The sequence below is a fragment of the Rutidosis leptorrhynchoides genome, chromosome 6 (assembly GCF_046630445.1).
Source record: "Rutidosis leptorrhynchoides isolate AG116_Rl617_1_P2 chromosome 6, CSIRO_AGI_Rlap_v1, whole genome shotgun sequence".
Taxonomy (NCBI): Eukaryota; Viridiplantae; Streptophyta; class Magnoliopsida; order Asterales; family Asteraceae; genus Rutidosis; species Rutidosis leptorrhynchoides.
The window spans coordinates 323,926,227-324,214,584 of NC_092338.1; positions in this window are offsets into that span (position 1 = coordinate 323,926,227).

A 288,358-nucleotide genomic window follows, 5' to 3' on the forward strand; every position below is an offset into this window, starting at 1 on the left:
AACCACCTGAAATACCTGTAATTTCTGATGAAGCTATTCCTACTCCACAAGAAGCACAACCTGAGCAAGATAAGAAAAAAGAACCGGTAGTTGAAAAGATTAATGAAGATAACACAGTTAAGGCTAAACCTTATGTTAAACCATACCAACCACCACTTCCTTACCCGAGTAAAATGAAAAAAGAAAGACTTGAAGCCGAGCAATCCAAATTTTTGGATATGTTTAAATAGATAAATGTAAATCTTCCTTTCATTGATGTAATTTCAGGAATGCCTAGATATGCTAAATTTCTGAAAGATCTAATATCAAATAGAAAGAAAATGGAAGAACTCTCGGCCGTTACTATGAATGCTAATTGTTCAGCAGTGTTGTTGAATAAGATACCAGAAAAATTATCTGATCCAGGAAGTTTCACAATTCCATGTTTTCTGGGTAGTCTTAGTTCAATAGAAGCATTGGCAGACTTAGGTGCTAGTATAAATTTAATGCCGTATTCACTATACACTAAACTAGACCTTGGAGAATTGAAACCAACACGAATAACTATACAACTAGCCGATCGATCAATAAAATATCCTAGAGGGATAATGGAGAACATGCTAGTTAAAGTTGGTACTTTAGTATTTCCAGTAGATTTTGTTGTTCTGGACATGGAAGAAGATTCTCAAGTTCCTCTCATATTAGGAAGACCATTCTTAAACACGGCTAAAGCAATGATAGACGTGTTTGGTAAGAAACTGACCCTAAGTATAGAGGACGAGAGTGTTACCTTTTCAGTTGATAGAGCAATGCAACAACCGCAATCTGCAGATGATACATGTTATTATATTCAAACTATAGATTCACATGCAGAATTGTTAGAAGAATTTTCAGAATTACAAGGAACAGGAGAATGTTCTTTAGGAGAAGGAACTGAACCAATTAATGAAACTGAAATGTTAGCTACACTAGTAGCTAATGGATATGAACCAACAACAGAAGAAATTCAAATGCTAAAAGAAGAAGACAGATATCGATACAAATTATTGATAGAAGAACCTCCGACATTAGAGTTAAAGCCACTTCCAAACCATTTGGAATACGCTTATTTACATGGAGAATCTGAATTACCTGTAATAATATCGTCTTCTCTTACTGAAAATGAGAAATCACAACTCATTTCTGTATTAAAAGCTCATAAACCAGCCATTGCATGGAAAATTCATGATATTAAAGGAATAAGTCCTTCGTATTGCACACATAAAATCCTTATGGAAGAAGGTCATAAAACGTATGTGTGATAATGCTAAAAACGAACATATATTTCATAGCATTATTCCTCAAGAAAGACAAGTTTTTAGTTGCAATTGTCCTATTTACAAGTGATATTCGTTTAAATAATAAAAGGTGAAGACAAAAGATAGATTCAATGAATTGAAGACGCAAACCACCAAAAAGCTCAAAAGTACAAAATACAATCAAAGAGGTTCTAATTATTGATAAGAAACGTCTCAAAATTACAAGAGTACAAGATTCAAATCGCAAAGTACAAGATATTAAATTGTACGCAAGGACGTTCGAAAACCGGGACCGGGACCAGAGTCAACTCTCAACGCTCGACGTAATGGACTAAAAATTACAAGTTAACTATGTATATAAATATAATATAATATATAATTAATTATATAAATTATATATATATTATATTTATATAAAAATCCGTCGGCAAGAAAGAAGCCAAAATGGAGTGAGCTGGAATTTCAAACTCCACGACTCGCGGAGTTTAAAGAGCAAAAATGCCGCGAGTTGCGGAGCAGCCAAATTCAAAAATCCCTATAAAACCCAACGAATTCTGATCATTTTTAACATCCATTAATCCATCCTCTCTATATCTATACGTAATATTTATATTTATAATTTTAATTTTAATTTTATTTTTAATTCTAATAATAAGGGTATGTTAGCAAATTTTGTAAGGGTGTAAGTCGAAATTCTGTCCGTGTAACGCTACGCTATTCTTAATCATTGTAAGTTATGTTCAACCTTTTTAATTTAATGTCTCGTAGCTAAGTTATTATTATGCTTATTTAAAACGAAGTAATCATGATGTTGGGCTAATTACTAAAATTGGGTAATTGGGTTTTGTACCATAATTGGGGTTTGAACAAAAGAACGACACTTGTGGAAATTAGACTATGGGCTATTAATGGGCTTTATATTTGTTTAACTAAATGATAATTTGTTAATTTTAATATAAAGATTTACAATTGGACGTCCCTATAAATAACCATATACACTCGATCGGACACGATGGGCGGGGTATTTATATGTACGAATAATCGTTCATTTAACCGGACACGGGAATGGATTAATAGCCACTAGAATAATTAAAACAGGGGTGAAATTATGTACAAGGACACTTGGCATAATTGTTAACAAAGTATTAAAACCTTGGGTTACACGCAGTCGATAACCTGGTGTAATTATTAAACAAAGTATTAAAATCTTGTTATAGTTTAAGTCCCCAATTAGTTGGAATATTTAACTTCGGGTATAAGGATAATTTGACGAGGACACTCGCACTTTATATTTATGACTGATGGACTGTTATGGACAAAAACCAGACGGACATATTAAATAATCCAGGACAAAGGACAATTAACCCATGGGCATAAAACTAAAATCAACACGTCAAACATCATGATTACGAAAGTTTAAATAAGCATAATTCTTTTATTTCATATTTAATTTCCTTTATTTTATATTTAATTGCACTTCTAATTAACGCACTTTTATTTATTGTTATTGTATTTAATTGCACTTTTAATTATCGTACTTTTTAATTATCGCAATTTTATTTTATCGCACTTTTATTTATCGCAATTTCATTATCGTTATTTATTTTACGCTTTAAATTAAGTTGTATTTATTTTTATTATTTTACATTTGGTTTTAACTGCAACTTAAGTTTTAAAATCGACAAACCAGTCATTAAACGGTAAAAACCCCTCTTTATAATAATAATATTACTTATATATATATATATATATATATATATATATATATATATATTTGTATTTTTATAAAATAAAACTAATATAGCGTTAAGCTTTGTTTAAAAGATTCCCTGTGGACCGAACCGGACTTACTAAAAACTACAGTACTGTACGATTAGGTACACTGCCTATAAGTGTTGTAGCAAGGTTTAAGTATATTCATTCTCTAAATAAATAAATATCTTGTGTAAAATTGTATCGTATTTAATAGTATTTCCTAGTAAAATATAAGCTATTTCATATACACCTCGCATAACATCAATGTGCAACGCCAACGAAGACTAAATCCTAATATGCAAGATGTTGTTAAAAAAGAAATTATTAAACTGCTAGATGCAGGTTTAATTTATCCAATCTCCGATAGTCCATGGGTAAGCCCAGTTCAATGCGTGCCTAAGAAGGGTGGCATGACTGTCATTACAAATGAGAAAAATGAGCTTATTCCTACTAGGACTGTAATAGGATGGCGTGTTTGTATTGATTATAGAAAATTAAATGATGCCACCAGAAAAGATCACTTTCCCTTACCTTTTATTGATCAAATGTTGGAAAGGTTAACCGGAAACAGTTACTATTGTTTTCTAGATGGTTTTTCCGGATACTTTCAAATTCCAATTACACCCGAGGATCAAGAGAAAACCACATTCACGTGCCCTTATGGTACTTTTGCTTACAAACGCATGCCATTTGGACTTTGCAACGCCCCTGCAACCTTTCAAAGGTGCATGATGGCGATTTTTCACGACATGATAGAAGAATGCATGGAAGTTTTCATGGATGACTTTTCAGACTTCGGTGATACATTTGAAACATGTCTAGTTAATCTTGAACGAATGCTTATTAGATGCGAACAATCAAATCTAGTACTTAATTGGGAGAAATGTCATTTCATGGTTAAAGAAGGCATCGTTCTTGGTCATAAAATCTCAAAGGAAGGAATTGAAGTGTATAGAGCTAAAGTAGATGTAATTGCTAAACTTCCACATCCCACCAATGTTAGAGGAGTTAGGAGTTTTCTAGGGCATGCCAGTTTTTACCGACGTTTCATAAAAGATTTTTCTAAAATTGCCACTCCTATGAATAAACTCCTAGAAAAGGATGCTCCATTCATCTTTTCAGAGGAATGTATCAAATCTTTTAATATTCTTAAAGAGAAACTCACTAATGCACCGATCATGATAACACCAAGTTGGAATCTACCGTTTGAACTTATGTGCGATGCAAGTGATTTTGCAATGGGAGCCGTTTTAGGACAAAGGATTGAAAAATGATTTCAACCTATATATTATGCTAGTAAGACGTTACAAGGAGCACAAACGAATTACACAACTACTGAAAAAGAACTCCTTGCTATTGTCTTTGCTTTTGACAAATTTCGTTCATATCTCGTTCTAGCTAAAACGGTGGTCTATACCGACCATTCAGCTCTTAGATACCTATTTTCGAAACAAGATGCTAAACCACGATTAATCCGTTGGATCTTACTCTTACAAGAGTTTGATATTGAAATCTGAGATAAAAGAGGAGCAGAAAATCTCGCCGCTGATCATCTTTCTCGTCTTGAAAATCCCGAATTAGAAGTTCTAAATGAATCTGCCATACAAGACAACTTTCCTGATGAATATCTATTGAAGATAGATTATAATGAAATTCCATGATTTGCTGACTATGCAAACTACTTAGTATGTGGATTCCTTAAAAAAGGATTATCGTACCAAAAACGAAAGAAATTCTTCAGTGATATAAAACACTATTTCTGGAAAGATCCACATTTGTTTAAAAGTTGTCCAGATGGAATAATACGCCGATGTGTATTTGGAGATGAAGCCAATCAAATCTTAAACCATTGTCACACAGGACCAACAAGAGGGCATTATGGGCCTCAACTAACAGCAAGAAAAGTTTATGATGCTGGATTCTATTGGCCTACAATTTACAAAGACGCACACCTTCTTTACAAATCCTGTGATGCTTGTCAAAGGGCCGGAAAAATAAGTCAACGTGATGAAATGCCACAAAATGTCATTCAAGTATGTGAAGTATTTGACATTTGGGGTATTGACTTTATGGGTCCATTTCCAAAATCTCATAATAATCTCTATATTCTCGTAGCCATTTATTATGTATCTAAATGGGCGGAAGCACAAGCTCTCCCAACTAACGATGCACGAGTTGTAATCAACTTTTTAAAACGTCTTTTTGCAAGGTTTGGAACACCGAAAGCTTTAATAAGTGATCGGGGTACTCATTTCTGTAATAATCAACTTGAGAAAGTTCTTAAAAGATATGGAGTAACTCATAAAATCTCCACCGCATATCATCCACAAACGAGTGGACAAGTTGAAAATACCAACCGAGCTTTAAAACGTAATTTAGAGAAAATCGTAAGATCAAATCCGAAGGAATGGTCCATTAAATTGGAGGATGCACTCTGGGCTTTTAGAACAGCCTACAAAACTCCAATTGGTACCACACCTTTTAAACTCGTTTATGAAAAAGCATGTCATCTTCCAGTAGAAATTGAACACAAAGCATTTTGAGCTTTGAAGACATGTAATCTTGATTTACATGAAGCTGGACGTCTACGGTTAAGTCAATTAAACGAATTAGAAGAATTAAGACATAAAGCATATGAAAATTCCTTAATCTATAAGGAAAGAACGAAGAAATGGCATGATAAAAGAATCAGAAGTTCAAATGAATTCAAAGAAGGAGACAGAGTTCTTCTTTTCAATTCACGATTCAAGCTATTTCCTGGAAAATTGAAATCAAGATGGTCTGGACCATTCATAGTAAAAAGAGTTTTCCCATACGGAACGATAGAATTAATAAATTCAAACGGGATTGAATTTAAAGTTAATGGTCACAGAGTTAAACACTACATAGATAGTCCGATGGAAGTCAACAACGAAGTTAATCACAATTTCGATACCACAGCTAACTAAGTGTGGGGAGAATCAAGTCTTTAAAGGATAATATGTATTTCTGTTAGAGTTAGATTTTCTGTTTTTGTGTAGTTCTCGAAAATGGAACCCGAATGGTCTTTCCCTAGCAGACCCTAAAGAACTAGTCTTCTCCCCCCATTCTGAATTTTTATTTTTTTTTAGGTTTTTACGAAATGAAGACTTCCTTTGAACTAAACCATGGTCTAATGCTACACGCTTTGATCACTAAACGTAATAATGACACACTTCCAAGTGAAATAGTATCATTAATCAGAGGTAAATTGGACGGAGTAAGAAAAGAATCCAGATGCGAAGATAATAAGTTACAATTTGGTAAAGGAAAATCAAAATCCGCAGCGAAAAGAAGAGCACGACACCTTGAAAAATGTCACAAATGCGGAAAATGGTCACACGAAGGTAAATGTTCAAATAATCAAACCTATTCAAATACCGAATTTGTTACTTTATGCAGAGATGGACCGTTCATATGTTTAGAAGAAAAAAACATTAAATGCTCGAGGTTACGCCTATGTAGCCATGGAAAATCAATTAGTCCGACTATCTTATGAGTGGGCTAGAGCATATCACTAAGAATACTATCTCACAGGTAAGTTTGTACAGTTTTCATTTTTATTTTTATTTTTATTTTTAACCTTTTGATAATAAACGCTAATTTGTTCGCTATAAAGTATTAAATTGGTATTCAATAAAATTAGGTCTTGCGACCGAAATTATTGATATCATACAAAAATTTATTACATCACTGCGAAATTTACCGTTTATTCTTAAGGTATAAATATCTTTAATCAATCAACTCAAAATATTTTAAAAATTCGTCATGAGTTAAATTAGGTCATGGAACCGAAATTACTTTACCGAAAAGAGGGGCGTATATTTTTGATAATATTTGATTGATTAAAGTGGGATAAAAGCCAAAAAGATTTTTAATTCTATTTTTACCATGTTTTTAAAATTAATATATAAATCTTAAATTAATAATGTAAACTTTTTAAATCAATATATTTAAAATTGTAAATATTTGAAAATTTAATATTTTTAATATAAGTTTGTATGTATAAAAGCAAAAATTAAATTTAAGTTTGGTGTGAATTTTTAATATTAATTTTGAATTTTATGCATTTTAAATTTAAGTTGTGTGAATTTAAAAAACAAAAATTTACTTTATCTCATTAAGTTAAAAATACGATTTTTAAAATTCGTCGTGAGTTGAAGACTAGGTTGTTGAACCGAAATTGCTTTACCCGAGGGAGGGACGAGAACTTTTATTATCATTATTTTTAATCTTATTGAATTAAAGTATGCCAAAAACATTAAAAAACCCAAAAATCTTTGCTTTTAAAACCGCGCTTTAAATAGACAAATTTTAAAATTTTGTCGAGGGACGGACTAGGACATCGTTCCGAAACGACCTCGTCCTAAACAACAAGGGAAACAAAATTTTAAAATTAATTAATTAATTGTTTTATAAGTTAAGATTTTTAATTAAAAAAAAAATCAAACTCCGCGACTCGCGGAGTTTGAAGGGGAATTTCACCGCGACTCGCGGAGGACCAAAAATACAGAAAAAAAAATAAAAAGGCCGAACAGACCAGTCCCCAACATAACAACACCCAAAAACTGCGAAAAACACACACAAAAACACTCTCAAATTCGTAATTTTTGGCCGTTTTTCATCAAATCTTTCACAAAATCATGTTGAGAAGAATGCTATCAAGGAATTACTCAAGAAAAACGGTAAATTTCTACACCAAAACACCATTTAATCTGAAAATTAGTGTTCTTGAACAAATTTATACCCAATTCGATTTTGATGCTTTTTAGTGTAATTATGCTTAAATTGCTTATATATTATGCTTGTATAACCTAGAGTGATGCTATTTAACATGATTAGAAGCCTTAAAATTCAAATTTTGAGTAATCTAGGGCTTGTGTTCTTGAGCAATTTGGGGCTTTTTGATATAAACAGGTTATGGCCGATTTTTGTCATGAATTATTGCTAAATTAAGTAGTGTAACATGTTTAGGTAGTTAAATGATCCAAACTTTGAGCCTAAACATGATTTTTGAGAATTAAAGTGGACTTTTTCAAGTCTAAAATTCATGAACTTGATTTTTGAGAGATAATGCCATTTGAAACTTGTTTAATTGCTAATAATGATTATTTTGACATGTTATTTGAGTTGAATGCTTATGAACTTGGCGAACATTTTCGTATATGCTTATTTGAAAAAGTGTAGATTTGATAAAAATATGAAAATGAGCATAAGTTTGATATAAATTGAACATGTCATTGTAATTATTTTGATTGATGATTTTGCTGACACTAATGCATATTTGGATGCACAAAAATTGTGTTTGATGTGTTTTGCAGACTGAAAGGGGTGAATCTTCATCCCAAGCTCGCATTGCTCCTCCTGAGAATGCGGAACAACAGGATGTTGATAACTATTACAAACAAGATATACCTCATCCAGTTATGACATTTTCATATATGCACATGGAATATTTGCACCCGAACTTGAGATTAGACAGACGTTGGATAGATTATCCAAAATACCAAAGGAGCTTGCACACTCTTCATTCTAAAGCTGTTGAAGTACCTAGGGTAACAGAATGGGAACCGTTAGAAGCCGTAGGATTGGCCGAACGGATTAGAGAATTACTTACACAGAGGTATGGTAATTCTACTTTTAACGATTGGGTACGATTATTCAACATGCGTAGACCTGTATATAAAGTATGGTGTGAAGAATTATTGTGTAGTATAGAAATAAATGATCGGGTAACTAGTTTAACCGATCGAACTTTTATTAGATTTTTGTTAGAAGGTTCGATGCGCCACATGTCTGTACTAGTCATGGCTCAGGCCTTACGTATATATACGCCTGAGGAGCTAGCATCTGCCGATTGTCGAGGGTTGATATTAAAGGGTAGGAAGATTGATGAAAATTTTGATACGCATGGTGTATGGAGTCAAATGACTAGCCATCACCGATTTAAAGGGGGAAATTACTCTTATCTTGATATTGATAGAGCTGAATTAAGAGTAACTCGATTACACAGCGAGGTAAAAATAAGGAAAAGGTAAATGAGCAAGATTTATTTTACCACATGTGTATTCGAGACCCACAAAGCGCTGTAAGTATACCTTATTGTGTGGGTTATTATTTATCAGCTATGGTTAGGGGGATGAGACCGCACAGTATAATAGGAGGTGGTATATTTATTACTTTAATTGCTGAGTATCTCGATGTGGATATAAGTCGGGGTGGATTATTAATCGAAGAACCAGAACCCCACGATACAATTGGTTTAAATGTATATCATGGTGCTAAGGTTTTGAAGAGGCGAAATAACGCCGCAGTACAATATAATGGAAGACATCCACAGGTTGAGAGAAATTAACAGCCAGGTAATGTGGAAGGGGGAAATGAAATGACAGAAATGCAAAGGTTTATAGCTTCACAAGAGTATGAAAATGCTAGACATCGAGCATTTGAAGATTGGCAAGTTCATCAAAACCATATCATAGCACATTGCCAATATATAGGTAGAAACTATATTCCTACTCCAAAGCCCGTATTTCCTCCCTGGTCTATAGAGATTCAACCACCGTATCCTACTTATAACCCAGCTGAAGCATTCTATAACACATAAGATTATGCATGGAACCCCTACTGGTATCAGTATCAACCCTAGTTTATTTAGTTTTATTTATTTTATTTTTGTAATGTTACTACATTTAACACTTATGTTAATATTGTAATAGTTTTTATAATTTTCTAACTTTTATTATTAGATTTTAATAATTTTTGAATGTGGGGTAATATACCAAACTTCAAAAATATGTATATATGTTTGCAGTTTATCTTATGTACACAACAGGGTAAAACAACGCATTTTTAAAGACTGGCATTAAGTTCAGCAAAAGCAACTAATTTTGACGACAAGATGCAAAATATATGTGAAATAACAACAAGACGGAATGAACAAATGATGTGCACCATTTATCATTCAACACAAACAACAATATGTTTGGAAACTTTGGTAAAATTTAATCATTTTTCTACGCTAATCACCCTCAATAATTTAAATTGTTACTGATTTCTTGCAAATGAGGGCATTGCAAGATCTTAAGTGTGGGAAGGGGTTAAATTCTTTCGGATTTTAAAATTTTTACTTTAAACACTTGGTTACCATTAAAAATACTAGTAACGCAGTAGTTGTATTAGAATCTAGTGCTCTCTGATAATAAAGAACAGCCCTAGTCTTATATACTGACTATCCAATTCTAGTAAATTTTTTTAAAATTTTCAACTAAATGAATTTAAAATCATGTTTATACATATTTATGAACTATAAAACTAGGTGTTAACACCGAAATTATTGTTACCTTGGAAAGGACATAAATTGAGAAACAAACCAAAATGTTAGAATCCATTTAAAATGAAATAGAGGACAATAAAAAGGCAAATAAAGGAAAATAAAAGCCAAGTGTGGAAAAATTTTACCAAGTTATTCAAAACATATATCACATATTTTTGTACAAATAATTGAAAATACTTTTGCTTTGGACTAAACTAAACAGTTTTACCCGATTTACTGTAAGAAAGATGGATCTACACGATGAATCAATTCGATCATTAAAAGGAAGTAAAGTCTTCCGAAAAAGACACGCGCTTCTTGATTTAGGTCATGAAGTTGTCGTTCAGACCAGCTGTAGGTTGACGAAAAATCTAGAAAAGTCATCACTAAAATCAGCAGGAAATCCACGGACCTCGGCATCAAACAGGGTCGCCAAGTGGTCAGATTTATCCTAACCATGAGAAGGATTTATCTCGTACAATGGGAGGGCACAGTGCAAATTAGCTTGATAAGACTAATGAATCAGATCCTCAGAAAGGATAATCTTCTAAAAGATCAAAAATCAGCTTTTAAGACTGCTATTACTCAATCTTAGAGATTGACCTTAAAGATTGAGAATTACAAACTCATGGAATTCAATGATATCTAAACTCGAGCTTGAACGAGAAAATATTTTGATCAAAATTTCAAAACGATTTGTTTTCTAAAAACCCATTTTCAATGCGTTCATTACCATTGAACGTAAAATCCTAGGAATTCACCTGGAATTCATTAGGTCACCTGAACCAAATTTGGTGTCAACCGTAAGAATGGTGGTTGCATAGCATGGTCAAAGACAGGACCTTGTGCCAGACCAAAAAATTATAAGGATGAGCTTTACTATTGCTCCTACAAAGGATAGTAATTGCGTCCGACACGTTATAGACCATAATTAAAAGCATGTCAGGGGACATTGCCTTAACAGTTGCTTGTTCAACGCTTTCCTTTACAACCGGACGGTAGTTTATCGAAAGGTAATATACGGAGCAAGTATACTGGACGTGTTGCTTTCCTAATACAAGGTTAGCAAGTGGGTGACACAAAACCATAAGTTTTGAGCTAAAATTTTCAATTCTGAAACCCACCAAACCCACAAAAAGAATTTGCAAACACCGGTGAAGGTTTATTCCGGAAAACTTATCTAGGGTAAAAACTAGATTTAATTTTCAAAAGATCAAATGGTTTCATAAAGATCCAATTTCCTTAACGGATCTAAATTTTTATAGTCATGTGGGACTGTAAACCACATCGTTACTACCATTGTTTATACCGCCGTATAGAAATCACTGATGTACAAAGTGTGAAGAATAAAGAAGTGATTCTAGTATATTTCAAGACTATATTGCTTGAGGACAAGCAACGCTCAAGTGTGGGAATATTTGATAATGCTAAAAACGAAGATATATTTCATAGCATTATTCCTCAAGAAAGACAAGCTTTTAGTTGCAATTGTTCTATTTACAAGTGATATTCGTTTAAATATTAAAAGGTGAAGACAAAAGACAGATTCGACAAATTGAAGACGCAAACGACCAAAAAGCTCAAAAGTACAAAATACAATCAAAGAGGTTCCAATTATTGATAAGAAACGTCTCGAAATCACAAGAGTACAAGATTCAAAACACAAAGTACAAGATATTAAATTGTACGCAAGGACGTTCGAAAATCCGGAACCGGGACATGAGTCAACTCTCAACGCTTGACGCAACGGACTAAAAATTACAAGTTAACTATGTATATAAATATAATATAATATATAATTAATTATATAAATTATATATATATTATATTTATATATTAAAACCGTCGGCAAGAAAGGTTCCAAAATGAGATGAGCTGTAGAAACAAACTCCGCGAGTTGCGGAGTTTGAAGGCCAAAAAGGCCGCGACTCGCGGAGTCTCCCTGGACAAAAATGCCTATAAAAGCCAGCATAATTCGACGTTTTAAATATCCATATATCCATCCTCTCTATCTATATACGTAAATATATATATATATATATATATATATATATATATATATATATATATATATATATATATATATATATATATATATATATATATATTTATATTTTAATTTTAATTTTAATTTTAAATCCTAATAATAAGGGTATGTTAGCGAATGTTGTAAGGGTGTAAGTCGAAATTCTGTCCGTGTAACGCTAAGCTATTTTTAATCATTGTAAGTTATGTTCAACCTTTTTAATTTAATGTCTCGTAGCTAAGTTATTATTATGCTTATTTAAGACGAAGTAATCATGATGTTGGGCTAATTACTAAAATTGGCTAATTGGGCTTTGTACCATAATTGAGGTTTGGACAAAAGAACGACACTTGTGGAAATTAGACTATGGGCTATTAATGGGCTTTATATTTGTTTAACTAAATGATAGTTTGTTAATTTTAATATAAAGATTTACAATTGGACGTCCCTATAAATAACCATATACACTCGATCGGATACGATGGGCGGGGTATTTATATGTACGAATAATCGTTCATTTAACCGGACACGGGAATGGATTAATAGCCACTAGAATTATTAAAACAGGGGTGAAATTATATACAAGGACACTTGGTGTAATTGATAACAAAGTATTAAAACCTTGGGTTACACGCAGTCGATAACCTGGTGTAATTATTAAACAAAGTATTAAAACCTTGTTACAGTTTAAGTCCCCAATTAGTTGGAATATTTAACTTCGGGTATAAGGATAATTTGACGAGGATACTCGCACTTTATATTTATGACTGATGGACTGTTATGGACAAAAACCAGACGGACATATTAAATAATCCAGGACAAAGGACAATTAACCCATGGGCATAAAACTAAAATCAACAAGTCAAACATTATGATTACAGAAGTTTAAATAAGCATAATTATTTTATTTCATATTTAATTTCCTTTATTTTATATTTAATTGCACTTCTAATTATCGCACTTTTATTTATTGTTATTGTATATAATTGCACTTTTAATTATCGTACTTTTTAATTATCGCAATTTTATTTTATCGCACTTTTATTTATCGCAATTTCATTATCGTTATTTACTTTAAGCTTTAAACTAAGTCTTTTATTTATTTAATATTTTACATTAGGTTTTAACTGCGACTAAAGTTTTAAAATCGACAAACCGGTCATTAAACGGTAAAAACCCCCTTTTTATAATAATAATATTACTTATATATATTTGTATTTTTATAAATAAAACTAATATAGCGTTAAGCTTTGTTTAAAAGATTCCCTGTGGAACGAACCGGACTTACTAAAAACTACACTACTGTACGATTAGGTACACTGCCTATAAGTGTTGTAGCAAGGTTTAAGTATATCCATTCTATAAATAAATAAATATTGTATCGTATTTAATAGTATTTCCTTGTAAAATATAAGCTATTTCATATACACCTAACATAACATCAGCTGTCCTCGTTAGTAACCTACAACTAGTTGTCCACAGTTAGATGTACAGAAATAAATTGATATATATTATCTTGACCCAATCCACGACCCATTGTATACATGTCTCAGGCTAGATCACAACTCAAAGTATATATATTTTTGGAATCAACCTCAACCCTGTATAGCTAACTCCAACATTACTGCATATAGAGTGTCTATGGCTGTTCCAAATAATATATATAGATGTGTCGATATGATATGTCAAAACATTTGCATACATGTCTATGGTATCCCAAGATTATATAATATATTAGAATATATGTATTATACAATATAAGTTAGCTAGGATATGATTAATATAGATTTGTTACCAATTTTCACGTAGCTACAACAAGTAAAAATATCCAATCTTGTTTTACCCATAACTTCTTCGTTTTAAATCCGTTTTGAGTGAATCCAATTGCTATGGTTTCATATTGAACTTAAGTTTATGAATTTATACAGAAAAAGTATAAGTTTATAGTCAGAAATATAGGTTACAAGTCGTTTTTGTAAAGGTAGTCACTTCAGTCGAAAGAACGACGTCTAGATGACCATTTTGGAAAACATACTTCCACTTTGAGTTTAATCATGATTTTTGGATATAGTTTCATGTTCATAAGAAAAATCATTTTCCCAGAAGAACAACTTTTAAATCAAAGTTTATCATAGTTTTTAATTAACTAACCCAAAACAGCCCGTGGTGTTACTACGACGGCGTATATCCAGTTTTACGGTGTTTTTCGTGTTTTCAGGTTTTAAATCATTAAGTTAGCATATCATATATATAGAACATGTGTCTAGTTGATTTTAAAAGTCAAGTTAGAAGGATTAACTTTTGTTTGCGAACAAGTTTAGAATTAACTAAACTATATTCTAGTGATTTCAAGTTTAAACCTTCGAATAAGGTAGATTTATATATATGAATCGAATGATGTTATGAACATCATTACTACCTCAGGTTTTGTGGATAAACCTACTAGAAATGTGAAAAATAGATCTAGCTTCAAAGGATCCTTGGATGGCTTGAAAGTTCATGAAGCAGAATCATGACATGAAAACAAGTTCAAGTAAGATTTCCACTTGAAATAAGATTGTTATAGTTATAGAAATTGAATCAAAGTTTGAATATGAGTATTACCTTGTATTATAAAGATATCTTACTGTAAATAAGAAAGATTTCTTAAGGTTGGATGATCACTTTACAAGATTGGAAGTAAGCTAGCAAACTTGAAAATATTCTTGATTTTATGAAACTAGAACTTATAGAATTTATGAAGAACACTTAGAACTTGAAGATAGAACTTGAGAGAGATCAATTTGATGAAGAAAATTGAAGAATGAAAGTGTTTGTAGGTGTTTTTGGTCATTGGTATATGGATTAGATATAAAGGATGTGTAATTTTGTTTACATGTAAATAAGTCTTGAATGATTACTAATATTTTTGTAATTTTATGAGATATTTCATGCTAGTTTGTAACACTCCGTCAAAAATCCCTTTAACGGAATGTTAACGCTGGTCCCAGTGCTTGGCTTGACTTCTACGTAACAGCAATATTCTACAGCGGAAGCAATTAATACCTGAGAATAACAACACGCAAAAACAGGTCAACAATAATGTTGGTGAATCTACAGGTTTAAAGTAATGCAACGGTATCTGAAAAACAGTTATTAAAAAAATAGTTTAGTTTCCTTGACCACGAGTTTCTATCGTTTGCATAAACCGAGCACCTGAATACTAGCAATGACCCGAGTATAGAAGCCACTATACCCGCCTTACCTCGTAAAATGTTATACACTTGTTCAAATGTATTTAATGTTCAAAGTAAATGTACCACAGTTTTTATAGCGGGTGAGGTTGTAAACCTAACGGATCCGTCCATCTAAATTGTGCTTACACCGATGGTATTAAAAGTATTCAAGCTAGAGGCTTTTTGAACAAACTCATTATGCATATGTGTAGTACTCAAGTCAATACAAAGTATTTGAAAATGTAAATATAACAGCGTGTATTCTCATCCCTGAAAATATGTAAAAAGCGGGACTGTAGACTCACCTTTGAATAAAGCTCGGATTGAAAAGTGAACAATTAACTTGTACGGTTTATAGACGAGTAATGCAACCTAAGTATACGTATGTAGGTTGGTCAATATATGTATCTTAAATAAGTGTGGTTTTATAGTGTACGTTGTCTTATTGCTCGACTCGACGCGTTTCAAAGTAAAAGTCAACATATAGTCAAGTAATTCATGCAAGTTAAACAAAGTCAACCGAAGTCAAACCGAAAGTCAAACTTGGTCAAAGTAGTCAACTAAAGTCAACATCAGTAGTTTCATGTCAAATATTGGTCAACATGTCAAACCTAAGACAAACAATACATTTTAGGTCATGAATAATCATTTTCACAATTTCAGTTTATCGTTGTGCACCAAATCCATGAACACGTAGCATACTTAGCATATTATCTCATAGTACAAAATTCGCATAAACATGGCAAACTCCAGATCATAAATATACTTAAAATTGATTTCAAAAAGTCCAACCAGGGACTCATACGACAATTAAAAGTTAGGAATCAGAAGGGATACATTTGGGGTTTGCCAAGTCAGTTTCTTACCGCGCACTGATTTCATTTTGGCTATAACTGGAGTTAGGAACATGAAATTGATACAAGACCAGTGGACATAGTTCAAGGACAAATCAAATTAACACATATCAAAAATCTAGCAACTTTTGTTTAGCCAATTTGTACAGTTTATTCGTGCAAGTTGAACATTCAGTTTTCAGCTCAAATCAGAATTTACATAAAGTATGGCTCTATTGTGCCCAATGCATAAGGTTTCAGAGATTGAAATAAACTAAAAATAAGTCACATATCATGTTAAGTTTCATTTTCCAGAAGCATACATGCTCAATCAATAAACACAATCCACAGAGTATAAAACCGTGTTCAATTTACAGATTCTATTCTCATTTAGTTAGTCACATTCGCACGCGATTATCTGAAGATCTAGAGACAACTAGCCTATGATATCCCCATGAAAGATGAAGTAATTTTTGTCTACTTTTCAAATATACAAAGCTTTAATAACTGAAGTTAACACATTTTATCATACAAGGTTATTTTCATGCAAGTAATGTATAAAACTACTTTTACACTAATTCATGCATATCTCGGGCTATACATAAGCAAACGACATGATATCCTAGTCTAAATTGAGTGTTTTTAAATTATATTTCCAGTGGTATAAGTCTCACATGCCAATTCATTGTCTATAAACACCAGATTTCTGATCAAGCAACAAAAACACAACGATAATTCAAATTGACATAACTTAATCATACGGAAACGAAATCAAGCGAATCCAAAGCCTAAACTCAATAGTTTTTTGCAAGGAATCTGATTATAACATAATAATTAACATTTGAAAAACTTAATTTTTCTGATCAAACAATATCAAATTCATTTTTAAACCCTAGCGCATCAAACAATCAAAATAACAATTACAATTAACACATACGTGTATAGACTTGAGCAATTGACAACATAACTATGAAACTCTTATAAAAATCAGATTTTAAGAATTAGGGTTCATGTAGTTATACCTTAGATCACAAAAAGAATTATATCAACGCGTAGAGCACGAATGGAATTACAACGTTTGTGAAGCAAGATTGATCAAAGAGCAAAAATTGATGGTGTTGTTGGTGGGGTTGTGGTCGACGAGCAGAGCAAAGGGAGGAGGGAGAGCTGCATTTTTTTTTTAATTAGGTTTAGAGTTTGTGTAGTGTTAGGTTAACTAGTCTAATACTTACACTTAGGCCCTAAACTCTCATAAGTTACACATAAGTCCATAAGTCAGCCCAAAATAAAAATAAGATGGGGTGGGTGGGGTAATCGGCCGAACATGGCCCAATGGGTGTTCCCGGGCTTATGTTTTGCAAAAATGCGTATTCGTGGTCCGTTTTAAGTGTCGTTTAGTCGTACCGAAGGCCCGGAACGCTAACCCGATCGTTAAACGCAACCAATTGTTTAATTTATTAAAAACCCAATAAATTAAATATTTTAAAAAGTTAATAATTAATAAAATTAATTATTAAAATAAACCCGAGCGTTTCGTTGCTCAAAAAGCTATTATTAAAATCATATCGTTTTTATCGTATTTCATCATCCGAAATATTTATTTGAATTAATATCAACCCATATTAATTATTGAAACCCTCCGAAGATCAAGTACGCATTTAATACACATAAACGCATAAAAGTTAAATAATCGCCGTTAAATAAACTAACGGAAGGTTAACGGAAGTAACGGAAAAATCAGGGTTGTTATATTACCCACCTGTTATTGAAAATTTCATCCCGAAATTTTAGCGATCGTCCGCTGAAGTAGTTTCCTCGGGAAACCATTGCGGATACTTCAGCCTCATCTGGTCTTCACGCTCCCACGTGAACTCTGGTCCTCTTCTCGCGTTCCACCGAACTTTTACGATAGGAATTCTGCTTTTCTTCAACTGTTTGACCTCACGGCCCAAGATTTCAACAGGTTCCTCAATGAAATGAAGTTTGTCGTCGATACGTAGTTCCACTAAAGGAAGAATCAAATTATCATCGGCTAGGAACTTCTTTAGACTGGATACATGGAAAACGTCATGAATACCGCTGAGTGCTTGTGACAGTTCCAATCTGTAAGCTACCGGTCCAACTCTTTCAGTTATCTCAAATGGACCAACATATCTAGGACTCAGTTTACCTCGTTTCCCATATCGTACAACACCCTTCCATGGTGAGACCTTAAGCATAACCTTGTCACCAACTTGGAACTCTATGTCCTTCCGTCTAACATCGACGTAACTCTTTTGATGAATTCGAGCCGTTCTCAGTCATTCCTGAATCTGTAGAACTTTCTCGGTTGTCTCCTGAATAATCTCGGGACCTGTCAACTGACTATCTCCCAATTCGCTCCAACAAACGGGAGATCTACACTTCCTTCCATACAACGCTTCAAAAGGTGCAGCTTTAATGCTCGCAGGGTAGCTGTTATTGTATGAGAACTCAGCCAGGGGTAAATACTTATCCCATCCGTTTCCGAAATCAATGACACATACTCTCAACATGTCCTCAAAAGTCTGAATAGTTCTTTCGCTCTGGCCATCCGTCTAGGGGTGATATGCTGTACTCATATCTAGACGGGTCCCCATTGCTTTCTGTAATGATTGCCAAAACCTGGAAGTAAATCTGCTGTCGCGGTCAGATATAATGGATATAGGCACTCCTTGCCTAGAGATGACTTTCTTAATGTAGATCTGAGCCAACTTCTCCATTTTATCAGTTTCCCTAATCGGTAAGAAGTGTGCGGACTTAGTGAGACGATCCACGATAACCCAAATAGTATCGTGACCTCCCGCCGTTCTCGGCAGTTTCGTGATGAAGTTCATGGTAATACCTTCCCACTTCCACTGGGGAATCTCTGGTTGAGTTAATAATCCAAATTTCTTCTGATGCTCAGCCTTGACTTTAGCGCAAGTCAAGCACTTCCCGACATAGGTAGCAATGTCAGCTTTCAAATTTGGCCACCAATAAAACGCCTTCAAATCTTGGTACATTTTATCTGATCCCGGATGAATTGAGTATCTCGACTTGTGTGCTTCCTCCAACACTAGTTCTCTCAATCCACCAAACTTTGGCACCCAAATTCGGTTAGCAAAGTACCATGTTCCGTCCTCCTTGATGTCAACTTCTTATCCATTCCTCTAAGAAATTCAACATCGACATTTTCTTGTTTCATGGCTTCTTGTTGTGCTTCGCGGATTTGTGATGTGAGATTTGTACGGACAACTATATTAAGCGCTTTAACCCTAAGAGGTTTCTCTCGCTACTTTCTGCTTAAGGCATCCACCACAACATTCGCCTTGCCCGGATGGTATTGAAGTTCACAGTTATAATCGTTAAGTAGTTCCATCCAACGTCGTTGTCTCATGTTGAGCTGTTTCTGATCGAATATGTGCTGTAAACTCTTATGGTCAGTGAAGATATTGAACTTGGTTCCATACAGGTAGTGCCTCCACATTTTAAGTGCAAAGACAACAACCCTAACTCAAGGTCATGCGTAGTGTAATTTTGCTCGTGAATCTTTAACTGCCGCGATCCATAAGCAATAACTTTATTTCGTTGCATAAGCACGCAACCCATTCCTTGACGTGAGGCATCACAATAAACAACAAAATCTTCACTTCCCTCGGGTAGAGATAATACTGGTGCAGTTGTTAACTTCTCCTTCAACAACTGAAATGCAGTCTCTTGCAGTTCTGACCACTCAAACTTCTTGCCCTTATGAGTCAACGCGGTTAATGGTCTGGCGATCTTAGAGAATTCTTCAATGAATCTCCTGTAGTAACCAGCTAGACCCAAAAATTGCCTAATCTGCGTTGGCGTCTTTGGAGTTTCCCAATTCTTAACCGACTCAATCTTTGCTGGATCGGCCTGTATTCCATTGGCCCCTACAACATGGCCAAGAAATTGTACTTCTGGTAACCAAAAGTCACACTTAGAGAACTTTGCATACAACTGCTCTTCTCTAAGCATAGTCAATATCGAACGTAGATGCTGCTCGTGCTCTTCTCTGTTCTTGGAGTACACCAATATATCATCGATAAACACAATGATGAATTTATCTAGGTATGGCTTACACACATGGTTCATGAGGTCCATGAACACTGCTGGTGCGTTCGTCAAACCAAACGACATCACGGTAAACTCATAATGTCCATAACGTGTTCTAAACGCTGTCTTCGGGACATCAGCTTCTTTGACTCTCAATTGGTGATACCCAGATCTCAAATCAATCTTCGAATAACAACTGGATCCCTGCAGCTGATCAAATAAGTCATCAATCCTCGGTAGCGGATACCGATTCTTGATTGTCAACTTGTTCAATTCTCTGTAGTCGATACGCAATCTCATCGACCCATCCTTCTTCTTAACAAACAAGACTGGAGCTCCAACTTGGGAATTCGTGGTTATGTGACACACCTTCTAGTACATGTCACAATTTAGGGCATTACAACTCTCATGTTCTTCACTATAGGAAGCTCTTGTAGTTCTAAAGGTGCAAATGCGTATATTGCACGCGTAACTGGTGCAGCTGCTGGCACTAAATCAATCCGAAATTCGACTTCACGGTGGGGTGGACGTGTAACCTTAGGACAATCTCTAATAGTTGGGAAATATTCGGGTCTCTTAAATGTCGGCTCATCTTTACTCACATGTGCCAGAATTGCGAGACATTCTCATCTCCTGTACTTCCGGACCTTCGAGTAATTAGTGTAACATGACGGTGTACTGATCTCTTCTTCGTACACTATTATCGTCGGTGAAAGAAATTTGAATAGTCTTCTGGTCATAGCTGCCTCGGTTGTATCGTCAGATAACCAGTTTGTTTCAACCACTAAGTTAAAACTTCCCAGTTTAATAGTTTTATAGAGTATACGTTGTCTAAGGAAGGTACAGGTTTATAAACGTCGTGACCAATTTCTCTAGCGTTAAAGCTTCTCTCAGCACCGGTGTTGACAACATATATAAACATTATCGTTGATGAGCGAGAATGTGATGATTTTTGATGTCAAAGCTAAGGTATACGAAATAGTTTATATTTTACTAGGAAAAACTATTAAATACGATACAATTTTACACAAGATATTTATTTATTTATAGAATGGATATACTTAAACCTTGCTACAACACTTATAGGCAGTGTACCTAATCGTACAGTAGTGTAGTTTTTAGTAAGTCCGGTTTGTTCCACAGGGAATCTTTTTTTTAAACAAAGCTCAACGCTATATTAGTTTACTTTTATAAAAATACAAATATGTATATAAGTAATATTATTATTATAAAGGGGGGTTTTTACCGTTTAATGACCGGTTTGTCGATTTTAAAACTTTAGTCGCAGTTAAAACCAAATGTAAAATATTAAATAAATAAAAAAACTTAATTTAAAGCGTGAAGTAAATAACGATAAATGAAATTGCGAATAATAAAAGTGCGATAAAATAGACTTGCGATAATTAAAAAGTACGATAATTAAAAGTGCGACAATAACAATAAAAATGCGATAATTAGAAGTGCAATTAAATATAAAATAAAGGAAATTAAATATGAAATAAAAGAATTATGCTTATTTAAACTTCCGTAATCATGATGTTTGACGTGTTGATTTTAGTTTTATGCCCATGGGTTAATTGTCCTTTGTCCTGGATTATTTAATATGTCCGTCTGTTTTTTGTCCATAACAGTCCATCAGTCGTAAATATAAAGTGCGAGTGTCCTCGTCAAATTATCCTTATACCCGAAGTTAAATATTTCAACTAATTGGGGATTCGAATTGTAACAAGGTTTTAATACTTTGTTTAATGAATACACCAGGTTATCGACTGCGTGTAAACCAAGGTTTTACTACTTTGTTAACAATTACACCAATTACCCTTGAATGTAATTTCACCCCTGTTTTAATTATTCTAGTGGCTATTAATCCATTCCCATATCCGGTTAAATGAACGATTATTCGTACATATAAATACCCCGCCCATCGTGTCCGATCGAGTGTATATGGTAATTTATAGGGACGCCCAATTGTAAATCTTTATATTAACATTAACAAACTATCATTTAGTTAAACAAATATAAAGCCCATTAATAGCCCATAGTCTAATTTCCACAAGTGTCGTTCTTTTGTCCAAACCCCAATTATGGTACAAAGCCCAATTACCCAATTTTAGTAATTAGCCCAACATCATGATTACTTCGTTTTAAATAAGCATAATAATAACTTAGCTACGAGACATTAATGTAAAAAGGTTGAACATAACTTACAATGATTAAAAATAGCGTAGCATTACACGGACAGAATTTCGACTTACACCCTTACAACATTCGCTAACATACCCTTATTATTAGAATTATAATTAAAATTAAAATTAAAATATAAATTATATATATATATATATATATATATATATATATATATCGTATGATAAGAAGAAGAAAAAGATTATCAATTGCGATCAGAATTCGGTTGCTTTTATAGGAAAAGTCGAATTTTGGGGCTCCGCGACTCGCGGTGAAAACCTCTTCAAACTCCGCGAGTCGCGGAGGTTACTTTTACAGCTCAGAGGAGTTTGGCTCTTTGTTTACCGACGGTTTATAATATATATATAATATATATATAATTAATATAATTAATTATATATTATATTATATTTATATACATAGTTAACTTGTAATTTTTAGTCCGTTGCGTCGAGCGTTAAGAGTTGACTCTGGTCCCGGTTCCGGATTTTCGAACGTCCTTGCGTACAATTTTATATTTTGTACTTTGCGTTTTGAATCTTGTACTCTTGTAATTTCGAGACGTTTCTTATCAATAATTGGAACCTCTTTGATTGTCTTTTGTTCTTTTGAGCTTTTTGGTCGTTTGCGTCTTCAATTCGTCGAATCTGTCTTTTGTCTTCACCTTTTATTATTTAAACGAATATCACTTGTAAATAGAACAATTGCAACTAAAAGCTTGTCTTTATTGAGGAATAATGCTATGAAATATATGTTCGTTTTTAGCATTATCAAATATTCCCACACTTGAGCGTTTGCTTGTCCTCAAGCAATATCGTCTTGAAATACTAGAATCACTTCTTTATTCTTCACACTTTGTACATCAGTGATTTTTATACGACGGTATAAACAATAGTAGTAACGATATGGTTTACAGTCCCACATGACTATAAAAATTTAGATCTATTAAGGAAATTGGATCTTTATGAAAACATTTGATCTTTTGAAAATTAAATCTAGTTTTTACCCTAGATAAGTTTTCCAGAATAACCCTTTACCAGTGTTTGCAAAATATTTTTGTGGGTTTGGTGGGTTTTAGATTTGAAAATTTTAGCTCAAAACTTGCGGTTTTGTGTCACCCACTTGCTAACCTTGTATTTGGAAAGCAACACGTCCAGTTTACTTGTCCCGTATATTACCTTTCGGTAAACTACCGTCCGGTTGAAAGGAAAGCGTTGAACAAGCAACTGTTAAGGCAATGTCCCCTGACATGCTTTTAATTATGGTCTATAACGTGTCGGACGCAATTACTATCCTTGGTAGGAGCAATAGTAAAGCTCACCCTTATGATTTTTCGGTATGGCACAAGGTCCTGTCTTTGACCACTATGCAACCACCGTTCTTACGGTTGACACCCGATTTAGTTCAGGTGACCTAATGAATTCCAGGTGAATTCCTAGGATTTTACGTTCAATGGTAATGAACGCATTGAAAATAGGTTTTCAGAAAACAAATCGGTTTATAATTTTGATCAAAATATTTTCTCGTTCAAGCTCGAGTTTAGATATCATTGAATTCCATGAGTTTGAATTCTCAATCTTTAAGGTCAATCTCTAGGATTGAGTAATATCAGGCTTAAAAGCTGATTTTTAATCTTTAAGGAGATTATCCTTTCTAGGGATCTGATTTATTAGTCTTATCCAGCTAATTTGCATGGTGCCCCCCCCCCATTGTACAAGATAAATCCTTCTCATGGTTAGGATAAATCTGACCACATGGCGACCCTGTTTAATGCTGAGGTCCGTGGATTTCCTGCTGATTTTAGTGATGACTTTTCTAGATTTTTCGTCAACCTACAGCTGGTCTGGACGACAACTTCATGACCTAAATCAAGAAGCGCGTTTCTTTTTCGGAAGACTTTACTTCCTTTTAATGATGGAATTGATTCATCGTGTAGATCCATCTCTTCTTTTCTTTCATTGGGTAAAACAGTTTAGTTTAGTCCAAAGCAAAAGTATTTTCAGTTATTTGTTACAGATATATGTGACATATGTTTAAGATAACTTGGTAAATTTTCCCACACTTGGCTTTTATTTTCCTTTTTATCGTCCTCTATTCCATTTTAAATGAATTTTAACATTTTGGTTTGTTTCTCAATTTATGTCCTTTCCGAGGTAACAATAATTTCGGTGTTAAAACCTAGTTTTATCGTTCATAAATATGTATAAACATGATTTTGAGTTCATTTAATTGAAAATTTTTTAAAAATTTTACTAGAATTGGGTAGTCAGTATATAAGACTAGGGCTGTTCTTTATTATCAGAGAGCACTAGATTCTAATACAACTACTGCTTTACTAGTATTTTTAATGGTAACCAAGTGTATAAAGTAAAAAAATTTTAAAATCCGAAAGAATTTAACCCCTTCCCACACTTAAGATCTTGCAATGCCCTCATTTGCAAGAAATCAGTAACAATTTAAATTATTGAGGGTGATTTGTGTGAAAATGATTAAATTTTTACCAAAGTTTCCGAATATATTGGCTTTTGTTTGCTGAATGATAAATGGTGCACATCATTTGTTCATTCCGTCTTGTTGTTATTTCACATATATTTTGCATCTTGTCGTCAAAATTAGTTGCTTTTGCTGAACTTAATGCCAGTCTTTGAAAATGCGTTGTTTTACCCTGTTGTGTACATAAGATAAACTGCAACCATATATACATATTTTTGAAGTTTGGTATATTACCCCACATTCAAAAATTATTAAAATCTAAGAATAAAAGTTAGATAATTATAAAAATGATTACAATATTAACAAAAGTATTAAACATATCAATAATTACAAATTACAAAATAAATAAGTATACTAGGGATGATACTGGTACCAATAGGGGTTCCAGGCATAACCATAAGTGCTATAGAATGCTTCAGCAGGGTCATACGTAGGATATGGTGGCTGCATCTCTATAGACCAGGGAGGGAAGATGGGTTTCGGTGTAGGAATATAGTTTCTATCTATATGTTGGCAATGAGCTATGATTTGGTTCTGATGAACTTGCCAATCTTCAAATGCTCTCTGTCTAGCATTTTCGTATTCCTGAGAAGCTATAAACCTATGCATTTCTTGCATCTCATTCCCCCCTCCTACATTACCTTGCTGTTGGTTTCTCTCCACCTGTGGATGTCTACCATGGTATCGTACTACGGCGTTATTTCGCCTCTTCAAAACTTTTGCACCATGGTATACATTTAAACCTATAGTATCGCGGGGTTCTGGTTCTTCTACTAATAATCCCCCCCGACTTATATCCACACCGAGATATTCACCAATCAAAGTAATAAAAATACCACCTCCTATTATGCTATGCGGTCGCATCCCCCGAACCATAGCTGATAAATAATAACCCACACAATATGGTATACTTACAGCGCTTTGTGGGTCTCGAATACACATATGGTAAAACAAATCCTGTTCATTTACTTTTTCCTTGTTCTTACCCCTTTGTGTAAACGAATTAGCTAAAAACCTATGTATCACTCTTAATTCGGCTCTATCTATATCCAAATAAGAGTAATTTTCCCCTTTGAAACGGTGATGGCTTGTCATTTGACTCCACACACCGTGTGTATCAAAATTTTCATCTATCTTTCTACCGTTTAGTATCAATCCTCTACAATCGGCAGACGCTAACTCCTCAGGCGTATATATACGTAAAGCCTGAGCCATGTCCAGTAAAGACATGTGGCGCATCGAACCGCCTAACAAAAATCTAATAAAAGAACGATCGGTTAAACTAGCTACCCGATCATTCAACTCTATACTACATAACAATTCTTCACACCATACTTTATATACAGGTCTACGTATGGTGAATAAACGTACCCAGTCATTAAAAGAAGAATTACCATACCTCTGTACAAGTAATTCCCTAATTGGCCCGGCCAATTCTACAGCTTCTAAGGGTCCCCATTCTATGACCCTCGGTACCTCAACAACCTTAGAATGAAGAGTATGCAAACCCCTTTGATATTTTGGATAATCTATCCAAAGTCTGTCAAATCTCAGGTTCGGGTGCAACTCTTCCAAGTGCATATCAGAAAAGGTCATGACTGGATGAGGTATTTCCTGCTTGTAGTAGTTATCCACCTCCTGTTGTTCCAAATTCTCAGCAGGAGCATTGCGGGCTTGGGATGAAGATTCACCCCTTTCAGTCTGCAAAACACATCAAACACAAATTTTGTGCATCCAAATATGCATTAGTGTCAGCAAAATCATCAATCAAAATAATTACAATGACATTATCAATTTATATCAAACTTAAGCTCATTTTCATATTTTCATCAAATCTACACTTTTTCAAATAAGCATATACGAAAATGTTCGCCAAGTTCATAATCATTCAACTCAAATAACATGTCAAAATAATCATTACTAGCAATTAAACAAGTTTCAAATAGCATTATCTTTCAAAAATCAAGTTCATGAATTTTAGACTTGAAAAAGTCCACTTTAATTCTCAAAATCATGTTTAGGCTCAAAGTTTGGATCATTTAACTACCTAGACATGTTACACTACTCAATTTAGCAACAATTCATGACAAAAATCGGCCATAACCTGTTTATATCAAAAAGCCCCAAATTTGATCAAGAACACAAACCCTAGATTACTCAAAATTTGAAGTTTAAGGCTTCTAATCATGTTAAACAGCATCAATCTAGGTTATACAAGCATAATACATAAACAATTTAAGCCTAATTACACTAAAAAGCATCAAAATCAAATTGGAAAAAAAATTGCTCAAGAACATCAAATTTCGAATTAAATGGTGTTTAGGTGTAGAAATTTACCGTTTTTCTTGAGTAATTCTTAGATAGCATCCTTCTCAACATGATTTTAGCAAAAGATTTGGTGATTAACGGTTAAAAATTGTGATTTTGGGGGTGTTTTTGGGTGTATTTTCGGCAGTATGTTCGCAGTTTTTCTGTGGGTTTTGTGTGGAATGAGCTGGTTCAGCTCTTATTTTTTTTTCTGTAATCCGGTCCTCCCGCGAGTCGCGGGGATTAACCCTCCAAACTCCGCGAGTCGCGGAGTTTGGTATATTTTTTATTTTTTTTTTATAATCTTTAACTTATTAAAACAATTAAGTAATTAATTTTAAAATTTTGTTTCCCTTGTTATTTAGGACGAGGTCGTTTCGGATCGATGTCCTAGTCCGTCCCTCGACAAAATTTTAAAATTTGTCTTTTTGTAGCGATTGTTTTAAAAGCTAAGATTTTTTTGGGTTTTTTAATGTTTTTGGCATACTTTAATTCAATAAGATTAAAAATAATGATAATAAAAGTTCTCGTCCCTCCCTCGGGTAAAGCAATTTCGGTTCAAAGACCTAGTCTTCAACTTACGACGAATTTTAAAAATCATATTCTTAACTTAATGAGATAAAGTAAATTTTTGTTTTTAAATTCACATAACTTAAATATAAAATTCAAAATTAATATTAAAAATTCACACCAAACTTAAAATTTAAAATGCATAAAATTAAAAATTTATATTTTAAAAATTAAAAGTTCACACCAATCTTAATTTAAAAATTCATATTATAAATTCACACCAAACTTATATTAATTTTTTCAAATATTTACAATTTTAAAAATATTGATTTTACAAAGTTTACAATATTTATAAAGGGTTCAAATATTAATTTTTAAAAAAAAACATGGTAAAAATAAAATTAAAAATCTTTTTGTCTTTTTATCCCACTTTAATCAATCAAATATTATCAAAAATATGCGCCCCTCTTTTCAGTAAAGTAATTTCGGTTCCAAGACCTAATTTAACTCATGACGAATTTTTGAAATATTTTGGGTTGATTGATTAAAGATATTTATACCTTAAGAATAAACGTTAAATTTCGCAGTGATGTAATAAATTTTTGAATGATATTAATAATTTCGGTCGCCAAACCTAATTTTATTCAATACCAATTTAATACTTTTTAGTGAACAAATTAGCGTTTATTATCAAAAGGTTAAAAATAAAAATAAAATAAAAACTGTACAGACATACCTGTGAAATAGATTTCTTAGTTATATGATCTATCCCATTCATAAGATAGCTGGTTTAATTGATTTTCCATGGCTACATAGGCGTAACCTCGAGCATTCAGTGTCTTTTCTTCTAAACATATGAACGGTCCGTCTCTGCATAAAGTAACAAATTCGGTATTTGAATAGGTTTGATTATTTGAACATTTACCTCCATGTGACCATTTTCCGCATTTGTGACATCGTTCTAGGTGTCGTGCTCTTCTTTTCGCTGCGGATTTTGATTTTCCTTTACCAAATTGTAACTTATTATCTTCGCATCTGGATTCTTTTCTAACTCCGTCCATTCTTTCTCTGATTACTGATACTAATTCACTCGGTAGTATGTCATTATTTCTTTTAGTGATCAAAGTGTGTAGCATTAGACCATGGTTTAGTTCACAGGCAGTCTTCATTTCGTAAAAACCTAAAAAAATAAAAATTCAGAATGGGGGGAGAAGACTAGTTCTTTAGGGTCTGCTAGGGAAAGACCATTCGGGTTCCATTTTCGAGAACTACAAGAAAACAGATAATCTAACTCTAACAGAAATACATATTATCCTTTAAAGACTTGATTCTCCCCACACTTAGTTAGCTGTGGTGTCAAAATTGTGATTAACTTCGTTGTCGACTTCCATCGGACCATGTATGTAATGTTTAACTCTGTGACCATTAACTTTAAATTCAATCCCATTTGAATTTATTAATTCTATCGTTCCGTATGGGAAAACTCTTTTGACTATGAATGGTCCAGACCATCTTGATTTCAATTTTCCAGGAAATAGCTTGAATCGTGAATTGAAAAGAAGAACTTTGTCTCCTTCCTTAAATTCTTTTGAACTTCTGATTCTTTTATCATGCCATTCCTTCGTTCTTTCTTTATAGATTAACGAATTTTCGTATGCTTCATGTCTTAATTCTTCTAATTCGTTTAGTTGACTTAATCGTAGACGTCCGGCTTCATGTAAATCAAGATTACATGTCTTCAAGGCCCAAAATGCTTTGTGTTCAATTTCTACTGGAAGATGACATGCTTTTCCATAAACAAGTCTAAAAGGTGTGGTTCCAATTGGAGTTTTGTAGGCTGTTCTAAAAGCCCAGAGTGCATCCTCCAATTTAATGGACCATTCTTTCGGATTTGATCCTACGGTTTTCTCTAGAATACGTTTTAAAGCTCGGTTGGTATTTTCAACTTGTCCACTTGTTTGTGGATGATATGCGGTGGAGATTTTATGAGTTACTCCATATCTTTTAAGAACTTTCTCAAGTTGATTATTACAGAAATGAGTACCCCGATCACTTATTAAAGCTTTCGGTGTTCCAAACCTTGCAAAAAGACGTTTTAAAAAGTTGACTACAACTCGTGCATCGTTAGTTGGGAGAGCTTGTGCTTCCGTCCATTTAGATACATAATCAATGGCTACGAGTATATATAGATTATTATGAGATTTTGGAAATGGACCCATAAAGTCAATACCCCAAATGTCAAATACTTCACATACTTGGATGACATTTTGTGGCATTTCATCACGTTGACTTATTTTTCCGGCCCTTTGACAAGCATCACAGGATTTGCAAAGAAGGTGTGCGTCTTTGTAAATTGTAGGCCAATAGAATCCAGCTTCATAAACTTTTCTTGCTGTTAGTTGAGGCCCATAATGCCCTCCTGTTGGTCCTGTGTGACAATGGTTTAAAATTTTACTAGCTTCATCTCCAAATACACATCGGCGTATTATTCCATCGGGACAACTTTTAAACAGATGTGGATCTTCCCAGAAATAGTGTTTTATATCACTGAAGAATTTCTTTCGTCTTTGGTACGATAATCCTTTTTCAAGGAATCCACAAACTAAGTAGTTTGCATAGTCTGCAAACCATGGGATTTCATTATAATCTATCTTCAATAGATATTCATCAGGAAAGTTGTCTTGTATGGTTGATTCATTTAGAACTTCTAATTCGGGATTTTCAAGACGAGAAAGATGATCAGCGGCGAGATTTTCTGCTCCTCTTTTATCTCGGATTTCAATATCAAACTCTTGTAAGAGTAAGATCCAACGGATTAATCTTGGTTTAGCATCTTGTTTTGAAAATAAGTATCTAAGAGCAGAATGGTCGGTATAGACCACCGTTTTTGCTAGAACGAGATATGATCGAAATTTGTCAAAAGCAAAGACAATAGCAAGGAGTTCTTTTTCAGTAGTTGTATAGTTCGTTTGTGCTCCTTGTAATGTCTTACTAGCATAATATATAGGTTGAAATCGTTTTTCAATCCTTTGTCCTAAAACGGCTCCCATTGCAAAATCACTTGCATCGCACATTAGTTCAAATGGTAGATTCCAATTTGGCGTTATCATGATCGGCGCATTAGTGAGTTTCTCTTTAAGAATATTAAAAGATTTAATACACTCATCTGAAAAGATGAATGGCGCATCCTTTTCTAGGAGTTTATTCATAGGAGTGGCAATTTTAGAAAAATCTTTTATGAAACGTCGGTAAAAACCGGCATGCCCTAGAAAACTCCTAACTCCTCTAACATTGGTGGGATGTGGAAGTTTAGCAATTACATCTACTTTAGCCCTATCCACTTCAATTCCTTCTTTTGAAATTTTATGTCCAAGAACGATGCCTTCTTTAACCATGAAATGGCATTTCTCCCAATTAAGTACTAGATTTGATTTTTCGCATCTAACTAGCATTCGTTCCAGATTAACTAGACATGATTTAAATGTATCACTGAAGATTGAAAAGTCATCCATGAAAACTTCCATGCATTCTTCTATCATGTCGTGAAAAATCGCCATCATACACCTTTGAAAGGTTGCAGGGGCGTTACAAAGTCCAAATGGCATGCATTTGTAAGCAAAAGTACCATAAGGGCACGTGAATGTGGTTTTCTCTTGATCTTCGGGTGCTATTGGAATTTGAAAATATCCGGAAAATCCATCTAGAAAACAATAGTAACTATTTCCGGCTAATCTTTCCAACATTTGATCTATGAAAGGTAAGGGAAAGTGATCTTTTCTGGTGGCGTCATTTAATTTTCTATAATCAATACATACACGCCATCCTGTTACAGTCCTAGTAGGAATAAGCTCATTTTTCTCATTTGTAATGACAGTCATGCCACCCTTCTTAGGTACACATTGAACTGGGCTTACCCATGGACTATTAGAGATTGGATAAATTAAACCTGCATCTAGCAGTTTAATAATCTCTTTCTTAACTACATCTTGCATATTAGGATTTAGTCTTCGTTGGCGTTGCACATACGTTTTATGACCTTCTTCCATAAGGATTTTATGTGTGCAATACGAAGGACTTATTCCTTTAATATCATGAATCTTCCATGCAATGGCTGGTTTATGAGCTTTCAACACAGAAATGAGTTGTGATTTCTCATTTTCAGTAAGAGAAGACGATATTATTACAGGTAATTCAGATTCACCATGTAAATAAGCGTATTCCAAATGGTTTGGAAGTGGCTTTAACTCTAATTTCGGAGGTTCTTCTATCGATGATTTATATCGATATCTGTCTTCTTCTTTTAGCATTTGAATTTCTTCTGTTGTTGGTTCATAGCCATTAGCTATAAGTGTAGCTAACATTTCAGCTTCATCAATTGGTTCATTACATTCTCCTAAAGAACATTCTCCTGTTCCTTGTAATTCTGGAAATTCTTCTAATAATTCTGCATGTGCATCTATAGTTTGAATATAATAACATGTATCATCTGCAGATTGTGGTTGTTGCATTGCTCTATCAACTGAAAAGGTAACACTCTCATCCTCTATACTTAGGGTCAGTTTCTTATCGAACACGTCTATCATTGCTTTAGCCGTGTTTAAGAATGGTCTTCCTAATATGAGAGGAACTTGAGAATCTTCTTCCATGTCCAAAACAACAAAATCTACTGGAAATACTAAAGTACCAACTTTAACTAGCATGTTCTCCATTATCCCTCTAGGATATTTTATTGATCTATCGGCTAGTTGTATGCTTATTCTGGTTGGTTTTAATTCTCCAAGGTCTAGTTTAGCGTATAGTGAATACGGCATTAAATTTATACTAGCACCTAAATCTGCTAATGCTTCTATTGAACTAAGACTACCCAGAAAACATGGAATTGTGAAACTTCCTGGATCAGATAGTTTTTCTGGTATCTTATTCAACAGCACTGCTGAACAATTAGCATTCATAGTAACAGCCGAGAGTTCTTCCATTTTCTTTCTATTTGAGATTAGATCTTTCAAGAATTTAGCATATCTAGGCATTCCTGAAATCACATCAATGAAAGGAAGATTTACATTTATCTGTTTAAACATATCCAAGAATTTGGATTGCTCGGCTTCAAGTTTCTCTTTCTTCATTTTACTCGGGTAAGGAAGTGGTGGTTGATATGGTTTAACATAAGGTTTATCCTTAACTGTGTTATCTTCATTAATCTTTTCAACTACCGGTTCTTTTTCCTTATCTTGATCAGGTTGTGGTTCTTGTGGAGTAGGAATGGCTTCATCAGAAGTTACAGGTATTTCAGGTGGTTTAAGCGTTGTACCACTTCTTGTGGTAATGGCTTTAGCTGTTTCATTCCGGGGGTTAGCGTTTGTATCACTAGGTAGACTTCCCGGTTTTCTTTCACCTATTAACCTTGCTAGGTTACTTACTTCTTGTTCCAGATTTTGAATAGAAGCTTGTTGATTTCTAAATGCTTGAGCATTTTGTTCATTGGTTTGTTTCTGAGTTGTGAAAAATTGTGTTTGAGTTTCAACTAGCTTTTTCATCATATCTTCTAAATTTGGCTTTTTATCATCGGTTTGTTGTGGTGGTTTGTTTTGAAAATTAGGTCTTTGCTGATTATAAGTATTATTGGATACTTGTTGATTGCTAGGACCTTGTTGGTTGTTGTATGGAATATTTCGGTTATAATTTTGGTTTTGATTGTAAATCGGTCTTGGCGGTTGATAATTATTCTGATAATTATTTCCAGGCCTTTGGTTTATGTATGAAATATTCTCTCTTTGTTCCATTGTTAATTCAATACTGAGACAATCTTTTGTCAAATGTGGTCCTCCACACTGCTCACAACTAATTCGTATTGAGTGAATATCTTTAGTCATCTTTTCCATTCGTCTCTCCACAGCATCTATCTTTGCGGAAATGGAATCTAAGTCATGGCTAGAATCGGCTCTAGCTGCTTTAGATGATCTAATGATATCTTTTTCTTGGTGCCACTCATGTGAGTGGGAAGCAGTGTTATCAATAATTTTGTAAGCATCGGTTTCGGTTTTCTTCATAATAGAACCACCAGCTGCTATATCTATGTCTTTTCTTGTAGTGATGTCGCATCCTTGGTAGAATATTTGTACTATTTGACAGGTGTCTAAACCATGTTGCGGACATCCTCTTAACAACTTTCCATATCTTTTCCATGCCTCATATAGAGTTTCATTTGGTTTCTGTGTAAACGTAACAATTTCTGCTTGAAGTCTTACGGCTTTAGATGCAGGAAAGAATTGTTTAAGAAATTTGTCAACTAAAACATCCCATGTATCAATCGCCCCTTCAGGTAATGATTCCAACCAATCTTTGGCTTCTCCCTTTAAAGTCCAGGGAAATAACATGAGATATATCTGTTCATCCTCCACTTCTCGGATTTTAAATAGTGTGCAGATCCTATTAAAGGTACGTAGATGTTCATTTGGATCTTCCTTCGGCGCACCACTAAATTGGCATTGATTAGTCACCATGTGTAGAATTTGTCCTTTGATTTCATAATCTGGTGCATTAATGTCTGGATGAGTAATTGCGTGACCTTGGCCAGTGCGTTTAACTCTCATTCGGTCTTCCATACTTAAAGGTTCCAGATTCTCCATAATTGAATTTGTTGAATCGGTATCACTAGATGATTCTGATTTAATGGTTCGTTCCTCAACAATCTCTGTTTGAATGATTGGTGGCTCCGGAGGAAAGTTTAGTGGTTCAGGATTTACGAACCGTTCCTGAATATTCTCCGGATTCTCAATTGTGAGGTCGGGTTCAAAAAATGGATTATCGAAAATTTGAACTGAAGTACTTGGTCGACTGGATGACGATTCTAAAGAAAAATCAACGGCGGTTATATTTGCTAAATGTCTTGATCTAGTTACAGGTGGTGAACGTACAAAAGGTGATGAACGTCTTGCTCGGTGCATTCACTGAATATCCTATTAGTTTTAAAAAGGAAAGAAAAATTATAATAAGTTATCCAACCAATAGACTTTTCTGATTTTGCCCACGTTTCGAATAGCCAAAAGATGCAGCAGAGGGGCAGGATTCGTTTGGTCTCAATATAATTGAGGACTGTTTGGCTCCAATAACCCGGTCCACGTACAAATCCAACTATTACTACGAACCAGAAAATTTTGATGTCTATCAATTTAACCACTTAAAATAAATTTTCGTAATTTTAAGAAAATTTAGATAAGAAGTAGAAAAAATTCTAAGTCCTAAAAACTAGAATGGCGAGAAATAAGAGAGAAAAAGAGTTCGTCGAAAAAGGTCGAAAAAGAAAAAATGGTTGAAAAATAAAAGGTGACGAAAAAAAAAATAAAAGAAACTTATAAAACTTAAAAATACTTGACTAACCTAATCTTATTACTACAACTAACTTAAAATTATAATCTCAAATTGAAATTACTAATTGGAATGATAATTGATACATAGTAAAAGGTGTCTAAAAATATTAAAGCTTACAGGAAAAACTAAATCCCAAATGGAAATAACTTAAAAAGAAACTAAAACTTAAAAAGGCGTCGCAAAATTCTAAAGCACCTAAATCTTAGTCTAAAGAAAAAGCACTTAAGGAATTCTACGGCAAAGCCTAAAAATCTAGAAGTAAAAATAACTATGGCAAAAACTACGTTTAAAATTAAATATGAGCTAAAAATACAAATATTACGCTAAAATAATTAAAAAGGGACAAAATATAAAAATATACAAAAAGTTGTAAAAATTACAATTTTTATAAAAATATTATTTTTATATTATTTATTTATTAAAACTATTAATTTTACAATTTAATAAAACTAATTAATACTAAATACATAAATTAAATAAAAAGTAAAAGTTAAAATAAAATTAATTATAATAATAATAATAATTAGGGTTAATAATAATAATAATAATAATTAAATAACCCGTAATTAATGCTGAATTAGGGCTTCCTGTTCGCGTGTCAGAGCAGCTCCGCGAGTCGCGGTATTTATTGCATCAAACCCCGCGAGTCGCGGGGTTCAGAAATTCAGATGACAGCTTTTAATTTCGACGCGTTTTTCTTTATTTATTTTTTTTTATATTTTTTTTTATTTTCTATTTTCTGTTTTTAAATAAATAAAAGATATTTAAATAAAACTTATATTTTTATAAACTAAAATAAAAATAAAGAAACTTATAAAACTTAAATATTTAACAAAATCTTAAAAATACTTATATTTTTGTTTTTCTTTTTATATTTTTGAATAATTAAAACGTATTTTTACAAAAACGAATTTTAATAAAAGTTAACTAAAAATCTCTTCTTTTTTTTTTAATATTAGCGTTGCGCTTCCGGCTTTTAAGAGAGTTCCCCGGCAGCGGCGCCAAAAATACTTGATGTCAAAGCTAAGGTATACGAAATAGTTTATATTTTACTAGGAAAAACTATTAAATACGATACAATTTTACACAAGATATTTATTTATTTATAGAATGGATATACTTAAACCTTGCTACAACACTTATAGGCAGTGTACCTAATCGTACAGTAGTGTAGTTTTTAGTAAGTCCGGTTCGTTCCACAGGGAATCTTTTTTTTAAACAAAGCTCAACGCTATATTAGTTTACTTTTATAAAAATACAAATATATATATAAGTAATATTATTATTATAAAGGGGGGTTTTTACCGTTTAATGACCGGTTTGTCGATTTTAAAACTTTAGTCGCAGTTAAAACCAAATGTAAAATATTAAATAAATAAAAAAACTTAATTTAAAGCGTGAAGTAAATAACGATAAATGAAATTGCGAATAATAAAAGTGCGATAAAATAGACTTGCGATAATTAAAAAGTACGATAATTAAAAGTGCGACAATAACAATAAAAATGTGATAATTAGAAGTGCAATTAAATATAAAATAAAGGAAATTAAATATGAAATAAAAGAATTATGCTTATTTAAACTTCCGTAATCATGATGTTTGACGTGTTGATTTTAGTTTTATGCCCATGGGTTAATTGTCCTTTGTCCTGGATTATTTAATATGTCCGTCTGGTTTTTGTCCATAACAGTCCATCAGTCGTAAATATAAAGTGCGAGTGTCCTCGTCAAATTATCCTTATACCCGAAGTTAAATATTTCAACTAATTGGGGATTCGAATTGTAACAAGGTTTTAATACTTTGTTTAATGAATACACCAGGTTATCGACTACGTGTAAACCAAGGTTTTACTACTTTGTTAACAATTACACCAATTACCCTTGAATGTAATTTCACCCCTGTTTTAATTATTCTAGTGGCTATTAATCCATTCCCGTATCCGGTTAAATGAACGATTATTCGTACATATAAATACCCCGCCCATCGTGTCCGATCGAGTGTATATGGTAATTTATAGGGACGCCCAATTGTAAATCTTTATATTAACATTAACAAACTATCATTTAGTTAAACAAATATAAAGCCCATTAATAGCCCATAGTCTAATTTCCACAAGTGTCGTTCTTTTGTCCAAACCCCAATTATGGTACAAAGCCCAATTACCCAATTTTAGTAATTAGCCCAACATCATGATTACTTCATTTTAAATAAGCATAATAATAACTTAGTTACGAGACATTAATGTAAAAAGGTTGAACATAACTTACAATGATTAAAAATAGCGTAGCATTACACGGACAGAATTTCGACTTACACCCTTACAACATTCGCTAACATACCCTTATTATTAGAATTATAATTAAAATTAAAATTAAAATATAAATTATATATATATATATATATATATATATATATATATATATATATATATATATATCGTATGATAAGAAGAAGAAAAAGATTATCAATTGCGATCAGAATTCGGTTGCTTTTATAGGAAAAGTCGAATTTTGGGGCTCCGCGACTCGCGGTGAAAACCTCTTCAAACTCCGCGAGTCGCGGAGGTTACTTTTACAGCTCAGAGGAGTTTGGCTCTTTGTTTACCGACGGTTTATAATATATATATAATATATATATAATTAATATAATTAATTATATATTATATTATATTTATATACATAGTTAACTTGTAATTTTTAGTCCGTTGCGTCGAGCGTTAAGAGTTGACTCTGGTCCCGGTTCCGGATTTTCGAACGTCCTTGCGTACAATTTTATATTTTGTACTTTGCGTTTTGAATCTTGTACTCTTGTAATTTCGAGACGTTTCTTATCAATAATTGGAACCTCTTTGATTGTCTTTTGTTCTTTTGAGCTTTTTGGTCGTTTGCGTCTTCAATTCGTCGAATCTGTCTTTTGTCTTCACCTTTTATTATTTAAACGAATATCACTTGTAAATAGAACAATTGCAACTAAAAGCTTGTCTTTCTTGAGGAATAATGCTATGAAATATATGTTCGTTTTTAGCATTATCAATTTTTATGGAAAACGAAAATGAACAAGGTGTAATTCCAACTCAAACAAAATCTGATGTTTAATCAAAAAGGGTTGGTACAAACTCCCAGACGGGTGTGTCTCGCAGGAACAGATGAAGTGTAGTTCGCGTCGATGTGTTCAAATTTGGTTGGTAATGTTTGTGGGTATAATGAAAATGATTGTCGCTTAAGAATAGTATGTTGGAACAAAATGATGAGGGATATGATAACGGGTAGTATTACTAGTAGCAATGAGTGGTGGCGTTAGCGATAAGTAGCGATGGGTTGTGATAAGCAGTGATGATAGTAGTGACGTAAAAGTTGTTAGATAGCATGCTCACATCATAAGTATATGCACATGTACTCTAATGCACCCAATAAGGCATAATGGTCTTCAGTCGGTAGGCTCGTGTTGGAAAACAAAATCATGGACGGCGGATGGCTGAATGATAGGTAAGTTGTTAATCGAGTGGACAATGTCTACTACGTAATGTGCGGGCGGTTATCAGGAATTCCTCCTCTAAAGACGTATCAAAAATGAGTTGTGATGCACATTAGCGAGTAGTAAAACGCGGAGGTGTTGGTAGTGTCGAGTATTACTTAGTAATGGTAAGCAGTAATGAGTAGTATTGAGTAGTAGCAAGTAGCAAGGGGTAGTAGTAAGTAGTATTTAGTAATGACAAGCAGTGAGAAGCAGTGATCAGTCGTGACTAGCAGTGAGAGGTGGCGTTGAGTAGTAGTTATCAGTGATAAACAGTACTGAGTAGTGGTATGAGATGACGAGTGTGTTCAAGTAGTGTCTTAGTAGTGACAAGTAGTGATTGGTGGTGACAGACAGTGTCGAGCAGTGATGAGTTGGGTCAAGATCACAAGTTACTTACAAGCTATATTAACAATTAATTTGCACATGGTAAGTTTCTTCTCACATTCGGGGTTATACGGTTTGTGTTCTAAACGTTGTCTATCCAGGTATCCTACTTGACTCGGCCCCAATTCCTTATTTCGCAATGTCGGAACTTCTATATGAGTTACTGTAATGTAATCCCGGTCATTACATTACGCTATCTCACATTTCCATTCGAAATCACTCCATAAGTTCAAGATGGCGTAGTCAACTTAATTTAGTTAAATATGGCTTCGGGTGTACGTATGTGTTTCGTGATATAGTATATTTAGTCCAAGTCCATGTTGCATGGTATAAGGCGTATATGTATGTGGTGTAATGTGTAGCCCTATATGTAGCATTGTGAAGCAAATAGTGCAGGTATGGTGTATAAAAGTCATCTAAGACACACGGCTATTGACTAGACTTCACTAATGCGCCCTACGGTTAGACACACTAATGTATCCTAGTTTCCTATAGCCACAGCTCTGATACCAAATGTAACACCCCGTTAAAAATCCCTTTAACGGAATGTTAACGCTGGTCCCAGTGCTTGGCTTGACTTCTACGTAACAGCAATATTCTACAGTGGAAGCAATTAATACCTGAGAATAACAACACGCAAAAACAGGTCAACAATAATGTTGGTGAATCTACAGGTTTAAAGTAATGTAACCGTATCTGAAAAACGGTTATCAGAAAAATAGTTTAGTTTCCTTGACCACGAGATTCTATCGTTTGCATAAACCGAGCACCTAAATACTAGCAATGACCCGAGTATAGAAGCCACTCTACCCGCCTTACCTCGTAAAATGTTATACACTTGTTCAAATGTATTTAATGTTCAAAGTAAATGCACCACAGTTTTTATAGCGGGTGAGGTTGTCAACCTAACGGATCCGTCCATCTAAATTGTGCTTACACCGATGGTATTAAAAGTATTCAAGCTAGAGGCTTTTTGAACAAACTCATTATGCATATGTGTAGTACTCATGTCAATACAAAGTATTTGAAAATGTAAATATAACAGTATTTATTCTCATCCCTGAAAACATGTAAAAAGCGGGACTGTAGACTCACCTTTGAATAAAGCTTGGATTAAAAAGTGAACAATTAACTTGTACGGTTTATAGCTGAGTAATGAAACCTAAGTATACGTATGTAGGTTGTTCAATATATGTATCTTAAATAAGTGTGGTTTCATAGTGTACGTTGTCTTATTGCTCGACTCGACGCGTTTCAAAGTAAAAGTCAACATATAGTCAAGTAATTCATGCAAGTCAAACAAAGTCAACTGAAGTCAAACCGAAAGTCAAAATTGGTCAAAGTAGTCAACTAAAGTCAACATCAGTAGGTTCATGTCAAATATTGGTCAACATGTCAATCCTAAGTCAAACAATACGTTTTAGGTCATGAATAATCATTTTCACAATTTCAGTTTATCGTTGTGCACCAAATCCATGAACACGTAGCATACTTAGCATATTATCTCATAGTACAAAATTCACATAAACATGGAAAACTCCAGATCATAAATAGACTTAAAATCAATTCCAAAAAGTACGACCAAGGACTCATACGACAATTAAAATCAGGAATCAGAAGGGATACATTTGGGGTTTGCCAAGTCAGTTTCTTACCGCGCACTGATTTCATTTTGGCTATAACCAGAGTTAGGAACATGAAATTGATACAATAACAGTGTCCATAGTTCAAGGACAAATCAAAGTAACACATATAAAAAATCTAGCAATTTTTGTTTAGCCAATTTGTACAGTTTATTCGTGCAATTTGAACATTTAGTTTTCAACTCAAATCAGAATTTACATAAAATATGGCTCTATTGTGCCCAATGCTTTAGGTTTCAGAGATTGAAATAAAGTAACAATAAGTCACATATCATGTTAAGTTTCATTTTCCAGAAGAATACATGCTCAATCAATAAACACAATCCACAGAGTATAAAACCGTGTGCAATTTACAGATTCGATTCTCATTTAGTTAGTCACATTCGCACGCGATTATCTGAAGATCTAGAGACAATTAGCCTATTATATCCACATAAAAGATGAATTACTTTTTGTATACTTTTCAAATATGCAAAGCTTTAATAACAGAAGTTAACACATTTTATCGTACAAGGTTATTTTCATGCAAGTGATGTATAAAACTAATTTTACACTAATTCATGCATATCTCGGGCTATACATAAGCAAACGACATGATATCCTAGTCTAAATTGAGTGTTTTTAAATTATCTTTCCAGTGGTATAAGTCTCACATGCCAATTCGTTGTCTATCAACACCAGATTTCTGATCAAGCAACAAAAACACAACGATAATTCAAATTGACATAACTTAATCATACGGAAACGAAATCAAGTGAATTCAAAGCCTAAACTCAATATTTTTTCGCAAGGAATCTGATTATAACGTAATAATTAACATTTGAAAAACTTAATTTTTCTGATCAAACAATATCAAATTCGTTTTTAAACCCTAGCGCATCAAACAATCAAAATAACGATTACAATTAACACGTACGCGTATAGACTTGAACAATTGACAACATAACTATGAATCTCTTATAAAAATCAGATTTTAAGAATTAGGGTTCATGTAGTTATACCTTAGATCATAAAAAGAATTATATCAACGCGTAGAGCATGAAGGGAATTACAACGTTTGTGAAGCAAGATTGACCAAAGAGCAAAAATTGATGGTGTTGTTGGTGGGGTTGTGGTCGACGAGCAGAGCAAAGGGAGGAGGGAGAGCTGCGTTTTTTTTTATTAGGTTTAGAGTTTGTGTAGTGTTAGGTTAATTAGTCTAATACTTACACTTAGGCCCTAAACTCCCATAAGTTACACATAAGTCCATAAGTCAGCCCAAAATAAAAATAAGATGGGGTGGGGTGGGGCAATCGGCTGAACATGGCCCAATGGGCGTTCCCGGGCTTGTGTTTTGCAAAAAACGCGTATTCATGGTCCGTTTTAAGTGTCGTTTAGTCGTACCGAAGGCCCGGAACGCTAACCCGATCGTTAAACGCAACCAATTGTTTAATTTATTAAAAACCCAATAAATTAAATATTTTAAAAAGTTAATAATTAATAAAATTAATTATTAAAATAAACTTGAGCGTTTCGTTGCTCAAAAAGCTATTATTAAAATCGTATCGTTTTTATCGTATTTCATTATCCGAAATATTTATTTGAATTAATATCAACCCATATTAATTATTGAAACCCTCCGAAGATTAAGTACGCATTTAATACACGTAAACGCATAAAAGTTAAATAATCGCCGTTAAATAAACTAACGAAAGGTTAATGGAAGTAACGGAAAAATCGGGGTTGTTACATAGTTGCCAAATGATGGTTCCCACATGTGTTAGGTGACTCACATGGGCTGCTAAGAGCTGATCATTGGAGTGTATATACCAATAGTACATACATCTAAAAGCTGTGTATTGTACGAGTACGAATACGGGTGCATACGAGTAGAATTGTTGATGAAACTGAACGAGGATGTAATTGTAAGCATTTTTGTTAAGTAGAAGTATTTTGATAAGTGTCTTGAAGTCTTTCAAAAGTGTATGAATACATATTAAAACACTACATGTATATACATTTTAACTGAGTCGTTAAGTCATCGTTAGTCGTTTCATGTAAATGTTGTTTTGAAGCCTTTAGGTTAACGATCCTGTTAAGTGTTGTTAACCCATTGTTTATTATATCAAATGAGATGTTAAATTGTTACATTATCATGATATTATGATATATTAATATATCTTAATATGATATATATACAATTAAATGTCGTTACAACGATAATCGTTACATATATGTCTCGTTTCGAAATCATTAAGTTAGTAATCTTGTCTTTACATATGTAGTTCATTGTTAAAATACATAATGATATGTTTACTTATCATTTATCATGTTTATATATATTGTAACAATATCTTAAAATGATTCATATGTAATTAGTAAAACGTTGTTATAACGATAATTTTATATATATCGTTTTCAAGTTTCTTAATTCAATAGTCTTATTTTTATGTATATAACTCATTGTTGAAATACCTAATGAGATACTTACTTATCATAATATCATGTTAACTATATATATATATCCATATATATGTCATCATATAGTTTTTACAAGTTTTAACGCTCGTGAATCACCGGTCAACTTGGGCGGTCAATTGTCTATATGAAACCTATTTCAATTAATCAAGTCTTAACAAGTTTGATTGCTTAACATGTTGGAAACACTTAATCATATAAATATCAATTTCAATTAATATATATAAACATGGAAAAGTTCGGGTCACTACAATAATTGTATATAATAATTCTAAAATAATATAACTTAGACTTTACTAACGTTACGTTCCATTACAAATTTTCAATGTACTTATATTTTCTCTAAATATTACGTAGTATATAATTTATATTCAATTAAAAAGAAATTAATCGTAGAAAAAAAAAATTGTAGACATTAAGTTACTAACATCGCCTAAAACCACTTTTAAAATTTGTCAACACCACGGGCTCTTAAACTCAAATTTTTTTTAAAAAAATTTGTCAACAACACGGGCTCTTAAATAATTCTTATACTTTTCCTATTATTATAGTATCGATATTTACAGACCAATATGAACTGCAAATAACATTTTTTGCCCGGTTTTTTAAACACCCGTGCAACGTACGGGCTCAAATATATATATAGGATGAGGATCCACATAGAACCAAAGGTGGTAGAGAACCAAGAGAACCAGCAGACTACATTCAATCTGTATGCAGACTCACCTTCAATCCGCGTGCAGATGGAGTCAGTCTGCATGCAGATGCAGTAATCTGCGTGCAGATGGAGTCAATCTGGGTTTAGATTGAGTCAGTCTGCATGCATATTGAGCTTATTTTGGGTGCAGAATGCTCTGTTTTTTGTACGTAGATGCATTTGGTAGATGCATCTCTCTCTCTCTCTCTCTATATATATATATATATATATATATATATATATATTACCTTTAGTTTCTATACATTTATTTATTGTATTATAATATACACTACAAAAATGAGAATCTATAGTGGGTCAAATATTCATGAAGAAGTATATTATGGTTGAGAGTGGTTTAGTCATGAGTTAGTTGAGATGAGAAAGTATTAATATGACATTAATGTGGCAATCAGTCATGGTGATTAAGTATATGTCATGATTGAGAATAGTCTAATAATATTGAGAGAAAAAGACATATATACGGTGTCATTTAACCTCAAAACGACGAAATCTAGAACACAAAACGACTACAAATTGCTTCTCTTTTAATATACTCCGTATACGATACGATAGTTAAATAAATTAAACAAGAATTCGATCATAAAGTAAAAACTTACCGTTACATTTTTTCTATAAATAAAGATCATAAAAGGAGTCAGAAAATGAGTGTGATCTATTCTCATTTTAGTAGTTGTACCTCAGGCTGTAAGAGTTGGTACATTAACACCCATTATTTATGTTGCTCACCACTTTGATGTAAGACTCTAACCACACCTTTTACTGCATGATAGATGCAGGGATGGTGGGCCAGTTCATCAGGTAAATTATGGTTAACAATGGAACTTAAATGGCTTCAAATTGCTGCATCAATTGCTACATCATGGCTCACGTAATATATAATAATTTCCACGTGCATCTTATCTTATGTTATTAATAAGACACGATTCTTAAATAAATATTGACATGGTCCTTTTCTCACTTTTTTGAGCAATTATAATCGTAATATATAGTTGGATGGAAGCAGCATAAACTGTTGGGAAATTACGGTCTCACTAATTCCCACCACCCAGCCCAACAATAATAGTAAAGAAATAAGAACAATGCACAACACAAGATTTAACGTGGAAACTCCAAAACAGGAGAAAAACTACCGGCCCCAAAGAGAGAAATACACTATATCACAAATTGTTACAATGATATAGACGACTCTCTTAAGCCAACTACACTCTCCAAAATATTTAACTAATACAACTCTCAAACAAGTGTAAGAAAGAAAGAAATAATCACATACTTAAAGTGTATTAATTGTTGTAAATTGGAATGAAGACTTAACCCTCCTTTTATAACCAAGTCACCTACCTCCAACTTTCTCCTTCCACCTATGTGGGATAACATCCTTAACAAAGTAATCATATCAATTTTTCTATCAAAAAATAAAACCAACAAATCTCCACCTTTTTGATAGAAAAAGATAACGATATTTTAACATTATAAGGATAACCGATATAGATGCTTCCTCGACGACAACTTCAAGATCCTCATCTTCATGCCGATGACATTATCTCCCAAGAGACAAAACTTGCATTTTTACCGAACATTGTCTAAACCGACAATCATTGTCATCACTGACAATCATAACTCTTAACAAGAATTATCATACTCCACCATTAAGAGTATAGCACTTAGAATATCACATTCCAAGCATTTCACCTCGGCACATGTTGTTGAACAACCAGCTGAAACTTTATGGTGCAACTTCCTGTTTGGCTTTCCCTGAAAGTTTCATCAGCTACAACATCAGTTTTCACCACACAACTTGCATCAATGCTAAACCAATGCCCATGTGCAATTGTGGAACCGCTAACGAACATCCCTTTCCATGGTGGCGCGGACACACCATGTGAAACAACCCAACCCGTATTCCATACGATAAATTTTGTTTTTTTTATACAACACATTTACGCGCCAATTAAATATGTAAACCATTTCACAAAACAACGTCTATCTTGCTTGACGATTGCTAACACCACACAAAACAATTAGCGCAAGGTTAGTTCACATAAACCTAAGCACTAATCAACTCCCGGTCCGACCCGTCTCCTACAAGTCCCGCAAAACGCGCATACACAATAAAGTCTAAGTCTAGGCGCCTATCTCAAGTCGCCTAAATCCCTTAGACCATGCTCTGATACCACTTGAAACAACCCAACCCGTATTCCATACGATAAATTTTTTTTTTTTTTATACAACACATTTACGCGCCAATTAAATATGTAAACCATTTCACAAGATCCACTTAAACGTACAACAGTTTAAATGTTTACAAAAGGCACGAAGGCCATTAATCAAATTCAATACAAGTTTGACCCACTACAATTGATAGTTTATAATCCAAACGACACTCGAGCATGGTTTGGGACTAAACTACCCAAAACATTAGGCCAACTTCCAAGCTTCAACAAAACATCATCAAGGGCCACTTAATGCCCGATAACCCCTTTGCCCTTATCCGTACCTGCGACTAAAAAGATAAACAACGAGAGGGGTAAGCTAACGCTTAGTGAATGCTATAATTATACACGTACATACATAATATACTTACTTGCAAACACTTAAACACATACCGCATACATGCTAGCAACACAATTAGCTTATCATCTCAATTATAAACTATAAACTTCCAATATCACAAGCTAGCAATGCAATAGCATATATACAAACCGTACAATATAATATGCTTACACTACAACACAATAACCATGGTTAACCAATCGTACAAGGGATGGTACTCGAATTTCCCATTGGTGTTCATAACATCCATTAGTGTACTTAACACCTCGTATCACTAACCCCCGGGTGGCATCTTAACACCTCGATACTTCACCCTCGGGTGGCGTCTTAACACCTCGACACTTCACCCTTTAACATGGAGTGGCGTCTTAACACCTCGACACTTCACTCCTAGGTGGCATCTTAACACCTCGATGCTTCACCTCGAGTGGCATCTTAGCACCTCGATGCTTCACTCGTCACGTGAAACGTGGTGTCTTAACACCTCGACACTTCACATCTCACGCTTCCACAAATAAATATATTATATACCTACGCATATAATTATTCCACTCACCTTAACACTTCGGTGGTGATTTAAATGCTTCCGACGGCTTTAAAGCAAAGTACCTAATTACATAAGTACACATTCGATTACACAACTAGTGGAATTAACCACATTACACTTACTTGAGCATTTAATGACCCAATTCGCATTAAATGACTCAACCATACCAAAACCGCCCTTAAATGGCCAAGACCCGACTTTAATCACTAAAGCTAGTAAATTAAGTCTACTAACATCAACTAACACAAACTTAGGTTAATTCATACCCATTTCACCCAAACTAGGTCAACTAGCCCATTTTGGATCCATTTAACACTTTCACTACCAAACTTGTCAAACATGACCCAAATAACATCTCTTTCAACTTTAACAAGCGTGTTAGTGACTAAAAACGCCATTTAACATTTATAACCCCAAATCATAAGACCAAACCCTAGGTTATGGCCATTTGGGTTTTCTTTCCTCAACACAACCCAAGTTCGCCCATTTTAACCCCAAATGGGTCACATAAGTTCCAAATGAACAAAACCCTAGCATAAACTAATTAAAACTCAAAACTTAGTGTTAGAACTTACCGAGACTATCAACGCGTAGCTAGAGACACAAGGAACAACTTTAATTCTTGCTCCAAAGATCAACCCTCAATCCTTCACTCTCAAATCTTGCTTTTAATTCAATTGGGTTTTAAGTTTTGGGAGAGAAATTGGAAAGAAAAGAGAAAAGAAATAAATGAAATGGATGAGTGGTTGGGATTTAATGCTCCCATCTGATTTATACGCGAAATTACCAATTTGCCCCTTGAAGTCATTCAATTTGAGCTAAAATCGGAGTCAGAACTGCAGAGTTGTAGCGGCGCGGCGCTATATGTCGCGGCGCGACATTACGAAGGAAAAACAACCTCTCTTAACCCACTGTCTGAACCTGGTTCGCTTGAAATGCCGCGGCGCGGACCCCTTTGTCGCGGCGTGACACATAAGGGGAAAATCGACCCTTCTTAATCCAATTGTTGATCTGGATTTGCTTTATATGCCGCGGCGCGGCCCAATGTGTCGCGGCGCGGCATTGGCCGTCACCTGGACACTTCGACAACCTTAAACAAAATTTGATTTTATTTAATTCGTACACTTAAATCTCGCTTCCTATATTCGCCTAACCTTCAACAATAGTCTCATAAGACTTAACGCTAACAAAGCCCATGTATAAACTTGTATTCGCACACATTATCAAGTATATATATATATATATATCTAGACATTTACGCATAGTCTAGCAAGTTACAAACGTACAATGATTAAGTATGTACCTTTCAATATGTACGGGAAAAACGGGATGTTACAACTCTCCCCCACTTGAATCGGAGCGCGTCCTCGCGATCCAAGCCGCATGACAAGAGGGAAGATAAACCAACACAAATTCCTCGGGCTCCCAAGTAAACTCAGAACCTTTACTACGACGCCATTGAACTTTAAAAGTCCTAACCTCTTTATTTCTCAACCTTTTGACCTTCTCATCGAGTATAGCAATCGGCTTCTCAATATACTCTAACTTATTGTTTAGCTCGATCTCGTCTAAAGGCACCCATGAAGAATCATCCGCAAGACACTTACGGAGATGGGAAACATGAAATGTATTATGGATCCCCGCAAGCTCTTCGGGTAATTCCAAACGATATGCAACTTCGCCAACACGAGCTAAAATCTTAAACGGACCGATAAACCGAGGAGCTAACTTTCCTCATTTTCGAAAGCGAATAACACCTTTCCATGGCGAAACCTTAAGCATCACCATGTCACCTTCTTGAAATTCGATCATTCGTCTACGTTTGTCGGCATACGACTTTTGTCTATCTTGAGCCTTTTTTCAAGTGCTCTCGAATCATATCAATCCTGCTATTCGTTTCTAAGACCAAATCGGTACTCCCGATTTCCCTTTGACCCACTTCACCCCAACAAATCGGGGTTCGACACCTTCGCCCATAAAGCATCTCATACGGTGGCATCCCGATACTAGTATGATAACTATTATTGTACGAAAATTCCACCAAAGGTAAGTGCTCGTCCCAACTACCACCAAAATCAATAATACACGCACGTAACATATCCTCCAATGTTTGATTCGTACGTTCGGTTTGACCGTCCATTTGAGGATGGTACGCCGTGCTCAATTTCAATTGTGTACCCATATCTTCATGAAACTTTTCCCAAAACCGAGATGTAAAACGGGTATCTCGATCCGAAACAATAGATATAGGAACCCCATGCCTTGAGATCACTTCCTTGATAAACAACTTAGCCAAGGTTTCCGACGATATCGCTTCCCGAACGGGAAGAAACAAGGCACTTTTCGTCAATCGGTCGACTATCACCCAAACTGAATCAAATTGGGTTCTCACCGTTTTAGGTAACTTTGTGATGAAATCCATGGTAATGTGCTCCCATTTCCATTTCGGGATTTCTAACGGTTGTAACATACCATACGGCTTTTGGTGTTCAGCTTTAACTTGCAAACACGTGACGCATTGTTCAACATACTTAACAACATCACGTTTCATGCCCGGCCACCAATACTCCTTCTTCAAATCAAGATACATTTTTGTCGCGCCCGGATGAATGGAATACTTTGACTTATGTGCTTCATCAAGTAGCACTCGTCGGAAATCTCCCATTCTAGGCACCCACACTCGTCCTTGAAAGGACAACAAACCATGCGGGCCTAAGGTAATGAATTCCGTTTGCCCCATGATTCGTTCCTCATGCTTATTGTTAACAAAAGCCTCAATTTGAATCTCACCAAGCTTTACAAGAAAATCGTTAGTAATAATCAAACGTAACAGATCCTACTCGTATCGCCGGATGTTGACTCTTTCGACTCAATGCATCCGCGACCACATTCGCCTTACCCGGATGATAAAGTATTTCACAATCATAATCTTTCACCACATCCATCCATCTACGTTGACGATAATTCAAATCTCGTTGATCAAAAAGATGTTTCAAACTCTTATGATCCGAATAAATCGTACATTTGACACCATACAAGTAGTGGCGCCAAATTTTCAACGCATGAACAACCGCCGCCAACTCAAGATCATGAGTCGGATATCTCGTTTCGTGTTCTTTTAATTGTCGAGAGGCATAAGCGATGACTTTACCTCTTTGCATTAGAACACACCCGAGTCCATTTAAAGACGCATCACAATAGACCGTCATGTCTTCTACACCTTCCGGCAACACTAACACCGGAGCTTGACACAACTTCTCTTTTAACAATTGAAAAGCAATTTCTTGCTCGTTCTCCCAATTAAATCTCGTGTTCTTTCTCGTCAACTTCGTCAATGGAGAAGCAATCTTAGAAAAGTCTTGGATAAACCGACGATAATACCCGGCCAATCCGAGAAAACTTCGGATTTCTGTAGGCGTAGTCGGTCGTCCCCAACTCTTTACCGTCTCTATCTTCCCCGGATCTACTTGAATACCGTCCATATTCACAATATGGCCAAGGAATTGAACTTCCCTTAGCCAAAATTCACATTTTGAGAATTTTGCATACAACTTCTCCTTCCGCAACGTCTTTAACACACACCGCAAATGATGTTCATGTTCCTTCATACTCTTCGAATAAACGAGTATGTCGTCAATGAACACAATTACCGACTTGTCCAACATAGGTTGGCACACTCGGTTCATAAGATCCATGAATGCCGCCGGTGCATTCGTAAGACCAAAAGGCATTACCAAAAACTCAAAATGCCCATAACGCGTTCGAAAAGCCGTTTTCTCAATATCTTCCTCACGGACCCGCATTTGGTGATAGCCGGACCGTAGGTCGATTTTAGAGAAATACGTTGCACCTTGGAGTTGATCAAACAAATCGTCAATCCGAGGCAATGGATAACGATTCTTGATCGTCACTTTATTCAACTCCCGATAATCGATGCACATCCGCATACTACCATCTTTCTTTTTCACAAACAAAACCGGAGCGCCCTATGGAGAAGCACTCGGTCGAATGAAACCCTTTTCAAGCAACTCTTGGGTTTGGTTTAACAACTCTTGCATTTCCGTTGGTGCTAAACGATAAGGAGTTTTAGCAATGGGGGTAGCCCCCGGAACCAACTCAATGCGAAATTCAACTTGCCTTTTCGCCGGGACACCCGGTAACTCATCCGGAAAAACGTCTTCAAATTCATTAACCACAGGGATTTCACGAATGGTTGGTGGCTCATCACGAGTATCAACAACATGGGCAAGAAAAGCCATGCCACCACTAACAAGGAAACGACGTGCCCGTGCAAAAGTGCATATCGGTACAAGTCTCCTTCGCTTATCGCCATGAATAATTAATTCTCCCCCACTTGGGGTCTTCACCCGAATGAATTTATCATGGCATGCAATATCGGCTCTATTAAGATCGAGCCAATCCATACCAATAACAATATCAAAATCACCCAAAGTCATCGGAATAAGATCGATCTTAAACGTTTCGGAACCAAATACAACATTACAATTCTTACACACATCAACCACTAGCGCCGTCTTGCCATCCGCTATTTCAACTTCTACCGGATGACTTAACTTAACTAGCGGTTTATTTAACTTAGGCACAAATCGAGGCGACACAAAGGACAAATTAGCCCCACTATTAAAAAGTATCCGTGCCGGATTAGAGTTAACTATGAAAGTACCTGAGACGACTTCATTGGATTGCTTGGCCTCATCATTGGTCATCAAATAGTTGCGACCCCTAGCCGTACCCGCCACCTTCTCTCGACGCTTAACATTATCGTTGCGCAAATCGGGACACTCCGGCTTCTTATGCCCTTCTTTACCGCAATTAAAACAAGTGAGCTTGTTTCCGGAAGATGGTTTTGGACAATCACGAGCCATATGACCCGCTTGCCCACAATTATAGCACGTAAAAGTAAAACCACCGGAAGCGCCCTTCTTCACGCTATTGACACTTTCGGAACTTTTCTTGTTCTTTTTGTTCGAAAAGTTTGAATAGCTCGAACCTTCACTTTTTCTCTTGCCAAAAGTAAAACCACTCTTTCTTAAGATGAGCGACTCGACACCTTTGGCCATGTCAAACAACTCATCAAAGCTTTTCACTACGTTCACACTAATCTTATCTTGATAGTTGTCGTTCAAGGTTCGATAGAAATCTTCCTTCAACATTTTATCATTCCCGACGTACTCCGGGCAAAATTAGGTCTTGGACAAAAACACGGATTTGAGAGTGTTCAAATCCATCGACCCTTGCCTCAAGGAACGTAACTCGTCCTTAAGCCTAGTAAGATCGGCCGAAGTTCGGTATTCCTTGAAAAATTCGGACTTGAATTCATCCCAAGTGAATTCCATGCATTGCTCTTCACCATAAACTTGGAGCTTTGCGTCCCACCACAACTTGGCATCGCCCCTCAACATACTACACCCGTACCTTGTCCTCTTATCGAGAGGACATTCACAAGTACGGAAGGCCCCCTCCATATCGGAGATCCAACGGGCGCTCTTAAGAGGATCTCTTTCACCATCAAAAGAGGGAGGTTGAGAGTCCTTGAAATTCTTATAGAAAAAGTACCGTCTTCCCACATTATCTTCGCGAAGAACGGCCTTAACTTGCTCCTTTACCACATTGACTAATTGCTCATCAATCGTATCTAGGAACATCTTCTTAACGTCCTCGAGAAAAGCCTCATGATGCCTTTTCAAAATGGCCTCAACCTTGGCCGTAAACTCGACTTCTTCACTAGTACCTCCGCCGTTGATATCATGCCCGTTTCTCATCTTCATTCTATAAGACGGAATAGATTAAACAACGAGACGAAAAGGATTTAACACATAAGTATATACATATACACCACACTACCCCATCTTGCTCAACAATCGTCGTACATCGCTTGTTTGACACGATTTGAACCCGTAACAATGGTAGCTAATCATTGTTACGCGAGCACGTCACATTAACTCGCTAGTACAACGTCTATCTTGCTTGACGATTGCTAACACCACACAAAACAATTAGCGCAAGGTTAGTTCACATAAACCTAAGCACTAATCAACTCCCGGTCCGACCCGTCTCCTACAAGTCCCGCATAACGCGCATACACAATAAAGTCTAAGTCTAGGCGCCTATCTCAAGTCGCCTAAATCCCTTAGACCATGCTCTGATACCACTTGAAACAACCCAACCCGTATTCCATACGATAAATTTTTTTTTTTATACAACACATTTACGTGCCAATTAAATATGTAAACCATTTCACAAGATCCACTTAAACGTACAACAGTTTAAATGTTTACAAAAGGCACGAAGGCCATTAATCAAATTCAATACAAGTTTGACCCACTACAATTGATAGTTTATAATCCAAACGACACTCGAGCATGGTTTGGGACTAAACTACCCAAAACATTAGGCCAACTTCCAAGCTTCAACAAAACATCATCAAGGGCCACTTAATGCCCGATAACCCCTTTGCCCTTATCCGTACCTGCGACTAAAAAGATAAACAACGAGAGGGGTAAGCTAACGCTTAGTGAATGCAATAATTATACACGTACATATATAATATACTTACTTGCAAACACTTAAACACATACCGCATACATGCTAGCAACACAATTAGCTTATCATCTCAATTATAAACTATAAACTTCCAATATCACAAGCTAGCAATGCAATAGCATATATACAAACCGTACAATATAATATGCTTACACTACAACACAATAACCATGGTTAACCAATCGTACAAGGGATGGTACTCGAATTTCCCATTGGTGTTCATAACATCCATTAGTGTACTTAGCACCTCGTATCACTAACCCCCGGGTGGCATCTTAACACCTCGATACTTCACCCTCGGGTGGCGTCTTAACACCTCGACACTTCACCCTTTAACATGGAGTGGCGTCTTAACACCTCGACACTTCACTCCTAGGTGGCATCTTAACACCTCGATGCTTCACCTCGAGTGGCATCTTAACACCTCGATGCTTCACTCGTCACGTGAAACGTGGTGTCTTAACACCTCGACACTTCACATCTCACGCTTCCACAAATAAATATATTATATACCTACGCATATAATTATTCCACTCACCTTAACACTTCGGTGGTGATTTAAATGCTTCCGAAGGCTTCAAAGCAAAGTACCTAATTACATAAGTACACATTCGATTACACAACTAGTGGAATTAACCACATTACACTTACTTGAGCATTTAATGACCCAATTCGCATTAAATGACTCAACCATACCAAAACCGCCCTTAAATGGCCAAGACCCGACTTTAATCACTAAAGCTAGTAAATTAAGTCTACTAACATCAACTAACACAAACTTAGGTTAATTCATACCCATTTCACCCAAACTAGGTCAACTAGCCCATTTTGGATCCATTTAACACTTTCACTACCAAACTTGTCAAACATGACCCAAATAACATCTCTTTCAACTTTAACAAGCGTGTTAGTGACTAAAAACGTCATTTAACATTTATAACCCCAAATCATAAGACCAAACCCTAGGTTATGGCCATTTGGGTTTTCTTTCCTCAACACAACCCAAGTTCGCCCATTTTAACCCCAAATGGGTCACATAAGTTCCAAATGAACAAAACCCTAGCATAAACTAATTAAAACTCAAAACTTAGTGTTAGAACTTACCGAGACTATCAACGCGTAGCTAGAGACACAAGGAACAACTTTAATTCTTGCTCCAAAGATCAACCCTCAATCCTTCACTCTCAAATCTTGCTTTTAATTCAATTGGGTTTTAAGTTTTGGGAGAGAAATTGGAAAGAAAAGAGAAAAGAAATAAATGAAATGGATGAGTGGTTGGGATTTAATGCTCCCATCTGATTTATACGCGAAATTACCAATTTGCCCCTTGAAGTCATTCAATTTGAGCTAAAATCGGAGTCAGAACTGCAGAGTTGTCGCGGCGCGGCGCGACATTACGAAGGAAAAACAACCTCTCTTAACCCACTGTCTGAACCTGGTTCGCTTGAAATGCCGCGGCGCGGACCCCTTTGTCGCGGCGCGAAACATAAGGGGAAAATCGACCCTTCTTAATCCAATTGCTGATCTGGATTTGCTTTATATGCCGCGGCGCGGCCCAATGTGTCGCGGCGCGGCATTGGCCGTCACCTGGACACTTCGACAACCTTAAACAAAATTTGATTTTATTTAATTCGTACACTTAAATCTCGCTTCCTATATTCGCCTAACCTTCAACAATAGTCTCATAAGACTTAACGCTAACAAAGCCCATGTATAAACTTGTATTCGCACACATTATCAAGTATATATATATATATATATATCTAGACATTTACGCATAGTCTAGCAAGTTACAAACGTACAATGATTAAGTATGTACCTTTCAATATGTACGGGAAAAACGGGATGTTACACCATGAGGATGGTGTGACTTCAGAGGAATTCTTCACTCTCCGTAACAACGGAGACAATGTTAGCGTCTTTGAAGCCATTTGCCGGATTAGCTCCACCTGGACAATTAACCCTTACATGTCCAGTCTTCCCGCACCTCCAGCATACCAGATTCTTCCTAGAGTTTCTCTTTCGCCTATCCGAACACAACACTATCGTATCTCCTGATGACGAGACCCCGTTACCTTCCAGTCTTTTCTCCTTGGATATGAGCTTGCTAGTAACGTCTTCAAACTTCAGAGTTTTCTTCCCATACATCAAAATAGGTTTCATGTGTTCATAAGACGATGATAAAGATAATATCAACCTCAAAGCTTTATCTTCATCATCCGTTTTAACTCCAATAGCCTCCAGTTCTGAAACAATACCGTTAAGAATACTTAGATGATCTGAAATCTTTGAACCCCCATCCATACGCAGAGTATGAAATTGTTCTTTAAGACACAACCGATTTGAGATGCCCTTGCCCTGGTACAACTGCTCTAGTTTAACTCAAAGCTCCTTTGCCGTTGATAACCCGTGCACATTTGCAAGCACAAACGAATCGCACTTGCTGCCCTCAAATCCATATCATCCCATTCTTCTTCATCGAACTTACTGCTAGAATCACTGCCGGGAACAAATGTGGGTTTACCTTTCAATGCCTTGTGTAACCCGGACTGAATCAACACATCCTTGACTTGAACCTACCATAAGCCAAAATTGATCATCCCATCAAATTTCTCTACATCAAACCTCATTGGACTGAACTTCGACATCGTATCCGTATCCTATAAACAATACTTTCTCTAATTTTGCTCACGTTTCGAATAGCCAAAAGATGTAGCAGGTAGCCAGGACCCTTTAAATCGGAAATCCACAACTCGCCACTAACAAATCCAACTATTACTACGAATTATAAAAAATATTGTCTAACCAGATACCCTATACGATCAATAGAACTCGTTTCTAATGTGGACGATCCACTTCCGTTTCAACCACAGAGCATACTCCGACTCCTATAACCGAGACCCCCGTCAAACCTGACGCTCTGATAGCAGTTGTCGGGAAATTACTGTCTAACTAATTTCCACCACCCAGCCCAACAATAATAGTAAAGAAATAAGAACAATACACAACACAAGATTTAACGTGAAAACTCCAAAACAGGAGAAAAACCACCGACCCCCAAAGAGAGAAATACACTATATCACAAATTGTTACAATGATATAGACGACTCTCTTAAGCCAACTACACTCTCCAAAATATTTAACTAATACAACTCTCAAACAAGGGTAAGAAAGAAAGAAATAATCAAATACTTAAAGTGTATTGATTGGTGCAAATTGGAATGAAGACTTAGCCCTCCTTTTATAACCAAGTCACCTACCTCCAACTTTCTCCTCCCAACTATGTGGGATAACATCCTTCACAAAGTAACCATATCAATTTTTCTATCAAAAAATAAAACCAACATAAACGAATAACCAATAACTTGTAGACTTTTAGTTGATCATCATAATCCTTGTGTAACTAACCAAATCATGTGTTTAACAGATGTTACATCCACAAACAAGAATCAAAATTCACAATTAAAATAAAGATAACAATAAGAGTACAAGGTCGGAATTAACATGTTTATGTTCAATCTATGATCTTAATTGAAGATTAATTTTGTCCGCAAGCCAAATTAGAGAGTTATTTTTTCCGTGACTAAGTTTTACAATCGATATTATACGTTATGATTCATATTTACATGATCAAATAACAAATGGTAAAATAATCTTAGATCACATCTGGATGTGGGTGATTATAATATCATCTAACAAATATTTTAGATATTGCAATTTACTTGAAAGCAAGAACTATTACTACTCCGTAATACCCAACAAGAAGTTTGAAAAGTGTGAAGTACGTACATTGTCACGGAAATAGCGATGGTCTAGGGGTCGCGCCCCCTTGCGGGATTCAAGAGGGTAACACCCTTGCGGGGTCTCAAGGGGCAGGAGAGGCAAGTTATCCCACCAAAGGTCGTACCCTTTCGGGTAACAGTTTTCCCACCAAAATAATGAGTCGTACCATTTTGTTTTCAACTTTCATTACCGAGTTTCGTATTCATATTGACAAATTGCTTTCATTTCATACAGCCACAAAATACACATGTTCTTTGATATTTTTAATTTATGATTTCGTTGTCGAATCCACAAATTGTTGTTCTTGAATTATTCAACATACATATTTCGTAAGGGGAGTGATATGTACACAACCCATTTTTGTTATGTACACAACCATTATGCTTTACAGTGTTGTACTGTACAACACTGTAAAGCAGGATGGTTGTGTACATAACAAAAATGAGTTGTTTACATATCATCACCCATTTCGTAAACCTAGGCCATTTTTGAATCGAAGTATTCTACAGAAAAAGTAGTTTTCGATTCAACTATTGATAAAGATTATCATTCCACACCAAATACATAACTCTGGCCAGGATAGGACCTTCTCTTCAAAATTTACATCAAATCATACTTGTTAATTAAGCTTCACAAATTTCCCAACAGTCTATAAATTAGCTCTTCTTTGATTATTGTGAACATCTTTAAACTATTACGAGCACTTCTTTTTAAGAAAATCACCAAATAATCTACACTATCTATACTTGTACAATATATAATAAGTATAATTTGAGTTTAGTTTATAAAGACGCTTAATAATGCTTTAGATGTGAAAGATTCAAACAAAAGAAGAAGAAAAAATTGAAGCATGAGAGACATGATGAAAATGAGATGTATAGATAAGGAAATTAGCTAGTAACTAAAGCTTTAGCATTTGGTATGTTATTTTATGTGTACGTTTGGGAATTTATGACCGTATAATAAAGTTGGATTAACTTTGTTCAGGTGGTTTTTGGGTCTTGGGAATATCTTGTTCAATTTTCAAAAGGATATCTTATACTCCGTATTTTGTTATACGATGTTTCTATCACTACTTTTTGCGAATTCTTTGTTTTTTTTTTTTGTTTTTTTTTTTAAAGCCAAAGTTTCATTAATATCCAACCATGCGAAAATGTTAGATTACAATTGTGATACCATCAGGTGCAAATTGTACCAACTCTATAAAACAAGGTATCTAAGTGTTGAGTGCGACAAAGAATTAAACAAGAAAACAAGTGATGTTGTTGCTGACTTCGTGAACGCGAGAAAAACAAGAGGAAGAAGTCGCGATCGCGAGAGCTGGGGGCCAGAAGTTTCTACAATAAGGAAACTTGTTCCCAAAGTTGTTTCCTTGTTTGTTTTTTGCCTATAAATAGGACCCTATGTAACCCATAACTATGTGCACGAAAAATATAGTGAAAAATCTCTGGTTTGCGCTCACAGAGTAAACTTTGCTCCGTGTTTTGGAGTTGAGATATAACCACGTTAAATCCCTTGTCGTTTATCTTTATCGTTCTATGCTTTATTATTCGTTTATCGTTCGTGAGTTAGTGATTGGTTTAAATCACTTGTCTTGTTGGGGCCTTCCGAATTCCTAACAAGTGGTATCAGAGCTTGAGCTTGGTTTTACGGGCACGGTGGCGATTTTGAAGCAAGAAAAACGATGGTATTGGAGATGGTGGACTCGCGACCGTGAGACCTTTGGTCGCGATTGCGACATTTGTGCAGCCAGTTTCTGTTTCTTTTTTCATATGGCGGGCTAGGGATTTGTCTTGCAAAATTTATCGAGACCAGGTGACTTAAGTGTTCGCGATGAAGTCATGGGTATGTCTATGTATCCGGAAGAGTTGAACACACTGGAATTCAGGTAACGGTTTTAAAAGTTATCATGCAATCGTACGCGTCGTTTGTATGATGATGATGGTTCTTTTTCGCCAAGGGTTATGGAGTCAGAGGTCGGTTCGATGCGTTCATTGTGGATAGGTTATTCGGAAGATCTGAGTAACGTATCTGAGTTCTCGTTCTTCGCGATCCCGTGCGAACGAATGATTGAACTTATAAATTTAGAGTTTCAGGAGCTGCTGTAGTAGAAAATTCATAGTGGGTTTGTTAACCGTTGGATCGGCTTGATTGTTTGGTTGTTGATAGAAGACATACTCGTCGACAAGTGGTAACAATCTGAGGATGATTTGACCGTTGGATCTTGAAATATGATTTTTCTAATTTTTGCAGTTTTCAAGGTGAAATTTTCAGGTTTGATGACGCGAGCGTGAGATGGTTTTGTCTCTGAAACTTCGAGCGATACGAGCTGTGTTTTCAGAGATGTGGGTTTTGGTACGCGAGCTCTAGAGAGAGTGTTCTTCTCTCAGTTTAGAGTGGTTGTGGTAACAAACAAGATGCATCGAGTTGAAAGTGGATAGTGGGAGTATCGGGGAAGTTTGTTGCTTGCGGTTTAGAAGTTAGATAACCAATGGTATTTGGTCATAATTCTAAGGATTGTGGAATATGCGGGTGGATTAGAGTTCCTAGTCACTAAGGAAAATGGTTTGTCGAAGTGTGTCGGATAGAAAGTGTTCGATGGTTGCTCGAGTTTGGTTGATGGTTTAACTAATATAGTGGGTTTTTTTCTTCGAGGGTGATCAATTAGAAGTCCTTAGGTTATGGAAGAGGGGCGGATAATCGTGTAAGTCCCGGAACTTGAGCTTTCTAGGATCGTTGAGGGTGTCAGGAACTCGGTGTGAGTTTGGTAACCGACGAAACTTATCGAGCTAGTAGGATTTAGACGACTAGTGGAGTGGTGGAGATGATTATGCGACATTGTTCTCCAATGTTCTCAAGATTAGTGTGATGATTTTGGATAACACTAGGGCTTCGAATATTTGTTTTACTCTCCGGTGGAAAAGAAATTTGTGACTGGCCGGTGGTACGAACTAAGTTTCTTCTCGAGTAGCCGCGATTTTATTTCTTACTCGTACAGTGGGAGCGTACTTGGGATGAGAAAATGGGTTTGTGAATTGATAGCTATGAAGAGGTCCATGTACCAGTGAGAAAGCGGAAAGTTGAAAAGGTAGTAGACTTCGAGGTTGTGACTGCGTTCTCACTGGAGCCTTGATGAAGAATCTACGAGGGCGTCTGTAACACATATGTGAAATTATACATCGGATTTTCTGATTGCTGGAAAGGAAAATCATAGATAGACGGTGAAATCTTGTACGAGTGTGATCATTGACATATGGGTTTAGGATTGGACATGTCTAGATTGATCAATGAGGCGGTGTTTGTCTCATTAAAGAATCCTATAATTGAAGACTCGCATACTTCAATTGGTCTTCTGGTGTAAGAGTATGATCTTCATGTTAGAAGATGCTGGTGCAGAAACCGACATGACCTAAGCTAAAGCGGTGTTTTTTGGTATCGAAAGACTTCACTTTCTCGAAGGTTATCGGGTGAAGTGTGGGTGATTCGGGTAGCTTACTCCACGGTATCAAAAGGAGTTGGTAATCGGCTAATCTGGAGTTATTGTGAGAGTTGAAGCAACATAGTTGACGGGTTAGCGAAGTTTATGCATTGTATCCTTCGAGTGGGAGATTGTCGAGTGTGAAGAAGAATTAAACAAGAAAACGAGTGTTGCCGCTGCTGAGTTAGCGAATGCGAGAAAAACAAGAGGAAGAAGTCGCTATCGCGAGAGGTGGGTGGCCAGAAGTTTCTAGATTAAGAAAACTTGTTCCCAAAGTTTTTTCCTTGTTTGTTTTTGCCTATAAATAGGACCCTTTGTAACTCATAACTATGTGCACTGAAACTATAGTGAAAAATTTCTGGCTTGCGCCCGTGGAGTAAACCATTCTCCATGTTTTGGAGTTGGGATATAACCACGTTAAATCCCGTGTCGTTTATCTTTATCGTTCTATGCTTTATTATTCGATTATCGTTCGTGGGTTAGTGATTGGCTTAAATCAATTGTCTTGTTTGGGCCTTCCGAATTTCTAACACTAAGTGCTAACCGATAACTAGTAGCTACAATTTAATATACAATGACATAAGCATTGATCTAAGTTAACCCACACCCACTCGATTATTTAAAGGCAAGACAAAACAACTTGAAGTTATTAGCCATTGGTGCCATGCGAGACCCGTCGTTTTACATCTTTTTGAGATCCATTGGAAACCCTTAAGTTGAACATCATTTAGAATTGTAGACGAATCCCAAACACTCTTATGAAAATTTTTATTGTTACGATTTTTCCAAACACTATATGCACACACCAACTCCGTTGCCTGCCAAATTCGTTTCCCCAAGGATGTTTTAATATCAGGATGTTCGTCAAATAATGTGTCCTCTAAGTTCTCGATCACTGCTTTCATGATTCCACACCAACGTAGATACGACTCCAATAATGATTTGGAGTATTTACATTTAGCAAGAATGTGTTCTACCGATTCCAAGTTTTCATCACAAAGCGTGCATCTAATAGTATCAAGATCGATACCTCGTTTATTTAACTCCATGTGAACGGGTAATCTTTGCAACCGAGCTCTCCACATGAAAACAACAACTTTAAGCGGAATTGAATTGTTGCAAATGGACTTTATCGGTTGTGGGATTGGCATAAATTTCTTTACATCAATAAGAGATGTGAGCTTCTTGGTGGTAAACTCACCATTCTCGCCCAACTTCCACGGCCATGAGTCCGATCTATCACTTAAAGAAACGTTAGAGACCAGGTTTGTTAAATCATCCAACTCATCAAGAACACGGCCTCTCAGTAATCTAGACCATTTCCAATTGTATATGTTTCCCTCATACGATGAAATGTCCCGTTCATATTGATTATAAACGTTCCATATTAATTGATTTCGTAGCGAGGTTTTGACCTCTATATGAGACGTTTTTCAAAGACTGCATTCATTTTTAAAACACCCATAACCTTTATTTTATCAATAAAGGTTTCAAAAGCATTACGTAGATTATCAAATAATGATAATCTAAAATATACTGTTTACACACGATCATTACATAATGGTTTACAATAGAAATATATTACATCGACATATGTTTCTTGAATGCAGTTTTTACACAATATCATACAAACATGGACTCCAAATCTTGTCCTTATTTTAATATGCAACAGCGGAAGCTCTTAGTATTCACCTAAGAATAAACATGCTTTAAACGTCAACAAAAATGTTGGTGAGTTATAGGTTTAACCTATATATATCAAATCGTAACAATAGACCACAAGATTTCATATTTCAATACACATCCCATACATAGAGACAAAAATCATTCATATGGTGAACACCTGGTAACCGACATTAACAAGATGCGTATATAAGAATATCCCAATCATTCCAGGACACCCTTCGGATATGATATAAATTTCGAAGTACTAAAGCATCTGGTACTTTGGATGGGGTTTGTTAGGCCCAATAGATCTATCTTTAGGATTCGCGTCAATTAGGGTGTCTGTTCCCTAATTCTTAGATTACCAGACTTAATAAAAAAGGACATATTCGATTTCGATAATTCAACCATAGAATGTAGTTTCACGTACTTGTGTCTATTTTGTAAATCATTTATAAAACCTGCATGTATTCTCATCCCAAAAATATTAGATTTTAAAAGTGGGACTATAACTCATTTTCACAGATATTTCCTTCCTCGGAAATAAGACTTGGCCACGGATCGATTCACGAACCTATATAAATATGTACATATATATCAAAGTATGATCAAAATATAATTACAACCATTTTTATTATGTTTTAAAGATTTGAGTGTATTAAGTAAGCTGTCCTCGTTAGTAACCTACAACTAGTTATCCACAGTTAGATGTACAAAAATAAATCGATATATATTATCTTGAATCAATCCACGACCAAGTGTATACACGTCTCAGGCTAGATCACAACTCAAAGTATATATATTTTTAGAATCAACCTCAACCCTGTATAGCTAACTCCAACATTACTGCATATAGAGTGTCTATGGTTGTTCCAAATAATATATATACATGGGTCGATATGATATGTCAAAAAATTTGTATACGTGTCTATGGTATCCCAAGATTACATAATATATTAGAATACATGTATAATACAATATAAGTTAGTTAGGATATGATTTGTATAGATTTGTTAAACATTTCTCGTAGCTAAAAAGATCAAAAATATCCAATCTCGTTTTTCCCATAAATTCTTCATTTTAAATCCGTTTTGAGTGAATCAAATTGCTATGGTTTTATATTGAACTCTAATTTAAGAATCCAAACAAAAAAAGTATAGGTTTATAGTCAGAAATTTAAGTTACATGTCAATTACTAAAGAGGTAGTCATTTCATTCGAAAGAATGACATCTTGATGACCATTTTGAAAAACATACTTTCACTTTGAGTTTAACCAAGATTTTTGGATATAGTTTCATGTTCATATAAAAAATCATTTTCCCAGAAGAACAACTTTTAAATCAAAGTTTATCATAGTTTTTAACTAACCAAACTAAAACAGCCCCCGGTTTCACTACAACGGCGTATATCCGATTTTATGGTGTTCATCGTGTTTCCAGGTTTTAAATCATTAAGTTAGCATATCATATAGATATAGAACATGTGTTTAGTTGATTTTAAAAGTCAAGTTAGAAGGATTAACTTTTATTTGCGAACAAGTTTAGAATTAACTAAACTATGTTCTAGTGATTACAAGTTTAAACCTTCGAATAAGATAACTTTATATGTATGAATCGAATGATGTTATGAACATTATTACTACCTCAAGTTTTCTGGATAAAACTACCGGAAATGAGAAAAATGGATCTAGGTTCAAAGGATCCTTGGATGGCTTGAAAGTTCTTGAAGCAGAATCATGACACGAAAACAGTTCAAGTAAGATTTTCACTCGAAATAAGATTGTTATAGTTGTAGAAATTGAATCAAAGTTTGAATATGAATATTACCTTGAATTAGAAAGATAACCTACTGTAAATAACAAAGGTTCCGTGATCTTAGATGATTACTTGGAATGGATTAGAAAGCTTGGAAGTAGACTTGCAAACTTGGAAGTATTCTTGATTTTTATGAAACTATACTTATGGAATTTATGAAGAACACTTAGAACTTGAAGATGAAACTTGAGAGAGATCAATTAGATGAAGAAAATTGAAGAATGAAAGTGTTTGTAGGTGTTTTTGGTCGTTGGTATATGGATTAGATATAAAGGATATGTAATTTTGTTTTCATGTAAATAAGTCATGAATGATTACTAATATTTTTGTAATTTTATGAGATATTTTATGCTAGTTGCCAAATGATGGTTCCCACATGTGTTATGTGACTCACATGGGCTGCTAAGAGCTGATCATTGGAGTATATATACCAATAGTACATACATCTAAAAGCTATGTATTGTACGAGTACGAATACGGGTGCATACGAGTAGAATTGTTGATGAAACTGAACGAGGATGTAATTGTAAGCATTTTTGTTAAGTAGAAGTACTTTGATATGTGTCTTGAAGTCTTTCAAAAGTGTAAGAATATATATCAAAACACAACATGTATATACATTCTAATTGAGTCGTTAAGTCTTCGTTAGTCGTTACATGTAAGTGTTGTTTTGAAACCTTTAAGTTAACGATCTCAATTAATGTTGTTAACCTAATGTTTATTATATAAAATGAGATGTTAAATTATTATATTATCATGATATTATGATGTATGAATATCTCTTAATATGATATATACAGTAAAATATCGTTACAACGATAATCGTTACATATAAGTCTCGTTTCGTAATTCTTGAGTTAGTAGTCTTGTTTTTACATATGTAGTTCATTGTTAACACACTTAATGATATATTTAAATATCATTTTATCATGTTAAATATAGTGTATCAATATCTTAATATGATACATATGTATTTAGTAGACGTTATCATAACGATAATCGTTATATATACCATTTCGAGTTTCTTAACTTAGTAATCTCATTTCTTATGTATATCACACATTGTTAATATACTTAGTGAGATACTTACTCATCATAATCTCATGTAAACCATATATATATGTCTATATATACCACAACATGTAGTTTTTACAAATTTGTAACGTTCGTAAATCGTCGGTCAACTTGGGTGATCAATTGTCTATATGAAACTTATTTCATTTAATCAAGTCTTAACAAGTTTGATTGCTTAACACGTTGGAAACATTTAGTCATGTAAATATCAATCTCAATTAATATATATATAAACATAGAAAAGTTCGGGTCACTACAGTACCTACCCGTTAAATAAATTTTGTCCCGAAATTTTAAGCTGTTGAAGGTGTTGACGAATCTTCTGGAAATAGATGCGGGTATTTCTTCTTCATCTGATCTTCACGCTCCCAGGTGAACTCGGGTCCTCTACGAGCATTCCATCGAACCTTAACAATCGGTATCTTGTTTTGCTTAAGTCTCTTAACCTCACGATCCATTATTTCGACGGGTTATTCAATGAATTGTAGTTTTTCATTGATTTGGATTTCGTCCAACGGAATAGTGAGATCTTCTTTAGCAAAACATTTCATCAAATTCGAGACGTAGAAAGTGTTATGTACAGCCGCGAGTTGTTGAGGTAGCTCTAGTTGGTAAGCTACTGGTCCGACACCATCTATAATCTTGAATGATCCAATGTACCTTGGATTTAGTTTCCCCCGTTTACCAAATCGAACAACGGCTTTCCAAGGTGAAACCTTAAGCATGACCATTTCTCCAATTTCAAACTCTATATCTTTTCTTTTACTGTCCGCGTAGCTCTTTTGTTGACTCTGGGCGGTTTTCAATCATTGTTGAATTTGGATGATTTTCTCGGTAGTTTCTTGTATTATCTCTGGACCGGTAATCTATCTATCCCCCACTTCATTCCAACAAATCGGAGACCTGCACTTTCTACCATAAAGTGCCTCAAACGGCACCATCTCAATACTAGAATGATAACTGTTTTTGTAGGAAAATTCTGCTAACGGTAGGTGTCGATCCCAACTGTTTCCGAAATCAATAACACATGCTCGTAGCATGTCTTCAAGCGTTTGTATCGTCCTTTTGCTCTGCCCATTTGTTTGTGGATGATAAGCAGTACTCATGTCTAGACGAGTCCCCAATGCTTGTTGCAACGTCTGCCAGAACCTTGAAACAAATCTACCATCCCTATCAGAGATAATAGAGACGGGTATTCCATGTCTGGAGACAACCTCCTTCAAATACAATCGCGCCAACTTCTCCATTTTGTCATCTTCTCTCATTGGCAGGAAGTGTGCTGACTTGGTGAGACGATCAACTATTACCCAAATAGTATCATAACCACTTACAGTCCTTGGCAATTTAGTAATGAAATCCATGGTAATGTTTTCCCATTTCCATTCCGGGATTTCAGGTTGTTGTAGTAGACCTGATGGTTTCTGATGTTCAGCTTTGACCTTAGAACACGTCAAATATTCTCCTACATATTTAGCAATATCGGCTTTCATACCTGGCCACCTAAAGTGTTTCTTGAGATCTTTATACATCTTCCCCGCTCCGGGATGTATTGAATATCTGGTTTTATGTGCTTCCTTAAGTACCATTTCTCTCACATCTCCAAACCTTGGTACCCAAATTCTATCAGCCCTATATCGGGTTCCGTCTTCCCGAATATTAAGATGTTTCTCTGATCCTTTGGGTATCTCATTCTTCAACTTTCCTTCTTTTACAACCCCCTGTTGCGCCTCCTTTATTTGAGTAGTAAGGTTAGTACGAATAATTATATTCATAGCTTTTACCCGTATAGGTTCTCTGTCCTTTCTACTCAAAGCATCAGCTACCACATTCATCTTCCCCGGGTGGTATCGAATCTCAAAATCATAATCATTCAACAGTTCAATCCACCTGCGTTGTCTCATATTCAGTTGCTTCTGATTAAATATATGTTGGAGAATTTTGTGGTCGGTATATATAATACTTTTGACCCCATATAAATAATGCCTCCAAGTCTTTAATGCAAAAACAACAGCACCCAATTCCAAATCGTGAGTCGTATAATTTTGCTCGTGAATCTTCAATTGTCTAGACGCATAAGCAATCACCTTCGTTCGTTGCATTAATACACAACCGAGACCTTGTTTTGATGCGTCACAATAAATCACAAAATCATCATTCCCTTCAGGCAATGACAATATAGGTGCCGTAGTTAGCTTTTTCTTCAATAACTGAAACGCCGTCTCTTGTTCATCCTTCCATTCAAATTTCTTTCCTTTATGCGTTAATGTAGTCAAGGGTTTTTCTATTTTGGAGAAATCTTGGATGAATCTTCTGTAGTAACCAGCCAATCCTAAAAATTGACGTATATGCTTTGGAGTTTTTGGGGTTTCCTACTTTTCAACGATTTCGATCTTTGCCGGGTCCACCTGGATACCTTCTTTGTTCACTATGTGACCGAGGAATTGAACTTCTTCCAACCAAAATGCACACTTTGAAAACTTAGCGTACAGTTTTTCTTTCCTCAATACTTCTAGCACTTTCTCAAATGTTCTTCGTGTTCTTGATCATTCTTTGAGTAAATAAGTATATCATCGATGAAAACAATGACAAACTTGTCAAGATATGACCCACACACTCGGTTCATAAGGTCCATGAATACTGCTGGTGCGTTAGTCAATCCAAACGGCATAACCATAAACTTGTAATGACCATAACGCGTCCTAAAAGCAGTTTTTGGAATATCATCCTCCTTTACTCGCATTTGATGATATCCATAATGTAAATCGATTTTCGAATAAAACGACGAGCCTTGTAGTTGATCAAATAAGTCGTCAATTCTCGGCAGTGGATAACGGTTTTTGATGGTAAGTTTATTCAACTCTTTGTAGTCAATACACAACCTAAATGTACCATCCTTCTTCTTGACAAACAAAACAGGAGCTCCCCATGGTGATGTGCTTGGTCGAATGAAACCACGTTCTAATAGTTCTTGCAGTTGGTTTTGCAGTTCTTTTATCTCGCTGGGTGCGAGCCTGTAAGGAGCACGAACTATTGGTGTAGCTCCTGGTATAAGATCTATTTGAAATTCAACAGATCGATGTGGAGGTAGTCCCGGTAATTCTTTCGAAAATACATCAGGAATTTCTTTTGCGACGGGAACATCATTGATGCTCTTTTCTTCAGTTTGTACTTTCTTGACGTGTGCTATAACAGCATAGCAACCTTTTCTTATTAGTTTTTGTGCCTTCAAATTACTAATAAGATGTAGCTTCGTGTTGCCCTTTTGTCCGTACACCATTAAGGGTTCTCCTTCTTCTCGTACAATGCGAATTGCATTTTTGTAACATACGATCTCTGCTTTCATCTCCTTCAGCCAGTCCATGCCAACTATTACATCAAAACTCCCTAACTCTACTGGTATCAAATCAATCTTAAATATTTCGCTACCCAGTTTAATTTCTCGATTCCGGCATATATAATCTGCTGAAATTAATTTACCGTTTGCTAATTCGAGTAAAAATTTACTATCCAATGGCTTCAATGGACAACTTAATTTAGCACAAAAATCTCTACTCATATAGCTTCTATCCGCACCCGAATCAAATAAAACGTAAGCAGATTTATTGTCAATAAGAAACGTACCCGTAACAAGCTCCGGGTCTTCATGTGCCTCTACCACATTAATATTGAAAACTCTTCCGCGACCTTGTCCATTCGTGTTCTCCTGGTTCGGGCAATTTCTAATAATGTGGCTCGGTTTTCCACATTTATAACAAACTACATTGGCATAACTTGCTCCGACACTACTTGCTCCGCCATTACTCGTTCCGACACCATTTGTTCCTTTCGTTCTGTTAACCCCTGGTCCGTAGACCTCACACTTCGACGCGCTATGACCATTTCTTTTACACTTGTTGCAAAATTTGGTGCAGAACCCCGAGTAATACTTTTCACACCTTTGGCATAGCTGCTTCTGATTGTTGTTGTTGTTGTTGCGGTTGTCATTGTTGTTGGGATGATTATTGTAGTTGTTGTTGTTGTTGTTGTTGTGCTGTTTGTTGCAGTTGCGATTGATGTTGCGATTATTGGGATAGTTGTTGTTGTATTGGTGACTCTTATCACCATTTTCCTCCCACTTTCTTTTGACTAGCTTCACGTTGGCCTCTTCGGCCGCCTGTTATTTAATTCTTCCCTCAATCTGGTTCACTAGTTTGTGAGCCATTCTACATGCCTTTTGTATGGAGACAGTTTCGTGTGAACTTATATCTTCTTGGATTCTCTCCGGTAACCCTTTCACAAACGCGTCGATCTTCTCTTCCTCATCTTCGAACGCTCTCGGACACAATAGGCACAATTCTGTGAATCGTCTTTCGTACGAAGTAATATCGAATACCTGTGTTCGTAACCCTCTAAGTTCTGACTTAAGCTTATTGACCTCGGTTCTGGGACGGTACTTCTTGTTCATCAAGTGCTTGAATGCTGACCACGGTAGCGCGTAAGCAGCATCTTGTCTCACTTGCTCTAGATAGGTATTCCACCATGTTAACGCAATACCTGTGAAGGTATGCGTAACGTACTTCACTTTGTCTCCTTCAGCACACTTACTTATGGCAAACACCGATTCAACTTTCTCTGTCCACCGTTTCAATCCGATTGGTCCTTCGGTCCCATCAAATTCTGAAGGTTTGCAGGCAGTGAATTCCTTGTAGGATCATCCTACATGATTTCTTGAGCCGTTAGCTGTATTGCTAGATTCAGAGTTATTGTTGGTATGTAGCGTGGCCTGTACTGCGGCTATGTTTGAAGCAAGAAAGGCACGGAATTCCTCTTCGCTCATATTCAAGGTGTGTCGAGTAGTCGGTGCCATTTCCTTCAAAATAGTCAAATGAAACAAGTTAATCATAAAGAATATTGAGAGTAGTGAATAGTATCTCGTAGCATAATATGAACTCATTTATAAAAGCTTTTTCTTCATATTAGCATTTTATAAGTTTAAATTCGGGTACTACCTACCCGTTAAGTTCATACTTAGTAGGTAATATACAATTCAACTACTACAATTTCATATGAAAAACTGATTATAATAATATATCACATACAAATATTCTTCAAACTTACAACTTCGCTATATTACATATAACATGAAATATAGTACACTATGATACAGAACAGTTTTGGAGATAAATATAGTTAATACGCAAGTTGTTCAGGAAAGAAAATAAAGACACGTAATTCATAAGTCCAGAAACAAGTCATGCATTCTGGTTTTACTAAGACGACTTCCCATCCTTGGTCTTGTGGAAAATAACCGTTATGACCATTGGCTAGGCAGCATGTTGTAATGTCGTCAAAAGGACGAGGGTTTCGTAATGTCCAACAGCCCCGTAATAATCTAAAAACCTTGTTTCTCACCCCAACTACTGAATCCGTCACTTGTGGGAAAGTTTTATTTAAAAGCTGCAATCCGATGCTCTTTTTCTCACTTTGGTAAGAAGCGAACATCACTAACCCGTAAGCATAACATGCTTCTTTATGTTGCATGTTAGAAGCTCTTTCTAATTCACGAAATCCTATGTTGGGATATGTTGAGTCAAAATAGGTTCTTAACCCGTAGCGTAAAATTACATTTGGGTTCCCCGCATTTAACGCTTTAAAGAAAACACGGCGTAACTTAAAGTCTCCTCAATGTGATATACCCCACCTATCAAAGGAAAGCCTTTTATAAACTAAGGCATTTCTGGAAAGTCTTTTAAATGTTTGACAAGTTAATTTCGCCATAACTAAATGTGCTGATGAATTCTGACCGACTCTGGACAAGATTTCCTCAATCATATCCTCTGGTAGGTCTTCTAAAATATTCGATTGTCTACCCTTAACGTCCATTTTGTTTTTATACTGTAAAATAGACAAGGATTAGATTTGTAATAACAAACAATACAAGCAATTTTTACATAGAACATAAAAGTACAAGCACACTACAATACATTTATTACACAACATGCTCACACCCCTCTAATCTGAATCACTAGTTTATTCTTCTCCAGACTTGGTTCTTTTTCCTAATTTTCTAGGGATATATGATGTTTCTCTAATACGAACCTTCGTTTTCCACATTGGTTTAGAAAAACCTGGTGGTTTAGAGGTTCCCGGGTTATTGTCACGATATTGAAAATACGGGTGTTGACGGTACATATAAAGTTCATCGGGGTCGGAATCAGATTTCTCTATTTTGATGCCTTTTCCCTTATTATTTTCTTTTGCCTCATTAAATTGGGTCGGGGTAATTTCTGTAACATCATCGGAATACTCATCAGGATTCGATTCATCGGAAAATTGGTAATTTTCTCAATATTTTGCTTCCTTAGCGGAAACACCATTGACCATTATTAACTTTGGTCCATTGGTTGAGGATTTTCTTTTATTTGACCGGTTTTCTGTGGTTCCTACTATTCCCCCCTCAAGAACCTCTTCTTCTTCTTCCTGTTCCTCTTCTTCTGGTTCCTCTTCTTCCGGTTCCTCTTCTTCCGGTTCCGTTTCCTCTTCTTATGGTTCTTCGAGAACTTGTGAATCTTGCCAATATATATTCGACTCTTCGTTATTATTAGGTGAGTCAATGGGATTTGTGCTAGAGGTAGACATCTATCACACAATATCAAACATGTTAAGAGATTAATATACCACATAATATTTACATGTTAATAATATATAGTTTCCAACAAAAATGTTAAGCAATCATTTTTAAAGAAAACACGGTCTAAGTCCAGACTCACTAATGCATCCTAACAAACTCGATAAGACACACTAATGCAAATTTTTTGGTTCTCTAAGACCAACGCTCGGATACCAACTGAAATGTCCCGTTCATATTGATTATAAACGTTCCATATTAATTGATTTCGTTGCGAGGTTTTGACCTCTATATGAGACGTTTTTCAAAGACTGCATTCATTTTTAAAACACCCATAACCTTTATTTTATCAATAAAGGTTTCAAAAGCATTATTTAGATTATCAAATAATGATAATCTAAAATATACTATTTACACGCGATCATTACATAATGGTTTACAATAGAAATATATTACATCGACATATGTTTCTTGAATGCAGTTTTTACACAATATCATACAAACATGGACTCCAAATCTTGTCCTTATTTTAATATGCAACAACGGAAGTTCTTAGTATTCACCTGAGAATAAACATGCTTTAAACGTCAACAAAAATGTTGGTGAGTTATAGGTTTAACCTATATATATCAAATCGTAACAATAGACCACAAGATTTCATATTTCAATACACATCCCATACATAGAGATAAAAATCATTCATATGGTGAACACCTGGTAACCGACATTAACAAGATGCATATATAAGAATATCCCCATCATTCCGGGACACCCTTCGGATATGATATAAATTTCGAAGTACTAAAGCAACCGGTACTTTGGATGGGGTTTGTTAGGCCCAATAGATCTATCTTTAGGATTCGCGTCAATTAAGGTGTCTGTTCTCTAATTTTTAGATTACCAGACTTAATAAAAAAAGGCATATTCGATTTCGATAATTCAACCATAGAATGTAGTTTCACATACTTGTGTCTATTTTGTAAATCATTTATAAAACCTGCATGTATTCTCATCCCAAAAATATTAGATTTTAAAAGTGGGACTATAACTCACTTTCACAGATATTTCCTTCCTCGGAAATAAGACTTGGCCACGGATCGATTCACGAACCTATACAAATATGTACTTATATATCAAAGTATGATCAAAATATAATTACAACCATTTTTATTATGTTTTAAAGATTTAAGTGTATTAAGTCAGCTGTCCTCGTTAGTAACCTACAACTAGTTATCCACAGTTAGATGTACAGAAATAAATCGATATATATTATCTTGAATCAATCCACGACCAAGTGTATACACGTCTCAGGCTAGATGACAACTCAAAGTATATATATTTTTGGAATCAACCTCAACCCTGTATAGCTAACTCTAACATTACTGCATATAGAGTGTCTATGGTTGTTCTAAATAATATATATACATGGGTCGATATGATATGTCAAAACATTTGTATACGTGTCTATGGTATCTCAAGATTACATAATATATTAGAATACATGTATAATACAATATAAGTTAGTTAGGTTATGATTTGTATAGATTTGTTAAACATTTCCCGTAGCTAAAAAGATCAAAAATATCCAATCTCGTTTTTCCCATAAATTCTTCATTTTAAATCCGTTTTGAGTGAATCAAATTGCTATGGTTTCATATTGAACTCTAATTTAAGAATCCAAACATAAAAAGTATAGGTTTATAGTCAGAAATTTAAGTTACATATCAATTACTAAAGAGGTAGTCATTTCCGTCGAAAGAACGACATCTTGATGACCATTTCGAAAAACATACTTTCACTTTGAGTTTAACCAAGATTTTTGGATATAGTTTCATGTTCATATGAAAAATCATTTTCTCAGAAGAACAACTTTTAAATCAAAGTTTATCATAGTTTTTAATTAACCAAACTAAAACAGCCCCCGGTTTCACTACAACGGCGTATATCCGATTTTATGGTGTTCATCGTGTTTCCAGGTTTTAAATCATTAAGTTAGCATATCATATAGATATAGAACATGTGTTTAGTTGATTTTAAAAGTCAAGTTAGAAGGATTAACTTTTGTTTGCGAACAAGTTTAGAATTAACTAAACTATGTTCTAGTGATTACAAGTTTAAACCTTCGAATAAGATAGCTTTATATGTATGAATCGAATGATGTTATGAACATTATTACTACCTCAAGTTTTCTGGATAAAACTACTAGAAATGAGAAAAATGGATCTAGCTTCAAAGGATCCTTGGATGGCTTGAAAGTTCTTGAAGCAGAATCATGACACGAAAACAGTTCAAGTAAGATTTTCACTCGAAATAAGATTGTTAAAGTTGTAGAAATTGAATCAAAGTTTGAATATGAATATTACCTTGAATTAGAAAGATAATATACTGTAAATAACAAAGGTTCCTTAATCTTAGATGATTACTTAGAATGTATTAGAAAGCTTGGAAGTAGACTTGCAAACTTAGAAGTATTCTTGATTTTTATGAAACTATACTTAATGAATTTATGAAGAACACTTAGAACTTGAAGATGGAACTTGAGAGAGATCAATTAGATGAAGAAAATTGAAGAATGAAAGTGTTTGTAGGTGTTTTTGGTCATTGGTATATGGATTAGATATAAAGGATATGTAATTTTGTTTTCATGTAAATAAGTCATGAATGATTACTAATATTTTTGTAATTTTATGAGATATTTCTTGCTAGTTTCCAAATGATGATTCCCAAATGTGTTAGGTGACTCACATGGGCTACTAAGAGCTGATCATTGGAGTGTATATACCAATAGTACATATATCTAAAAGCTGTGTATTTTACGAGTACGAATACGGGTGCATACGAGTAGAATTGTTGATGAAACTGAACGAGGATGTAATTGTAAGAATTTTTGTTAAGTAGAAGTACTTTGATATGTGTCTTGAAGTCTTTCAAGAGTGTAAGAATACATATCAAAACACAACATGTATATACATTCTAATGGAGTCGTTAAGTCTTCGTTAGTCGTTACATGTAAGTGTTGTTTTGAAACCTTTAAGTTAACGATCTCAATTAATGTTGTTAACCCAATGTTTATTATATCAAATGAGATGTTAAATTATTATATTATCATGATATTTTGATGTATGAATATATCTTAATATGATATATACATTAAAATATCGTTACAACGATAATCGTTACATATAAGTCTCGTTTCGTAATTCTTGAGTTAGTAGTCTTGTTTTTACATATGTAGTTCATTGTTAACACACTTAATGATATATTTAAATATCATTTTATCGTGTTTAATATAGTGTATCAATATCTTAATATGATACATATGTATTTAGTAGACGTTATCATAACGATAATCGTTATATATATCATTTCGAGTTTCTTAACTTAGTAATCTCATTTCTTATGTATATCACACATTGTTAATATACTTAGTGAGATACTTAATTATCATAATCTCATGTCAACCATATATATATGTCTATATATACCACAACATGTAGTTTTTACAAATTTGTAACGTTCGTGAATCGCCGGTCAACTTGGGTGATCAATTGTCTATATGAAACTTATTTCATTTAATCAAGTCTTAACATGTTTGATTGCTTAACACGTTGGAAACATTTAGTCATGTAAATATCAATCTCAATTAATATATATAAACATGGAAAAGTTCTGGTCACTACATACGAGCTGCTGAATATTTCTTTGACAGTGACATTCTTGTTTTCTACTAGACTGTACAACCGACTATACTTTTCCTTAAACCGCGAGTCTCCCAACATTAATACATGAAACAACTACTGTATAACACATGTTCAAATTATATTATATATAAATAGATATAGATGGAATTGGCTAACTTACGCTCTTAGAGCATAAGACATGTCTTAATTAATACACTTTAAGTTTCTAAAGTTAATATACAGATTCAAATAATAAACTCGTCAATTTCCAATTATACATATATGTTTATTACAATTCATATTATTCATGGCAAGTTTGAATCTATTGAATATTTTCATTTTCAGATTTATAGTGATCATTAATTTAATTTCCTTTATTTTATGCGTTTCAATTTTTTTCTCCTTTATTTTAAGGTTTACTCTACATTTAATATTTAGAATTTCTTATTTGGTATTTAGAATTTCTTTATGGGTTTCTTGTTGAGGATAACATGACATTTGTGAAGGAAAATCGTGTGTACTTTCAAATCAGATTAACGCAGCGGATAGTTAAAATAAACTTATTATTACAAAACATGCACACGATTGACAGTTCCACCAAAATCCAATTACACCACTAATAATTGTCATAATATATAAATTCACAAGAGGAGTTAACGATATACCTTTCTTGAAGAAACTGATGAATGGAGAGAAACTTACGATCAAAAGTATAACCGTCTCTTTGGATAGTCCACTACACTTTCAGACAACGCCAATGGATGCTAGTCCAAACTCATGTAACAATTAATCAACCTTTGATTAATTTATTGAAACAATAAAATGATAATGCTCCGTATGTGTTTTTGATCCTTTTAAAGAACCAAATATAAATGTGTGGTTACTTTGGTATAAGTGTAGAAACAAAAGGCACTAGTTTTATTTCTGTATTTTCTTATTTAACCACGACCAAAAATCCCTTTACATACTGGCATGTTTTTTTTTTTTTCTTTCAACAAACCATAAATGCCTTTGTCTAAACAAAGTTGAAAGTTGAAATAATATATCTAACTTTCAAAACTTAACTAACTTTCAAAGTTGAAATATTACAATTAATTATAGTTAATTCATTTCTCAATTAATTAATTAATTAATTAATTCATAATTAACTAATTAACTAATTAACTAGGTTCGTTACTTGAGTAATACATATACATCAAATAGATATTTTGTAACATCCCGTTTTTCCCGTACACATTGAAAGGTACATACTTAATCATTTGTACGTTTGTAACTCGTTGTTTATGCGTAATTGTGTAGATATATATAGATATATATATATATATATATATATATATATATATATATATATATATATATATATATATATATATATATATATATATATACTTGTTAATGTGTGCGTATATAAGTTTGTAAATGAGTTTCGGTTAGTGTTAAGTCTTGTGATGTAACGACCCGACAAAATCGTCATTGACGGCGCCATTAACTTAGGTCCCGTTACGTGGTTGTAGTCCCTAAATGAGACACGTTTGACCAAAATTATGTCGCCTTCATTTGAAACGTACAAGACTTACAAAGTTTAGTTTACCAAACGGATCGATACCAAGTTTAAGTTTACAAAAGTAGTAAAGTATAAATGAAATAACTTGCGACATAATTAGTTTAAAATCACAGTTGCTATAAATAGCGTAAGTATGTAAACAATACGTTTGAATCCAAAGGTGCTATCACTAGCGTATGCATGTATGTATGCTTGACTCCAAGCAAGAAATCAGAGTGTATGCATGTATGCTTGACCCCAAGCAAGTATGAGTGTACGCGGAAGCATGTATCAAATAGCCATGTATGAACCTGAGAAACATATAGAAAACTGTCAACGAAAAACGTTGGTGAAATCATAGGTGTATTAGTAAACGTTATATTTTGAACCACAAGATTTAGTATTTCCAATATGTTGATTATCCAAATCGTTTGCATTCCAAAAGTTTGTTCGCGAGCACCCAATTATCAAGACTTAACGTTTCCTTCCATAGAACCCCATCACAATAGTGTTAGAACATACACTGTTTCTCGAAAATATATTTCATCCGTAGACGGTAGCGAACCGTCCGTAATGAGGGTTTGTCAAACCCGTATGGCCACACAATATAAGTTCTCGCTTACACCCTGCAAGTGTAACTAATGATAATCGAATTGAGGATTTTTGTTCTAACTCGCTGTGGAATGTTTATTTCATCGTACTTGTGTTCAAAGTATAAAAGTAAGTAGTACAAAATGTAACAAATTATATGTTTCTCAGCCCACAATTTAAAAGTATAAAAAGTTGTTGAAAAGGTGGGACTATGATCTCACCTCGAGTGCACGAGTATAAATGTACTTCACAAAGTAAACGTGTGCATGAAAGTTGTTTAGCCTTGACCTAAACAAGTAAGTTGTATCAATTAACCGGTTACGACACAAGGTCGGGTGAAATGTGTTAAATTAGTCCTATGGCTCGTTACGACTAGATTATATAGCATGTGAATCACGTTGTCAAGTTTCATGCAAGAATCAAGTATAAAATAAGATTAGAACGATTGCATAAGTGTTTTGTTATGGTTGACTAAAATTCAAACTTGGTTAAAGTCAACAAAAAAGTCAACGGGGTCGGGTCGGGTCCCGAACTATTTTCCTGAGCTTAGAAATCATATATGAGCATGTTGGCCAAGTTTCATGTTGATCGGGGGTGCATAGCATACTTAGAATTAAACGAAAAATGTCATTTTTGGGCAGTCTGCCTTAGATGCACCGCATCTAAGGCAGATGCGCCGCATCTGAGGCAGATGCGCTGCATCTGTGTCAGATGCAGCAACTCTGGGGCAGTTTAACACTTAGACGATTTCAACTTCAAACGATTATAACTTTTGACTCGTTAACATTCAAAACACGTATCTTATATCGTTGGAAAGGTAATTTAAAGAGGAATAAAACTAAACACATTTCATGATTCAAATCCATCATTAAAAACAATGAAAACCTCATCAAATGATCATTAAACGTTCAAAATCAAAGTTTCAAGTTCACAAAACTCATTTCTTGACTCGGGAATCCAATTTACACATACGATACGCCGTTTTAAAGGTAATGAAACATATAATACAACTAATCACTAACTAATAACATTTCATGGCATTCAAAACATCAAAAGTTCATTTTAAAGCTATTAAACCCTAACCAAGAATCACAAAATCAATAATCATTTTAGTGATGTTTTCCAAATCAACCTACACATCAAATTGAAGCTAATGATGCTAGTAACACTTTTAATACATGCACTTTAATATTTAAACAACATTTAATCACCCAAAATTCAAGATTAAGCAAACCCATTTCAAATGTTCAAACTAGTTACTCAAAACAACAAATCGAGCAAGTAAATCATATATTCATGCTAGACACGAGCCATAGACACTAACTAACACCATTTCAAGTATATAAAACGAATTTAGTGAAATCTAGTGTTTTAGAAATGTTACCCAAATGTGATGAAATTGGTACCAAAATGTAGAGGATGAAGAGAGGATTCCAAATATGTAATTTGTTTTGTTGCAAGCCTCCTAGATCGAATTTAGATGATGATTTTGTGTTTGAGGTTTTGAGAGAATAAAAATGGAAGTAATGAAATGGGGAGGTTGAAATGAATGGAGGAGGGTGAAGGTTGACTAGTTGACCTAGTCATCTCTTTGCCCTCTTGGCAAGTTTAGTCCCTCAAGTTTCAAAGCGGGTGCTGGAATTAACCGAACGAATATTTTTAAAAATGCTAGAGTAAACGTGAGATGTCAAAATCGAATAACGGAAATATCACAAATGTTAGTTAATGAAAGATACGAATTTAGACAATGAAAGATATTATCTAAAAAAAAGACGGTGTTAAAAATAAATTTAACGGAAAAATGCGGGATGTAACATGTGAGACTTAGATATGAGTTTTAGACGTGTATTGAAAGCTTAAACGGATTGAATGTTGTGTAAAACGATTTTTGTGTTTAAGGTTGTCGAGCTGGCCAGATAGTGCCTTAGGCCGCGCCGCGACAAACGGGTCCGCGCCGCGGCAAAGCAAGCAAACCAGGAACAGAAGTTGAGTTAAGAAGGGTCAATTTTTATGTTGTATGTCGTGCCGCGACGAACTGGCCGCGCCGCGGCAATTCTGCTGGACAGGTGCCGAACTTAGATCTTTTTAAGAGATTTTGAAGGGCAATTTGGTAATTTGACGTGTGGATCAGATTGGAGCATTAAATCTGCACCACTAGTTCATTTAATTCATTTCCTTTTTCAATTTCTTTCTTTTTCTCTCCAAAAAACTCAACACCCATTTAGATTAAAAGTGAGATTTGAGAGTGAAGGATTGAGGGTTGATCTTTGGAGCAAGAATTAAAGTTGTTCCTTGTGTCTCTAGCTACGCGTTGATAGTCTCGGTAAGTTCCAACTCTAAGTTTTGAGTTTTAATTGGTTAATGGCTAGGGTTTTGGTTACTAGAGACTTGTTTGACCCGTTTGAGGATAACATGGGCGAATTTGGGTTATGTTGTTGTAATGAAACCCTAATAGCCACAAGCTAGGGTTTGTTCTAATGAAAATAGGATTTGTAAGTGTTAATGGTGTTGTTAAGCATTAAACACTTGTTAAAATGTTGTTGAAATGGCAAATGGGTCATGTTTGACAATTTTGGTAGTGTAAGAGTTAAAATGGGTTAAAAAGAGTAATATTGACCTAGTTTGGGTGAATTGGGTATGAATTACCCTAAGTTGGTGCTAGTTGAAGTTACTAGACTTTAATTCACTAGCTTTAGTGATTAAAGTCGAGTCTTGGCCATTAAAGGGGCGGTTGTGGTGTGTTTGAGTCATTTAATGCGAGTTGGGTCATTAAATGCTCAAGTAGGTGTAATGTGGTTAATTCCACTAGTTGTGTATTGAAATTGTACTTAATGTATTAGGTACTTTGCTTTGAAGCTCGAAAGTGCATAATCATCACCGAAGTGCTAAGGTGAGTGGGATAATTATATGCGTGCATATATGATGTATTTATTTGTGTAGTTGAGTTGTGAAGTGTCGACGTGTTAAGACACCACTCCTCACGTGGCGAGTGAAGTGTCGATGTGTTAAGACACCACTCGGGAGTGAAGTATCGATGTGTTAAGATGCCACTCCGAGAGAGGTAACGAGTGAAGTATCGATGTGCTAAGACACCACTCGGGGTGAAGTGTCGAAGTGTTAAGGCACCACCCGGGGTGAAGTATCGACGTGTTAAGATGCCACCCGTGGGGTTAGTGTACGAAGTGTTAAGTGCACTAATGGTTGTTATGAACTCCGACGGTCTTTAGACACCGCTCCCTCGTTCGTTTGGTTAACCATGGTTGTGTGTGTGGATTGTAGCATATTATATTGTTTAAACTATATGCTTTTGTTATGCTAGCTCGTATGGTGGAAGGTTTAGTGTTATACTTGTGATGGTGTGATTACTTATAATGCTAGCATGTATGCGGTAAATGCGTAAGTGATTGCAAGTAAGTAGGTTGTATATGTAAACGTATAATTGTTGCACTCACTAAGCATTAACTTACCCCTCTCGTTGTTTATCTATTTAGATGCAGGCGTGGACAAGGGCAAGGGGGTTGTTGGGCACTAGGTGTCCCTTGATGATGTTATGTTGGAGCTTTTGGAAGTTGGCCTAGCATTTTGGGTAGTTTAGTCCCAAACCATGCTCGATGTGTTGTTTGGTTTAAAACTATCATTTTTGTATTGGTCAAATTTGTATCACATTCGTTAATGGCCTTTGTGCCTTTTATAAACAATAAACTTGTTGTATGCTTTAACGAAACGTGTGGAATGGTTTACATATTTAATTGGCGCGTAAATGTGTATTATTTTAAAAAAAAAAAATTATCATATGGAATACGGGTTGGGTTGTTTCAAGTGGTATTAGAGCATGGTCTAAGGGATTTAGGAGACTTGAGATAGGTGCCTAGACTTAGACTTTATTGTGCATGCGCTTTTATGCGGGACTTGTAGGACTTTGGGTCTAATCAGGAATTGTTAGTGTTTTGGTTATGTGAACTAACCTCGTGCTAATTGATTTGTGTTGTGTTTAGCAATCATCAAGCGAGATGGACATTGTACTAGCAAGTTAATGTGACGTGCTTGCGTAACAATGATTAGCTACCATTGTTACGGGTGCAAATCGTGTCAAACAAGTAATGTACGACGATTGTAGAGTAAGATGGAGTAGTGTGGGGTATACGTATATGCATACGTGTTATGTCCTTTTGTTTCGTTCGTTGTTTAAATCTTTTCTGTTTTATAGAATGAAGATGAGAAATGGACACGACACCAAAAATGGGGGCACTAGTGAGGACGCCGAGTTGACGGCCAAGATTGAGGCCATTCTTAAAACTCAAAAGGTGGAGTACCTTGTGGATATCAAGAAGATGTTCCTAGACTCAATTGACGAGCAATTGGTCAATGTAGTCAAAGAACAAGTTAAGGCCGTCCTACATGAAGATAATGTGGGAAGACGTGACTTTTTCTATAAGAACTTTAAGGATGCTCAACCACCTATTTTTGAGGGCGAAAGAGACCCGTTAAAGAGTGCCCGGTGGATCTCCGATATGGAGGGGGCCTTTCGAACTTGTGAATGCCCGATTGATAAAAAGACAAGGTATGGTTGTAGCATGCTAAGAGGTGATGCGAAGCTATGGTGGGATGCAAAAATCCAAATTTATGGCGAAGAACAATGCATGGATTTTACTTGGGATGAGTTCAAAACGGAGTTCTTCCAAGAGTACCGAACTTCGGCTGATCTTACTAGGCTTAAGGATGAGTTGCGTTCCTTGAGGCAAGGGTCGATGGATTTGAATACCCTTAAATCCGTTTACTTGTCAAAAACTCAATTTTGCCCGGAGTATGTCGGGAATGATAAGATGTTGAAGGAAGACTTTTACCGAATCTTGAATGATAATTATCAAGAGAAGATAAGCGTGAATGTGGTGAAGAGTTTTGATGAGTTGTTTGATTTGGCCAAAGGGTTTGAGTCGCTCATCTTGAGAAAGAGTGGCTTTACCTTCGGCAAAAAGAAGTTTGAAGCTATTAGTCATTCGAACTTTTCTAACAAGAAGCATAAGAAGGGCTCCGAGAGTGTTGGTAGTGTTAAGAAGGGTGCTTCCGGTGATTTTACTTATGCTTGCTACAATTGTGGGCAAAGGGGGCACATGGCTCGTGAGTGTAGTGACCCGAAACTTTTCCATGTTTATATATATATTAAATGAAATTTTTATTTACATGATTAAGTGTTTCCAACATATTAAGCAATCAAACTTGTTAAGACTTGATTAATTGAAATAGGTTTCATATAGACAATTGACCACCCAAGTTGACCGGTGATTCACGAACGTTAAAACTTGTAAAAACTATATGATGACATATATATGGTTATATATATAATTAACATGATATTATAATAAGTAAACATATCATTAATTATATTAATAATGAACTACATATGTAAAAACAAGACTACTAACTTAATGATTTTGAAACGAGAAATATATGTAACGATTATCGTTGTAACGACATTTAATGTATATATATCATATTAAGAGATATTCGTACATCATAATATCATGATAATATAATAATTTAAAATCTCATTTGATATTATAAACATTGGGTTAACAACATTTAACAAGATCGTTAACCTAAAGGTTTCAAAACAACACTTACATGTAACGACTAACGATGACTTAACGACTCAGTTAAAATGTATATACATGTAGTGTTTTAATATGTATTCATACACTTTTGAAAGACATCAAGACACTTATCAAAATACTTCTACTTAACAAAAATGCTTACAATTACATCCTCGTTCAGTTTCATCAACAATTCTACTCATATGCACCCGTATTCGTACTCGTACAATACACAGCTTTTAGATGTATGTACTATTAGTATATACACTCTAATGATCAGCCCTTAGCAGCCCATGTGAGTCACTTAACACATGTGGGAACCATCATTTGGCAACTAGCATGAAATATCTCATAAAATTACAAAAATATGAGTAATCATTCATGACTTATTTACATGAAAACAAAATTACATATCCTTTATCTCTAATCCATATACCAACGACCAAAAACACCTACAAACACTTTCATTCTTCAATTTTCTTCATCTAATTGATCTCTCTCAAGTTCTATCTTCAAGTTCAAAGTGTTCTTCATAAATTCTACAAGTTCTAGTTTCATAAAATCAAGAATACTTCCAAGTTTGCTAGCTTACTTCCAATCTTGTAGAGTGATCATCCAACCTCAAGAAATCTTTCTTATTTATAGTAAGATATCTTTATAATACAAGGTAATACTCATATTCAAACTTTGATTCAATTTCTATAACTATAACAATCTTATTTCGAGTGAAAATCTTACTTGAACTGTTTTCGTGTCATGATTCTGCTTCAAGAACTTTCAAGCCATCCAAGGATCCTTTGAAGCTAGATCCATTTTTCTTATTTCCAGTAGCTTTATCCAGAAAACTTGAGGTAGTAATGATGTTCATAACATCATTTGATTCATACATATAAAGCTATCTTATTCGAAGGTTTAAACTTGTAATCACTAGAACATAGTTTAGTTAATTCTAAACTTGTTCGCAAACAAAAGTTAATCCTTCTAACTTGACTTTTAAAATCAACTAAACACATGTTCTATATCTATATGATATGCTAACTTAATGATTTAAAACCTGGAAACACGAAAAACACCGTAAAACCGGATTTACGCCGTCGTAGTAACACCGCGGGCTGTTTTGGGTTAGTTAATTAAAAATTATGATAAACTTTGATTTAAAAGTTGTTCTTCTGGGAAAATGATTTTTCTTATGAACATGAAACTATATCCAAAAATCATGGTTAAACTCAAAGTGGAAGTATGTTCTCTAAAATGGTCATCTAGACGTCGTTCTTTCGACTGAAATGACTACCTTTACAAAAATGACTTGTAACTTATATTTCCGACAATAAACTTATACTTTTTCTGTTTAGATACATAAAATAGAGTTCAATATGAAACCATAGCAATTTGATTCACTCAAAACGTATTTAAAATGAAGAAGTTATGGGTAAAACAAGATTGGATAATTTTTCTTGTTGTAGCGACGTGAAAATTGGTAACAAATCTATATTAATCATATCCTAGCTAACTTATATTGTATTATACATGTATTCTAATATATTATGTAATCTTGGGATACCATAGACACGTATGCAAATGTTTTGACATATCATATCGACCCATGTGTATATATTATTTGGAACAACCATAGACACTCTATATGCAGTAATGTGGGAGTTAGCTATACAGGGTTGAGGTTGATTCCAAAAATATATATACTTTGAGTTGTGATCTAGCCTGAGACGTGTATACACTAGGTCATGGATTGATTCAAGATAATATATATCAATTTTTTTTCTGTACATCTAACGTTGGACAACTAGTTGTAGGTTACTAACGAGGACAGCTGACTTAATAAACTTAAAACATCAAAATGTATTAAAAGTATTGTAAATATATTTTGAATATACTTTGATATATATGTACATATTTGTTATAGGTTCGTGAATCGACCAGTGGCCAAGTCTTACTTCCCGACGAAGTAAAAATCTGTGAAAGTGAGTTATAGTCCCACTTTTAAAAATCAAATATTTTTGGGATGAGAATACATGCAGGTTTTATAAATGATTTACAAAATAGACACAAGTACGTGAAACTACATTCTATGGTTGAATTATCTAAATCGAATATGCCCCTTTTTATTAAGTCTGGTAATCTAAGAATTAGGGAACAGACACCCTAATTGACGCGACTCCTAAAGATAGATCTATTGGGCCTAACAAACCCCATCCAAAGTACCGGATGCTTTAGTACTTCGAAATTTATATCATATCTGAAGGGTGTCCCGGAATGATGGGGATATTCTTATATATGCATCTTGTTAATGTCGGTTACCAGGTGTTCACCATATGAATGATTTTTATCTCTATGTATGGGATGTATATTGAAATATGAAATCTTGTGGTCTATTGTTACGATTTGATATATATAGGTTAAACCTATAACTCACCAACATTTTTGTTGACGTTTAAAACATGTTTATTCTCAGGTGAATATTAAGAGCTTCCGCTATTGCATACTAAAATAAGGACAAGATTTGGAGTCCATGTTTGTATGATATTATGTAAAAACTGCATTCAAGAAACATATGTCGATGTAATATATTTCTATTGTAAACCATTATGTAATGGTCGTGTGTAAACAGTATATTTTAGATTCTCATTATTTGATAATCTACGTAATGCTTTTGAAACCTTTATTGATAAAATAAAGGTTATGGTTGTTTTAAAAATGAATGCAGTCTTTGAAAAACGTCTCATATAGAGGTCAAAACCTCGCAACGAAATCAATTAATATGGAACGTTTATAATCAATATGAACGGGACATTTCAGTTGGTATCCGAGCGTTGGTCTTAGAGAACCAGAATTTTGCATTAGTGTGTCTTATCGAGTTTGTTAGGATGTATTAGTGAGTCTGGACTTCGACCGTGTTTACTTGAAAAATGATTTCTTAACAAACTTTGTTGGAAACTATATATTTTTAACATGTGAATATTATGTGATATATTAATCTCTTAACGCGTTTGATATTATGTGATAGATGTCTACCTCTAGAATAAGTCCCATTGACTCACCTAATAATAATGAAGAGTCAAATGTAAATTGGAATGATTCGTGGACTGATTCACAAGTTCCCGAAGAGGAACCGGAAGAAGAGTCGGAACCGGAAGGAGAATCAGAACCGGAAGAAGAATCGGAACCGGAAGAAGAAATAGAACCAGTGGGGGAAATAATAAAACGGTTAAGTAGAAGAAAATCCTCAACCAACCGACCAAAGTTAATTATGGTCAATGGTGTTTCCGCCAAGGAAGCAAAGTATTGGGAAGATTACCAATTCTCCGATGAATCGGATCCCGACAAGGATTCCGATGATGTTATAGAAATTACCCCAACACAATTTAATAAGGCAAAAGAGAACAATAAGGAAAAGGGCATAAAAATAGAGAAATTTAATTCCAAACCCGATGAACTTTATATGTATCATCAACACCCGTATTTCTTAAGTTGTGACAATAACCCGGGAACCTCTAAACCACCAGGTTTTTCTAAACCAATGTGGAAAACGACGGCTCGTATTAGGGGAACATCATATATCCCTAGAAACTTGGCAAAACGAACCAAACCCGAAGAAGAAGAAACGAGCGAGTCGGAATAAGATAGTTGTATTCGTGTGGTGTAATATATGTAATATAGTGTGCTTATGCTTTATGATATATGTAAAAATTGCTTGTATTAATAAGTATTTTTTTTATGAATCTAACTCTTGTCTATTTTACAGTATAAAAACACAAAATGGATAGACAACCCAATATTTTAAGAGACCTACCCGGAGACATGATTGATGAAATCTTGTCTAGAGTCGGTCAGAATTCCTCGGCACAACTATTTAAGGCGAGATCAGTTTGTAAGACATTCGAAGAATGTTCCAAGAATGCCTTGATTTATAAAAGGCTTTCGTTCGAAAGATGGGGGATATCACATTGGGAAATCCATAAGTTACGATGTGTTTACTTTGACGCATATATTGTGGGGAACCCAAATGCTATTTTACGCAACGGGTTAAGAAATTATTTTGACTCAATATATCCGAATATAGGACTTCGTGATTTAGAAAAAGCGGCTAACATGCAACATAAAGAAGCATGTTATGCTTACGGGTTAGTAATGTTCGCTTCTCACCAAAGTGAGAACAAGAACATCGGGCTACAACTATTAAACAAAACATTCCCACAAGTGACGGAGTCGGTAATTGGGGTAAGAAATGAGGTTTTTAGGTTATTACGAGACTGTTGGTCATTACGTAATCTTCATCCTTTTGACGACGTTACAACACATTGTCTTACTATCGGTCACAACGGTTATGTTCCACAAAACCAAGGATGGGAAGTGGTATTAGTAAAACCAGAATGCATGACTTGTTTCTGGACGTATGAATTACGTGTCTTTATTGCCTTTGCTGAACGCCTTATTTATTAACTAGAATTATCTTCGCAACTACTTTGTATCAAAGTTTTAAGTGCTATATTTCATGCTATACGTAAAAAAAGCGGTATTGTAAGTTTGCAAGTTATTGTATAAAGGTTTGAATATGATATTTTTTTTGTGATTAGTTTTTCATATAGAATTGTAGTAGTTGAAATAGTATGTTAGCTACTAAGTATGAACTTAACGGGTAGGTACTATGTAGTGACCTGAACTTTTCCATGTTTATATATATTAATTGAGATTGATATTTACATGATTAAATGTTTCCAACATGTTAAGCAATCAAACTTGTTAAGACTTGATTAATTGAAATATGTTTCATATAGACAATTGACCACCCAAGTTGACCGGTGATTCACGAACGTTAAAACTTGTAAAAACTATATGATGACATATATATGGATATATATATATATAGTTAACATGATACTATGATAAGTAAACATATCATTAAGTATATTAACAATGAACTACATATGTAAAAACAAGACTACTAACTTAATGATTTTTAAACGAGACATATATGTAACGATTATCGTTGTAAAGACATTTAATGTATATATATCATATTAAGAGATATTCATACATGATAATATCATGATAATATAATAATTTAAAATCTCATTTGATATTATAAACATTGGGTTAACAACATTTAACAAGATCGTTAACCTAAAGGTTTCAAAACAACACTTACATGTAACGACTAACGATGACTTAACGACTCAGTTAAAATGTATATACATGTAGTGTTTTAATATGTATTTATACACTTTTGAAAGACTTCAATACACTTATCAAAATACTTCTACTTAACAAAAATGCTTACAATTACATCCTCGTTCAGTTTCATCAACAATTCTACTCGTATGCACCCGTATTCGTACTCGTACAATACACAGCTTTTAGATGTATGTACTATTGGTATATACACTCCAATGATCAGCTCTTAGCAGCCCATGTGAGTCACCTAACACATGTGGGAACCATCATTTGGCAACTAGCATGAAATATCTCATAAAATTACAAAAATATGAGTAATCATTCATGACTTATTTACATGAAAACAAAATTACATATCCTTTATATCTAATCCATACACCAACGACCAAAAACACCTACAAACACTTTAATTCTTCAATTTTCTTCATCTAATTGATCTATCTCAAGTTCTATCTTCAAGTTCTAAGTGTTCTTCATATATTCTACAAGTTCTAGTTACATAAAATCAAGAATACTTTCAAGTTTGCTATCTCACTTCCAATCTTGTATGGTGATCATCCAACCTCAAGAAATCTTTGTTTCTTACAGTAGGTTATCATTCTAATACAAGGTAATAATCATATTCAAACTTTGGTTCAATTTCTATAACTATAACAATCTTATTTCAAGTGATGATCTTACTTGAACTTGTTTTCGTGTCATGATTCTGCTTCAAGAACTTCGAGCCATCCAAGGATCCGTTGAAGCTAGATCCATTTTTCTCTTTTCCAGTAGGTTTATCCAAGGAACTTAAGGTAGTAATGATGTTCATAACATCATTCGATTCATACATATAAAGCTATCTTATTCGAAGGTTTAAACTTGTAATCACTAGAACATAGTTTAGTTAATTCTAAACTTGTTCGCAAACAAAAGTTAATCCTTCTAACTTGACTTTTAAAATCAACTAAACACATGTTCTATATCTATATGATATGCTAACTTAATGATTTAAAACCTGGAAACACGAAAAACACCGTAAAACCGGATTTACGCCGTCGTAGTAACACCGTGGGCTGTTTTGGGTTAGTTAATTAAAAACTATGATAAAATTTGATTTAAAAGTTGTTATTCTGAGAAAATGATTTTTATTATGAACATGAAACTATATCCAAAAATTATGGTTAAACTCAAAGTGGAAGTATGTTTTCTAAAATGGTCATCTAGACGTCGTTCTTTCGACTGAAATGACTACCTTTACAAAAACGACTTGTAACTTATTTTTACGACTATAAACCTATACTTTTCTGTTTAGATTCATAAAATAGAGTTCAATATGAAACCATAGCAATTTGATTCACTCAAAACGGATTTAAAATGAAGAAGTTATGGGTAAAACAAGATTGGATAATTTTTCTCATTTTAGCTACGTGAAAATTGGTAACAAATCTATTCCAACCATAACTTAATCAACTTTTTTGTATATTATGTAATCTTGAGATACCATAGACACGTATACAATGTTTCGACCTATCATGTCGACACATCTATATATATTTCGGAACAACCATAGACACTCTATATGTGAATGTTGGAGTTAGCTATACAGGGTTGAGGTTGATTCCAAAATATATATAGTTTGAGTTGTGATCAATACTGAGATACGTATACACTGGGTCGTGGATTGATTCAAGATAATATTTATCGATTTATTTCTGTACATCTAACTGTGGACAACTAGTTGTAGGTTACTAACGAGGACAGCTGACTTAATAAACTTAAAACATCAAAATATATTAAAAGTGTTGTAAATATATTTTGAATATACTTTGATATATATGTATATATTGTTATAGGTTCGTGAATCAACCAGTGGCCAAGTCTTACTTCCCGACGAAGTAAAAATCTGTGAAAGTGAGTTATAGTCCCACTTTTAAAATCTAATATTTTTGGGATGAGAATACATGCAGGTTTTATAAATGATTTACAAAATAGACACAAGTACGTGAAACTACATTCTATGGTTGAATTATCGAAATCGAATATGCCCCTTTTTATTAAGTCTGGTAATCTAAGAATTAGGGAACAGACACCCTAATTGACGCGAACTCTAAAGATAGATCTATTGGGCCTAACAAACCCCATCCAAAGTACCGGATGCTTTAGTACTTCGAAATTTATATCATATCCGAAGGGTGTCCCGGAATGATGGGGATATTCTTATATATGCATCTTGTTAATGTCGGTTACCAGGTATTCACCATATGAATGATTTTTATCTCTATGTATGGGATGTGTATTGAAATATGAAATCTTGTGGTCTATTATTATGATTTGATATATATAGGTTAAACCTATAACTCACCAACATTTTTGTTGTCGTTTTAAGCATTTTATTCTCAGGTGATTATTAAGAGCTTCCGCTGTCGCATACTTAAATAAGGACGAGATTTGGAGTCCATGCTTGTATGATATTGTGTAAAAACTGCATTCAAGAAACTTATTTTGTTGTAACATATTTGTATTGTAAACCATTATGTAATGGTCGTGTGTAAACAGGATATTTTAGATTATCATTATTTGATAATCTACGTAAAGCTTTTTAAAACCTTTATCTATGAAATAAAGGTTATGGTTTATTTTAAAAATGAATGCAGTCTTTGAAAAACGTCTCATATAGAGGTCAAAACCTCGCAACGAAATCAATTAATATGGAACGTTTTTAATCAATAAGAACGGGACATTTCAGTTGGTATTCGAGCGTTGGTCTTAGAGAACCAGAATTTTGCATTAGTGTGTCTTATCGAGTTTGTTAGGATGCATTAGTGAGTCTGGACTTCGACCGTGTTTACTTGAAAAATGATTGCTTAACAAATTTTGTTGGAAACTATATATTTTTAACATGTGAATATTATGTGATATATTAATCTCTTAACGCGTTTGATATTATGTGATAGATGTCTACCTCTAGAACAAGTCCCATTGACTCACCTAATAATAATGAAGAGTCAAATGTAAATTGGAATGATTCGTGGACTGATTCACAAGTTCCCGAAGAGGAACCGGAAGAAGAGTCGGAACCGGAAGAAGAATCGGAACCGGAAGAAGAATCGGAACCGGATGAAGAAATAGAACCGGTGGGGGAAATAATAAAACGGTTAAGTAAAAGAAAATCCTCAACCAACCGGCCAAGGTTAATTATGGTCAATGGTGTTTCCGCCAAGGAAGCAAAATATTGGGAGGATTACCAATTCTCCGATGAATCGGATTCCGACGAGAATTCCGATGATGTTATAGAAATTACCCCAACTGAATTTAAAAAGGCAAAAGAAAATAATAAGGGAAAGGGCATAAAAATAGAGAAATCTAATTCCAACCCCGATGAACTTTATATGTATCGTCAACCCCCGAAGTCCTTAAGTTGTAACAATGACCCGGGAACCTCTAAACCACCAGGTTTTTCTAAACCAATGTGGAAAACGACGGCTCGTATTAGGGGAACATCATATATCCCTAGATACTTGGCAAAACGAACCAAAACCGAAGAAGAAGATACAAGCGAGTCGGAATAAGATAGTTGTATTCGTGTGGTGTAATATATGTAATATAGTGTGCTTATGCTTTATGATATATGTAAAAATTGCTTGTATTAATAAGTATTTTTTTTATGAATCTAACTCTTGTCTATTTTACAGTATAAAAACACAAAATGGATAGACAACCCAATATTTTAAGAGACCTACCCGGAGACATGATTGATGAAATCTTGTCTAGAGTCGGTCAGAATTCTTAGGCACAACTATTTAAGGCGAGATCAGTTTGTAAGACATTCGAAGAACGTTCCAAGAATGCCTTGGTTTATAAAAGGCTTTCGTTCGAAAGATGGGGGATATCACATTGGGAAATCCATAAGTTACGATGTGTTTACTTTGACGCATATATTGCGGGGAACCCAAATGCTATTTTACGCAATGGGTTAAGAAATTATTTTGACTCAATATATCCGATTATTGGACTTCGTGATTTAGAAAAAGCGGCTAACATGCAACATAAAGAAGCATGTTATGCTTACGGATTAGTAATGTTCGCTTCTCACCAAAGTGAGAACAAGAACATCGGGCTACAACTATTAAACAAAACGTTTCCACAAGTGACGGAGTCGGTAATTGGGGTAAGAAATGAGGTTTTTAGATTGTTACCGGACTGTTGGACATTACGTAACCCTCGTCCCTTTGACGATGTTACAACACGCTGTCTTATCAAAGGCCATAACGGTTATGTTCCACAAGACCAAGGATGGGAAGTAATCCTAGTAAAACCAGAATGCATGACTTGTTTCTGGACGTATGAATTACGTGTCTTTATTGCCTTTGCTGAACAACTTGTGTACTAGCTAGAATTATCTTCACAACCATCTTGTATCAAATTTATTGTGTGCTATATTTCATGCTGTATGTAAAATAAGCGGTATTGTAAGTTTGTAAAATATTGTGTAAAAGTTTGAACACGAAATATTATTATAATCAGTTTTTCATATAGAATTGTAGTAGTTGAATTGTATATTAGCTACTAAGTATGAACTTAACGGGTAGGTACTACCCGAATTTAAACTTATAAAACGCTAATATGAAGAAAAAGCTTTTATAAATGAGTTCATATTATGCTACGAAATACTATTAACTACTCTTAATATTCTGTATGATTAACATGTTCCATTTGACTATTTTGAAGGAAATGGCACCTACTACTCGACACACCGTGAATATGAATGAAGAGGAATTCTGTACTTTTCTAGCTTCAAACATAGCCGCAGTACAGGCTGCGCTACATACCAACAATAACCTTGGATCTAGCAGTACAGGAAATCGTGTAGGATGCACCTACAAAGAATTCACTGCCTGCAAACCTTTGGAATTTGATGGAACCGAAGGACCGATCGGATTGAAACGGTGGACCGAGAAGGTCGAATCGGTGTTTGCCATAAGTAAATGTACTGAAGAGGACAAAGTGAAGTACGCTACGCATACCTTCACAGGTTCTGCGTTAACATGGTGGAATACCTATCTAGAGCAAGTGGGACAAGATGATGCGTACGCACTACCGTGGTCAGCATTCAAGCACTTGATGAATGAGAAGTACCGTCCCAGAACCGAGGTCAATAAGCTCAAGACAGAACTTAGAGGGTTACGAACCCAAGGATTTGATATTACCACGTACGAAAGACGATTCACAGAATTGTGCCTATTGTGTCCGGGAGCATTCGAAGATGAGGAAGAGAAGATCGACGCGTTTGTGAAAGGATTACCGGAAAGAATCCAAGAAGATATAAGTTCACACGAGCTCGCCTCCATACAACAGGCATGTAGAATGGCTCACAAACTAGTGAACCAGATTGAAGAAAGAATTAAAGAACAGAGTGCTGAAGAGGCCAATGTGAAGCAAGTCAAAAGAAAGTGGGAGGAAAACGGTGATAAGAATCACCAATACAACAACAACAGCAATTACAACAATAATCGCAAAAATTATCCCAACAATCGCAACATCAATCGCAACTACAACAAACGGCCTAACAACAACAACAACAACAACAACAACAACAACAACAACAACAACAACAACAACAACAACAACAACAACAGCAACTACAACAATCATCCCAACAACAATAATAACCGCAACAACAACAACAATCAGAAGCAGCTATGCCAAAGGTGTGAAAAGTATCACTCGGGGTTCTGCACCAAAATTTGCAACAAGTGTAAAAGAAATGGTCATAGCGCGGCGAAGTGTGAGGTCTACGGACCAGGGGTTAACAGAACGAAAGGAACAAATGGTGTCAGAACGAGTAATGACGGAGCAAGTAGTGTCGGAGCAAGTTATGCCAATGTAGTTTGTTATAAATGTGGAAAACCGGGCCACATTATTAGAAATTGCCCGAACCAGGAGAACACGAATGGACAAGGCCGCGAAAGAGTTTTCAATATTAATGCGGCAGAGGCACAGGAAGACCCGAAGCTTGTTACGGGTACGTTTCTTATTGACAATAAATCTGCTTACGTTTTATTTGATTCGGGTGCGGATAGAAGCTATATGAGTAGAGATTTTTGTGCTAAATTAAGTTGTCCATTGACGCCTTTGGATAGTAAATTTTTACTCGAATTAGCAAATGGTAAATTAATTTCAGCAGATAATATATGTCGGAATCGAGAAATTAAACTGGTTAGCGAAACATTTAAGATTGATTTGAAACCAGTAGAGTTAGGGAGTTTTGATGTGATAATCGGTATGGACTGGTTGAAAGAAGTGAAAGCAGAGATCGTTTGTTACAAAAATGCAATTCGCATTATACGAGAAAAAGGAAAACCCTTAATGGTGTACGGAGAAAAGGGAAACACGAAGCTACATCTTATTAGTAATTTGAAGGCACAAAAACTAATAAGAAAAGGTTGCTATGCTGTTCTAGCACACGTCGAGAAAGTACAAACTGAAGAAAAGAGCATCAATGATGTTCCCGTCGCAAAAGAATTTCCCGATGTATTTCCGAAAGAATTACCGGGATTACCCCCACATCGATCCGTTGAATTTCAAATAGATCTTGTACCAGGAGCTGCACCAATAGCTCGTGCTCCATACAGACTCGCACCCAGCGAGATGAAAGAACTGCAAAGCCAATTACAAGAACTTTTAGAGCGTGGTTTCATTCGACCAAGCACATCACCGTGGGGAGCTCCTGTTTTGTTTGTCAAGAAGAAAGATGGTACATTCAGGTTGTGTATCGACTACCGAGAGTTGAACAAACTTACCATCAAGAACCGCTACCCACTACCGAAAATCGACGACTTATTTGATCAACTACAAGGCTCGTCTGTTTATTCAAAGACTGACTTACATTCCGGGTATCATCAAATGCGGGTGAAAGAAGATGATATTCCAAAGACTGCTTTCAGAACACGTTACGGTCATTACGAGTTTATGGTCATGCCGTTTGGTTTAACTAATGCACCAGCTGTGTTCATGGACCTTATGAACCGAGTGTGTGGACCATACCTTGACAAGTTTGTCATTGTTTTCATTGATGACATACTTATTTACTCAACGAATGACCAAGAACACGGTGAACATTTGAGAAAGGTGTTAGAAGTATTGAGGAAGGAAGAATTGTAAGCTAAATTTTCAAAGTGTGCATTTTGGTTGGAAGAAGTTCAATTCCTCGGCCACATAGTGAACAAAAAAGGTATTAAGGTGGATCCGGCAAAGATAGAAACTGTTGAAAAGTGGGAAACCCCGAAAACTCCGAAACACATACGCCAGTTTTTAGGACTAGCTGGTTACAACAGAAGGTTCATCCAAGACTTTTCCAGAATAGCAAAACCCTTGACTGCATTAACGCATAAAGGGAAGAAATTTGAATGGAATGATGAACAAGAGAAAGCGTTTCAGTTATTGAAGAAAAAGCTAACTACGGCACCTATATTGTCATTGCATGAAGGGAATGATGATTTTGTGATTTATTGTGACGCATCAAAGCAAGGTCTCGGTTGTGTATTAATGCAACGAACGAAGGTGATTGCTTATGCGTCTAGACAATTGAAGATTCACGAACAAAATTATACGACGCATGATTTGGAATTAGGCGCGGTTGTTTTTGCATTAAAGACTTGGAGGCACTACTTATATGGAGTCAAAAGTATTATATATACCGACCACAAAAGTCTTCAACACATATTTAATCAGAAACAACTGAATATGAGGCAGCGTAGGTGGATTGAATTGTTGAATGATTACGACTTTGAGATTCGTTACCACCCGGGGAAGGCAAATGTGGTAGCCGATGCCTTGAGCAGGAAGGACAGAGAACCCATTCGAGTAAAATCTATGAATATAATGATTCATAATAACCTTACTACTTAAATAAAGGAGGCGCAACAAGGAGTTTTAAAAGAGGGAAATTTAAAGGATGAAATACCCAAAGGATCAGAGAAGCATCTTAATATTCGGGAAGACGGAACCCGGTATAGGTCTGAAAGGATTTGGGTACCAAAATTTGGAGATATGAGAGAAATGGTACTTAGAGAAGCTCATAAAACCAGATACTCAATACATCCTGGAACGGGGAAGATGTACAAGGATCTCAAGAAACATTTTTGGTGGCCGGGTATGAAAGCCGATGTTGCTAAATACGTAGGAGAATGTTTGACGTGTTCTAAGGTCAAAGCTAAGCATTAGAAACCATCAGGTCTACTTCAACAACCCGAAATCCCGGAATGGAAATGGGAAAACATTACCATGGATTTCATCACTAAATTGCCAAGGACTGCAAGTGGTTTTGATACTATTTGGGTAATAGTTGATCGTCTCACCAAATCAGCACACTTCCTGCCAATAAGAGAAGATGACAAGATGGAGAAGTTAGCACGACTGTATTTGAAGGAAGTCGTCTCCAGACATGGAATACCAATCTCTATTATCTCTGACAGGGATGGCAGATTTATTTCAAGATTCTGGCAGACATTACAGCAAGCATTAGGAACTCGTCTAGACATGAGTACTGCCTATCATCCACAAACTGATGGGCAGAGTGAAAGGACGATACAAATGCTTGAAGACATGCTACGAGCATGTGTTATTGATTTCGGAAACAGTTGGGATCGACATCTACCATTAGCAAAATTTTCCTACAACAACAGCTACCATTCAAGCATTGAGATGGCGCCGTTTGAAGCACTTTATGGTAGAAAGTGCAGGTCTCCGATTTGTTGGAGTGAAGTGGGGGATAGACAGATTACGGGTCCGGAGATTATACAAGAAACTACCGAGAAGATCATCCAAATTCAACAACGGTTGAAAACCGCCCAAAGTCGACAAAAGAGCTACGCTGACATTAAAAGAAAAGATATAGAATTTGAAATTGGAGAGATGGTCATGCTTAAAGTTGCACCTTGGAAAGGCGTTGTTCGATTTGGTAAACGAGGGAAATTAAATCCAAGGTATATTGGACCATTCAAGATTATTGATCGTGTCGGACCAGTAGCTTACCGACTTGAGTTACCTCAACAACTCGCGGCTGTACATAACACTTTCCACGTCTCGAATTTGAAGAAATGTTTTGCTAAAGAAGATCTCACTATTCTGTTAGATGAAATCCAAATCAACGAAAAACTTCAATTCATCGAAGAACCCGTCGAAATAATGGATCGTGAGGTTAAAAGACTTAAGCAAAACAAGATACCAATTGTTAAGGTTCGATGGAATGCTCGTAGAGGACCCGAGTTCACCTGGGAGTGTGAAGATCAGATGAAGAAGAAATACCCGCATCTATTTCCAGAAGATTCGTCAACACCTTCAACAGCTTAAAATTTCGGGACGAAATTTATTTAACGGGTAGGTACTGTAGTGACCCGAACTTTTCCATGTTTATATATATTAATTGAGATTGATATTTACATGATTAAATGTTTCCAACATGTTAAGCAATCAAACTTGTTAAGACTTGATTAATTGAAATATGTTTCATATAGACAATTGACCACCCAAGTTGACCGGTGATTCACGAACGTTAAAACTTGTAAAAACTATATGATGACATATATATGGATATATATATATAGTTAACATGATACTATGATAAGTAAACATATCATTAAGTATATTAACAATGAACTACATATGTAAAAACAAGACTACTAACTTAATGATTTTTAAACGAGACATATATGTAACGATTATCGTTGTAAAGACATTTAATGTATATATATCATATTAAGAGATATTCATACATGATAATATCATGATAATATAATAATTTAAAATCTCATTTGATATTATAAACATTGGGTTAACAACATTTAACAAGATCGTTAACCTAAAGGTTTCAAAACAACACTTACATGTAACGACTAACGATGACTTAACGACTCAGTTAAAATGTATATACATGTAGTGTTTTAATATTTATTTATACACTTTTGAAAGACTTCAATACACTTATCAAAATACTTCTACTTAACAAAAATGCTTACAATTACATCCTCGTTCAGTTTCATCAACAATTCTACTCGTATGCACCCGTATTCGTACTCGTACAATACACAGCTTTTAGATGTATGTACTATTAGTATATACACTCCAATGATCAGCTCTTAGCAGCCCATGTGAGTCACCTAACACATGTGGGAACCATCATTTGGCAACTAGCATGAAATATCTCATAAAATTACAAAAATATGAGTAATCATTCATGACTTATTTACATGAAAACAAAATTACATATCCTTTATATCTAATCCATACACCAACGACCAAAAACGCCTACAAACACTTTCATTCTTCCATTTTCTTCATCTAATTGATCTCTCTCAAGTTCTATCTTCAAGTTCTAAGTGTTCTTCATATATTCTACAAGTTCTAGTTACATAAAATCAAGAATACTTTCAAGTTTGCTAGCTCACTTCCAATCTTGTAAGGTGATCATCCAACCTCAAGAAATCTTTGTTTCTTACAGTAGGTTATCATTCTAATACAAGGTAATAATCATATTCAAACTTTGGTTCAATTTCTATAACTATAACAATCTTATTTCAAGTGATGATCTTACTTGAACTTGTTTTCGTGTCATGATTCTGCTTCAAGAACTTCGAGCCATCCAAGGATCCGTTGAAGCTAGATCCATTTTTCTCTTTTCCAGTAGGTTTATCCAAGGAACTTAAGGTAGTAATGATGTTCATAACATCATTCGATTCATACATATAAAGCTATCTTATTCGAAGGTTTAAACTTGTAATCACTAGAACATAGTTTAGTTAATTCTAAACTTGTTCGCAAACAAAAGTTAATCCTTCTAACTTGACTTTTAAAATCAACTAAACACATGTTCTATATCTATATGATATGCTAACTTAATGATTTAAAACCTGGAAACACGAAAAACACCGTAAAAACAGATTTACGCCGTCGTAGTAACACCGTGGGCTGTTTTGGGTTAGTTAATTAAAAACTATGATAAACTTTGATTTAAAAGTTGTTATTCTGAGAAAATGATTTTTATTATGAACATGAAACTATATCCAAAAATTATGGTTAAACTCAAAGTGGAAGTATGTTTTCTAAAATGGTCATCTAGACGTCGTTCTTTCGACTGAAATGACTACGTTTACAAAAACGACTTGTAACTTATTTTTCCGACAATAAACCTATACTTTTTCTGCTTAGATTCATAAAATAGAGTTCAATATGAAACCATAGCAATTTGATTCACTCAAAACGGATTTAAAATGAAGAAGTTATGGGTAAAACAAGATTGGATAATTTTTCTCATTTTAGCTACGTGAAAATTAGTAACAAATCTATTCCAACCATAACTTAATCAACTTGTATTGTATATTATGTAATCTTGAGATACCATAGACACGTATACAATGTTTCAACCTATCATGTCGACACATCTATATATATTTCGGAACAACCATAGACACTCTATATGTGAATGTTGGAGTTAGCTATACAGGGTTGAGGTTGATTCCAAAATATATATAGTTTGAGTTGTGATCAATACTGAGATACGTATACACTGGGTCGTGGATTGATTCAAGATAATATTTATCGATTTATTTCTGTACATCTAACTGTGGACAACTAGTTGTAGGTTACTAACGAGGACAGCTGACTTAATAAACTTAAAACATCAAAATATATTAAAAGTGTTGTAAATATATTTTGAACATACTTTGATATATATGTATATATTGTTATAGGTTCGTGAATCAACCAGTGGCCAAGTCTTACTTCCCAACGAAGTAAAAATCTGTGAAAGTGAGTTATAGTCCCACTTTTAAAATCTAATATTTTTGGGATGAGAATACATGCAGGTTTTATAAATGATTTACAAAATAGACACAAGTACGTGAAACTACATTCTATGGTTGAATTATCGAAATCGAATATGCCGCTTTTTATTAAGTCTGGTAATCTAAGAATTAGAGAACAGACACCCTAATTGACGCGAACTCTAAAGATAGATCTATTGGGCCTAACAAACCCCATCCAAAGTACCGGATGCTTTAGTACTTCGAAATTTATATCATATCCGAAGGGTGTCCCGGAATGATGGGGATATTCTTATATATGCATCTTGTTAATGTCGGTTACCAGGTGTTCACCATATGAATTATTTTTATCTCTATGTATGGGATGTGTATTGAAATATGAAATCTTGTGGTCTATTATTATGATTTGATATATATAGGTTAAACCTATAACTCACCAACATTTTTGTTGACGTTTTAAGCATGTTTATTCTCAGGTGATTATTAAGAGCTTCCGCTGTCGCATACTTAAATAAGGACGAGATTTGGAGTCCATGCTTGTATGATATTGTGTAAAAACTGCATTCAAGAAACTTATTTTGTTGTAACATATTTGTATTGTAAACCATTATGTAATGGTCGTGTGTAAACAGGATATTTTAGATTATCATTATTTGATAATCTACGTAAAGCTTTTTAAAACCTTTATCTATGAAATAAAGGTTATGGTTTGTTTTAAAAATGAATGCAGTCTTTGAAAAACGTCTCATATAGAGGTCAAAACCTCGCAACGAAATCAATTAATATGGAACGTTTTTAATCAATAAGAACGGGACATTTCATACTACCCGAATTAAAGAGTATAAAATGCTAATATGAAGAAAGAACTTTTATAAATAAGTTCATATTACGCTACGAAATACTATTGACTACTCTTGATATTCTATATGATTAACTCGTTTCATTTGACTATTTTGAAGGAAATGGCACCGACTACTCGACACACCTTGAATATGAGCGAAGAGGAATTTCGTGCCTTTCTTGCTTCAAACATAGCCGCAGTACAGGCTGCGCTACATACCAACAATAACCTTGGATCTAGCAGTACAGGAAATCGTGTAGGATGCACCTACAAAGAATTCACTGCCTGTAAACCTTTGGAATTTGATGGAACCGAAGGACCGATCGGATTGAAACGGTGGAGCGAGAAGGTCGAATCGGTGTTTGCCATAAGTAAGTGTACTGAAGTGGACAAAGTGAAGTACGCTACGCATACCTTCACAGGTTCTGCGTTAACATGGTGGAATACCTATCTAGAGCAAGTGGGACAAGATGATGCTTACGCACTACCGTGGTCAGCATTCAAGCACTTGATGAACGAGAAGTACCGTCCCAGAACCGAGGTCAATAAGCTCAAGACAGAACTTAGAGGGTTACGAACCCAAGGATTTGATATTACCACGTACGAAATACGATTCACAGAATTATGCATATTGTGTCCGGGAGCGTTCGAAGATGAGGAAGAGAAGATCGACGCGTTTGTGAAAGGATTACCGGAAAGAATCCAAGAAGATATAAGTTCACACGAGCCCACCTCCATACAACAGGCATGTAGAATGGCTCACAAACTAGTGAACCAGATTGAAGAAAGAATTAAAGAACAGACTGTTGAAGAGGCCAATGTGAAGCAAGTCAAAAGAAAGTGGGAGGAAAACAGTGATAAGAATCACCAATACAACACCAACAGCAATTACAACAATAATCGCAACAACAATCCCAACAATCGCAACATCAATCGCAACTACAACAAACGGCCCAACAACAACAACAACAACAACAACAACAACAGCAACAGCAACTACAACAATCATCCCAACAACAATAATAACCGCAACAACAACAACAATCAGAAGCAGCTATACCAAAGGTGTGAAAAGTATCACTCGGGGTTCTGCACTAAATTTTGCAACAAGTGTAAAAGAAATGGTCATAGCGCGGCGAAGTGTGAGGTCTACGGACCAGGGGTTAACAGAACGAAAGGAACAAATGGTGTTGGAACGAGTAATGGCGGAGCAAGTAGTGTCGGAGCAAGTTATGCCAATGTAGTTTGTTATAAATGTGGAAAACAGGGCCACATTATTAGAAATTGCCCGAACCAGGAGAACATGAATGGACAAGGCTGCAGAAGAGTTTTCAATATTAATGCGGCAGAGGCACAGGAAGACCCGGAGCTTGTTACGGGTACGTTTCTTATTGACAATAAATCTGCCTATGTTTTATTTGATTCGGGTGCGGATAGAAGCTATATGAGTAGAGATTTTTGTGCTAAATTAAGTTGTCCATTGACGCCTTTGGATAGAAAATTTTTACTCGAATTAGCAAATGGTAAATTAATTTCAGCAGATAATATATGTCGAAATCGAGAAATTAAACTGGTTAGCGAAACATTTAAGATTGACTTGATACCAGTAGAGTTAGGGAGTTTTGATGTGATAATCTGTATGAACTGGTTGAAAGAAGTGAAAGCAGAGATAGTTTGTTACAAAAATGCAATTCGCATTATACGAGAAAAAGGAAAACCCTTAATGGTGTACGGAGAAAAGGGCAACACGAAGCTACATCTTATTAGTAATTTGAAGGCACAAAAACTAATAAGAAAAGGTTGCTATGCTGTTCTAGCACACGTCGAGAAAGTACAAACTGAAGAAAAGAGCATCAATGATGTTCCCGTCGCAAAAGAATTTCCCGATGTATTTCCGAAAGAATTACCGGGATTACCCCCACATCGATCCGTTGAATTTCAAATAGATCTTGTACCAGGAGCTGCACCAATAGCTCGTGCTCCTTACAGAATCGCACCCAGCGAGATGAAAGAACTGTAAAGCCAATTACAAGAAGTTTTAGAGCGTGGTTTCATTCGACAAAGCACATCACCGTGGGGAGCTCCTATTTTGTTTGTCAAGAAGAAAGATGGTACATTCAGGTTGTGTATCGACTACCGAGAGTTGAACAAACTTACCATCAAGAACCGCTACCCACTACCGAGAATCGACGACTTATTTGATCAACTACAAGGCTCGTCTGTTTATTCAAAGATTGACTTACGTTCCGGGTATCATCAAATGCGGGTGAAAGAAGATGATATTCCAAAGACTGCTTTCAGAACACGTTACGGTCATTATGAGTTTATGGTTATGCCGTTTGGTTTAACTAATGCACCAGCTGTGTTCATGGACCTTATGAACCGAGTGTGTGGACCATACCTTGACAAGTTTGTCATTGTTTTCATTGATGACATACTTATTTACTCAAAGAATGACCAAGAACACGGAGAACATTTGAGAAAGGTGTTAGAAGTATTGAGGAAGGAAGAATTGTACGCTAAGTTTTCAAAGTGTGCATTTTAGTTGGAAGAAGTTCAATTCCTCGGTCACATAGTGAACAAAGAAGGTATTAAGGTGGATCCGGCAAAGATAGAAACTGTTGAAAAGTGGGAAACCTCGAAAACTCCGAAACACATACGCCAGTTTTTAGGACTAGCTGGTTACTACAGAAGGTTCATCCAAGACTTTTCGAGAATAGAAAAACCCTTGACTGCATTAACGCGTAAAGGGAAGAAATTTGAATGGAAGGATGAACAAGAGAAAGCGTTTCAGTTATTGAAGAAAAAGCTAACTACGGCACCTATATTGTCATTGCCTGAAGGGAATGATGATTTTGTGATTTATTGTGACACATCAAAGCAAGGTCTCGGTTGTATATTAATGCAACGAACAAAGGTGATTGCTTATGCGTCTAGACAATTGAAGATTCACGAACAAAATTATACGACGCATGATTTGGAATTAGGCGCGGTTGTTTTTGCATTAAAGACTTGGAGGCACTACTTATATTGGGTCAAAAGTATTATATATACCGACCACAAAAGTCTTCAACACATATTTAATCAAAAACAACTGAATATGAGGCAGCGTAGGTGGATTAAATAGTTGAATGATTACGACTTTGAGATTCATTACCACCCGGGGAAGGCAAATGTGGTAGCCGACGCCTTGAGCAGGAAGGACAGAGAACCCATTCGAGTAAAATCTATGAATATAATGATTCACGATAACCTTACTACTCAAATAAAGGAGGCGCAACAAGGAGTTTTAAAAGAGGGAAATTTAAAGGATGAAATACCCAAAGGATCGGAGAAGCATCTTAATATTCGGGAAGACGAAACCCGGTATAGGGCTGAAAGGATTTGGGTACCAAAATTTGGAGATATGAGAGAAATGGTACTTAGAGAAGCTCATAAAACCAGATACTCAATACATCCTAAAACAGGGAAGATGTACAAGGATCTCAAGAAACATTTTTGGTGGCCGGGTATGAAAGCCGATGTTGCTAAACACGTAGGAGAATGTTTGACGTGTTCTAAGGTCAAAGTTGAGCATCAGAAACCATCAGGTCTACTTCAACAACCCGAAATCCCGGAATGGAAATGGAAAAACATTACCATGGATTTCATCACTAAATTGCCAAGGACTGCAAGTGGTTTTGATACTATTTGGGTAATAGTTGATCGTCTCTCCAAATCAGCACACTTCTTGCCAATAAGAGAAGATGACAAGATGGAGAAGTTAGCACGACTGTATTTGAAGGAAGTCGTCTCCAGATATGGAATACCAATCTCTATTATCTCTGATAGGTATGGCAGATTTATTTCAAGATTCTGGCAGACATTACAGCAAGCATTAGGAACTCGTCTAGACATGAGTACTGCCTATCATCCACAAAATGATGGGCATAGGACAATACAAATGCTTAAAGACATGCTACGAGCATGTGTTATTGATTTCGGAAACAGTTGGGATCGACATCTACCGTTAGCAGAATTTTCCTACAATAACAGCTACCATTCAAGCATTGAGATGGCGCCGTTTGAAGCACTTTATGGTAGAAAGTCCAGGTCTCTGATTTTTTAGAGTGAAGTGGGGGATAGACAGATTACGGGTCCGGAGATAATACAAGAAACTACCGAGAAGATCATCCAAATTCAACAACGGTTGAAAACCGCCCAAAGTCGACAAAAGAGCTACGCTGACATTAAAAGAAAAGATATAGAATTTGAAATTGGAGAGATGGTCATGCTTAAAGTTGCACCTTGGAAAGGCTTTGTTCGATTTGGTAAACGAGGGAAATTAAATCCAAGGTATATCGGAACATTCAAGATTATTGATCATGTCGGACCAGTAGCTTACCGACTTGAGTTACCTCAACAACTCGCGGCTGTACATAACACTTTCCACATCTCGAATTTGAAGAAATGTTTTGCTAAAGAAGATCTCACTATTCCGTTAGATGAAATCCAAATCAACGAAAAACTTCAATTCATCGAAGAACCCGTCGAAATAATGGATCGTGAGGTTAAAAGACTTAAGCAAAACAAGATACCAATTGTTAAGGTTCGATGGAATGCTCGTAGAGGACCCGAGTTCACCTGGATATGAGAAGATCAGATGAAGAAGAAATACCCGCATTTATTTCCAGAAGATACGTCAACACCTCCAACTTCTTAAAATTTCGGGACGAAATTTATTTAACTAGTAGGTACTGTAGTGACCCGAAACTTTTCCATGTATATATATATATTAAATGAAATTGTTATTTACATGATTAAGTGTTTCCAACATATTAAGCAATCAAACTTGTTAAAACTTGATTAATTGAAATAGGTTTCATATAGACAATTGACCACCCAAGTTGACCGGTGATTCACGAACGTTAAAACTTGTAAAAACTATATGATGACATATATATGGTTATATATATAATTAACATGATATTATGATAAGTAAACATATCATTAAGTATATTAATAATGAACTACATATGTAAAAACAAGACTACTAACTTAATGATTTTGAAACGAGACATATATGTAACGATTATCGTTGTAACGACATTTAATGTATATATATCATATTAAGAGATATTCGTACATCATAATATCATGATAATATAATAATTTAAAATCTCATTTGATATTATAAACATTGGGTTAACAACATTTAACAAGATCGTTAACCTAAAGGTTTCAAAACAACACTTACATGTAACGACTAACGATGACTTAACGACTCAGTTAAAATGTATATACATGTAGTGTTTTAATATGTATTCATACACTTTTGAAAGACTTCAAGACACTTATCAAAATACTTCTACTTAACAAAAATGCTTACAATTACATCCTCGTTCAGTTTCATCAACAATTCTACTAGTATGCACCCGTATTCGTACTTGTACAATACACAGTTTTTAGATGTATGTACTATTGGTATATATACTCCAATGATCAGCTCTTATCAGCCCATGTTAGTCACCTAACACATGTGGGAACCATCATTTGGCAACTAGCATGAAATATCTCATAAAATTACAAAAATATGAGTAATCATTCATGACTTATTTACATGAAAACAAAATTACATATCCTTTATATCTAATCCATACACCAACGACCAAAAACACCTACAAACACTTTCATTCTTCAATTTTCTTCATCTAATTGATCTCTCTCAAGTTCTATCTTCAAGTTCTAAGTGTTCTTCATAAATTCTACAAGTTCTAGTTTCATAAAATCAAGAATACTTCCAAGTTTGCTAGCTTACTTCCAATCTTGTGGAGTGATCATCCAACCTCAAGAAATCTTTCTTATTTACAGTAAGATATCTTTCTAATACAAGGTAATACACTCATATTCAAACTTTGATTCAATTTCTATAACTATAACAATCTTATTTCGAGTGAAAATCTTACTTGAACTGTTTTCGTGTCATGATTCTGCTTCAAGAACTTTCAAACCATCCAAGGATCCTTTGAAGTTAGATCCATTTTTCTCATTTCCATTAGCTTTATCCAGAAAACTTGAGGTAGTAATGATGTTCATAACATCATTCAATTCATACATATAAAGCTATCTTATTCGAAGGTTTAAACTTGTAATCACTAGAACATAGTTTAGTTAATTCTAAACTTGTTCGCAAACAAAAGTTAATCCGTCTAACTTGACTTTTAAAATCAACTAAACACATGTTCTATATCTATATGATATGCTAACTTAATGATTTAAAACCTGGAAACACGAAAAACACCGTAAAACCGGATTTACGCCGTCGTAGTAACACCGCGGGCTGTTTTGGGTTAGTTAATTAAAAACTATGATAAACTTTGATTTAAAAGTTATTCTTCTGGGAAAATTATTTTTCTTATGAACATGAAACTATATCCAAAAATCATGGTTAAACTCAAAGTGGAAGTATGTTCTCTAAAATGGTCATGTAGACGTCGTTCTTTCGACTGAAATGACTACCTTTACAAAAACGACTTGTAACTTATATTTCTGACTATAAACCTATACTTTTTCTGTTTAGATACATAAAATAGAGTTCAATATAAAACCATAGCAATTTGATTCACTCAAAACGGATTTAAAATGAAGAAGTTATGGGTAAAACAAGATTGGATAATTTTTCTTGTTGTAGCAACGTGAAAATTGGTAACAAATCTATATTAATCATATCTTAGCTAACTTATATTGTATTATACATGTATTCTAATATATTATGTAATCTTGGGATACCATAGACACGTATGCAAATGTTTTGACATATCATATCGACCCATGTGTATATATTATTTGGAACAACCATAGACACTCTATATGCAGTAATGTGGGAGTTAGCTATACAGGGTTGAGGTTGATTCCAAAAATATATATACTTTGAGTTGTGATCTAGTCTGAGACGTGTATACACTGGGTCGTGGATTGATTCAAGATAATATATATCAATTTTTTTCTGTACATCTAACGTTGGATAACTAGTTGTAGGTTACTAACGAGGACAGCTGACTTAATAAACTTAAAACATCAAAATGTATTAAAAGTGTTGTAAATATATTTTGAATATACTTTGATATATATGTACGTATTTGTTATAGGTTCGTGAATCGACCAGTGGCCAAGTCTTACTTCCCGACGAAGTAAAAATCTGTAAAAGTGAGTTATAGTCCCACTTTTAAAAATCTAATATTTTTGGGATGAGAATACATGCAGGTTTTATAAATGATTTACAAAATAGACACAAGTACGTGAAACTACATTCTATGATTGAATTATCGAAATCGAATATGCCCCTTTTTATTAAGTCTGGTAATCTAAGAATTAGGGAACAGACACCCTAATTGACGCGAATCCTAAAGATAGATCTATTGGGCCTAATAAACCCCATCCAAAGTACCGGATACTTTAGTACTTTGAAATTTATATCATATTCGAAGGGTGTCCCGGAATGATGGGGATATTCTTATATATGCATCTTGTTAATGTCGGTTACCAGGTGTTCACCATATGAATGATTTTTATCTCTATGTATGGGATGTATATTGAAATATGAAATCTTGTGGTCTATTGTTACAATTTGATATATATAGGTTAAACCTATAACTCACCAACATTTTTGTTGACGTTTAAAGCATGTTTATTCTCAGGTGAATATTAAGAGCTTCTACTGTTGCATATTAAAATAAGGACAAGATTTGGATTCCATGTTTGTATGATATTATGTAAAAACTGCATTCAAGAAACATATGTCGATGTAATATATTTCTATTGTAAACCATTATGTAATGGTCGTGTGTAAACAGTATATTTTAGATTATCATTATTTGATAATCTACGTAATGCTTTTGAAACCTTTATTGATAAAATAAAGGTTATGGTTGTTTTAAAAATGAATGCAGTCTTTGAAAAACGTCTCATATAGAGGTCAAAACCTCGCAACGAAATCAATTAATATGGAACGTTTATAATCAATATGAACGGGACATTTCAGTGAGTGCCCGAAACAATCAACTACAACCAAGCTCACTTGTTTTAATTGCGATAAAGAAGGGCATAAGAGGCCGGAGTGTCCCGACTTGCGGGGTGATCATGTTAAGAGGTTAGAAAAGGCGGCGGTCACGGCTAAGGGGCGAAATTATTTGATGACCAATGATGAGGCCAAGCATTCCAATGAAGTTGTCTCAGGTACTTACATGGTTAACTCTAATCCGCCAAAGATATTATTTGATAGTGGTGCTAATCTGTCTTTTTTGTCGCCCCGATTTGTGTCTAAGATTAACAAACTGCTAGCTAAGTTAAGTCATCCGGTAGAAGTTGAAATAGCGGATGGTAAGACGGTGCTAGGGGTTGATGTGTGTAAAGATTATAATGTTGTGTTTGGTACCGAAACATTTAAAATCGATCTCATTCCAATGACTTTGGGTGAGTTTGATATTGTTGTTGGCATGGATTGGCTCGATCGTTATAGAGTCGATATTGCATGCCATGATAAGTTAATTCGTGTGAGAACCCCAAGTGGGGGAGAGTTGATTATTCATGGTGATAAACGAAGGAGACTCGTACCATTATGCACTTATGCACGGGCACGACGTTTTCTCAAGAGTGGTGGTGTGTTATCTTGCCCATGTAGTTGATACTCGTGATGAGCCACCACCCATTCGTAAAATTCTGGTGGTTAATTAGTTTGAAGACGTTTTTCCGGATGAGTTACCGGGTGTTCCGACGGAAAGACAAGTAGAATTTCGCATTGAGGTGGTTCCGGGAGCTACTCCCATCGCTAAAACTCCTTATCGTTTAGCGCCGACGGAAATGCAAGAGTTGTTAAATCAAACCCAAGAGTTGCTTGAAAAGGGTTTCATTCGACCGAGCTCCTCGCCATGGGGTGCTCCGGTCTTGTTTGTGAAAAAGAAAGATGGAAGTATGCGGATGTGCATCGATTATCGGGAGTTGAACAAAGTGACGATCAAGAATCGCTATCCATTACCTAGGATTGATGATTTGTTTGACCCACTCCAAGGTGCAACGTATTTTTCTAAGATTGACTTACGGTCCGGCTATCATCAAGTGCGGGTCCGTGAGGAAGACATAGAGAGAACGGCTTTTCGAATGCGTTATGGCCATTTTGAGTTTGTAGTTATGCCTTTTGGTCTTACGAATGCACCGGCGGCATTCATGGATCTAATGAACCGAGTGTGCCAACCTATGTTGGACAAGTCGGTAATTGTGTTCATCGACGACGTACTTGTTTATTCTAAGAGTATGAAGGATCATGAGCACCATTTGCGTGAAGTGTTGAAGACATTGCGGAAGGAGAAGTTGTATGCAAAATTCCCCAAATGTGAATTTTGGCTAAGGGAAGTCCAATTCCTTGGCCATATTATGAATCAAGAAGGTATTCAAGTAGATCCGGGGAAGATAGAAACGGTGAAGAGTTGGGGACAACCGACTATGCCTACAGAGATCCGAAGTTTTCTCGGATTGGCCGGTTATTATCGTCAGTTTATCCAAGACTTTTCTAAGATTGCTTCTCCTTTGACGAAGTTAACGCGGAAGAATGTAAGGTTTAATTGGGAAAACGAGCAAGAAATTGCTTTTCAATTGTTGAAAGAGAAGTTGTGTCAAGCTCCGGTGTTAGTGTTTTTGGAAGGGGTAGAAGACATGACGGTTTATTGTGATTCTTCTTTAAATGGGCTCGGGTGTGTTTTAATGCAAAGAGGTAAAGTCATCGCTTATGCCTCTCGATAATTAAAGGAACATGAAAAGAGATACCAGACTCATGATCTTGAATTGGCGGCGGTGGTACATGCGTTGAAAATTTGGCGCCACTACTTTTTTGGTGTCAAGTGTACGATTTATTCGGATCATAAGAGTTTGAAACATCTCTTTACTCAACGAGATTTGAATTATTGTCAACGTAGGTGGATGGATGTGGTAAAGGATTATGATTGTGAGATACTTTACCATCCGGGAAAGGCGAACGTGGTCGCGGATGCGTTGAGTCGAAAGAGTCAACATCCGGCGATACGAGTAGGATCGTTACGCATGATTATTACTAACAATTTCCTGGTAAAGCTTGGTGAGATTCAAATAGAAGCGTATGTTCACGACAAGCATGAAGAGCGGATTGTGGGGCAAACGGAGTTCATTACTATGGGCTCGCGTGGTTTGTTGTCATTTCAAGGAAGAGTGTGGGTACCTAAGATGGGTGGTAACCGACAAGTGCTACTAGATGAAGCACATAAGTCAAGGTATTCCATTCATCCGGGTGCAACAAAGATGTACTATGACTTGAAGAAAGATTATTGGTGGCCCGGTATGAAACGTGATGTGGTTAGGTATGTTGAACAATGCGTTACGTGTTTGCAAGTTAAAGCCGAACACCAAAAGCCGTACGGTAAGTTACAACCCTTGGAAGTCCTGAAATGGAAATGGGAGCACATTACCATGGACTTTATTACTAAGTTACCGAAGACGGCGAGAACCCAATATGATACGATTTGGGTGATAGTGGATCGATTGACGAAAAGTGCTTTGTTTCTTCCCATTCAGGAAACGATATCATCGGAGACTTTATCCAAGTTGTTTATTAAGGAGGTGATATCGAGACACGGGGTTCCTATATCTATTGTTTCGGATCGAGATACTCGTTTTACGTCCCTGTTTTGGAACAAGTTTCATGAAGATATGGGTACTCAATTGAAAATGAGCATGGCGTATCATCCTCAAACGGACGGTCAAACCGAGCGTACGAACCAAACGTTGGAGGATATGTTAAGGGCGTGTATTATTGATTTTGGTGGAAGTTGGGATGAGCACTTGCCATTGGTGGAATTCTCGTACAATAATAGTTACCACACTTGTATTGGAATGCCACCGTATGAGATGCTTTATGGGCATAGGTGTCGAACTCCCATTTGTTGGGGAGAAGTGGGTTAAAGAGAGATCGGGAGTTCCAATTTGGTCTTGGAGATGAATAGCAAGATTGAAATGATTCGGGCTCGACTTAAAGCGGCACAAGATAGACAAAAGTCTTATGCCGATAAAGGTAGGAGAACGATTGAGTTTCAAGAAGGTGACATGGTGATGCTTAAGGTTTCTCCATGGAAGGGTGTTATCCGGTTTTGGAAATGAGGAAAGTTAGCTCCTCGGTTTATTGGTCCTTTCGTGAGGTTGCTTATCGACTAGAGTTACCCGAAGAACTTGCGGGAATTCATAACGCATTTCATGTTTCCCATCTTCGTAAGTGTCTTGCGGATGACTCGACTTGGGTGCCTTTAGATGAGATTACGTTGAATAACAAGCTAGAGTATGCAGAAGAACCGGTTGCAATCCTTGATGAGAAGGTTAAGATGTTGCGAAACAAGGAAATTAGAACTTTCAAGGTGCAATGGTGACATCGAAAGGGTTCCGAGTTTACATGGGAATCCGAAGAGTTTATCTTGGTCTATCTTCCGGCTTGTCATGCGGCTTGGATCGCGAGGACGCGCTCCGATTCAAGTGGAGGAGAGTTGTAACATCCCGTATTTCCCGTACACATTGAAAGGTACATACTTAATCATTTGTACGTTTGTAACTCGTTGTTTATGCGTAATTGTGTATATATATATATATATATATATATATATATATATATATATATATACTTGTTAATGTGTGGGTATATAAGTTTGTAAATGAGTTTCGGTTACTGTTAAGTCTTGTGAGACTTAGATATGAGTTTTAGACGTGTATTGGAAGCTTGAACGGATTGAATGTTGTGTAAAACGATTTTTGTGTTTAAGGTTGTCTAGCTGGCCAGATAGTGCCTTAGGCCGCGCCGCCACAAACGGGTCCGCGCCGCGGCAAAGCAAGCAAACCAGGAACAGAAGTTGAGTTAAGAAGGGTCAATTTTTATGTTGTATGTCGCGCCGCGACGAACTGGCCGCGCCGCGGCAATTCTGCTGGACAGGTGCCGAACTTAGATCTTTTTAAGAGATTTTGAAGGGTAATTTGGTAATTTGACGTATGGATCAGATTGGAGCATTAAATCTGCACCACTATTTCATTTAATTCATTTCCTTTTTCAATTTCTTTCTTTTTCTCTCCAAAAAACTCAACACCCATTTAGATTAAAAGTGAGATTTGAGAGTGAAGGATTCAGGGTTGATCTTTGGAGCAAGAATTAAAGTTGTTCCTTGTGTCTCTAGCTACGCGTTGATAGTCTCGGTAAGTTCCAACTCTAAGTTTTGAGTTTTAATTGGTTAATGGCTAGGGTTTTGGTTACTAGAGACTTGTTTGACCCGTTTGAAGATAAAATGGGCGAATTTGGGTTATGTTGTTGTAATGAAACCCTAATAGCCACAAGCTAGGGTTTGGTCTAATGAAAATAGGATTTGTAAGTGTTAATGGTGTTGTTAAGCATTAAACACTTGTTAAAATGTTGTTGAAATGGTAAATGCGTCATGTTTGACAAGTTTGGTAGTGTAAGAGTTAAAAAGGGTTAAAAAGAGTAATGTTGACCTAGTTAGGGTGAATTGGGTATGAATTACCCTAAGTTGGTGCTAGTTGAAGTTACTAGACTTTAATTCACTAGCTTTAGTGATTTAAGTCGAGTCTTGGCCATTAAAGGGGCGGTTGTGGTGTGTTTGAGTCATTTAATGCGAGTTGGGTCATTAAATGCTCAAGTAGGTGTAATGTGGTTAATTCCACTAGTTGTGTATTGAAATTGTACTTAATGTATTAGGTACTTTGCTTTGAAGCTCGGAAGTGCATAATCATCACCGAAGTGCTAAGGTGAGTGGGATAATTATATGCGTGCATATATGATGTATTTATTTGTGTAGTTGAGTTGTGAAGTGTCGACGTGTTAAGACACCACTCCTCACGTGGCGAGTGAAGTGTCGATGTGTTAAGACACCACTCGGGAGTGAAGTGTAGCGACCCGACCAAATCGTCATTGACGCCGCCGACTACTTAGATCCCGTTACGTGGTCGTAGTCCCTATATGAGACTCGTTTGACCAAAATTATGTCGCATTCTTTTGAAACGTATCATGCTTGCAAAGTTTAGTTTACAAAACCGTTCGACGACAAGTTTAAGTTTACAAGAGTATAAAGTATAAATAAAATAACTTGCGACATAATTAGTTTAAAATCGCGGTTGCTATAAATAGCGTAAGTATGTAAAAAATATGTTTGAATCCAAAGGTGCTATCACTAGCGTATGTATGTATGTATGCTTGACCCCAAGCAAGAAATCAGAGTGTAGGCATGCATGCTTGACTCCAAGCAAGTATGAGTGTACGCGGAAGCATGTATCAAATAGCCAAGTATGAACCTGAGAAACATATAGAAAACTGTCAACGAAAACGTTGGTGAAATCATAGGTGTTTTAGTAAACGTTGTATTTGAACCACAAGATTTAGTATCAGATGATTATCAAAATCATTTGCATTCCAAAGTTGTTGTTTGTATCCCGGGCACCCAATTATCAAACTTAACTGTTTTGCACCCTTTGCGTAGTGTTAGAACATACACTAGACCCGAAAATATATTTCATCCGCTAACAGTAGCGAACCGTCCAAATGAGGCTCGTCAAGCCCATGTGATCACATAATATAAGTTCACGTTTACACCCTGCAAGTGTAACTAATGATAATTGAATTGAGGCTTTTTGTTCAAACCCGTACGTGGAATGTTCGTTTTCGTACTTGTGTTCAAGTGTAAAAGTATGATACGTATATGTTTCTCATCCCATAGTTTAAAGCATAAAAGTTGTTGAAAGGTGGGACTATGATCTCACCTCGAGTGCACGAGTATAAATGTACTTCACAAAGTAAACGTGTGCATGAATGTTGCTTAGCCTTGACCTAGACAAGTAAGTTGTATCAATTAACTGGTTACAACACAAGGTCGGGCGAAATGTGTTCAATTAGTCCTATGGCTCATTACGACTCGATTATATAGCATGTGAATCACGTTGTCAAGTTTCATGCAAGAATCAAGTATAAAATAAGATTAGAACGATTGTATAAGGGTTTTGTTAAGTTTGACTAAAAGTCAAACTTGGTCAAAGTCAACGAAAAAGTCAACGGGGTCGGGTCGGGTCCCGAACTATTTTTCTGAGGTTTTTATTCATATATAAGCATGTTAGAACAAGTTACATGTGAATCGGAGGTGCGTAGCATAGCAAACATTTTTCGAAATTTGACAAAGTAGGTCAGAACCCAAACACGGCTATTGCCGCGCCGCGGCCAGAGGTGTCGCGCCGCGACATTAGGCGTGGCCTGGTACCTGGTCAGTTTCAAAAGTTCAAGTCTTGATCCAAAATTCAATTTAGCACAAAACGCAAACCGTAAACACTTAGAATACGCATCTTATATCATTGGAAAGCTCTTTTGACAAGGAATACAATTAACTACCTTTCACAAGCAAAAACATCAATTACAATAACCGAAAACTCGTCAATTGATCAAGAAAGGTTTATTTTCAAAGTTTCAAGTTCGTAAAACGTATTTTATGATTCGGGAATCCAATTTACACATACGATATGCCGTTTTGAAGGTAATGAAACATACATTACAACTAAACACTTACTAATAACATTTCATGGCATTCGAAACATCAAAAGCTCGTTTTAAGTCTATCAAACCCTAACCAAAATCCGCAAAAATCAATATTCATGTTTTTGAAGTTTTCTTAATCAACCTACGCATCAAAACGAAGCTAGTAATACTAGTAACACAATTAAAACATGAACTTTAACAATTTAACAACATTAACTCATCCAAAATCAAAGATTTAGCACACCCATTTCAAATGTTCAAACTAGTTACTCAAAACAACGAATCGAGCAAACAAAACATATATTCATGTTATACACGAGCCATAGACACTAACTAACACCATTTCAAGTCAAAAACACGAATTTAGAGAAATCTAGAGTTTTTAGAAACTTTACCCCAAGCTATGAAATTGGTACCAAATCGAAGAGGATGAAGAGAGGATCACGAAAATGTAATTTGTTTTGATGTTTGCTTCTCCAGTCGGATTTAGATGATGAATTTGTGAGTTGGGTGTTTGAGTTCATGAAAGGGAAGTAGAGAGAAAAGAGGAAGAAGGTGGGAGGTGAAATGAATGGATGGATAAGGTGGGTTGACTAGTTGACCTAGTCAACTAGTTTGCCCACTTGGCAACCTCGGTCCCTCAAGTTTCAAAGCGGGTGCGGGAATTAACCAAACGAATATTTTAAAAACGCTCGAGTAAACGAGTGATGTTATAATTAAATAACGGGAAAATTAAGAACGTTGGTCAACGGAAACTACGAATTTAAATAACGAAAGGTATTATTAAAAAAAAAGATAGTGTTAAAAATAAATTTAACGGAAAAACGCGGGATGTTACATTACCTACACCTTAAAAGAAATTTCGTCCCGAAATTTAGTTGGAAGTAGTAGTCGTTGTTTCTTCCTCGAGATCTTGCGTTGTCGGTTCTACGAATAAGTGAAGGTACTCCCTCGGGTATTTCAACGAACTTCGACAGTCGCGATTTTACGTTAGTTTAAAGTTTGGCTTCACGATTTATAGTTTCAACCGGTCCTCCTTGGAAGTGAGGTTTATCGTTGATAGTAAGTTCATCGAAGAGGATAACAAGTTCTTGTCTCGCAAGACACGCCTTTAAGTTTGATACACAGAATGTAGGATGAACGGAATTTGTTTGAGTCGGAAGTTCGAAGCGGTAAGCAACGGGCACAACACACCCCAAAATTTCAAAAGGACTAAAAATATCGCGGATTTAGCTTTCTACGTTTCCGAAACGGACTACACCTTTTCAAGGTGCGACTTTTAACGTTACGCGGTTTCCCACTTGGAATTCGAGAGGTTTACGTTTAACCCTTGTATGGCTCTTTTGGCGACTACGGGCCGTCTTGAGCCTTTCCTGGAATTGAAAAATTTTCCGGTTGTTTCATGAATGAGTTCGGGTCAGGTGGTTCGGTTGTCACCTACTTCGGTTCAACAATTTAAGAAAATGACATTCACGGCTATACGGGTCCTCGAAAAGTGTGACGTTAATGCTCGAATGAAAATTATTGTAGTAAGAGAATTTGACTAAAGGCAAGTACTTTTCTCAAGTAAATTTGAAGTCGATAACACGAACTCGTATTATGGTTTCCAAAGTTTGAATCATATGTTTGCTCGGTCCGTCGGGTTGTGGTTGATGTGTTGTACTCATGTTTAAGCGTGGTCCCGAGGCTTTTTGTAAGGCACTCCGAAATCTAGAAGTGAAATGAGAATCTCGATCCAAAACGAGGTACATTTCTTTAAGGTATATTTGAAAAAGTTTGTTAGGACTTGAAAACGTTAGATAGAACAAGTTTCTCAAGAAATTCGCGCCGCGGAAGATTTATCGATTTTCGAAAATGTTCGTTAGGACTATTCACCCTCGTGGCGAATGCTTGTATAGTGTGAAGAGTCTCTCTCTCCATTGAGAATTTAGGTAGAAGGTTTCTTTATACGAAAGTACGAGTGTAATGCGGGAGAAGTTTCCGCCTCGATATGAGCATAACAAGCATATCGTAGTTCGTCGATAAAACTGTGCGAAAACGAGATAGTATACACGTGTAACATATGTTTGAAAATGAAAGAATTTATCATTCCTTCGGAAGCATGGGTATGGTTCGACAATAATCGAAGATGTGTCCCTGGTATGGTTGTTATCAACATTCTCGGAGTTTTTGGATATTCAAACAAGAAAAATGAAGTCATGTACATGGCACATGGTGGTGATTAGGTTGATCGAGTCCAATCACCATCACGAATCATTAGAACTTTGGTATGGCTTACCGTAATATAACCACGTTGATCGAGTGTCGTTATATTACGCTAACTCATACCTCCATTCCCACATCACTCCATAACATCAAGTTCGTGTAACTGTGAAGATCTAGAATGAACAAAGTGTAACGACGTCTCAAACGTGACTCGTATTAAATCGAAAGAATTTCTGCAACTCTAAAGAAGCGTTCCCCGAGGGAAGTGTATAAATGTTTGTTCACGTCAAAGCGGTTCGAGTCAGACAATAATGTATTCAGGTATGAAAAGAGTAACGAGTCATGATAACGAGTAGCACGCAACTGTAGTGATAAATGTTGATGACGATACTCACCTAGAGTAGTGATGGTAGTAACACCAAAAAGTAGATAGTAAGAAACACCAGTGGGAAACCGATAGTAAGTTGAAACGGTGGCAAATAACAATCCGAGAGACAGAGTTCCCGAACAAGTGTGACTAATGAAGTCGTCGTCATCCATACGTGTATGAATCTTGAATTTACGTGTGTTACCAGAAAGTGGCAGAATATGAATTCGTATGATGAAAGCTTGGTACCATCAAGAAGTTTGCCTAAGAATGATTCAAGTATAATACACAAGTAGTCAAGTAAGTGCTATCTATAGCATATGTATGTCAGAATGCAATGGCTAACTATCCGGTTGTAGTCTAGATTCACTAATGCGTCCCAACGACTCTGTCAGACACACTAATGCACATCCTAGTTCCCTACAACCAACGCTCTGATACCATCTGTAGCGACCCTGCAAGTAGCTACAGATGGGGTAGAAACCCACCCAGTGCCTTTCCAGCTAACCGCTTGGTGACCACTGAGTGTACCTCAAACACTGATTTTACGGCCCGCATTTCTGCCAAACTGCCAACCCTCAAATTCCAAGGGATCGCAAGGGGTAAGAGCCAATGCTTCGTCACAGGTAACACTGTGAGAACCCCCTCTACGATTAACCCGCCAAAAAGCATAGTCCGTATGGGTGCCCGGCCTGACTGCCGGCGCGCGTGACTACCTTTACGGCTAAGGTTAAACCAGCTCTGATACCATCTGTAGCGACCCGACCAAATCGTCATTGACGGCGCCGACTACTTAGGTCCCATTACGTGGTCGTAGTCCCTATATGAGACTCGTTTGACCAAAATTATGTCGCATTCTTTTGAAACGTATCATGCTTGCAAAGTTTAGTTTACAAAACCGTTCGACGACAAGTTTAAGTTTACAAGAGTATAAAGTATAAATAAAATAACTTGCGACATAATTAGTTTAAAATCGCGGTTGCTATAAATAGCGTAAGTATGTAAACAATATGTTTGAATCCAAAGGTGCTATCACTAGCGTATGTATGTATGTATGCTTGACCCCAAGCAAGAAATCAGAGTGTATGCATGCATGCTTGACTCCAAGCAAGTATGAGTGTACGCGGAAGCATGTATCAAATAGCCAAGTATGAACCTGAGAAACATATAGAAAACTGTCAACGAAAACATTGGTGAAATCATAGGTGCTTTAGTAAACGTTGTATTTGAACCACAAGATTTAGTATAAGATGATTATCAAAATCATTTGCATTCCAAAGTTGTTGTTTGTATCCCGAGCACCCAATTATCAAACTTAACTGTTTTGCACCCTTTGCGTAGTGTTAGAACATACACTAGAGCCGAAAATATATTTCATCTGCTAACGGTAGCGAACCGTCCGAATGAGGCTCGTCAAGCCCATGTGATCACATAATATAAGTTCACGTTTACACCCTGCAAGTGTAACTAATGATAATTGAATTGAGGCTTTTTGTTCAAACCCGTACGTGGAATGTTCGTTTTCGTACTTGTGTTCAAGTGTAAAAGTATGATACGTATATGTTTCTCATCCCATAGTTTAAAGCATAAAAGTTGTTGAAAGGTGGGACTATGATCTCACCTCGAGTGCACGAGTATAAATGTACTTCACAAAGTAAACGTGTGCATGAATGTTGCTTAGCCTTGACCTAAACAAGTAAGTTGTATCAATTAACCGGTTACGACACAAGGTCGGGCGAAATGTGTTCAATTAGTCCTATGGCTCATTATGACTCGATTATATAGCATGTGAATCACGTTGTCAAGTTTCATGCAAGAATCAAGTATAAAATAAGATTAGAACGATTGTATAAGTGTTTTGTTAAGTTTGACTAAAAGTCAAACTTGGTCAAAGTCAACGAAAAAGTCAACGGGGTCGGGTCGGGTCCCGAACTATTTTTCTGAGGTTTTTATTCATATATAAGCATGTTAGAACAAGTTACATGTGAATCGGAGGTGCGTAGCATAGCAAACATTTTTCGAAATTTGACAAAGTAGGTCAGAACCCAAACATGGCTATTGCCGCGCCGCGGCCAGAGGTGTCGCGCCGCGACATTAGGCGTGGCCTGGTACCTGGTCAGTTTCAAAAGTTCAAGTCTTGATCCAAAATTCAATTTAGCACAAAACGCAAACCGTAAACACTTAGAATACGCATCTTATATCATTGGAAAGCTCTTTTGACAAGGAATACAATTAACTACCTTTCACAAGCAAAAACATCAATTACAATAACCGAAAACTCGTCAATTGATCAAGAAAGGTTTATTTTCAAAGTTTCAAGTTCGTAAAACGTATTTTATGATTCGGGAATCCAATTTACACATACGATATGCCGTTTTGAAGGTAATGAAACATACATTACAACTAAACACTTACTAATAACATTTCATGGCATTCGAAACATCAAAAGCTCGTTTTAAGTCTATCAAACCCTAACCAAAATCCGCAAAAATCAATATTCATGTTTTTGAAGTTTTCTTAATCAACCTACGCATCAAAACGAAGCTAGTGATACTAGTAACACAATTAAAACATGAACTTTAACAATTTAACAACATTAACTCATCCAAAATCAAAGATTTAGCACACCCATTTCAAATGTTCAAACTAGTTATTCAAAACAACGAATCGAGCAAACAAAACATATATTCATGTTATACACGAGCCATAGACACTAACTAACACCATTTCAAGTCAAAAACACGAATTTAGAGAAATCTAGAGTTTTTAGAAACTTTACCCCAAGCTATGAAATTGGTACCAAATCGAAGAGGATGAAGAGAGGATCACGAAAATGTAATTTGTTTTGATGTTTGCTTCTCCAGTCGGATTTAGATGATGAATTTGTGAGTTGGGTGTTTGAGTTCATGAAAGGGAAGTAGAGAGAAAAGAGGAAGAAGGTGGGAGGTGAAATGAATGGATGGATAAGGTGGGTTGACTAGTTGACCTAGTCAACTAGTTTGCCCACTTGGCAACCTCGGTCCCTCAAGTTTCAAAGCGGGTGCGGGAATTAACCAAACGAATATTTTAAAAACGCTCGAGTAAACGAGTGATGTTATAATTAAATAACGGGAAAATTAAGAACGTTGGTCAACGGAAACTACGAATTTAAATAACGAAAGGTATTATTAAAAAAAAGATAGTGTTAAAAATAAATTTAACAGAAAAACGCGGGATGTTACATGAAGTATCGATGTGTTAAGATGCCACTCCGAGAGATGTAACGAGTGAAGTGTCGATGTGCTAAGACACCACTCGGGGTGAAGTGTCGAAGTGTTAAGGCACCACCCGGGGTGAAGTATCGACGTGTTAAGATGCCACCCGTGGGGTTAGTGTACGAAGTGTTAAGTGCACTAATGGTTGTTATGAACTCCGACGGTCTTTAAACACCGTTCCTTCGTTCGTTTGGTTAACCATGGTTGTGTATGTGGATTGTAGCATATTATATTGTTTAAACTATATGCTATTGTTATGCTAGCTCGTATGGTGGAAGGTTTAGTGTTATACTTGTGATGGTATGATTACTTATAATGCTGGAATGTATGCGGTAAATGCGTAAGTGATTGCAAGTAAGTAGGTTGTATATGTAAACGTATAATTGTTGCACTCACTAAGCATTAGCTTACCCCTCTCGTTGTTTATCTTTTTAGATGCAGGCGTGGACAAGGTCAAGGGGGTTGTTGGGCACTAGGTGTCCCTTGATGATGTTATGTTGGAGCTTTTGGAAGTTGGCCTAGCGTTTTGGGTAGTTTAGTCCCAAACCATGCTCGATGTGTTGTTTGGTTTAAAACTATCATTTTTGTATTGGTCAAACTTGTATCACATTCGTTAATGGCCTTTGTGCCTTTTGTAAACACTAAACTTGTTGTATGATTTAACGAAACGTGTGGAATGGTTTACATATTTAATTGGCGAGTAAATGTGTATTATTTTAAAAAAAAAATTTATCGTATGGAATACGGGTTGGGTTGTTTCATATTTCATTTGGCGTTTAAGTGTATATATGTGTGACCCATAAGGTTCAGATGAACTTAGCCATATAGTTATATGTTGTACCTTGCACATTAATCCTACAGACTCCAATTGTGTATGGTACAACAACAAGTAATTATACAAACAATGGATACCGTCTAGCAACAGGTCATTGTCCCCAAATTCATGTGAGGGTAGTTTCTCAGAACTGCTTGTAGTAAGTGTTAAATGTCATGTGTCTATTTGTTTCAGATACTTTAGTTAAACTTGAGATATGGATCATCGGTCATTCTCATTTGTTTAACAATTTTATTTTTCGATCTTAGAACTGAATTAGATCACCAAATTAATTAAGTATCATCTTAATTACATCTGGGTGCGGCCACACAAATATTTTATTCATTCATCGAGGAGCTCAAAAGTATCTAACTCCAACCATTTTGGAGGAACAAATCCTATTTTGCATACACGTGTCTCTCACGTACTTTACATTATGCCCAATGATGGCCTTTATTACAGCATTATTCAGGACATCATTTAACTATATCAAAGTACAATATTCCACACATCGAAACCGGCGTGCATCTCAAGTCTAAGGCATAAAGACATAATCACTAAAAGATTCACTACTGACAACAATCCATGTAGTGATATCTCAGTTGGGTCATTCCAATATTCATCATCAATGAATACATATGAATTTTGGTCTCTACAAGTTAACTATTTATCATCAATAAATATAACCAACTATTCATATTAATCTTAGTTCATGTTATTCCCATAACATGATTGATTATGGAAATTTTGAATAATCAACAATTACTCATGGATTTAAACATGCTAATATAGAACACAGTGATATAAATGAAAATGATCATACTATCAATATATCAATTCATTATAATAAAATTGTTTAATGTTCCAAAAATATCCAAATACTAAATTACAAATTAAAAATATCAGCAGCATAACGAAGTCCAATACTACTAGCATGATCATCATGCTTGTTGTGTGTCATGGGCTTCGTGAATGGGCCAGCCACATTATCATCTGTATGAACCTTAAGAATACTAAGATCATTCCTACGACTTCTTGAATGTAGTTAAACTTTCAAAGAATGTGTCTGCTACCTTTACGTACACGTGATTCTTTCGCAAGTATAATAGCATTTGAATTATCACAGTACATTTCCATAGGGGATTCAATGCTGGGAACTACTTCGAGTTCAGCAATAAACTTCCTAATCCAGACAGCTTCTTAAGCAGCTTCTGAGGCAGCAATGTATTCTGCTTCCGTTGTAGACTGTGCAACTGTGCTCTGCTTTGAGCTTCTCCAATCAACTGCCCCGCCATTCATGACAAAGACATACCCCGACTGGGATCGAGAATCATCTCGATCAGTTTGAAAACTAGCATCTGTATAGCACTTAATAATCAGCTCTTGTTCCAAACCACCGTAAACCAAGAACATATCTTTAGTTCTCCGCAAATACTTAAGAATGCTCTTAACAGCAATCCAATGTTCTTCACCTGGATTCTGTTGATAACGACTCGTCAAACTCAAGGCTAATGAGACATCAGGTCTAGTACATAACATGGCATACATAATGGATCCTATAGCCGAAGCATACGGAACACATTTTATTCGTCTTATCTCATCAGGTGTGATAGGACTTTGAGACTTGCTCAAGGTTATGCCTTTTTGCATGGGCAATGCTCCTCGCTTGGAGTTTTGCAAGTTAAATCTTCGTAAGATTTTGTCAATGTATGTACTTTGACTCAAACCAATAAGCCTTTTGGATCTATTTCTATAGATCCTGATTCCTAGAATATACTTAGCTTCTCCAAGATCTTTCATGGCAAAACATTTTCCAAGCCAAGATTTGACATCTTGCAAAGTTAGAATGTCATTTCCAATAAGTAGTATGTCATCAACATACAAGATCAAGAAGACAACTTTGCTCCCACTAGCTCTAATGTAAACACAGGGCTCATCTTGGTTTTGAGAAAAACCAAACTCTTTGATTTTCTGATCAAACTTAAGATTCCAGCTCCTGGATGCTTGCTTTAATCCATAAATGGATTTTAGAAGCTTGCATACTTTAGTAGGATGCATAGGATTCACAAACCCTTCCGGCTGAACCATATATACGTCCTCGCTTAGGTCGCCATTTAGGAAGGCGGTTTTGACATCCATTTGCCATATTTCATAATCATGAAAAGCAGCTATAGTAATAAGTATCCTAATTGATTTAATGCATGCGACTGGTGAAAAAGTTTCTTCAAAATCAATTCCTTGAGTTTGAGTATAACCTTTTGCCACCAACCGAGCCTTAAAAGTGTTTACATTACCGTCCATGTCAGCCTTCTTTTTGAAGACCCATTTACTCCCCACTGTCTTGCAATTAGGTGGAAGATCAATCAAGACCCATACTTGATTATCTTTCATGGACTGCATCTCTGCCTTTATAGCCTCTCGCCATTTGTCAGATTCTGGATCTGACATGGCTTCACCGTAGCTAGAGGGTTCATCATAATCCCCTAGATGAGGTTCATCTGAATTAATCAGAAGATTTAACCTCTCAGGTTGATGAAAAGTTCTACTAGATCTACGAATTACAGGTGCAACATGTTCTGGCTCACCAGCAGTGTGTTCAGCTTCAACGTGTGGTTGGCTAGTGCCTTCAGAAGGTATGTTACTTTGTGATTCTTAAATTTCTTCAAGATCTACTTTACTCCCATTGACTTCTTGTAAGAGAAGATCTCTTTCAAAGAATTCAGCAAACCGAGTAGTAAACACTTTGTTTTCAGCTTGGTAGTAAAAGTAGTAACCCATTGTTTCCTTTGGGTATCCCACAAAGTGACATTTGATACCTCTGGGTTCTAACTTGTTTGAAGTGTCACGTTTCACATACGCTTCACAACCCCAGTCTTTCAAATAAGACAACTTAGGACTCTTTCCATGCCATAACTCATACGGTGTCTTTTCTACCTTATTGGTTGGAACCCTATTGAGTATGCGTGCAGCAGACTCTAATGCATAACCCCAAAAAGACATTGGTAGAGTAGTTAGACTTATCATAGATCGAACCATATCAAGTAAAGTTCGATTCCTCCGTTCCGACACACCATTGTGCTGTGGTGTGTAAGGTGGAGTGAACTGTGAGATAATCCCACGATTCTTCAGGTTGTTCAAAAACTCTTGACTCATATATTCCCCTCCCCGATCAGAGCGAAGGGCTTTAATGGTCTTTCCAAGTTGATTCTCTACTTCATTTTGGAAGATTTTGAATGTTTCAAAAACTTCATGTTTATGTTTCAGCAAGTAAACATAACCATATCTACTATAATCATCAATAAATGTAACGAAGTATGATTCACCATTTCTAGACATAGTTCTAAAAGGGCCACACACATCAGTATGTATTAGTCCTAAAAGATCTTTAGCTCTTTCACCTAAACCGGAGAAAGGAGCCTTTGTCATCTTTCCACATAAACATGACTTGCAAATATAAAATGACTTAGAGCCAGTTAATTCCAAAAGCCCATCAGATAGGATTTTTGAAATGCGTTGTTTGTTTATATGACAAAGACGACAATGCCATAAATAGGTATTATTCAAGTCTTGCTTGACTCGTTTGGCAGTACAGGTATATACAGAATTATTATTTGAAATCACACCATGCATATCACGTTCAAAAATACCATCACGTGGAATAGCATTAAAATAAAATACATTATTCTTAGAAACTGAAATACCAAGGTGCGTAAAAGTAAGTTCAAAACCAACATCTTTCAAAAGAGAAACTGAAATTACATTGCTCGTAATACTAGGAGCATAATGACATTGTTCCAACAAAACAATAAGACCACTAGGTAGAGTAAGCTCATAGGTGCCAATAGCTTCGACAGCAGCTCGAGCCCCATTGCCCACTCTTAAGTCTAGTGTGTTGTTCTTCAGTCTCTTACTTCTTCTCATTCCCTGCATATTGTTACAGATGTGAGTACCACAACCAGTATCAAAAATTCAGGAATCACTAGAAAAAGTATATAACTGTATATGAAATATACCTGATTTGCTGGTCTGGCCAGCTATTCCTTTTCTCAACTCAGATAGGTAGGAGGGACAGTTCCTCCTCTAATGGCCAACTTTTCCACAATGGAAACATTCGGCGTCTTTCGCTGGGTTTTCTTTCTTGGGAGGTGGTGGAATCTTTTTCTTAGCAATTGACTTGCCTTTTCCTTTTCCCCAAGTTTTTAGCTTATTCTTTCTCACCTTACCATCCCTAATCATCAGGACACCTGGATTGGAAACCTTATATGGAATATCCTGTTCAGCAGTTTTGAGCATCGAATGCACCTCTGCCAGAGATTTCTCCCAACCTTGCATATTGTAATTCATCACAAATTGGTGATACGATTTTGGTAGTGAAACCAAAACTGTGTTCACAGCCAAGTTAGGCGGCAAGGTAGTTCCAAGTTTTTCCAATCGGTCAATGTAGCTTTTCATTTTTAAGACATGAGAGCTCACTGATTGACCCTCCTCCATTTTGCATGTTTGAAGAAGCTTATAAGTTTCATATAACTCTTGACTAGCCTGTTTCTGAAACATATTTTTTAGCTCAGTGATCATATCATACGTTGTACGATCTTCTATTTCCTTTTGGAGGTCAGAAGTCATACTAGCAAGCATTATTAAAGCTATCTTCTCTTGTTCATCAAACAACTTCTGATAAGCATTCTTTTGAGCAGCAGTAGCTGTCTCAGGAGGAGCTTCAGGTAAGGGTTCTTCAATTTTGTTCAACTTCCCTTCATATTTGAGAACAATTCTCAGGTTGCGGTACCAATCGAGGAAGTTTGAACCATTGAGTTTCTCCTTCTCCAACAAAGAACGGAGGGTGTTTTAGTTTACGTTTTGATTGTTTGACATCTACAAAAGAACAAGGTTCAATTTTAGTATCTTCGATATAATACTTTAATAAATTAATTACCCAAGTTTTAATATTTTAAAAACATTTAATTTACTAAAGCCTAAGATCCACATAGAGATTCCATAACTACATCTGTTGATAAGCTAGTAGTTATAGAGTCTACTGGTAGGTAGCGAGTACCAATTGCGTCACAGGTGCAACTCTTAGATCTTTATAGGACCTTGAGATATGTGTAGTCTAACAAACTACTATTATCTATTAGCATGTTTGTCCCATCCTTGCCTCGAACTCATGTCTCACCGTGAATACGATTAAGTCGTCCAATTTGAAAACAGTGGAAATTCAACCTAGTCTCACTCATAACTGAAAATCCACCTCGTGGCTATAATTCGATTAGGTCTCACCGTAATAAATAAAAAAAACAAGGTGTGACGACCCGAAAATTTTCGACCAAATTTAAAATTAATCTTTATATAATTCCGACTTGATAAGCAATGAATTTTAATAAGTCGTGAACCTTCAGAAAGAGTTTTACACAAGCTTTTGGTCACCCTTTTATTCCGACGATTCACGAATTGCATAACTTGATTTAATTGTTTAATTATTGTGTATATATATGGATTTATATATATTTAACTTAAAAATATGATAATTAAATATCTCATTAAGTATATTAATGAAGTATTATATATATTTTCATACTACTAATTTAAAGAGTTTTTAAACAATATATATGTTACTATTTAAACGACGTAATTAACTTATGTTAAAATGTATTTACATATAATGTATTACGGGTGTAAATACATCCTTAAAAGTATTGAATACACTTTATAATATACCAATATATATAAAGGATAGCTATACTCGTATTTTTGTTCAATTTCCTCAAGAATTCTACTCGCATTCATACGGTATTTTTATCCGTATTATACACAGCTTCTAGAAGTATTTACTATTGGTATATACCAATAGAAATCTGCAATTATTTGTGTAATATGTCATCCATGACCTAATCAATTTAATATGTCATCCATGACTTAATACATTTTAACTTATCTTAGATATTTTCACTAAAAATCAAATTTTCAAGCCTATAAATAAGCACCATTTCTAACTCATTTTTACACATTCATTTTTCAAATTTTACTCCCAATTTTCACACACACTTGCAAGAACTCTCTCAAGTTTCGTTCTACTACTTCTTTCCAGCAACTTTACATTCTAAACTTGAGGTAAAAACTCTACTTCAACTCTTGTTCAATTCATATGTTTATAGCTATCTATATAAGAGTTTATAAACTAGAACATAGTTTAGTTGATTCTAAACTTGTTTGAAGAACTAATCTAATCTTTCTAACTTAACTCTAATAACACTTATTTATATGTATTATGTTGTTATATTAGGTTAATATAAGAACTTATTAATTGTACCTATGAAGAACACCTTGAAACTTAACATATATCGTTTAATCTCCATTCTGTAAAAAGCGGGCTATTTTGAGTTGGGAATTAAAAACCTATTGTAGACTTTGAGTTCGAGGCTAAGACTTTGGAAATATGTTAATATATGTAAATAAGACTTCCAGTATTTTTTTCATGATTTTAGACAAAGTGGAAGTATTTTATCAAAAATCATATATTGGGTGGGTGCCGGGATTCTTCCAAATCAGTCCACCAGCACAAAAAGAGGGTAAAACTCTGAATATTAATATATGGGCTGAACTTTTCGAATTTTTTTTGAAAAATTAACTTCTTAAGGAATCCATAGCAATTTGATTCACTTTATACGGAGTTGTAACGAATATTTGGCGAGCAAAACAAAATCTGCTAAAATTAACGTTGTATGGACGAAATTTATATTGTAAAAACTATATTAACCATATCCTTACTAACTTTTACTATATCCTATATATATTTGGACATGTTATCATTAGTATAACAAAAATTATAATCTTAGTTAATTCCGAGATTGTATATATATATAATAATCTTGGTACATTCCATGACAATAAGTATACAATACGTTTTGATAAATCCTAAGACAATAAGTATACAATACGTTTTGATAAATTCTAAGACAATACGTATACAATACATCTCTGGATTGATGCTAAGACAATACGTATACAATACGTCGTGGGGTAATTCTAAGATTATATATATACCGATTATTGGACTGTTGGACATTTCGGACTATTTTGGACTATTAACAAAGGACTACTAACATAAAAATGTTAAAAATTAATATATAAGTATTCTATGAACTTGTTTTATTTTATTCACATGTCGTATTATTATCTGAATCATTATTATTGTTATAGGTTCGTGAATTCAAGGACGACGGCCATATTTTTAATAAGCTGAAAACTTATTATTAATATACTTTTACTACCGTGAGTATATGTGACGATCGCTCCAAATCCATATGGACGAACACGTCATTCATCGATTTCATTGCGAGGTATTTGACCTCTATATGAGATGTTTTGTAAACATTGCATTCTTTTGAAAAGGCACACCATAAATGAATATTTAAATCAAAGGTTTTCGACATTTGATGATTTCTACATATAGACAATCACCGTAAATAATAGTTTACAATAGTACTTCCATTGACAATGCAGTCAAAATAAGATACACGGTGATGATTTGGTGAATGCAACGTTTCCTTGATAAACATGTCATGTAAGACTCCATGCACATAGCTTGTCTAACATATAAGCAAACAGCGGAAGACTTCTAGGGAACCTGAGAATAAACATGCTTCAAGTGTCAACACAAAGGTTGGTGAGTTCATAGTTTTAATATTACACATAACCCGTATATCAATGTGGATTACAAAAGTTCAGTTGTTTTATTCAAAACGTTTATCATTATGTTTTAAATAAAAGGTGGATCACAAGATTTCAGTTGTTTCATCCGAAACGTTTATCAAAATTATATAAAAGTGGATCACAAGATTTCAGTTGTTTCATCTAGAAACGTTTATCAAAATATTCTACGAAATTGAGCACCCTGGTAACTAAACTTTAACGTATATATAATTTGTACCCTTTGTATAATCATCTTAATAATACACGCAAACCAACGTGTACGCTTCTCAAATAGCATACGTCCGTTAAAAGGCTAGCGCTCTAGCTCGGACGGGGATGTCAAGCCCTATGGATCCATATACAATTATTCGCGCCCACCAGTCCATATCCTATGTACTGGCAGCTACTAGTTACCAAAGCTAAGGGATTTCCGGTTTAACTCAGTGTAGAATTTAGTATGTACTTGTGTCTTATCGCGTTTAAAATAAATTGCATGCATTCTCAGCCCAAAAATATTTAAAGTATTTAAAAAGGGAGACTATAAACTCACGCATATAAATCTAGTATTTTTAGTATTTATAAACAGTCGCATGTATTCTCAGCCCAAAAATATATTGAGTAAAAGGGATCATATGAAACTCACACAAAATCAGTTTTAGTATTTGTATCCATTTAGTAAAACAGTTTATAAAACTGCGCATGTATTCTCAGCCCAAAAATATATTTAAAAAGGGATCAATGAACTCACACATATAAATATTATATATCGGTTAATAAAGCATTTGCATGTATTCTCAGCCCAAAAATGTAGAGAGTAAAAGGGATCTTATGAAACTCACACAAAATCAGTTTTAGTATTTGTATCCATTTAGTAAAACAGTTTATAAAACTGCGCATGTATTCTCAGCCCAAAAATATAATTTGAAAAAGGGATCATATGAAACTCACAGTTTAATATTGATATACAATATTGCAGGAAAGCACGTAGACGCATCGGAGATGATAAACACGAGGTTTGATTCACAAAAATACCCCCGAACATTACCCATAATTTCCTTGACAATAATCCATATTTTCCTTAGCTCTAGCTCGCTCGGAAACTCGTTTTGAAAATTACTTGAACAGCACTCCGTCGTAATATTTTTTGTACATTATTATTTTTGTATCGCAAAAATAATAACACTAATAATAATAAAATAATAAGATTAATAATAATCTTATTAATAATAATAATAATAATAATAATAATAATAATAATAATAATAATAATAATAATAATAAATAATAAATAATATTACGGAGTATATATATATATATATTTGTGTATGTGTGTGATTTAAATCGAGCGAAAACACTGAAATTTATAGATGTGGCCTGAAATCTGGAGTCATGCGACTCGCATGGAAATGGCCTTCTGGCCATGCGACTCGCATGAGGACCAGGGACAGCTCACATTGTTTTGGCTCCTAGCTTGTCGACATAATATAAAATAAATATAAATATATAAATAATTAATATAATTATTTATATATTATATTTTATTCTTGTGCATAGTAGACTAGATATTTTTGGTCCGTTGCGTCGGGCGTTTCTTCTTGACTCGGGTCCCGGTTCCGGATTTTCAGACGTCCTTGCGTACTATTTTATATCGTGTACTTTGCGTTCCGCAACTTGTACTCTTGTCATTTTTAGACGTTCTTCATCAATAATTTGAACCTTTTTAATTGTATCTTGTACATTTGAGCATTTTGGACCTTTCCGTCTTCAATTCTTCATTTTCACCTTTTGTCTTCGCACTTATTAAATATAAACGAATATTACTTGAATATGGAACAATTACAACTAAAATCCTGTCTTTCTTGGGGGATAATGCTATGAAATATATGTTCCTTTTTAGCCTTATCAATAGCCTTAAATTATCCCTTAATTATATCACTCAAAGTGTATCTTAAACTTTCGAGTGTTTTGGTCATTTACTTCTATAAATCATCGTCTCGCTATTTGTTAAAATACATTTTTATAATAGCGTTTTACTGTAGCAAAGTTACTGTAGCAATTCACTGTAGCAAAGTCAATTTCACTGTAGCAAATAGTGATTTTCGAAAACACTGTAGCATTTTGAGTAATGTGGCAATTTGAAAACACTGTAACAAATTAGTGTTTAACTGGTTCATCTTAAATGCTTTAGTTAACTTATCTAAATATCAATTGAATCAATAAACGAATGTTACTATCATTTATTATATATATGTATATATCTTTTTAATATACATAAATCAGTTTTTAAATACACATTGGAAGTTATTTATAAATAAATTTTAATAATAAATATTTCAACTTATCATATACATTCAAATAGATATTTAAACCAATAAGTTTAATGTACGGTATCAAACAATTAATACATTGTTACCTTTTCATGTTATAGTATATATGTATCTATTTACATATAATTGTTCGCGAATCGTCGAAAACAACCGAAGGGTATTTAAATATATAAAAGTAATTCAAAAATTTTGAGATTCAGTTTTACAGACTTTGCTTATCGTGTCGGAAATGTTAATCATACAAAGATTAAGTTTAAATTTAGTCAGAAATTTTTGGGTCATCACAGTATATAGTCCCATTTTTAAACTCTAAAAATATTTTGGGATGAGAATACATGCATTTTATATTTTACGCCATAGACACAAGTACTTAAAATATATTCTACGTTGAGTTGTACCACTTTGCATATCTTCCCTAATAGCTTGGTAACTAATATTTACATGTTGTAAGAACATGTATACGCGAATCCTATTGATAGATCTATCGGGTTTGACAACCCCAACTGGGCTAGTCACTCAAGTATCATAAACGGTTGCATAGTACTTCGTTTTTACTACACTTGGTACAGTATAGGGAGATTTCATAATTAAGGGAATATGCTACATTTATGGTTAAGTATGGTTACCGAAGCGCTCAACAACTTATAGAATACTTTTATACACTTGCGAGTGTATATATATTTATAACTATGAAATCTTGTGGTCTATATTTATATCGATGCTAAACCTATATATCTCCCTAACCTTTGTGTTGACTGTTTAAGCATGTTTATTCTCAGGTCCTTAAGAAAGTCTTCCGCTGTTGCATTATCTGAGCAAGCTGTGCATGGAGTCTCATGCTTTTGTTTAAATGAAGTGTTGCATTCAATAAAACCTTTGTCATGTATTATATTCGACAGTTATGTCATGTGTGTAGTATTTGGTAACCGATGTATCATGGGAATTATTTCTTAAATAATCGCCCACTTGTTTAAAACATGCATTATGTATAATAATGGTGTGCTTTTTATGAAACGAATGCAATATTTTTCTAAAACGTATCATATAGAGGTCAAATACCTCGCTATGGGACCAATGAATAACGTACTGCGTTTATAGTAATATGGACGGGTCGTTTCAGTTGGTATCAGAGCGGTGGTCTTAGCGAATCCGGTCTTGCATTAGTGTGTCTAACTGATAGTTGTTAGGATGCATTAGTGAGTCTGGACTTCGGCCATGTCTACATGTCAAAAGTTTTGCTTATCATTTCTTGTCGGAAATTACCTGTTTATCATCTTAAGTCTTGACGTGTCTTACTGCAATTGTTGCATAGATAGTGTATAGACAAAATTTATATCTTAGTATATCTGCTAAATCATATCTTAGCATATCTGTTACTGTAAACTTTAAATGACATATTCCGTAAATTCCTCCGAAATATACGAAATCTTTTGTTCTATATTTATAGATATTCTATGTAATTAGAATACCATCCGATAGCCGGAAATCATTTCATATCGAAAAATCCTTTATTCAATCGTACGAAATGGAACTCGCCACTAGTTTAAGTCCCTCAAATTCTGATATGGAGTTTCACTCGAGCTCCGAAACTAGTGTGACTGGAATGGATCAACCAATTAGCCATCATCTATTCTGGATGAATTGGGGATGAGTTTGCAGTCTACTTAATCATTGGAGATAAGAAGAAGGTGATCCCTTCCATCCACCACATTTCCCTCTTGGCGAAGAACCTGAAGCACTTACCAACGAACCTGTCCGAAACACCATTTTCTCTCTCATTTCCAGAGTATCTCGTCACGATTATATACTATCTCACATTCTAGATCTTATTCATCCGCTCGTCCGAACCGACAATCATCCCGGTGTAATAGAAGAAGTCAACGAAGTTCGCACTCGGGTAGTGGCTTTGGAGAATATGGTGCAAAGGTTACACGAACCAGCAGCATCACCGGCATCAATAGTACCACCATCAGCAACATCAACAGTACCATTACCACCATCAACAACAACATCTGCATCCCACACCTCAACGTCACAATCTGTACCTCGAGCATCAACGCCAGGCGCACCATAGATACCAAGGAGTACTAATAAAAATTAACGATGAAGTATTGACTCATAACTTCATTGGAGAAAAATTCTGCGACGATTATGTAATCTCTAAAGTCTTAGAGATTATCTATTCCAACCTTAACCATAAATCAGATGAGTGAACCGAAATGATAGAAGGAAGAGTAGAAACCCTGACAAGAATGGTGCATGGTTTACAAGCTAGACTTGTTATACAAGCACCACTGGTAGTACCACCAGCATCACCATCAGTATCACCAACACCGGCAAAACCTGTAGCACTACGAGCTCCGCCAATTCCATAATCATCAACATAATCACAAATCAACAATGCGCATATTGTATCAACGAGTTATGAAGTATTAACTCATTCCCCCTGAAGAAATTATATGTATATTTTATATATATATGAATTTTGAGATCAAAATATATCTTTCCGTACTAAGCTATTATGTATGAATTAAATAAGGGTAGATACTACTCGGTTAAATTCATATTACTAATATGCTATGATGTACATCCTTCCTTAACAACTTAACCATCGTTAACTACGACCTCTGTTTCAACTCCATGAATTCCATTTCATAATAAACTAAGTGTATTATTCAATTACATGTTTGATTTTACACTTAGATATACTTGAAGCTTTCTAGAAAACATCATTCATATCTTACGAAGTTCGCAAGAATTCACAAGCATCAACATCCGTCACCAAGGAATGTCAATAAGAATAAATAATAAAGTATTGATTACATAAGTGAAATACTCCGCGAAGATTATGTAATATCTATTGTTTTAGAGATTATTCATTTCTAATTCCAGCCAAAAATCAAATGAGCTTAATTTAATATTAACTCATCAAATCTGTATTACATCTGAAGAAAATATACATATATTTTCATAAAGACTGTAATAAAAATTCTCCTGTACCAAGATATTACTTGTGAAACTTTTAACGGTAGGTAATACTCGAGAGATATATAAATTCACAATTAATATATTGCATTCTTCGAATCTGATTCAGCAATCATCAACTATACTCACTACTTTCACAACGATATACATTCTTTCATAGAAATCAAAACAACCGTTCTCATCCAAATTCAATTTCATATTCTAATTTTGACAGATCAGAATCCAAGTCAAGACTCAACGGGAGACATCACTCTTAAATCCCTACATCTTTCAAAGCTATACTTTGACTTCAAAACTGTGATAAAACATCACTTCTATTCATTAAACCCATAAAACAATTTTTATATTATTCAAAAATTCATTGCAATCTACATTCAAACCCTTCATGATTCTTGAAAACACCTCAATTAAGAAACAATCGAGATGATGATCCAACCACATGTTATCCACAATCATGCATCTGGAAAACTCCCGGTTTAACACAAATCCGTGAGCCATTAGCGTTGTTGTTGTTGAAAATAACCTTGCAATTCCTTTTCATAGTAGCCAGTTTTGTCATGGCTCCAGCAAGTCAACTTCAACTTTTCAATCGGATTAGCCGTATTATAACCTCAATATATATGTTTCCCTTTCGCCATCGTTACCAGAGCACCTTTTATATTCCACTATATTATCAGCAGATGTACCAGCAATTTCGGCTTTAGTCCCTCTGAAAAATATCTATATTATTCATGAAACCCCATCATGTACTCACCTACATCCTGCAACAATAATTGTCATACCAATTACCGGGAATCATCAATCATCAATCATCAATCTCGAATCTCGCAGCATTTTCACTTCAATTATATGTATACATATAATGTGTAACTCCTGAAAATTTTGATCTTCAATTCTGAATTTCTGAAAAGCACCCAGTCTACGAATCAATACCCTAAATTTTGAAAAAGCTGAATGAAGCAGCAGAAACTGTAGACAACTATAACAGTCAAAAGTTTGATGATAAAGAATAGTGTGTTGGCAAAGCTCAGAAAAAGAGAAGGTTTGGAATTGGAAAACGGATTGAGCAAACCATGAAGGAGGCTGTGGACAAATCACAAAAACTAAATATGCCTTCAAAGAATCCAAATGATTCAGTGTCTGCTAAAGTCTTTAGCGAATACCTTGCTCCTTACTCTCAACTCTTGTGGACAATATTCTTCATCATCCTCTGATCTTAGATATTCTAAGATATCATCATATCTTTCATTATAAATATCTTCGATGTTTCTGAAGATATCTTCATAACTATTGTTATCCGAAATCATTTACCTCTTCACGCTATCTGTGTTACATCATAAAAGAAACTATTTTAGTTTCTAAATTCTGAAACCTTTGAGTTTAAAATATGAATGTTTTTGAAGTAGTGTTGGGAACTGAAGCATGAGTTAGTATAATATAATGACACTTGATCAACGTGATTATATTACAGTAAGTCATGCTGAGTTTCTAAATGGAATGTGATGATTCACAGATCATAACGTCATCATGTGCCATGTTACATGACTCTTACATTCAATCTAATCTCTAAACATATCAAGAACATATTCTCTTGATAGTTCTATCTTTTCCTTTGGATTCTGGTAATTTCACAAGTCAAATTTTGCTATTACAATTTCTCTCTTAGAGCATTTGCTATGTTCATTTTGAATTTCATATCTATAAATTCTAGACCATTATTCGCTTGACTTGAAGTCGGGAAAAGAAGACGGAAGCATGAAACTCCAAAATATAAGGAAAAATATAAGCACGACGACAACGCAGAAATTACAAACCATGTATATCGATGCGTATAGCAATATAAAGACACGGGAAAACTAAGAACACTATAAACCCAAGAGCATAGTAAAAATTAAACGGATTCCTCCGGTGGAAGATGAAAAAGAAGAATGACAGATGTGATAGTTAAGAATATATCAAGAATTAAAACTGGATGGAGCATATTGACGAATGTTTTGGAATTACGAAGAAAGGAAGAAAGTATAAAAGATGGGAGATGTGGAAATAAGGAAACGTAGGAGGTTGATTTATAGTAAAATATTCGACAGAGAAATCGAGACAGATTATTGAATTAAATCGAAGAGGATCATAATTTCCTTAATCGCCGAAGAATCAAATCTTATATAGATTATAAAGATTTTTTTTAATCCGGAGATCAACCGTGATGACGTCAAAAGATAAGACGAATCTCTATTTTCTCATTTCACTCTTTTACGATATCTTCACTCATACGTTTCGAGTAATCGAATTATTTTATCCATATTTCTCAATCATGATAAAATCCTATGAATCAACTTATATTCGTCATAATAACATTCTTATTGTTAGCCATGACGACCTCGATCAAATTTTGGGATGAAATTTCTTTAACGGGTTGGTACTGTGACGACCCGGAAATTTTTGACCAAATTTAAAATTAATCTTTATATAATTCCGACTTGATAAGCAATGAATTTTAATAAGTCTTGAACCTCCGGAAAGATTTTTACACAAGCTTTTGGTCACCCTTTTATTCTGACGATTCACGAACGTCATAACTTGATTTAATTGTTTAATTGTTTAATTATTGTGTATATATATGGATTTATATATATTTAACTTGAAAATATGATAATTAAATATCTTATTAAGTATATTAACAAAGTATTATATATATATTTTCATACTACTAATTTAAAGAGTTTTTGAACAATATATATGTTACTATTTAAACGACGTAATTAACTTATGTTAAAATGTATTTACATATAATGTATTACGAGTGTAAATACATCCTTACAAGTATTGAATACACTTTATAATATACCAATACATATAAAGGATAGCTATACTCATATTTTCGTTCAATTTCCTCAAGAATTCTACTCGCATTCATACGGTATTTTTCCCGTATTATACACAGCTTCTAGAAGTATTTACTATTGGTATATACCAATAGAAATCTGCAATTATTTGTGTAATATGTCATCCATGACCTAATCAATTTAATATGTCATCCATGACTTAATACATTTTAACTTATCTTAGATATTTTCACTAAAAACCAAATTTTCAAGCCTATAAATAAGCACCATTTCTAACTCATTTTTACACATTCATTTTCAAATTTTACTTCCAATTTTCACACACACTTGCAAGAACTCTCGCAAGTGTTGTTCTACTACTTCTTTCCAGCAACTTTACATTCTAAACTTGAGGTAAAAACTCTACTTCAACTCTTGTTCAATTCATATGTTTATAGCTATCTATATAAGAGTTTATAAACTAGAACATAGTTTAGTTGATTCTAAACTTGTTTGAAGAACTAATCTAATCTTTCTAACTTAACTCTAATAACACTTATTTATATGTATTATGATGTTATGTTAAGTTAATATAAAAACTTATAACTTGTACATATGAAGAACACCTTGAAACTTAACATATATCGTTTAATCTCCATTCGGTAAAAAGCGGGCTGTTTTGGGTTGGGAATTAAAAACCTATCTTAGGCTTTGAGTTCGAGGCTAAGACTTTGAAAATATGTTAATATATATATAAATAAGACTTCCAGTATTTTTTTTCATGATTTTAGACAAAGTGGAAGTAGTTTATCAAAAATCATATATTGGGTGGGTGCCGGGATTCTTCCAAATCTGTCCACCGGCACAAAAAGAGGGTAAAACTCTGAATATTAATACATGGGCTGAACTTTTCGAATTTTTTTTGAAAAATTAACTTCTTAAGGAATCCATAGCAATTTGATTCACTTTAAACGGAGTTGTAATGAATATTTGGCGAGCAAAACAAAATCTGCTAAAATTAATGTTGTATGGACGAAATTTATATTGTAAAAACTATATTAACCATATTCTTACTAACTTTCCCTATATCCTATATATATTTGGACATGTTATCATTAGTATAACAAAATTTTATAATCTTAGTTAATTCCGAGATTGTATATATATATATATATATATATATATATATATATATATATATATATATATATATATATAATAATCTTGGTACATTCCATGACAATAAGTATACAATACGTTTTGATAAATCCTAAGACAATAAATATACAATACATTTTGATAAATTCTAAGACAATACGTATACAATACGTCTCTGGATTGATGCAAAGACAATACGTATACACTACATTTCGTGAGGTAATTCTAAGATTATATATATACCGATTATTGGACTGTTGGACATTTCGGATTATTTTGGACTATTAACAAAGGACTACTAACATAAAAATGTTAAAAATTAATATATAAGTATTCTATGAACTTGTTTTATTTTATTCACATGTCGTATTATTATCTGAATCATTATTATTGTTATAGTTCGTGAATCCAAGGACGACGACCATATTTTTAATAAGCTGAAAACTTATTATTAATATACTTTTACTACCGTGAGTATATAGTCCTATTTTTAAACTCTAAAAATATTTTGGGATGAGAATACATGCATTTTATGTTTTACGCCATAGACACAAGTACTTAAAATATATTCTACGTTGAGTTGTACCACTTTGCATATCTTCCCTAATAGCTTAGTAACTAATATTTACATGTTGTAAGAACATGTATACGCGAATCCTATTGATAGATCTATCGGGTTTGACAACCCCAACCGGGCTAGTCGCTCTAGTATCGTAAACGGTTGCATAGTACTTCGTTTTTACTACACTTGGTACAGTGTAGGGAGATTTCATAATAAAGGGAATATGCTACATTTATGGTTAAGGATGGTTACCGAAGCGCTCAACAACTTATAGAATACTTTTATACACTTGAGAGTGTACATATATTTATAACTAGGAAATCTTGTGGTCTATATTTATATCGATGCTAAACCTATATATCTCACCAACCTTTGTGTTGACTGTTTAAGCATGTTTATTCTCAGGTCCATAAGAAAGTCTTCCGCTGTTGCATTATCTGAGCAAGCTGTGCATGGAGTCTCATGCTTTTGTTTAAATGAAGTGTTGCATTCAATAAAACCTTTGTCATGTATTATATTCGACAGTTATGTCATGTGTGTAGTATTTGGTAACCGATGTATCATGGGGATTATTTCTTAAATAATCGCCCACTTGTTTAAAACATGCATTATGTATAATAATGGTGTGCTTTTTATGAAACGAATGCAATATTTTTCTAAAACGTATCATATAGAGGTCAAATACCTCGCAATGGGACCAATGAATAACGTACTGCGTTTATAGTAATATGGACGGGTCGTTTCACAAGGAGTGTTTGCAAGCTCATTGGATGGCATGACTTAAATTTGACGGGTATTTTAAAATTGTTTGTGTTAACGAATAATGCATGCACACAAGATTCGCTACACTATTTGTTAAAAATCATATTAACCAATTGTATGTATGTTGATCGTGTTTATGCATCTAGTTTGTTATTTTATTTTATATATAAAAATAACAAATTCACAAACATGTATCGTTTTAAATTATTTTAAAAGATTTCGGTCATACATAATTTGTATTTCAAAAATCATTTAACTTTAAACTCGTTAGAGTTTAACTTTTAAAATCATCAATTTTAATTTTTGAAACTTTTTCCGGTTTTATTTGATGTTTTCATCAAAAACATTTAGCATATGTTCTAATCAACAATTATGTATAATGCAAAAATAAAACACAACCATATCATGCATCACACACACATAGTCTAACCCAAAAATCCTATGCTCGATCCCATGAGCCGACATGAAATCAAGAGGTCAAACTAAGGGTAATATCATAGCTCCCACTTAATTCAAGAATCAAGTGAAAACTTGACAAACGCCATCGTTGTCAACTTGAACTGTTCGCCATCTTCTAAACCAAAAGCATGTTGTATTTTATCTTCAATCTTCATCTTGTTACATTTATTTAAATTTGAAAATACAACTAAACTAGTACTTTTACAAATTGAAATAAATTTAAATACAATACTATGAAAATGAAAAATAAATATAATACAATTTTGGCTTCAAAATGGCCTTTCTAATAATACAAATAATCAACATGACATAATATTGCCGTAATCAACAATCACAACAATCATACATAGGTCGGGGCATTATGGGCTATGTATGCAATCACAATTCTAATAACTACATTATTAAAAACTACATACGGCTTGTCCATGGTTACAATGCATGTGTACAACCATGGAATGAAATAAAGAACAATTATTCAAGCCATAATAAATTCAAAATTTATAACAGTAATATTTTTCAGATCTTATTTGTGCCTCATGAGGTTTAATTTAAAAACAAACATGTTGAAATTATATAAAAAAAAGTTTTTACTTTTTACCAATTCACCACAAAACTAAATCTGAGAAAATCACGTGACAATTAAAATGGTGTAAAAGCGGCTCGGATACCACTGAAGGAAAATTGTGTGTACTTCCAAATCAGATTAACGTAGCGAATAGTTAAAATAAACTTATTATTACAAAACATGAACACGATTGACGGCTCCACCAAGATCCAATTACACCACTAATAATTGTCATAATATATAAATTCACAAGAGGAGTTAACGATATACCTTTCTTGAAGAAACTGATGAATGGAGAGAAACTTACGATCAAAAGTATAACCGTCTCTTTGGATAGTCCACTACACTTTCAGACAACGCCAATGGATGCTAGTCCAAACTCATGTAACAATTAATCAACCTTTGATTAATTTATTGAAACAATAAAATGATAATGCTCCGTATGTGATTTTGATCCTTATAAAGAACCAATAAATAAATGTGTGGTGTGACGCCCCGTACTAAATCATCACGTACGGACCATCATCAACAGGATCATTACAAGGTTAAGTACTATATGCGTTTTCAAAACAGAGTTTGCATTCATTAATAAAGGTGACGTCATAACATACGTCGAATGTTTTACAATCCAAAAGTAAGCTTCACTAAGTAGAAGCATTAAATAAGTGTACGTGACCACAAAGGTCATTACATAACATAGTTCCAAAAGTATATAAGTTTGAATGCAAGATAAGTAGTCATGCGATAACAACTTTAAGCAGCGGGTTCTACAGCACGACTAGTATGATAGCGGAAGCGACTTCAAGCACCTGAGAAATACACGCTTAAAAGGTCAACACAAAGGTTGGTGAGCTATAGTTTAAGTATAACAGTAATGTAAGTAGGCCACGAGATTTCGGTGCTACAACGAGCGTTTCAAAAGTACGTAAAAGTATATGCTTAACCGCGGGCACCCGGTAACTAACTTAACGTTTATGTACCCCCTGAAAGTGCACTTGGCAAGTGCGTATAACCTCGAAGTATTAAACACTCGTTAAATGCTAGCGCGACTAGCCCGAGTGGGGATGTCAAACCCTATGGATCCATATCTAAGATTCGCGTTCATGGTTCAAAAACCAATGATTAAATGTTACCGAGCTAAAGGGAATGTTTCTGCCGTTATATAACCCACACATATATAAAGTTTAAGTACTCGTGCCTATTATGTAAAACATAAAATGCGCATGTATTCTCAGTTCTCAAAATAAGTTAAAGTAAAAAGGGAAAGCTATAACTCACAATGATAAGTAGCGGTAAAATAGTAGTAATGTAGAGTCGGGAAAGTGTGCAAATAATCGGTCCAAAAGTCCTCAACCTAAGTCCAATAGTACTAAGTCAGTAGCTTGCCTTAAAAGGTTTATAAGTATGTAAATAAGGTCATAAGGGTCATCATCAATCATCATCAAACGAAAGGTATAGGTATGTTTTGTTCATAAAAGAAGTTTTAAAACAAAGGCTGACTTCGGTCAGTCACCACGGTCTCTATACCTACTGAAATAAGGTGAGACCAGTGGCCATGGCTCCGTCTATAAGTTCCTTAAGGGTGGTAAAAATCTCAGAAGCAAAATCGTCTTATTTTGACCGTGGCGACGGTTTAAGTGCGAGTAGGTCAGAATTTTCTGCACAACGTTAAAGGACCTAGTGACGATCAGAGGGCCATAAATCCTAAACCGTAACTCGTATTAAGACGAGTCCTAAACGAAAAATTATCTAATCGAACAGAGCTAACTGAATATCACAGTTACAGTACCCCAGGTGTTCGGGTCTGACTCAGAAAACAGTAAACAGAAAACAGAAACAGGAAACAGAAAAGTAAATGGACCTAGTGACGATCGGAGGGCCATAGACTCTAAACCGTAACTCGTATGAAGACGAGTCTTATATGAAAAGTTATCTACTCGAAAAGTCATATCTAAAAATCAAGGTTAGATCAGCCCAGACCTACTGGTCTGTTACGAATTCAGCTGATCAGAAAGTTGGACAGAAACAGTAAGTTTTAAATGGATTCCGGTGGTTTGGTGCTTGATGCTCATCACGGTTCTCATCCTTGATGCATATAGCTTCAAGTGTACAACTCGTTGATGTGTTAGCATCATCTTGACCAAGGTTTGACCATCATAACCCTTGTGTGAGTCTATGATATGAAGCACAACTCACTTTAGAGTTGCATGAAGGTTGATGAACCAAAGTTGCATCAAGGTCATAGATTCAACACATGCATGTAATGTAAAAATAACATTGTACTATAATTTGAAAATAAACTAAATAAATCAAGATCTTAAGTGGTAGTACATAGTTTTTAGATTGATCTAAAGTTGTTAAGTAAATCTTATGTTCTTGAACCTTTTTAAAGTTAATCTTTAGTTCAAGCGAAACGAGATCAAAGTTAACTTGTAACACTTGACCATCCACAACCAAAATCACGATTTTAAAAGATGAACAAATGAGAAAAATAAAGTAGTTACACAAGTAGTAAGTTCATGGGTTTCATACTTTTAAAGATTCAAGCCTAAGTCTTGATCTTTAGAAAGTAAACTTTTAAGTTTACTTCATGAACACAAGTATGATTTTAGAACTTATGAACTTTAAATCTTTAAAACACTAATTGTAGAACCATAAACTAGAGAGTTTAGATCCTTGCATGTTCTTGAATAATAAGATAATATGAAGAACAAACTAGAAAGTTTGATTCTTACAACAAGTAAGTAACAACTACAAGTAAGTAACCATAATTAAAGATAAGTAATAACAAACAAAAGAATGATGATGATGGAAGATCTAGGCCACGGTTTTTAGAGGAGAAAGAAGAGAAGAAGAAGTTGTTCTTGTTACTTACAATATTAGAGAGAAAGTGAGAGGAAAAGATGAGAGAAATGCAAGTATTGTGTGTGTAGAAGTGAGGAGGTAGAATGCTAGTAAATAGGTAGTCAAAGTTTTGAAACAAAACACCCCTCAAAGGCCACAAAAGCCGTGGGTTTTCATCACCAATGGGGGAGGAGGATGTCCACCAATGCTAGCATGCTTCTTTGACTCATTTGGTGGTTAAGGGTGCATGCATGGGGAAAATGTGCAAGAAAAAGGTAAATAGGTTTTTACTAAGTTTATTTATCTAAGTAACTCCTAAAGTAATACTTACATATGTGTTGGGCCAATTAAGTCCATTAAGGTGTAGGGTGGGCTTATAAGTCCACAATCATGAGTCCATAACATTTAACAAGCCCAAGTTCAAGTAATTCACAAATTAATCCATCTAAAGCCCAAGTAATTAACTAATAACTATAGTTAATCAAAATAATTAATAAAATTAATTATGAATGTAAATAATACTTGAAAATATTATTCGTGCAAGTTCCGGGTGTCGCAAGGGCGTTTCGGGCAATTAAAGTCAAGTTCGGGCAATCATGGAAACAAGTAAATGTAATAACATACATTTGTTTAATCACAAGTATTAATAATAATAATTATTAATAAATAAAAGTTGGAAAAACCAGGGTCGTTACATTACCCACCTGTTAAAGAAAATTTCATCCCGAAATTTTAAGCTGAATCTGAAGGTGATGGAGGAGGTGGAAAAAGGTGAGGATGCTTCTGTCTCATTTGATCCTCTCGTTCCCAAGTAAACTCAGGTCCTCGTTTGGCATTCCATCGAACTCGGACGATCGGAATCCTATTGTGTTTCAACTCCTTAACTTCACGTTCCATAATTTCAACAGGCTCTTCCACAAAGTGAAGTTTGTCGTCAATAGTAAGTTCCTCCAATGGTATGATCAGTTCAGGTGGAGCAAGACACTTCTTCAAGTTTGATACGTGGAAGGTAGGATGAACTGAGCTCAATTGTACTGGAAGATCAAGGCGATAAGCAACGGGTCCAACGCGCTCCAAAATTTCAAATGGACCAATGTACCGCGGGTTTAACTTTCCGCGCTTTCCAAAACGAATCACACCCTTCCAAGGTGCAACCTTCAACATAACGCGGTCACCAACGTTGAATTCAAAGTCTTTACGTTTACTATCAGCATAACTCTTTTGGCGATCACGAGCTACCTTGAGTCTGTTTTGAATTTGGGCAATCTTCTCTGATGTTTCATGGACTATCTCGGGCCCGGTGAGTTGCACTTCACCTAGCTCGGCCCAACAAAGAGGAGAACGGCACTTGCGGCCATACAATGCTTCAAAAGGTGCAGCTTTAATGCTCGAGTGGTAACTGTTGTTGTAAGAGAATTCAGCAAGTGGCAAATGCCTTTCCCAGGCCTTTCCAAAATCAATAACACATGCACGTAGCATGTCCTCCAAGGTTTGAATTATTCGTTCACTTTGCCCGTCAGTCTGAGGGTGATATGCAGTGCTCATGTCGAGACGAGTTCCCATGGCTTCTTGCAAAGAACGCCAAAATCTAGAAGCAAATCGAGGATCGCGATCGGAGATGATCGATAAGGGTATACCGTGTAGTGATACAACCTCTTTAATATAAAGTTGAGCAAGTCTCTCCATTGTATCGGTTTCTTTCATCGCTAAGAAATGTGCAGTCTTGGTAAGACGGTCAACAATAACCCAAATGGTATCGTATCCGCCCACTGTCTTTGGCAGTTTGGTGATAAAGTCCATAGTTATCATCTCCCACTTCCATTGTGGGATTTCTGGCTGTTGAAGTAACCCAGAAGGTTTTTGATGCTCGGCTTTAACCTTTGAGCAAGTCAAACACTTACTAACATAAGCTGCAACGTCTTTCTTGAGATTCGGCCACCAATATTGTTCTTTAATATCATGGTACATCTTGCCCGCTCCGGGATGAATCGAATATCTTGACTTGTGAGCTTCATCCAATATGAGGCTCCGTAAGTCTCCATAGCGTGGTACCCAAATTCTTCCGGCATAACATCGGAGTCCGGATTCTCTAACCTCGAATTTAGAGACGAGAATGTTCAAATATTCATATCGTAAGTGCTTCTCTATGAGAGCCTGTTCTTGGGCTGCTCGGATTTGGTTCTGGAGATTGGAATGAATCGTGATGTTCAATGCTCGAACGCGAAGAGGTGCCGATCTCTCCTTTCGGCTTAAGGCGTCAGCAACAACGTTGGCCTTACCCGGATGATAGCGAAGTTCACACTTGTAATCATTTAGCGTCTCAATCCACCTTCGTTGTCTCATATTCAAATGTTTCTGATCGAATATATGCTGGAGACTCTTGTGATCAGTGAAGATAGTGCATTTAATTTCATAAAGGTAGTGCCTCCACAATTTGAGCGCGAAGACAACGGCTCCAAGTTCAAGATCGTGTGTAGTATAGTTTCGTTCGTGGATCTTAAGTTGACGAGAAGCATAGGCGATGACCTTCGTGCGTTGCATAAGCACACAACCATAACCAGTTTTCGAGGCGTCGCAGTAAACAACAAAATCGTCATTACCTTCAGGAAGTGATAGGATAGGCGCGGTGGTTAACTTCCGTTTCAAGAATTGAAACGCTTTCTCTTGCTCGTCTCCCCAAACAAATTTCTTTCCTTTGTGAGTGAGTGCGGTTAGCGGACGTGAAATCAGAGAGAAACCTTCGATAAACCTTCGGTAATAACCGGCAAGGCCCAAAAATTGGCGGATGTGGTTCGGAGTAGTGGGGGTCTCCCACTTGCTGATAGCTTCGTTCTTGGCGGGATCAACTTTGATGCCCTGGTCACTCACAACATGACCCAAAAACTGAACTTCCTTCAACCAGAATTCACACTTGGAAAACTTTGCGTAAAGTTGCTCACGTCTCAAAAGTTCAAGTACTAATCGGAGATGATGCTCGTGTTCTTCTTCGCTCTTAGAGTAGATGAGGATATCATCTATGAAGACTATAACAAATTTGTCCAAGTACGGCTTGCAAACACGATTCATAAGGTCCATAAATACAGCAGGTGCATTGGACAGACCGAATGGCATTACAAGAAACTCATAATGTCCGTAGCGGGTTCTAAATGCAGTTTTCATCACGTCACTTTCCTTCACCCTCAACTGGTGATAGCCGGACCGTAAATCGATCTTTGAGTAAACACACGATCCTTGCAGTTGGTCAAAAAGATCGTCAATTCGTGGGAGAGGATATCGATTCTTGATTGTTAATTTGTTGAGCTCACGGTAGTCGATACACATTCGGAAGGATCCATCCTTCTTCTTTACAAACAACACAGGCGCGCCCCACGGCGAAGAACTCGGTTGAATAAACCCTCGATCAAGTAACTCTTGTAGCTGGCTTTGCAATTCTTGCATCTCGGAAGGTGCAAGTCTATAGGGTGCGCGAGCTACAGGTGCAGCTCCTGGCACTAGGTCGATTTGAAATTCTACTGCCCTCGGTGGCGGTAATCCAGGCAATTCTTCGGGAAAGACATCGGAGAACTCGTTCACAATACGCACATCTTCTACTTTCTTCTCCTCGGTTCCTACGGTTTTCACATGAGCTAGGACAGCAAATCGTCCCTTCTTCATGATCCTTTGCGCCTTCACGCAACTAATGAGGTTCAGTTGAGAGCTACATCTCTGCCCATAAATGATCAATGGCTCGTCATCTCCTTGCGGTATGCGGAGTGCTTTGTCTCCACAAATAATCTCGGCCCTTATCTTAGTTAGCCAATCCATGCCAACAATAACATCAAAACTCCCCAACTTAATGGGTATCAAGTCTATCTCAAAGTCTACACCGGCTATGTTGATAATAGCCCCTCGGCCAATTTGGTCCACTTTTTCAAGTTTTCCGTTGGCTACCTCGATAAGCATACTTTCCTTTAAAGGAACTAACGACCAATCTAACTTATCACAAAAATGTCTACACACATAGCTCCTATCGGCACCAGTATCAAATAGGACAGAAGCTAAAAGATTGTTGATTTCGAATATACCTGTCACCAAGTCGGGGTTGTCACGTGCGTCCCTTGCATTAACATTGAAGGCTCTAGCACGTGGTGGTCCGCCATCCTTACGCTTGTCTGGGCACTCGTTCCTGAAATGGCCCGTCTTTCCACACTCATAACATTTCCTAGGCCCATTGTTGTTGTGGTTTGGCTTCACGTTCAAAGTAGTAACCTTACAATCCTTACCAACAAGCCCAGTCCGTTGGCATTTCTCACAGACAACATTGCAATACCCGGTGTGGTGCTTATAACACCTCTTGCATTGTGGTAAAGTTCCTTTGTAGTTCGGGTTAGAGCTTGTGCCGGGGTTGGTGTTGTTGTTGTTTTGCCTGAAACCTTCATGTCGCTTCGCCGGGTTTTGATCATAGTTTCTACCTCGGTTGTTGTTGTTGTGGTTGTTGTCCCATTTCCTCTTCTCGCCACTACCAGTTTCAAACTTAGCCTTCTCCGGCTCGTCAAGGATGATTTGATTCAAGAGAGTATGCGCCATGCGCATTGCTTCGGGAACACTTGGTGGCTTGGATGAGGTAACATTGCCCTTGATGGACTTAGGAAGTCCCGAGAAGTATTTTTCCAAGCGCTTAAATTCGGGGGTGACCATGGTCGGGCACATAAGAGCCAACTCCAAAAACCTACGATTGTAACTGTTAAGGTCGTTCCCTACGGTCTTCAATTGCATAAATTCAATTTCCATCTTTTGGATTTCGGTCCTCGGACAGTATTCCTCGATCATAGCAGATTTAAATTCTTCCCAAGGCGTAGCATACGCCTCATCAATTCCTTGCGCTTGGGCCATGGTATTCCACCATGTAAGCGCGCCATCGGAAAGCGTGCAAGATGCAAATTTCGTTTTGTTAGCCTCAGAGCAATTGCTAACCCTGAATACCGATTCTAACTTTTCGAACCATCTTGTGAGACCGACTGGTCCCTCAGTGCCACTGAAGTAGTGCGGCTTACAGCTTTGGAATTCCTTATAGGTACACCCGTCTCGGACGGGCTGGACAACCGGTGGTGGTGGTGGTGGAGCTTGGGGTTGTCTTTCAGCTAGAGCAGCAGCAACACGCTCGTTAATCATTTCCTCAATTTGTGCTGCGGTAGGGGTTGATCTCCCGTTGGCCATGATGTTCTAAACAAACATTTTTGACTCAAGTCAAAATCCAGTATGCAAATAATAATAATATAGTGTATAACAATCAACATGAAAACAGCACAACACATGTTGATTAAGTAACGCAAGCAGATATAAGTACCACAAAACCATGATAATGTGAATAGAACACTTGTGCAAAAAGTAAACAACACAAATTTCCATTCATTAAAGATAATAAGTTCCATACATTACAATAAGTTCGTACGATACATAAGTGAAATATGAAATTTCAAAAGAGATTACAATACAGAATCTAATACAAAGTCCTACGGTGATGGTGGGTGCAAGATGTCCAAAACCTGAGCCAACTGCTCCTCAAGCTCAGTAACTCGGGCCTGAAGAATCTCAATCTCCCGCCTCAGTCCCTCATTAGAGGAAGATGGTGGGGCAGGTGGTGCTGGCGGTGCAGGTGGTGCTGGTGGTGCAGGTGGTGCTAGTGGTGCTGAAGTAGATGGTCCGGCTCTGGGTGGAGATGGTAATATCAGTGGGTCAGCAGGGTACGGCACCAGCCATTTACGAGCAGTAATCCTCTGACGCCGACCAAAAGCGTCAGTGATAGTACGACCCGGAATAATGCCAGCGAAGCGATACCGCTTCTTCGGCGGGGTAGAGGGTGCCTGAATCGGTCTGTCAGCGGGATCCTCCTCATCACTGGAGTCATCAGATGTGGTGTCATCTGAAGGAGCATCGGTGGAAGACCCGTCGTCTGAATCATGTGGTGGTGACACGGGTGGCTCAACTGGATATTCGAAGGCGGCCAACATCTGTCGGTGTCGGCCTGGCGTAATCACTGCCAGGTATCCGTCGGGAGTGCGTCGGCAGGGAGTGCGCCAGTGATTACGAAAAGGACCTTCCCCGAACTCCGCGGGGATCTCCATACCACCAATGCGAGCCAGTTGCCTCGGGGGTCTGGAAGAAGACGCTGGGGCAGGTGCACTAGAGCTAGCTCCGGAAGTGGAAGCGCCGGGATCGCCAGTGGGTGTCGGGGCCGAAATATCGGCAGCAGCAACAGGTATAGCAGTAGGTGGGACAACGGGGTCTGAGCCTGTACTGCCCGGAATGCCAGCAGGTGGAACGTCCGACATCTGAACAAGGAAAAATAAATTTTTCCATGTCAGTAAGTCATAAAGCACGCAAATAATTGGCCAATAGTTTAAATCATGTATAACAGTAACTAGCATGGCAATAACAGCAAATCGTATGAAAGTAGCATGCAATCGAAAGCAAATAATAGCATGCAGTAGTGAAAACATGTAGTAACAAACGGCATATAGCAGTAAAGGTAAGCAGCAACATGTAGTAAACACAGCGGAAACAAGTAAACTAGCAAGTTGTAGATTAGTCCTATTAGTGAATCCTACTCGGGTCGGTCTTAGACTCACTAATGCATCCTAATTCCCTACAACCAAGGCTCTGATACCAAATGTGACGCCCCGTACTAAATCATCACGTACGGACCATCATCAACAGGATCATTACAAGGTTAAGTACTATATGCGTTTTCAAAACAGAGTTTGCATTCATTAATAAAGGTGACGTCATAACATACGTCGAATGTTTTACAATCCAAAAGTAAGCTTCACTAAGTAGAAGCATTAAATAAGTGTACGTGACCACAAAGGTCGTTACATAACATAGTTCCAAAAGTATATAAGTTTGAATGCAAGATAAGTAGTCATGCGATAACAACTCTAAGCAGCGGGTTCTACAGCACGACTAGTATGATAGCGGAAGCGACTTCAAGCACCTGAGAAATACACGCTTAAAAGGTCAACACAAAGGTTGGTGAGCTATAGTTTAAGTATAACAGTAATGTAAGTAGGCCACGAGATTTCGGTGCTACAACGAGCGTTTCAAAAGTACGTAAAAGTATATGCTTAACCGCGGGCACCCGGTAACTAACTTAACGTTTATGTACCCCCTGAAAGTGCACTTGGCAAGTGCGGATAACCTCGAAGTATTAAACACTCGTTAAATGCTAGCGCGACTAGCCCGAGTGGGGATGTCAAACCCTATGGATCCATATCTAAGATTCGCGTTCATGGTTCAAAAACCAATGATTAAACGTTACCGAGCTAAAGGGAATGTTTCTGCCGTTATATAACCCACACATATATAAAGTTTAAGTACTCGTGCCTATTATGTAAAACATAAAATGCGCATGTATTCTCAGTTCCCAAAATAAGTTAAAGTAAAAAGGGAAAGCTATAACTCACAATGATAAGTAGCGGTAAAATAGTAGTAATGTAGAGTCGGGAAAGTGTGCAAATAATCGGTCCAAAAGTCCTCAACCTAAGTCCAATAGTACTAAGTCAGTAGCTTGCCTTAAAAGGTTTATAAGTATGTAAATAAGGTCATAAGGGTCATCATCAATCATCATCAAACGAAAGGTATAGGTATGTTTTGTTCATAAAAGAAGTTTTAAAACAAAGGCTGACTTCGGTCAGTCACCACGGTCTCTATACCTACTGAAATAAGGTGAGACCAGTGGCCATGGCTCCGTCTATGAGTTCCTTAAGGGTGGTAAAAATCTCAGAAGCAAACTCGTCTTATTTTGACCGTGGCGACGGTTTAAGTGCGAGTAGGTCAGAATTTTCTGCACAACGTTAAAGGACCTAGTGACGATCGGAGGGCCATAAATCCTAAACCGTAACTCGTATTAAGACGAGTCCTAAACGAAAAATTATCTAATCGAACAGAGCTAACTGAATATCACAGTTACAGTATCCCAGGTGTTCGGGTCTGACTCAGAAAACAGTAAACAGAAACAGAAACAGAAAAGTAAATGGACCTAGTGACGATCGGAGGGCCATAGACTCTAAACCGTAACTCGTATGAAGACGAGTCTTATATGAAAAGTTATCTACTCGAAAAGTCATATCTAAAAATCAAGGTTAGATCAGCCCAGACCTACTGGTCTGTTACGAATTCAGCTGATCAGAAAGTTGGACAGAAACAGTAAGTTTTAAATGGATTCCGGTGGTTTGGTGCTTGATGCTCATCACGGTTCTCATCCTTGATGCATATAGCTTCAAGTGTACAACTCGTTGATGTGTTAGCATCATCTTGACCAAGGTTTGACCATCATAACCCTTGTGTGAGTCTATGATATGAAGCACAACTCACTTTAGAGTTGCATGAAGGTTGATGAACCAAAGTTGCATCAAGGTCATAGATTCAACACATGCATGTAATGTAAAAATAACGTTGTACTATAATTTGAAAATAAACTAAATAAATCAAGATCTTAAGTGGTAGTACATAGTTTTTAGATTGATCTAAAGTTGTTAAGTAAATCTTATGTTCTTGAACCTTTTTAAAGTTAATCTTTAGTTCAAGAGAAACGAGATCAAAGTTAACTTGTAACACTTGACCATCCACAACCAAAATCACGATTTTAAAAGATGAACAAATGAGAAAAATAAAGTAGTTACACAAGTAGTAAGTTCATGGGTTTCATACTTTTAAAGATTCAATCCTAAGTCTTGATCTTTAGAAAGTAAACTTTTAAGTTTACTTCATGAACACAAGTATGATTTTAGAACTTATGAACTTTAAATCTTTAAAACACTAATTGTAGAACCATAAACTAGAGAGTTTAGATCCTTGCATGTTCTTGAATAATAAGATAATATGAAGAACAAACTAGAAAGTTTGATTCTTACAACAAGTAAGTAACAACTACAAGTAAGTAACCATAATTAAAGATAAGTAATAACAAACAAAAGAATGATGATGATGGAAGATCTAGGCCACGGTTTTTAGAGGAGAAAGAAGAGAAGAAGAAGTTGTTCTTGTTACTTACAATATTAGAGAGAAAGTGAGAGGAAAAGATGAGAGAAATGCAAGTATTGTGTGTGTAGAAGTGAGGAGGTAGAATGCTAGTAAATAGGTAGTCAAAGTTTTGAAACAAAACACCCCTCAAAGGCCACAAAAGCCGTGGGTTTTCATCACCAATGGGGGAGGAGGATGTCCACCAATGCTAGCATGCTTCTTTGACTCATTTGGTGGTTAAGGGTGCATGCATGGGGAAAATGTGCAAGAAAAATGTAAATAGGTTTTTACTAAGTTTATTTATCTAAGTAACTCCTAAAGTAATACTTACATATGTGTTGGGCCAATTAAGTCCATTAAGGTGTAGGGTGGGCTTATAAGTCCACAATCATGAGTCCATAACATTTAACAAGCCCAAGTTCAAGTAATTCACAAATTAATCCATCTAAAGCCCAAGTAATTAACTAATAACTATAGTTAATCAAAATAATTAATAAAATTAATTATGAATGTAAATAATACTTGAAAATATTATTCGTGCAAGTTCCGGGTGTCGCAAGGGCGTTTCGGGCAATTAAAGTCAAGTTCGGGCAATCACGGAAACAAGTAAATGTAATAACATACATTTGTTTAATCACAAGTATTAATAATAATAATTATTAATAAATAAAAGTTGGAAAAACCAGGGTCGTTACATGTGGTTACTTTGGTATAAGTGTAGAAACAAAAGGCACTAGTTTTCTTTCTGTATTTTCTTATTTAACCACGACCAAAAATCCCTTTACATACTGGCATGTTTTTTTTTTCAACAAACTATAAATGTCTTTGTCTAAACAAAGTTGAAAGTTGAAATAATATATCTAACTTTCAAAACTTAACTAACTTTTAAAGTTGAAATATTACAATTAATTATAGTTAATTCATTTCTCAATTAATTAATTAATTAATTCATAATTAACTAATTAACTAGGTTCGTTACTTGAGTAATATATATACATCATATAGATATTTCATTTGGCGTCTAAGTGTATATATGTGTGACCCCGAAGGCTCAGATGAATTTAGCCATATAGTTATATGTTGTACCTTGCACATTAATCCTACAATTTGCAGTTAGATTGGACATATTGAAGAAGAAGAAGAAGAAGAAGAAGAAGAAGAAGAAGAAGAAGAAGAAGAAGAAGACATGACATTTGCATTTAGATTGGACATATTGAAGAAGAAGAAGAAGAAGAAGAAGAAGAAGAAGAAGAAGAAGAAGAAGAAGAAGAAGAAGAAAGAAGCAATTGTGGTTAATAAGCTTAAAGATAATGTTGATGACTTGGACTAAGGGGACGCAATTCAAAGCTTGTTCATGGGTCCTCAAGCTGAGAAAGATGGCGATTCTTCGGTGATCGGGCGAAAAATTATGTCCACGAAGGCCTTTGCGGCTTTTGATGAAATGATGACACGGTTGGCCGGGGAGAGTGCACCGGGTGATGGTGTAGTGACCCGAACTTTTCCATGTTTATATATATTAAATGAAATTGATATTTATATGATTAAGTGTTTCCAACATGTTAAGCAATCAAACTTGTTAAGACTTGATTAATTGAAATAGGTTTTATATAGACAATTGACCACCCAAGTTGACCGTTGATTCACGAACGTTAAAACTTGTAAAAACTATATGATGTCATATATATGGATATATATATAGTTAAAATGGTATTATGATAAGTAAACATATCATTAAGTATATTAACAATGAACTACATATGTAAAAACAAGACTACTAACTTAAGGATTTCGAACGAGGCATATATGTAACGATTATCGTTGTAACGACATTTAAATGTATATATATCATATTAAGATATATTAATATATCATAATATCCTGATAATATAATAATTTAACATCTCATTAGATATAATAAACAATGGGTTAACAACATTAAATGAGATCGTTAACTTAAAGGTTTCAAAACAACACTTACATGTAACGACTAACGATGACTTAACGACTCAGTTAAAATGTATATACATGTAGTGTATTTAGATGTATTAATATACTTTTGGAAGACTTTAAGACATATATCAAAACACTCATACTTAACGAAAATGGTTACAGTTACATTCCCATTCTTTTTTCATCAAGAATTCTAGTCGTATTCATACCCGTATTATACACAGCTACTAGACGTACTTACTATGGGTATATACCAATAGGAACTAGCATGGGATTCCACTCTTGATTATGTCATGCATGACTAATCAATTTTAACTTCTACCATGAACTAGTCAACTAACTAGAACTCCTTTTAACCCCACTCACCACTCATCATTCACTCCATTTCACTTCCAATTCTCTTTCTAATTCTCTCTCAACACACACACACACACACACACACACACACTTATGAACGAATTTTTCCAGTAGTTAATCATCATCTTCATCAAAAATTACTTCAAGATTCAAGCTATAATCATCTTAGGAAAAACACTTCAAGAACACTTCGAAAATCCTTTCAAGTTTACTAGTTTACTTCCAAGCTTTCTAATCCATTCCAAGTAATCATCTAAGATCAAGAAACCTTTATTATTTACAGCAGGTTATCTTTCTTATTCAAGGTAATATTCATATTCAAACTTTGTTTCAATTTCTATAACTATAAACTATCTTAATTCGAGTAAAAATCTTACTTGAACTTGTTTTGTGTCATGATCCTACTTCAAGAACATTCAAGCCATCCAAGCTCCTTTGAAGCTAGATCATTTCTTGTCACTTCCAGTAGGTTTACCTACTAAACTTGAGGTAGTAATGATGTTCATAACATCATTCGATTCATATATATAAAACTATCTCATTCGAAGGTTTAAACTCGTAATCACTAGAACATAGTTTAGTTAATTCTAAACTTATTCACAAACAAAAGTTAATCCTTCTAACTTGACTTTTAAAATCAACTAATCACATGTTCTGTATCTATATTATATGCTAACTTAATGATTTAAAACCGGAAAACACGAAAAACACCGTAAAACCGGATATACGCCGTCGTAGTAACACCGCGGGCTGTTTTGGGTTAGTTAATTAAAAACTATGATAAACTTTGATTTAAAAGTTGTTCTTCTGGGAAAATGATTTTTCTTATGAACATGAAACTATATCCAAAAATCATGGTTAAACTCAAAGTGAAAGTATGTTTTCCAAAATGGTCATCTAGACGTCGTTCTTGCGACTGAAATGACTACCTTTACAAAAATGACTTGTAACCTGTATTTCTGACTATAAACTTATACTTTTTCTGTTTAGATTCATAAACTTAAGTTCAATATGAAACCATAGCAACTTGAAACACTCAAAACGGATTTAAAACGAAGAAGTTATGGGTAAAACAAGATTGGATATTTTTGCTTGTTGTAGCTACGTGAAAATTGGTAACAAATCTATATTAATCATATCCTAACTAACTTATATTGTATTATACATGTATTCTAATATATTATGTAATCTTGGGATATCATAGACACGTATGCAAATGTTTTGACATATCATATCGACCTATCTATATATATTATTTGGAACAACCATAGACACTCTATATGCAGTAATGTTGGAGTTAGCTATATAGGGTTGAGGTTGATTCCAAAAATATATATACTTTGAGTTGTGATCTAGCCTGAGACGTGTATACACTGGGTCGTGGATTGATTCAAGATAATATATATCGATTTATTTCTGTACATCTAACTATGGACAACTAGATGTAGGTTACTAACGAGGACAGCTGACTTAATAAACTTAAAACAGTAAAACGTATTAAAAATGTTATAAATATATTTTGAACATACTTTGATATATATGTACATATTTGTTATAGGTTCGTTAATCGACCAATGGCCAAGTCTTACTTCCCGACGAAGTAAAAATCTGTGAAAATGAGTTATAGTCCCACTTTTAAAAATCTAATATTTTGGGATGAGAATACATGTAATTTTATAAATGTTTTACGAAATAGACACAAGTAAATGAAACTACGTTATATGGGTGAATGATCGAAGCCGAATATGCCCCTTTTTAGCTTGGTAGCCTAAGAATTTGGGAACAGATCCCCCAAATTGACGCGAATCCTAAAGATAGATCTATCGGGCCCAACAAGTCCCATTCTGGAATTTGGAATGCTTTAGTACTTCGATTTTATCATGTCCGATGGGTGTCCCGGCATGATGGGGATATTCTATATGCATCTTGTTAATGTCTGTTACCAGGTGTTCACCATATGAATGATTTTTATCTCTATGTATGGGATGTATATTGAAATATGAAATCTTGTGGTCTATTACTATGATTTGATAATATATAGGTTAAACCTATAACTCACCAACATTTTTGTTGACGTTTTAAGCATGTTTATTTTCAGGTGATTATTAAGAGCTTCCGCTGTTGCATACTAAAATAAGGACAAGATTTGGAGTCCATGCTTGTATGATATTATGTAAAAACTGCATTCAAGAAACTTATTTTTGATGTAATATATTCTTATTGTAAACCATTATGTAATGGTCGTGTGTAAACGGTATATTTTAGATTATCATTATTTGATAATCTACGTAATGCTTTTTAAACCTTTATCGATAAAATAAAGGTTATGGTTGTTTTAAAAATGAATGCAGTCTTTGAAAAACGTCTCATATAGAGGTCAAACCTCGCGACGAAATCAATTAATATGGAACGTTTATAATCAATATGAACGGGACATTTCAGATGGATCTGCCAATGTGTTATTTTACAAGATAGAGAATCGGTCCGGAAAAAATTCTTTGAAAGAGACGGTTAACGGTAAATTGAAAAGGGCGGGTCCTAGAGGTTAAGTAGTCGGGTCCGTCTTGTTTTGTTCGTTTGGTGTGTTTTCTTTACATCGTTTTGTAATCGGTTTTATTTTGTTAGCTTGTCTTTATGGTCTTCGGGTTGTAAGGGAAGTTCGGTTATGGATAGTTCTCGTTTAGGTAGTTGTTTTCTAGGTGCGAACTTCTCCGTTTCACCCGTCTTTTTGTAACCCTTGTTGGGGGCGTTTTCCTTTGGAAAACAGCCTCGGTTTCTATATGAGTTTTCATTATTTTCGTAAAAAAAACAAAAAAACAAATGTTAGACATTTCGTTGTTTTATTGTGAAGTGTGTTTTCATTCTTTCGATGGAACCATTCATTTAGAACTCGATTTTTTTTTATTTTTTTTTATTGTATTGCTTTGATTTGGATCTTTTTGTATCCGGTGTAGTTAATGATATTTGAATCCGTTATATGATATAACGAAAAAAAAAATATGTCTACAATCACTATCATTGTCCCGTTTTCACTAGTGGTGTAGGTGAGATGACCACGTACGATTCCTAGCTCTTTAAAAAGCATGGCAAGACAAACCAAGTCGATAGTCAAACTTGTTTGAGTATTTACGCAATTACGCGTAGTTGACATCAATATAACTATTGCTTTGTGACCAAATAATTAACGTTATTGACTTTTTACTAAGTTTAACTTATGTATTCAGAAAAGCTAAGTAGTTTTAAGTGAAAATGTTAACTCGAACGCGTACATAAAGACTTAAAATTTCGAGAGTAAAAAACAAATGACCCCTCATTTTTATTTACTTTTTTTTTTATTTACTGAATGCGCGCAACTTACTAAAAATCCTTAAATGCTTTGAAGTGGCCTCAGGCTTAAAGATAAATTTCCATAAAAGTTGTGTGTTCGGTTTAGGGGTATCTAGGGCTGACACGGATTTGATGGCTGCTTGGCTTGGATGCTTAGCGGGTTCCCTTCCCATCACCTACGTACCTTGGTATTCCAATCGGTTCATCCATGTGTAAAGAAAAGGAATGGGACCATGTTTTTGAAAAGTTCCATAAAAGGCTCGCGGATTGGAAGGCTAAGTCGATATCATTCGGAGGGAGGCTCATGCTTATTAAATCAGTATTATCTAGTCTACCTCTTTACTTTTTTCTCTTTTTCCGGCCCCCTCTTGTGTAATCAAAAAACTCGAAAGCTTGAGACGTCGCTTCTTTTGGGGCGGGTCTAGTGATGTCTCAAAATTGGCATGGGTAAAACGGGACACGTGTTTGCTACCTTATGACTACGGGGGTCTTGGTATTGGGTCACTCGAACTAAAAAATCGAGCCCTCCTCAGAAAATGGTGGTGGAGATTTAGAAAAGAATCTAACTCACTTTGGGTGAACATAATAAAAAGTATTTATGGGACGGAGGGTGGTCTAATCGAGTCATACTCTCCTCCTACGAGGCACCTTTCGTCAACTTGGTCATCTATTTTGAAAGTTGGCAAAGTCAAATAAACCTTATTATTCCTTTTATCCACTCTTTCAAAAAAAGGATTGTTGATGGTTCTCTAACTAGATTTTGAGACGAAACTTGGCTCAGGGACTTCTTACTTAAAGATAAATTCAATAGACTTTTTCGGCTAGATTCAAACCAAAACGCCATCATATTTGACCGGGTTCGTTGGGTAGATATTAGCATCCAAATTCATTGGTGTTGGTCTCGTAGTATCCCGGGGAGATTGCTAGGGGACGCCACCAATCTCACTAACATTTTATCAAGTTTTGTGCCTTGTAGCTCCTGATAGGATGAATGGACATGGGCTTTAAACCCAACTGGTGCGTTTTCGGTTAAACTGCTATCGGGACTACTGAGCCAAGCCAAACATGGTAATCTTGCTATCAATTTGGATACCTGCACCCTTCACAATAAACTGGTCCCCCTTAAGGTCGAATTATTCATTTGGCGAGCAAGACATAATCAACTTCCAATTAGGGTCGAACTGGACAAACGTGGCTTGGATTTATGCACAATTCGTTGGCTGGTTTGCGACGATGGTGTGGAAACGGTGGATCACTCCATTATGTATGTAATTTTGCACTTAACATATGGAACCGAGTTTTCGACTGGTGGAATCTTGGCCTATTTTCAAACATGAGTATAAATGAAGCATTTCTCGGAAACGGTCACACCTTTACCTCCGATGTAGGTAAACGACTGTGGCAAGCTACCGAATGGGTTACGGGGTATTCGATTTGGAAAAATATGAACGCTTTCACGTTCACTAAAGCAAAACCGACAACCGCATTGGTCTTTAAAGACATCCAACTTAAAAAGCTTTGAATGGTTCTCTAACAGAATCAAAGGTATCAATATCGAATGGGATATCTGGTTAGCAAATCCACGAGCATATGATTCGCTAGCTTTATCATCTAGGAGATCCGGGATTGGTTGATTTGTTTTCACTCCACGCAGGTTTTTTGCCCCACTCCTGGAGTAGTCGTTTTGGTCGAGAGAATTTGGGGTGGTTCGGGGTGCTTTGTCGTTGAATTGCCAACACTGTGCCCCGTCTCCATTCCAGCTTATCAAGTTAATTCTTTTCAAGTCCAGTCTCCCCCTAAATGATAATAAACGGACTAAGGCATTTTCCTGCTTATTTGTGGAGTCTTACCATCTCGAATTATAGATTTCTCGTTTTCATTTTCCTAGATGTAGGTTGTATTATGTAATTGGAACTGTATTGTAAATGTTTCGTTTTTGATATATATAATATATACTTCTTTGCCGTTAAAAAATAATAATAATAATAAAATAAAAACCTTTACGTCACATTAATGTTCATAATATCTGGCATTTTATGGTCTAATTCTAAAATGACCAAATCATATCATTCACCCGATTTACTCAACATTTTGACTTGAATGATGAGTTTGAAGTTCAAGCAATCTCATTAGGTCCAAAAATCCTATTTTGTGCCTTATAGTTCATTTTTTCTGTTGTTTAGTTTCAGATTTTTTATCTTGTACATTCTGGTAAATATTTTTTTTTTATTTAAAAAATTCATTGGATGAGAAATCTTTACCCAAAAAAATCATATCATTCATAGGACGAGTCTCAAACCAATACAAAATTGTACACTAAGTTCACCTCCAATTAACTCCTTTAATAAACAAATTGCCACATGTTTCCAACTTCACAACCCAAGTGAATTAAACTTGTTTAAGTTTGATTTATTTAATAGGCAAGCGTGTGATCTTAAATTAACACCAAGTTCAAGACAGCCGACTTCATCATATTTGTGTGAACCTATAAACAAAATTACCACCAAAAAGTTTGAGAATATAAAATTTGTATACAACAAGAGTCCAAGAAATAAAACTGGTGCATTATACCCAAGACGTGTGCACTGTGTTCACGAGTGGCTATGCACGTGAGGGCAAAAGTGTAAGTATGAAAGGATCCTTGGAATGAGGAATTAATCTGAATAAATCAAACTTTATTAGTTTTATAGAAAAGAAAATGAGTCTGCATTTAGATTGATGTTTTCTTTTACAAATTGTCACTTTCACAGAACTCCAAATGATGTTCTCTTCAGGAGACATAAATCATTAGTCTAATATAATAAGTATAATACTAATAGTACAATATCACCATATAGCCTTTTGCTTTGATTCCCTACTTTAACTTTTATTGGTAAAAAAGAATTTGTGTATATAAGTACTATAATACCAACAAAAAAAACATATTGACAACTTTTCTGGAATCCTAGGTTTGCTCCTTATTTTTCCACAAAGGAAAAGTGGATAAAAACACCAAATAAGGTTTTCTCAAGATTTTTTTTATCTTTTGGGTCAAACCATTTGTGGGATGATGGCTAGCTAGTACATCAAAACCCACCAAACCTTGACCTCAGGACTCACGACTCATGTGTTATTATCTTTTATGATTTTACATTAGGTTCAAACTAGAGTTCATCCGCCTTCATCTGTGTAAATTGTCTCTTGCGTCAGTTTCCTGTTAGTTTCTAGTATGTCATCTTGCCCGTAAAATATAGCCGTACAATAATGCAGAAGAAATTGAACAGCGAGGCGATATATAAGTCCATAAAACCAATGAAGGCACGGGAGAGTAAGTAGAGAAGTGGCGTTGTAGTCGAAACTACGGATCTTAGACAAAACACCTACTCAATCTAGAGGCGGAAAACACTAGACCAAGAGTTAATCGAATAAACTGTGACTTTCGGGATCGAAGAATCAAACCTACAAGAGATTAGATTGATACCTAGAGTTGTTATTCGTGTTGGGTACGATTAGGATCGATTACAATAGATTATGCACGGCTAGGGTTTGTATAGAGTGTGTAACAAGACAATGTAATCTGTAACATATATTTATAGTATCTGCAGCGAAAGTCGGTCGACTATCTCTCCCAGTCGAGTCGACAGATAGTCGACTGCACCGACTTACCTTGTCCAATGATAGAGGCTCTCTGTCCGTCGACTGACTTTGCTGTCGATCAACAGTGATTCAATTTAACTATTGATTAAACATTAACGAAATACAATCAAATATCCAATAGTCAAAGTATGATTACAATAATGTTTGATAACTAATGACTGAATTAATATACGTGACAATCAGAACTAGGGATATACAATAATGCACAAACATGCGCGACTTAAAAGGGTCATAGGTAACTTTTTCAGTGACCCACATAACCACACACACATCATGGTATCTGACTTCGCACACCCACAATACCCAGAACGCTTGTTATGGTGTTGTGGTTTGAGGATTATCAAAACATTTATATCTAAGAAACAAGTTCAAGACGTCGGTTGCTCTCAAGTCGCAAGAGTATAGTTATGGTTCGTGATGATGGAGTGAAAACTGGTCGAACACCTTTCGCGGACGCGAAGTAAATCTCGCATATCGCGAGATTCATTCTGTAAACGTGTAATCTGAGTTTACACTTCTCGCAGATAGCTAGCCTAGCCTCGCGGACCACGAACCCGAGTCGGTGCAGAATTTGAGTTTAATTAGGGAACGATTTGCTTTGATGTCTATATAATGTAACTATTTTTCTTGCAACCCTAAGCGCGAAAATAATAAGAATTTCTCTATGGTTGGCCGTAGAATAAACCGACAGCAATATTGGATATTACCACATTAAATTCCTTGTGTTCGTTTTTGTTTCTTGCATCAAATTTACGTTTTCACTTAGTTATTCATTTATTGATTGGTGAGATTGATAACTTGGGGTTATCAAGTCTTGTTATGGCTCATAAAATTCCTAGAAATTACAGCTTTTGGAAGATGAAAATTGAATATGTTTTCTATTAAATGGTAAAATGAAAAATGAAGATGTTTTTTTTATTAAAAGAAGTTGTACCAGCCCTTGTTTGGTGTTAAACCTGAAGGTATGGCGCAATGGTATGACCAAAACTGACGGTTCTATTTATGTGGTGTCGTTAAGTCGCAAAACGTCAGAATTAGATACCAGAATGGGGTAATAGTTTTAAATTTACATTTAGCGGGGCCTAAATCGTACTACTCCTTATTATGGTGAGTAAGGGAAGTATGACCTAGAGTCGAATTTTTAAGAAGTCAGCAGAATCGAACCTATTAGCTTCGGATATTCCTAAAGTATGGGAGTAGTTGTAAATTACCTAATTTTGGGTTTTCCTGGTTTATAAGATAAAATAAATGCGATAGAATTTGTAATTCAGATAAGGTTAAAGCAAGTTCATACTATGATTTCGTTAGTTAATCTGCCGAGATTATGAAATGTTGGGTCATGAATAGGTAGTGACTTTGTATTTATTACATTGGTCCTACTGACCCTGTCAGAAGAAATGTCACTGGGTAATGCGTTAGGCTTGAAGATTCTGAATAGACAGCAACGTCCCATACCCCCGATGCCCGTGCAGCCTGACTATAGGCATACACGTTCAGACGACTCATCCAATTGAGCGACTCGGTTAGGTGACGTATTAATGTTCCAAAAGGTCTAAACTTTCTTAAGCATAGTAAAATATAAGGTATCCCATATACGAGAGACGTGGTGTGTGTTGATGCTTTTGTTAATGATTGGTTTTAAAGATAGTTAGGCCCTTAAAAGAGTTTAACCATAATAAACACCATTGCCAAGTCGGTGTGACTTCCATGAACACGTTCGGTTATCCTAACGGTCCAATTCTTTATGAGTTTAAACAAACAGTTCCTTAATTAACTATAAAGCTCTCAAGCGGGGTGCAATGCTTGAGACCGCATTATGGTGAAGTGTACTAATCAGTACTGACCTGGTTCCATGGCCTTACATAGCAGAGGTACAACTTACAACAACCGTTGTGCTTCGGCATGCACGTACGAAGTTTATATGCTTGGTGACTACACTAGCATGGTCTAGGACCGACAATGTACTTTAGGCCTAGTTAGATGTTTCACTCCGAAATAGTCCTCAGTCGGAATCCAAAGCTCGGTGGACTTAGTACAGCTGGTGTGCCTTAGTCAAGCTTGCGTTGTCTCTGACAGAATTCTCTTACCAATGGGTCACACAGATAGTGTACTCTGAATTGGGGTTCGCGACTTCCCAATAACAGAGCCAATAACTATGTTCTATTAGTTGGAAAATCGATTTAGTTTAAAGCATAATCGGAAAGCATCTTGACAACATACATAGTCCATAATATTATTTCGGCATCATAACTAACTACATCATATCATACACTAAACATAACTACTCGCTAATCATGGTAACAATATCATAAACCATAGTAATGGAAGACACTATATAAAGATGAAGGATAGAAGTACCAGTAGATTAAACGAGTTTCGAAAGTACAAAAGTGACAACTTCAGAATCCAGACCGCTCCTAATACAATCTTCAGCGTTATTCTCCGGATACTAAATTTCCCGATCGGAGTCGAAAACCTTGAAAGTATGACTCTAATTATTGTAGTAAGAGAGAGAAAGAAGTGAATTGAAGTGTGTGAAAAATGGGATGACAAATGGCCCTTAAATAGAACTACTCCCTATTGATCTATAGGATGACAAAATGGGATGACAAATGGCCCTTAATTATAGTCGCTCTCTAGTGATCTATAGGAGATTAGTTCTCTCTCTACTTTCTCTCTCTAGATTCTAGAGAGAGAAAAGTACAAAGATTAGGAAAATAATTATCTCTCTATTGTCTCTCTCTAGTGATCAATAGGAGAATAGTATGTAGTTAGTAGTAGAAGCTATCAAGCATTGTAACGCTATGGATATTATAAAGAAATACAAGTGTTATTCTATCAACATTATTCGGTAATATCTATCCTTTTCTTTTATTAATTTATTATAATATTCTTGTTGGATGTTTGTGATTTATTAATATTAGATATGGTTGTTGCCATGATGTGTGAGTAATTGTTGATTGTTTGCCATGATTTAATAATGTTAGTTATGGATGATTATCATTTCGTATTCGCTTTCTGTCTATGATATTAAACCTCGTTATTATCTTCCTTCCACCAATAAACGTGATTAAAACCTTTTATAAAGTCGACTGCTATAAAGGTAATTAGTTATCTGTGTTTATACATTGGTCAAGGTATGAACCCATCGGAAATACTATAAAGTACATGGGGAATTACCGCAGGACCAGATCAAGACATTGGTCAAGAGTATAAGACTCGAGGAAATACTGTTGCAACAGTAGAGTACATTGTTGAAGTACTATAGGACCACTTGAGCATGGTCAAGGTTAGAAGCTATGGAACCACTATAATTCTAGTACATGGTGGATAACTAAGGGATTTATTGGCTAGATTTAAGTAAGGGCTGGTTTAAATCATAAACGGGAATTCAATGCACTACAATACAAACTAAGCTTATAAATCTTTAAGGATGACTGAGAACTTTCAGATGTTCTAATTTGTCTATAAACCCTTAGATTTTACAAAACCATTGACAGAAAGGAATTCGAAACACAATCATAACCACTTACTTGGGTGATACACTAAGGTGTTAAGAAAGGTTGGATATTATATGTATATGGCTATGCTACTTTATTCGTGCGCCCAAGGTATGCATTGCATCCAAGATGGGCTACTTATATCCTTAAACCAGATAAAGCGTCGGGAGTTGAGCATAGTCCATCCAATCAGAATCTTCAAAGCCTAGTTCATCGTGACATGCTAATCGGGAAACCGCTTAGTAGGGAATCTAGTGTTCACACCAAGGTATATCTATCCAAGGGGTGTCTCACAATCATCCCGACACTATGTTATCTTAAATCATGGTGAACCACGTCTTCTCTATCCTTAACTGTTACATGCTAGCTAGCTTATTTTAATTATATTGCTTTAATTTCTTAAATACAATTATAAATCAAATTAACCCAACTATTGTCTTTACACAATTTGATATTCCAGATAAAGTGGTGTCTAGAATAAATCGGATGGACTTGATTGTTGGATTTTCCGAACAGTCGCCCAGTTATTGGGACCAAAAGGATCTTGCCTCTCCATACAAGGTATACCTGGCCACTAGTCTTGGATACTAAATTGTGTATAAACCCAATCTTAATTACTAAATTATCTGAATAAGCTCCGCTTCAAATTCGACCGCTCAAGGAACGACCCTAGGTCATATTTTCCCTTGCTAACCCATAGGAAGGAATAATAGATTTAGGCCCAGCATATATAAATTAAACAATCAACTTCTTTCGTTGATATCCTGAATGGACGTTTTGCGCCCTAACGACACCGCATAAATAAACCGTCTGATTTGGGCATATCAAAGGTAGTAGTGAATTTTTGGCGCCGCTGCCGGGGAGCGGTAGTACGATTTGGAGCCTGTTTAGATTAGTTAGTTTTTAAGAGACCTTTTTGACTAAGAATAGCTTTGTCAGAAGTTACTAGTTTACCATAGTTAGGTTAGATAATATTAGCTTAATTTAGATTAATTAAAACGTTTAAAATGGACTTCTTTATTAGTGAACCTTTAGGATGGTTTAACCTACTTAGACCGCTAAGAATTCTTCCGACACATCCTTTCTTCTATCCGATATCATACATTGTACCCATCCGACGAGATCCACACTTACCTGCCGATAGTTCGACGATGGCCGCACGCATCACTCTCGCTGACATCACCAAACCCTCATTAGAAGGACGGGGAGGACCGATACTCTATCCAGAGGTTAACAGAGCGTCTTTTGTGCTTAAGCATAACATCATACAACTCATTCAGAATCACTGTCTATTCCATGGCTTACCAATTGAAGATCCCAACTCTCACTTAGATAGATTCCTCTCCTTATCCAACTCATATAAGCAAAACGGGGTTGAACAAGATGTAGTTCTTCTGTTTCTGTTCTCCTATTCCTTAACTCTTCATGCAAAAATCTGGTTCGAGGGGTTAGAACCCAACTCTATCACCTCATGGGAGGAAATGGCAACAGCTTTCTTAATCAAGTACTTTCCCCCATCAAAACAAATCAGACTTAGGAATGATATCGTAAACTTTTAGCAAGCATACGATGAATCACTCTACACTGCATGGGAAAGATTCAATCACTTGCTTCGAAGATGCCCAAACCACCGTCTTCAGAGGTCTGATCAGATTTTGACCTACTACAAAGGTCTGAATCAGAACAATAAGTCTACTCTTGATGCTGTTTCTCAAGGTAACTTCATGAACTTCACTGCTGACGAGGCCTGGAGATTGATCGAGGAGATGACTATGCACTATCACGATTGGAACACGGAAGGGCACATTTCATCAGCAACACCGCTTTCCGCCTCTGATCCTATCAAAAATAAAACCATCAAATTTCTCTCGGACCAAATAGAAACCCTCACCAAAAAAGTCGGAGAGCTAAAGAAACTCCCGCAACATGTGCAATTATGCCAGAATTGTACTGACCCACATCCGGCCAACGTATACGAGGCTGAATGTGAGGACTCTGTTGTCTACTCCGATAAGATCCTAGATCATCCACACAACCCACCCACCAAACCCACTACCCCACCAGAGACAAGTCCAGACGATGTCCTACTGCGAATCATCCATATGATTACAGCAAGACAAGATGCAACTGACTTAGTCATGACTAATCACTTGAGTAGTCTTGATAATCAAATAAGCGAGCTAAATCAACGTCTCAATTCTCTAAGTTATCCTAAGAATGACTCAAAGGTGGCACATAGCCAACCTTCAGTTTCTTCTAAGGAGGAGAAACTAACTAATACCCGTTCGATAGTAGTCATTGAGTCATCACCTAAACCTACTAGGAAAACACCTATTCCATTCTCGGACAGTCTCAAGTAAAGACATAACAAGATGAAATCTTTCAAGCTTGACGGTAAATTTTTAGACACTGTGTCTAAAAATACTCATAGTAAGAAGTAATTTAGGAAACTCCTATCAACCAAGGATAAGGTACCCGAAGTACCTAATGTCCCGCTGAACGCGAATTGTTCAGCCATTATCTTAAATACTCTTCCTGAAAAACTAGGGGATACTGGACAATTTAACCTTCCTTGTTCTATCTACCAATCTGGTACTATCTATTCACTCTCTGACCTTGGTTCTAGCATCAAACGCATGCCCTACTCACTGTTCCAGAGACTCAAAATTGGAAACCTTAACCCTACCAAAATGAGCATCCAGCTAGTTGACCAATCCACTAGATATCCTAAGGGAATAGCTGAGAACGTCATGGTTAAGGTTGACAAATTCCTTTTTTCGACCGACTTTGTGGTTATGGACTATAAAGAAGACATGAAAACCCCCTATCATCTTAGGAAGGCCTTTCATGAATACAACCAAAGCGATCGTTGACGTTTATTCACAGACTATCACCTTGAGAGCCCGTGGAGAAGAGGTCACTTTCACGATCGATGAGTCTGTATGTCCTTCTGATGGGAACGCCGAAGTAAATACTCAACTTGATATTCTTCTGTAGGTTGTGGGTTGGTACAGTTAGTACAGGACTGAGCCTGGTTAATCTGCTGCGGTTGCATCTTCAATTCTCCGAGTTATTTGGCAAGAGACTCCATCTTCTCCGTAAGGGATTTGTTGGCCTACGTTTGATTATTAAGTGGTGAGAGTGGGGCAAATGAAGAAGTTGTTTCACCATTGTTCCAGTCATGATGATGCATTGTCATGTTTTCGAGCAACTCTCATGCTTCATCCGCGGTTTGGTTCATCAGATTTTCTTGAGCTACTACATCGATCGTTGTCCTATGATTTATCGTAAGACCATTGTAGAAGGTTATTTGAGCTGAATGTTCTAGCTGGTGGTTAGGGCATTTCTTCAGCAGGGTTTTGAATTGCTCCCATGCGGTGTAAAGAGATGCATCATTACTTTGCTTAAAGTTGATGATGTCATTTTTGATCTTCTTTTATTTAGAATGAGGGAAAAATTTTGTTAGGAATTTAGTCGCCATCTCCGTTCATGACATGATGAAATCTTTTTCCAATCCTCCAAACCACGTCTGCACATGATGAGTGAGATAATAGGGAAACAAGTATAGCCGGACTATATCTTGTCCTATCTCTGGCTATTTGTAGGAGTTTGAAAGAGATATAAATTTATCAAGGTGAGAATTAGGGTCGTCATTCGGTAATCCATGAAATTAACAGCCCTTTTGGATGAGCTATATAATATGACGTTTTAATTCAAACGAGTGTCCTTGGACCTCGAAATCTGATTGGTCCTCCTCGACCTTCAATCGAGGGTTTGGTGTTTTCTCCAAGAGTAATGTGTAACGCCATTCGGTATCTGATTCGTTCTTCCTTGCGTGCTTTAGATATTATTGCGTCTGGATCAAGAACGAATAACAGCGGCCCTGGTCTAGATTGGGTATGGGTCATACGCTAAGTACGCCCTTTTTGTTTTTATGTTTTAGGTAGATATTCTAAGTATTTCTAATTTAGTCTAAAGTAATCCTAATCTAATGAAATCTAAGGTAATTGTAACGACCCAACCCGTTATCCAACCAAATACGCAGCAAATTTTTTATTTTTTTTATTTACAGTTAGGGTGCGCGGCGCGCAGCCCTTGATGTGCTCGACGCGCACAAGGCCTGTCAGCCCGCTGTCCAAATTTTCCAATTTTCGTTTAAAGATTACCCACTTCCTGACACTTTTATACGAAACGCTTTTCACAACACATTAAAATAAGTAAAACTAACACGATTCAATAATAAAACAAGTTTTACGACATCCGGCCCACGTTGGCCGTTTTACGAAATACATACAAAATACGAGTTTCGACCATACGAGTTTAGTTTCCAAAAAAAACTACGAGCATGATGTTTGGGGATAAACTACCCAATCCTAGGTCGAATCCAAAAGTAATCCATGCAAGCATCAAAAGGGGAAATCATCTAAATCCCGAGCATACCCTTGCCAAATCCTCTTCCGTACCTAAAAATGTAAACAATGAGAGGGTAAGCTAATGCTTAGTGAATGCAATACTTATTGATGAAACATGACTAGGAACTTCGAAATCAACAGGTTTAATTCACACAAAGGCGGAATTAGTGAATCAAACCATAACTAGTGAATATTAGGAGCTTTTTGGGATTATATTAGTCAAACCACAACAAAGATTGTGTGATTAGATTAATGCCTAGAGCTATTATTCACTACTGGAGTGATTTGGGTTGAGAGAGAAACGGATTAGGGTTACCAGATCTGAGTGAGGTGTGTGTGTGTGTGTGAGGCTTAACCTAAAATGAAGAACATAACACATTATATAAAATGAAGAATATAACACATTATATACCCCTGCTGCTGCATTAACAGCGCGTGCCAGCTATCACTCGTACGAGTGATCAGCCTTAGCCGTACGGGTGATCAATCACTCGTGTATGTTCAGTCAGATTAGATTTATGACTCAGCTCAGCTCAACTGAGCGTATGAGCTTGTCACTCGTATGAGTGAGATTTCACTCGTACGTGTGACAGAGTCTAACAATATTGACTTATCCTTTTCGCATTCCTATAGTACCTGTAACCACATATAAACACATATAGGATAATAACGAGCGATCATGGTAGCCCATAAACTGAAGTTCCTGCAATGGACGTGGGTTAGATGTCTAGGGACTTACATAAAATGCACCAACAACTCCCCCTAGGACCTAGACCATCGATTACAATAAAGTAAACGTCCATGAAATACATATAAGTCCAAAAGTAACAACATTTTAACAACAAATACATATCCAGATTCTCTCTCTCGCCTACATACATCATCAAAACAAAATACAAACTAGCAACACAGTACACGACATAGATTAGCTAGCTTGAACTTGGTTCGAGCTTTGGGCATCACTGTTTCGGTTGAGGTATGCATAGTAGACATCGATCACACGTTGATATCTCATAGCTTCCTATTTTCGATCATCTCTAAACGTAATGCGATGGCGGTGAAGAGTCTCCAAATCAAATCTCCATAAGTTCCTCAGCCACATAGGATCTAGAATCCTCACATTGTCGAACTGTATGCTTCCATCTTCCTTTTCAATTGCAGTTAAGATCACTGCTTCTTCCGACAACTCATCATAGAACCACCATATGAAGTTTTTGCATATATCCTTGGGTAAGGGTATCAATGGAGATTGCTTCATGTACTTGGCTGGACGGAACTTAACAACGCGTACGGGTCCACCTTTAGAATTTCTCTTTGTTGGGTGCATGGAAAACCTGGCGGCTGTTGACTTAAAGATGTCCCATTTCCCTGTCTTATACTCATATCTAAGTTTTCTCTGAAACCACCTGGAAAAGTCACAATCTTCAGCGTTCAACATCTTCAGCTTAGCAAGTTGCATGATCTCGAAGTACGGTAGAGTTTTGAAGTGACTAGAACGTGCCATGTAATCAACTCCTCCTTCCCTCTTGATCGCGAAACAATTGATCTCCTTGAAGTAACCCCAGCTTAGTATTTTACCTTTGGAATACTTCTTGGTTCTCTTTCCCCTTTCGTAGAAACTAGCAAACTTCGGCTCGAGTTCTGGCTTATTCAATTGATCAGGGTTAATGACGTTCTGTTTCCACCAACTCTGACGGATCTCGTCTTCTTCAACGTTTCTGTTTACTTTAAACCTATCACGTTTGAACCATTCATTAATCTCATTCCATGCCTCAGCTTTAGCTTGCTCAGCTCGGAGTTTCTTCTTCTTCAGCTCAAACTCTTTTCTTTCTTTCTCAACGAGCAGTTTCTCATGTCGGATTTTCTTGTTCTTTTCAATTAGAACATCCACTTCTTTCACTTGATCTTTGTATACCTTCCTCGCCTGTTCTAAATCATCTAATTTCTTTTTTTTCATATCACTACTCAAATTGAAAAAGTCACTTAATGTGTTGAGTGACAGATTTGAGTATGGCTTAAGCGAAGGCATAACAATCTCAACTTCTTCTTCTTTTTCTTCATCATCAGATTTTGTTACCAATTCGTCCTCGAATTCAACAATCACATCTTCTTTCACATTATCCTTACCAACATAATCTTCACTCTTCTCATCAGCAAACAAATTATAGAAATCGCTCAAATTGATATTTTGGATTGATTCTAGAGGGATACTGGCAATTGACTCTTCTTGTGGAGCCTTTTTCTCAGCTTCAATTGTCTCTGCATCCTCTGTATCATTTTTGCTATCGTATGCCAGAGCAGCAAGCTGTTCCATCGAAAAATCACTTGGTGGAACGTCCCCCTTTTCTGCATCATTAAAAACATTTGAATAATTCATATAATATTCAGCAGTAAAGACCTTACCGTATTCATTAAAGCTTCTAATAGGTATCACTAACGATATCTCAGAAGAGGGTCCTCCAGTTCCAGCATCTTCTTCATAGTCTTTCTCGTCATCACCACCCAAATCAGAAGAAAACTCTTCTCCTCTTTCCTTAATCAACTTAGTTTTACCAGAGGTAATCGATTCAATCTTATTGTTCAAATCCTTCAACTTCTCCTTATTCTCACTCTTAATTGCCAACACTTTCTTCTTCAACTTCTCCGTCCTTCCCTTCTGACGGTCCAATCTATCAGATAACCTCTTGTTTTCTTCTACCAACGATTCAATCTTAGCTTCACTAATCTTCTTATCCTCAATGGCTTGATTCTCTAGGTTGGTTATTTTCGTGATCAAAGACAACAGTAGATTATGCTGTGTCTTGAATTCATCTGGTGTGACCTGAGGTGTTGTGGTGGCAGGTTTTGGTGATGTAACAGCAGCTCTTGCATCCTTCATGAAACCGGATGGTTGTCTCTGAGCCTGTTGTTTCGAACCTCCTTGTGATGACTTTTGAGATGAATCAAAGTGATGTTTTGTTCTTTTCTCCTTCTTCTTGGGCTGTTCTGAAGTCATCGCTTCCTTCCCTTTCCTTTTCCTCTGAATCAAGCTGACATCATCCTCTGTCGCTTCATCATCACCTTCGATAATCTCATCATCGACATTACCTCCTCTTTGAACTTCACCAGTAGCTCGTTGATTATCACCCTTACCTTCCCTATCAGAAACTTCGTAGTCAGAGTTTGAATCCTCATTCCTCCAAGCATTACTTGCTGGACATCGATAATTCTCCTTGGCAAGATGACAAATAAGCTTTTGGCTAAAGTCAGGTTTCAAACCCTCATTTCTTGTCTCCTCCATTCTTCGGAAAGTTATCGAATTCATTGGCTTAAGGTGAATAATATCCTCTTCAAGCTTAGGTAGAGATCAGGTGCAACGTCATTAATGATCAATTGAAGAAAATGGGCATAAATGAGATATCTCTGAGTAGAACTGAAAAGATTCGCTTTGAAGTAGTGTAAGACAAATCCTGAGAAATCGTATGGAGCCTTTAAAACAAGTGCCACAAACATACTCTGCAGTTTTTCATTCAACTTATCAAAACCCGATTTGTGTCCACTCAAGTAGTGCATAACCACATGAGCAAGATATCTAAACTGTGGAGGCAGAAGCGTCTTCATCAGTTCAGATTTGCCAGAAATATACCCAGAATAAGCACATCTCTTGAAGCAACCATGAATTCTTTCTCGACTGATCGTCATGTGAGAGCAGTTCGCGTCATTAAAACCTAAAATCCTTCTTATCACTGTCTTAGAAACAATGATCTCATGCCCTTGAACCTCACTGACAATCTTAGCATCATCTTCTGATACATCCAGTACAACATTTCTCTAGAATTCTCTCTGATGGCTGTTGTTTGGCGTGCATGGAGTAGAAATAGCAGTGTGTATCCTTGATCTCTGAAGGAAAGCTATAATTTCCTAAAAATGATCACCTCTCTCTAAAGTAGTGTCATAGAGAGCGGCTTGATTGTTCAGTTCACCCTTCTCTAGAGGAATCTCTTGCTGAGCAGGTGGGTTAACCGAATTCACTTGAAGATTCGCTTGTTGCTCCCCCTGTCCTTCTACGTTAACAATTGGAACATTGACTTTTTGATCAGCCATTGATGATATCTTAACAAACTAAAACATTAACAGAAATATTAGAAATATGACCCACATATCATAAAATATCAAAGCATTCGCGTCAAAGTGTCATAAATATATTAACATGATAAACCGTGCGAGTGATAATGTCACACGTGCGGCTGAGTCATCAACCGTGCGAGTGATATAGTCACTCGTGCCACTGTTGACACGTTTGAGCAGTAATATGGTTTCAGACAAGGTGCATGGTTGAGGTACTGTGCATAAGCGAGTGAGTCAACCGTGTGGTGACTCGTGCATGTAATCACACGTGTCAGCTCTGTCAAACGAGTGAGCAACCAAATCAATTTTAACAAGTAAGCCCAAAGGTTCACACGGTTGATCATCAACCGTGTACTGACTTGTGCGAGTCTTGTCTCACGCGTGCGAATGATGTCACTCATGCATGTCTGATGAAACCCGTATTAAATGTCTTTTCAAATTACATAGATTACATGTTTAATCGTTTTAGGGACCGATTTACAACACAATAGCAAGTGTAGGTTCCGTTTAGTACAAAACAATAACAGATACACATCAAAACACACTTCAATTACACAAATTTCGATTTACAAACCCTTAGGGTTTCGATGCATTCAAACAACAAATTAATACACTTAAACTCGATGAAATCTTACCTAGATGGTGGCGCTGGAGTCGGCTAAATGAGCTTAATAAACGCTGCGGTGGAAATCAGGATTGGTGATGATCAAAATTTAAGAGAGAAAATAGGTGGAGGGTGCAAGTGTGAGCAACTGTTCTCAGCACCCTCTATTTATACTCTCGTAATCAACCGTACGGTTGATCACACGATCCACCATCAACCGCGCGTCTCACCTTAATCACTCGTGCGTGTGACCCAAATGTCTTAGGACATTTTAGAACAGGGTCATCCGTAAGGTTAACCTCACACGTGTGGTTACTCGTTGAAATGTCCCGTTCATATTGATTATAAACGTTCCATATTAATTGATTTCGTTGCGAGGTTTTGACCTATATATGAGACATTTTTCAAAGACTGCATTCGATTTTTAAAACAAACCATAACCTTTAAAATATTACGACGATTATCAAATAATGATAATCTAAAATATAGCGTTTTCACATGACCATTACATAATAGTTTACAATAATATTACACAACAACATATGTCTTCGAATGCAGTTTTTAAACAATATTATACAAGCATGCTGACTCCAACTCTTGTCCATAAATTAGCATGCAACAGCGGAAGCTCTTAATAATCACCTGAGAATAAACATGCTTTGAACGTCAATAAAAATGTTGGTGAGTTATAGGTTTAGCCTATATATTTATCAAATCATAATAATAGACCACAAGATTTCCATTTCTATTTCTCAATAACATGCAATCTGCATAAAAATCATTCATATGATGAACACCTGGTAACCGACATTAACAAGATGCATATAGAATATCCCCATCATTCTGGAACTCACATCGGATATGATAAATTGAAGTACTAAAGCATCCGTAACTTGGATGAGACTTGTTGGGCCAAATAGATCTATCTTTAGGATTCGCGTCAATTGGTGGCAATTATCATAAACACCAATTCTTAGGCTACCAAACTAAAAAGGGGCATATTCGGTTCGATAATTCAACATAGAATATAATTTTGATCACTTGTGTCTATTTTGTAAAACATTTATAAAACTGCATGTATTCTCATCCCAAAAATAATAGATTTCAAAAGTGGGACTATAACTCACTTTCACGTATTTTCACTTTGTTGGAAAATAAGACTTGGCCACTGGTCGATTCACGAACCTATAACAAATATGTATATATATATCAAAGTATGATCAAAATATATTCACAACATTTTTATTACGTTTTAATGATTTAAGTTTGTTAAGTTAACAGTCCAACGTTAGTAATCTACAACTAGTTGTCCACAGTTAGATGTACATAAATAAATCAATATATATTATCTCGAATCAATCCATGACCCAGGGTATACAGGTCTCAGGCTAGATCACAACTCAAAGTATATATATTATTTTGGAATCAACCTCAACCCTGTATAGCTAACTCAAGCATTACTGCATATAGAGTGTCTATGGTTGTTCCGAAATATATTATATAGATGGGTCGATATGATATGTCAAAATATTGTATACGTGTCTGTGATATCCCAAGATTACATAATATATGTTAGAATACATGTGTAATACAATATAAGTTAGTTAAGTTATGATTTGTAAAGATTTGTTACAAATTTCACGTAGCTACAACAAGCAAAATTATCCAATCTTGTTTTACCCATAACTTCTTCGTTTTAAATCCGTTTTGAGTGATTCAAGGTGCTATGGTTTCATAATGAACTGAAATTTATGAAACTAAATAGAAAAAGTATAAGTTTATAGTCGAAAATACAAGTTACAAGTCATTTTTGTAGAGGTAGTCATTTCAGTCGAAAGAACGATGTCTTGATGACCATTTTGAAAAACATACTTCCACTTTGATTTTAACCATGATTTTTGGATATAGTTTCATGTTCATAAGAAAAATTATTTTTCCAGAAGTATAGCTTTTAAATTAAAGTTTATCATAGTTTTTAATTATCCAAACCAAAACAGCCCCCGGTTTCGCTACGACGGGGATGTCCGGTTTTACGGTGTTCTTCGTGTTTCCAGGTTTTAAATCATTAAGTTAGCATATCATATAGATATAGAACTTGTGTTTAGTTGATTTTAAAAGTTAAGTTAGAAGGATTAACTTTGTTTGCGAACAAGTTTAGAATTAACTAAACTATGTTCTAGGGATTACAAGTTTAAATCTTCGAATAAGATAGTTATATATATATCAATCGAATGATGTTATGAACATCATTAATACCTCAAGTTTAGTAGGTAAACCTACTAGAAGTGACAAGAAATGATCTAGCTTCAAAGGATTCTTGGATGGCTTGAAAGTTCTTGAAGTAGATCATGACACGAAAACAAGTTCAAGTAAGATTTCTACTCGAATTAAGATAGTTATAGTTATAGAAATTGAATCAAAGTTTGTATATGAATTTTAACTTGAATAAGAAAGATAACCTACTGTAAATAATAAAGGTTTCTTGATCTTAGATGATTACTTGGAATGGATTAGAAAGCTTGGAAGTATACTTCCAAACTTGAAAGGATTTTCGAAGTGTTCTTGAAGTGTTCTTCCTATGATGATTATACCTTGATTCTTGAAGTAGTTTTTGATAAAAATGATGATTTGGTTACTGAAAAAATTCGTTCATAGGTGTATGTGTGTGTTGAGAGAATTAGAAAGGAAAATGGAAATGAAATGAAGTGAATGGTGAGTGGTGAGTGGTGAGTGGGGTTAAAAGGAGTTCTTGTTAGTTGAATAGTTCATGGTAGAAGTTAAACTTGATTAGTCATGCATGACATAATCAAGAGTGGAATACCATGCTAGTTCCTATTGGTATATACCCATAGTAAGTACGTCTAGAAGCTGGGTATAATACGATTACGAAGACTGAATGAATACGAGTAGAATTGTTGATGAAAATGAATGAGAATGTAATTGTAAGCATTTTTGTTAAGTATGAGTGTTTTGATATATGTCTTGAAGTCTTTCAAAAGTGTATTAATATAACTTAATACACTACATGTATATACATTTTAACTGAGTCGTTAAGTCACTGTTAGTCGTTACATGTAAGTGTTGTCTTGAAACTTTTAAGTTAACGATCTCATTTAATGTAGTTAACCCATTGTTTATTATATCTAAAGAGATATTAAATTATCATATTATCATAATAACATGGTGTATGAATATATATATATATATATATATTAAAACATCATTACAACGATAATCGTTACATATATAACACGTTTCGAAACTCTTAAGTTAGTAGTCTTGTTTTACATATGTAGTTCATTGTTAACACACTTAATGATATATTTAATTATCATTTTATCATGTTAAACGTAGTGTGTCAATATCTTAATATGATTCATATGTATTTAGTAAGACGTTGTTATAACGATAATCGTTATATATATCGTTTCGAGTTTCTTAATTCAATTGTCTCATTTTTATGTATATAACTCATTGTTAATATACTTAGTGTGATACTTACCTATGATAATTCTCATGTTAACTATATATATATATATATATATATATATATATATATATATATATATATATATATATATATATATCATGTAGTTGTTACAAGTTTAAATGTTCGTGAATCGTCGGTCAACTTGGGTGATCAATTGACTATATAAACTCATTTCAATTAATCAAGTCTTAATAAGTTTGATTGCTTAATATGTTGGAAACATTTAATCATGTAAATATCAATTTCATTTAATATATATAAACATGGAAAAGTTCAGGTCACTATAGTACCTACCCGTTAAATAAATTTTGTCCCGAAATTTTAAGCTGTTGAAGGTGTTGACGCATCTTCTGGAAATAGGTACGGGTATTTCAGCTTCATTTGATCTTCATGCTCCCAGGTGAACTCGGGTCCCCTACGAGCATTCCATCGAACCTTAACGATCGGTATCTTGTTTTGCTTGAGTCTTTTAACCTCACGATCCATTATCTCGACGGGTTCTTCAACGAATTTTAGTTTTTTGTTGATTTTGATTTCATCTAAAGGAATAATGAGATCTTCTTTGGCTAAGCATTTCTTCAAATTTGAGACATGGATAGTATTATGTACATTGGTGAGTTGTTGAGGTAATTCAGGTCGGTAGGCTACTGGTCCGACACGATCTATAATCTTGAATGGTCCAATGTATCTTGGATTTAGTTTTCCCCGTTTACCAAATCGAACAACACCTTTCCAAGGTGAAACCTTAAGCATGACCATCTCCCTAATTTCAAATTCTATATCTTTTCTTTTAAGGTTCGCGTAGTTCTTTTGTCGACTCTGGGCGGTTTTCAACCATTGTTGAATTTGGATAATTTTCTCGGTAGTTTCTTGGATTATCTCTGGACCCGTAATCTGTCTATCCCCTACCTCACTCCAAAAAATCGGAGACCTGCAATTTCTATCATAAAGTGCTTCGAACGGTGCCATTTCGATACTCGAGTGGTAATTGTTGTTGAAGAAAAATTCTGCTAACGGTAGGTGTCGATCCAAACTGTTTCCAAAATCAATAATACATGCTCATAGCATGTCTTCAAGCATCTGTATCGTCCTTTCACTCTGCCCATCAGTTTGTGGATGATAGGCAGTACTCATATCTAGAAGAGTTCTCAATGCTTGCTGTAATGTCTGCCAAAACCTTGAAACAAATCTGCCATCTCTATCAGAGATAATAGAGATTGGTATTCCATGTTTGGAGATGATAGTTAAAGCTAAGGGGTATAAAATACTATTAAATTTTACAAGGAGATACTATTAAATACGATACAATTTTACACAAGATATTTATTTATTTAGAGAATGGATATACTTAAACCTTGCTACAACACTTATAGGCAGTGTACCTAATCGTACAGTAGTGTAGTTTTTAGTAAGTCCGGTTCGTTCCACAGGGAAAATCTTTTAATCAAAGCTTAACGCTATATTAGTTTAATTTATAAAAATACAAATATATATATATATATATATATATATATATATATATATATATATATATATATATATATATATATATAAGTAATATTATTATTTTAAAGGGAGGTTTTTACCGTTTAATGACCGGTTTGTCGATTTTAAAACTTTAGTCACAGTTAAAATCAAATGCAAAATATTAAATAAATAAAAGAATTAATTTAAAGCGTAAAGTAAATAACGATAATGAAATTGCGAATAATAAAAGTGTGATAAAATAAACTTTGCGATAATTAAAAAGTACGATAATTAAAAGTGCAATTAAATACAATAACAATAAATAAAAATACGATAATTAGAAGTGCAATTAAATATAAAATAAATGAAATTAAATATGAAATAAAAGAATTATGCTTATTTAAACTTCCGTAATCATGATGTTTGACGTGTTGATTTTAGTTTTATGCCCATGGGTTAATTGTTCTTTGTCCTGGATTATTTAATATGTCCATACGAATTTGTCCATAATAGTCCATCAGTCATAAATATAAAGAGCGAAAGCCTTCGTCAAATTATTCTTATTCCCGAAGTCAAATATTCCAACTAATTGGGGATTCGAATTGTAACAAGGTTTTAATACTTTGTTTAATGAATACACCAGGTTATCGACTGCGTGTAAACCAAGGTTTTACTACTTTTGTTAACAATTACACCAATTACCCTTGAATGTAATTCACCCCTGTTTCAACAAGTCTATTAACTATTAATCCAGTTCTGTGTCCGGTAAAATGAATAATTATTGGTATTTATAGATATCCCGCCCACCGTACCCAGTCAAGCGTATGTGGTTATATATAAATACGTCGAATTATAAGTTTGTATATTAAATTAACAAGGTATTGTTTAGTTAATATAAAACACATTAATAGCCCATAGTCTAATTTCCACAAGTGTCGTTCTTTTATCCAAACCCCGATTATGGTACAAAGCCCAATTACCCAATTTTAGTAATTAGCCCAACATCATGATTACTTCGGTATTAAATAAGCATAATAATAACTTAGCTACGAGACATTAATGTAAAAAGGTTGAACATAACTTACAATGATTAAAAATAGCGTAGCGTTACACGGACAGAATTTTGACTTACACCCTTACAACATTCGCTAACATACCCTTATTATTAGAATTAAAATTAAAATATATATATATATATATATATATATATATATATATATATATATATATATATATATATATATATATTACGTATATATTGAGAGAGAGATAGATATTATGGATATTTTTGCGATCAAACTGCGTTTGCTTTTATAGGGAATTGAGTCCAGGTGTGATGACCCGGGAATTTTCGACTAAATTTAAACTAAATCTTTATATGATTTCGATACGATAAGCAAAGTCTATAATGTTGAGTCTCGAAAACTTTGAACTGTGTTCATGTATACATTTGACCTTGACTATCCCCGACGATTCACGAACTGTATATGCAAATATATATATATATATATATATATATATATATATATATATATATATATATATATATATATATATATATATATATATATATATATATATATATATATATATATATATATATATATATATATATGTAAGTACATATAATAATTTAAAATTTCAATTTAAACAAAAAGTAAATATGTAAAATAAGATACAAAAATAAGTAAGTGTAGTTTAAGATGAATATAGATGATTTCTATGTACAATCAAGATATGTATATTGTATTATATATATATATATATATATATATATATATATATATATATATATATATATATATATATATATATATATATATATATACAATTTATAAATAAGAAATGCTTAATAAAAATGATTATATAACATATTATGTGATTATTAAGTTTTACATAAATAATAATAATAAGTTAAAATATAATTGTTATAGTAATATTATTACTTCATTATTATGACCACAAATATTAATAACTAATATCAGTATTAGTTATATAGATATTATATAGATAGGAAATTAACATAGTTAAATTATTATCTTTATTAATAATAATTACTTTTACTATTATTATTGATATCGGTATTATTAACTTAAATATGAAAGTTGATTAGCATAATTTATTAGATTATTAGTGTTATCATTATTAATATCATTATCATTATTAATTAAAGTATCATTATTATAATTATTATTAATTTTGTTATTATTATTATTATTATTATTATTATTATTATTATTATTATTATCATTATTTATGCCATTATTAATAATATTATACTACTATTATTTTTATTTTATTTTAGTATATATATCAGTATTTTTTTAAATTTATTATTCTTAGTATTTTTATCAACAATATTATTGTTAATATAATTATTAATTTTAATTAGTGGTATTATTACTGAGTGCAAAAACAATGACAACTAACAGATTTTGTTTTTCTTGCTTAACTCTTTCTCTTCTTTTTTGATTGTACTGGATTCTTGGTTAAATAACTAAACATGTCGATTTCATTTACACTACAAAGTAAAAAATGGTTTCATGTCACCATCTCTTTTTATTTTTTTTATTTTTTTCTATCCTTTGTCTTCTTACTCCTGCGAATATATCTGTTGCTCAATTTAATTATATATGTCACTCTAATCAGGCTCTAAGATGAATCATCTAACTTCTTCCCTTATCAATTATCTCTTACATCCTCAATTACTTGAATAAATTGGTAGCAGAATAGAGAAAGAACATGAAATCCTCTGTACGTGCATTTTATTGTCTCAAAGCTTGAATTCGACAACCCATCATCACAACTTCACTTTCATACCGCCACCACCGAGAACCACCTTTGAACTTCTTCGTCTCTATCACTTTATCTCTTCTTCAAACTGTTTATGAAACCATTCAACAACTTCATCGTTTAAACCCAACAACAACTAAAACACTATTAGCCTCCCTTATTCTCTCTAAAATCGAGCAACATTCGAGTCATCTAACTAAGATATCACAAGGTACTTTAATTCAACCTTGCCACCAGGTTACGGCTACTGTTCTTGTTATTTATTCGAACAACCACCGTAACAATATCACCACCTTTACCACCTTAAACCACCATCGACACCACCTCCTAACTTAACCATCCATCACCTTCAAAAGAACCACCATCAATCACAACCTCAACCATTCGTGAGTCATCACTAAACAACCTTGAAATCTTCAATCAACATTCACCTTCTACCCTCAACCCACTATATCTACATGAAACTCACAAACATGACATGTTTTTCTTTACTATCGTGATCAAACACAACACCGTTATTGAATCTGTTTTTTTTATTTTTATTCGAAAACAACCACACACCAAACCCGTTCTCCCTCGTGAACGCCTTTGAAACAACCTTCAAACACGACCACCATCACCGCAATTTGACAACCCAAGAACCACCACTCGTAAACCATTTTATTGCTGCAAGGTTTCTGTTCCAGTTCGAACTGCAACTGCTACTGCACGATACTTCTGTTACAAATAAAGAAAAGATGATGATGAATATTGAGACTCAAATGGACAAGTGGTGTTCTCTTTTTTTTTTGCTGCTTTAAAAAGAAAAAAAAAAGTGTAACCTACTTTAATAAATAATGGGTATCCAAGGAAATGAGTAAGTTACAGCTCACCATATATATATATATATATATTTTTTTTTTTGCCGACGAAACAGTGACCAGCGGATTTTTTTTTTGTTTTCATTAGGCCAATTAAATACAAATACCATTGGGCCATTTAAATTGTTAATGGACTGAGATGTTGATGCCACCATGTTTTATCTTGGGCCGGGATAATCCAGATAGTTGTTGGGCCGAGAGCCCGATAGGTTTGCTTTAGGGATGCTGTATCGATGCTGAATCTGATTTAAGAGTTGGAATTATGATGAGTTGATGAAACAAAATAACATGGGTTAAAGGAAATTAATTACAAGTTAAATTAGAAAGAAACAAATGGAGTAATGGTTAGGAGTGTTGTGTCTAACCGAGAGGTCGTGAGTTCGAGCTTGGGCAAGGACATACTTTTATAGAAGCTCCTTTCTCCAAAGGTTGTATTTTTTTTTATAGTATTATTATTATTATGATTATGATTATTATTATTATTATTTTGAAAACAATGCAAATTATTATTATTTTCCTTAGTATTAGTATCATTTTTATTATTATTATGATTATAGATATTATAGTAATTGTTAATATTACTATTATTATTATAAAAATATAACCTTTTATTATTAGTAGTAGTTTTAACAAGTAAAATGTTAGTTACATAAAAATATATTTAATACATATAAAATATATATTAAAATGTTTATAATAAATAATAATTATTTATTTAAAGTATATATAAAATAAATGTACATAATTAATTAATAAGACCTATAGATTATTAAACTATATCACTAATAATATATAAGTTTGTTCGCTTACAATTATGTGTTAATATATATATATATATATATATATATATATATATATATATATATATATATATATATATATATATATATATATATATATATATATATATATAAATGATATAGGTTCTTGAATCCGAGGCCAAACCCCACTTTTGTTAAAGGACGTCATATGTATTTTTACTACAAAATACGATAGGTGAGTTCATTTACTCCCTTTTTACTCTTTACATTTTTGGGCTGAGAATACATGCAAATGCTTTGTTAACTGTTTTACAATATTTATATGCGTGAGTTTCATTTGCTCCCTTTTTAAATGCTTTTGCAATATATATTTTTGGGACTGAGAATACATGCGCTGCTTTTATAACTGTTTTACGAAATAGACACAAGTAATCAAAACTACATTCTATGGCTGGATTATTAAATCGAATATGCCCCTTTTTAGTCTGGTAATCTAAGAATTAGGGAACAGACACCCTAATTGACGCGAACTCTAAAGATAGATCTATCGGGCCCAACAAGCCCCATCCAAAGTACCGGATGCTTTAGTACTTCGAAATTTATATCATGTCCGAAGGAGGATCCCGGAATGATGGGGATATTCTTATATGCATATTGTGAATGTCGGTTACCAGGTGTTCAATCCATATGAATGATATTTTTGTCTCTATGCATGGGACGTATATTTAGGAGAATTGAAAATATGAAATCTTGTGGTCTATTAAAATTATGAAATGATTGTTTATGATAAACTAATGAACTCACCAACCTTTTGGTTGACACTTGAAAGCATGTTTATTCTCAGGTACGAAAGAAATCTTCCGCTGTGTATTTGCTCATTTTAAAGATATTACTTGGAGTCATTCATGACATATTTCAAAAGACGTTGCATTCGAGTCGTTGAGTTCATCAAGATTATTATTAAGTCAATTTTAGCTAGATATATTATAAAATGGTATGCATGCCGTTAACTTTCGATGTAATGAAAGATTGTCTTTTCAAAAACGAATGCAATGTTTGTAAAATGTGTCATATAGAGGTCAAGTACCTTGCGATGTAATCAACGGTTGTGAATCGTTTATAATCGATATGGACTTCTTCCGGATGGATTAGGACGGGTCTTCACAGTTGGTATCAGAGCGGTGGTCTTAGCGAACCAGGTCTGCGTTAGTGTGTCTAACTGATAAGTCGTTAGAATGCATTAGTGAGTCTGGACTTCGACCGTGTCTGCATGTCAAAAGTTTTGCTTATCATTTCTAGTCGGAAATCATCTACTTATCATTCTTAGTCTAGACACGTTTTACTGCATTGACTGCATGAATAGTGTATAGACAAAATTCATATCTTAGCGTATCTGCAACTTCATATTTTAGTGTATCTGTTACTGTAATTTTGCCTGACAACTTCCGTAGATTCCTCCGTAACTTATGGGATTTTAGTATTATATATGCATATGTAAATTATGTATTGCAGGGTACTAATCTACATCATATAATCTATTTCTTATCAAAAATCCTTCATCTGATCGTACGAGATGAATACTGCAACCAGTTCGATTCCCTCAGATTACAATAGCTATTCTGGTAGTTATTCCGACATAGATGTTCACCTAAGCTCCGAAAACAGCGTCATCAGTATGAATTAACCAATCAGCCATTATCAATTCCTCTGATGGGTTCGTAGTCGACTTAATTAATGGAAACGCGCAGAAGGGAATCCCTTCCACCAACCGAATTCACCTCTTGACAATGAACCTGAAGCGGTTACAGGTGAACCTGTTCGAACCACCATTTTCAGTCTCATTTCCAGGGTAACTCAACAAGATTATATTCTATCCACAATTCTGAACCTTATTCATCCGCTCGTTCCGACCGACAATCATCCTGGAGTAATAAGTCAATGAACTTCGCGCTCGAATAATCAATTCGGAGAATATGGTGCAAAATGTACCAGCTTCAGCAAAATCACCGGCACCAACAGTACAATCAATAACAGCACCAGTACCATCAACAATCCATGCTCCAATATTATCATCTGTACTTTGAGTATGATCTTCGTTCGACATGTCGAATATGTAATCTCTAAAGTTTTAAAGATTGTTTATTCTAGTTCCAACCGAAAAGCAAATGAGTTTAATATTATATTAACTCATTAAATCCATGATTACATCTGAAGAAAATATATATGTAAGTATATCTTCATAAAGATTGTAATTAAAAATTCTTTCGTACAAACTGTTAATGGTGAAAATATTTTAACGGGTAGGTAATACCCGAGGAATACTTAGATTTCACATTAATAAGTTACATTGTACGTTCTTCGAATCTGTTTCAACAGTCATATACTATCCTACTTACATCCACCGATATACAAATCCGTTCACCACAGAATAATCATATTCATCCAATTACATATTTGGATTTTGATCTATCAGAATCCAACAAGTGGCATAATGAAGAAATAATGGACACCATAAAAATTGATTAGAAATAGATTAATTAACAATATGAAATTCTATTAAGAATCCACGCTAACAAAATCCTAGCTAACTGTTCCTAGCTAACTGTTAATTCCGTATTACCATTTAATTATCGCAATTTATTTATCGCAGTTTATTTATCGCAATTTACATTCTCGCAATTTTATTTATCGTCATTTAATTTCTGTTATTTACTTTACGCACTTTATTTATCGTCATTTAATTTCTGTTATTTATTTTACGCACTTTAAATATCGGGACACGTATACAAGGTTTTGACATATCATATCGACGCATCGATATATATTATTTGGAATCACCATAGACACTCTATATGCAGTAATGATCGAGTTCTCTATACAGGGTTGAGGTTGATTCTACAATAATATATATAGTTTGAGTTGTGATCGAGTCTGAGACGAATACGGGTCACGATACGTATTAATTAATTCGAATATTATATATTAAATTATATATGAATTATTGGACTGTCAACTGTGGACTATCAACTGTGGACTGCCAACATTGGACAATTAAAATGAATTAAAATATTGACTATAACATATGAAACTAAACAATTCTTCAAGTTTGCCACTTGATTTCATCTCAAATCTCATCGTATCTTGACGATTATAATCTGCGTTCAAACCATTCATGATTCTTGAAAACATCTCAATTGAGAGGATGAACCAACCGCACTTCATTTACGGGAGAAAAGATTGATGCATATAGTTATGCACTTAAAAATACTCGGAACCTGAGTAAACGTTTAACACGTAGTTGTGCTAATTCCTTTAGTGTTATTATTACCCAAAATAACTTGGTAATTCCTTTCAAAGTAGCAAATTTTGTCACAGCTCCAACAAATCAACTTCGACTTTCATTCGGATTAGCCTTATTATAACATTGATATATAAGTTTGCCTTTCGTCATTGTTACCGGAGAACCCTTTATATCTCATCACATTAGCAGTAAACTCACCAGCAACTTCGTTGATCTTTGACTTTTCGAAAAATCATTATACTTATCGAAACCCCATCCTGTGCCCATCTGCATCTTGTGACGATAGTTGTCATACCAAAAGGCTTCAATCATTATTTTGAATCTCGCAACGTTTCTACATCAACAGTTATATGTATACATATAACATGGATCTGTTAAAATTATGATCTTCCATTCTGAAATTCTGAATAAGCATCCCAAGTTACAAAATCAATTCTCGGAGTATTAAAAGAACTGATAAAGCAGCAAAAACTATTGATGACTGTAGCAGTCAAAATTTTGATAATAAAAGAATGGTACGTGGAAAAAGTTCGGAAAAACATCGAAAATCTGCTTTCTACATTATAATATCATCAATAATTCTATGATATCGTTATATCTTCCTTAGTCATAAATATCCTCGACATTTCTGAAGGTATCTTTATATCGTCTTCATTCGTAATTATCTTCGCCGTCATTCTATCCTTAGTACATTGTATCAAAAATTATTTTGATTTCTAAAATTCAGTGAAACCCAGAAGTTTTAAATTCCTGGATATTTTAGAGTAATATTGGAATGAAAGCATGAGTTAATGTAATATAATGACACTTGATCAACGTGATTATATTACAGTAAGTCATGCTGAGTTTCTAATGGAACGTGATGATTCATAGACCATAACGTCATCATGTGCCATGTTACACGACTCGTTCAATCTGTTCAACCTTCAAACATATCAAGAAAATATATTATTGATAGTTCTATTCTCAGTGGTTCTGGTAATTTGACAAATCCAATCGTGCTATTACGTTCTTTCTTGTTTAGAACATTAAGTTCATTTGAAACTCCGTACTTACGAATTCTGGACCGTTGCTCGCTTTACTAGAGGTTAAGAGGATAATAAAAAGGCAAAGAGATCCAAAATATAAGAGAAAATATAAAGCCCAATAATAACACGGAGGTTACAAACCATGGATATTAATGCGAATAGCAATATAAAGACACGATATAATTAAGAATAGTATCACCCCAAGGTAATAGTAGAAGTAAACAGATTCTTCTGGTGGAAGATTGAAAAGAAGGATGACAGAAATGATAATTAGGAAAATATCAAGGATTAGAACTGGATTAAGCATTTTCACAATCTTTTGGATGTATGAACTAAGAAAGAAAGTATAGAAATGGTGAGAATAATGGTCGGAAGAGCTTAATTTATAATGAAAATATCAGACAGGGTAATCGAGGCAGATCACTATATTTAATTATAGAGATCTTAATTTCCTTACTCACCGAAGAATCAAATCTTTTTGATTTCAAAGATTTTCTATAAATCCCATGAATTCCGGAAATCAACCCTGTTTACGTCAAAAGCTAAGGAAAGATCTTATTTTCTTCAATTCACTCTTTTGCGATAGCTTCACTCGTATTCTTAGAATAATCAAATTATTTTATCATTATTATTCAATGTTGATAAACCTCTAATTATCAACTCATTTTGGCCATGAAAACATTTTTATTATAAGCCATGACCACCTCACTCAAATTTCGGGACGAAATTTCTTTAACGGGTAGGTACTGTGATGACCCGGGAATTTTCGACTAAATTTAAACTAAATCTTTATATGATTTCGATACGATAAGAAAAGTCTATAATGTTGAGTCTCGAAAACTTTGAAGTGTGTTCATGTATACATTTGACCTTGACTATCCCCGACGATTCACGAACTGTATATGCAAATATATATATATATATATATATATATATATATATATATATATATATATATATATATATATATATATATATATATATATATATATATATATATATATGTAAGTACATATAATAATTTAAAATTTCAATTTAAACAAAAAGTAAATATGTAAAATAAGATACAAAAATAAGTAAGTGTAGTTTAAGATGAATATAGATTATTTCTATGTACAATCAAGATATGTATATTGTATTATATATATATATATATATATATATATATATATATATATATATATATATATATATATATATATATATATATATATATATATATATATATAATTTATAAATAAGAAATGCTTAATAAAAATGATTATATAACATATTATGTGATTATTAAGTTTTACATAAATAATAATAATAAGTTAAAATATAATTGTTATAGTAATATTATTACTTCATTATTATGACCACAAATATTAATAACTAATATCAGTATTAGTTATATAGATATTATATAGATAGGAAATTAACATAGTTAAATTATTATCTTTATTAATAATAATTACTTTTACTATTATTATTGATATCGGTATTATTAACTTAAATATGAAAGTTGATTAGCATAATTTATTAGATTATTAGTGTTATCATTATTAATATCATTATCATTATTAATTAAAGTATCATTATTATTATTATTAATTTTGTTATTATTATTATTATTATTATTATCATTATTTATGCCATTATTAATAATATTATACTACTATTATTTTTATTTTATTTTAGTATATATATCAGTATTTTTTTAAATTTATTATTCTTAGTATTTTTATCAACAATATTATTGTTAATATAATTATTAATTTTAATTAGTGGTATTATTACTGAGTGCAAAAACAATGACAACTAACAGATTTTGTTTTTCTTGCTTAACTCTTTCTCTTCTTTTTTGATTGTACTGGATTCTTGGTTAAATAACTAAACATGTCGATTTCATTTACACTACAAAGTAAAAAATGGTTTCATGTCACCATCTCTTTTTATTTTTTTTATTTTTTTCTATCCTTTGTCTTCTTACTCCTGCGAATATATCTGTTGCTCAATTTAATTATATATGTCACTCTAATCAGGCTCTAAGATGAATCATCTAACTTCTTCCCTTATCAATTATCTCTTACATCCTCAATTACTTGAATAAATTGGTAGCAGAATAGAGAAAGAACATGAAATCCTCTGTACGTGCATTTTATTGTCTCAAAGCTTGAATTCGACAACCCATCATCACAACTTCACTTTCATACCGCCACCACCGAGAACCACCTTTGAACTTCTTCGTCTCTATCACTTTATCTCTTCTTCAAACTGTTTATGAAACCATTCAACAACTTCATCGTTTAAACCCAACAACAACTAAAACACTATTAGCCTCCCTTATTCTCTCTAAAATCGAGCAACATTCGAGTCATCTAACTAAGATATCACAAGGTACTTTAATTCAACCTTGCCACCAGGTTACGGCTACTGTTCTTGTTATTTATTCGAACAACCACCGTAACCATATCACCACCTTTACCACCTTAAACCACCATCGACACCACCTCCTAACTTAACCATCCGTCACCTTCAAAAGAACCACCATCAATCACAACCTCAACCATTCGTGAGTCATCACTAAACAACCTTGAAATCTTCAATCAACATTCACCTTCTACCCTCAACCCACTATATCTACATGAAACTCACAAACATGACATGTTTTTCTTTACTATCGTGATCAAACACAACACCGTTATTGAATCTGTTTTTTTTATTTTTATTCGAAAACAACCACACACCAAACCCGTTCTCCCTCATGAATGCCTTTGAAACAACCTTCAAACACGACCACCATCACCGCAATTTGACAACCCAAGAACCACCACTCGTAAACCATTTTATTGCTGCAAGGTTTCTGTTCCAGTTCGAACTGCAACTGCTACTGCACGATACTTCTGTTACAAATAAAGAAAAGATGATGATGAATATTGAGACTCAAATGGACAAGTGGTGTTCTCTTTTTTTTTTGCTGCTTTAAAAAGAAAAAAGAAAAAAAAGAGTGTAACCTACTTTAATAAATAATGGGTATCCAAGGAAATGAGTAAGTTACAGCTCACCATATATATATATATATATTTATTTTGCCGACAAAACAGTGACCAACGGATTTTTTTTTTTGTTTTCATTAGGCCAATTAAATACAAATACCATTGGGCCATTTAAATTGTTAATGGACTGAGATGTTGATGCCACCATGTTTTATCTTGGGCCGGGATAATCCAGATAGTTGTTGGGCCAAGAGCCCGATAGGTTTGCTTTAGGGATGCTGTATCGATGCTGAATCTGATTTAAGAGTTGGAATTATGATGAGTTGATGAAACAAAATAACATGGGTTAAAAGAAATTAATTACAAGTTAAATCAGAAAGAAACAAATGGAGTAATGGTTAGGAGTGTTGTGTCTAACCGAGAGGTCGTGAGTTCGAGCTTGGGCAAGGACATACTTTTATAGAAGCTCCTTTCTCCAAAGGTTGTATTTTTTTTATAGTATTATTATTATTATGATTACGATTATTATTATTATTATTTTGAAAACAATGCAAATTATTATTATTTTCCTTAGTATTAGTATCATTTTTATTATTATTATGATTATAGATATTATAGTAATTGTTAATATTACTATTATTATTATAAAAATATAACCTTTTATTATTAGTAGTAGTTTTAACAAGTAAAATGTTAGTTACATAAAAATATATTTAATACATATAAAATATATATTAAAATGTTTATAATAAATAATAATTATTTATTTAAAGTATATATAAAATAAATGTACATAATTAATTAATAAGACCTATAGATTATTAAACTATATCACTAATAATATATAAGTTTGTTCGCTTACAATTATGTGTTAATATATATATATAAATGATATAGGTTCGTGAATCCGAGGCCAAACCCCACTTTTGTTAAAGGATGTCATATGTATTTTTACTACAAAATACAATAGGTGAGTTCATTTACTCCCTTTTTACTCTTTACATTTTTGGGCTGAGAATACATGCAAATGCTTTGTTAACTGATTTACAATATTTATATGCGTGAGTTTCATTTGCTCCCTTTTTAAATGCTTTTGCAATATATATTTTTGGGACAGAGAATACATGCGCTGCTTTTATAACTGTTTTACGAAATAGACACAAGTAATCAAAACTACATTCTATGGCTGGATTATTAAATCGAATATGCCCCTTTTTAGTCTGGTAATCTAAGAATTAGGGAACAGACACCCTAATTGACGCGAACTCTAAAGATAGATCTATCGGGCCCAACAAGCCCCATCCAAAGTACCGGATGCTTTAGTACTTCGAAATTTATATCATGTCCGAAGGAGGATCCCGGAATGATGGGGATATTCTTATATGCATATTGTGAATGTTGGTTACCAGGTGTTCAATCCATATGAATGATATTTTTGTCTCTATGCATGGGACGTATATTTAAGAGAATTGAAAATATGAAATCTTGTGGTCTATTAAAATTATGAAATGATTGTTTATGATAAACTAATGAACTCACCAACCTTTTGGTTGACACTTGAAAGCATGTTTATTCTCAGGTACGAAAGAAATCTTCCGCTGTGTATTTGCTCATTTTAAAGATATTACTTGGAGTCATTCATGACATATTTTAAAAGACGTTGCATTCGAGTCATTGAGTTCATCAAGATTATTATTAAGTCAATTTTAGCTAGATATATTATAAAATGGTATGCATGCCGTTAACTTTCGATGTAATGAAAGATTGTCTTTTCAAAAACGAATGCAATGTTTGTAAAATGTGTCATATAGAGGTCAAGTACCTCGCGATGTAATCAACTGTTGTGAATCGTTTATAATCGATATGGACTTCGTCCGGATGGATTAGGATGGGTCTTCACACCAGGGGAACTTTTCGACTCGCGGCATTTGGCTCCTTTCTTGCCGACGGATTTTTATATAAATATAATATATATATATATATAATTTATATAATTAATTATATATTATATTATATTTATATACATAGTTAACTCGTAATTTTTAGTCTGTTGTGTCGAGCGTTGAGAGTTTACTCATGTCCCGGTTCCGGATTTTCGAACGTCCTTGCGTACAATTTAATATCTTGTACTTTGCGTTTTGAATCTTGTACTCTTGTAATTTCGAGACGTTTCTTATCAATAATTAGAACCACTTTGATTGTATTTTGTACTTTTGAGATTTTTGGAACTTTGCGTCTTCAATTCGTCGAATCTGTCTTTTGTCTTCACCTTTTATTATTTAAACGAATATCACTTGTAAATAGAACAATTGCAACTAAAAGCATGTCTTTCTTGAGGAATAATGCTATGAAATATATGTTCATTTTTAGCATTATCAAATATTCCCACACTTGAGCGTTGCTTGTCCTCAATCAATATAGTCTTGAAATACTAGAATCACTTCTTTATTCTTCACACTTTGTACATTAGTGATTTCTTTACGGCAGTATAAACAATGGTAGTAACGATGTGGTTTACAGTCCCACATGACTATAAAATTTAGATCCATTAAGGAAATTGGATCTTTATGAAAACATTTGATCTTTTGAATATTTTAATCTAGCTTTTACCTTAGATAAGTTTTCCGGAATAACCCTTCACCGGTGTTTGCAAAATATTTTTGTGGGTTTGGTGGGTTTTAGATTTGAAAATTTTAGCTCAAAACTTGCGGTTTTGTGTCACCCACTTGCTAACCTTGTATTAGGAAAGCAACACGTCCAGTATACTTGCTCCGTATATTACCTTTCGGTAAACTACCGTCCGGTTATAAAGGAAAGCGTTGAACAAGCAACTGTTAAGGCAATGTCCCCTGACATGCTTTTAATTATGGTCTATAACGTGTCGAACGCAATTACTATCCTTTGTAGGAGCAATAGTAAAGCTCACCCTTATGATTTTTCGGTCTGGCACAAGGTCCTGTCTTCGACCATGCTATGCAACCACCGTTCTTACAGTTGACACACGATTTGGTTCAGATGACCTAATGAATTCCAGGTGAATTCCTAGGATTTTACGTTCAATGGTAATGAACGCATTGAAAATGGGTTTTCAGAAAACAAATCGGCTTATAATTTGATCAAAATATTTTCTCGTTCAAGCTCGAGTTTAGATATCATTGAATTCCATGAGTTTGAATTTCTCAATCTTTAAGGTCAATCTCTAGGATTGAGTAATATCAGTCTTAAAAGCTGATTTTTGATCTTTAAGGAGATTATCCTTTCTGGGAATCTGATTCATTAGTCTTATCCAGCTAATTTGCACGGCGCCCTCCCCATTTTTCGAGATAAATCTTTCTCATGGTTAGGATAAATCTGACCACTTGGCGACCCTGTTTTATGCTGAGGTCCGTGGATTTCCTGCTGAATTTAGTGATGACTTTTCTAGATTTTTCGTCAACCTACAGCTGGTCTGGACGACAACTTCATGACCTAAATCAAGAAGTGCGTGTCTTTTTCGGAAGACTTTACTTCCTTTTAATGATGGAATTGATTCATCGTGTAGATTCATCTCTTCTTTTCTTTCATCGGGTAAAACAGTTTAGTTTAGTCCAAAGCAAAAGTATTTTCAGTTATTTGTTACAGAAATATGTGACATATGTTTAAAATATCTTGGTAAATTTTCCCACACTTGGCTTTTATTTTCCTTTTTATTATCCTCTATTCCATTTTAAATGAATTTTAACATTTTGGTTTGTTTTTCAATTTATGTCCTTTCCGAGGTAACAATAATTTCGGTGTTAAAACCTAGTTTTATCGTTCATAAATATGTATAAACATGATTTTGAGTTCATTTAATTGAAAATGTTGAAATTTTTTACTAGAATTGGGTAGTCAGTATATAAGACTAGGGCTGTTCTTTATTATCAGAGAGCACTAGATTCTAATACAACTACTACTTTACTAGTATTTCTAATGGTAACCAAGTGTATAAAGTAAAAATTTTAAAATCCGAAAGAATTTAACCCCTTCCCACACTTAAGATCTTGCAATGCCCTCATTTGCAAGAAATCAGTAACAATTTAAATTATTGAGGGTGATTAGCGTAGAAAAATGATTAAATTTTACCAAAGTTTCCAAACATATTGGCGTTTGTTTGCTGAATGATAAATGGTGCATATCATTTGTTCATTCCGTCTTGTTGTTATATCACATTTATTTTGCATCTTGTCGTCAAAATTAGTTGCTTTTGCTAAACTTAATGCCAGTCTTTGAAAATGCGTTGTTTTACCCTGTTGTGTACATAAGATAAACTGCAAACATATATACATATTTTTGAAGTTTGGTATATTACCCCACATTCAAACATTATTAAAATCTAAAAATAAAAATTTGTAAATTATAAAAACTAATACAATTCCAACATAAGTATTAAATGTATCAACATTACAAATTATAAAATAAATAAAACTAAGTAGACTAGGGATGATACTGATACCAGTAGGGGTTCCATGCATAACCATATGTGTTATAAAATGCTTCGGCTGGGTTATACGTAGGATACGGTGGTTGGATCTCTATAGACCAGGGAGGAAATACGGGCGATGGAGTAGGAATATAGTTTCTACCTACATGTTGGCAATGAGCTATGATTTGGTTTTGATGAACTTGCCAATCTTCAAATGCTCGATGTCTAGCATTTTCATACTCTTGTGAAGCTATAAACCTTTGCATTTCTGTCATTTCATTTCCTCCTCCCACATTACCTGGCTGTTGGTTTCTCTCAACCTGTGGATGTCTACCATGGTATTGTACTGCGGCGTTATTTCACCTCTTCAAAACCTTCGCACCATGGTATACATTTAAACCTATTGTATCGCGGGGTTCTAGTTCTTCGACTAATAATCTCCCCCGACTTATATCCACACCGAGATATTCAGCAATCAAAGTAATAAATATACCACCTCCTATTATGCTATGCGGTCTCATCCCCCTAACCATAGCTGATAAATAATAACCCACACAATAAGATATACTTACAGCACTTTGTGGGTCTCGAATACACATGTGGTAAAACAAATCCTGTTCATTTACCTTTTCCTTGTTCTTACCTCGTTGTGTAATCGAATTGGCTAAAAACCTATGAATTACTCTTAACTCTGCTCTATCTATATCCAAATAAGAGTAATTTCCCCCTTTAAATCGGTGATGGCTAGTCATTTGACTCCATACACCATGCGTATCAAAATTTTCGTCTATCTTTCTACCATTTAGTATCAACCCTCTACAATCGGCAGATGCTAACTCCTCAGGCGTATATATACGTAAAGCCTGAGCCATGTCTAGTAAAGACATGTGGCGCATCGAACCTCCTAACAAATATCTAATAAAAGATCGATCGGTTAAACTAACTACCCGATCATTTATTTCTATACTACACAATAATTCTTCACACCATACTTTATATACAGGTCTACGCATGTTGAATAAACTTACCCAATCGTTAAAAGTAGAATTACCATACCTCTGTGTAAGTAATTCCCTAATTGGCCCGGCTAATTCTACAGCTTCTAACGGTGCCCATTCTATTACCCTAGATACTTCAACAGCTTTAGAATGAAGAGTATGCAAACCCCTTTGGTATTTTGGATAATCTATCAAACGTCTGTCAAATCTCAAGTTCGGGTGCAAATCTTCCAAGTGCATATCTGAAAATGTCATGACTGGATGAGGTATATCTTGTTTATAATAGCTATCAACATCCTGTTGTTCCGCATTCTCAGGAGGATCATTGCGAGCTTGGGATGAAGATTCACCCCTTTCAGTCTGCAAAACACATCAAACACAATTTTTGTGCATCCAAATATGCATTAGTGTCAGCAAAATCATCAATCAAAATAATTACAATGACATGTCCAATTTATATCAAACTTATGCTCATTTTCATATTTTTATCAAATCTACACTTTTTCAAATAAGCATATACGAAAATGTTCGCCAAGTTCATAAGCATTCAACTCAAATAACATGTCAAAATAATCATTACTAGCAATTAAACAAGTTTCAAATGGCATTATCTCTCAAAAATCAAGTTCATGAATTTTAGACTTGAAAAAGTCCACTTTAATTCTCAAAATCATGTTTAGGCTCAAAGTTTGGATCATTTAACTACCTAAACATGTTACACTACTTAATTTAGTAATAATTCATGACAAAAATCGGCCATAACCTGTTTATATCAAAAAGCCCCAAATTTGCTCAAGAACACAAACCCTAGATTACTCAAAATTTGAAGTTTAAGGCTTCTAATCATGTTAAATAGCATCAATCTAGGTTATACAAGCATAATACACAAGCAATTTAAGCATAATTACACTAAAAAGCATTAAAATCGAATTGGGGAAAAAATTGCTCAAGAACACTAATTTTCGAATTAAATGGTGTTTAGGTGTAGAAATTTACCGTTTTTCTTGAGTAATTCCTTGATAGCATCCTTCTCAACATGATTTTGTGAAAGATTTGATGAAAAATGGTGAAAATTTGCGAATTTCGTGTGTGTTTTTGGGTGTTTTTCGCAGTATTTGTGAGTGGTAGTGTGCAACTGATCTATTTCCAGCGTTTTTATTTTTTTATGAATTTCGCAAGCTCCGCGAGTTGCGGTGATTTTTTTTTTTAAATAAGCCTTAACTTATAAAACAAATATAAAATAAATTTAAAATTTTGTTTTCCTTTGTTTTTGACGATCGATGTCCTAGTCCGTCCTTCGACAAAATTTTAAAATTTGTCTTTTTGTAGCGATTGTTTTAAAAGCTAAGATTTTTGGGTTTTTTTTTAATGTTTTTGGCATACTTTAATTCAATAAGATTAAAAATAATGATAATAAAAGTTCTCGTCCCTCCCTCGGGTAAAGCAATTTCGGTTTAAAGACCTAGTCTTCAACTCACGACGAATTTTAAAAATCATATTATTAACTTAGCGAAATAAAGTAAATTTTTGTTTTTAAATTCACACCAAACTTAAATTTAAAATGCATAAAATTAAGAATTCACACCAAACTTAATTTATATTTTTGTTTTTATACATACAAACCTATATTAAATATTCAAATATTTACAATTTTAAATAAGTTTACAATATTAAATTAATATTTATATATTAATTTTAAAAATATGGTAAAAATAAAATTAAAAATCTTTTTGGCTTTTATCCCACTTTAATCAATCAAATATTATCAAAAATATACGCCCCTCTTTTCGGTAAAGTAATTTCGGTTCCATGACCTAATTTAACTCATGACGAATTTTTGAAATATTTTGGGTTGATTGATTAAAGATATTTATACCTTAAGAATAAACGTTAAATTTTGCAGTGATGTAATAAATTTTTTGTATGATATCAATAATTTCGGTCGCCAAACCTAATTTTATTCAATACCAATTTAATACTTTATAGCGAACAAATTAGCGTTTATTATCAAAAGGTTAAAAATAAAAATAAAAAAATAAAAACTGTACAGACTTACCTGTGAGATAGTATTCTTAATTATATGATCTATCCCATTCATAAGATAGTCAGTTTAATTGGTTTTCCATAGCTACATAGGCGTAACCTCGAGCATTCAGTGTTTTTTCTTCTAAACATATGAACGGTCCATCTCTGCATAAAGTAACAAATTCGGTGTTTGAATAGGTTTGATTATTTGAACATTTACCTCCATGTGACCATTTTCCGCATTTGTGACATTTTTCAAGGTGTCGCGCTCTTCTTTTCGCTGCGAATTTTGATTTTCCTTTACCAAATTGTAACTTATTATCTTCACATCTGGATTCTTTTCTTACTCCGTCCAATCTTTCTCTAATTACTGATACTAGTTCACTCGGAAGTGTGTCATTATTACGTTTAGTGATCAAAGCGTGTAGCATTAGACCATGGTTTAGTTCACAGGCAGTCTTCATTTCCTAAAAAAAATAAAAATTCAGAATGGGGGGAGAAGACTAGTTCTTTAGGGTCTGCTAGGGAAAGACCATTCGGGTTCCATTTTCCAGAACTACACGAAAACAGAAAATCTAACTCTAACAGAAATACATAAACCTCCCTATACTTAGTTGAAATTGTGATTAACATTATTTTCAATTGAATCATCAACAACTTGTATATCTTTGACTTTTACTTCAATCCATTTGTTGATTTCCTCCGTAACTTTCACAAATTCCACTAACATCGCCTTTTCTTTTGACGATAAATTGGATATTAATCGGTTATATACCTTAAAGTTTCCTTTAATCTTAGCATCATGAATCCGTTTATAAAGTTTCTTCGTTGAACTGTTAAAAATGGGTTCATCTAATTTCGTATCATCAACGGCATTCTTTGTGATTGGATCATCATTAAGTGTTTCTTCATCTTCCCCACACTTATGCGTTTTTATTGGTCTAACAGTTTTGGTTGGTGGAGATCTAAACTTTCGGTTCACAAAGGTGATCGATGTATCACCATCCCTAAGTGTCATTCTACCTTCTCTTACATCAATGAATGCCTCGGTGGTTGCTAAAAATGGGCGACCTAGAATTAGAGGAATATCAAGGTTTTCCTCCATATTAATCACTATGAAGTTTGCAACAAAGGTCAAACTTCCCACGTTAACAAGTAAATTATTTGCTATTCCAACTGGGTGTTTAATGGTTTGGTCAAATGATTGAACACCTATTTTGGTTGGTTTTAATTTACCCATGCCTAATCTTTTGTATAAGGAAAGAGGCATAATATTTGCACTTGCTCCTAAATCTGCGAGTCCATTATATGCAGCACCATCATTAAGCAAGCAAGAAATGATAAATTCACCCGGGTCTCCTGCTTTAGTAAGTCGAGTTGGTTTGTAAACCTTTTTCGGGTGTTCTTTCCTTGGTTCTTTCACTTCTATTTGAATTTATTGTTCACATTTTTCTTCGTTTCTTGGAATGGGAGGTTTGTATAAGAATTCTTCTTCATCACTCAAATTTGAATCCTCCTTATATTCTAATTTTGATTTTTCATATGTTGTTGATAACATATTTATGTTTTCATTTTGAAGGTTTTCTTGGGTGGTGAAATTATGATTAACTTCATTGTCAACTTCCATCGAACCATGTATGTAATGTTTAACTCCGTGACCATTAACTTTAAATTCAATCCCATTTGAATTTATTAATTCTATCGTTCCGTATGGGAAAACTCTTTTGACTATGAATGGTCCAGACCATCTTGATTTCAATTTTTCAGGAAATAGCTTGAATCGTGAATTGAAAAGAAGAACTCTGTCTCCTTCTTTAAATTCTTTTGAACTTCTGATTCTTTTATCATGCCATTTCTTCGTTCTTTCTTTATAGATTAATGAATTTTCGTATGCTTCATGTCTTAATTCTTCTAATTCATTTAGTTGACTTAATCGTAGACGTCCAGCTTCATGTAAATCAAGATTACATGTTTTCAAAGCCCAAAATGCTTTGTGTTCAATTTCTACTGGAAGATGACATGCTTTTCCATAGACGAGTTTAAAAGGTGTGGTTCCAATTGGAGTTTTGTAGGCTGTTCTAAAAGCCCAGAGTGTATCCTCCAATTTAATGGACCATTTCTTCGGATTTGATCCTACGGTTTTTTCTAGAATACGTTTTAAAGCTCGGTTGGTATTTTCAACTTGTCCACTTGTTTGTGGATGATATGCGATGGAGATTTTATGAGTTACTCCATATCTTTTGAGAACTTTCTCAAGTTGACTGTTACAGAAATGAGTTCCCCTATCACTTATTAAAGCTTTCGGTGTTCCAAACCTTGCAAAAAGACGTTTTAAAAAGTTGACTACAACTCGTGCATCGTTAGTTGGGAGAGCTTGTGCTTCCGCCCATTTAGATACATAATCAATGGCTATGAGAATATAGAGATTATTATGAGATTTTGGAAATGGACCCATAAAGTCAATACCCCAAATGTCAAATACTTCGCATACTTGAATGACATTTTGTGGCATTTCATCACGTTGACTTATTTTTCTGGCCCTTTAACAAGCATCACAAGATTTGCAAAGAAGGTGTGCGTCTTTGTAAATTGTAGGCCAATAGAATCCAGCATCATAAACTTTTCTTACTGTTAGTTGAGGCCCATAATGCCCTCCTGTTGGTCCTGTGTGACAATGGTTTAAAATTTTACTAGCTTCATCTCCGAATACACATCGACGTATTATTCCATCTGGACAACTTTTAAATAGATGTGGATCTTCCCAGAAATAGTGTTTTATATCACTGAAGAATTTCTTTCGTTTTTGGTACGATAATCCTTTTTCAAGGAATCCACATACTAAATAGTTTGCATAGTCTGCAAACCATGGAATTTTATTATAATCTATCTTCAATAGATATTCATCAGGAAAGTTGTCTTGTATGGCCGATTCATTTAGAACTTCTAATTCGGGATTTTCAAGACGAGAAAGATGATCAGCGGCGAGATTTTCTGCTCCTCTTTTATCTCGGATTTCAATATCAAACTCTTGTAAGATTAAGATCCAACGGATTAATCTTGGTTTGGCATCTTGTTTCGAAAATAGGTATCTAAGAGCAGAATGGTCGGTATAGACCACCGTTTTTGCTAGAACGAGATATGAACGAAATTTGTCAAAAGCAAAGACAATAGCAAGGAGTTCTTTTTCAGTAGTTGTATAATTTGTTTGTGCTCCTTGTAACGTCTTACTAGCATAATATATAGGTTGAAATCGTTTTTCAATCCTTTGTCCTAAAACGGCTCCCATTGCAAAATCACTTGCATCGCACATTAGTTCAAACGGTAGATTCCAATTTGGTGTTATCATGATCGGCGCATTAGTGAGTTTCTCTTTAAGAATATTAAAATATTTGATACATTCATCTGAAAAGATGAATGGAGCATCATTTTCTAGGAGTTTATTCATAGGAGTGGCAATTTTAGAAAAGTCTTTTATGAAACGTCAGTAAAAACCGGCATGCCCTAGAAAACTCCTAACTCCTCTAACATTGGTGGGATGTGGAAGTTTAGCAATTACATCTACTTTAGCTCTATCCACTTCAATTCCTTCTTTTGAAATTTTATGTCCAAGAATGATGCCTTCTTTAACCATGAAATGGCATTTCTCCCAATTAAGTACTAGATTTGATTGTTCGCATCTAATAAGCATTCGTTCCAGATTAACTAGACATGATTCAAATGTATCACCGAAGACTGAAAAGTCATCCATGAAAACTTCCATTCATTCTTCTATCATACACCTTTGAAAGGTTGCAGGGGCGTTGCAAAGTCCAAATGGCATGCGTTTGTAAGCAAAAGTACCATAAGGGCATGTGAACGTGGTTTTATCTTGATCTTCGGGTGCTATTGGAATTTGAAAATATCCGGAAAAACCATCTAGAAAACAATAGTAACTGTTTCCTGCTAACCTTTCCAACATTTGATCAATAAAAGGTAAGGGAAAGTGATCTTTTCTGGTGGCGTCATTCAATTTTCTATAATCAATACACACACGCCATCCTGTTACAGTCCTAGTAGGAATAAGCTCATTTTTCTCATTTGTAATGACAGTCATGCCACCCTTCTTAGGCACGCATTGAACTGGGCTTACCCATGGACTATCAGAAATTGGATAAATTAAACCTGCATCTAGCAGTTTAATAATTTCTTTTTTTACTACATCTTGCATATTCGGATTTAGTCTTCGTTGGCGTTGCACATACGTTTTATGACCTTCTTCCATAAGGATTTTATGTGTGCAATATGAAGGACTTATTCCTTTTATATCATGAATCTTCCATGCAATAGCTGGTTTATGAGCTTTCAACACAGAAATGAGTTGTGATTTCTCATTTTCAGTAAGAGAAGACGATATTATTACAGGTAATTCAGATTCACCATGTAAATAAGCGTATTCCAAATGGTTTGGAAGTGGCTTTAATTTTAATGTTGGAGGTTCTTCTATCAATGATTTATATCGATATCTGTCTTCTTCTTTTAGCATTTGAATTTCTTCTGTTGTTGGTTCATATCCATTAGCTATAAGTGTAGCTAACATTTCAGCTTCATCAATTTGTTCAGTTCCTTCTCCTAAAGAACATTCTCCTGTTCCTTGTAATTCTGGAAATTCTTCTAACAATTCTGCATGTGAATCTATAGTTTGAATATAATAACATGTATCATCTGCAGATTGCGGTTGTTGCATTGCTCTATCAACTGAAAAGGTAACACTCTCGTCCTCTATACTTAGGGTCAATTTCTTACCGAACACGTCTATCATTGCTTTAGCCGTGTTTAACAATGGTCTTCCTAATATGAGAGGAACTTGAGAATCTTCTTCCATGTCCAGAACAACAAAATCTACTGGAAATACTAAAGTACCAACTTTAACTTGCATATTCTCCATTATCCCTCTAGGATATTTTATTGATCTATCGGCTAGTTGTATGCTTATTCTTGTTGGTTTCAATTCTCCAAGGTCTAGTTTAGTGTATAGTGAAAACGACATTAAATTTATACTAGCACTTAAGTCTGCCAATGCTTCTATTGAACTAAGACTACCCAGAAAACATGGAATTGTGAAACTTCCTGGATCAGATAGTTTTTCTGGTATCTTATTCAACAGCACTGCTGAACAATTAGCATTCATAGTAACAGTCGAGAGTTCTTCCATTTTCTTTCTATTCGTGATCAGATCTTTCAAGAATTTAGCATATCTAGGCATTCCTGAAATCACATCAATGAAAGGAAGATTGACATTTTTTTGTTTAAACATATCCAAGAATTTGGATTGCTCGGCTTCAAGTTTCTCTTTCTTCATTTTACTCGGGTAAGGAAGTGGTGGTTGGTATGGTTTAACATAAGGTTTATCCTTAGCTGTGTTATCTTCATTAACCTTTTCAACTACCGGTTCTTTTTCCTTATCTTGATCAGATTGTGGTTCTTGTGGAGTAGGAATAGCTTCATCAGAAGTTACAGGTATTTCAGGTGGTTTAAGTACAGTGTTGTACCACTTCTTGTGGTAATGGCTTTAGCTGTTTCATTCCGGGGGTTTGCATTTGTATCACTAGGTAAACTTCCCGGTTTTTTTTCACCTATTAACCTTGCTAGGTTACTTACTTCTTGTTCCAAGTTTTGAATAGAAGCTTGTTGATTTCTAAATGCTTGAACATTTTGTTCATTAGTTTGTTTTTGCGATGTGAAAAACTGCGTTTGAGTTTCAACTAGCTTCGTCATCATATCTTCTAAATTCGGCTTTTTATCATCGGTTTGTGGTGGTTTGTTTTGAAAATTAGGTCTTTGCTGGTTGTAAGTATTATTGGATACTTGTTGATTGCTAGGACCTTGTTGGTTGTTGTATGGAATATTTTGGTTATAATTCTAATTTTGATTGTAAATCGGTCTTGGCGGTTGATAATTATTCTGATAATTATTTCCAGGCCTTTGGTTTATGTATGAAATATTCTCTCTTTGTTCCATTGTTAATTCAATACTAAGACAATCTTTTGTCAAATGTGGTCCTCCACACTACTCACAACTAATTTGTATTGAGTGAATATCCTTAGTCATCTTTTCCATTCGTCTCTCGACAGCATCTATCTTTGTGGAAATGGAATCTAAGTCATGGATAGAATCGGCTCTAGCTGCTTTAGATGATCTAACGATATCTTTTTCTTGGTGCCACTCATGTGAGTGGGAAGCAGTGTTATCAATAATTTTGTAAGCACAGTTTCTGTTTTCTTCATAATGGAATCACCAGCTGCTATATCGATGTCTTTTCTTGTAGTGATGTTGCATCCTTGGTAGAATATTTGTACTATTTGACAGGTGTCTAAACCATGTTGCGGACATCCTCTTAATAACTTTCCAAATCTTGTCCACGCCTCATATAGAGTTTCATTCGGTTTCTGTGTGAACGTAACAATTTCTGCTTGAAGTCTTAAGACTTTAGATGCCGGAAAGAATTTTTTAAGAAATTTTTCAACTAAAACGTCCCATGTATCGATCGCCCCTTCAGGTAACGATTTCAACCAATCTTTGGCTTCTCCCTTTAAATTCCAGGGAAATAACATGAGATATATCTGTTCATCCTCCACTTCTCTTATTTTAAATAGTGTGCAGATCCTATTAAAGGTACGAAGATGTTCATTTGGATCTTCCTTCGGCGCACCACTAAATTGGCATTGATTAGTCACCATATGTAGAATTTGTCCTTTGATTTCATAATCTGGCGCATTAATGTCTGGATGAGTAATTGCGTGACCTTGGCCAGTACGTTTAGCTCTCATTCGGTCTTCCATACTTAAAGGTTCTAGATTCTCCATAATTGAATTTGTTGAATCTGAATCACTAGAAGATTCCGATTTAATGGTTCGTTCCTCAACAATCTCAGTTTGAATGATTGGTGGTTCCGGAGGAAAATTTAATGGTTCAGGATCTATGAATTGTCCCTGAATATTCTCCGGATTCTCAATTGTGAGGTCGGGTTCAAAAAATGGATTATCGGAAATTTGAACTGGAGTACTTGGTCGACTGGATGACGATTCTAAAGAAAAATCAATGGCGGTAATATTTGCTAGATGTCTTGATCTAGTTACAGGTGGTGAACGTACAAAAGGTGGTGAACGTCTTGCTCGGTGCAATCACTGAATATCCTATTAGTTTTTAAAAGGAAAGAAAAATTATATAAGTTATCCAATTAATAGACTTTTCTGATTTTGCCCACGTTTCGAATAGCCAAAAGATGCAGCAGAGGGGCAGGATTCGTTTGGTCTCAATATAATTGAGGACTGTTTGGCTCCAATAACCCGGTCCACGTACAAATCCAACTATTACTACGAACCAGAAAATTTTGATGTCTATCAATTTAACCACTTAAAATAAATTTTCGTAATTTTAAGAAATTTAGATAAGAAGTAGAAAAAAATCTATGTCCTAAAACTAGAATAGCGAGAAATAAGAAAGAAAAAGAGTGCGTCGAAAAAGAAAAAGAAAAGGGTTGAAAAATAAAAGGCGTCGGAAAATAAGAAATAAAAAGAAATGACTTATAGAACTTAAAAACACTCGACTAACCCAACCTTATTACTATCACTAACTTAAAATTATAATCGCAAATTGAGATTACTAATTGGAATGATAATTGATACATAGGTAAAAGGCGTCGAGAAATAAGAAAATAGCGCGTCTTAACTTAAAAAGGAACTAAAAATTTAAAACTAAAAGTTGCGTCTAAAAATATTAAAGCTTACAAGTAAAACTATATCCCAAATGGAAATAACTTAAAAAGGTACTAAAACTTAAAAAGGCGTCGCAAAATTCTAAAGCACTTAAATCTTAGTCTAAAGAAAAAGCACTTAAGGGATTTTACGGCAAAGCCTAAAAATCTATAAATAAAAATAACTATGGTAAAAAGTAAGTTTAAAACTAAATACGAGCGAAAAATACAAATATTACGCTAAAACAATTAAAAAGAGACAAAATATAAAAATATACTAAAAGTTGCAAAAATTACAATTTTTATAAAAATATTATTCTTATATTATTTATTTTATAAAAGTGTAAATTTTATAATTTATTTAAATTAATTAAACTAAATATACAAAATAATAATAACTTAAATTAAGTAATTAAAAACTAAAAAACTAATTAGGGTTTTAATTAAAATAATAATAATAATAATTACACAGTAATGATGCAGTTAGGGTTTCTGGTCACCTGTGTCAGGGCTGCTCCGCGAGTTGCGGTTCCCGAAGCTAGAAAACTCCGCGAGTCGCGGGGTTCCAAATTTCAGATGACAGGCTGATTTAAATTCGACGCGTTTTTGTTTTTGTTTTTTTTTATATTTTCTGTTTTAATAATTAAATAAAATATTTATAAAAACTAAATAAAAACTTATAAAAATAGAAATACTTTATAATTTTATAAAAATCTTAAAAATAGATTTATATATTTTTTTTCGGTTTTCTTAATTTTATGTTTTAAACAAAATATTTAAATAAAACTTATATTTTTATAAAATAAAAATAAAGAAACTTTATAAAACTTAAATATTTGACAAACTCTTAAAAATATTTATATTATTTTTTTTTCTTTTTATGTTTTTGAATATTTAAAACGTATTTTTACAAAAACGTATTTTTATAAAAGTAAACTAAAAATAAAAATCTTTTTTTTATATATTTAGCGTTGCGCTTCCGGCTTTTAAGCTAGATGTTCCCCGTCAGCGGCACCAAAAATACTTGATAGTTAAAGCTAAGGGGTATAAAATACTATTAAATTTTACAAGGAGATACTATTAAATATGATACAATTTTACACAAGATATTTATTTATTTAGAGAATGGATATACTTAAACCTTGCTACAACACTTATAGGCAGTGTACCTAATCGTACAATAGTGTAGTTTTTAGTAAGTCCGGTTCGTTCCACAGGGAAAATCTTTTAATCAAAGCTTAACGCTATATTATTTTAATTTATAAAAATACAAATATATATATAAGTAATATTATTATTTTAAAGGGGGGTTTTTACCGTTTAATGACCGGTTTGTCGATTTTAAAATTTAGTCACAGTTAAAACCAAATACAAAATATTAAATAAATAAAAGACTTAATTTAAAGCTTAAAGTAAATAACGATAATGAAATTGCGAATAATAAAAGTGTGATAAAATAAACTTGCGATAATTAAAAAGTACGATAATTAAAAGTGCAATTAAATACAATAACAATAAATAAAAATGCGATAATTAGAAGTGCAATTAAATATAAAATAAAGGAAATTAAATATGAAATAAAAGAATTATGCTTATTTAAACTTCCGTAATCATGATGTTTGACGTGTTGATTTTAATTTTATGCCCATGGGTTAATTGTTCTTTGTCCTGGATTATTTAATATGTCCATACGGATTTGTCCATAATAGTCCATCAGTCATAAATATAAAGAGCGAAAGCCTTCGTCAAATTGTTCTTATTCCCGAAGTCAAATATTCCAACTAATTGGGGATTCGAATTGTAACAAGGTTTTAATACTTTATTTAATGAATACACCAGGTTATCAACTGCGTGTAAACTAAGGTTTTACTACTTTTGTTAACAATTACACCAATTACCCTTGAATGTAATTCACCCCTGTTTTAACAAGTCTATTAACTATTAATCCAGTTCCGTGTCCGGTAAAATGAATAATTATTGGTATTTTATAGATATCCCGCCCACCGTACCCAGTCAAGCGTATGTGGTTATATATAAATATGTCGAATTATAAGTTTGTATATTAAATTAACAAGGTATTGTTTAGTTAATATAAAACCCATTAATAGCCCATAGTCTAATTTCCACAAGTGTCGTTCTTTTATCCAAACCCCGATTATGGTACAAAGCCCAATTACCCAATTTTAGTAATTAGCCCAACATCATGATTACTTCGGTATTAAATAAGCATAATAATAACTTAGCTACGAGACATTAATGTAAAAAGGTTGAACATAACTTACAATGATTAAAAATAGCGTAGCGTTACACGGACAGAATTTTGACTTACACCCTTACAACATTCGCTAACATACCCTTATTATTAGAATTAAAATTAAAATTAAAATTAAAATATAAATATATATATATATATATTACGTATATATTGAGAGAGAGATAGATATTATGGATATTTTTGCGATTAAACTGCGTTTGCTTTTATAGGGAATTGAGTCCAGGGGAACTCCGCGACTCGCGGCATTTTTGCTCTTCAAACTCCGCAAGTCGCGGAGTTTGTAATTACAGCTCACTCCATTTTGGCTCCTTTCTTGCCGACGGATTTTTATATAAATATAATATAAATATATAATTTATATAATTAATTATATATTATATTATATTTATATACATAGTTAACTCGTAATTTTTAGTCTGTTGCGTCGAGCGTTGAGAGTTTACTCATGTCCCGGTTCCGGATTTTTGAACGTCCTTGCGTACAATTTAATATCTTGTACTTTGCGTTTTGAATCTTGTACTCTTGTAATTTCGAGACGTTTCTTATCAATAATTGGAGCCACTTTGATTGTATTTTGTACTTTTGAGCTTTTTCGACCTTTGCGTCTTCAATTCGTCGAATCTGTGTTTTGTCTTCACCTTTTATTATTTAAACGAATATCACTTGTAAATAGAACAATTGCAACTAAAAGCTTGTCTTTCTTGAGGAATAATGCTATGAAATATATGTTCGTTTTTAGCATTATCAGGAGACGACTTCCTTCAAGTATAAATGCGCCAATTTTTCCATTTTATCATCTTCTCTCATTGGTAGAAAGTGTGCTGACTTGGTGAGACGATCGACTATTACCCAAATAGTATCATAACCACTTGCAGTCCTTGGCAATTTAGTAATGAAATCCATGGTAATGTTTTTCCATTTCCATTCTGGGATTTCAGGTTGTTGAAGTAGACCTGATGGTTTCTGATGTTCAGCTTTGACCTTAGAACAAGTTAAACATTCTCCTATGTATTTAGCAATATTGGCTTTCATACCCGGCCACCAAAAGTGTTTCTTGAGATCTTTGTACATCTTTCCCGCTCCAGGATGTATTGAGTATCTGGTTTTATGTGCTTCCTTAAGTACCATTTCTCTCATATCTCCATACTTTGGTACCCAAATTCTTTCAGCCCTATACCGGGTTCCGTCTTCCCAAATATTAAGATGTTTTTCTGATCCTTTGGGTATTTCATCCTTCAACTTTCCCCCTTTTATAACCTCCTGTTGTGCCTCTTTTATTTGAGTAGTAAGGTTAGTATGAATAATTATATTCATAGCTTTTACTCGTATAGTTTCTCTATCCTTTCTGCTCAACGCGTCGGCTACCACATTTGCCTTCCCCGGGTGATAACGAATCTCAAAGTCGTAATCATTCAACAGTTCAATCCACCTACGCTGTCTCATGTTCAGTTGTTTCTGATTAAATATATGTTGGAGATTTTTGTGGTCGGTGTATATAATACTTTTGACCCCATATAAGTAGTGCCTCAAATTCTTTAATGCAAAAACAACAGCGCATAATTCCAAATCGTGAGTCGTATAATTTTGCTCGTGAATCTTCGATTGTCTGGATGCATAAGCAATTACTTTTGTTCATTGCATTAATACACAACCGAGACCTTGCTTTGATGCGCCACAATAAATCACAAAATCATCATTCCCTTCAGGCAATGACAATATAGGTGCCGTAGTTAACTTTTTCTTCAACAATTGAAACGCTTTTTCCTGCTCATCCTTCCATTCAAATTTCTTCCCTTTATGCGTTAATGCAGTCAAGGGTTTTGCTATTTTGGAAAAATCTTGGATGAATCTTCTGTAGTAACCAGCCAATCCTAAAAATTGGCGTATATGCTTCGGAGTTTTCAGGGTTTCCCAGTTTTCAACAGTTTCAATCTTTGACGGATCAACCTGAATAACTTCTTTGTTCACTACGTGTCCGAGGAATTGAACTTCTTCCAACCAAAATGCACACTTTGAAAATTTAGCGTACAGGTTTTCTTTCCTCAAAAATTCTAGCACTTTTCTTAAATGTTCTTCGTGTTCTTGATCATTCTTTGAGTAAATAAGTATGTCATCGATGAAGACAATGACAAACTTGTCAAGATATGGTCCACACACTCGGTTCATAAGGTCCATGAACACAGCTGGTCCGTTAGTCAACCTAAATGGCATAACTATAAACTCGTAATGACCGTAACGCGTTCTAAAAGCAGTCTTCGGAATATCATCCTCCTTCACCCGCATTTGATGATACCCAGAACGTAAATCGATCTTCGAATAAACTGACGAGCCTTGTAGTTGATCAAATAAGTCGTCGATTCTTGGTAGTGGATAACGATTCTCGATGGTAAGTTTGTTCAACTCTCGGTAGTCGATACACAACCTGAATGTACCATCCTTCTTTTTGACAAACAAAACAGGAGCTCCCCACGGTGATGTGCTTGGTCGAATGAAACCACGCTCTAAAAGTTCTTGCAATTGGCTCTGGAGTTCCTTCATTTCGCCGGGTGCGAGTCTGTATGGAGCACGAGCTATCGGTGCAGCTCCTGGTACAAGATCTATTTGAAATTCAACGGATCGGTGTGAAGGTAGTCCCGGTAATTCATTCGAAAATACATCGGGTAATTCTTTTACGACGGGAACACCACTGATGTCCTTTTCTTCGGTATTGATTTTCTCGACGTGTTCTAGAACAGCATAGCAACCTTTTCTTATTAGTTTCTGCGCCTTCAAATTACTAATAAGATTTAGCTTCGCATTGCTCTTTTCTCCGTACACCATTAAGGGTTTTCCTTTTTCTCGTACAATGCGAATTGCATTTTTGTAACAAACGATCTCTGCTTGCACTTCTCTCAACCAGTCCATGCCGATTATCACATCAAAACTCCCTAACTTTACTGGTATCAAATCAATCTTAAACGTTTCGGTAACCAGTTTAATTTCTTGATTTTGACATATATTATCTGCTGAAATTAATTTACCGTTGGCTAATTCGAATAAAAATTTATTATCCAAAGGCATCACTGGACAACTTAATTTAGCACAAAAATCCCTACTCACATAGCTTTTATCCGCACCCGAATCAAATAAAACATAAGCAGGTTTATTGTTAATAAGAAACGTACCCGTAACAAGCTCCGGGTCTTCCTGCGCTTCTGCCGTATTAATATTGAAAACTCTTTTGCGGCCTTGCCCATTAGTATTCCCCTAATTTGGGCACGTAGTTTTGAAGTGGCCCTTCTTCCCGCATCCGAAAAAAACAATGTGGGCGCTATTTGTTCCTCCAGTCGTTGGTCCGAAAGTTTCACACTTCGTCACACCACTGAAATGTCCCGTTCATATTAATTATAAACGTTCCATATTAATTGATTTTGTCGCGAGGTTTTGACCTCTATATGAGACGTTTTTCAAAGACTGCATTCATTTTTAAAACAACTAACCTTTGTTTTATCGATAAAGGTTTAAAAAGCATTACATAGATTATCAAATAATGACAATCTAAAATATACCGTTTACACACGACAATTACATAATGGTTTACATTAAGAATATATTACATCAAAAATAAGTTTCTTGAATGCAGTTTTTACACAATATCATACAAGCATGGACACCAAATCTTGTCCTTATTTTAGTATGCAACGGCGGAAGCTCTTAATAATCACCTGAGAATAAACATGCTTAAAATGTCAACAAAAATGTTGGTGAGTTATAGGTTTAACCTATATATTATCAAATCATAATAATAGACCACAAGATTTCATATTTCAATATACATCCCATACATAGAGATAAAATTCATTCATATGGTGAATACCTGGTAACCGACATTAACAAGATGCATATAGAATATCCCCATCATTCCGGGACACCCATCGGACATGATAATTTCGAAGTACTAAAGCATTCCAAATTATAGAATGGGGCTTGTTGGGCCCAATAGATCTATCTTTAGGATTTGCGTCAATTTGGGGGTCTGTTCCCAAATTCTTAGGCTACCAAGCTAAAAAGGGGCATATTCGGCTTCGATCATTCACCCATATAATGTAGTTTCATTTACTTGTGTCAATTTCATAAAACATTTATAAAATTTGCATGTATTCTTATCCCAAAATATTAGATTTTAAAAGTGGGACTATTTCACAGATTTTTACTTCGTCGGGAATTAAGACTTGGCCACTGGTCGATTCACGAACCTATAACAAATATGTACATAAATATCAAAGTATGTTCAAAATATATTTACAATATTTTTAATACGTTTTAATGTTTTAAGTTTATTAAGTCAGCTGTCCTCGTTAATAACCTACAACTAGTTGTCAATAGTTAGATGTACATAAATAAATCGATATATATTATCTTGGATCAATCTACGACCCAGTGTATACACGTCTCAGACTATATCACAACTCAAAGTATATATATTTTTGAAATCAACCTCAACCCTGTATAGCTAACTCCAACATTACTTCATATAGAGTGTCTATGGTTGTTCCAAATAATATATATACATGGGTCGATATGATATGTCAAAACATTTGCATACGTGTCTATGGTATCTCAAGATTACATAATATATTAGAATACATGTATAATACAATATAAGTTAGCTAGGATATGATTTGTATAGAACTGTTACAATATTTCTCGTAGCTACAACATTCAAAAAATATCCAATCTTGTTTTACCCATAACTTCTCCGTTTTAAATCCGTTTTGAGTGATTCAAATTGCTATGATTTCATATTGAACTCTATTTTATGAATATAAATAGAAAAGTTATAGGTTTATAGTCAGAAATACAGGTTATAAGTCGTTTTTGTAATGGTAGTCATTTCAGTCGAAAGAACGACGTCTAGATGACCATTTTGGAAAACATACTTCCACTTTGAGTTTAACCATGATTTTTGGATATAGTTTCATGTTTATAAGAAAAATAATTTTCCCAGAAGAACAACTTTTAAATCAAAGTTTATCATAGTTTTTAATTAACTAACCCAAAACAGCCCGCGGTGTTACTACAACGTCGTATATTCGGTTTTACGGTGTTTTTCGTGTTTTCAGGTTTTAAATCATTAAGTTAGCATATCATATAGATATAGAACATGTGTCTAGTTGATTTTAAAAGTCAAGTTAGAAGGATTAACTTTTGTTTGCGAACAAGTTTAGAATTAACTAAACTATGTTCTAGTGATTACAAGTTTAAACCTTTGAATAAGGTAGTTTTATATATATGAATCGAATGATGTTATGAAAATCAGTACTACCTTAATTTTAGTAGGTAAACCTACTGGAAATGAGAAAAATAGATCTAGCTTCAAAGGATCCTTGGATGGGTTGAAAGTTCTTGAAGCAGAATCATGACACGAAAACAAGTTCAAGTATGATTTCCACTCGAAATAAGATTGTTATAGTTATAGAAATTGAGTCAAAGTTTGAATATGAGTATTACCTTGTATTAGAAAGATATATTGCAAGATTGGAAGTAAGCTAGCAAACTTGGAAGTATTCTTGATTTTATGAAACTAGAACTTATAGAATTTATGAAGAAAACTTAGAACTTGAAGATAGAACTTGAGAGAGATCAATTAGATGAAGAAAATTGAAGAATGAAAGTGTTTGTAGGTGTTTTTGGTCGTTGGTATATGGATTAGATATAAAGGATGTGTAATTTTGTTACTTGTAAATAAGTCATGAATGATTACTAATGTTTTTGTAATTTTATGAGATATTTCATGCTAGTTGCCAAATTATGGTTCCCACATGTGTTAGGTGACTCACATGGGCTGCTAAGAGCTGATCATTGGAGTGTATATACCAATAGTACATACATCTAAAAGCTGTGTATTGTACGAGTACGGATACGGGTGCATACGAGTAGAATTGTTGATGAAACTGAACGAGGATGTAATTATAAGCATTTTTGTTAAGTAGAAGTATTTTGATAATTGTCTTGAAGTCTTTCAAAAGTGTATGAATACATATTAAAACACTACATGTATATACATTTTAACTGAGTCGTTAAATCATCGTTAGTCGTTACATGTAAATGTTGTTTTGAAACCTTTAGGTTAACGATCTTGTTAAATGTTGTTAACCCATTATTTATTATATCAAATGAGATGTTAAATTATTATATTATCATGATATCATGATGTATTAATATATCTTAATACGATATATATACATTAAAATGTCGTTACAACGATAATTGTTACATATATGTCTCGTTTCAAAATCCTTAAGTTAGTAGTCTAGTTTTTACATATGTAGTTCATTGTTAATATACTTAATGATATGTGTACTTATCATAATATCATGTTAACTATATATATATATCCATATATATGACATCATATAGTTTTTACAAGTTTTAACGTTCGTGAATCACCGGTCAACTTGGGTGGTCAATTGTCTATATGAAACCTATTTCAATTAATCAAGTCTTAACAAGTTTGATTGCTTAACATGTTGGAAACACTTAATCATGTAAATATAAAATTCATCAAATATATATAAACATGGAAAAGTTCGGGTCACTACAGTACCTACCCGTTAAATAAATTTCGTCCCGAAATTTTAAGCAGTTGGAGGTGTTGACGTATCTTCCAGAAATAAGTGCGGGTATTTCTTCTTCATCTGATCTTCTCGTTTCCAGGTGAACTTAGGTCCTCTACGAGCATTCCATCGAACCTTAACAATTGGTATCTTGTTTTGCTTAAGTCTTTTAACCTCACGATCCATTATTTCGACGGGTTCTTCGATGAATTGAAGTTTTTTGTTGATTTGGATTTCGTCTAACAGAATAGTGAGATCTTCTTTAGCAAAACATTTCTTCAAATTTTAGACATGGAAAGTGTTATGTACAGCCGCGAGTTGTTGTGGTAATTCAAGTCGGTAAGCAACTGGTCCGACACGATCAATAATCTTGAATGGTCCAATATACCTTGGATTTAATTTTCCCCGTTTACCAAATCGAACAACGCCTTTCCAAGGTGCAACTTTAAGCATGACCATATCTCCAATTTCAAATTCTATATCTTTTCTTTTAATGTCAACGTTACTCTTTTGTCGACTTTGGATGGTTTTCAACCGTTGTTGAATTTGGATGATCTTCTCGGTAGTTTCTTGTATTATCTCTGAACCCGTAATCTGTCTATCCCCCACTTCACTCCAACAAATCGGAGACCTGCACTTTCTACCATAAAGTGCTTCAAATGGCACCATCTCAATGCTTGAATGGTAGCTGTTGTTGTAGGAAAATTCTGCTAACGGAAGGTGTCGATCCCAACTGTTTCTGAAATCAATAACACATGCTCGTAGCATGTCTTCAAGCATTTGTATCATCCTTTTGCTCTGCCCATCATTTGTGGATGATAGGCAGTACTCATGTCTAGACGAGTTCCTAATGCTTGCTGTAATGTCTGCCAGAATCTTGAAATAAATCTGCCATCCTTATCAGAGATAATAGAGATTGGTATTCCATGTCTGGAGACGACTTCCTTCAAATACAGTCGTGCTAACTTCTCCATCTTGTCATCTTCTCTTATTGGCAGGAAGTGTGCTGATTTGGTGAGACGATCAACTATTACCCAAATAGTATCAAAACCACTTGCAGTCCTTGGCAATTTAGTGATGAAATCTATGGTAATGTTTTCCCATTTCCATTCTGGGATTTCGGGTTGTTAAAGTAGACCTGATAGTTTCTGATGCTCCGCTTTGACCTCAGAACACGTTAAACATTCCCCTTCGTATTTAGCAACATCGGCTTTCATACCCGGCCACCAAAAATGTTTCTTGAGATCCTTGTACATCTTCCCCGTTCCAGGATGTATTGAGTATCTAGTTTTATGAGCTTCTCTAAGTACCATTTCTCTCATATCTTCAAATTTTGGTACCCAAATTCTTTCAGCCCTATACCGGGTTCCATCTTCCCGAATATTAAGATGCTTCTCCGATCCTTTGGGTATTTCATCCCTTAAGTTTCCCTCTTTAAAAACTCCTTGTTGCGCCTCCTTTATTTGAGTAGTAAGGTTATTGTGAATCATTATATTCATAGCTTTTACTCGAATGGGATCTCTGTCCTTTCTGCTCAAGGCGTCGGCTACCACATTTGCCTTCCTCGGGTGGTAATGAATCTCTAAGTCGTAATCATTCAACAATTTAATCTATCTGGGCTGCCTCATGTTCAGTTGTTTCTGATTAAATATGTGTTGAAGACTTTAGTGGTCGGTATATATAATACTTTTGACCCCATATAAGTAGTGCCTCCAAGTCTTTAATGCAAAAACAACCGCGCTTAATTCCAAATCATGCGTCGTATAATTCTGCTCGTGAATCTTCAATTGTCTAGACGCATATGCAATTACTTTCGTTCGTTACATTAATACATAACCGAGACCTTGCTTTGAGGCGTCACAATATATCACAAAATCATCATTCCCTTCAGGTAATGACAATATAGGTGCCGTAGTTAACTTTTTCTTCAACAATTGAAACGCTTTTTCTTATTCATCCTTCCATTCAAATTTCCTCCCTTTATGCGTTAATGCAGTCAAGGGTTTTGCTATTTTGGAAAAATCTTGGATGAATCTCCTGTAATAACCAGCTAGCTCTAAAAATTGGCGTATGTGCTTTGGAGTTTTCGGGGTTTCCCACTTTTCACCGGTTTCAATCTTTGCTGGATCCACCTGAATACCTTCTTTGTTCACTATGTGACCGAGGAATTGAACTTCTTCCAACCAAAATGCACACTTTGAAAACTTAGCGTACAGTTTTTCATTTCTTAACAACTCTAGCACTTTTCTCAAATGTTCTTCATGCTCTTGGTCATTCTTTGTGTAAATAAGTATGTTATCGATGAAAACAATGGCAAACTTGTCAAGGTATGGTCCACACACTCGGTTCATGAGGTCCATGAACACAGCTGGTGCTTTAGTCAACCCAAACGACATAACCATAAACTCGTAATGACCGTAACGCGTCCTAAAAGCAGTCTTTGGAATATCATCCTCCTTCACCCTCATTTGATGATACCCAGAACGTAAATCAATCTTCGAATAAACTGACGAGCCTTGTAGTTGATCAAATAAGTCGTCAATTCTCAGTAGTAGGTAGCGGTTCTTGATGGTAAGTTTGTTCAACTCTCGGTAGTCGATACACAACCTAAATGTACCATCCTTCTTCTTGACAAACAAAACAGGAGCTCCCCACGGTGATGTGCTTGGTCGAATGAAACCACGCTCTAAAAGTTCCTGTAACTGACTTTGTAATTCTTTCATTTCGCTTGGTGCGAGTCTGTATGGAGCACGAGCTATTGGTGCAGCTCCTGGTACAAGGTCTATTTGAAATTCAGTGGATCGACGTGGGGGTAATCCCGGTAATTCTTTCGGAAATACATCGGAAAATTCTTTTGCGACAGGAACATCACTGATGTTCTTTTCTTCAGGTTTAACTTCCTTGATGTGTGCTTGAATGACGTAACAACCTTTTCTTATTAGTTTTTGCGCCTTCAAACTACTAATAAGATTTAATTTCGCATTGTTCTTCTCTCCGTACACCATTAAAGGTTTTCTCTTTTCACACATAATGCGAATCTCATTTTTGTAACAAACGACCTCTGCTCTCACCTTTTTCAACCAGTCCATACCAATTATTACATCAAAACTCCCTAACTCGACTGGTATTAAATCAATTTTAAACGTTTCATCCCCCAGTTTAATTTCTCTATCCCGACATATATTATCTGCTGAAATTAATTTACCGTTTACTAATTCGAGTAAAAATTTACTATCCAAAGGCGTCAATGGGCAACTTAACTTAGCACAAAAATCTCTACTCATATAGCTTCTATCCGCACCCGAATCAAATAAAACATAAGCAGATTTATTATCAATAAGAAACGAACCCGTAACAAGCTCCGGGTCTTCCTGCGCTTCTGCCGTATTAATATTAAAAACTCTTCCGCAGCCCTGTCCATTAGTATTCCCCTGATTCGGGCAATTACTTCTAATTTGGCCCGGTTTTCCACATCCATAATAAACAAAGGCGGTATTACTTGTTTCGCCACTATTTGCTCCTTTAGTTCTGTTAAACTTTGGTCCGTAGACCTCACACTTTTTCGCACCATGGCCAGTTCTTTTACACTTGGTGCAAAATGTCGTGCAGAACCCATTCTGGTGGTACTCTTCACACCTTTGGCATTTTTGGTTTTTGTTACCGTTGTTGTTATTGAGGTTGTTGTTGGGATTGTTGTTGTTGTTGGAACGGTTGTTGTTGTTGTTGTTGTTGTTGTTGTTGTTGGGACGTTTGTTGTAGCTATTGTTAGAATTGCGGTTATTGTTGCGATTGTTGTTGTGGTTGTGGTTGTAATTGTCGTTGTTGTTGTATTGGTGACCCTTGTCACTGGTTTCTTCCCACTTTCTCTTGAGTTGTTTCGTGTTGGCTTCTTCGGCTGCCTGCTTTTGAATTCTTCCCTCAATCTGATTTATGAGCTTATGAGCTATTCGACTTGCCTTTTGTATGTAAGCGGGCTCGTGTGAACTCACATCTTCTTTAATCCTTACTGGTAACCCTTTTATAAACGCGTCGATCTTCTCTTCTTCATCTTCGAACGTTCCTGGACATAATAGGCACAACTCTGTGAATCTTCGTTCATATGTGGTAATGTCAAACCCTTGTGTTCGTAACTCTCTAAGCTCTACTTTGAGCTTATTGACTTCGTTTCTAGGACGGTACTGCTCGTTCATCAATTGCTTGAATGCCGACCACGGTAGTGCGTAAGCAGCATTTTGTCCTACCTGTTCAAGATAGGTGTTCCACCACTTTAACGCAGTACCTGTAAAGGTATGCGTAGTGTACTTAACTTTGTCCTCTTTAGTACACTTACTTATGGCAAACACCGATTTGACTTTCTCGGTCCACCGTTTCAATCCAATTGGTCCTTCAGTTCCATCAAATTCCAAAGGTTTGCAGGCAGTGAATTCTTTGTAGGAGCATCCTACACGATTTCTAGTGGAATTAGTTCCACTACTAGATCCAGAGTTATTGTTATTTTGCATCGCAGCCTGTACTGCGGTTATGTTTGCTGCAAAGAAAACACGAAAGTCTTCCTCGCTCATGTTCAAATTATGACGAGTCGCCGGTGCCATTTCCTTCAAAAATAGCCAAAAGAATTGCGTTAATCATATAGAATTTTTAGAGTCGTCAATAGTATTTCGTAGCATAATATGAACTCATTTATAAAAGCTTTTTCTTCATATTAGTGTTTTATAAGTTTAAATTCGGGTACTACCTACCCGTTAAGTTCATACTTAGTCGCTAATATACAATTCAACTACTACAATTCCATATGAAAAACTGATTATAATAATATATCACATACAAATATTCTTCAAACTTATAACTTCGCTATATTACATATAACATGAAATATAGTACACTTTGATACAGGACAGTTTTGAAGATAAATCTAGTTAATACGCAAGTTGTTCAGCAAAGGAAATAAAGACACGTAATTCATAATGAAATGTCCCGTTCTTATTGATTAAAAACGTTCCATATTAATTGATTTCGTTGCGAGGTTTTGACCTCTATATGAGACGTTTTTCAAAGACTGCATTCATTTTTAAAACAAACCATAACCTTTATTTCATAGATAAAGGTTTTAAAAAGCTTTACGTAGATTATCAAATAATGATAATCTAAAATATCCTGTTTACACACGACCATTACATAATGGTTAACAATACAAATATGTTACAACAAAATAAGTTTCTTGAATGCAGTTTTTACACAATATCATACAAGCATGGACTCCAAATCTCGTCCTTATTTAAGTATGCGACAGCGGAAGCTCTTAATAATCACCTGAGAATAAACATGCTTAAAACGTCAACAAAAATGTTGGTGAGTTATAGGTTTAACCTATATATATCAAATCATAATAATAGACCACAAGATTTCATATTTCAATACACATCCCATACATAGAGATAAAAATCATTCATATGGTGAACACCTGGTAACCGACATTAACAAGATGCATATATAAGAATATCCCCATCATTCCGGGACACCCTTCGGATATGATATAAATTTTGAAGTACTAAAGCATCCGGTACTTTGGATGGGGTTTGTTAGGCCCAATAGATCTATCTTTAGAGTTCGCGTCAATTAGGGTGTCTGTTCCCTAATTCTTAGATTACCAGACTTAATAAAAAGGGGCATATTCGATTTCGATAATTCAACCATAGAATGTAGTTTCACGTACTTGTGTCTATTTTGTAAATCATTTATAAAACCTGCATGTATTCTCATCCCAAAAATATTAGATTTTAAAAGTGGGACTATAACTCACTTTCACAGATTTTTACTTCGTCGGGAAGTAAGACTTGGCCACTGGTTGATTCACGAACCTATAACAATATATACATATATATCAAAGTATGTTCAAAATATATTTACAACACTTTTAATATATTTTGATGTTTTAAGTTTATTAAGTCAGCTGTCCTCGTTAGTAACCTACAACTAGTTGTCCACATTTAGATGTACAGAAATAAATCGATAAATATTATCTTGAATCAATCCACGACCCAGTGTATACGTATCTCAGTATTGATCACAACTCAAACTATATATATTTTGGAATCAACCTCAACCCTGTATAGCTAACTCCAACATTCACATATAGAGTGTCTATGGTTGTTCCGAAATATATATAGATGTGTCGACATGATAGGTCGAAACATTGTATACGTGTCTATGGTATCTCAAGATTACATAATATACAATACAAGTTGATTAAGTTATGGTTGGAATAGATTTGTTACCAATTTTCACGTAGCTAAAATGAGAAAAATTATCCAATCTTGTTTTACCCATAACTTCTTCATTTTAAATCAATTTTGAGTGAATCAAATTGCTATGGTTTCATATTGAACTCTATTTTATGAATCTAAACAGAAAAAGTATATAGTCGGAAAAATAAGTTACAAGTCGTTTTTGTAAAGGTAGTCATTTCAGTCGAAAGAACGACGTCTAGATGACCATTTTAGAAAACATACTTCCACTTTGAGTTTAACCATAATTTTTGGATATAGTTTCATGTTCATAATAAAAATCATTTTCTCATAATAACAACTTTTAAATCAAAGTTTATCATAGTTTTTAATTAACTAACCCAAAACAGCCCACGGTGTTACTACGACGGCGTAAATCCGGTTTTACGGTGTTTTTCGTGTTTCCAGGTTTTAAATCATTAAGTTAGCATATCATATAGATATAGAACATGTGTTTAGTTGATTTTAAAAGTCAAGTTAGAAGGATTAACTTTTGTTTGCGAACAAGTTTAGAATTAACTAAACTATGTTCTAGTGATTACAAGTTTAAACCTTCGAATAAGATAGCTTTATATGTATGAATCGAATGATGTTATGAACATCATTACTACCTTAAGTTCCTTGGATAAACCTACTGGAAAATAGAAAAATGGATCTAGCTTCAACGGATCCTTGGATGCCTCGAAGTTCTTGAAGCAGAATCATGACACGAAAACAAGTTCAAGTAAGATCATCACTTGAAATAAGATTGTTATAGTTATAGAAATTGAACCAAAGTTTGAATATGATTATTACCTTGTATTAGAATGATAACCTACTGTAAGAAAAAAAGATATCTTGAGGTTGGATGATCACCTTACAAGATTGGAAGTGAGCTAGCAAACTTGAAAGTATTCTTGATTTTATGTAACTAGAACTTGTAGAATATATGAAGAACACTTAGAACTTGAAGATAGAACTTTAGAGAGATCAATTAGATGAAGAAAATTGAAGAATGAAAGTGTTTGTAGGTGTTTTTGGTCATTGGTGTATGGATTAGATATAAAGGATATGTAATTTTGTTTTCATGTAAATAAGTCATGAATGATTACTCATATTTTTGTAATTTTATGAGATATTTCATGCTAGTTGCCAAATGATGGTTCCCACATGTGTTAGGTGACATACATGGGCTGCTAAGAGCTGATCATTAGAGTGTATATACCAATAGTACATACATCTAAAAGCTGTGTATTGTACGAGTACGAATACGGGTGCATACGAGTAGAATTGTTGATGAAACTGAACGAGGATGTAATTGTAAGCATTTTTGTTAAGTAGAAGTATTTTGATAAGTGTATTGAAGTCTTTCAAAAGTGTATAAATACATATTAAAACACTACATGTATATACATTTTAACTGAGTCGTTAAGTCATCGTTAGTCGTTACATGTAAGTGTTGTTTTGAAACCTTTAGGTTAACGATCTTGTTAAATGTTGTTAACCCAATATTTATAATATCAAATGAGATTTTAAATTATTATATTATCATGATATTATCATGTATGAATATCTCTTAATATGATATATATACATTAAATGTCTTTACAACGATAATCGTTACATATATGTCTCGTTTAAAAATCATTAAGTTAGTAGTCTTGTTTTTACATATGTAGTTCATTGTTAATATACTTAATGATATGTTTACTTATCATAGTATCATGTTAACTATATATATATATATATATATCCATATATATGTCATCATATAGTTTTTACAAGTTTTAACGTTCGTGAATCACCGGTCAACTTGGGTGGTCAATTGTCTATATGAAACATATTTCAATTAATCAAGTCTTAACAAGTTTGATTGCTTAACATGTTGGAAACATTTAATCATGTAAATATCAATCTCAATTAATATATATAAACATGGAAAAGTTCGGGTCACTACACATAAGTCTAGAAACAAGTAATGCATTCTGGTTTTACTAAGACGACTTCCCATCCTTGGTCTTGTGGAAAATAACCGTTATGACCATTGGCTAGGCAGCATGTTGTAATGTCGTCAAAAGGACGAGGGTTTCGTAATGTCCAACAGACCCGTAATAATCTAAAAACCTTGTTTCTCAACCCAACTACCGAATCTGTCACTTGTGGGAAGGTTTTATTTAAAAGTTATAACCCGATATTATTTTTCTCACTTTGGTAAGAAGCGAACATCACTAACCCGTAAGTATAACATGCTTCTTTATGTTGCATGTTAGAAGCCCTTTCTAACTCACGAAATCCTATATTGGGATATGTTGAGTCAAAATAGGTTCTTAACCCGTAGCGTAAAATTGCATTTGGGTTCCCCGTATTTAACGCTTTAAAGAAAACACGGCGTAACTTACAGTCTCCCCAATGTGATATACCCCACCTATCAAAGGAAATCCTTTTATAAACTAAGGCATTTCTGGAAAGTCTCTCAAATGTTTGACAAGTTAATTTCGCCATAACTAAATGTGCTGATGAATTCTGACCGACTCTAGAAAAGATTTCCTCTATCATATCCTCTGGTAGGTCTTCTAAAATATTCGGTTGTCTACCCTTAACGTTCATTTTATTTTTATACTGTAAAATAGACAAGGATTAGATTCGTAAAAGATAATTAACAAACAATACAAGTAATTTTTACATAGAACATAAAAGTACAAGCACACTACAATACATATATTACACAACATGATTACAACCCTCTAATCTGAATCACTGGTTTCTTCTTCTTCGGACTTGGTTCGTTTTCCTAATTTTCTAGGGATATATGATGTTCCTCTAATACGAGCCGTCGTTTTCCACAATGTTTTAGAAAAACCTGGTGGTGTAGAGGTTCCTGGGTTATTGTTACAATTTAGGAAATACGGACGTTGCCGATACATATAAAGTTCATCGGGGTTGGAATCAGGTTTCTCTATTTTTATACCTTTTCCCTTATTATTTTCTTTTGCCATAATAAATTGGGTCGAGGTAATTTCTATAACATCATCAGAATCCTCATCGGGATCCGATTCATCGGGAAATTGGTAATCTTCCCAATATTTTGCTTCCTCAGCGGAAACACCATTGACCATTTTTAATTTTGGTCCGTTGGTTGATGATTTTCGTTTATTTAATCAATTTACTATAAGTATCAATACTTCTTCCTCCGAAACCTCTTCTTGTTCCGGTTCCTCCTCTTCCGGTTCCTCCTCTTCTGATTCCTCTTCTTCCGGTTCCTCTTCTTCCGGTTCCTCTTCTTCCGGTTCCTCTTCTGGAATTTGTGAATCTTTCCAAATTATGTTCGACTCTTCATTATTATTAGGTGAGTTGATGAGATTTGTACTAGTGGTAGACATCTATCACACAATATCAAACACATTAAGAGGTTAATATATCACATAATATTTACATGTTAATAATATATAGTTTCCAACAAAAGTGTTAAGCAATCGTTTTTAAAGAAAACACGGTCGAAGTCCAGACTCACTAATGTATCCTAACAAACTCGATAAGACACACTAATGCAAATTTCTGGTTCTCTAAGACCAACGCTCGGATACCAACTGAAATGTCCCGTTCATATTGATTATAAACGTTCCATATTAATTGATTTCGTAGCGAGGTTTTGACCTCTATATGAGACATTTTTCAAAGACTGCATTCATTTTTAAAACAACCATAACCTTTATTTTATCGATAAAGGTTTAAAAAGCATTACATAGATTATCAAATAATGATAATCTAAAATATACCATTTACACACGACCATTACATAATGGTTTACATTAAGAATATATTACATCAAAAATAAGTTTCTTGAATGCAGTTTTTACACAATATCATACAAGCATGGACTCCAAATCTTGTGCTTATTTTAGTATGCAACAGCGGAAGCTCTTAATAATCACCTAAGAATATACATGCTTAAAACGTCAACAAAAATGTTGGTGAGTTATAGGTTTAACCTATATATTATCAAATCATAATAATAGACCACAAGATTTCATATTTCAAAATACATCCCATACATAGAGATAAAATTCATTCATATGGTGACACCTGGTAACCGACATTAACAAGATGCATATAGAATATCCCCATCATTCCGGGACACCCATCGGACATGATAATTTCGAAGTACTAAAGCATTCCAAATCCAGAATGGGGCTTGTTGGGCCCAATAGATCTATCTTTAGGATTCGCGTCAATTTAGGGGTCTGTTCCCAAATTCTTAGGCTACCAAGCTAAAAAGGGGCATATTCAGTTTCGATCATTCACCCATATAATGTAGTTTCATTTACTTGTGTCTATTTTGTAAATCATTTATAAAACCTGCATGTATTCTCATCCCAAAAATATTAGATTTTAAAAGTGGGACTATAACTCACTTTCACAGATTTTTACTTCGTCGGGAAGTAAGACTTGGCCACTGGTCGATTCACGAACCTATAACAAATATGTACATATATATCAAAGTATGTTCAAAATATATTTACAACACTTTTAATACATTTTGATGTTTTAAGTTTATTAAGTCAGCTGTCCTCGTTAGTAACCTACAACTAGTTGTCCAACGTTAGATGTACAGAAAAAATCGATATATATTATCTTGAATCAATCCACGACCCAGTGTATACACGTCTCAGGCTAGATCACAACTCAAAGTATATATATTTTTGGAATCAACCTCAACCCTGTATAGCTAACTCCCACATTACTGCATATAGAGTGTCTATGGTTGTTCCAAATAATATATACACATGGGTCGATATGATATGTCAAAACATTTGCATACGTGTCTATGGTATCCCAAGATTACATAATATATTAGAATACATGTATAATACAATATAAGTTAGCTAGGATATGATTAATATAGATTTGTTACTAATTTTCACGTTGCTACAACAAGAAAAATTATCCAATCTTGTTTTACCCATAACTTCTTCATTTTAAATCCGTTTTGAGTGAATCAAATTGCTATGGTTTCATATTGAACTCTATTTTATGAATCTAAATAGAAAAAGTATATGTTTATAGTCGTAAATATAAGTTACAAGTCGTTTTTGTAAAGGTAGTCATTTCAGTCGAAAGAACGACGTCTAGATGACCATTTTAGAAAACATACTTCCACTTTGAGTTTAACCATGATTTTTGAATATAGTTTCATGTTCAGAAGAAAAATCATTTTCCCAGAAGAACAACTTTTAAATCAAAGTTTATCATAGTTTTTAATTAACTAACCCAAAACAGCCCGCGGTGTTACTACGACGGCGTATGTCCGGTTTTACAGTGTTCTTCGTGTTTCCAGGTTTTAAATCATTAAGTTAGCATATCATATAGATATAGAACATGTGTTTAGTTGATTTTAAAAGTCAAGTTAGAAGGATTAACTTTTGTTTGCGAACAAGTTTAGAATTAACTAAACTATGTTCTAGTGATTACAATTTTAAACCTTCGAATAAGATAGCTTTATATGTATGAATCGAATGATGTTATGAACATCATTACTACCTCAATTTTTCTGGATAAAGCTACTGGAAATGAGAAAAATGGATCTATCTTCAAAGGATCCTTGGATGGCTTGAAAGTTCTTGAAGCAGAATCATGACACGAAAACAAGTTCAAGTAAGATTTCCACTCGAAATAAGATTGTTATAGTTATAGAAATTGAATCAAAGTTTGAATATGAGTATTACCTTGTATTAGAAAGATATCTTACTATAAATAAGAAATATTTCTTGAGATTGGATGATTATTTTACAAGATTGGAAGTAAGCTAGCAAACTTGGAAGTATTCTTGATTTTATAAAACTAGAACTTATAGAATTTATGAAGAACACTTAGAACTTGAAGATAGAAATTGAGAGAGATCAATTATATGAAGAAAATTGAAGAATGAAAGTGTTTGTAGTTGTTTTTGGTCGTTGGTATATGGATTAGATATAAAGGATGTGTAATTTTGTTTACTTGTAATAAGTCATGAATGATTACTAATATTTTTTTAATTTTATGAGATATTTTATGCTAGTTGCCAAATGATGCTTCCCACATGTGTTAGGTGACTCACATGGGCTGCTAAGAGCTGATCATTGGAGTGTATATACCAATAGTACATACATCTAAAAGATGTGTATTGTACGAGTACAAATACGGGTGCATACGAGTAGAATTGTTGATGAAACTGAACGAGGATGTAATTGTAAGCATTTTTGTTAAGTAGAAGTATTTTGTTAAGTTTCTTGAAGTCTTTCAAAAGTGTATGAATACATATTAAAACACTACATGTATATACATTTTAACTGAGTCGTTAAATCATCGTTAGTCGTTACATGAAAATGTTGTTTTGAAACCTTTAGTTTAACGATCTTGTTAAATGTTGTTAACCCATTGTTTATTATATCAAATGAGATGTTAAATTATTGCATTATCATGATATCATGATGTATTAATATATCTTAATATGATATATATATACACATTAAAATGTCGTTACAACAATAATTGTTACATATATGTCTCGTTTCGAAATCCTTAAGTTAGTAGTCTAGTTTTTACATATGTAGTTCATTGTTAATATACTTAATGATATGTTTACTTATCATAATATCATGTTAACTATATATATATATATATATCCATATATATGACATCATATAGTTTTTACAAGTTTTAACGTTCGTGAATCACCGGTCAACTTGGGTGGTCAATTGTCTATATGAAACCTATTTCAATTAATCAAGTCTTAACAAGTTTGATTTCTTAACATGTTGGAAACACTTAATCATGTAAATATCAAATTCATCAAATATATATAAACATGTAAAAGTTCGGGTCACTACAACCATGACCCGGTCTTTTACATTTGGTACATACAACCTTACAGTATTTATCCGGATGATATCCATCACACCTATATCATGGAGTTTTCTGATTGTTGTCGCCATTGTTGTTATTGAGATTGTTGTTGGGATTGTTGTTGTTGTTGTTATTGGGGCGTTTGTTGTAATTATTGTTGTTGGGACGTTTGTTGTAGTAGTTGTTGGGATTGCGATTGTTGTTTTTGCGGTTGATGTTGTGGTTGTTGGGATAGTTGTTGTGATTGTGGTTGTGATTGTTGTTGTTGTATTGGTGACTCTTGTCACTGATTTCTTCCCACTTTCTCTTGACTTGCTTCGTTTTGGCCTCTTCGGCCACCTGCTCTTTAATCCTACCCTCAATTTGCTTCACTAGTTTGTGAGCCATTCGACTTGCCTTTTGTATGGAGGCTGAAATGTCCCGTTCTTATTGATTAAAAACGTTCCATATTAATTGATTTCGTTGCGAGGTTTTGATCTTTATATGAGACGTTTTTCAAAGACTGCATTCATTTTAAAACAAACCATAACCTTTATTTCATCAATAAAGGTTTAAAAAACTTTACGTAGATTATCAAATAATGATAATCTAAAATATCCTGTTTACACATGACTATTACATAATGGTTTACAATACAAATATGTTACAACGAATTAAGTTTCTTGAATGTAGTTTTTACACAATATCATACAAGCATGGACTCCAAATCTTGTCCTTATTTAAGTATGCGACAGCGGAAGCTCTTAATAATCACCTGAGAATAAACATGCTTAAAACGTCAACAAAAAAATATTGGTGAGTTATAGGTTTAACCTATATATATCAAATCGTAACAATAGACCACAAGATTTCATATTTCAATATACATCCCATACATAGAGATAAAAATCATTCATATGGTGAACACCTGGTAACCGACATTAACAAGATGCATATATAAGAATATCCCCATCATTCCGGGATCCTCCTTCGGACATGATATAAATTTCGAAGTACTAAAGCATCCAGTACTTTGGATGGGGCTTGTTGGGCCCGATAGATCTATCTTTAGGATTCGCGTCAATTAGGGTGTCTGTTCCCTAATTCTTAGATTACCAGACTTAATAAAAAGGGGCATATTCGATTTCGATAATTCAACCATAGAATGTAGTTTCACGTACTTGTGTCTATTTTGTAAATCATTTATAAAACCTGCATGTATTCTCATCCCAAAAATATTAGATTTTAAAAGTGGGACTATAACTCACTTTCACAGATTTTTACTTCGTCAGGAAGTAAGACTTGGCCACTGGTCGATTCACGAACCTATAACAAATATGTACATATATATCAAAGTATGTTCAAAATATATTTACAACACTTTTAATACATTTTGATGTTTTAAGTTTATTAAGTCAGCTGTCCTCGTTAGTAACCTACAACTAGTTGTCCAACGTTAGATGTACAGAAAAAATTGATATATATTATCTTGAATCAATCCACGACCCAGTGTATACACGTCTCAGGCTAGATCACAACTTAAAGTATATATATTTTTGGAATCAACCTCAACCCTGTATAGCTAACTCCCACATTACTGCATATAGAATGTCTATGGTTGTTCCAAATAATATATACACATGGGTAGATATGATATGTCAAAACATTTGCATACGTGTCTATGGTATCCCAAGATTACATAATATATTAGAATACATGTATAATATAATATAAGTTAGCTAGGATATGATTAATATAGATTTGTTACCAATTTTCACGTTGCTACAACAAGAAAAATTATCCAATCTTGTTTTACCCAGAACTTCTTCATTTTAAATCCGTTTTGAGTGAATCAAATTGTTATTCTTTCATATTGAACTCTATTTTATGAATCTAAATAGAAAAAGTATATGTTTATAGTCGGAAATATAAGTTACAAGTCGTTTTTGTAAAGGTAGTCATTTCAGTCGAAAGAACGACGTCTAGATGACCATTTTAGAAAACATACTTCCACTTTGAGTTTAACCATGATTTTTGGATATAGTTTCATGTTCAGAAGAAAAATCATTTTCCCAGAAGAACAACTTTTAAATCAAAGTTTATCATAGTTTTTAATTAACTAACCCAAAACAGCCCGCGGTGTTACTACGACGGCGTATGTCCGGTTTTACAGTGTTCTTCGTGTTTCCAGGTTTTAAATCATTAAGTTAGCATATAATATAGATATAGAACATGTGTTTAGTTGATTTTAAAAGTCAAGTTAGAAGGATTAACTTTTGTTTGCGAACAAGTTTAGAATTAACTAAACTATGTTCTAGTGATTACAATTTTAAACCTTCGAATAAGATAGCTTTATATGTATGAATTGAATGATGTTATGAACATCATTACTACCTCAAGTTTTCTGGATAAAGCAACTGGAAATGAGAAAAATGGATCTAGCTTCAAAGGATCCTTGGATGGCTTGAAAGTTCTTGAAGCAGAATCATGACACGAAAACAGTTCAAGTAAGATTTTCACTCGAAATAAGATTGTTATAGTTATAGAAATTGAATCAAAGTTTGAATATGAGTATTACCTTGTATTAGAAAGATATCTTACTGTAAATAAGAAAGATTTCTTGAGGTTGGATGATCACTCTACAAGATTGGAAGTAAGCTAGCAAACTTGGAAGTATTCTTGATTTTAAGAAACTAGAACTTGTAGAATTTATGAAGAACACTTAGAACTTGAAGATAGAACTTGAGAGAGATCAATTAGATGAAGAAAATTGAAGAATGAAAGTGTTTGTAGGTGTTTTTGGTCATTGGTGTATGGATTAGATATAAAGGATATGTAATTTTGTTTTCATGTAAATAAGTCATGAATGATTACTCATATTTTTATAATTTTATGAGATATTTCATGCTAGTTGCCAAATGATGGTTCCCACATGTGTTAGGTGACTCACATGGTCTGCTAAGAGCTGATCATTGGAGTGTATATACCAATAGTACATACATCTAAAAGCTGTGTATTATACGAGTACGAATACGGGTGCATACGAGTAGAATTTTTGATGAAACTGAACGAGGATGTAATTGTAAGAATTTTTGTTAAGTAGAAGTATTTTGATAAGTGTCTTGAAGTCTTTCAAAAGTGTATGAATACATATTAAAACACTACATGTATATACATTTTAACTGAGTCGTTAAGTCATCGTTAGTCGTTACATGTAAGTGTTGTTTTGAAACCTTTAGGTTAACGATCTTGTTAAATGTTGTTATCCCAATGTTTATAATATCAAATGAGATTTTAAATTATTATATTATCATGATATTATGATGTATGAATATCTCTTAATATGATATATATACATTAAATGTCGTTAGAACGATAATCGTTACATATATGTCTCGTTTCAAAATCATTAAGTTAGTAGTCTTGTTTTTACATATGTAGTTCATTATTAATATACTTAATGATATGTTTACTTATCATAATATCATGTTAACTATTTATATAACCATATATATGTCATCATATAGTTTTTACAAGTTTTAACGTTCGTGAATCACCGGTCAACTTGGGTGGTCAATTGTCTATATGAAACCTATTTCAATTAATCAAGTCTTAACAAGTTTGATTGCTTAACATGTTGGAAACACTTAATCATGTAAATAACAATTTCATTTAATATATATATAAAAATGGAAAAGTTCGGGTCACTACAGTACCTACCAGTTAAATAAATTTCGTCCCGAAATTTTAAGCAGTTGGAGGTGTTGACGTATCTTCTGGAAATAAATGCGGGTATTTCTTCGTCATCTGATCTTCTCATTCCCAGGTGAACTCGGGTCCTCTACGAGCATTCCATCGAACCTTAAAAATTGGTATCTTGTTTTGCTTAAGTCTTTTAACCTCACGATCCATTATTTCGACGGGTTCTTCGATGAATTGAAGTTTTTCGTTGATTTGGATTTCATCTAACTGAATAGTGAGATCTTCTTTAGCAAAACATTTCTTCAAATTCGAGACGTGGAAAGTGTTATGTACAGCCGCGAGTTGTTAAGGTAACTCAAGTCGATAAGCTACTGGTCCGACACGATCAATAATCTTGAATGGTCCGATATACCTTGAATTTAATTTCCCTCGTTTACCAAACCGAACAACGCCTTTCCAAGGTGCAACTTTAAGCATGACCATCTCTCCAATTTCAAATTCTATATCTTTTCTTTTAATGTCAGCGTAACTCTTTTGTCGACATTGGGCGGTTTTCAACTGTTGTTGAATTTGGATGATCTTCTCGGTAGTTTCTTGTATTATCTCCGGACTCGTAATCTGTCTATCCTCTAATTCACTCCAACAAATTGGAGACCTACACTTTCTACCATAAAGTGCTTCAAACGGCGCCATCTCAATGCTTGAATGGTAGCTGTTGTTGTAGGAAAATTCTGCTAACAGTAGATGTCGATCCCAACTATTTCCGAAATCAATAACACATGCTCGTAGCATGTCTTCAAGCGTTTGTATCGTCCTTTCGCTCTGCCCATCAGTTTGTGGATGATAGCCAGTACTCATGTCTAGACGAGTTCCTAATGCTTGCTGTAATGTCTGCCAGAATCTTGAAATAAATCTGCCATCCTTATCAGAGATAATAGAGATTGGTATTCCATGTCTGGAGACGACTTCCTTCAAATACAGTCGTGCTAACTTCTCCATCTTATCATCTTCTCTTATTGGCAGGAAGTGTGCTGATTTGGTGAGACGATCAACTATTACCCAAATTGTATCAAAACCACTTGCAGTCCTTGGCAATTTAGTGATGAAATCCATGGTAATGTTTTCCCATTTCCATTCCGGGATTTCGGGTTGTTGAAGTAGACCTGATGGTTTCTGATGCTCAGCTTTGACCTTAGAACACGTCAAACATTCTCCTACGTATTTAGCAACATCGGCTTTCATACCCGGCCACCAAAAATGTTTCTAGAGATCCTTGTACATCTTCCCCGTTCCAGGATGTATTGAGTATCTGGTATTATGAGCTTCTTTAAGTACCATTTCTCTCATATCTCTAAATTTTGGTACCCAAATCCTTTCAGCCCTATACCGGGTTCCGTCTTCCCGAATATTAAGATGCTTCTCCGATCCTTTGGGTATTTTATCCTTTAAATTTCCCTCTTTTAAAACTCCTTGTTGCGCCCCCTTTATTTGAGTAGTAAGGTTATTGTGAATCATTATATTCATAGATTTTACTCGAATGGGTTCTCTGTCCTTCCTGCTCAAGGCGTCGGCTACCACATTTGCCTTCCCCGGGTGGTAACGAATCTCAAAGTCGTAATCATTCAACAATTCAATCCACCTACGCTGCCTCATATTCAGTTGTTTCTGATTAAATATGTGTTGAAGACTTTTGTGGTCGGTATATATAATACTTTTAACCCCATATAAGTAGTGCCTCCAAGTCTTTAATGCAAAAACAACCGCGCCTAATTCCAAATCATGCGTCGTATAATTTTGTTCGTGAATCTTCAATTGTCTAGACGCATAAGCAATCACCTTCGTTCGTTGCATTAATACACAACCGAGACCTTGCTTTGATGCGTTACAATAAATCATAAAATCATCATTCCCTTCAGGCAATGACAATATAGGTGCCGTAGTTAGCTTTTTCTTCAATAACTGAAACGCTTTCTCTTGTTCATCCTTCCATTCAAATTTCTTCCCTTTATGCGTTAATGCAGTCAAGGGTTTTGCTATTCTGGAAAAGTCTTGGATGAACCTTCTGTAGTAACCAGCTAGTCCTAAAAACTTGCGTATGTGTTTCGGAGTTTTCGGGGTTTCCCACTTTTTAACAGTTTCTATCTTTGCTGGATCCACCTTAATACCTTCTTTGTTCACTATGTGACCGAGGAATTGAACTTCTTCCAACCAAAATGCACACTTTGAAAACTTAGTGTACAATTCTTCCTTCCTCAATACTTCTAACACCTTTCTCAAATGTTCACCGTGTTCTTGGTCATTCTTTGAGTAAATAAGTATGTCATCAATGAAAACAATGACAAACTTGTCAAGGTATGGTCCACACAATCGGTTCATAAGGTCCATGAACACAGCTGGTGCATTAGTTAAACCAAACGGCATGACCATAAACTCGTAATGACCGTAACGTGTTCTGAAAGCAGTCTTTGGAATATCATCTTCTTTCACCCGCATTTGATGATACCCGGAACGTAAGTCAATCTTTGAATAAACAGACGAGCCTTGTAGTTGATCAATTAAGTCGTCGATTCTCGGTAGTGGGTAACGGTTCTAGATGGTAAGTTTGTTCAACTCTCGGTAGTCGATACACAACCTGAATGTACCATCTTTCTTCTTGACAAACAAAACAGGAGCTCCCCACGGTGATGTGCTTGGTCGAATGAAACCACGCTCTAAAAGTTCTTGTAATTGGCTTTGCAGTTCTTTCATCTCGCTGGGTGCGAGTCTGTAAGGAGCACGAGCTATTGGTGCAGCTCCTGGTACAAGATCTATTTGAAATTCAACGGATCGATGTGGGGGTAATCCCGGTAATTCTTTCGGAAATACATCGGGAAATTCTTTTGTGACGGGAACATCATTGATGCTCTTTTCTTCAGTTTGTACTTTCTCGACGTGTGCTAGAACAGCATAGCAACCTTTTCTTATTAGTTTTTGTGCCTTCAAATTAATAATAAGATGTAGCTTCGTGTTGCCCTTTTCTCCGTACACCATTAAGGGTTTTCCTTTTTCTCGTATAATGCGAATTGCATTTTTGTAACAAACGATCTCTGCTTTCACTTCTTTCAACCAGTCCATACCGATTATCACATCAAAACTCCCTAACTCTACTGGTATCAAGTCAATCTTAAATTTTTCGCTAACCAGTTTAAATTCTCGATTCCGACATATATTATCTGCTGAAATTAATTTACCATTTGCTAACTCGAGTAAAAATTTACTATCCAAAGGCGTCAATGGACAACTTAATTTAGCACAAAAATCTCTACTCATATAGTTTCTATCCGCACCCGAATCAAATAAAACGTAAGCAGATTTATTGTCAATAAGAAACGTACCCGTAACAAGCTCCGGGTCTTCCTGTGCCTCGGCCGCATTAATATTGAAAACTCTTCCGCGGCCTTATCCATTCGTGTTCTCCTGGTTCGGGCAATTTTTAATAATGTGGCCTGGTTTTCTACATTTATAACAAACTACATTGGCGTAACTTGCTCTGACACTACTTGCTCTGCCATTACTCGCTCCGACACCATTTGTTCCTTTCGTTCTGTTAACCCCTGGTCCGTAGACCTCACACTTCGCCGCGCTATGACCATTTCTTTTACACTTGTTGCAAAATTTGGTGCAGAACCCCGAGTGATACTTTTCACACCTTTGGCATAGCTGCTTCTGATTGTTGTTGTTGTTGTTGTTGTTGTTGTTGCGGTTATTATTGTTGTTGGGATGATTGTTGTAGTTGCTGTTGTTGTTGTTGTTGTTGTTGTTGTTGTTGTTGTTGTTGTTGTTGTTGTTGTTGGGCCATTTGTTGTAGTTGCGATTGATGTTGCGATTGTTGGGATAGTTGTTGCGATTATTGTTGTAATTGCTGTTGTTGTTGTATTGCTGATTCTTATCACCGTTTTCCTCCCACTTTCTTTTGACTTGCTTCACATTGGCCTCTTCAGCAGTCTGTTCTTTAATTCTTTCTTCAATCTGGTTCACTAGTTTGTGAGCCATTCTACATGCCTGTTGTATGGAGGCGGGCTCGTGTGAACTTATATCTTCTTGGATTTTTTCCGGTAATCCTTTCACAAACGCGTCAATCTTTTCTTCCTCATCTTCGAACGCTCCCGGACACAATAGGCATAATTCTGTGAATCGTCTTTCGTACGTGGTAATATCAAATCCTTGGGTTCGTAACCCTCTAAGTTCTGTCTTGAGCTTATTGACCTCGGTTCTGGGACGATACTTCTCGTTCATCAAGTGCTTGAATGCTGACCAGGGTAGTGCGTAAGCATCATCTTGTCCCACTTGCTCTAGATAGGTATTCCACCATGTTAACGCAGAACCTGTGAAGGTATGCGTAGCGTACTTCACTTTGTCTTCTTCAGTACACTTACTTATGGCAAACACCGATTCGACCTTCTCGGTCCACCGTTTCAATCCGATCGGTCCTTCGGTTCCATCAAATTCCAAAGGTTTGCAGGCAGTGAATTCTTTGTAGGTGCATCCTACACGATTTCCTGTACTGCTAGATCCAAGGTTATTGTTGGTATGTAGCACAGCCTGTACTGCGGCTATGTTTGAAGCAAGAAAGGCACGAAATTCCTCTTCGCTCATATTCAAGGTGTGTCGAGTAGTGCGTGCCATTTCCTTCAAAATAGTCAAATGAAATGAGTTAATCATATAGAATATCAAGAGTAGTCAATAGTATTTCGTAGCGTAATATGAATTTATTTATAAAAGCTCTTTCTTCATATTAGCATTTTATACTCTTTAATTCGGGTAGTAGCTACCAGTTAAGTTCATACTTAGTAGCTAACATACCATTTCAACTACTACAATTCTATATGAAAAACTAATCACAAAAACAAAAAAAAATAAAAACAAAAAAAAATATATATATATATATATATATATATATATATATATATATATATATATATATATATATATATATATATATATATATATATATTTATATATCATATTCAAGCCTTTATACAATAACTTGCAAACTTACAATACCGCTATTTTACATATAGCATGAAATATAGCACATAAAACTTTGATACAAAGTAGTTGCGAAAATAATTCTAGTTAATAAATAAGGCGTTCAGCAAAGGCAATAAAGACACGTAATTCATACGTCCAGAAACAAGTCATGCATTCTGGTTTTACTAATACCACTTCCCATCCTTGATTTTGTGGAACATAACCGTTGTGACCGATAGTAAGACAATGTGTTGTAACGTCGTCAAAAGGATGAAGGTTACGTAATGACCAACAGTCTCGTAATAACCTAAAAACCTCATTTCTTACCCCAATTACCGACTCCGTCACTTGTGGGAACGTTTTGTTTAATAGTTGTAGCCCGATGTTCTTATTCTCACTTTGGTGAGAAGCGAACATTACTAACCCGTAAGCATAACATGCTTCTTTATGTTGCATGTTAGCCGCTTTTTCTAAATCACGAAGTCCTATATTCGGATATATTGAGTCAAAATAATTTCTTAACCCGTTGCGTAAAATAGCATTTGGGTTCCCCGCAATATATGCGTCAAAGTAAACACATCGTAACTTATAGATTTCCCAATGTGATATCCCCCATCTTTCGAACGAAAGCCTTTTATATACCAAGGCATTCTTGGAACGTTCTTCGAATGTCTTACAAACTGATCTCGCCTTAAATAGTTGTGCCGAGAAATTCTGACCGACTCTAGACAAGATTTCATCAATCATGTCTCCGGGTAGGTCTCTTAAAATATTGGGTTGTCTATCCATTTTGTGTTTTTATACTGTAAAATAGAAAAGAGTTAGATTCATAAAAAAAAATACTTATTAATACAAGCAATTTTTACATATATCATAAAGCATAAGCACACTATATTACATATATTACACCACACGAATACAATTATCTTATTCTGACTCGCTCGTTTCTTCTTCTTCAGTTTTGGTTCGTTTTGCCAAGTTTCTAGGGATATATGATGTTCCCCTAATACGAGCCATCGTTTTCCACATTGGTTTAGAAAAACCTGGTAGTTTAGAGGTTCCCGGGTTATTGTCACAACTTAAGAAATACGGGTGTTGACGATACATATAAAGTTCATCAGGTTTGGAATCAAATTTCTCTATATTTATGCCCTTTCCCTTATTGTTCTCTTTTGCCTTATTAAATTGTGTTGGGGTAATTTCTATAACATCATCGGAATCCTTGTCGGGATCCGATTCATCGGAGAATCGGTAATCCTCCCAATACTTTGCTTCCTTGGCGGAAACACCATTGACCATAATTAACTTTGGTCGGTTGGTTGAGGATTTTCTTCTACTTAACCGTTTTATTATTTCCCCCACTGGTTCTATTTCTTCTTCCGGTTCCGATTCTTCTTCCGGTTCCGATTCTTCTTCCGGTTCCGACTCTTCTTCCGGTTCCTCTTCAGGAACTTGTGAATCAGTCCACGAATCAATCCAATTTACATTCGAATCTTCATTATTATTAGGTGAGTCAATGAGACTTGTTCTAGAGGTAGACATCTATCACATAATATCAAACACGTTAAGAGATTAAAAATATATAGTTTCTAACAAAAATGTTAAGCAATCATTTTTAAAGAAAACACGGTCGAAGTCCAGACTCACTAATGCATCCTAACAAACTCGATAAGACACACTAATGCAAAATTTTGGTTCTCTAAGACCAATGCTCTGATACCAACTGAAATGTCCCGTTCTTATTGATTAAAAACGTTCGATATTAATTGATTTCGTTGCGAGGTTTTGATCTTAATATGAGACGTTTTTCAAAGACTGCATTCATTTTAAAACAAACCATAACCTTTATTTCATCAATAAAGGTTTAAAAAACTTTACGTAGATTATCAAATAATGATAATCTAAAATATCCTGTTTACACATGACTATTACATAATGGTTTACAATACAAATATATTACAACGAATTAAGTTTCTCGAATGTAGTTTTTACACAATATCATACAAGCATGGACTCCAAATCTTGTCCTTATTTAAGTATGCGACAGCAGAAGCTCTTAATAATCACCTGAGAATAAACATGCTTAAAATGTCAACAAAAAAATGTTGGTGAGTTATAGGTTTAACCTCTATATATCAAATCGTAACAATAGACCACAAGATTTCATATTTCAATATACATCCCATACATAGAGATAAAAATCATTCATATGGTGAACACCTGGTAACCGACATTAACAAGATGCATATATAAGAATATCCCCATCATTCCGGGATCCTCCTTCGGACATGATATAAATTTCGAAGTACTAAAGCATCCGGTACTTTGGATGGGGCTTGTTGGGCCCGATAGATCTATCTTTAGGATTCGCATCAATTAGGGTGTCTGTTCCCTAATTCTTAGATTACCAGACTTAATAAAAAGGGGCATATTCGATTTCGATAATTCAACCATAGAATGTAGTTTCACGTACTTGTGTCTATTTTGTAAATCATTTATAAAACCTGCATGTATTCTCATCCCAAAAATATTAGATTTTAAAAGTGGGACTATAACTCACTTTCACAGATTTTTACTTCGTCGGGAAGTAAGACTTGGCCACTGGTCGATTCACGAACCTATAACAAATATGTACATATATATCAAAGTATGTTCAAAATATATTTACAACACTTTTAATACATTTTGATGTTTTAAGTTTATTAAGTCAGCTGTCCTCGTTAGTAACCTACAACTAGTTGTCCAACGTTAGATGTACAGAAAAAAATTGATATATATTATCTTGAATCAATCCATGACCCAGTGTATACACGTCTCAGGCTAGATCACAACTCAAAGTATATATATTTTTGGAATCAACCTCAACCCTGTATAACTAACTCCCACATTACTGCATATAGAGTGCCTATGGTTGTTCCAAATAATATATACACATGGGTCTATATGATATGTCAAAACATTTGCATACATGTCTATGGTATCCCAAGATTACATAATATATTAGAATACATGTATAATACAATATAAGTTAGCTAGGATATGATTAATATAGATTTGTTACCAATTTTCACGTTGCTACAACAAGAAAAACTATCCAATCTTGTTTTACCCATAACTTCTTCATTTTAAATCCGTTTTGAGTGAATCAAATTGCTATGGTTTCATATTGAACTCTATTTTATGAATCTAAACAGAAAAACTATAGGTTTATAGTCGGAAATATAAGTTACAAGTCGTTTTTGTAAAGGTAGTCATTTCAGTCGAAAGAACGACGTCTAGATGACCATTTTAGAAAACATACTTCCACTTTGAGTTTAACCATGATTTTTGGATATAGTTTCATGTTCATAAGAAAAATCATTTTCCCAGAAGAACAACTTTTAAATCAAAGTTTATCATAGTTTTTAATTAACTAACCCAAAACAGCCCGCGGTGTTACTACGACGGCGTATGTCCGGTTTTACAGTGTTCTTCGTGTTTCCAGGTTTTAAATCATTAAGTTAGCATATCATATAGATATAGAACATGTGTTTAGTTGATTTTAAAAGTCAAGTTAGAAGGATTAACTTTTGTTTGCGAACAAGTTTAGAATTAACTAAACTATGTTCTAGTGATTACAATTTTAAACCTTCGAATAAGATAGCTTTATATGTATGAATCGAATGATGTTATGAACATCATTACTACCTCAAGTTTTCTGGATAAAGCTACTGGAAATGAGAAAAATGGATCTATCTTCAAAGGATCCTTGGATGGCTTGAAAGTTCTTAAAGCAGAATCATGACACGAAAACAGTTCAAGTAAGATTTTCACTCGAAATAAGATTGTTATAGTTATAGAAATTGAATCAATGTTTGAATATGAGTATTACCTTGTATTAGAAAGATATCTTACTGTAAATAAGAAAGATTTCTTGAGTTTGGATGATCACTCTACAAGATTGGAAGTAAGCTAGCAAACTTGGAAGTATTCTTGATTTTATGAAACTAGAACTTGTAGAATTATGAAGAACACTTAGAACTTGAAGATAGAACTTGAGAGAGATCAATTAGATGAAGAAAATTGAAGAATGAAAGTGTTTGTATGTGTTTTTGGTTATAACAACCCTCACTTTTCGACTTCTAAATTACTGAATTAATCCTAGGGTTATATGTCTGACTATATGTATTAAGAGTTGTTATATACAATTAAATATTGACCGAATAGTAATTTTTAGTCAACAATGTACGCTTAAATAAATAATATATTATTAATTTATATAATTTGACATAATTTAACTAAGTATATAAACTTTGTATAACTTTTATTATTTAGTTAATGTATTATATATTTAACTATATAATAAATCCAATTATATATAAATGTAATAATATTTACAAACTTACTAAAACTATAGTTTAATAATTAAAATCATAATTATTATTAAAAATACAAAATACCGAATTATTTATTTTTTTATGCAAAATTTGTATTTATTAATTAAATAAAACAAAAATAAAAAAAATAAAAAATAAAATATTATTGACAAATATTCTTGGAAAAGCATTAAATCAATTTGTTTATTTATATAAAAAAAATCCTTAAAATAAATGAATAAAAAAATAAATAAATAAATTACTTTTTAATTAAAAATTGTAATGGAAAAACTACTTTTATTATTTTATTTTGTGCATTAGCCCATGACCTAACATTTAATATTTTTTAATTTTAAAATCCCATTAAGAATTAAAATATTTCTTTTTATTTTAATTATTTTATTCTTTTTACCTAATTTTTTCAAGTATAAATACCCCTCATTTCTCATTCAAACTCACACCAAAATTTCTCTCATTCTCTCTTTGAAGAATTACTACTAGTAAGTATTCTTTTCTTACTTTTTATTTTTTTACTTTTCACTTTTTACTTTTTACTTTTTACTTCGGTTATTATTTTTACCGAAACATGTAAATAATGTTATAAATTATATGCAATTAAAAATAAAATAAATAACATGTATACACTATTACTATTACTAGCACCTACAACCTACTACTTATATTGTAACATAAAAACATTTTGGGATATGTATTAGAGATGTATAGATCTTCGAACTTTCTTGACGAATGGTTTCTATGAGATTCTAGGCAGAGGGTTTGGATTTCCGATTTAAAGGGTCCTATGGCTCAAGCCCCTAGATCTAAATTAGCTATTCGAAGGGAAAGGGGTGATTGGAAGCTTATCTAATACGACAAGTATCCTAAAATGGAAAACACTGATAAAAGTAGAAACTCTCTAGTCATAGAAACTTAGTAAAATAAGAAACTTTCTAAAAATGGAAACTTTATAAAAATAGTAACTTACTAGGAATAGAAACTTAGTAAAACAAACTATACTTAAACACATACTTAAACTTAAACATGGGCAAAACACTTAACTACTCTTAAATGTCAATAGGTTGATTTTCCTGCTCACTCGTTCAACTCTTTATTCCGAGGAATAACTCTCTCTCTACTTACTAAGGTGAATTCATAGCCCCTCTTTAATTGCTAGCAAACTTACTTACTTTTACTTGGGGTGAGACACATGCTGTTTTTACTTTTTACACTTTAGACACAAGTACCAAACTGTTAAACTATGCTATACCCGGCTATGTCCAACTAAGTCCCTACAGTGATATTTTTAATTGCTGCGGCATGCTTAATTATTGGGGGTAGGCCTATCGAGAGTAACGTCCCCGATACATTTGACCAAGTCATTGTATTACTTAATAATGAAATTAAACAGACAAGGACAGACACAACTTGTCATGGGGCAAACTTGAACGTTTAGTCTAAATATCACGCATTGGCATAACTTTTTGATCCTGCGGGAGATCAACTTTACAAACTAAATCTTGTGGTCTAAAACAACGACAAATTTTTTGTTAAACCTATGAACTTCACTCAACCTTTTTGGTTGACACTTTAGCATGTTTTGTCTCAGGTGCTGTTTGATTCAAGCTCTTATACTTACTACTTATGTGATGCTACATTGACATAGGATTAAGAGATATCGCATATATTACTTCTGCATGTGAACATTTACGATATTGTTATTCCTGTCATTGTAACGATATTTCATTTTCCGCTGCGTACTCATTAAAGTTAAATTCATCATTTAGTTTTGTTCTCATTTATTATAATATGTTGGTATGTTTTGATATTAGTGACGTTCCTTCCAGACCCTATTGGGAGGACGTTACAGATTGGTATCAGAGCATAACCAGGCTGTTATAGAGAACCATTATTGCATTTTTATGTGTGTCTTACTTGTTAGCTAGGGTGCCTTAGCAATCTAGGAAACTATAATCTTTCCTGCCTTAGAATTAAAGCACTTAGGATTGCCCCATAATCTTAACGATTATGCTTAAAGATTCTAATCAAAATATCCATCCTAATGTTAGGATGTCTAATTATCATCAAACGATCAAAATGAATCTTTTCAAGCCAATCGAAAAAGATACTGAAAGGTCTTCCACAGAAAGACCAGTCCAAAGTCCACCTTATGACTTTGGTGGTCCTCCCTCACCAAATTATAGCCCAAATACTACTCTAAAGTTACATGGGTCTCCTGAATACTATCCAACCCCAAGGAATAAAGACAAGAGGAAATGTCTTGAAGAAACTGGGCCGTCAAAGAAAAGATCCCGATCTCCTTCCTACGATGAAGTTGATGCCAAGTACGAGCTCATGAATCTGCGAAAAACTACCGATGACCTTATTCGCCATATTGCAAGGATCGATGCTCAAATGAAGGAAAAAGACCTAGCGATCAAGAAGCTCATGGAGGAAAATGCTGAGCTAAAGAAAGAGATTATATACATACATTTGTTTTATCCCATGACCGATGTGGACTTTGGTTTGCACCCTTATAAGAAATGCCCGATGGGGGAAGCAATATCTCTCCTACCTAAGAGAAGATGTTGACTTTAGATTGAAGATGGAGGAAAACCGCGTGAATAATCAACTTTCTATGAGGGACCACAAGTACCATGTAATCAACAATGATGTTTCCAATCTTTATGATAACATCGAGTATCTTTATGAGGAACAAAAGGAGAAGAACGACAAGTTTGAGAAGTTTATGAAGGAGGTTGAGGACGAGAAGAAGAAATATGAAGACTACTTCAATCTTAATATTTCCTAGTTATTTTCTATCTATGCAAAGGCTAGGCCTTAAACTATTTCTATCCCCGAATCGTGTAATAAGAAGGCTTGTTTAAAGCCTTGTTCTTAATAAAATAAAGTGTTTCGTTTATATCATATTCATCTTTATTCCACTTAATTTTTTTTCCCAAACTTATGACCTATCAAGTTTATCAAACTTCTATATGTTATTAAAGATAACAGTTCGTCCACAAGCTCCTGCTACTACTTCAAACACTCACGTATCTTATGCCTTTATGCATCGGTTTACGAACTGGAAAATATTATTGGGTTATCACAGTATACGAATTGAAATTCTTTAGTCAATATCTGGTTACAAATCTCAACACGTCATACCACCATTATTACATAAATGGATGACACATCATATCTTATCATATATTATCATGTCTATAAACTTTGTCTACCACTTATCCTAAATTTCCTCCGTAAATTACGGAAATCTTTTTGCTATAAATACGTATTCAAGGAGACGAATATATCATTCGGTATTCAATACCCATTTCATATCAAACCCTATTCCAAACATATAATATGAATTTCTCAAACTCTTCAAGCTCCCACGGCAGCGTAACCGGAACAAACGAACCAATCAGCCATCATCTATTCTGGATGAATTGGGGATGGGTTCGTAGCCGACTCAATCAATGGAGACAAGAAGAAGGTGATCCCTTCCACCAACCGAATTCACCTCTTGGCGAAGAACCTGAAGCGCTTACCGGCGAACCAGTCCGAAACACCATTTTCTCTCTTCTTTCCAGGGTATCCCATCACGAATATATAATATCGAAGATTCTAGATCTTATTCACCCCTTGTTCCAACCACCAATCATCCCGGAATAATAGAAGAAGTCAATGAGCTTCGCGCTCGAGTAGTGGCTCTGGAAAATCTGGTGCGAAACCTACGAACACCAGCAGCAGCACCAGCAGCATAACCAGCATCACCACCAGTACCATCAGTACCATCAACATCACCACTAACAGCATCAGCTTCATCAACAACAACATTCGCATCCCCCGCCTCAACAACCCACTCAGTACCTCAAACATCAACATGATACGCCCCATAGATACCAAGGAATATTAGCAATAAAGAGTTAAGATGTATTGACTCATTCTTCGTGAAGAATTATATATGTATACCTTATATATATATGATTTGGAACAATAATAAATCTTGTCGTACTAAGCAATTACGTGAGAATCTCAACTAGTATGTACTACTTGGTTAATTCATATCACTAATATGCTATGATGTACACCCTTCGCTAATGACTTAACAATTGTTAATCACTGCTTCAGCACAATAAACTCCATTTCATAATAAATCAAGTATAACGATGAATGTATTGATTCATAACTTCATTAGCGAAATATTTCGCAACAATTATGAAATCTCTAAGATTTTGGAGATTATTTACTCTCGTTCCAAACCGCAAATCAAATGAGTTTAATATATAATAACTCATTAAATCCATGATTATATCTGAAGAATACATATATGAACGTATATCTTCATAAAGATTGTAAAAACTGTTAATTGTGAAAATATTTTAACGGGTAGGTAATACCCGAGAAATATTTACATCTCACATAAATACACTGTACATTCTTCAATTTTGATTCATAAATCATTAATTATACTCACTGCCTTCACTGTGATACACAATCATTTTCATACAAATTTAATTACACATTCTGAAATTAACATACCAGAATTCAAGTAAAGCTTTAGCAGGGGTTACCTTCCTAAAGATCACTACATTCATGAATTATATTCATTCGTATTCTATGATGAATTATCACATCAAACCACCGAAATTATCATCAACAACGCCTATTCGTTAACCATTAGATCCGTTGACGATTACAATCAGCATTTAATCATCTAAAAAATAAAATTTCTTGAAACCATCTCGAATTGATAACCAATGATTCAGATATGGTAGCATTAAATGCAGAGGAAACAAAAGAATTTTCCTCGTCATTGGAACTAAGAAATTCTGAGATATCACTGTATCTTTCGTTATAAATATCCTCTATATTTCTGAAGATATCTTTATAACGATTCTTGTCAGCAATTAATTATCTCTTTGCGATATCTTTATCACATTATAAAGGAAACTGTTTTTAGTTTCTATATTCTGTAAAGTTCAAGTTTAAATTATGAATGATTTGAAGTAGTGTTGGGAATTGAAGCATGAGTTAGTATAATATAATGACATCAGGCCAACGTGATTATATTACAGTAAGTCATGCTAAATTTTTAATGGAAGATGATGATTCATAGACTTTATAATCATCATTTGCCATGTTACACGACTCTTATCTATTTAAACTCTAAACATATCAAGAAAATATTTTTCTTGATAATTCGGTCTTTTCCGGATATTCTGGTAATATGACAAATCAAATTGTGCTATTACCTTTCCTTCTGCTTTGAATATCATGATCATTCGAAACTTCATACCTACGAATTCTGGACCGTTACTTGCTTTACAAAAGCATGAAGCTTCGACATGTAAGGGAAAATATAAATCCCGATAACAACACTGAAATTACAAACCGTGTATATCAATGCGTATAGCAATATAAAGACACGGGAGAACTAAAAACACAATAAATCCTAGAGCATAGTAGAAGTAAACAGACTCCTCTGGTGGGAGTTGGAAAAGTAGGATGATTGTGGCGATAACCAATATAATGTCAAAGACAAGAACTAGATTGAGCATATTAACAAAACTTTTGGAAGTATGAATTGAGAAATAAAGTATATAAGTGGTGAAGATAATGAAACAGAAGAAGCTAATTTATAGCAAAAATTCCAGACACAGCAATCGAGGCAATTCACCGCATTTAATTAAAGAAAATCCTAATTTCCGTAATTACCGAAAAATCAAATCTTATAAAGATTTCGAAGATTTCTTTAATTCCTTGAAATCCGAAAATCAATCGTAACTACGTCAAAAGTTAAGGCGAATATTTAATTTTCTCATTTACTCTTTTACGATAGCTTCGTTTATACTCTTTCTATAATCGAATTACTTTACCCATATTATTTAATGTCGATAAAACTCTAATTCATCATTCTTGTTATAAAGAATGACGATCTCTATCAAATTTCATGACTATGATTTTCATGAACTCCTCTCTGTTTTGTCTACCTAATATTGCAGCATAAACGCTCAAGGTTTTAAATGAGCTCAATATTATTCATAACACATTTTATGTATCCAATTTACTGAAATGACTTGCATAACATCATCATTTTGAATGATCTCTGCATTAATGATAAAATGCACTTCGTAGAAGAACCTATAGAGATTATGGTTTGTATGACTTAAACGCTTGAAACAAAACAATATTCTATCCTTTGGAAAACACGCAAGGCCCCGAACATACCTGGGAACGTGAAGACCAAATGAAACAGAAATATCCCCATCTCTTCTCAACCGCTGATGCATCCGAGAAGTCGACCTAAAACTTCGGGACGAAGTTTTTATTAACGGGGAGGTACTGTAACAACCCTCACTTTTCGACTTCTAAATTACTGAATTAATCCTAGGGTTATATGTCTGACTATATGTATTAAGGGTTGTTATATACAATTAAATATTGACCGAATAGTAAATTTTAGTCAACAATGTACGCTTAAATAAATAATATATTATTAATTTATATAATTTGACATAATTTAACTAAGTATATAAACTTTGTATATATTATATATTTAACTATATAATAAATCCAATTATATATAAATGTAATAATATTTACAAACTTACTAAAACTATAGTTTAATAATTAAAATCATAATTATTATTAAAAATACAAAATACAGAATTATTTATTATTTTTATGCAAAATTTATATTTATTAATTAAATAAAACAAAAATAAAAAAATAAAAAATAAAATATTATTGACAAATATTCTTGGAAAAGCATTAAATCAATTTGTTTATTTATATAAAAAAATCCTTAAAATAAATGAAAAAAAATAAATAAATAAATAAATAAATAAATTACTTTTTAATTAAAAATTGTAATGAAAAAACTACTTTTATTATTTTATTTTGTGCATTATCCCATGACCTAACATTTAATATTTTTTAATTTTAAAATCCCATTAAGAATTAAAATATTTCTTTTTATTTTAATTATTTTATTCTTTTTACCTAATTTTTTCAAGTATAAATACCCCTAATTTCTCATTCAAACTCATACCAAAATTTCTCTCATTCTCTCTTTGAAGAATTACTACTAGTAAGTATTCTTTTCTTACTTTTTATTTTTTTTACTTTTTACTTTTTACTTTTTACTTCGGTTATTATTTTTACCGAAACATGTAAATAATGTTATAAATTATATGCAATTAAAAATAAAATAAATAACATGTATACACTATTAGTATTACTAGCACCTATAACCTACTACTTATATTGTAACATAAAAACATTTTGGGATATGTATTAGAGATGTATAGATCTTCGAACTTTCTTGACGAATGGTTTCTATGAGATTCTAGGCAGAGGGTTTGGATTTCCGATTTAAAGGGTCCTATGGCTCAAGCCCCTAGATCTAAATTAGCCATTCGAAGGGAAAGGGGTGATTGGAAGCTTATCTAATACGACAAGTATCCTAAAATGGAAAACACTGATAAAAGTAGAAACTCTCTAGTCATAGAAACTTAGTAAAATAAGAAACTTTCTAAAAATGGAAACTTTATAAAAATAGTAACTTACTAGGAATAGAAACTTAGTAAAACAAACTATACTTAAACACATACTTAAACTTAAACATGGGCAAAACACTTAACTACTCTTAAATGTCAATAGGTTGATTTTCCTGCTCACTCGTTCAACTCTTTATTCCGAGGAATAACTCTCTCTCTACTTACTAAGGTGAATTCATAGCCCCTCTTTATTTGCTAGCAAACTTACTTACTTTTACTTGGGGTGAGACACATGCTGTTTTTACTTTTTACACTTTAGACACAAGTACCAAACTGTTAAACTATGCTATACTCGGCTATGTCCGACTAAGTCCCTACAGTGATATTTTTAATTGCTGCGGCATGCTTAATTATTGGGGGTAGGCCTATCGGGAGTAACGTCCCCGATACATTTGACCATGTCATTGTATTACTTAATAATGAAATTAAACAGACAAGGACAGACACAACTTGTCATGGGGCAAACTTGAACGTTTAGTCTAAATATCACGCATTGACATAACTTTTTGATCCTGCGGGAGATCAACTTTACAAACTAAATCTTGTGGTCTAAAACAATGACAAACTTTTTGTTAAACCTATGAACTTCACTCAGGTGCTGTTTGATTCAAGCTCTTATACTTACTGCTTATGTGATGCTACTTGGACATAGGATCAAGAGATATCACATTTATTACTTCTGCATGTGAACATTTACGATATTGTTATTCCTGTCATTGTAACAATATTTCATTTTCCGCTGCGTACTCATTAAAGTTAAATTCATCATTTAGTATTGTTTTCATTTATTATAATATGTTGGTATGTTTTGATATTAGTTACGTTCCTTCCAGACCCTATTGGGAGGACGTTACATTGGTCGTTGGTGTATGGATTAGATATAAAGGATATGCAATTTTGTTTTCATGTAAATAAGTCATGAATGATTACTCATATTTTTGTAATTTTATGAGATATGTCATGCTAGTTGCCAAATGATGGTTCCCACATGTGTTAGGTGACTCACATGGGCTGCTAAGAGCTGATCATTAGAGTGTATTTACCAATAGTACATACATCTAAAAGTTGTGTATTGTACGAGTACGAATACGGGGCATACGACTAGAATTTTTGATGAAACTGAACGAGGATGTAATTGTAAGAATTTTTGTTAAGTAGAAGTATTTTGATAAGTGTCTTGAAGTCTTTCAAAAGTGTATGAATACATATTAAAACACTACATGTATATACATTTTAACTGAGTCGTTAAGTCATCGTTAGTCGTTACATGTAAGTGTTGTTTTGAAACCTTTAGGTTAACGATGTTGTTAAATGTTGTTAACCCAATGTTTATAATATCAAATGAGATTTTAAATTATTATATTATCATGATATTATGATGTACAAATATCTCTTAATATGATATATATACATTAAATGTCGTTACAACGATAATCGTTACATATATGTCTCGTTTCAAAATCATTAAGTTAGTAGTCTTGTTTTTACATATGTAGTTCATTATTAATATACTTAATGATATGTTTACTTATCATAATATCATGTTAACTATATATATAACCATATATATGTCATCATATAGTTTTTACAATTTTTAACGTTCGTGAATCACCGGTCTACTTGGGTGGTCAATTGTCTATATGAAACCTATTTCAATTAATCAAGTCTTAGAAAGTTTGATTGCTTAACATGTTGGAAACACTTAATCATGTAAATAACAATTTCATTTAATATATATATATATAAACATGGAAAAGTTCGGGACACTACAGAGGCGGGCTCGTGTGAACTCACATCTTCTTGAATCCTTTCCGGTAACCCTTTTACAAATGCGTCGATCTTCTCTTCTTCGTCTTCGAACGCTCTGGGACACAATAGGCACAACTCTGTGAATCGTCGTTCGTACGTGGTGATATCGAAACCTTGCGTTCGTAATCCTCTAAGCTCTACCTTAAGCGTATTGACCTCGTTTCTGGGACGATACTGCTCGTTTATCAAGTGCTTGAATGCTGACCACGGTAGTGTGTAAGCAGCATCTTGTCCTACCTGCTCAAGATAGGTATTCCACCATGTTACCTGTGAAGGTATGCGTAGCGTACTTTACTTTGTCTTCTTTAGTACATTTACTTATGGCAAACACCGATTCAACCTTCTCGGTCAGCTTTTTCAATCCGATTGGACCCTCGGTTCCATCAAATTCCAAAGGTTTGCAGGCAGTGAATTCTTTGTAGGAGCATCCTACACGATTTCTAGTGGCGTTAGATCCATTGCTAGTTTCAGAGTTATTGTTGTTATTTCGCATTGCAGCATGCACTGCGGCTACATTTGCAGCAAGGAAAACACGGAAGTCTTCCTCAGTCATATTCAGAGTATTTCGAGTAGTCGGTGCCATTTCCTTCAAAAATAATCAAATAAATCAAGTTAATCATACAGAATATTAAGTGTAGTTAATAGTATTTCGTAGCATGATATGAACTCATTTACAAAAGCTTTTTCTTCATATTAGCATTTTATAATTTATAATTCGGGTAGTACCTACCCGTTAAGTTCATACTTAGTAGCTAATATACAATTCAACTACTACAATTCTATATGAAAAACTGATAATAATATTTCGCGCTCAAACTTTTATACAATATTTTACAAACATACATTACCGTAAATTTTACATATAGCATGAAATATAGCACACAATAACTTTGATACAAGGTAGTTGCAAAGACAATTCCAGTTAATATGCAAGTCGTTCAGCAAAGACAATAAAAACACGTAATTCATAGGTCCAGAAACAGGTCATACATTCTGGTTTTACTAATATTATTTCCCATCCTTGGTCTTGTGGAAAATAACCGTTGTGGCCGTTGGCTAGGCAGCATGTTGTAACGTCGTCAAAAGGACGAGGGTTACGTAATGCCCAACTGCCCTGTAACAATCTAAAAACCTTGTTTCTCACCCCAACTACTGAATCCGTCACTTGTGGGAATGTTTTATTTAACAGTTGTAATCCGATGTTCTTTTTCTCAAATTGATGAGAAGCGAACATTACTAATCCGTAAGCATAACATGCTTCTTTAAATTGCATGTTTGAAACTCTTTCTAATGCACGAAGTCCTATGTTGGGATAGGTTGAGTCAAAATAGGTTCTCAACCCGTAGCGTAAAATTGCATCTGGGTTTCCCGCACTAAATGCCTAAAAGAAAACTCGGCGTAACTTAAAGTCTCCCCAATGTGATATACCCCATCTTTCAAAGGAAAGCCTCTTATAAACTAAGGCATGCTTGGAATGTCTTTAAAACGTTCGACAAACTAATTTCACCGTAAATAATTGTGCTGATGAATTCTGCCCGACTCTAGACAAGATTTCATCAATCATATCCCCTGGTAGGTCATCTAAAATTATTGATTGTCTATCCTTAACGTCCATTTTTGTTTTTATACTGTAAAATAAACAAGGATTAGATTCATAAAAGATAATTAACAAATAATACAAGCAATTTTTACATATATCTTAAAGTACAAGCACACAACAATACATATATTACACAGCAAAATTACAACTCTTTATTCTGACTCACTCATTTCTTCTTTTTCGGACTTGGTTCGTTTGGCTAATTTCCGAGGGATACATGGTGATCCTCTAATATGAGCCGTCATTTTCACAAATGGTTTAGAAAAACCTGGTGGCCTAGATGTTCCCGGATTATTGTTAAAATCTAAAAAATACGGGCGTTTACGATACACATAAAGTTCATCGGGGTCGGAATCGGGTTTCTCTATTTTGATGCCCTTTCCCTTATTATTCTCTTTTGCCTTATTAAATTGAGTTGGGGTAATTTCTATAACATCATCGGAATCCTCATCGAGATCCGATTCATCAGAAAATTGGTAATTTTCCCAATACTTTGCTTCCTTGGTGAAAACACCATTGACCATTTTTAACTTTGGTCCATTGGTTGGGGATTTTCTTTTATTTAATCGTTTTACTGTAGGTATTAATATTTCTTCCTCCGGAACCTCTTCTTCTTCCGGTTCTTCCTCTTCCGGTTCCTCCTCTTCCGGTTCCTCGTCTTCCGGTTCCTCCTCTTCCGATTCCTCCTCTTCCGGTTCCTCTTCGGGAATTTGTGAATCTTCCCAAAATATATTTGACTCTTCATTATTATTAGGTGAGTCGATAGGATTTATACTAGAGGTAGACATCTATCACACAATATCAAATACGTTAAGAGATTAATATATCACATAATATTTACATGTTAGTAATATGTAGTTTCCAACAAAAAGTGTTAAGCAATCGTTTTTAAAGAAAACACAGTCGAAGTCCAGACTCACTAATGCACCCTAACAAACTCAGTAAGACACATTAATTCAATTTCTGGTTCTCTAAGACCAACGCTCTGATACCAACTGAAATTTCCCGTTCATATTGATTATAAACGTTCCATATTAATTGATTTCGTTGCGAGGTTTTGACCTCTATATGAGATGTTTTTCAAAGACTGCATTCGATTTTTAAAACAAACCATAACCTTTAAAATATTACGACGATTATCAAATAATGATAATCTAAAATATAGCGTTTTCACACGACCATTACATAATAGTTTACTATAATATTACACAACAACATATGTCTTCGAATGCAGTTTTTAAACAATATTATACAAGCATGCTGACTCCAACTCTTGTCCATAAATTAGCATGCAACAGCGGAAGCTTTTAATAATCACCTGAGAATAAACATGCTTTGAACGTCAACAAAAATGTTAGTGAGTTATAGGTTTAGCCTATATATTTATCAAATCATAATAATAGACCACAAGATTTCCATTTCCATTTCTCAATAACATGCAATCTGCATAAAAATCATTCATATGATGAACACCTGGTAATCGACATTAACAAGATGCATATAGAATATCCCCATCATTCTGGGACTCACATCGGATATGATAAATCGAAGTACTAAAGCATCCGTAACTCGGATGAGGCTTGTTGGGCTAAATAGATCTATCTTTAGGATTCGCGTCAATTGGTGGCAATTATCATAAACACCAATTCTTAGGCTACTAAACTAAAAAGGGGCATATTCGGTTCGATAATTCAACATAGAATGTAATTTCGATCACTTGTGTCTATTTTGTAAAACATTTATAAAACTGCATGTATTCTCATCCCAAAAATAATAGATTTCAAAAGTGGGACTATAACTCACTTTCACGTATTTTCACTTTGTTGGAAAATAAGACTTGGCCACTAGTCGATTCACGAACCTATAACAAATATGTACATATATATCAAAGTATGATCGAAATATATTCACAACATTTTTATTATGTTTTAATGATTTAAGTTTGTTAAGTTAACAGTCCAACGTTAGTAATCTACAACTAGTTGTCCACAGTTAGATGTACAGAAATAAATCAATATATATTATCTCGAATCAATCCACAACCCAGGGTATACAGGACTCAGGCTAGATCACAACTCAAAGTATATATATTATTTTGGAATCAACCTCAACCCTGTATAGCTAACTCAAGCATTACTGCATATAGAGTGTCTATGGTTGTTCTGAAATATATTATATAGATAGGTTGATATGATATGTCAAAACATTGTATACGTGTCTATGGTATCCCAAGATTACATAATATATATTAGAATACATGTGTAATATAATATAAGTTAGTTAAGTTATGATTTGTAAAGATTTGTTACAAATTTCACGTAGCTACAACAAGCAAAATTATCCAATCTTGTTTTACCCATAACTTCTTCGTTTTAAATCCGTTTTGAGTTATTCAAGTTGCTATGGTTTCATAATGAACTGAAATTTATGAAACTAAACATAAAAAATATAAGTTTATAGTCGGAAATACAAGTTACAAGTCATTTTTGTAGAGGTAGTCATTTCAGTCGAAAGAACGACGTCTTGATGACCATTTTGAAAAACATACTTCCACTTTGAGTTTAACCATGATTTTTGGATATAGTTTCATGTTCATAAGAAAAATCATTTTCTCAGAAGTATAGCTTTTAAATCAAAGTTTATCATAGTTTTTAATTATCCAAACCAAAACAGCCCCCGATTTCGCTACGACGGCGTATGTCCGGTTTTACGGTGTTCTTCGTGTTTCCAGGTTTTAAATCATTAAGTTAGCATATCATATAGATATAGAACTTGTGTTTAGTTGATTTTAGAAGTTAAGTTAGAAGGATTAACTTTGTTTGCGAACAAGTTTAGAATTAACTAAACTATGTTCTAGTGATTACAAGTTTAAATCTTCGAATAAGATAGTTATATATATATGAATCGAATGATGTTATGAACATCATTACTACCTCAAGTTTAGTAGGTAAACCTACTGGAAGTGACAAGAAATGATCTAGCTTCAAAGGATCCTAGGATGGCTTGAAAGTTCTTGAAGTAGAATCATGACACGAAAACAAGTTCAAGTAAGATTTCTACTCGAATTAAGATAGTTATAGTTATAGAAATTGAATCAAAGTTTGGATATGAATTTTACCTTGAACAAGAAAGATAACCTACTGTAAATAACAAAGATTTCTTGATCTTAGATGATTACTTGGAATGGATTAGAAAGCTTGGAAGTATACTTGCAAACTTGAAAGGATTTTTGAAGTGTTCTTGAAGTGTTCTTCCTATGATGATTATAGCTTGATTCTTGAAGTAGTTTTTGATGAAAATGATGATTTGGTTACTGGAAAAATTCTTTCATAGGTGTATGTGTGTGTTGAGAGAGAATTAGAAAGGAAAATGGAAATGAAATGAAGTGAATGGTGAGTGGTGAGTGGTGAGTGGGGTTAAAAGGAGTTCTTGTTAGTTGACTAGTTCATGGTAGAAGTTAAACTTGATTAGTCATGCATGACATAATCAAGAGTGGAATACCATGCTAGTTCCTATTGATATATACCCATAGTAAGTACGTCTAGAAGCTGGGTATAATACGAGTACGAAGACTGAATGAATACGAGTAGAATTGTTGATGAAAATGAATGAGAATGTAATTGTAAGCATTTTTGTTAAGTATGAGTGTTTTGATATATGTCTTGAAGTCTTTCAAAAGTGTATTAATATAACTTAATACACTACATGTATATACATTTTAACTGAGTCGTACCGTTAGTCGTTACATGTAAGTGTTGTCTTGAAACTTTTAAGTTAACGATCTCATTTAATGTAGTTAACCCATTGTTTATTATATCTAAAGAGATGTTAAATTATCATATTATCATAATAACATGGTGTATGAATACTTAATACAATATATATATATATGTATATATATATATATATATATATATATATATATATATATATATATATATATATATATATATATATATATATATATATATATATATATTAAAACATCGTTACAACGATAATCGTTACATATATAACACGTTTCGAAACTCTTAAGTTAGTAGTCTTGTTTTACATATGTAGTTCATTGTTAACACACTTAATGATATATTTAATTATCATTTTATCATGTTAAACATAGTGTATCAATATCTTAATATGATTCATATGTATTTAGTAAGACGTTGTTATAACGATAATCGTTATATATATCGTTACGAGTTTCTTAATTCAATAATCTCATTTTTATGTATATAACTCATTGTTAATATACTTAGTGTGATACTTACCTATGATAATTCTCATGTTAACTATATATATATACATATATATATATATATATCATCATGTAGTTGTTACAAGTTTAAACGTTCGTGAATCGCCGATCAACTTGGCTGATCAATTGACTACATAAACTCATTTCAATTAATCAAGTCTTAACAAGTTTGATTGCTTAATATGTTGGAAACATTTAATCATGTAAATATCAATTTCATTTAATATATATATACATGGAAAAGTTCAGGTCACTGCACTCGTATGGTTCACACATCAAACGTGCGAGTGAGCCACTTAGGCAATTTCAAATTTTCACAAACTTAGGATTTCGACTCGTTTAACAATCTTAGAGCTAACTAGCACTTTCATTTTGAGTCATAAATCACTAATCCTTCAAGAAATGAACATCAACACTTAGGTAGATCAAAAATCCTAACCCAAACAAGGTTATTACTCTAAACATTTGGTTTCTCATGAGTAAGTCCTACAGTGTAATGTCATCTTGAGTTCACTAACAACCTTAAATCATTAAAGTCCTTCAAATAATCACAAGCTCTTCTAACTTATGGATTTGGTGGCCAAAAATATCTTGATCTCGACAAGGTTCTTTCAGATGTTATTGTACATTTAGAGGATAATCAGAAAACAAACGAATGAAAGAAATCTTTATAAGTTTTCCGATTAGAATGTCATGCAACTAAAAAGTATGCAAAGAAAAGACATTCTACCATGAAATGCAATAACATGCAAAATCAAAATCTTTTTGTTGTTTTACAGTTTTCAATGCAAACTATTTATTAAGCAGATAAGCAAACATATAAATCCACATTTTTTTGTGAGCAAAATAATTAACAATTTAAAAATGGATCAGAACTGACATATTGAATCAACTTCTGTTGTTCATTCCTAATTATCCAATCTATGTCTATTATCATGCAATTACTGATATCAATCCTCATTAAACATGAACATATTCATTCCGGACACTTCGACAATCATGTTGGCATTAATTACTTGAACACTATAAAGCAATGATTTTTGAGATCATGCTAAGTTCATTAATCCTTGATTCTTTCATCACTAATGATTGTGCTTTTTTATTAGGTTGTCAATTCATTACGCATAACTTTCCATTATCTCTTTCCATGTATTTCATTCAAATTGAACAGGATGGTTCTCACGGCATTTTGAATAACCCTGTCAACCTTTGGCTTCCATCAGTGTATTGATAATCTTCAATCTAGTTGGAACGGCAGATTTTAGAATATATTGGATTATCCGAATAGGCGCATTATTTACCGCGGGGATTGGTTTACAGTTAAAGCAGACTTGCCTGATGACCAGTCATCACAGGAAATAAATCTCAAGGCCCTTAACTTCTTTATGTTCAAGTTGACATGGAAAACGGAATCGAAAGATAAACTTTCATATATATATATATATATATATATATATATATATATATATATATATATATATATATATATATATATATATATATATATATATATATTATTTTAGAGTATATCTAGATAAGTATCTTTCCAACTTGCAGTCTTAATAGGTATAACTCTATATTGCAGACGACAAGAATCTTGATAGTTCAGTGTGAACGTCGTGATTAAACAATTCAAGCTGCGCGGGGGCGTCACACTAAGATTGATCTGAGTTCTTTATGAGCACATCATGAATCAGCATTCTTCATACTTTCAGGACTTTGCCATCTTGATACGCCAATTATTTTTTACTTTGATTTTCTTTTGATATTTCTTTTTCAGCATATCACTATCTTTTGATATATTGATTTTGAACGCCATCATGAATGGATTTTCCATTTTTATGCATGAACTCATGTTTCTTTGTTGTATGCTCAGATCACTCAAAGGTGGTCTCCCTTAAATGCTTGAACGGTCCGCATTAAAGAATTATACTTTTCAACCTTAAGCGTGAAGGGACACTTACTTTCGACATAAACTAATTTACTCTGATATTTTCGGGGTTTAGTTTTGATTATAAAGTCTTAGGCCCGTGATAACGTGGTATGCACCAGCCAAACAGATAATCCTCAACTTAAAATCCACCCCCAATCTTTTCTAGTGATTATCAATTATGATAGGGGATACCCTCAACCGACTGTTGAGTTCCTCAACAATTATCATTAGATACAGTTTCAGAGATAATTAGATGACTACCTTCAAACGCTACAGATCGTTCATGACTTCTGAATCTTAGATGATCGTTATTCTTATTATGATTTTCTAATGCAAAGAATTCATAAGTCACATCTATCAGTACATCACACAACAGATAAACATAAACGTTCAAATCAGTCCTTACTAATCAAATATATCAATTCTCAGTACAGTAATTTCTTCATCTCCACCATATTAATCAAAACAAGCTCATTTTCAGAATTTTCCAACTTTTTAGGATTTTCTGATGAGGCATTTTACACTTTTTAGGTATTTTCTGTTGATAACATATACTCCCCCTAAAATACTAAAACATAAAATCTTTTTGTCTTTTAGCATTTTAACAAAAGAAACAGAAAATAACTACAGACTAGCATGCAATCATGAGATAAATCATGCAAGGAAATGCAGACAGAAAGCAAAAATGCAGTACAGATAATAAGAAACTAAAATCTATATGTCATGCATCCTACATGCAAAGTCTAAAGTTTGATTAATCCTCAAAAACAACATCCGAAATCACTTTGTCTCGATCAACAATATCATTCATCTCTAACAGTAGCAAGAACCTAGGTTTATCAAAGGCCTTAGTGAAAAGATCAGCCCTCTAGTCCATAGTACCTATTCTCTTAACCTCAATAATCTTTTTCTCATGGCAATCCCTAAGAAAATGATATTTAACACCTATGTGTTTGGTCTTTGAATGTTGCACAGGATTCTTAGCAATTGCAATAGCAGCAGTATTATCAATATAAAGAGGAGAGAAAGAGATTCTTAGTCCGTAATCGTGAAGTTGTTATTGGATCCAAACAACTTGCGAACATCAACTAGCAGCAGCGATATATTCAGCTTCACACGTGGAAAGCGCAACTGCAGTTTGTTTCTTGCATTGCCAGGTTGATAATGCTAAAAACGAACATATATTTCATAGCATTATCCTTCAAGAAAGACAAGCTTTTAGTTGCAATGGTTCTATTTACAAGTGATATTCGTTTAAATAATAAAAGGTGAAGACAAAAGACAGATTCGACGATTTGAAGACGGAAACGACCAAAACGCTAAAGAGTACAAAGTACAATTCAAGTGGTTCAATTTATTGATGAGAAACGTCTAAAAGTTACAAGAGTACGAGCCGCGAAACGCAAAGTACAAGATATTAAATAGTACGCAAGGACGTTCGAAAATCTGGAACCGGGACATGAACCAACTATCAACGCGCGACGCAACGGACCTAAGATTACGAGTCAACTATGCACAAAAATATAATATAATATATATATAATTATATTAAATTATATATATTATATTATATATATTATATTATATATATATATATATATATTAAATTACAGCAGCCCACGTTTATTGTGCTTTGTGAGCAGGAAATGACGGCCATGCGATCGCATGGCCTGGAGGAAGAAATTCCATGCGATCACATGGCACACTGTAGCATGTCAGGTCCTATAAATTCCACGAATTCTGGCCGAATTTAACACACCTTTTTCTAATCTCTTACTCTCTCAATATATATATATATATATATATATATATATATATATATATATATATATATATATATATATATATATAATTTTAATTTTAATTTAAGATTAATAATAATAAGGTTATGTTAGCGAATGTTTTAAGTTTGTAAGTCGAAACTCTGTCCGTGTAACACTACGCGATTAATACTCATTGTAAGTTATGTTCAACCTTTTTAAATTAATGTCTCGTAGCTAAGTTATTATTATGCTTATTTAAGCCGAAGTAATTGTGATGTTGGACTAAATATTAAAGATGGGGTAATTGGGCTTTGGACCATAATTGGGGTTTGGACAAAAGACCGACACTTGTGAAAATTGGACTATGGGCTATTAATGGGCTTTATATTTGTTTAACTGAATGATAGTTCGTTAATTTAATATAGAGATTTACAATTTGAGGTAATTATAAATAACTATATACACTCGATCGGATACGATGGGCGGTAAATTTATAAGTACTAATAATCGTTCATTTAACCGGACACGGGAATGGATTAATAGTCAATGGACTCATTAAAACAGGGGTGGATTACATATAAGGACACTTGGTGTAATTGTTAATAAAGTATTAAAACCTTGGATTGCACATAGTCGATAACCTGGTGTAATCATTAACAATGTATTAAAACCTTATTACAGTTTAAGTCCCCAATTAGTTGGAATATTTGACTTCGGGTATAAGGATAATTTGACGAGGACACTCGCACTTTATATTTATCACTGATGGACTGTTATGGACAAAAACCAGATGGACATATCGAATAATCCAGGACAAAGGACAATTAACCCATGGCAATAAACTAAAATCAACACGTCAAACATCATGATTACGGAAGTTTAAATAAGCATAATTCCTTTATTTTATATTTCATCGCACTTTTATTTACTGTCATTTTATATATTGCACTTTTAATTATCGTACTTTCAATTGTCGCATTTTTATTTATCGTCATTTACTTTACGCCTTAAATTAAGTCATTTTTATATTTAATATTTTACATTATGTTTTAATTGTGACTAAAGTTTTAAAATCGACAAACCGGTCATTAAACGGTAAAATTCCTTTTTATAATAATAATACTACTTATATATATATATATATATATATATATATATATATATATATATATATATATATATACAAATATAGTTTAAAATATAATATAGCCTTAAATTTAGTTGTATCCCTGTGGAACGAACCGGACTTACTAAAAACTATATACTATTCTACGATTAGGTACACTGCTTATAAGTGTTGTAGCAAGGTTTAGGTATATCCATTCTATAAATAAATAAATAACTTGTGTAAAATTGTAATGTATTTAATAGTATTTCACAATAAAAATATAACTATTTCGTATACACCTCGCATAACATCAAGTATTTTTAGCGCCACTGCCGGGCGAAACGCTATAAAAAAAAGATTTTTAATCTATTTTTGTAAAAAAATACGTTTTAATTATTAAAAACATAAAAAAATATAGTATATATAATTATTTAAGTTTTTAAGTAAAAAGAAAATATATTTCATAAAAAGTATAAAAGTATTATTTTTTTAAATATAATTATAAATATTACTTATATATTATTTTTATTAAAAATCATAAATAAAATTTTAATTAAAAAGTAATTGGGCCAAACAACTGTACCAGCCCAAGACCTGAACTGGATCAACAGACCATGCGATCGCATGGCAAGAACAAAGGAACCTCATGCCGTTGCATGAGGTGATTTGACAGGGTCTGAACCTTTGATCGACGGTTTAGGGTTAGATTATATAATAATTATTATTATTAGGGTTTAATTAAATAATAATTAGTTTTAGTTTTAAATTAATTCTGTATTTTAAGTTTTAACTAGTTTTACTACTTTATAAATAATTACTTTTATAAAATATTAATATAAAAAATAATATTTTTATAAAAATTTTATTTTTATAACTTAAGTTTTATTTTTAAATTTTGTATATTTTTAATCGTTTATTCGTAATATTTGTATTTTTTTTTTCGTTCGTAATATATAGTTTTAAGTTTAGTACTTTGCCGTAGTTTATTTTTATATTTCTAGATTTCTAAGCTTTGCCGTAAAATCTCTTAAGTGCTTTTTCTTTAGATTAAGATTTAGGCGCTTTAGAATTTTACGACGTCGTTATCGCTTTAGTTTTAAATAAAGTTTTAGTGCCTTTTTAAGTTATTGTCATTTTGGATTTAGAATTCCTCTAAGCTTTAATACCTTTAGACGCAACTTTTAGATTTTAGTTTTTAGAATTTTAAGTTTCGATGCTTTACTTTCTTATTATTTTTTTCGACTTTTATTTTTCGACGCTTATTTTTCGACTTCTTGTTTTTCGACGCATTCTTTTTCTTTCTTATTTCTCGACGCTCTAGTTTTTAGTACATAAAATTTTCTTTATTTTCTTTAAACTTCGACGAAAAATTATTTTAAGCGGTTAAATTGATAGACATCCAAAATTTTCTGGTTCGTAGTAATAGTTGGATTTATTAGTGGCGAGTTGTGGGCTTTCGATTTAAAGGGTCCTGGCTACCTGCTGCATCTATTGGCTATTCGAAACGTGAGCAAAATCAGAAAAGTCTATTAATTTGATAACTTATATAATTTTTATCTTTTATAACTAATAGGATATTCAGTGAATGCACCGAGCAAAACGTTCACCACCTTTCATACGTTCACCACCTGTAACTCGATCAAGACATCTAACCAACATTGTCACCGTTGATTTTTCTTTAGAATCGTCATATAGTCAACCAAGTACTCCAATTCAAATTTCCGATAATCCATTTTTTGAAACCCGACCTCACAATTGAGAACCCAGAGGATATTCAGGGACAATTCAGAGATCCTGAACCACTAATCATTCCTCCTGAACCACAAATCACTCATCCAGAGATTGTCGAGGAAGAAACCATTAAGTCAGAATCCTCTAGTGATTCAGATTCAACAAATTCAATTATGAAAAATCTGGAACCTCTAAGTATGGAAGACCGAATGAGGGCTAAACGCACTGGCCAAGGTCACGCAATTACTCAACCAAACATTAACGCACCCGATTATGAAATCAAATGACAAATCCTACACATGGTAACTAATCAATGCCAATTTAGTGGTGAGCCGAAGGAAGATCCAAACGAACATATTCGAACCTTTAATATGATTTGTACTCTATTCAAAATAAGAGAAGTTGAGGATGAACCGATCTATCTCATGTTATTTCCCTGGACTTTAAAGGGAGAAGCCAAAGATTGGTTAGAATCGTTACCTGAAGGGGAGATTGATACATGGGATGTTTTAGTTGAAAAATTTCTTAAACAATTCTTTTTGGCATCTAAAGCCGTGAGACTTCAAGGAGAAATTGTTACGTTCACGCAAAAGCCAAATGAAACTTTATATGAGGCGTGGACAAGATTTGGAAAATTGTTGAGAGGATGACCTCAACATGGTTTAGACACTTATCAAATAGTGCAAATATTCTATCAAGGATGCGACATTACTACACGAAAAGACATCGATATAGCAGCTGGTGGTTCCATTATGAAGAAAACCGCAACTGAAGCTTAGAAAATTATTGATAACACTGCTTCCCACTCACATGAGTGGCATCAAGAAAAAGACATTGTAGATCATCTAAAGCAGCTAGAGCTGATTCTAGCCATGACCTTGATTCCATTTCCGTAAAGATAGATGCTTTCGAGAGACGAATGGAAAAGATGACTAAGGATATTCACTTAATACAAATTAGTTGTGAGCAGTGTGGAGGACCACATTTGACAAAAGATTGTCTCAGTATTGAACAAACAATGGAACGAAGAGAGAATGTTTCATACATTAACCAAAGGCCTGGAAATAATTATCAAAGTAATTATCAACTGCCAAGACCAATCTACAATCAAAATCAGAATTATAACCGAAATGTTCCATACAATAATCAACAAGGTCCTAGCAATCAACAAGTATCTAACAATACTTACAATCAGCAAAGACCTATTTTTCAAAATAAACCACCACAAACCGATGATAAAAAGCCAAATTTAGAAGACATGATGTCGAAGCTAGTTGAATCTCAAACGCAGTTTTTCACATCTCATAAACAAACGAATGAACAAAATGCTCAAGCATTTAGAAATCAACAAGCTTCTATTCAAAATCTGGAACAAGAAGTGAGCAACCTAGCAAGGTTAATAGGTGAAAGAAAACTGGGGAGTCTACCTAGTGATACAAATGCTAACCCCCGGAATGAAATACCTAAAGCCATTACCACAAGAAGTGGTATTACACTTAAACCACCTGAAATTCCTGTAAATTCTGATGACTCTATTCCCACTCCAAAGGCACCACAGCCTGAGCAAGAGAAGGAAACAGAACCGGTAGTTGAAAAGGTTAATGAAGATAACACAGTTAAGGCTAAACCTTATGTTAAACCATACCAACCACCACTTCCTTACCCAAGTAAAATGAGAAAAGAAAGACTTGAAGCCGAGCAATCCAAATTCTTAGATATGTTTAAACAAATAAATATCAATCTTTCTTTCATTGACGTGATATCAGGAATGCCAAGATATGCTAAATTCTTGAAAGATCTAATCACAAATAGAAAGAAAATGGAAGAACTCTCGGTTGTTCCTATGAATTCTAATTGTTCTGCAGTGCTGTTGAATAAGATACCAGAAAAATTATCAGATCCAGGAAATTTCACAATTCCATATTTTCTGGGTAGTCTTAGTTCAATAGAAGCATTGGCAGACTTAGGTGCTAGTATAAATTTAATGCCATATTCATTATACGCTAAACTAGACCTTGAAGAATTGAAACCAACACGAATAAGTATAAAACTAGCAGATCGATCGGTAAAATAACCTAGAGGGATAATGGAGAACATGCTAGTTAAAGTTGGTACTTTAGTATTTCCAGTAGATTTTGTTATTCTGGACATGAAAGAAGATTCTCGAGTTCCTCTTATACTAGGAAGACCATTCTTAAACACGGCTAAACAATAATAGACGTGTTTGGTAAGAAACTAACCCTAAGTATAGAGGACGTGAGTGTTACCTTTTCTGTTGATAGAGCCATGCAACAACCGCAAGTTGCAGATGATACATGTTATTATATTCAAACTATAGATTCACATGCAGAATTGTTACAAGAATTTCCAGAATTACAAGGAATAGGAGAATGTTCTTTAGGAGAAGGGACTGAATCAATTGATGAAGCTGAAATGTTAGCTACACTTATGGCTAATGAATATGAACCAACAACAGAAGAACTTCAAATGCTAAAAGAAGAAGACATATATCGATATAAATCATCGATAGAAGAACCACCGATATTAGAGTTAAAGCCACTTCCAAACCATTTGGAATACGCTTATTTACATGGTGAATCTGAATTACCTGTAATAATATCATCTTCTCTTATGGAAAATGAAAAATCTGGACTCATTTCTGTGCTAAAAGCTCATAAACCAGCTATTGCATGGAAGATTCATGACATTAAAGGCATAAGTCCTTCGTATTGCACACATAAAATCCTTATGGAAGAAGGTCATAAAACGTATGTGCAACGCCAACGAAGACTAAATCTAAATATGCAAGATGTTGTTAAGAAAGAAATTATTAAACTACTAGATGCAGGTTTAATTTATCCAATCTCTGATAGTCCATGGGTAAGCCCAGTTCAATGCGTACCTAAGAAGGGTGGCATGACTGTCATCACAAATGAAAAAAATGAGCTTATTCCTACTAGGACTGTAACAGGATGGCGTGTTTGTATTGATTATAGAAAATTAAATGACGCCACCAGAAAAGATCACTTTCCCTTACCTTTCATTGATCAAATATTGGAAAGGTTAGTTGGGAATAGTTACTATTGTTTTCTTGACGGTTTCTCCGAATATTTTCAAATTCCAATAGCACCCGAAGACCAAGAGAAAACCACATTCACGTGCCCTTATGGTACTTTTGCTTACAAACACATGCCATTTGGACTTTGCAACGCCCCTGCAACCTTTCAAAGGTGCATGATGGCGATTTTCCACGACATGATAGAAGAATGCATGGAAGTTTTCATGGATGACTTTTCAGTCTTCGGTGATACTTTTGAAACATGTCTAGTTAATCTTGAACGAATGCTTATTAGATGCGAGCAATCAAATCTAGTTCTTAATTGGGAGAAATGCCATTTCATGGTTAAAGAAGGCATCGTTCTTTGTCATAAAATTTCAAAGGAAGGAATTGAAGTGGATAGAGCTAAAGTAGATGTAATTGCTAAACTTTCACATCCCACCAATGTTAGAGGAGTTAGGAGTTTTCTAGGGCATGCCGGTTTTTACCGACGTTTAATAAAAGATTTTTCTAAAATTGCCACTCCTATGAATAAACTCCTAGAAAAGGATGCTCCATTCATCTTTTCGGATGAATGCATCAAATCTTTTAATATTCTTAAAGAAAAACTCACTAACGCGCCGATCATGATAACTCCAAATTGGAATCTACCATTTGAACTCATGTGCGATGCAAGTGATTTTGCAATGTGAGCCGTTTTAGGACAAAGGATTGAAAAACGATTTCAACCTATTTATTACGCTAGTAAGACGTTACAAGGAGCACAAACGAATTACACAACTACTGAAAAAGAACTCCTTGGTATTGTCTTTGCTTTTGACAAATTTCGTTCATATCTCGTTCTAGCTAAAACGGTGGTCTATACCGACCATTCTGCTCTTAGATACCTATTTTCAAAACGAGATGCCAAACCACGATTAATCCTTTGGATCTTACTCTTACAAGAGTTTGGTATTGAAATCCGAGACAAAAATGGAGCAGAAAATCTCGCCGCTGATCATCTTTCTCGTCTTGAAAATCCTGAATTAGAAGTTCTAAATGAATCGACTATACAAGACAACTTTCTTGATGAATATATTTTGAAAATCGATTATAGTGAAATTCCATGGTTTGTAGACTATGCAAACTACTTAGTATGTGGATTTCTTGAAAAAGGGTTGTCGTACCAAAAACGAAAGAAATTCTTTAGTGATATAAAACACTATTTTTGGGAAGATCCACATTTATTTAAAAGTTGTCCCGATGAAATAATACGCCGATGTGTATTCGGAGATGAAGCTAGTCAAATATTAAACCATTGTCACACAGGACCAACAGGAGGGTATTATGGGCCTCAACTTACCGCAAGGAAAGTCTATGACGCTGGATTCTATTGGCCTATAATTTTCAAAGACGCACACCTTCTTTGTAAATCCTATGATGCTTGTCAAAGGGCCGGAAAAATAAGTCAACGTGATGAAATGCCACAAATGTCATTCAAGTATGTGACGTATTTGACATTTGGGGTATTGACTTTATGGGTCCACTTCCAAAATCTCATAATAATCTCTAAATTCTCGTTGCCATTGATTATGTATCTAAATGGGCGAAAGCACAAGTTCTCCCAACTAACGATGCACGAGTTGTAGTCAACTTCTTAAAACGTCTTTTTGCTAGGTTCGGAACACCGAAAGCTTTAATAAGTGATCGGGGTACTCATTTTTGTAATAATCAACTTGAGAAAGTTCTCAAAAGATATGGAGTAACTCATAAAATCTCAACCGCTTATCATCCACAAACAAGTGGACAAGTTGAAAATACCAACCGAGCATTAAAATGTATTCAAGAGAAAACCGTAGGATCAAATCTGAAGGAATGGACCATGAAATTAGAGGATGTACTTTGGGCTTTTAGAACAGCTTACAAAACTCCAATTGGAACAACACCTTTTAAACTTGTTTACGGAAAAGCATGTCACCTTCCAGTAGAAATTGAGCACAAAGCATTTTGGGCTTTAAAGACATGTAATCTTGATTTGCATGAAACCGGACGTCTACGGTTAAGTCAATTAAATGAATTAGAAGAATTAAGACATGAAGCATATGAAAATTCATTAATCTATAAAGAAAGAATGAAGAAATGGCATGATAAAAGAATCGGAAGTTCAAAAGAATTTAAGGAAGGAGACAGAGTTCTTCTTTTCAATTCACGATTCAAGCTATTTCCTGGAAAATTGAAATCAAGATGGTCTGGACCATTCATAGTCAAAAGAGTTTTCCCATACGAAACAACAGAGTTAATAAATTCAAATGGGATTGAATTTAAGGTTAATGGTCACAGAGTTAAACATTACACAGATAATCCAATGGAAGTTGAAGATGAAGTTAATCACAATTTCGACACCACAGCTAACTAAGTATGGGAAGATTCGAATATTTTAAGGGTAATATGTATTTATGTTAGAGTTAGATTTTCTGTTTTCGTGTAGTTCTCGAAAATGGAATCCGAATGGTCTTTCCCTAGCAGACCCTAAAGAACTAGTCTTCTCCCTCCATTCTGAATTTTTATTTTTTTTAGGTTTTACGAGATGAAGAATTCCTTTGATCTGAACCATGGTCTACTACTACACGCTTTGATTACTAAACGTAATAATAACATCTTCCTGAGTGAACTAGTATCATTCATAAGAGGCAAAATGGACGAAGTGAGGAAAGAACTCAGGAAAGATCATCATAAAACACATTTTGGTAAAGGAAAATCAAAATCCTCAACAAAAAGAAGAGCACGACACCTTGAAAGATGTCATAAATGCGGAAAATGTTCACACGAAGGTAAATGTTCGAACAATCAAACATATTCAAATACCGAATTTGTTACTCTATGCAGAGAACGACCGTTCATATGTTTAGAAGAAAAGTTATTGAAGAATCGAGGTTACGCTTACGTAGCTATGGAGAACCAAATCACACGACTCTCCTATGAGTCGACTAAAGCAAGTCTCTGAGAATTCTATCTCACAGGTAAGTATGTGCAGTTTTTATTTGTTTTTATTTATTGCTTTTAATCTTTTGATAATAAACGCTGAATCGTTCGCTATAAAGTATTAAATTGATATTCAATAAAATTAGGTATGCGAAACCGAAATTATTGATATCATACAAAAATTTATTACATCACTGGGAAATTTACCGTTTATTCATAAGGTATAAATATCTTTAATCAATCAATTCAAAATATTTCAAAAATTCGTCAGGAGTAAAACTAGGTAATATAGCCGAAATTACTTTACCCAAAAGAGGGGCGTATATTTTTGATAATATTTGATTGATTAAAGTGGGATAAAAGACTAAAAGGATTTTTAATTTTAATTTTTACCTTGTTTTTAAATTAATATTAAATAATTATTGTAAATTTTTAAAACCAATATAATTAAGTTTGTAAATATTTTAAAAACTAATATTTTTAATATAAGTTTGTAAAACTAAAATATTTAAATATTAATGATATTTGTATGAAATTTTATTATGCATTTTAAATTTAAGTTCGGTGTGAATTTAAAAACAAAAATGTACTTTATTTCATTAAGTTAAAAATTTGATACCTAAAATTCGTCGTAAGTTGAAGACTAGGTTATGGAACCGAAATTGCTTTACCCGAGGGCGGGACGAAAAATTTTATTATCATTATTTTTAATCTTATTGATTTAAAGTATGCCAAAAACATTTAAAAACCCCAAAAAATCTTTGCTTTTAAAACAATGCTTAAAAATGACAAATTTTAAAATTTTATCGAGAGACGAACTAGGTCAACGTACCGAAACGCCCTCATTCTTAAAAGAAACAAATTTTTAAAATTAATTAATATTTGTTTTATAAGTTAAAGGTTTTTATATATAAAAAAAAAAAGCAGGGACTCCATGCGATCGCATGGGATTTAGCCTACACCACCATGCGATCGCATAAGGCTAGATATCTGGACAGAATGATAAAACTCAGCGACTGCCTCTGTTCCCATCACAATACACACACATTTACACGAACACACACACAAAAATCATCCAAAAATCTTCATTTTTCAACCAAAATTCATGAAATTTGTCACTAAAATTATCTATAATCATGTCTTTTCTCAGATGGGGAAGCAGGAAGGTAAAAATTTCACCCCTAAACTCATAAATTTCCTACTTTTTGTGGTAATTTTAATTAATTGCAATAATTTGATTTTGTTAATTTCTAGTGTAATTAGAGTTAAATTATTAGTATATTATGCATGTATAACCTAGATTGATGCTATTTAACATGATTTGAAGCCAAAAACTTCAAAAATTTTAGAAATCTAGGGTTTGTGTTCTTGAGCAATTTGGGGCTTTTTGATATAAACAGGTTATGGTCAATTTTTGTTATGAATTAGTGCTAAATTAAGTAGTGTAACATGTTTAGGTTGTTAATTGATCCAAACTTTGATCCTAAACATGATTTTTGAGAATTAAAGTGGACTTTTTAAGTCTAAAATTCATGAACTTGATTAATTTGATATAAATGTCATTTGAAACTTGTTTAATAGCTAGTAATGATTATTTTGACATGTTATTTGAGATAAAATCTTATGAACTTTGTAAACATTTTCATATATGATTATTTGAAAATGTGTAGAATTGATAAAAATATGAAAATGAGTATAAGTTTAATATGGATTAAACATGTTATTGTAATTGTTTTAATTTGTTATTTTGCTAACACTAATGCATATTTGGATGCACAAATTTTGTGTTTAATGTGTTTTATAGAGAAATACAGATACGAACAGTGCATCATCGTCTAGGCAACCTGATCCGGAACCACAACCAGAGATGCAATATCACGAACCGGAACAACAACCTGAACAACAACAACATTATGATCAATACGTGCCATACTATGAACCAGAACCACAATTTTTTATTGCCTACGTAGTATTTCCCGTTCACCATATAATAGAACACCCAACAATTCATGAAGAACAGTTGCATCCCAATTTAAGATCTGATAGAAGTTGGAGAGATTACCCGACGTACCAAAGTAACAAATTTAAGCTTTGGACCAAAAATATAGAAGTACCAAGGGTAATAGATTGGGAACCTTTGGAAAGGGTCCACCTAGCTAACCCAGTTAGGCAGCATCTAATCCAAAGGTATGGCAGCTCTTCTTTTTCCGATTGGGAATGTTTATTTACCACTCGTAGGCCTGTATATAAAGAGTTGTGTGTTGAGCTAATGAGTACTATAGCTTTTAATAAGGATGTAGATAGGTTAGATGATAAGAGTTTTCTTAGATTTTTACTTGGCCGTAGGATGTACAGGATGTCCATGCTGGACATGGCCAGGGCTTTACAGATTTACACTCCCGCTGAATTACTATCACCCGATTGTACAAATTTGATTTATCATGGTGAGAGGGTAGATAGAAATTTTGACGCTAACGCCATCTGGAGGCGTATGTCAAATTTTAATGTGTTTACGCGGGGAGGAATACACCCCTATTTAGATATTAATAAAGCCAAGCTTCGTATAATACATAGATTCTTAGCAAACTCGATTACACAAAGAGGTAACAACAAGGAGAAAATGACCCTACACGATTTATTTTACCTTAAGTGCATTCGAGACACAAGAGGCTTTGTTAATATCCCCTACTGTGTTGGTTTTTATCTGTCCAAAATGGTGGAAGGTATACAGGACGGGGGAATAATAGGAGGAGGTATTTTTGTTACTCTCATTGGAGAGTATTTAGGTGTAGATAGGAAACAAGGGGGTCCAATGATGGTGGTTAGGGAACAGGACGAGACTTTAGGTTTGCAAGTCTATCAAGGTGCAAAGGTATTGACTAGGAGACACAATCAGGCAATACAATATCAATGCAACCATCCACAGGTGGAAAGAGGTTCGGATGAGGAGATGGAGGAAGCGGATGACATTAGGGATGTCATTAGGGATAGTGCTACTGACGTTTTTCAGCGTATAGATGAGGTAGAAATGACTAACGAGGCTAGGCATTGTCAGTATGAGCAGTGGCACGCCGAGAATGTGTACGAGCAATCCAGGCAACGCCAGCATGATAGATGGCACTATCATCAGCATCAGATCATGAGCGAGCTATCATATCAGGTACCGCATAACTACATTTCGACTCGACCTACTTACTATCCGCCACATCAGCCCAATATGCGACCACCCTTTACCTTGTACGACCCTAACCAAGTCTATCAGGACGCCTATCACCAACCATGGAACCCGAGTGATGACATGAACTGGAACCCCTATCCAGATTGATATAGTTCTGTTGGTGATTTTTATCTTTTATTATTTTTATTTACTTATGTTTAAACATTTAACATTGTGATACTTTTATGTAATGTTTAATATGTTTATTATTTTGTACTTATATTTCATTTTTATAATTTGAAAGTGGGATATCAAGTCCCATTTCAAAATAGCATGCATGTTTATATTTGTATTGTATGTATTTTATCGTATGTACACAACAGGGTAAAACAGCGCATTTTCAAAGACTGACATTAAGTTCTGCAAATGCTACTAATTTTGACGACAAAATGGAAAAACAAGTGTGAAATAACAACTGCAGGAATGAACAAATGATGTGCACCATTTATCATTCAATACAAACAACAATATGTTTGGAAACTTTGGTAAAATTTTAATCATTTTTCTACGCTAATCAACCTCAATAATTTAAATTGTTACTGATTTTTTGCAAATGAGGGCATTGCAAGATCTTAAGTGTGGGAAGGGGTTAAATTCTTTCGGATTTTTAAAATTTTAATTTAAACACTTGGTTACCATTAAAAATACTAGTAACGCAGTAGTTGTATTAGAATCTAGTGCTCTTTGATAATAAAGAACAGCCCTAGTCTTATATACTGACTACCCAATTCTAGTAAAAAATTTTAAAAAAAATTTCAAAAAAAAAAATGAATTCAAAATCATGTTTATACATTATTATGAACGATAAAACTAGGTGTTAACACCAAAATTATTGTTACCTTGGAAAGGACATAAATTGAGAAACAACCCAAAATGTTTGAATTCATTTAAAATGGAATAGAGGAGAATAAAAAGGCAAAGATAGGAAAATAAAAGCCAAGTGTGGGAAAAATTTACCAAGTTATTTAGAACATATATCACATATTTTTGTACAAATAATTGAAGATACTTTTGTTTTGGATGATATTAATTAGTTTTACCCAGTTTATTGTAATATAAATAGAATTTAAAAGAAAGTAAAGTCTTCTGAGAAAAAGACACGCGCTTCTTGATTTAGGTCAGGAAGTTGTCGTCCAGACCAGTTGTAGAGTCTACGAAAAACCTTGAAAAGTTTTCTCGAAAATCAGCTGGAAATCCACAGACCTCAGCATCAAACAGGGTCGCCAAGTGGTCAGACTTATCCTAACCATGAGAGGATATGTCTCGTACAATGGGGGCACCGTGAAAATTAGCTTATAAGACTAATGAATCAGATCCCCGGAAAGGATAATCTCCTTAAAAGATTAAAAATCAGCTTTTAAGCCTGATATTACTCAATCCTTGAGATTGACCTTAAAGATTGAGAATTCAAACTCATGAAATTCGATGATATCTAAACTCGAGCTTGAACGAGAAAATATTTTGATCAAATTACAAACCGATTTATTTTCTGAAAACCCTATTTTCAATGCGTTCATTACCATTGAACGTAAAATCCTAAGAATTCACCAGAATTCATTAGGTCACCTGAACCAAATCGGGTGTCAACCGTAAGAACGGTGGTTGCATAACATGGTCGAAGACAGGACCTTGTGCCAGACCGAAAAACTATAGGGTGATCTTTACTATTGCTCCTACAAAGGATAGTAATTGTATCTGACACATTATAGACCATAATCAAAAGAATGTCACGGGACATTGCCTTAACAGTTGCTTGTTCAACGCTTTCCTTTACAACCGGATGGTAGTTTACCGAAAGGTAATATACAGAGCAAGTAAACTGGACGTGTTGCTTTCCCAATATAAGGTTAGCAAGTGGGTGACACAAAACCATAAGTTTTGAGCTAAAATTTTCAAATCTGAAACCCACAAAACCCACAAAAACAATTTGCAAACACCGGTGAAGGGTTATTCCGAAAAACTTATCTAGGGTAAAAGCTAGATTGAATTTTCAAAAAGATCAAATGTTTTCATAAAGATCCAAATTTCTTAAAGGATCTAAATTTTATAGTCATGTGGGACTGTAAACCACATCGTTACTACCATTGTTCATACCACCGTATTAAAATCACTGATGTACAAAGTGTGAAGAATAAAGAAGTGATTCTAGTAAAGTTATATTCAAGTTCTATATTGCTTGAGGACAAGCAACGCTCAAGTGTGGGAATATTTGATAATGCTAAAAACGAACATATATTTCATAGCATTATCCTTCAAGAAAGACAAGATTTTAGTTGCAATTGTTCTATTTACAAGTGATATTCGTTTAAATAATAAAAGGTGAAGACAAAAGACGGATTCGACGATCTGAAGATGCAAACGACCAAAACGCTAAAGAGTACAAAGTACAATCCAAGTGGTTCAATTTATTGATGAGAAACGTCTAAAAGTTATAAGAGTACGAGCCGCGAAATGCAAAGTACAAGATATTAAATAGTACGCAAGGACGTTCGAAAATCCAGAACCGGGACATGAACCAACTATCAACGCGCGACGCAACGGACCTAAAATTACGAGTCAACAATGCACAAGAATATAATATAATATATATATAATTATATAAAATTATATATATTATATTATATTATATATATATATATATATATATATATATATATATATATATATATATATATATATATATATATATATATATATATATATATTAAATTACAGCAGCTCACGTTTATTATGCTTTGTGAGCAGGAAATGACGGCCATGCGATCGCATGGCCTGGAGGAAGAAATTCCATGCGATCGCATGGCACACTGTAGCATGTCAGGTCCTATAAATTTCACGAATTCAGGCCGAATTTAACACACCTTTTTCTAATCTCTTACTCTCTCAATATATATATATATATATATATATATATATATATATATATATATATATATATATATATATATATATATATATATATATATATATATATTTATATTTATAATTTTAATTTTAATTTAAGATTAATAACAATAAGGTTATGTTAGCGAATGTTTTAAGTTTGTAAGTCGAAACTCTGTCCGTGTAACACTACGCGACTAATACTCATTGTAAGTTATGTTCAACCTTTTTAAATTAATGTCTCGTAGCTAAGTTATTATTATGCTTATTTAAGCCGAAGTAATTGTGATGTTGGACTAAATATTAAAGACGGGGTAATTGGGCTTTGGACCATAATTGGAGTTTGGACAAAAGACCGACACTTGTGGAAATTGGTCTATGGGCTATTAATGGGCTTTATATTTGTTTAACAGAATGATAGTTCGTCAATTTAATATAGAGATTTACAATTTGAGGTAATTATAAATAACTATATACACTCGATCGGACACGATGGGCGGGATATTTATAAGTACTAATAATCATTCATTTAACCGGACACGAGAATGGATTAATAGTCAATGGACTCATTAAAACAGGGATGGATTACATACAAGGACACTTGGTGTAATTGTTAATAAAGTATTAAAACCTTGGATTGCACACAGTCGATAACCTGGTATAATCATTAACAATGTATTAAAACCTTATTACAGTTTAAGTCCCCAATTAGTTGGAATATTTGACTTCGGGTATAAGGATAATTTGACGAGGACACTCGCACTTTATATTTATGACTGATGGACTATTATGGACAAAAACCAGATGGACATTTCGAATAATCCAGGACAAAGGACAATTAACCCATGACAATAAACTAAAATCAACATGTCAAACATCATGATTACGGAAGTTTAAATAAGCATAATTCCTTTATTTTATATCTCATCGCACTTTTATTTACTGTCATTTTATTTATTGCACTTTTAATTATTGTACTTTCAATTATCGCATTTTTATTTATCGTCATTTACTTTACTCCTTAAATTAAGTCATTTGTATAATTAATATTTTACATTAGGTTTTAATTGTGACTAAAGTTTTAAAATCGACAAACCGGTCATTAAACGGTAAAATCCCTTTTTCTAATAATAATACTACTTATATATATTTATATACAAATATAGTTTAAAATATAGTATAGCGTTAAATTTAGTTGTATCCCTGTGGAACGAACCGGACTTACTAAAAACTACACTACTCTATGATTAGGTACACTGTCTATAAGTGTTGTAGCAAGGTTTAGGTATATCCCTTCTATAAATAAATAAATAACTTGTGTAAAATTGTAATGTATTTAATAGTATTTCGCAATAAAAATATAACTATTTCGTATAGACCTCGCATAACATCACAGGTCACCAGCCTTTCACCTAAAAATTGACATCCTCCTGATGTAGATTTGTTGTTGATTTTGCAACCTGCATAGTCTGAATCACTATATGCGACAAGAACAAGCTTGTGTTCGTTCGAATACCAAATGCCGAGATTTGGAGAATGTAACAGATAACGAAGAATTCTTTTTGCAGCTGTAATATGAACTGTATTCGGATTAACTTGATAATGAGCACACAGACATGTTGCGAACATAATATTCGGTCTAGATGCAGTGAGATACATGAGCGATCCGATGATTGCTCGATAGTATGTAGGATCAACAGGTTCCCCTTCATAGTCTAACTATATACCATGATTCACAGCTAGCGGGGTCAACACAGGACGTTCTTGAGTCATACCGAAACGTTCGAGTATATCATTTACATACTTTGCTTGATGAAGAAAAATTCCATTATCGGTCTGTTCAACTTGTAAACCAAGAAAGTAGTGTAGGAGACCCAATTTGCTCATTTTGAATTCGTCCTTCATAACCTGCTGAACTCATCGACGAGTTCCTGCTTAGTAGCACTGAAAATAATGTCATTTACATAGATCTGGACCAAAATAATATCATCATCTTTAACCTTCGTGAACAGAGTACAATCTACCGTGCCCATTTGATAAACTTTTTCGATCAAATAACTTGACAAACGTCCATACCAGGCTCTTAGGGCTTGATGTAAACCATATAGGGCTCTTCGTATGTAGCGACCCCGACAAATCGTAATTGACGGCGTCGACTACTTAGGTCCCGTTACGTGGTCGTAGGTCTTTAAAAATAACGTTTGACCAAAGGTATGTCGCATTCATTTCACTAAGTAAAGATGTTTCAAGTTTTACAAGAATAGTTCAACCACTAGTTACGTTACAATGCTATAAGTACCAATGAAACCTATGCGACACAGTTTTTAAATAAAGTCAAAATACGCTTCATATATGCATGTATACTCGACATCCAAGCAAGTATCAAAAGTGTGAGCGGAAGCATGTATCACTAAGCATTCAAGACCTGAGAAAAACATAGAAAATCTGTCAACGAAAACGTTGGTGAAATCATAGGTTTAGTAAGTATATTGTATTGAACCACAAGGTTCTTTATGAATTGCTTATCCAAAAATGTTCACATTCCAAAAATAGTATTTGTATCACGAGCACCCAATTATCAAGGCTTAACTGAATCTTCCCTCTGAATTTTGAATTTAGTGTTAGAACTTACACTATACATTGTTGAAATTATATTTCATTCACTAACAGTAGCGAACCGTCTGAATGAGGGTTTGTTAAACCCGTATGGCCACACAACATAATTACTTGCTTACACTTACACTCTGCAAGTGGAACTAATGATAATTGGATTGAGGACTTTTGTTCAAACTCGCATGCATCTTTGTATTCGTATTTGTTCAAAGTGTAAAAGTATGAAAAGTATATAAGTATGAAATGTATGCATTTCTCAGCCCACGATGTAAAGAATAAAATTGATTGAAAAGTGGGACTATGATCTCACCTTGAGCGCAAGAGTAAAAGATACTTCACAAGTAAACGTATGCAAGAACGAATGCTAGTCTTGACCTAAACAAATAGGTTGTATCAATAACGGTAAACAAGGTTGGTCAAAGGTGTTCAATTAGTCCTATGGCTCGCTACGACTTGAATAGTATAGCATGTGAATCACGTTGTCAAGTTTCATACAAGAATCAAGTATAAAGGCATGTTAAAACGATTGCATAAACGTTTGGTTAAGTTTGACTAAAAGTCAAACTTGGTCAAAGTCAAAGTCAACGGGGTCGGGTCGGGTACCCGACAATTTTTCTAAGTTTTATAATCATATATGAGCATGTTGGTCAAGTTTCATGTCAATTGGAGGTGCGTAGCATAGCAAACATTTTTCGTGAGACGACCAAGCAAAACAGAATCTGATAGTGCATCTGGACGGCGTCCAAAATGTCTGGACGGCATCCAGAATTAAGTTTTGGACGGTGTCCAAGGTTTGGGATGGTGTCCAGAATTAAGTTTTGGACGGTGTCCAAGGTTTGGGACGGCATCCCAATTGGTACTCAGACCCTGTTTGCAGAAAACACAAGTGCACGAACCAAACTTCAATCAATCCTAGTTTATGATCCGCAAACAATCAAGACATGTATCTTATATCATCGGAAAGCTCTTTTGATAAGGAACACAACTAGATACATTTCCTAAATCAAGTTCATCATTTAAGACAACAAAAACCTCGTCGAATGATCGTTAAACGTTCAAAATCAATGTTTCAAGTTCATCAAATGCATTTCAAGACTCGGGAATCCAATTTATACATATGATATGCCGTTTTGAAGGTAATGAAACATGTAATACAACTAAACACTTATCAACAATATTTCATAGCATTTGATACACCAAAAGTTCATATAAAGCTTATCAAACCCTAACCAACTTCACAATTTCACTAATCATGTTATTGAAGCTTTCTTAATCAACCTACACATCAATATGGAGCTAGTGATACTAGTAACACAATTAAAACATGGACTTTTAACATCTAACAATATATAATCATTCAAAATCAAAGATTACTCAAACACTTTTTCAAGTTCATGCTAGTTAGGTCAAATAATAAGATCAAGCATACAAATTACATATACGACATCACAATGAGCTATAGACACTAATTAACACACTTTTAAGTCAAGAACACTAAGATTATGAAATTTAGAGTTTTTAGAAAGTTACCCAATCGAGATGAAATTAGTATCAAAACGTAGAGGATGAAGAGAGGATCACGAATATGTAGTCGGATTTGTTGTGAGCTTCCTAGAGGTGAAATGGATGATGAATCTTGTTTGTGTTCTTGAAAGAAAAAAAAGGGAAGTAAGAAAGAAGATAGAAAGGGATGAATGAATGGGTGGAGGTGGTAAGTGGTTGACTAGTCAACTACTAGCCACCTCTTTGGTCAAGTGGCGAAACTAGTCCCTCAAGTTCGGGTGCGGGTGCGTGAATTAACCAAACAAATTATTTAAATTTTATGAGAGTACGGGAGACGTTATAATCCAATAACAAGAATATTTAAAATGTTACTTAACAGAGGATACGAATCTAGATACGAAGGGTGTTATTAAAAATAAAAAGACGAGCGTTAAAATAATTTAACGGAAAAACGCGGGATGTTACATTACCCACACCTTAAAAGAAATTTCATCCCGAAATTTAGTTGGAAGTAATAGTCGACGTCTCTTACCCGAGACTTTACGTTGTCAATGCTATGAATAAGTGAAGATACGTCCTTGGGCATTTCCAAGAATTTGGATAGTCGGTGTTCCATCATTTCAACCGGTTTTCCCATGGAGTGGAGTTTGTCATCAATAGTAAGTTTATCTAGGAGAGTAGCACGTTCCTGTTCCGCAGGGCACGTCTCTAAGTTTGTTACATGGGACATAGGCTAAAGGGGAACTTAATTGAGCCGAAAGATCTAAACGATAGGAAGCGGTTCCAATACGCCCAAAGATTTTCAAAAGGATTAACATTACGGATATAACTTTCCTCGATTTCCCGAAACGAATTACACCCTTCCAAGGTGCGGTTTCCCAATATTACGCGGTTACACACTGGGAATTCGTGAGGTTTTCATCTAATACTGGTATAACTCTTTTGGCGTCTACGGGTCATCTTGAGCCCTTCTCGGACTTGGGCGATCTCAACGGTTATTTCTTGAGTGAGTTCGGATTCGGTGATTTGCTTGCCACATGCTTTGGTCCAACGAATAGGGGTATGACATTTGCGGTCATATAGGGTTTCGGAAGTGCGACGTTAATACACGAATGGTAACTACCGTAGGAAGAGGAATCAACTAAAAGCGACAATACGAGTTAGTAACCTTTCCTTCCCAGGTTTGAATCGTGGGTTTGCTTGTTTGTCAGTTTGTGGATGATACATGGTACTCATGCTTAAACGTGTTCCTAAGGCTTCTTGTAACACTAGAAGTGAAACGAGTATTTCGATCCGGGATAATTGAAAATGGTACACCGTGTTGGAATTGAATTTCTTAAGATATGTTCGAACAAGTTATTTGGGTTCAAAAATGTTCGTCAGGACTATTCACCCTAGTGGAGAATACTAATGTAATATGAGGAGTTTCTCTATCCATTGAGAAATTTTATAAAAAGTTTCCTTATACGGAAGTGCGAGCGATAAAGATAGAAGTGAAATGAGAACTTAGAGTAGAGTGAGTTTACATCTTGAGATAGCCATGTCGCTCATCTAGTGGTCAAATGTTGAGACTTGGTGGGAAACGAGATAGTACACGTAGTTGTATAGTTCGGGGTTGAGTAGCAGTTGGTCATATCAGGAGCATGAGGACGATAAGTCAAAGAGAAAGGAAGTATACTTGGATTGTGTGGTATCTTGGGTCCCAGTAATATCAGACGGTCATAGTGAATTAACAGTGTTATGTAACGTGGTACGTAGTGGTGAGAAGATTGATCGGATCCATAATTAAGTATTCCAATCGTTCGTGCAAAACAACGAATTTCAGTTTCCTTTATTTCGAGTCGAGAGAGTATGCCTTTCAGGCGTTCAAGTAGAAACATTTCCATATTTGAATTCCCTTGTGTTACATGAGTTTAGCTAGTAAGGTTGGTGTGAATAATCGCGTTCAAAGTTCGGACACGGAGAGGTTTAGTCCTTTCCTGAGGGAGTAACGGGGTTAAAGGACGAGTAACATGAGAAAAAGTCGGAAACGAATCTGCGGTAATAACCGGCGAGGTCTAGGATTTTACGAATACAAGTCAGAGTCATGAGGGTTTCCCGATTACGTGTGGCTTCGATTGCGAGATTCATTGTAATACCCTGACTACTAACAACATGGTCAAAAATTGGACTTCGTTTAACCGAAATTCTCACCCAGAGAATTCGGCATAGAGTTGCTCTTGTCTCGAGAGTTAGAGCGTAAGACAGAGATGTTGTTCATTTTCTTCTTTGCTTGAATTAAATAGGTTAAAACATCACCTACGAATATGATGACGAATTTATCTAGATAAGTTTATATATGCGACCCATAAGGCCCATGAATACGAACGAAGCCTTTGTTAAATTGAACGATACTCAAAGAAAATTATAACTATCGTAGTGAGTTCGGAAAGCGGTTTTGGAGACATCGTCTCCCTTAACCCTCAATTGATGATAATCGGAATGGGGGTCGATTTTTGAATACACACGGAATCCTTGAGATTGACCAAGAGGTCGTTGATACGAGGAAGAGAGTATCGGTCCTTAACCGAAAATTATTTAGTTCACGAATTTCGAGCTCCTTAGTTCTATAAGTATCAAGTCGGTTTCAAAATTCCTACCCAAAAGGTTAACGTACACCCTCCGATAAATTGTTTTCCGTTGTAAGTAGTGTCTAGGGGGAGTGGTGGGGTGCAAAGAGTACGAGTCAAAGCCTTGGTTATAAAACGTCTAACGGTACGCGAATCGAATAATCATGAAATATAAGAGTTATTGAGAGGAAACGTACCCGTGACTAGTTGTCATCTCGGGCTTCCTCGGTGTTGATGTTGAATGCTCGGTCGCGTGTATCGGGGTTGGTTTTCTTCGTTGGGCACGCACTCCTAAAATGTCCCGGTTGGCGACATTCAAAACAAACACCCGTCTTTGGTGCATTGGGCCTCTTTTGAGTGACGGGAGCGGTGTTACTACAATCGTGGGCCACATGGCCACTTCTTTGACACTTCAAGCAAAATGGTTTGCCACATTCACCTAGATGATGCTTGTAGCACTCTTTACAACAGGGTAGGTATCCGGTATAACCTTTCTTGCCGTTGGGGGTGAAGGGCTTCTTGGCGGGGTGTTGTTGTAGTTGCCTAATTGGGGGGCTTCCCATTTCCTTTTGTTGTCACCCGACTTATCCTCGGCTTTAGGTGCCGGTACTTCAATTTCGTCTACCGTTTCGATCAATTGGCGGGCCATATTCAAGGCCTCTTGGTGATTAGGGGGTTTGGATGACATTACTTCTTGTTTGATGCTCTTGGGGAGACCATCCATGTAAAGTTCAAACCTTAGAGACTCGGTGGTCACGAGGTTTGGGCACATCAAGGCTAGCTCAGAAAATCGTTGATTATATGCCTTTAGGTCATTCCCGACCGCTTTTAAAGTTCTTAGCTCGTGTTCGAGCCTTCGAGTCTCTTCGCGTGGGCAGTATTCGGTGATCATCTTTTCTTTTAATTCGGGCCAAGAGAGGGCGTGGGCCGCATTGGTACCCACCGTTTGTACATACGTGTTCCACCACGTGAGAGCGATACCAGCGAAGGTGTGGGTGGAATATTTGACTTTGTCTTGGTCCCGGCAACCGCTTATGCTAAAAATGGCTTCCGTTTGCTCAAACCATCGGGTGAGAATAACCGGTCCCCCGGTTCCATCGAAAGTATGAGGTTTGCACCCCATAAAGGTTTTGTAGGAGCATCCCTCGTTTGAGTTCCCGGCTCCATTGTTGTTGTTGTGGTTGTTGTTATTGTTGTCGGAGGAGAGACTAGCCACAGTCGCACCTATGGCGGTGGCTATCATACATTGAAGAGCTTGTTCGGAGGTCTCATTACATGGCCCGCGATGAGGAGGCATTGTTCCTTCAAGACACAAGAATATCGTTGATTAGTATTCTCAATAATACTAATCATGATATGGAATGATGATGTAGATAAAATTTTCCTTGACTCGCCTTAAATTATTTATGTCATAATGTCGGAACGTCCATGTGAATCACCGTAATATAATCCCGGAAATTATATTACCCTGATTCACATGTGCATTTAACATTACTTCATAAAGTCAAGGTGGCGTGTCAACAAAATTTATCAACGTCAGATCAAAATCGAATACGAGTTAGATATGATAGAAGAGTTCGAGTATAATGCACAAATAGTCAAGTAATTCCTACTTCAGTCGATATGCCGGTTGTAGTCTAGATTCACTAATGTACCCTATGACTCGGGGTTGACACCAATGAACTCTAAATCCCTACAACCAATGCTCTGATACCACTTATAGCGACCCCGACAAATCGTAATTGACGGCGTCGACTACTTAGGTCCCGTTACGTGGTCGTAGGTCTTTAAAAATAATGTTTGACCAAAGGTATGTCGCATTCATTTCACTAAGTAAAGATGTTTCAAGTTTTACATGAATAGTTCAACCACTAGTTACGTTACAATGCTATAAGTACCAATGAAACCTATGCGACACAGTTTTTAAATAAAGTCAAAAGACGCTCCATATATGCATGTATACTCGACATCCAAGCAAGTATCAAAAGTGTGAGCGGAAGCATGTATCACTATGCATTCAAGACCTGAGAAAAACATAGAAAATCTGTCAACGAAAATGTTTGGTGAAATCATAGGTTTAGTAAGTATATTGTATTGAACCACAAGGTTCTTTATGAATTGCTTATCCAAAAACGTTCACATTCCAAAAATAGTATTTGTATCACGAGCACCCAATTATCAAGGCTTAACTGAATCTTCCCTCTGAATTTTGAATTTAGTGTTAGAACTTACACTATACATTGTTGAAATTATATTTCATTCACTAACGGTAGCGAACCGTCTGAATGAGGGTTTGTTAAACCCGTATGGCCACACAACATAATTAATCGCTTACACTTACACTCTGCAAGTGGAACTAATGATAATTGGATTGAGGACTTTTGTTCAAACTCGCATGCATCTTTGTATTCGTATTTGTTCAAAGTGTAAAAGTATGAAAAGTATATAAGTATGAAATGTTTGCGTTTCTCAGCCCACGATGTAAAGAATAAAAGTGATTGAAAAGTGGGACTATTATCTCACCTTGAGCGCAAGAGTAAAAGATACTTCACAAGTAAACGTATGCAAGAACGAATGCTAGTCTTGACCTAAACAAATAGCTTGTATCAATAACGGTAAACAAGGTTGGTCAAAGTTATTCAATTAGTCCTATGGCTCGCTACGACTCGAATAGTATAGCATGTGAATCACGTTGTCAAGTTTCATACAAGAATCAAGTATAAAGGCATGTTAAAACGATTGCATAAACGTTTGGTTAAGTTTGACTAAAAGTCAAACTTGGTCAAAGTCAAAGTCAACGGGGTCGGGTCGGGTACCCGACAATTTTTCTAAGTTTTATAATCATATATGAGCATGTTGGTCAAGTTTCATGTCAATTGGAGGTGCGTAGCATAGCAAACATTTTTCGTGAGACGACCAAGCAAAATAGAATCTGATAGTGCATCTGGATGGCGTCCAAAATGTCTGGACGGCGTCCAGAATTAAGTTTTGGACGGTGTCCAAGGTTTGGGACGGTATCCAGAATTAAGTTTTAGACGGTGTCCAAGGTTTGGGACGGTGTCCAGAATTAAGTTTTGGACGGTGTCCAAGGTTTGGGACGGCGTCCCAATTGGTACTCAGACCCTGTTTGCAAAAAACACAAGTGCACGAACCAAACTTCAATCAATTCTAGTTTATGATCCGCAAACGATCAAGACATGTATCTTATATCATCGGAAAACTCTTTTGACAAGGAACACAACTAGATACATTTCCTAAATCAAGTTCATCATTTAAGACAACAAAAACCTCGTCGAATGATCGTTAAACGTTCAAAATCAATGTTTCAAGTTCATCAAATGCATTTCAAGACTCGGGAACCCAATTTATACATATGATATGCCGTTTTGAAGGTAATGAAACATGTAATACAACTAAACACTTATCAACAATATTTCATAGCATTTGATGCACCAAAAGTTCATATAAAGCTTATCAAACCCTAACCAACTTCACAATTTCACTAATCATGTTATTGAAGCTTTCTTAATCAACCTACACATCAATATGGAGCTAGTGATACTAGTAACACAATTAAAACATGGACTTTTAACATCTAACAACATATAATCATTCAAAATCAAAGATTACTCAAACACTTTTTCAAGTTCATGCTAGTTAGGTCAAATAACAAGATCAAGCATACAAATTACATATACGACATCACAATGAGCCATAGACACTAATTAACACACTTTTAAGTCAAGAACACTAAGATTATGAAATTTAGAGTTTTTAGAAAGTTACCCAATCGAGATGAAATTAGTATCAAAACGTAGAGGATGAAGAGAGGATCACGAATATGTAGTCGGATTTGTTGTGAGCTTCCTAGAGGTGAAATGGATGATGAATTTTGTTTGTGTTCTTGAAAGAAAAAAAAGGGAAGTAAGAAAAAAGATAGAAAGGGATGAATGAATGGGTGGAGGTGGTGAGTGGTTGACTAGTCAACTACTAGCCACCTCTTTGGTCAAGTGGCGAAACTAGTCCCTCAAGTTCGGGTGCGGGTGCGTGAATTAACCAAACGAATTATTTAAATTTTACGAGAGTACGGGAGTCGTTATAATCCAATAACAAGAATATTTAAAATGTTACTTAACAGAGGATACGAATCTAGATACGAAGGGTATTATTAAAAATAAAAATACGAGCGTTAAAATAATATAACGGAAAAACGCGGGATGTTACATCGTAAACGGTAAACTTTGTCAGGATGAGGATGATCTTCAAAACCCAGTGGTTGATTGACATATACTCTTTCATATAGCTTGCCATAAAGAAATGCACTCTTAACATCCATTTGAAACACTTTGAACTTCATAAATGAAGCAAAAGTCAGGAAAATGCGAATTGCTTCCAATCTGGCAACAGGAGCAAAAACTTCATCATAATCAAATTCAGGATCTTGCTGATAACCTTTAGAAACTAATCTTGCTTTGTTACGGATAACATTGCCATCTTCATCAAACTTGCACTTCCAAACTCAATTGAGATCAATTACTTTAGCACCATGCGGCTTAGTAACTAGCTTCCAAATATCTAAATGATGGAATTGCTGAATCTCTTCTTGTATAGCCATGACCCAGTCAACATGCTTCAAGGCTTCCTTTATTGTCTTTGGCTCAATTCTCGAAATATGACATGAGTACTCGTAGTATGCAGCAGCAGCTATCATATGAGTATCAACTTGACCATCAAACTGAACTTGTCTTCTTGTTCTAACACATGTATTTGGATCTAAAATAATATTCTCTCTTAGATGAGCAGCTGTAGTTCTGGGAACTGGTTGTGCGGGAACAGGTATCTCATGATGTAGATGTAGTGACCCGAACTTTTCCATGTTTATATATATTAATTGAGATTGATATTTACATGATTAAATGTTTCCAACATGTTAAGCAATCAAACTTGTTAAGACTTGATTAATTGAAATATGTTTCATATAGACAATTGACCACCCAAGTTGACCGGCGATTCACGAACGTTAAAACTTGTAAAAATGACATGACGATATATATATGGATATACATATGGTTAACATGAGATTTTGATAAGTAAGTATCTCCATAAGTATATTAACA